Source organism: Plasmodium coatneyi, chromosome 12, assembly GCF_001680005.1.
Source record: "Plasmodium coatneyi strain Hackeri chromosome 12, complete sequence".
NCBI lineage: Eukaryota > Apicomplexa > Aconoidasida > Haemosporida > Plasmodiidae > Plasmodium > Plasmodium coatneyi.
Genome location: NC_033567.1, coordinates 1,144,791 through 1,394,452, shown reverse-complemented (window position 1 = coordinate 1,394,452; position 249,662 = coordinate 1,144,791). Strand labels below are relative to the sequence as shown.

General features: G+C 37.3%; 51 protein-coding genes and 3 non-coding genes across 54 annotated transcripts; 28 read left to right on the top strand and 26 right to left on the bottom strand.

The window, feature by feature from the left end:
* Window positions 1-784: 784 nt before the first annotated feature.
* On the top strand, window positions 785-16,914 carry PCOAH_00039780 (SICA antigen; the record flags this gene model as incomplete). The annotated part of the gene is made up of 18 exons (XM_020060766.1): window positions 785-832; window positions 976-1,711; window positions 1,939-2,036; window positions 2,193-2,777; window positions 2,925-3,572; window positions 3,935-4,510; window positions 4,724-5,687; window positions 5,809-6,275; window positions 6,720-6,732; window positions 6,955-7,144; window positions 9,286-9,335; window positions 10,411-10,448; window positions 11,204-11,975; window positions 12,312-13,076; window positions 13,402-13,502; window positions 13,648-14,241; window positions 14,379-15,611; window positions 16,441-16,914. The coding sequence occupies 18 exons, from the start codon at window positions 785-787 to the stop codon at window positions 16,912-16,914; spliced, it is 8,352 nt and encodes a 2,783-aa protein (XP_019917018.1).
* Window positions 16,915-18,070: 1,156 nt separating this feature from the next.
* On the bottom strand, window positions 18,071-20,974 carry PCOAH_00039770 (ATPase; the record flags this gene model as incomplete). The annotated part of the gene is made up of 1 exon (XM_020060765.1): window positions 18,071-20,974. One exon carries the CDS (start codon window positions 20,972-20,974, stop codon window positions 18,071-18,073), a length of 2,904 nt encoding a protein of 967 aa, XP_019916137.1.
* A 1,267-nt stretch (window positions 20,975-22,241) lies between these two features.
* On the bottom strand, window positions 22,242-24,542 carry PCOAH_00039760 (Uncharacterized protein; the record flags this gene model as incomplete). Its single annotated transcript, XM_020060764.1, has 3 exons — window positions 22,242-23,597; window positions 23,796-23,955; window positions 24,169-24,542. The coding sequence occupies 3 exons, from the start codon at window positions 24,540-24,542 to the stop codon at window positions 22,242-22,244; spliced, it is 1,890 nt and encodes a 629-aa protein (XP_019916429.1).
* A 2,655-nt stretch (window positions 24,543-27,197) lies between these two features.
* On the top strand, window positions 27,198-28,955 carry PCOAH_00039750 (Uncharacterized protein; the record flags this gene model as incomplete). Its single annotated transcript, XM_020060763.1, has 1 exon — window positions 27,198-28,955. The coding sequence occupies one exon, from the start codon at window positions 27,198-27,200 to the stop codon at window positions 28,953-28,955; it is 1,758 nt and encodes a 585-aa protein (XP_019916589.1).
* A 1,312-nt stretch (window positions 28,956-30,267) lies between these two features.
* Window positions 30,268-31,446, bottom strand: PCOAH_00039740 (Uncharacterized protein; the record flags this gene model as incomplete). Its single annotated transcript, XM_020060762.1, has 1 exon — window positions 30,268-31,446. One exon carries the CDS (start codon window positions 31,444-31,446, stop codon window positions 30,268-30,270), a length of 1,179 nt encoding a protein of 392 aa, XP_019916894.1.
* A 2,349-nt stretch (window positions 31,447-33,795) lies between these two features.
* On the top strand, window positions 33,796-34,836 carry PCOAH_00039730 (Uncharacterized protein; the record flags this gene model as incomplete). The annotated part of the gene is made up of 1 exon (XM_020060761.1): window positions 33,796-34,836. One exon carries the CDS (start codon window positions 33,796-33,798, stop codon window positions 34,834-34,836), a length of 1,041 nt encoding a protein of 346 aa, XP_019917055.1.
* Window positions 34,837-36,693: 1,857 nt separating this feature from the next.
* PCOAH_00039720 (Superoxide dismutase) lies at window positions 36,694-37,290 on the top strand (the record flags this gene model as incomplete). Its single annotated transcript, XM_020060760.1, has 1 exon — window positions 36,694-37,290. One exon carries the CDS (start codon window positions 36,694-36,696, stop codon window positions 37,288-37,290), a length of 597 nt encoding a protein of 198 aa, XP_019916305.1.
* Window positions 37,291-38,144: 854 nt separating this feature from the next.
* On the bottom strand, window positions 38,145-39,161 carry PCOAH_00039710 (Uncharacterized protein; the record flags this gene model as incomplete). Its single annotated transcript, XM_020060759.1, has 2 exons — window positions 38,145-39,062; window positions 39,114-39,161. The coding sequence occupies 2 exons, from the start codon at window positions 39,159-39,161 to the stop codon at window positions 38,145-38,147; spliced, it is 966 nt and encodes a 321-aa protein (XP_019916466.1).
* A 1,109-nt stretch (window positions 39,162-40,270) lies between these two features.
* On the top strand, window positions 40,271-43,171 carry PCOAH_00039700 (RAP protein; the record flags this gene model as incomplete). Its single annotated transcript, XM_020060758.1, has 1 exon — window positions 40,271-43,171. One exon carries the CDS (start codon window positions 40,271-40,273, stop codon window positions 43,169-43,171), a length of 2,901 nt encoding a protein of 966 aa, XP_019916764.1.
* Window positions 43,172-46,766: 3,595 nt separating this feature from the next.
* On the top strand, window positions 46,767-49,403 carry PCOAH_00039690 (Uncharacterized protein; the record flags this gene model as incomplete). Its single annotated transcript, XM_020060757.1, has 1 exon — window positions 46,767-49,403. One exon carries the CDS (start codon window positions 46,767-46,769, stop codon window positions 49,401-49,403), a length of 2,637 nt encoding a protein of 878 aa, XP_019916117.1.
* Window positions 49,404-52,022: 2,619 nt separating this feature from the next.
* On the top strand, window positions 52,023-54,764 carry PCOAH_00039680 (Uncharacterized protein; the record flags this gene model as incomplete). The annotated part of the gene is made up of 1 exon (XM_020060756.1): window positions 52,023-54,764. One exon carries the CDS (start codon window positions 52,023-52,025, stop codon window positions 54,762-54,764), a length of 2,742 nt encoding a protein of 913 aa, XP_019916674.1.
* A 1,199-nt stretch (window positions 54,765-55,963) lies between these two features.
* On the bottom strand, window positions 55,964-57,686 carry PCOAH_00039670 (Cation diffusion facilitator transporter domain-containing protein; the record flags this gene model as incomplete). Its single annotated transcript, XM_020060755.1, has 2 exons — window positions 55,964-56,635; window positions 56,739-57,686. The coding sequence occupies 2 exons, from the start codon at window positions 57,684-57,686 to the stop codon at window positions 55,964-55,966; spliced, it is 1,620 nt and encodes a 539-aa protein (XP_019916699.1).
* A 1,469-nt stretch (window positions 57,687-59,155) lies between these two features.
* Window positions 59,156-60,471, top strand: PCOAH_00039660 (Transporter; the record flags this gene model as incomplete). Its single annotated transcript, XM_020060754.1, has 2 exons — window positions 59,156-59,526; window positions 59,589-60,471. 2 exons carry the CDS (start codon window positions 59,156-59,158, stop codon window positions 60,469-60,471), a joined length of 1,254 nt encoding a protein of 417 aa, XP_019916407.1.
* A 570-nt stretch (window positions 60,472-61,041) lies between these two features.
* Window positions 61,042-61,401, bottom strand: PCOAH_00039650 (Uncharacterized protein; the record flags this gene model as incomplete). Its single annotated transcript, XM_020060753.1, has 1 exon — window positions 61,042-61,401. One exon carries the CDS (start codon window positions 61,399-61,401, stop codon window positions 61,042-61,044), a length of 360 nt encoding a protein of 119 aa, XP_019916233.1.
* A 1,248-nt stretch (window positions 61,402-62,649) lies between these two features.
* PCOAH_00039640 (GTP-binding protein TypA/BipA) lies at window positions 62,650-64,998 on the bottom strand (the record flags this gene model as incomplete). Its single annotated transcript, XM_020060752.1, has 1 exon — window positions 62,650-64,998. One exon carries the CDS (start codon window positions 64,996-64,998, stop codon window positions 62,650-62,652), a length of 2,349 nt encoding a protein of 782 aa, XP_019916987.1.
* Window positions 64,999-65,348: 350 nt separating this feature from the next.
* PCOAH_00039630 (Mitochondrial atp synthase f1) lies at window positions 65,349-66,379 on the top strand (the record flags this gene model as incomplete). The annotated part of the gene is made up of 3 exons (XM_020060751.1): window positions 65,349-65,767; window positions 66,006-66,100; window positions 66,327-66,379. The coding sequence occupies 3 exons, from the start codon at window positions 65,703-65,705 to the stop codon at window positions 66,377-66,379; spliced, it is 213 nt and encodes a 70-aa protein (XP_019916421.1).
* Window positions 66,380-67,082: 703 nt separating this feature from the next.
* On the top strand, window positions 67,083-68,340 carry PCOAH_00039620 (Uncharacterized protein; the record flags this gene model as incomplete). Its single annotated transcript, XM_020060750.1, has 3 exons — window positions 67,083-67,742; window positions 67,911-67,954; window positions 68,246-68,340. The coding sequence occupies 3 exons, from the start codon at window positions 67,106-67,108 to the stop codon at window positions 68,330-68,332; spliced, it is 768 nt and encodes a 255-aa protein (XP_019916522.1).
* Window positions 68,341-69,385: 1,045 nt separating this feature from the next.
* PCOAH_00039610 (Calcium/calmodulin-dependent protein kinase) lies at window positions 69,386-71,351 on the top strand (the record flags this gene model as incomplete). The annotated part of the gene is made up of 4 exons (XM_020060749.1): window positions 69,386-70,588; window positions 70,692-70,793; window positions 71,072-71,199; window positions 71,324-71,351. 4 exons carry the CDS (start codon window positions 69,386-69,388, stop codon window positions 71,349-71,351), a joined length of 1,461 nt encoding a protein of 486 aa, XP_019916355.1.
* A 1,260-nt stretch (window positions 71,352-72,611) lies between these two features.
* On the top strand, window positions 72,612-76,943 carry PCOAH_00039600 (Uncharacterized protein; the record flags this gene model as incomplete). The annotated part of the gene is made up of 1 exon (XM_020060748.1): window positions 72,612-76,943. One exon carries the CDS (start codon window positions 72,612-72,614, stop codon window positions 76,941-76,943), a length of 4,332 nt encoding a protein of 1,443 aa, XP_019916067.1.
* Window positions 76,944-77,575: 632 nt separating this feature from the next.
* On the top strand, window positions 77,576-78,094 carry PCOAH_00039590 (Uncharacterized protein; the record flags this gene model as incomplete). Its single annotated transcript, XM_020060747.1, has 2 exons — window positions 77,576-77,729; window positions 77,910-78,094. 2 exons carry the CDS (start codon window positions 77,576-77,578, stop codon window positions 78,092-78,094), a joined length of 339 nt encoding a protein of 112 aa, XP_019916910.1.
* Window positions 78,095-78,416: 322 nt separating this feature from the next.
* Window positions 78,417-79,361, bottom strand: PCOAH_00039580 (4-nitrophenylphosphatase; the record flags this gene model as incomplete). Its single annotated transcript, XM_020060746.1, has 1 exon — window positions 78,417-79,361. The coding sequence occupies one exon, from the start codon at window positions 79,359-79,361 to the stop codon at window positions 78,417-78,419; it is 945 nt and encodes a 314-aa protein (XP_019916570.1).
* A 1,385-nt stretch (window positions 79,362-80,746) lies between these two features.
* PCOAH_00039570 (Uncharacterized protein) lies at window positions 80,747-82,173 on the bottom strand (the record flags this gene model as incomplete). Its single annotated transcript, XM_020060745.1, has 2 exons — window positions 80,747-81,703; window positions 82,057-82,173. The coding sequence occupies 2 exons, from the start codon at window positions 82,171-82,173 to the stop codon at window positions 80,747-80,749; spliced, it is 1,074 nt and encodes a 357-aa protein (XP_019916694.1).
* A 1,381-nt stretch (window positions 82,174-83,554) lies between these two features.
* On the top strand, window positions 83,555-83,636 carry Ser_GCT (the record flags this gene model as incomplete). Its single annotated transcript has 1 exon — window positions 83,555-83,636. It is a non-coding gene; the product is annotated as a tRNA-Ser (tRNA).
* A 1,050-nt stretch (window positions 83,637-84,686) lies between these two features.
* On the bottom strand, window positions 84,687-84,766 carry Leu_AAG (the record flags this gene model as incomplete). The annotated part of the gene is made up of 1 exon: window positions 84,687-84,766. It is a non-coding gene; the product is annotated as a tRNA-Leu (tRNA).
* A 1,191-nt stretch (window positions 84,767-85,957) lies between these two features.
* Window positions 85,958-86,029, bottom strand: Asp_GTC (the record flags this gene model as incomplete). Its single annotated transcript has 1 exon — window positions 85,958-86,029. It is a non-coding gene; the product is annotated as a tRNA-Asp (tRNA).
* Window positions 86,030-87,067: 1,038 nt separating this feature from the next.
* Window positions 87,068-88,997, bottom strand: PCOAH_00039530 (Uncharacterized protein; the record flags this gene model as incomplete). Its single annotated transcript, XM_020060744.1, has 2 exons — window positions 87,068-87,085; window positions 87,366-88,997. 2 exons carry the CDS (start codon window positions 88,995-88,997, stop codon window positions 87,068-87,070), a joined length of 1,650 nt encoding a protein of 549 aa, XP_019916560.1.
* A 1,152-nt stretch (window positions 88,998-90,149) lies between these two features.
* PCOAH_00039520 (Transcription elongation factor S-II) lies at window positions 90,150-91,325 on the bottom strand (the record flags this gene model as incomplete). Its single annotated transcript, XM_020060743.1, has 1 exon — window positions 90,150-91,325. One exon carries the CDS (start codon window positions 91,323-91,325, stop codon window positions 90,150-90,152), a length of 1,176 nt encoding a protein of 391 aa, XP_019916865.1.
* A 1,957-nt stretch (window positions 91,326-93,282) lies between these two features.
* On the top strand, window positions 93,283-94,429 carry PCOAH_00039510 (Uncharacterized protein; the record flags this gene model as incomplete). Its single annotated transcript, XM_020060742.1, has 3 exons — window positions 93,283-93,389; window positions 93,642-94,188; window positions 94,349-94,429. The coding sequence occupies 3 exons, from the start codon at window positions 93,283-93,285 to the stop codon at window positions 94,427-94,429; spliced, it is 735 nt and encodes a 244-aa protein (XP_019916310.1).
* Window positions 94,430-95,265: 836 nt separating this feature from the next.
* Window positions 95,266-99,077, bottom strand: PCOAH_00039500 (Zinc finger protein; the record flags this gene model as incomplete). Its single annotated transcript, XM_020060741.1, has 5 exons — window positions 95,266-97,789; window positions 97,995-98,194; window positions 98,367-98,483; window positions 98,688-98,766; window positions 98,965-99,077. 5 exons carry the CDS (start codon window positions 99,075-99,077, stop codon window positions 95,266-95,268), a joined length of 3,033 nt encoding a protein of 1,010 aa, XP_019917030.1.
* Window positions 99,078-101,376: 2,299 nt separating this feature from the next.
* On the top strand, window positions 101,377-102,189 carry PCOAH_00039490 (Uncharacterized protein; the record flags this gene model as incomplete). The annotated part of the gene is made up of 1 exon (XM_020060740.1): window positions 101,377-102,189. The coding sequence occupies one exon, from the start codon at window positions 101,377-101,379 to the stop codon at window positions 102,187-102,189; it is 813 nt and encodes a 270-aa protein (XP_019916777.1).
* An 8,794-nt stretch (window positions 102,190-110,983) lies between these two features.
* Window positions 110,984-112,114, top strand: PCOAH_00039480 (KIR protein; the record flags this gene model as incomplete). The annotated part of the gene is made up of 2 exons (XM_020060739.1): window positions 110,984-111,509; window positions 111,918-112,114. The coding sequence occupies 2 exons, from the start codon at window positions 110,984-110,986 to the stop codon at window positions 112,112-112,114; spliced, it is 723 nt and encodes a 240-aa protein (XP_019916474.1).
* Window positions 112,115-118,943: 6,829 nt separating this feature from the next.
* On the top strand, window positions 118,944-119,998 carry PCOAH_00039470 (KIR protein; the record flags this gene model as incomplete). Its single annotated transcript, XM_020060738.1, has 2 exons — window positions 118,944-118,970; window positions 119,138-119,998. The coding sequence occupies 2 exons, from the start codon at window positions 118,944-118,946 to the stop codon at window positions 119,996-119,998; spliced, it is 888 nt and encodes a 295-aa protein (XP_019916689.1).
* Window positions 119,999-123,046: 3,048 nt separating this feature from the next.
* PCOAH_00039460 (Uncharacterized protein) lies at window positions 123,047-127,021 on the bottom strand (the record flags this gene model as incomplete). The annotated part of the gene is made up of 1 exon (XM_020060737.1): window positions 123,047-127,021. One exon carries the CDS (start codon window positions 127,019-127,021, stop codon window positions 123,047-123,049), a length of 3,975 nt encoding a protein of 1,324 aa, XP_019916394.1.
* Window positions 127,022-128,866: 1,845 nt separating this feature from the next.
* PCOAH_00039450 (Uncharacterized protein) lies at window positions 128,867-130,774 on the top strand (the record flags this gene model as incomplete). Its single annotated transcript, XM_020060736.1, has 1 exon — window positions 128,867-130,774. One exon carries the CDS (start codon window positions 128,867-128,869, stop codon window positions 130,772-130,774), a length of 1,908 nt encoding a protein of 635 aa, XP_019916107.1.
* A 2,750-nt stretch (window positions 130,775-133,524) lies between these two features.
* On the top strand, window positions 133,525-133,896 carry PCOAH_00039440 (Histone H2B; the record flags this gene model as incomplete). Its single annotated transcript, XM_020060735.1, has 1 exon — window positions 133,525-133,896. The coding sequence occupies one exon, from the start codon at window positions 133,525-133,527 to the stop codon at window positions 133,894-133,896; it is 372 nt and encodes a 123-aa protein (XP_019916858.1).
* A 6,266-nt stretch (window positions 133,897-140,162) lies between these two features.
* PCOAH_00039430 (Uncharacterized protein) lies at window positions 140,163-150,737 on the top strand (the record flags this gene model as incomplete). The annotated part of the gene is made up of 1 exon (XM_020060734.1): window positions 140,163-150,737. One exon carries the CDS (start codon window positions 140,163-140,165, stop codon window positions 150,735-150,737), a length of 10,575 nt encoding a protein of 3,524 aa, XP_019916555.1.
* Window positions 150,738-152,679: 1,942 nt separating this feature from the next.
* PCOAH_00039420 (Uncharacterized protein) lies at window positions 152,680-153,791 on the top strand (the record flags this gene model as incomplete). The annotated part of the gene is made up of 2 exons (XM_020060733.1): window positions 152,680-153,384; window positions 153,756-153,791. 2 exons carry the CDS (start codon window positions 152,680-152,682, stop codon window positions 153,789-153,791), a joined length of 741 nt encoding a protein of 246 aa, XP_019916270.1.
* Window positions 153,792-154,805: 1,014 nt separating this feature from the next.
* PCOAH_00039410 (Uncharacterized protein) lies at window positions 154,806-156,883 on the top strand (the record flags this gene model as incomplete). Its single annotated transcript, XM_020060732.1, has 9 exons — window positions 154,806-154,928; window positions 155,221-155,275; window positions 155,420-155,449; window positions 155,532-155,576; window positions 155,747-155,822; window positions 155,939-155,976; window positions 156,262-156,307; window positions 156,469-156,596; window positions 156,752-156,883. 9 exons carry the CDS (start codon window positions 154,849-154,851, stop codon window positions 156,881-156,883), a joined length of 630 nt encoding a protein of 209 aa, XP_019917026.1.
* A 661-nt stretch (window positions 156,884-157,544) lies between these two features.
* On the bottom strand, window positions 157,545-160,252 carry PCOAH_00039400 (Uncharacterized protein; the record flags this gene model as incomplete). The annotated part of the gene is made up of 2 exons (XM_020060731.1): window positions 157,545-158,230; window positions 158,371-160,252. The coding sequence occupies 2 exons, from the start codon at window positions 160,250-160,252 to the stop codon at window positions 157,545-157,547; spliced, it is 2,568 nt and encodes an 855-aa protein (XP_019916733.1).
* Window positions 160,253-160,878: 626 nt separating this feature from the next.
* On the bottom strand, window positions 160,879-163,833 carry PCOAH_00039390 (Uncharacterized protein; the record flags this gene model as incomplete). The annotated part of the gene is made up of 1 exon (XM_020060730.1): window positions 160,879-163,833. The coding sequence occupies one exon, from the start codon at window positions 163,831-163,833 to the stop codon at window positions 160,879-160,881; it is 2,955 nt and encodes a 984-aa protein (XP_019916989.1).
* Window positions 163,834-164,441: 608 nt separating this feature from the next.
* On the bottom strand, window positions 164,442-165,856 carry PCOAH_00039380 (Uncharacterized protein; the record flags this gene model as incomplete). The annotated part of the gene is made up of 2 exons (XM_020060729.1): window positions 164,442-165,412; window positions 165,724-165,856. The coding sequence occupies 2 exons, from the start codon at window positions 165,854-165,856 to the stop codon at window positions 164,442-164,444; spliced, it is 1,104 nt and encodes a 367-aa protein (XP_019916235.1).
* A 1,632-nt stretch (window positions 165,857-167,488) lies between these two features.
* PCOAH_00039370 (Phosphodiesterase) lies at window positions 167,489-171,187 on the bottom strand (the record flags this gene model as incomplete). The annotated part of the gene is made up of 9 exons (XM_020060728.1): window positions 167,489-168,316; window positions 168,574-168,789; window positions 168,949-169,209; window positions 169,360-169,497; window positions 169,671-169,872; window positions 170,011-170,115; window positions 170,305-170,486; window positions 170,630-170,778; window positions 170,929-171,187. The coding sequence occupies 9 exons, from the start codon at window positions 171,185-171,187 to the stop codon at window positions 167,489-167,491; spliced, it is 2,340 nt and encodes a 779-aa protein (XP_019916452.1).
* Window positions 171,188-173,561: 2,374 nt separating this feature from the next.
* On the top strand, window positions 173,562-178,600 carry PCOAH_00039360 (Phosphodiesterase; the record flags this gene model as incomplete). Its single annotated transcript, XM_020060727.1, has 9 exons — window positions 173,562-175,306; window positions 175,473-175,577; window positions 175,736-175,835; window positions 176,122-176,229; window positions 176,524-176,685; window positions 176,882-177,289; window positions 177,434-177,697; window positions 177,824-178,227; window positions 178,411-178,600. The coding sequence occupies 9 exons, from the start codon at window positions 173,562-173,564 to the stop codon at window positions 178,598-178,600; spliced, it is 3,486 nt and encodes a 1,161-aa protein (XP_019916514.1).
* Window positions 178,601-179,433: 833 nt separating this feature from the next.
* On the bottom strand, window positions 179,434-181,892 carry PCOAH_00039350 (Palmitoyltransferase; the record flags this gene model as incomplete). Its single annotated transcript, XM_020060726.1, has 11 exons — window positions 179,434-179,476; window positions 179,627-179,675; window positions 179,803-179,945; window positions 180,114-180,187; window positions 180,302-180,410; window positions 180,571-180,658; window positions 180,757-180,810; window positions 180,954-181,000; window positions 181,093-181,206; window positions 181,536-181,656; window positions 181,841-181,892. 11 exons carry the CDS (start codon window positions 181,890-181,892, stop codon window positions 179,434-179,436), a joined length of 894 nt encoding a protein of 297 aa, XP_019916069.1.
* A 1,004-nt stretch (window positions 181,893-182,896) lies between these two features.
* PCOAH_00039340 (Uncharacterized protein) lies at window positions 182,897-191,677 on the top strand (the record flags this gene model as incomplete). The annotated part of the gene is made up of 1 exon (XM_020060725.1): window positions 182,897-191,677. The coding sequence occupies one exon, from the start codon at window positions 182,897-182,899 to the stop codon at window positions 191,675-191,677; it is 8,781 nt and encodes a 2,926-aa protein (XP_019916357.1).
* Window positions 191,678-192,009: 332 nt separating this feature from the next.
* Window positions 192,010-193,277, bottom strand: PCOAH_00039330 (Uncharacterized protein; the record flags this gene model as incomplete). Its single annotated transcript, XM_020060724.1, has 3 exons — window positions 192,010-192,117; window positions 192,324-192,419; window positions 192,591-193,277. The coding sequence occupies 3 exons, from the start codon at window positions 192,612-192,614 to the stop codon at window positions 192,010-192,012; spliced, it is 228 nt and encodes a 75-aa protein (XP_019916847.1).
* Window positions 193,278-195,251: 1,974 nt separating this feature from the next.
* On the top strand, window positions 195,252-204,157 carry PCOAH_00039320 (Serine/threonine protein kinase; the record flags this gene model as incomplete). The annotated part of the gene is made up of 4 exons (XM_020060723.1): window positions 195,252-196,359; window positions 196,796-203,256; window positions 203,453-203,929; window positions 204,086-204,157. 4 exons carry the CDS (start codon window positions 195,252-195,254, stop codon window positions 204,155-204,157), a joined length of 8,118 nt encoding a protein of 2,705 aa, XP_019916093.1.
* Window positions 204,158-204,435: 278 nt separating this feature from the next.
* On the bottom strand, window positions 204,436-206,400 carry PCOAH_00039310 (Uncharacterized protein; the record flags this gene model as incomplete). Its single annotated transcript, XM_020060722.1, has 1 exon — window positions 204,436-206,400. The coding sequence occupies one exon, from the start codon at window positions 206,398-206,400 to the stop codon at window positions 204,436-204,438; it is 1,965 nt and encodes a 654-aa protein (XP_019916177.1).
* Window positions 206,401-207,772: 1,372 nt separating this feature from the next.
* PCOAH_00039300 (Cyclophilin) lies at window positions 207,773-209,183 on the top strand (the record flags this gene model as incomplete). Its single annotated transcript, XM_020060721.1, has 4 exons — window positions 207,773-208,235; window positions 208,403-208,549; window positions 208,670-208,731; window positions 208,954-209,183. The coding sequence occupies 4 exons, from the start codon at window positions 208,100-208,102 to the stop codon at window positions 208,990-208,992; spliced, it is 384 nt and encodes a 127-aa protein (XP_019916545.1).
* Window positions 209,184-209,679: 496 nt separating this feature from the next.
* On the bottom strand, window positions 209,680-211,349 carry PCOAH_00039290 (Dihydrolipoamide succinyltransferase; the record flags this gene model as incomplete). Its single annotated transcript, XM_020060720.1, has 3 exons — window positions 209,680-210,794; window positions 211,015-211,117; window positions 211,320-211,349. The coding sequence occupies 3 exons, from the start codon at window positions 211,347-211,349 to the stop codon at window positions 209,680-209,682; spliced, it is 1,248 nt and encodes a 415-aa protein (XP_019916312.1).
* A 1,492-nt stretch (window positions 211,350-212,841) lies between these two features.
* On the bottom strand, window positions 212,842-217,008 carry PCOAH_00039280 (Uncharacterized protein; the record flags this gene model as incomplete). The annotated part of the gene is made up of 1 exon (XM_020060719.1): window positions 212,842-217,008. The coding sequence occupies one exon, from the start codon at window positions 217,006-217,008 to the stop codon at window positions 212,842-212,844; it is 4,167 nt and encodes a 1,388-aa protein (XP_019916562.1).
* Window positions 217,009-218,363: 1,355 nt separating this feature from the next.
* PCOAH_00039270 (Small GTPase rab11) lies at window positions 218,364-220,381 on the bottom strand (the record flags this gene model as incomplete). The annotated part of the gene is made up of 6 exons (XM_020060718.1): window positions 218,364-218,417; window positions 218,569-218,651; window positions 218,918-219,342; window positions 219,618-219,666; window positions 219,856-219,938; window positions 220,107-220,381. The coding sequence occupies 5 exons, from the start codon at window positions 219,893-219,895 to the stop codon at window positions 218,364-218,366; spliced, it is 651 nt and encodes a 216-aa protein (XP_019916720.1).
* A 1,114-nt stretch (window positions 220,382-221,495) lies between these two features.
* Window positions 221,496-223,219, bottom strand: PCOAH_00039260 (Uncharacterized protein; the record flags this gene model as incomplete). The annotated part of the gene is made up of 6 exons (XM_020060717.1): window positions 221,496-221,582; window positions 221,779-221,841; window positions 221,959-222,014; window positions 222,169-222,438; window positions 222,719-222,833; window positions 223,184-223,219. The coding sequence occupies 6 exons, from the start codon at window positions 223,217-223,219 to the stop codon at window positions 221,496-221,498; spliced, it is 627 nt and encodes a 208-aa protein (XP_019916423.1).
* Window positions 223,220-224,337: 1,118 nt separating this feature from the next.
* PCOAH_00039250 (Uncharacterized protein) lies at window positions 224,338-225,288 on the top strand (the record flags this gene model as incomplete). The annotated part of the gene is made up of 1 exon (XM_020060716.1): window positions 224,338-225,288. The coding sequence occupies one exon, from the start codon at window positions 224,338-224,340 to the stop codon at window positions 225,286-225,288; it is 951 nt and encodes a 316-aa protein (XP_019916254.1).
* Window positions 225,289-249,662: the final 24,374 nt, after the last annotated feature.

The window sequence follows — 249,662 nt, the reverse complement described above, 5'->3', positions numbered from 1 at the left end:
GGAGGTGCGTGATTTCCCTTTCCCTCCTCCTTCTTCTTCCATCTTCTTCTTTTTAGAGGAAGAATGTAGTGTATGTAAGGAAAAGGGGAGAATAAGGAAGGTTGCATGCGCAGAATTTTTCTGTTTTCGGTTTTCCCTAAGGAAAGAAATGAAAAAACAAGAACAAAAAAAAGGAAGAAAGAATAAAAAAAGAACAAAAAACAAAAAAGGATAGGTGAATAATTCTTTCTTCCTATCCTTTTTAAAAGAAAGAGGAAAGAAAAAAAAAAAAAAAAAAAATTGGTGAGAAGAAGGAAGAAGAAGGTAGATTATTCTTTACTCTTTCCGTTTGTAAAAAATTGCAAAGGGAGATATATGAGTACGAAGGATAGGAAGGGATGGAAGGAAAGATTGTTTCTTTTTTTAGATTAATTCTTTTTTTCCGTTAAAGTGCAAATAAATTCCCGGGAAATTTAGGAAAACAGGGGAGGTATTGTTAAAAGGAAGGGTGGCAAGTATATTATGTACATAGTATACATATATGGATGAAAAAGGGTGGTTATAATGGGATTTCATTTTTTCCACTTTTTATTTTTGCAATTTCCTTAGACTTTTGAAGGAAGCAGAAATAAAAAGTAAGGAAAGTAAAGTATGAATATGTGATGGAAGGAAGTATAAAACAGTTATAAGAAATGTAGTATCTACGTTGCCATAATATGAGGAGTAAAAAATGGGAGCCTCCATATGAAGGATTTTCCATATATATAGACTAAATGTAAAAGAAAAATAGAAAATGGTGCCAGGGATGAAGAAGAAAGTAAGGTCTGCGGACCAAATAGTGAAGGAGTGGGGTGTAAGTATATCATGGGGTGTATGAATATAGAATAAACGGGAAAGTTTAATATATTAAATACTAAAATAGGAATAAAGGAAAAAAGCAAAAAGAGTAAAAAGAATAGACGGTAAATAAACATGTGAATAATTTATTTTTTACAGGTTGCGAAATTGGAAGAAGTGGTAGAGCTCTTTGATGTATACTCAAGCAGTATAAAGGAAAAAAGTTTAGAGGACCAATGGGAATCCTTGTATGAGGTATGCAAGAGTGAGAATATTGATGAAGAGTACGAATTTTATAAGGGATGTATGGATGAAAACTTCTGCAAAATTTTAGTGAGGAATTGGTTCTATGCATCACAGAATAATATAGATTGTAAAGGAAAATGTAGTAAGGGGGATCAATGGAAGGAAATGATGCCAGATGCAAAGTGCGCTATACTAAACGTATGGTTATATTACTATGAAACTATGATACGCCTGATGACATTTGAAAATTTTTATGTAAACAAGGCAATGGATAATTTGTGGGAAATAATGAAGGATGATGAGAAGTGTGCAAGGTGTGAATATAGAACTGCAAAGAGTGCACTAAGCGCAAGTAATATGGATGAGATAAGGACAGTACTAGAGGCATTAAAAGGAAAAGGAGTAAGTGAAAAAATGGAACAAATCCCAAGGAACAGTCGACATGGGGAGCAAGGGGGAGGATGCAATTTCACATATGAAGAGGGGAAAGCGAAAATAAAGGATCAGGAAGTGAAACTGGAAGAGAAGGATAAAAAAATTCTAGAGGACATAATACAAAAGAAGGATGTAATAACGAAAATGAAGGAAGAAATTGAAAAAGAAGAGAGGCAGAAAACAGCGGTACTTCCTGCACCACCATCTCCACCAGGTAAATCCTATAAAAAGATTACTCTTATAACCAAATAAAAATAGGGAACAACAACAACAACAAGGAAGGGTGGACACCACAAGGTGTGCAGGGTGTACCACCACCGGCCTAACAAGCACTTACCATAAGGGGGGGAGGGTGGATGGGTAACCATCCCATAATCCTTCTATCTTATGGCGGACACCCACATAATCCCTTCTCTTGTCCTTCATTCTTCTCCTTTATAGGTAGTACAAATGATAATGACCGTTGTAAACTATTTAATGAAGTGAAGAAGACGTGGTTCAACAAAAGACAGCGCTTTGAATCGAAGCCACAGGACGTCGTAAGGGAACAATATTATTCATTGTAGTTTGGAATAACACAATAAGTAGTATTCCTTATACATAGTGGAAGGGAAGGGGGGAGAAATTATCACAAATCCTTTATGTGTAGGAATTGTTTATATATATGTTCCTCCTTTTCCTTTTTGTATGGGTAGACTCAATTCTGGAAGGACGTCGACAGCCATGGGGAGGGACTTATGGAAAAAATATTTAAAAAGAACGATGAAGCTGACCAGTACTGTAATGATGATAACGGGAAGAGTGGTACACTGAATGAAAAGGAGAAGGCAGCATGTAAACTTGTTGCTGGGGGGTTACATCATCTATACAGTATTCAGCTGGAAAGAGGGCCAACTCAAAACGACCCTGAGGAGAACCAAAAATTTCAGCAAATGGTAGGGTGCATGATGATAAATTCTCTTATAAAGAAATTAGAGGAGGAAGAAAAATCTTCCTGTCCTGTGGATGAGGGCATAAAGCAGGCCTTCAGTAAAAATGATCAAATTAAAAATGAAGCATGCAAGAACAAAAGGTGTGATCTGTGCGAAAAGGAAAATTATACAAAATGCAAAATAGACAATCAGGATGTAAAGAACAAATTGGATGCGATCCTCCAACAGAATAATGACAAAATAACGAAAGCTCTAAGTACTATAAATACCTTATGCCATCGTGTACAATGTGTTATGACGAAGTGGTTTGCGAATAGAAAAGCAGAGAATGGCGCAACGAAGACAATGGTAATAGACAATATTACTCATTATAATGAGAGAACACTAAATGAATAGTATGACTTACATGAATAACTGGGGGAAACAATCATAAATTAGGTCTATGTGCATTAAGTGTACACATATGTTTTATCCTTCCTTTCTTTTTTTTGGTAGAATGACATGTGGAATGACGTAAAGCATCAACTGGAAATAATGTCCCCAAATGTGAGCACTAACGATACAGCTGCCGATAATTTATGCGGAAAGGATGAGTGGAAAGATGGCTTCGTAACTGAGAAGGATAGGGAGGCTTGTAGGTTCATTAACAGAAGTTTAAAGCATATTTACGGTATTACAATAGATCAGGGGGATTTAACTGATGGTAAGGTGAGTGAAAATCCGGAAGAGAAGCACAGAAAGGCCGCTGACAACAGGATGTTTAAACAAACTATGTTATGTGCAGCACTCAATGCCTACGCTGATATCCTTAAGGAAAATACAAAAGATAAATGCCCTTTGGACGAGGAAAAAATTAAAAAAATGTTTGATAAAGGCAATGCAAAGATAAGTGAATGGTGTGTGAATGCTAATGGTGAGAATAATAACTGTGTGACGTGTGAGAGGGTTGAAAATTTAATATGTGAAGTAGGCGACCAAGGCAATAGAACAAAAATGGAGGACAAATTGAAACCATTGCTCAAGGGCGACACAGAAATAACCAAAACACTAAATACTATAACTACTATAAGTAACTTCTGCACACGCATAGCGTGCGTAAGCAAGAAATGGGGTGTAAACAGGGATGGAATAACTCCAACCTGGGTAAGTGGAACACAATATATATATTGTCTTCATTAGAATAAGTGAACAATATTGTCCGTTACAATAAAGGATAGTGTTGTTCATTATAATTAAAAAAATACGGGAGGGAAGGAACACAATATATATTGTCCATTATAATAAAGGACACTTTTTTGAGTACTGTAGTTCTGTACAAAAACGGATACGGGGGAAGAAAATAGACGCACACACATAGGGTGGACATATAATAATTGTAGGGGGATGGACATAATTATAGGGTGGACATATAATAATTATAAGGGGGGTGGTGGACATATAATTACATAGCATACATTTGTTTCCTTCCCTTTTTCCTCCCTCCCTCCCTCACTTTTCTTGAACAGGAAAACATGCAGGGGGACATCAATGGTAGGGCCAAAGAAATGTTTGAACATATATCTAATAAAAACGCAGATATGGAAGCTCATTGCAGTGGACATTCAGAGACAACTAGTAGAATAGTCACTGACCCAGAGAGGAAAGCATGTCAATACATTACCTCGGGGTTGCAGTACATATATGAAATTGAAATAGATAAGGAAGATTTAAAAGGAAATGGTGTTGACAAAGAAAGAAAAGCCAAAGACAATAGGGATTTTAAGCAAACCATGGCATGTCTTCTCCTAAATGCCTATGCGGATAGGTTGGAACAGGTGGTTAAGTCTCCCTGTACGGTCAGTAAGAAAACAATAGAACAAGCATTTCAGAAAGGGAATGGGAAAATTAAGAATTGGTGTAAGGGTAAGGATGTTAATGGTCAGAATAATAATTGTGAAGTTTGTGATAGGGTTAAAGACCTTAAGAATTGTACAGTGGGCAATGAGAATGTGAAGGCCAAAGTGGATTCTATGCTCCAGGGCAATAAGGACATAGAGAAAACTCTAAGCACTATAAGTAACTTATGTGATCGTGCCCAATGTGTAATAACACAAAGGACCAGAGACAAAAGAAAAAAGGAAGGGCGCCAAAATATTTGGGAGGTTTGGAAAGGATTCATATTGGACATTAGTATCGAAAAGTATATAATTCATGTAGAAGGAATGTATACGTTCAGGGGAAGGTATGAGTAAGGGTTCTATGTATGAATTATGTTTATGCACATGTTTTCCCCCCTTCTTTCCTTACTTCTGTAGAAGGACAGTTGGGACGATATAAAGTCAAGGATCGACCCACTTACCGAGACCATGTCTAATGCGGACAACAGTGTTGACACTTTATGCCATGACGTTGAACAAGGAGCAAAGAAAGAAGCATGCCAGCAAATTGTTAGAGGATTGAAACATATATACGAAATTAAAGTGGAAGAGAAAGGTGAGGACGGTGTCAAGGAAAATAATAGATTATTTAAACAAACTATGGCCTGCCTGATATTGAATGAATATGGAAAACTTCTTATGGAAAAATCTTGTATAGACGAAAATACCATAAAGCAGGCATTCAATGCTGGGGAAAGTCTTCACACAACTGAATGCAAGAGTGGGAAGAATGAATGTGATCAATGTAATTGGGACAAATGTACAAATTTTAAAATTGGACGGAATGACATCGACAGGCAAAAAATAAAAAAGGAACTCGAGAAGGATGGCAATACACAGAATATTCTAAGTACTAACTGTACATCACCATCAAAACCAGCAGCAGTACGACCTCCTGCCGCCGCATCACCTCAACCACTACCAGCAGCACCACCAAGTACACCCCTCAGATCTGATCAGGACAGTACCCCTAAGCCAGGAAACAAAGCAGATTCGATTCAGGGAGACCCTGGTCAGAAACAAGAAGGTAAGATTACATCATCTTCTAGCAATACTCTCAGCAGAACGGAATGTGAGAGTGGGGAAGCAACTAGTATAGAGAAAGCTCTTGCATGTGCTGAAATGTCTGGTAGTGGAAACAATTTGGGTGATACTCATATTAACAGTAAGGATGACGAATTTGGTCGGGGCATTTGGTCTGTTACACAAAATGCTGCGACGACCACTGTTGTCCAATCTACTCCTACTGTTATTTCAGGTCCTGTAGGTGATACTTCACAGGGTACTACAGGTGGTCCTGGTACCAATGGTAAGGATGGTCAGGGAGTTCCCCAGGCTCCAGGTAAAAATCAATAAAAAGTACACCCTGAAAAGTGGGTGCACCAAGATGTACTCAGCACTGCATGTTACACCTCCCTTGATTGTACTAATACTAACCTTTCCCTTCCTTATTAACTTATTAGATGCAAAAGATAATGCAGGCGAAGTCCCTAAGAAAACCGTAACGGAGGACGACGATTCAAGTGGTAGTGGGGGCACAAAACAACCTCCTGCCATAGTTGATAGCCAAGATAGTAGTGTCAAGGATAATGTTCAGCATATGGGGAACGATTCTACAAAAAATGGACCTGCGGAAACTGTTACTGCATCAGCTGAAAACGACAATGGAGGTATAAAGGGTCCTAAGGTGGATGTATCAGTTCCGGACGTGGACATATCATCAACTCCCTTAGGAGGACAAAGTCCTCCTGCATCATCAAGAACAACACATTTAGGGTCAGGTGGTTCACGGGGCGGGAAGGCCGCAGACACCTCCCTTCCTGTTCCACTCCCAGTCATTAACCCCATAAACCCTTCTGATTTTACTTCATACCTTCCTTTGACTCCTGTCCTAATTGGTACCTCTGTCATAAGCTACCTCCTTTGGAAGGTAAAAAAGAAGAAAAGAAGGAAGAAAAGAAGAAGAAAGAAAAAAAAAAAAAAAAAAAGAGGAAGAAGAGAAAAAGGAAAAAAAAATGAAAAAAAAAAGAAAATTAAGGTAAAGGCATTTTAGGGATGTTTGTGTAGAATTTCGCTTTTTAGGGGTGTCTGTGTTGGATTTCGCAGGATTTAGGGTTTGTGTGTGTAGGATTTCGCAGGATTTAGGGTGCGTGTGTAGAATTTCGCTTTTTACGGGTGTCTGTCTTGGATTTCGCATTTTAGGGTTTGTGCGTGTTGGATTTCGCATTTTAGGGTGTTTGTATGGGATTTCGCATTTTAGGGATGTGTGTATAGGATTTCGGACTTAGCTTTAAAGTAGTATTTATTGTTCTTAAAAGCAACAGTCACATTTTGAAAAAACATTGTTTTTTTTTTTTTTACCTTCTGCTTTCAGTATTTTACCGTCGGTAAGCGAAGACGACGTCATAGAAGAGAGGAACACTTAACCTCTCCCCCCTTGGATGAAAAACTCCTTGCTCATGTGGACGACCAGGATGATGGTCCACATGAATATACCTTAGTAAAAAAACGCAAACAATCAAGATCTGCTTCAACAAGAACAGAAAGGGCAAAAAAACGGGTTCGTGGTCACCGTGTTGGTCATCGCACCATTATTGATATTCATTTAGAAGTCTTAGATGAATGTGAAAATGGGGACACCAAACTGGTCCAGGAGGACTTCCTTAAAATCATTGTGGAAGAATTTATGGAAAGTGAATTTATGAAGGAAGAAAAGGTTCTTAAGGAACAAGTTTCTATATTTGATGTTCCTGAGGAAGATTTTGTTCCTAAGGAAGAAGTTCCAAGTTCAGATTCCGGGTTTAAGGAGGAAGATTTTCTTTGCTAAGGAAGATGTTTCTATGGAACAGGTTCCAAGTTCAAGTTTCGGGTTTACGGAAGGAAGACTTTCTTTCTGAGGAAGATATTCTGATGGAACAGGTTCCAACGTTCAGATTCCGGGTTTAGGGAGGATGACTTTGTTTCTAAGGAAGATGTTCCTAAGGAACAGGTTCCTTAGGAAGAAACAATTTGTAGCCAAATTGTGGATGCTAATTCTTTGGCATATTGGTGGTGTGTTTTTGAGGAAAGTGAAAAGGAAGAAAATGTGTGTAATAAGGATTTGTATTTAGATCATTTATTACAAAACACACTTTGACATAACCGTTATAGGGCACATAAATAGTAATAGAATGTGATAATCAGATTTCACCTCCATACCGTAAGCAGCATAAACAATGTGTTGCAACACTTGTGTTACTTCCTATTTTTTCGTTCTTTTTTACAATGTTAATCATTTTGTAAATTTGTGTATGCTACTTCTTTTCTTTTTCCTTCCTTTTTAGTATTTACTAAAGAGTTCACATTAATGTGTAATCAAAATGAGAGAAAAAAAATTTCCATTTTATTGATTTCTTGGGAAATTTTTTTACTGAGGATCTAACATGTTCATTAAATATTTTTTTCTGTTATAGGTTTTTTACCTTCATAACTTTTCCGTTCCTTCTGTATGCATAAATACATTTCTGAAAATGTCAGCAATTTCCCTTTTTTTCGCGCCTTGTTTGGAGTATCCTACTATATGTTTTATTTAAATATACAAATGTAGGGGAAAAAAGAAAAAAAAGAAAATTTGTGGCATTTCCATATAAGCTTATTCCTTTGTGTTGTCATTAATCATCAAGTTCTGTTCAACTTGGCGAAGTATCCTTCGGGTGGCACAAAATGATCAGCATGAAAAAAGGGGTTAAAACTTTTCTTTTCATTTTTTACGTAAAGTAGGTAAAGCATATTAAATTTGTACGGGAAAAAAACAAAATGAGCAACGTCATGTGCTTAAAATGGTTGTAATTTACATGGCAAAAGGACACACAGCGCTGTGGGGAATGCACGCGAATGGCAGCGTCATACAAAGAGCACTTCATGATTAAGTTGTAAAACTTGGCAAATGTGTAAAAAAGTGAAAAATTAACGGTTACAGTTGTGCTGCGTGCGGACGCATAGAATGACCAGTGTGACGCAGCACCTTTTTATTGTACATTAAAAAAATAAATTACATCGAAGGAAAACAAACAAATTGCCCATTTGGTCGAAAGTTTCGGTGGAAAAAAAAGCAAAAAAAAAAAATGTTCGCTTTTTTTACATAATAGAATGGAGCAAAAATTATTGCATAACAGTTTATACGTACATGCTGTACACCCTTTTGCCATCCTTATTTAATATATTTTTATCGAGCTCATACATTTAGAGAGATTCAACCCTAGCGCATCTCGCATGTTCAGTGATACAAGGCGCAGGAATATATTACAAGAAGTTAAAGGGGGCATGGCATATATGCGTTATGTATATCTTTTTTATGCCACAATATTCCACGACAGTTTAAAAAAAAAAAAAAGACATATACAAATGCACATTTATAAGTTTCCATTTATCAGAGCCCATTTATAGACACATATATGAACATATCTACATGACACCTCGTGACGCATTTATTTCCTGCACAACGCGTCATTATAATCCACCAGAGAGAGAACGGCTTTCGATTAGCATGAGATGCAAGCACTAAATAGGGGTTAAAGAAATTTGTTTTTAATACACGCGTCCCCGTTCCTGCACCCACACACCACAACCATTTTAATGAAGAGCAAATTACAAAGTTTTAAGAGCAGTGAAAGAAGTGAGAGTATGCTGTATTTAGACGCCGAGGAATATTTTAAATTTCACTGGGCCATTTATTTAAATTTATTTAAGCACACATTCATACGCATCATACACATTTATCCATCTGCATTAAATCTACGCCCCCTTTTTTTATTATTTTTTTTTTATCAATATTTAAAACGACAAAAAAACTGCATTTTGCCATATACACGAAATTAATTCATTTATATTCGTTTATTTAAAAAAACGGACAGGTGTAATAGGTGGATGGGGAAAACTATTCTCTCCTTATCTTCCTTTAGTTTCTGCCATAATTGGAATCATAAAACCATGAACTACTTAACTCTGGAAAGTAAGGAAAGAAGAATCCCTCCTTCTCTTTCCTTACACCCTTCCTTTTTTTTAACTTTTTCCTTAACTAAGGAATTATTCATAAGAATTAATTTAAAAAAAAAATAATAATCGTCCCGCCTTCCTCCTATCCTTCCTACTCATATGCCGCCCTTTGCACCTTTTTAAAAAAAAAAAAAGGAGAACAAAGAATTATTCACCTCACCTCTTCTGTTTCTTTTTCTTAAGAGAAAACAATATCTCTCGTTCCTTCATACACTACACTCTTCTGAAGGAAGAGAGCAACCTTCCTTACCCTTTCGTTACATACATTTGCATTCCTTTAAAAAAGAAGGCGGAATCCTCCCTCTGTTCCCCTATGCACTGCATTTCCTACTGAAAAGAAAAAAAGGAGAAATCTTTCCTTTTATTCATTCCTTGCCATTCATCGAAAAAAGAGAAGAAGAAAGTACCTACCCTACCACACCATTCTACTCTCTTCTCTTTCCTTTTCTCCTTCTTTCTTGCCTTTTTTTTTTTTTTTCCTCCTTTTTCTTCCTTTCCTTCAATATATTTCCCCCTTCTTTTACTTCTTCCTTCTTTAAAAAAAAAAAAATTCTCTAAAAGTAAAAAAAAAAGTTTTAGGTAAAAAAAAGAAGGTTAAAGGGAGTAAAAAACAAAGGTTTAACGAAAAAAGAAAAAGGAAGTTTTAAGGTGAAAGAGAAGTAATGTTTAAGGAAGAAAAAAAAGGAAGTTAAAAAAGAAAAGGTATGACATGGGCATTTCCATTACTTTTTTTTAAAAAAAAGGAAGCAGAAAGGAAAAGAAAAAAGAAGAAAAAAGAAGAAAAAAGAAGAAAAAAGGTTAAGGAAAAAAAATGAGAAAAAGCTAGAATGGGTGAATAATTCCTCTTCTTGCATTTCTTTTTTAGAAGAAGAAATGCAATGTATAAGAAGAAGGAGAAGGGAAGGATTGCTTCTCCCTCTCTTTTTTTTAAAGAAATAAAAGGAAATTAAGAAAATAGGAAAAGGAAAATAAGATTAAGGGAAAAAAAAAGAAAAGAAGAAGTGGATAATTCCTCCCTCTTTTTGTAAAAGAAACAGAAAAAAAAAACGAAATTGGAGAGGAGAAGGAAGTAAGAAAGGCAGGTAATTCATCCCTTTCTTCTTCTCTTTTCTCTGTTCTTTCTTTTTCTTTTTTTCCGAAAGAAAGTGGTGTACAGGAAAAGGGGAGAATAAGGAAGGTTGCATGTGCAGAATTTTTCTGTTTTTGTTTTTCCTGAAAGAAAGAAATGAAAAAACAAGAACAAAAAAAAGTAAAAAGAAGAACAAAAAAAAAAAAAAAAAAAAGAGAAAAGGAGAATAGGGAATGGAATAAGAAGAAAAAGGGGTGTTTCAAAAAGAAGAAAAAGGTTTAAAGAGGAAAAAGAAAAATTTCAAAGAAAAAAGGCGGAAGAAAAACCAGGAGGAAAGGAACCATAAAAGGGGAAAAAGACGACGAAGTTGAATAAAGTACGATTATAGTGAGGAAATGTGAAGACAGAAGAATAAATTCGTACAAGGAAGTATTTCCATAGGGTTGTGGATATGGTGAATTATAATATTCAGCTACCAAAGAATATGTCTAAATGTAATAGGGGAAGTTGGAAAAATACTTAAGACATAAATTACTTTATTAATATGGAACCATGAAAGAAATTTGGGAAAAGTTAACACGGAGGTGGTTCGGAGAAATGAGGGAACATACTCCTCAGAGATTTGAAGTAATCAATTATAATTTATGGGGGGAAAATGAATCAACCTGAGTGTAAATATATAATAATAGAATATTATATTATAAAAAATAAAGATAAACATGTGTATATGTGCTTAAATTTTATATACACCGTAGAGCAGAATATGGAATGGCATGAAACAAATGTGGGACGAGCTTATAAATATATTGAGGACTACAGGGGCTGACGGAATGAAGGAGCTCTGTGATGATAAAGTCGGGAAAGGTGCCGGAGTTGAAATTCGTGGACCAGAGAAAGCATTATGTAAAGCCTTCTTCAAAATTTACTATTATATGAATGGAATGCCAATAAAGGGCATGAAACAGACGATAATTCAGGAAACCAATGAAGAGGGAATCTTCTTAAGATGTGTAGTTGGAATGACCACTCTGCACCAAATATTTGGAAAACACCATTGTTTCGACAAATACGTAGACTACGTATCTTATGCAATGTCAGGACTCAGGGGAATGAAGGATGTTCCTGATCATGCTGCACTGTGTGCTGGGATGAACTTTGATGGGATGAAAATAGGGACGAAATTTGTTGGGGCAACCCTTGCTAAGTGGAATGAAGGACAGTATAACCATGTCGCAGAAGTTGGAAACATAAAAATAGCCGATAAACCCAGCTGCAAGGATGCGAATAAGGGCCAAGGGGGCACCCCAGTGAATAGTATACAGGACAAGGATAAGGCACAATGGCTGCAGAAAGGAAATTTGGAGGAAATGAAAAATATAGTAGAGAAGAACCAGTATGTGGCTGAGGATAAAATGGGCGAAGTATTAAAAGAATTCGAGGAAAAAATAAAAGAAGTAAAAAGGAGGATATGGGAACAAAGCGGATGCCCCAAACTTAACGCTGACGGCTTCGAAGAAGACGAAGAAGGTAACACACAACTTTTATTTTTCCCATTTGTGTTCAATGTGTACAGTGAATGAATGTATGAAATAGTGTAATCTTTGTTTTTTATTTAATTAGAAAAAAAAAAAAAAGAAAAGAAAAAATAAAAAGAACAACAAAAAAAAATATGAATTAAAGAAGGAATTACCCCTAATAGATGATTACATACCTGAGTAGTCATTAGTGTCCATTCTATACATATATATAAGTATATATATAGTTATATATACATGTCTACATATATATATATATATAACACCACACACCCTATCATCATTCCGCCCCAACACACTTCACTACAAACATACTTCTTCTATACAGTGGACATAGGAGAATGGTTTACAGAATTCTTTAATCATATAGCAAGTGATAGTAATTATTATAATTATCATAATGTCGATGCAATTAAGGGTGTGTGTGATGGATTAGGGGGTGACGACGATAAGGAGATAAAGGAAGAGGACAGGAAGTTCTGCGAAACTCTAGTGAAAAACTTATGGATAGTATCTAAATGTAACAGTAATAGTTATGATGGTGAGAAATGTATAAAGCCGAAGAACAGTTGCTATTATGTTAAACCATGTGACCTATTGAAAATTTGGTTAATGTACGCACGGGGGGGCTGTGCATCGAAGGACGTCATAGAATTCGTGTTTACTGCATTTCATGAAATAGAAGAATTAATAAAGGGAGGGGAATTTTATGAAAGGTGTGACCTAAAGAAGTCTATAAGTTTGTACAGGGGGGAAACGGATATGTTGTATACAATTTCGAATTTAATGCATAATAGTCCCCTCTTAAGGAAACAGATGGAAGCCAGAACTACAGAATGGTGTAGAAAGATGAAGCGCCAAATAAATGTAGGACACTGGGAAGGCAAAACTACAAACACTGATCGTGGAAGGTCAAGTGTCGGGGGAGCGGGAGAGGATGAAGAAATGAGAGGAATACTTGGGAATATAGGGAAAAAATTAGAAATGAACCAAAAAATACAGGAAGAAGTGCAGAAAGCCATGGACGAAGTCATACAGAAGCACATACCACAAACAACATCGTCCATCCAACTAAAATCAGTCAGTCAACAAGGTAATGATATACCAAGGATCACACTCACCACGCTAATACCGCTTATACCTGTTCATTCTAATACCCTTAACCATTGTCCTTTCGTCCTTTTTTTTTGTTTTTTTCCTTCTTCCTTTTAGGGAAGAAAAACGAAGGAAGGAACAAAAAAAAAAAAAAAGAAAAAGACGAACGAAAAGAAAAAAAAGGACGAAAGGGGAAGGATGTACCCGCACCACCTACTACCACCATAAGGGGAGGTGGATGGGTAACCATCCCATAATTCTTCCACCCCATGGGGAACACTCATGTAACACCTTCCCACTCTGTGTTCCACTCCTCCTTACAGGTACTGGTGCCTGCACCCCTGAATTACAGAACCGCTTAGATAAAATGGGAAGGGAGTGGCATGAGATCAGGGGGTACAGGGACGGAACTACAAGAGTTTGGGTAAGGAGCATTCCTACCCACTATAATTAAGGGCAACACACTGTGGTAACATATAAATGTGTACATTTGTGGGAAGAATGAATAAATATTTTATGGAGGTATAGATTGTACATATATGTTTCCTTTTCTCTTTTTATTTGTGAAGGATAAATTCTGGGGAAAGGAAGACACGGAAAAAATATTGCAGGACCTCCTGGAGGCTATGACCAATGGAAGTAAACTTGATAATGATCCATGCAAAGACTTCAAAGAGGGAGATGATGCAACGGAGGGAACAAATAAGAAGGCCTGTCAATACATTGCTAAGGGGTTACAGCATATATACAATATTAAGCTAACTAAGTCAGCAACTCAGCAGAACCCTGTACAGAACCAAAGGTTTCAACAGACTATGTCCTGCATAATTTTAAATGAATTAATAAGGAAATTGAAAGAACATAAATCTTGCCCGATTAATGAAGGCATAAAGAAAGCCTTTGAGGTTGGATCAAAATTTCGCACTTCATGTAAGTTTGCAGATAATACGCAATGTGATGAATGTACGGAGAAAGACTATTCAGATTGTACAGTAGAACAGGACAATAAAAAGATAGGGGACCAATTGAAACCAATGCTGCAGGAGAAGGAGAACGAAATACAACAAACTCTGCGTGATATAAATAACTTATGTCAACGTGTCAAATGTGTAGCACAAAAATGGGTAACCAACAGAACGGAGAATGGACATGCACCCAACATAGTAAGGGACGATGATATCTATTGCAACAACGCATAATTCAAGACTACATGCGCCCCATATACACTATAAGAATAGTTGCGTGTAGTGTGTTCATTAGTGTTTAGCGCTCATGCTTACTCTTCCTTCTTTACTGGTAGAATGGCATTTGGGGAGATACGAAAACTGAATTAGGGAAACTATCTAAAAGTATGATTGGAACTAATGCAGTCACAGACAACTTCTGCGAAAACTCAAAGGGGAAGAAGGGTAAACTGAACGATAAAGAAAAAATGGCATGCAGGTTCATTACTAGGGGGTTACATCATACTTACAGTATTCCGGAAAATTTGGATGATGATAAAAAAGTTAAGGGTAGGGCTAAGGATAACCAATTATTTAAGAGAACAATGTCTTGTGTCTTATTAAATGCTTATGCAGATATGTTGCTCCAGGAGAAAGGAAAAGAATGTTCTATCGATGAGACTAAAATAGAAGAAATGTTTCAGGAAGGAAATAATCAAAAGGATACTTGGTGTGCGAATAAGGATGGTAGTTCTTGTGATGTGTGTGAAAGGGTTAAAGACTTAGGTTGTACATTAGGTGAAGCGAAAGTGAAGGAGAAAGTGAAGCCCATGCTCGACACGAATGAAGACATAAAGAAAACACTGGGGGACTTATGTCCCCCCAAATCCGTTGTTGCCAAACCGGTAGCATCGGGAGGGGAAAATGGCAAAGATCAACGAAAGAAAGCAGATATAGATCCTGGTCCAGCAAAGTCCGCACCATCAGCAACTACAGGTAGGAACGACAATTCAGCAGGAGATGATGATCTTCTACCAGGAAAACCACCGCAACCAGCAGTGCCACCAGGTAATCTAAATAATGCATCAACAGGTAAGAGTAACATTATTGATACTGGGTATAGTGTTATTGTTGATGGTGTTGAACTTTCTTTTGGTGATCCTTTAATAAGTTCTACTGGTAGTGGTTATGAGGACGACAGTACGTACGATAGTGGTACATGGTCTGTTACAGAAAATGCTGCAGAGACCACTGTTATCAAATCTACCCCTACTGTTATTTCAGGTCCCAGTACAAGTGAAACTGGTACTGCTAAAATGGAAAAGGCAGCTGCACCCGCTTCAGACGCGGCCCCCGCTTCTCCTGCACGGGGTCCAGGTGGTGGTAGTAGTGCTGGTGCCGGTGACAGTGGTCCCCCAGGGAGTCCAGGTGGTCCAGGTGCTGAACCTGGTGGTCAAGGTAGTGGTGGTGGAGGAAGTGGTGCTTCCTCTTCCAGTAGTAGTTCCTCATCAAGTGGTACACCAGGTTCTGATGGTAGTGTCTCTGGTGGTGAACCCGACGGCCAAGCTCCTCAGGCTCCTGTTTTACCGGTAACTCCACAGGGACTACCTCCTGGGCCATCACCGGAACTGTCACCTGCAGCAACAGGATCACCATTACCTGGGTCATCTAATTTGGGAAAAGGTTCAAGGAGTCCACGGTTAAAAGCAAATAATGCCACAAAAACTCCTTCTGCTGTCCCAGTTATTCAAGGGATGGTCAACCCTTTCCCTCCTTCCCTTACCCCATACCTTCCAACCATTCCTGTCTTCATTGGTATGTCTGCTATGACCTATCTCCTTTGGAAGGTAAGCAAAAAAAGTTTAAAGAAAAAAAAAGAAGGAAGTAAGAATAAAATTAATATAAAGAAATAGAGAAAAAAAGGAAAAAAAGAAAAGAAAAAAAAAAAAAAAAAAAAAAAAAAGAATGAAAAAAAAGAATGAAAAAAAAGAATGAAAAAAAAGAATGAAAAAAAAGAATGAAAAAAAAGAATGAAAAAAAAGAATGAAAAAAAAGAATGAAAAAAAAGAATGAAAAAAAAGAATGAAAAAAAAGAAGTAAAGAGTGAATAAATTAGCGGCGGGGTGTAGGATTTCGCATTTTAGGGGTGTATGTGTAGGATTTCGCATTTTGTGGGGTCTGTATGTACGATTTCTCATTTTAGGGTGTGTATGTGTAGGATTTCGTGTTTTAGGGTGTATGTGTAGGATTTCACATTTTAGGGAGGTGTATGTGTAGGATTTTGCATTTTAGGGGTTTGTGTTTGTAGGACGATTTCGCATTTTAAGGGGTCTGAAGTAGTAATTACTGTTGCGTGAATAACATTTCGCATCCCTTTTAAAAAAACATTTTCTCTTTTTTTTTTTTGTTTTTGTGTAGTATTTTGCCGTGCCCATTAGAAGAAGACGTTACAGAAGAGCTCACCATGTATCTGGTCCAACTTCACAAGAAAAACTCCTTGATCATGTGGACGACCAGGCAGATGATCCACAGGAATATACCTTAGTAAAGGAACGAAAACAACCAAGATCTATTCAAACGGGAAGAACGAAGAGGCAAAAAAAACAGGGCGTTGATAGCCGTGTGTGTCACCGCACCATTATTGATATTCATTTAGAAGTCTTAGACGAATGTCAAAATAGGGACCTGCATTCGACGAAGGATGACTTTTTTGAAATTTTGGTTCAAGAAATTATGGGAAGCAAATTTATGGAGGAAAAGTTTGTTTCTAAGGAAGAAGTTCCAAGTTCAGATTCCGGGTTTAGGGAGGAAGACTTTGTCCCTAAGGAACAGGTTCCCAGTTCAGATTCCGGGTTTAGGGTTGGTGTTCCTAAGGAACAGGTTCAAAGTTGAGTTTCCGGGTTTTAGGGAGGAAGACTTTGTTCCTACAGAAGATATTCCTAAGGAAGTTGTGCCGAGTTCAGATTTGGGGTTTAAGGTTGATGTTCCCAAGGAGCAGGTTCGAAGTTCAGATTTCAAGTTTAGGGAGGATGACTTCGTTCCAAAGGAAGATGTTCCTAAGGAAGAGGTTCCATGTTCTGATTCCGGGTTTAGGGTGTAAATTTTCTTTTTTTTTTTTTGTTCTGTATTAAATTGTTTACATGTTCATGTGTAATCAATATACGTTCAGAAGAAAAAAAAATTTTCCTCCTGCAGTTTATTTTGTTTTGTTTGGTGAAATTTTTTTTTATTGACGATTAAAAAAAAATGCTTATTCATATTGTTACAAAAATTTTGACTTCATAAATTTTTTTTGTTTTTTAAAATAAATACTTCTTCAAAAATGTCAGGACCTTTTTCCGCTTCCGCGTTGGGAGTATTCTTTCCTTATGTGCTTATTCAAACAAACACATGGAAGGAAAGAAAAAAAAGTAATGAAATATTAAGAAAGGGAATGAAAAAAAGAAGGAAGGTGTAAAGAAGGAAAGAAAAGGAACGAACGGAAGGAAGAAAAAAAATATCCGTCTATCACCTCTAAAATTAAAAAAAAAAAAAGAATGGGGCAAACGTACACACGCAAATAAAAAGGGAAGTACACAATAAAAAAAGGGGGGAATCAACGAAGGGGAAAGCACAACAACAATCCAAATAAGGGGCTTACTACCAAAATAAAAAGGAGGGCTTGGCTTACACTGCTTTTTTTTGCGCGCAGTGTTGTCCATTTATAGCGCCCAACAGTACATCACATGTATCACAATGTACGCTTCTCCTCCGCAAAAAAAAAAAGAGAGTGTTCTTACAAAAAAAAAAAAAAAAAAAAAAGAACAACTGTGTATCAATTACACAAATAATTTACCATATCACACATGTTTGTGTATACGAAAGAACGAAGTTATGAGGACAAAAACTGGCACATTTAAAAAGAAAAGAAAAAAAAAAAAAAAAAGCAAAATGGGGATGACAAATGTATACCTCTCGTTCGAAAAGCATTATTAATCCTTCCGATAATGCAAGAAAGAGCGAAGGACGGAAAACATTCCTTTCTCACTCTTCAGTAACATCCTGATCGTCACTTGAACTTCTTACTTATTTCTTTGTAATATTTCATCTGCTTACTGGTAACGCTGCGTGGGACCATCTTGATCGCCATCACAATATGCTTGTGGCTAATTGTAAGTATGTTTTTATTCCTTTGAATGAACTCATAAATTAAGTTATTTTTGTCCTTCTCACTTATGGCTTTGTTTTTTAAATTGTTAATTTTGTACGTGTGATTATTTTGCATGGAAAGGTTATCATCATCACGTGGGGAACACAAATGAGCATCCATGTAGATGTTCCCCTTTTGGGTGCATTCCCCCGCGTCGCTTTGATCAATAGTTGCCACGGCACACTGACTGGGCCCTTTTGTGCCTCCATCGAAGGGGCCTGCCGTACGATTGCTACTTCCAGCATCTGTAACAGTGTCCCCATTTTCCCGTTTAACAAAGGGGGGTTGTTCATTGGATGTATAATTGCAAGAAGCATCTGCTTCGCGGAAGTGCTGTGTTTCATCACCACGGCTAGACAAACCCGAGTTGCACAGATCAATTTTATCTCGACACTCCTGGAGAGCGATGAAAGCACTTTCTCTCAGAACTCCATACAAGTCAGCCCCACTATAACCCTTAGTCAAGCGAGAAATTTTGGCAAAATCTACATCCTCATGGAGGGGCATATTTTTGGATAGCTTTCTCAAAATATCAATTCGTCCTTGATATTTTGGTAAAGAAATGTAAATGAGTTGATCAAATCTCCCACTTCTTAGCAAAGCCTTGTCGATAATATCTGGTCTATTCGTCGTAGCAATGATGTAGACACTTTCCCTTTGGGAGAGGCCATCCATTTCGGTGAGCAGTTGGTTTACAATTCGATCCGATGCAGCTGCAGCTTTGTTGTTTGCCCTGTTAATGCAAATACTGTCAATTTCGTCGAAAAAGATGAGACAAGGCTTGTAAATAGATGCGTAAGAAAATATTTCTCTCACTTTTTTTTCACTTTCCCCTACATATTTATTCAAAATTTCGGGTCCTTTTATAGCTATAAAATTCGCCTTCATTTCATTACTTATTGCTTTTGCAAGCATCGTTTTTCCACATCCTGGTGGGCCATAGAGTAATATCCCCATGCTTTTATTTATCCCTAGATGTTTGTAAATATTTGCATATTTGACAGGTAGGATGAATTTCGTCTCTAACACTTTTTTGATCTTTTTTAAGGAACCAATATTGTCCAAGTTGATATTTGGCACTTCACATATATTCTCTGTAATCATTTTTTTTTTAATATTTCTTACACTTTGCTGGATAATCTCATCATTCACTTTTCGGCAGCTCATTTTTGGTCTTTTCACTTTGTACGTGCTGGCATCTCCGCTCCATTCCTTCCTCTTCAGGTTCGTTTCGTTCCTCTGCTTGGAGGTAAGTGTATGGGAGTAAAACGTTGTGGCGGTATCACTTTTCAAGTCACACTCTTGCTCTTCACCTCCGTTTGGGCTTACGTCCGTGTTGTTCGCCTCGCAAATGTTTTCTCCGTTCGGATGGGGAGCGTCATTCGGGGGTGAAGTTGTAACCTGGGTTGCCTCACCCCCCGGAGGTAGTACCTCCGATTTGGTCTCCTCAATGGAGTCCCTCTCAATCGATGGTACGTCCATTTCGCTCCTTATCCTGATCAAATTTCCCCCGTGCACTTGGTCATATATGCACAGATTCATTGACTCGTTTGCAATATCGTAGAGGTGGCCCCGATGAAAGCCATACGTTAAAGCTGCTGCATATTTTGCATCAAATGTGAGGGAAAACTCTTCCGCCATGAATTCGAGAATTTCCACTCTATCCTCATACGTAGGTATAGGTATGGATATAAATTTTTTAATTTTTGTGTATAGTACACTGTCATACGGTTTGCTCACACTTAGCAAAAGTACAATAACATTTGAGTTGTCAAAGAGGCTCAGCAGATATGTGAAAAGATACAGATCCGTTGAATCATCCTTCGACGAAAGGATAACATCTATATCGTCTATGCAGAGGATGGCGTCATTATACTCATTCTTTATTTGCTCAAAAATTAACTTTAACTTATTATTTTTACTATCATTAGAAATATATTTTACATATTCTGGCAGCTTCAAGTAAAAAAATGGACAGTCACATTCTCCCGCTATGGCGTACGATAATGTGGTTTTTCCTGACCCACTAATACCGCTAATATTAATAATTGTGCTGAAATTACCCTCCCTAAATTTATGGGGGTAAATTATACTGTAAAAAATGTCCTTTTTGATATTTTTTATTCCCTTATAGTTTGCTAAATTGGTATTATCCGCTTCGATGTTTTTTTTAACGTCCTTCAGGAGATTATGTGCTAGGTAACTCTGTTCCTTCACAGTGTCCTTTTGGGACTTTTCCTTCTCCTTTGGTGAGGTGAAATCTAAATTTTTTTTCTTTTTCACCTTTTCATTTGTCTTGCTCTCTCCCATTTTTAATGAGGCATTCTTGACTTTTTTACTTCCATCTTGGGACAGTTGTTCATCCCTTTTTTTTTTTTTTTTCCCCTTGTTGGGGATTGGCAGTTCGTCTGGCTCGCCGGGCTGCCACTTATCATCGTGATGACTGTTATGATTGTGATAGTCGTGATGACCGTGTTGCTCCCCCGCATCGCAACTTCCCTGGAACCCTTTCCCAGAAATACCTCCCCCCTTGGGAAAACCATCCCCTTCAAACGTTTTCTTCAGAACGTCGACAATGAGGGCGTTTAGTTTGTTCCTGGGGAGCCGTCTGTACTCCAAGAATTCTCTACGCAGGGCATTCTCTATCAGCGTGCAGTTGTTCACAACGTTTTTCAGGTTCGTTTGGTTATCTTCATTTTCGAGGATGAGCTTGTTGCCCGAGATTATTTTGTGTATTCTGTTCCGTATTGTTGTGGATAGCATTTTCGATGCGCGTCAATCAAATGGGGTGGTGACCAGGATGGGGAAATCCTGTCCGCATCAAATCGTTCAATCGAATGAACAAATTGGCCAGTCGGCTTGACCATTCCGGGAAACAGAAGAAGAAAAGGGGCCCCTCTTTCTTCAAAAGGATAAAATCGCAGTAGGAATCATCTCCTCTTTGCCTCTCTCAATGATAATTCTTAAAAAATTGTAGTTTATTTTATTTTATTTTATTTTTTTTTTTTAAACCGGTCCGCTATTTTGCTTCCTACATTGTTGCATTCAAACGGAAAATTTAAAAAAAAATTGTCAAAAAATGCAGTCGGAGCGTCAGCACCATGGGAGCCTTCAAAAGGTAAGAAAAAAAAAAAAAAAAAAAAAAATTACCTACAACTTTACGAATGGCAAACTTTAGAAAAAAAAAAATTGCAAACAGGCAGCAGTCACATATAATCAAGTTGCCAAGCGTGCTTATCACTTTTGTTGAACGAAGGTTGCTCCATAGCTGCGGCGCTTTACAGGAGGGGGGGAAAAAAAAACTGCGCTCGTGGCATGTAAGTTAAAGATTCCCTCGCATGCGTAATGAATGGACAGTTTTTCATTTTGCTAATTGGAAGCCGCGGAATAAAAAAAGGGGACATGTATGATGCTCCCTCTGCCAGTTTCCGTTGGTAGAACGAGAAAATTGCGTGCCGCTAAGTTGATGATAATTTATTGAAACGTTGTTTTGATGCCAAACGGGCAGAAGGCAAAACTGGACGCGGTGAAATAATGTGATTATACACCTACAGAGGACGCGCAGAAATGGCGAGATTTTTTCCTCATTGTAGGGCCCCCCGAAAGGCATATATCCACCCTCTCGTATCCCCTAAAACGATCAAAGCAAAGACAATTTTTTTTTTGTTTCCATTCGGAAAGTTACCAAGTGGGAAGCCCATGTGTGAAACTTCCTATAATGATACCGACCCAGCTGTACCCTCGTCGAGGGTAAATATATCCCCAACATGGGAAAATGTACATGCGTACGAACACGCCTGTGCGTTTAAAATCAAGCATATGGAAGCTCCTACTCGGGATAGAAACTTCCCATTTCATGGGGGCAAGGAAGTTATTAAAAGTGGAAACAAATGTGTGCTACTAAAACTGAGCGCATAAATGGACTTCACATAAGGGAAAAGTGCCGTGGAGGGGGTGGAATATAAATTGGACAGGACCACGCAAAATAGGGCAGGGTTTCTTCTATCACACCCTCCCTTTTGTTTAATATTCAAATGAGATTTTTAAAATTTTTCATGTTAAAAGGATCCGACATGGCTTGTACATTCTTCTCATACTTACGAAATTCGTCAAGCGATTTGCTCGCCTTGAAGGATATTTTCAAGTAGCGTTCCTTTTTATCATGATCTTGCTCGTTTAGGGATTTGTTGTTATATTCCTGTTCTATTTGAGTTAGGTAATCCTCATAGCTTAGGGTTACCGTCCTGTTTAGTAGCTCCTTAAGTATGAAAAATGAGATGTCCTTTATTATGAAATAATTAAAATGTGATTTTGCAACGGCTAGGGGGTAGATATAATGTTCCATGATGAATTCCTGTAGTTGATAGTCGTATCGGAGGGGAAGTTCTTCTGCCTTATTGGAATTCGCCTTCTTATTTGAATTTCCTCTATCCTGTTTGTTACTCGTATGTGATGCATTAGCATCACTGTAGGGGGGGAGAGTGTTTCCCTTTTTTGTGACTTCCTCGGTGGGTGCCTTCCCCCGTTGTGAGTCTTCACCCGAATTGTCACTAAAATTTTGGTCAAAAAAGGAAAGTGAGCTATTCGAATCTTGTGATGCACAAATGCTTTTGGTGCTGTCCACATAACTTGAATTATCTGCAGACAAATAATCATCACTTTGAAATTCCTTCGTGTTGTTTCCATTTTGGTAAACCTTCGTTTCGTACTCCTGTTCATTTGTGTAAGATGGTGGTTTATCTTTTACGGGTTTAAACTTGCTGTTCCTTCTGTCCATTTTCCTTCTTTGTAAAGCCATTTTTCTTTGGTTTTCCTTCACCTTTGACAGAAACATATTTATGTTTTTATTATCGCACTTGTTGTAGCAGAGGTTTTTATTCAACGTACCTTGTTCTTCTTCATTCGATTCAGATTTTCCGATAAATTTGTAGAACCCATTCGTGATGGCAGATGTAAAATCATTTAAATTCTGGACAATTGCTATTTTTGCATTTTGCATATTTTTATCCCACTCAAACCAGTATCTAGCTCCATTATTTCTCCAGTAATTTATCAAGACAGGTTCTGGGATGTTCTTTATTTTGGGATATATGAGGGGTTCTATCCTAAATGCAACGGGATCAAACCCATGGAAGAGGTTGTAAAATTTGATCCCCTCCATTAACCTTAACCCCTCGTTTATGTAATCTGGCTTGTACAATGATAGTAACGCACTTAGGGGGCTTCCCAGCATGAAGAAGTAGTCGATTTTACTCTTTAGGTGGTACTTCAAATCGCTGTCACTGATTCTTACTTTGACATTGTGCAAAATTTCGTACGCCATAGCGCTCCCGAGGGAGTAACCCAAGAGGCAGACCTTGGAATTTTTGAACCTTCCGCTAGGGTCCTGCGCAGGGTGGGTATATACACCAGTAATGTGGTATTGTCATCGCGTATGCAGGAAAGCACTGCTGCAGTATGTACTACCCTATTGTGTTATATAATGCAGTGGCATGGTGTGCGGGTTACTCTCGAGAGGAACCCCTCGTAGTGTAAAACCACACACAGTTCACACACGTTCGCACATTTCTCATTTTAAAATTACACTCTTTAAAGATTCTAGTGCCTTGTTTATATCATTGTACAGGTTTGACATTATGTAATCACCATATCTTGGGTGCAGGAAGCATATGATATCCCCTGCCGAGAGGTTTATGATCTTTCGGGTTTCCGCCATGGTGTTGATGTTTATCCGGTTGAAGACGCTGCGGGGTAGGGGAAGAGTGAGATATACAGCGAAGCGCAAAAAAAAGAATAAATAAATACAAAGCATAAGCGCATCTCTGACAATTCGAACAACTGCCCGATTTGCTTTTCACGTGAACAGGCAAAAATGGGACACGGATGCATAGACCTCAAGTAGACGAGCTAAAGATGCGACGGGGGGGCGCAGAAATGTCACCGCTATGAAGCATTACTGAATCTGTGCGTCTATTATATACTTCTTCCAATTGAATATGTGAAAATGGATATTAAAGGGATAATCAAAAAACCACATTTTTTTTACAATTTTGAAACTATTTTTGAGATCTTCACACTGATTTGTAATGATCTCTTCATTGGATCCTATTCCATGGATTATTAAAATGATGTAATCGACGTCATTAACTTTATCATCCAAGTATGGTTCTTCTTCGTAAAAGTTGATGTCTACGTCATTTTTACTTTTGGGGATTTTCTTCACAGTCACCTTTTTTTCACTTTTGGAGAAAAAAAAAAAATGGTTATTTTTCTTTTTCCTTAAATCGTCCTCATCATCCCCTTCCTCTGCTTTTAAAGTGGGAGCAGTCATTATAACGGGGTGGTACGTACGATTTTTTCTTTTTTTCTGATTTTGTCTTTTTAAATGCTACTTTGCTGTGTACAAATTTGTTCTTCACATTTGTTTTATTTGTTTCTTTTTTATTTTTTTTTGGGGGAGCAATAATTTACTGGTACGTCCAAATGTATCTTTCCCTATTTTTACACTCCCCTTTTTGTGTGCATGGGTAGGAGTATACACATTGCGTAGCAGAGGGGTTCACTCATTTGTACAATCACGATGCCGTTATGGCAACAGGGGGGAAGTAACTCATTAACCGGTTAAGTCATTCAAAGAAGGGGATGCGTTTATTCACGCAAATAAGGTTAACCATTCGTGAGCAGCTCTGCTCATATGCCTATGAATTATTGCAAACAAATTAAAATTTGCTTAGGAGCGTAAAACAGTTAAATGGAGGGAGCGATTAAAAAAATTGAGGACAATTTGATGCTACAATTTGGAGGTTACAATTCTGAAATTTTTTTGCTTCAAAAAAAGGGACACTCTACTTGAAGTGTTCACGTGGGTGTAACTATTTTGTTTGTTGAAGCAAATTTTTTTTTTTTTTTTTTTTTTTTTTTTTTTTTTTTTGCGTGAAAAGAACAAAATGGCTAGCAGTATTCGTTGAGGGAATTTCCCCCTCTTTTCCTTCTTTCAATTTTTTTCTTTCCATTTGAATTTTCCCAATGTGTTCATCATTTTTCACATATCTTTTTTCACGCATAAGTTTATAGAGAGTGTGTTTGTTGGTTTTTAAGAGGGCATAAAAAATGCGAAAAAAAAAAAAAAAACGCACGTCAAAAGGTGGATCCTTTGCGCAGTTACGCACAGTTCTGTTTTGGTTTAACTTTCACATGGCGTCTTTCCGGTTAATGCTAAATGGTTTGTCACCGTGTATCCCTTTTGTAAAACGAAGAATGTGTGGCTTCTTTTACGCATATTTCGTGGCCATCCTTTTAAGCGCCATTTTTCCATGAACAATTTGGGATGACAGGAAACATAAACCCTTTTTGCGGAGTGGTAAAAAGGGCAACAAGTGAATATTAGCCAAACCAGAACAGTAAATATTACAATTGTTGATGTTTCAGACAAGGGAAAATATTTCCTTTGTTTCTGATTTCTTGAAGATACTCGCGCATATTGGACCTTTGTACTTACACACACTTGGTCATAAAAAAACCAAAAAATTACCACTTCCTATTTTTGTGTACTGCCACAACTTTTCAACTGCGCACACACTCAAAAATGGCTTATTGAAGAAGTAAAAAAAATTGTGACCCTTCCGGAAAAAAAGAAGAAAAAAAGGGGAAGGAGAAGACTGCATAAAAGGAAGAACCTGTAAGAAAACGACGGAGGACAAAAATCCCGTCACACCCCCAGAACGAAGTACGAAGAAGAGCGCAGATGGGAAAAATGTTACCAAAAGGGGCAACACATTCCATGTGCTAGCGATTAAGGCGTTTTTTTTCCTATACACATGAGGAGAGAACAAACTACTTTTTTTCCTTTTTATTCTTTTGTCACATTTGGTTCCTTTCTTTTATTATTTTTTTACAATGTAGAACGACTGAGGTGCCAAAAAAATTACATTTTTTTTTTTTTTTTCTAGATGAATCTTTTTTTTGGTTTTTACGCAGGAGCAAAAAAAAAAAAAAAGAAGGAAAAAAAAATTGTTGTAAAGATATTTGCTCTGCTGTACAATAGAACAAGTCGAGATTCCTCATGCTATACATTTTTCAATTTGTGTTTGTACATCGCGCGAGTGAATAGCAATGTAGCCACAAAAAAATGATATTAAGGAATGACAGAATTGGCTTAAGCAGCACTCATTTCATGCGCATTTACAGTGATGAGAAAAAGTATATCAAGAAAGTGCCACTTTATACCATTTGGCGAAGGAAAAAAAAAAAAAGAACATAACACATAACAGAATATAGCAGTTTAGAAAAGGAAGGAATGGAATCGCACAGAGGGGGCAAACGCGCAAAACAGGTACAACAAAAAATATGTATAAACGCGTATAGAATATATGCGCGTATATATTCTATACGCGTTTATAATCTCTACTTGTGCACAAAGCTCACACGCCAGCCGCAATTTTCGTGTCGTGCATCAATTCTAACTAATAGTTGTAGCACTTGGGGTGCCTAATCTTTTATGAAGCAACTTTTGTGATTCATGTGAATCTGTTTCAGAACAATTCTCGACTGTTGCTATTACAATTGTCATTTTCATAAATGAGTAATTTTTTTTTTATTATTTTATTTATTTAATCATTTAATCATTTGATAATTTTACTTTTTTACTTCACAAAGCAACTCCGCGATGCTATTAAAAAATAAATTCTGCAAAATTACGATAACGCGGAAAGTAATTTTTAGCTGTTTTCTAAATTCCATGTGGATTGCACTCACAGGTACATATAATATGTACTAGTTAGTTGCTCTCGAACGTTGCTCTTATTCTTAGTGAGGGCATTTGCGTATGTACCTGCTGTGTATTAGCCACATGACTGTGTGTTGTGCACGTTCCTTGGCAATGCACGCACCTACATGCGTGGAAGGACCACCCTGAGTGTTTTGATGCCATCCATTTTGCTATCCCCCATTTTGCTACCCTCTCCATGTAAATCCCCCCGTGCCTTATATGGATATTAGCACTCTAAAAGAAAAGCGCATATGCATAGACGATTCGAGTAGAGCGCACAAAGAAAAGTATACAACTTTTTTTTTGCTAAACCCAGATGGTATTCTCGACTCGGTTGCTGGGCTAGAGAACTTGGCAATTTCCTTTGAAAACATTTCTTACAAAAACGCTAGATGCTATAAATGCCTATCGGTTTTTTCCTGTGAGAGTAGTGCTGTGTATAGAGCCTGCCCTAAGTGCCATGTGGTAAACGCTCTAGTGCCCCACGATAGCATAGGACGAAGAGTTATTATTCTCGTTTGCTACCAGTGCAACAGCAGGAACCTCACAAACATTGACTGTTCATACGTGCAATGCTTTTTGTGTAGCCGTGTGAACCTTTCGCAGTACAGTAGTGCACATTTTGCCTTAAGTCAAAGTGCCCATCCCAGCCCGCAACGGAATCAAAAAAAAAAACACCGTGGCCTCCTCGCGAATATGTTCAAATGCTTAAGATTAAAGAAAAATAGGAAAGACGCGAACCCCTCCTCGGGGAATAGCGCCAAGGAAAATTGCGAAGAAAGTCCCAATGGAGAGGAAGCACAGAGTGAAGTCGAAAATGGGATCATCCATAACAATGGCAGCTTTGAAGACGATAGGGAGAATGACAGAGAGGAAGATCCGAACGGAGAAAGAATGAAAAACAAACTGTTTAATGAAGATAAGACACACGGATACATACCGGATTCAAAATATTCAAATGAGGATTATCGAAAAAAATTCTCTAAACCAAATAACAATATGTATAATGCGAATATGAATTACATGCCCTACTCAAATGATAAGTTCCAAAACGATTACATGAGGAATTCTAACAACAACTATGGCCAAATGAACTACATGAACAAGGGGAACAACGACTATGGTAACTCCTATATGAGCGGTGGACACAATAACGGCAGGGTCGGTAACCCCATGGGTGGATATTCACGAGAGAACAACAACTTTTATAACGGGAATTATGTCAAGAACTACCAACCAAACTATTCCCACACGAACGCACAGGCAAATTATTGGAACAAAGACAACAAGGTATACGGAAGCAACAGCAATTATCATGATATGCAGAGACCGGAAAAGTATAACGACAAATTCGGAACTGTTGTCGAAAGTGGAAATGTGAAAAGAAAAACAATCATGTTTAATAACATGAATGATTCGAACGCCAAAAAAATGAATAAAACTATAGGCTACCTCGAAATGGATAAAAAAAGAGATAGCGATGTCAAGGCATGTATAGAATATTTTAACTCCTTACGTAAAAACAAAAATGATGATATTAAGAAGATCCTTGAAAATCAAAACTTTAAAGAATTAAATATTCCCAGAGAGCATCTCGAAAATAGAGATTTTTACAAATATGTAGAATACTACAAGAAACATAACTTGAAAGATTTAATAGACCAATTTAATGAATCCTCTTCGAATGATAGGAACAAAAGCAAAGATTCGGGTGGGAAGGGGAAGGATTCTTCTTCCTCCCTTTCGAATGTCTCAAATAAAGATAATGCTAAAGAGAGTGGTAGCAGTAAGGGGAATGAAAAATACACAAGTAGCAAAAGCGCAGATAATAAATCGAAAAAAAATAAACGCTCGGAAAATGACTCACGTAATGATCACTCTGATGGAGATGGAAGCGCATACCATAAGAAGAAAAAGACCAAGTGCAATGATAATATAAAGCCCACTTTTTACACCATAGACGATTTGTTCGACTAAGTCTGCGCTGCGTACACAGTACACAACAGGGTGGAGCGCTAAACGGTCAAGCAAAAATATACACCTCCCCCTGCAGTCGCGGCAGCTAAGAAGAACGAGACACATAACCCTTTCGTAGAATGATTCCCACGCTCATATCCTAATTTTCCACTGCAAAAAAAGTTCGGCAAAATTTAGAAGGGTAAAACGTCTAATTGCCTGCCAGCCCGTGCTGCGAAATAAAAGAATTGCACGGAGCACCCCAGTATTTGCATAAACATGTGCCACAAAATTGCGTAGATTTATTTGCAAAAAAAATAAAAATAATTATTTCCTATTTTTTGAGTTTTGTTTATAATTTACTTCCTGCACATTAGACACCTCGAAGGTTTATTCTGTTATATTTAATTTTTTTTCTTTTTTTACAGAATCTATTTGAATACTTAATTCCCATTCCCACGCGAATATGCGTACCTCTTCTTTTCACTTCCCCCTTACGTATTAATAAGGCCCATTTTCTCATAGTAGAATATTTCTCATTAGCTTCCGTCCGGGAGTGCCATTATACGCATATAATCACATTTTACCACATGCTTGGAAGGGGATTATAATGTTGTGCTTTTTTTTAAATTGCCTACAATACAAGGTTATGCTTCAAATATTTGTCCATTTAGTAAGGCACATATTCGCGTGTTAGCTAAGTAGGGATATACACACGCGCGCACGTTTTGTAAAAATTTTTAGTCACCTTTTTCGCCCCATGAATATGTATGCGAGTGCATTTTCCACTTTACAAATTTAAAATTTTTTTTTTTAAACTTTTAATTTTTTTGTAATGTCGTAAAAAAAAAAAAAAAAATAAAAAGAGCTGTAATTTTTTTTTCATTTTTCCTGAATGTGCTTTTCTAAAGCATGAGCAAACACAACCAGTTTGCACAACTTGCAGTCCGCGTCACATCACACAGATTATGCGTAGCCAGTTAAAATTTTTAAACAAAAATTCATTTCGAGATGGCCAAAGGGGGTGAATCCGGGTTTGACGAATAACACGATTAGTGGTTAAGTTCGGAATGAAAAATACGCCAAGGGGGAGGGGGACGAAAAAACGACAACAACGTGCGTGCAAAATTATGGGTATGCACATTCACGTACGTTGGGGGGACACCACAGGCCCACCGCCGGGAAAACGTAGAAAACGAGTAGGAAAGAAACGCAAAAAAAAAAAACAAAAAAAAAGACGCACGCTAGTATTTGAGCGGAAAACATGGGGCCAACCTTTTAAACGCCGCAAATTTTTTTAATTGGTACCACCCTTTTGAATGGGTAGAAAACGTTACTCCTCGGGGGGGTACGACAACGTGTTGAACACCTCGGTTAGCTTCAATCCCTGTGGGTGGCTGAGATACTCGCCAGTTTCCGCGTCGAAGACGGAAATGGTTTGGTTGCACAGCAGGTGGCCCATATTATCCGTTGGACAGTTGGAATCTAACAACAATTTAGAATTTGCCGATGCTTGGAAAACGAAAGAAGTCACTTCCTTGCTCTTATTTGTACACTTCAATTTGGCATAATTAATGGATCTTCCTTTCCCTACCTTGTTTAGTCTCGTATCAAAGGAAAATTCGTATTTTATTAATTGTCCATCGAAGAGCAGATAAATGTCAATGTCCGATTCGCTACTCTTAATTGCCGTTATGCTGTAGTCCTGTCCGTACTCTAATTTTCTTATACATTTTGGTCCATCAATTTTTACGTGTATATATATGTTTGGCGGAAGGGAAATAATCGCCACGGTGTCTATTTTTTTTCCAATTAGCTTTAATCCTGGAGATGGTAATTTAATCTCTATATCTTTTGGTATAATAATGTGTCCCCATTTAAATAGGTGGACAAAAAATCCCCATTCTGCTCCTTCGTGAGTGATGCTAGGAACCAGTTCACATTTTTTAAGTTCACTCAAGGCGAAACCGCCATATGCAATTGCCAAGTTTGTGTGCGGATTAACGCATAAAAAACCGTTATTAAAATCTACACACTTAACAGTTACATTGCTCTTTTCACTTATGCTTACAATTATTGCAGTTTCTGTGTTTATCCGTATTACGGTTATGTGTTCATTTAGCATACCCACAATAATTTTCCAATTTTTTAAGAATGTAGGGAATCTTTCTCTGTGGTTGTAATTTATTTTTTCTTGCAACCCTGGAAGGCTTATATGCACGTCCTTATCACCTTCAATAACTATGTTACAATCATCCTTTCCCCACGCTTTAGCATCATACTTTCCACACAAAACGGATTCAAATTCTTCTGGGATTTTTTCTAGTTGAGGCAGAAATTTAATTCTTCCGTCACTGAAGGCAGTAGGTCTGAGCGTTATCTCATCATGGTTCGTTAGTGAATACCATCCTTTTTCATCACAGTATTGAAATGCGTTCCAGATGACGGCATTCTCTGGGGCTTTTGCAGTTTCGGGCGGGGTTTTGAAGGTACATTCTACAACATTCGTCATGTTTGCGCGGTGAGAAAATGTCACACGAGTAATTTGTTAAAAATAGGGGGAGGGGGGCAATGCGTAGCACATATAGCCGAAATTGCACGTGAGGATATACAGAATGCTGCTAAAAAGGTGGATGAGCGAAATGGCGCAAAACAGCTGCTTATTTTGAGGGAAAGGAATTTTGTCCAATTGGGGATGACAACCGCATCGAACAGTGAGGAACAAGAGGGAAGAGCAAAAGAGAAAAAACAAACGTGTGCAGGGAATTAATATTTACACATTTACAACTTTAACGAAGCAACATAATTTTCTTAGGAGTGTTTTTTTTTTCCAGCCTCTAAATTTATTGACACAAATTAAAGTTTCACGAAACAAAAAATAATTATTTTAATAAAAATAGAGCATCTTATGGGAAAAAAAACAACAACAAAAAAAAGTTACAACGCATGCTTTTATAGCTGTCTTTTTTTTTTTTTTTGAGTGAAAATGCCAGTTTTGATTATCGAAAAGTTCGAAAGATCTTTTTTTCTTTTTCACCTGAACAGTGCAGGTAAAAAGGACAAGTAGCTGTTTTTATTTTTTTTTTTTCCTGACGTGTGTATATTTTTACACTCCTAGTTAATGCTTAAAAGTGGTACTCAATGGCTGTTTTTTTTTTTTTTTTTTTTTTTTTTTTTAAATGGCGAAAATTATTCCTATTACTTTTGGCTTTCTGCAGAAACGTTATTTTAAGACTTAATCAAAAGTGTGTACATGCTATAATCCTTTTCGCGATGGCTTAACACAAGCTCAAGGGAAGGAAAAAATCGTGTTTCACTCGTTTTACGGTTAATGCTACGAAACAGCACATTGTTTTTACTATTTTTACCAGTCTTTCCTGTTTTGCTTCTTTTCTTTTTTTTTTTTGTGTGTGCAGAAGTGGCACAATGTGCATGGGCTCATGTGTATACGCGCGCGAACATGCAGGTGACACAAGCGTGAGGTTCAAAACGCTCTGCCATGCATAAGTACGTTTTGTATGGACGTCTACACATTTCTACATACTTAAAGGCGTTTTATCCCCTTATGTTCGTTCCTTTTCTTTGTTACATCCTATGTTGTAAGACTTATTCTTGAAACAGAAGGAATCCCTTCTTGGACGACATCCTCATGTGATAAAACTTGTTTAAGTTGAACATATGAAATTTGCGCGAATAAAATAGTTGCAAAAAAGATGAAAGCGCCCATTCATCAAAAGGTATACATTTTTATCCTATTTCTTTAAATTTTATTTTAGGTCTACATGTACTTTTAAAATATGTACGCACCAAGCTGTTGACTTTTTTCCTTTTTGCAATTTTTATTTTCCCCATTTTACTGAAATGTTTTTTAATTTCCAATTCCTTGCGTTTATATAAACAATTTGAGAAAGATTTTATAACGTTTATTTATTTATCTATTTTTTTTTTTTTTATCATGCGAAGTATGTCATAGCAGAATTGCACACGTAAATTTATCATTCCTATTTCATGTTTAAAAAGACTGCATATGCACATTCAATTGAGCCTTTCTATGAAGGGCAATTTTTAACATTTCCTTGTGTAATCGTGCCACAATATGCCTTAATATGCAAAAGCGGATTTAACTCTTTCTGTGACAGAAATCACGGGAACAATACGTGCACCATTTTCTTCTTCCACGAATTCTGTAGTACTGTCTAGTATACTGCTGATATTTTGAGTTTGTCCTAAAACTTAACATGTGCCTTTCGTAGTTTTTTATTTTTTTTTTTTTTTAAACCCATTTCATCATTAAAAAGGTGTGTGATCTGCTATCTGCTGAACGGCGTGGTTAAGAAGAATTAACCAAATTTGTGAGGACCCATCGGCGGAGCTCGTCACTATGTCAAAGCAAAGGGGCGTTATTTTGCTTGTTCGCATTTGTAGACTGCTCCAAACAATGTTACATTAAAATAAGAAAATTTATACCTCCCAATTTAAGATCCGGTGTGTTAATCAATCCATAAGTTTTTCCTTTGGTCCATATTTTAATAATTGGATAAAGGGGACAAAATGATAAGGTCTATTGCACCATTATACAATTTAAGTAAGAATATGCATTTTCCCACCTTAGTTCTGTTCATTGTTTTGTTTTAAGAATTTTTTCTGCATTTTTAACGTCAAGTAAAGTTGTCATGCTTTTTATATGTAAGAAATTAGCATATACATTCGTCTTTACCTCAGGACAGGAAAATATATATATGTATTTTTTTTTTTCTTCCTTTTAGTGTCATAATTGATGCGTGTGTTTTTTACCCTATTGTTAATTTTTTAACAGATTTAAAATTAAATTTTTGAATTTTTTTTCCTTTTTTTTACAAAAATGAGCAAATCTGTCAGAAGGGGAGAAATATACTTTAGCGGCGTTTTTAAATATTATAAAAAGAAAAGCTCGCCAGTGCGTGACGATGCTGGTTATGAGGACTTTTCAATAGAGAGGGGATACTTGCGCCCAATAAGGGTGAAAAATACTACGCATAGAATAGGAAGGAAGCGGGAAAAGGTTAATCACGCGGAGGGGGACTTCGACTGGGAAGAGGATGTTGGCCCGGAGATAGACAAGATGGGCGAAGCGGGCGAAACTGAGGAAGAGCGAGAAGACGAACAGGAAGAACAGAGGGCGCACAAACCAGAACGAATGCAACAAAGAGACGAAAAATCGAGAGAGAAGCCTCGAGAACGATCAAAGGAGCAGAGTAGAGGCCCCCCCAAAATCACCGTTATAACAAGCGACGCAGTGGAGGCACCCGCGAGGATTTTCCCCGATGGAATATTAAAAAAACGGTACCTCCCAAAACCTAGAAATGTGTATAATTCCCATGTGGAAGGTGTAGGTCTGTATGTCACTCCCGAATTCAACAAGGCGGCTGCTTCACTAAATTACAAAACTGGTGGCAGTGGACGTGAGCATTCTAACACGTTGAATAAAAAAGGAAAAGGAAAAAAGCCAGCAAAATTGAAAAATTCTTCTCCAAAAAAGAAGTGCACTTTTAAAAAAAGTATTCTACTTAGGAAAAAAAAAACAATGTTAAATGGGGCTTATAACAATCCGATATATTTCGACATGTGCCACAGCTGCGATGCTGCACAACCACGCGGCAATCGGTCTTACATAAAAAAAAGTAAAAAGAAAATAAACGGAGAGAATTGTAAATACAAGTACGAGCTTCCCACTATCGCTTCCTTGGGAAAGGCCAAAAAATTAAATTATTTAAACTTTACAATTAACGAAGATGAAATGACCAAGCAGGAAAGGATGTTTCTCGATAATTTATCAAACGTGTGTTTTGGCGGTAACCCTCTGCACACCGCTGCCCAGCCACGCAAAAAGTTGAGGCGTAAAAAGGGAAAACCTTACCTATAAGGAATATTATCGTACCTGTGCGAAGCGGGATTAGCGCACCAAGGAACGTTTCAAGAAGTGCTTGTATGCATATCGTCTTATTTTTCGCGTTGTGCGATTCCATTTTGTTTTTTCTTTTCCCCACCTTTTTTTGTAACAATTTTGTTAAGACATCATATTTAAAAAGTTTGCTTCTTATGTTCATGCGGGGTGCCGGTTGGTAGAGGGGTGTGCACGGTGGCACGGGGGCATACCTTTTTCATGCAAACCGCCTGAACATTTAAGCTTCTCCACTTTTGTGCCTTTCCAGTTTGTATTCGACAAATGGATTGTCCACTTAAATGGTTTATGCATTCTTATGTGTTCCCGAATTTATGGGCGAAGGGGGAAGCCTTTTCCCCCCTCGTTGTGGTTGTTTACATACGCATAAATATATTTGCGCGGGCGTGAGGCACTTAATTTAAACGCACATTCGGTGTGTGTATTTGTATATATATATATATCTACCTATGTACAATTCGCGCAGAAACGGAACAGGCATGGAGTTTTTACATGTCAACTCGCTTTATGCTGCTTCGATTAGTGCTTTTTTTTGCTTCTTCCACAACGCAACATATATATGCATGTTCAACCTTCCGTTGTATGTACGATTTGTCAAAATGCGCCTTTTAACCCTGATGCACATTTTGCTTTTCAATTTTCCTTTCCATCATAAAAGGAACCATTGTAGAAACGTTTTTTAAAATGGCACCTTAAAGGTCAGCTTTTATTCAAATTTTATTCCACTAAAATAAAATAATTATTCAAGTGATCCACTTTTCATTTTGTGCACATGCAAAAGGGAATAAAGGAAAAAAAAAATAATGTGCACAGAAGTCTCCCTTTGGAGAATTTATTTTTATGAAATTCGAAAATAACGAGATTACGTAAGTCCTCAGTTCGGAAAGGAAACTTATGCCGCTCTCTATTTGTCCCATTTTGTGAAAAAAGAAAAAAAAATTCGTGTAACGCCCTACCTTATGTGGCCTTCCAACAGGGGGCACATCTCACCTATTGCATGCGCTTAGGAGAAACGCATACCGCGTACGCATGAACATTCGCGCAGCAGCAAGCCTACACATATAACCACAACATTATGCGCACTACTATCTGTTCACGTGTAAACTTCCACTTGGCGTCCCCCCCCACTTTTGTGTATATAAAACGCGAAAAGGCAAATTCTTCCATTAAAACCGATTTTTTTTTTTTTTTTTTCCGTTTGTGGATACATGTGACGCTTAAAAATTGGCACAATTTTTGCTGCATTTGAGCTGGCAAATGTTGAACCGAAAAATGAAGAAGAAATAAAAGTTTAGCAATTCGCCTCTTTTAATTTCACCCGTAGCGTTAACGTTAAATTGAAATGTCAAGCCATTTTTAATGCTCCTCATGAATTCATCTTTAACAAAATCTTTTAACTCTATCCATAAATGCATCTTTATGTTTAAAGGCAATTTTTTAACCGCAACTTTATTTTCAATTACAACTGCATCCGTAAGTTTAATTCTCCTCTTTTTCCCCAACGATTAAGCAAAAATTGCACATTTCTTTTGCCTTTAATATTTTCCCGAGCCCGCACATTCCTGTTTAACCGGTGAGTAGCCCCCGTGGCATTTTTCAGATAAAAGAAAGGCAGCTACGTCGAAAGGTGAGTCCCCGCCGCGCACACACAAGTATATACACAAGCGGATAAATACATACGTATATATGTACACATACGTGTGCGTACATGCATATGCTTACATTTTAGCATGACTTGAAAGAAATCTTTTTTGCCGCACTCTCGCAGCCGAACAAGTATTCCCCGTGAGTAGGGAGGACAAAGACATCCTAAGCAAAATGGCAATTATTCTACCCAAGTTAAAGTACGCTTTGAACGCCCTGTCGCCCCATATAAGTGAAGAGACGCTGAACTTCCATTACAATAAGCACCATGCGGGGTACGTGAACAAGTTGAATGGCCTAATTAAGGATACGCCTTTTGCAACGAAATCGTTGCTGGAAATTATGAAGGAATCTACGGGTGCAATTTTTAACAACGCAGCGCAGATATGGAACCACAGTTTTTACTGGGATTCCATGGGACCCAATTGTGGAGGCGAACCCCATGGAGAAATTAAGGAAAAAATTCAGGAAGATTTTGGATCCTTTAACAATTTCAAAAATGAATTTTCAAATGTATTATGTGGCCATTTTGGATCAGGATGGGGTTGGCTAGTTCTGAATAATAACAACAAGCTAGTCATTTTGCAGACACACGATGCTGGGAATCCTATAAAGGATAACACAGGCATTCCTATCCTGACGTGCGACATATGGGAACATGCCTACTATATTGATTATCGAAATGATAGAGCGTCTTATGTGAAGGCCTGGTGGAATTTGGTAAATTGGAATTTTGCCAACGAAAATTTGAAGAAGGCATTAAAGAAGTGATTTTTCGAGCGAAACAAAAAAAAAGAAATGAATGGAGAGAGACCACCTAATGTTTGTACATTAGTGGGTGTGTAGCACATGTGTGTGTGTCGGCACTTTTGTGTATATTGTTTTGGCTCTCCTTTTTCTTGTTTTTTTTTTTTTTTTTTTTTTTTTTTTTTTTTTTTTTTTTTTTTTTATCCAGCTTTTTTATATTTTTCCTTTTTTTTTTTTTTTTCGCTTGTAATATGTAGTGAAAAGTGTGTTCATAGCGAAAGAACTATTTTGTAACAAATTTTGAAGTCTTTTAAAAGGGTTATTAACAGTGTGTCCTCTTGATGGGGAGGTAACAAGGAAAAGGAAGTAGCACAAAATGGCGCAAATGACATGCACATGAAATGAAGAAAAACAAAATGTCCATTGTTAATCCGTTTTTGTACCTGTGAACATGTCAGAGCTATTCCTTCCTCTGCGCAGGATTTTGGAATAATTCTTCATTCGTTCACTGTACTCAAACGGGGATGAAGCTTGACGACATAACTTGGGCGTTTTTCTGAGTTTACAATTTTACGCACGTGTAAGGTGGTATGTGGAAAGGAGGCGAAAAAAAAAAGGCTTCCCCCCATTTTGTAGCGACATATACTTTTTCCTTCTTTAAAAACTGTGCCAACTATGGGGAGGCAAACAATGTCTACTGAGCAATTGTGTAACGATGACATGTGTACTTCCATAATGACAGAAAAAAAAAAAATAAATAAAATTTCCGCTTGATTGATGCACAAGCCCTTCCTGCTAATCTTCTCATGCTTTCCCCACGTGTGTGCATCGCATAGGAGTAGCTTTCCACCTTTGGGGCTAATTAACTCCGCCGTATTTTAAAACTCCACGGCGTGATGACCGGCGAGAGGACGAACTGAAGATTGTTTTTTTTTTTTCCTTTTTAAAGGGACATTCGATCTGTTAATCGTTTTTGTACAGTTTGCATTCCTTCTGAGCACCACATGGATGTTGTTATTTATTCCTTCAAAAATATCATGTGTTAAAAACATGGCAATATTTTTAACCACATTTATGTAGAAGGAATTTCCCTTCTCATCATTCTTCTTGGCGCATTTAACAGAGGTGATAAGGGTAACTTTATTAGTTTCCTTCTCCTTGAACAGTTTTATCTGGACAGTATAATCAGAATAATATTTGTGTAACGGTGTAAATGTAAGTGTGCAAAGAGAACCTTCTTCCCCCTCTTTCACAATTTCATACTTTAGTGGCAAATGTATCCAGTACTGTTTTTTTAATTTCCCCTGGAACAACAAAATGGGTCCTTCATGCTTCCCTATTCTGATGTAGTCAAAAAGATTTTCGGCATTTTCAAATTCTTTATATTTACCAAAGTTGTATGTACATTTTTTTTTCCACTTGTAGGGTAAGAAATTTAAAAAATTTACCAAATTGTTCACAAGATATATTTGTCCCATTTCTGAGTTGGCATATTCGTGGTGGAAATTCCTTTCGAAAATTTTGTCCTCTTTAAATATGCACTTTTTTATTTGATAATTTTTCTTAATCTTTTTAATTGCATTGTTTAAGTAGCTGTTGGAGGGGACGAACAGGGAGTAGTGTGGTTCGCTTTGCAATGTGACACCTGTCTGGTATACCCAATTGAGTGAATAAGCTGAAAGTGCTGATGTAGCCAATACTTTGGCAATTTTAGCCTTATTGTTTTGTGCGTATTTTGTTATCTTCTTCGAAATGTTGATTAATTTGCCCAAGTAGTCGTCATCCTCATTTGGCAGCTTTATGTGTAACTTTTTGGATCACCCTGCTTCCACACATAGGTTGGCAACGTAAAACAGCACCAGGATGGTGAGCAGGTACACCTTATTCAGAACCATTTTTGCAGTTCACACGGGGGTATACTTTTCACACATGCAAATATGGTGGATGTATGCTTTTTATTAGGTAAAACTAGTTAGGGGCCTATTTTTCCGTGCAACAATTTTTCTTTTTTTCCTTTCCCCCTTGGCGCAGTTCGTCCGTACTTTATGTAACTTTTAAGATGATCAAATGTGGGTGTGTTGTTAGGATGGTACAAACTTATGTGAAGGGACGGATATCAAGTAAAAAATAGGTTCCCTTAATAATTTTCTGTAGCCTCTTTGAGGACGCTATTTTTTTTTTTATTTCACTTCACTTTTGGAGGCCTTCACATTGATCATGCTATGTGCGGAATATCTCCACAACGGCATTTTTGTTCTCTTCTTTTGCTTGCTTCTTTTTTTTTAGCGGCGCCGACCGGGGTGAACCCACGAGCTGTGTTGTTACGTTGCTACGCTTCTGTGTTGTTTTTCAGGTTTAGCCGCTTAACCTGCCGTTTTGACTTGCCCACAATTGTGCGAAACGTCACCCACCCAGGAGGCACACCTAAGCGAGGTGCAGTATTCGCCACGCGGCCTTATGCTGCGTCTCCCTTTTTTTTGAAAACACTTCCTATGCTTGAACCTGCAGTTGCCGTGCACGAGAAGTAGGGTTAGTACAGATGCATGTAGCTGCTTATGTAGGAACTCATTTTGACACTTTCCCCAAAAGTGGTTCCAAAAAAAATATCCGCAGAACACCATGCGGAAGTTACAAAAGAAGGGGTAGAGGAACTTCATCACGTGTGCTTCATCTGAAGGGGTGCTAACATTTTACACCTCAGTCGGATCCCATTCGTGTAGGCATTCCAGCCTCTGAAAAGCTGGCACTTTTATTTTCTTTTATTTTCTCTTCTGTGTGAATAGTTAAGAGGAAGTAGAGAGGTGTATGTGTACCCATGTGAGTTGTGTCTGTCCTCGCAGCTCACCTTTCCCTTGTGCAAACGCAAACAGATGGGTTAAGGCCATTTGGCTATCGATTCGTGAGGGTGAAGAAGTTACAATTAAAAGGGGAGGCACTACCTCTCCTGTGTCATCTCGGGCATTGTACTTCCCCCCCAGGTTAACGACTTCACCATGCTGCCAAGATGAGCCTGCTTCGGAAAGGCGGATTAATTGCAAGCCATGCTAGGTACATAAGGAAGGGCAAATTTAAAGACCCGATAAGTTACAAACAGGTGGTGAGTGAAAAGAAGGAGGAACGGAAAAAAGAAGTGGACAACATCAGGGGGAACCAAATAAAGTTTTTAGAGCTTCTCCATTTCGATAATCTAAAAACGCCCCAACCGAAGAGATTGACGAAAAAAAAAGTACAAAATGGGGATTACGTAAGTGGGGGGAAGGGGGGCGGCGGGAAAGGCACCCCCACAAATGGTGGCACAAATATTAGCACAAGTGTGGGGCTCCATTCGAGGTACCATGTAGAATGGGGACAAAGCGAAAAAAAAAGTGACACACAATCGGGCACATACTGCCGTGATACTTTCACAAACAGGCTGAAAAAGAGGGCTCTCCTTAGACGAGTTATGGACAAAGAAGGCAAGCTGAAGGAAACCCAAACGGAGGACTCCTCTCAGGAAAGAAAGAAAATTCTCACCAACGGAAGTAAAACCGATTGTGGAGATAACCACCCTAGTGGTAGTCTAACGCAAGCACAGCTGCAAAGCAGCATTAGCAACCTTCTTGTGGATAAAAAAACGACGCTCAAGAGAAGAATTCACCTGATCAATTTTTCCGTCACAAACAGTTACGTAAGTAAGAAGTATCACATACAAGTGAAAAACGACCCCTGTGAGGATCGCTTTAGCATATCAGAACTAAAATCGATTGGTCTTTTTGATGAGCTGGAAATGAGCAACGGTGAGAGGAATGCGTCAGACATGGCCACCTCGAGTGCATCTTCCCCCCCGATCGGAGGTGACCAAGCAGAAGGAACGACCGACGCACATAATTCACAGATACCAAGTCAAAGCAAACAAAATAAGCAAAAAATTATGAGAAAGATTTATAAGGCATCCATAAACCACGTGCGGGATGAAAACCTGTGGAAGAAATACGTCCAAAATGTATTTATCATATCGGGGTACTTAGACGCAAGCGAAATAGTAATCCTCTTTTGGTGCTTTGGAAAAATCGGCTACAGAGATAATAGGCTAATAAATTTGCTATCCTCTATACTACTGAAGAAGATAAATGACCTGACCCCCTGCGCTTTAGCGTTATTACTAAACAGCTTTAAAAAATTAGAAGTAAAAAAATATGACACGATGGAATTATTTACCAATCAGTTTTGTCTGCATATCCAAAGGTGGACTTCCCAAGATATTGCGCTGGTTGCTAACTCTTTGGCTTTTTTTTACATTTATCATAAAGTCTTTTGGAAAAAATGTATTTTAAAATTGCAAAATGGGTATTACTTTTCAAACCCTTTACATTTATGCCTTATCATATCAGCATTGGCCAGGCTAGACATCAGAGAGGGTAACGTTTTATTATCCCTAAGTAAAGGGGCAAAGAAATATGCAAAACAATTCAGCCCAAATAATTTAGCTCTTGTTATTCATTCCTTTGCCAAGTTGAAATTCTCTCATCCGAAATTTTATAATTACTTGTATCAGTTTGTTCATACGTATTTGGATAGGCAGCTTTTCATGGGTGGGTCTGGCAGGAGTGGCCCCTTAAAAAATGGGTCCCAAGTGGGGAACAACGAGAGTGTGCGTGTTTGTGAAAAAAGGGAAAACATGTTACAGAGTGAGAAAAAGACTGCAAGTGAAAATTCACACGTAGAAGGAATAAACCATTTTGATGAATCCCAGGTTGAGGAGTACCCCCATGTGGAGGCTGCACCAAAATGTGACGCTGTGACTACTATGTGGAATTCCCAACACGGGGAGGATGTGCCCCTTGGTTCTCTTCCCCCAGGTAGGGGGCATGAAAAAGACGCTTATCACAACAGCAGCAGTAGTAGCTTCGGTGCAGACGACAGTTCGCCGGACACCCCACTTAGGCAGAACGAGAAGGCCCACTTCGACCTGCAGTCTCTCGTACTTTTACTCTTCTCGTGCACGTGTCTAATCACCTGTACGGAAAATATGATCCTGAAGCTGACCTACCTGATCCTACCTCTGAAGGATCACTTGGGCAGTCACAAAATGGAAAAGCTGAAATACGTAAGTGAGTATATACAATATACCTACCCAGAGACCTTTGCAAAATTCCCAAAAGAAATAAAAATGTTTTATAACTACATTGATACATATGAAATTAAGAAAAAAAAAAAAAAAGTGAAATATGGAGCCAGGTGGATTAATGAATTGTCCAAAATTTTAGCAAGAATAAATGTAAGTCATTTAAAAAACGTTTACATCAATCATATATGTGCAGATATAATGTTACCCGATTCGCAAGTTATCATTATGTGTTTAGGACCATATAGCTATTACGTAAATTCGTTGGTAACAACGTCTACTTCCGATTTGAAAAAATTCATTCTTGAGAAAAAAAAATATAAGGTCATCCCCCTGAGTTACCACGAATGGAATAAGCTGAACGACTACGAGGAAAAGATTCGCTTTCTCTATGCCTTCGGGAGAGGTGCGGCAAACTATTTGTTCGCGAGCGCGAAAAAGGAAGTGACAGAGGGAGAGAAATCGCAGTCAGACATACATGCGTCAGGGAATATTTTAGCATCCTCGGGGGGTGCAGAACAAGGAGGAAGCTGTGAAAGTGGCGATGAAAACGCAAGGGAGGTGGGAAACTGGGCCCTAGATCATGACCCCATGGATGCCCCAATTGATGATTCCAAGCAGCACAGCAAAAATGACCCGAGCGAGCCAAATGAGCAAAGTTACACTTCCGATGAGGAAGACGAAGTTATCGATTTCATAAAAAAGGGAATCAGCGTCGACGGTGGGAATGAAGAAGACCCAGACAGGGACCACATCGAAATAGAGGAGATAAAGAAATTCTTGGAGGTTGAAAAATTGTGAGGGGAGGGGCTCAAACTGCCTCATCTATATTACCCAGTGCACCTTTCCACATGTCCCACTGCATAACTACGTGGATATAGAAGTACCCTCTTGGGAGAGTCTTTGCTCATTTCGTAATAAATTACGCTGAGTGGTCTTTTCTTAAGACCCCCCTATTCGTTCCAGCGTATTCACACGTGCACGCACAGTAGAAATGTGTTAACATATGCGAACACCCCTTTGTAGGACATCCTTAACGATGAGGGCATTTTTATTTAAATAAATGGGGATGGAGAAAAAAGAAAAAAGGAAGGGGTATCAATAACTCCTTGACGTGGAATCCTCTACCATACTTCCATTCATAAAGCACATTTTGAGATCGAATTCGAGACTGACGTACTTTTCCATTCATACCAGTACATATCGTGTAGGGATGTCCAACACATGACAAATTCGACTGCTCAGAAGAACGTTTCAAAAAGGCATCCCGCCTATCTTATCTGATCATCCTCCGTAGCGCTTTCAGTTTTTCCTTTTTTTTTTTTTCTGTAAAAATGTGTCCAATTTTTAAGGACATATTAAATGTGTAAAATTAATTTGTGAAATGTGCTGACACAGTCACCAATCTGCAACGCGTTATTTTTACCTTTTTATTTAAAAAATTTTTTTTTTTTTTTTCGAAATTGTTTAAGCGTTACAGTTTGTCGCATCGCCGGTTAGGTAGACAAGCAAGGGGGGGGAAGAACAAAAATAAAACATATCAGAATGGAGGTTGTTATAATGAAAAAGGGGGCATGTCCTGCTTATCCTTTCAACAACACGAAGCATGTTACTTCTTTATTTAAAATTATTTATTCATTTTGGTTTATTATCTTAAATGCCGCAGCGATGTTGTACGAATGGCCTTTCTTTTTCTTTACACATGTGTCCACAGGAAAATACACACGATAATTAGAAATGTTGTTGTCATGATTTGCGCTTGCGTATCCAAATGGCGAAAAGGGAAAAAGAGCCACATGGAGATTATAAGCGCGCATAAGGCATGACAATCATTCCTGTGCTAATCTTTACCAGACTCACGCCGATTCTACACGTGTTGTATTTTTGCGTTTCATTTTACGAAGGTCGCATGGACGGCAAAAATAATTGTGCACATCCATCCGTGTTATACACATGCAGGAGCACCTACCATTATATGCATTCAATGTTCTGGCATAAAAATGTGTATCCCCTTGAAAGGGCTTAATTGCCTGTTAGATAATTTTAAGAAAAATTAACTCCAAACGGAATCATACAATTTCGCACATAAATATATGTTGCACATTGGGGGAAAAGTACCCCACTGGATAGAGAAGAGCATACAGCTGTTTGTGATTGTACTTTTTTTTTTTTTTCTCCCCCTTACGTGAAAACACCTTGGAAGGAGCAAAGGTATTCCAAAACGGGGTTCATATATATGCAGATAAATAAACTCACGAACAGGCATGACGCATGTAACGTGTTATTAACATACGCGGTATGCCTCACGTACACGTACAGTTTTTGGAAGCAGTTTGTCGCTGTGTACGGACATGGTCATAACACATCCCTTTTCATTGTTTATTGTTTCAACTTTTTTTTTTTTTTTCACTCTTTTTGCAAGGGCTTTTCTCACGATATTAATATTACTAAGATAAATTCATAAGAGGAGCATATGTATATTAAAGCTACATCCGCGCGTACATATGAACATGTAATATAATCAAAAAGTGGGTGCATACGCACGATGTGTTGGCTCATCCGAACCATTTCAAATAAAAAAATATAATATTTAAAGGAGAGATAAGCACGATGGAAGGAAAAAAACGATTCAGGAAAATACAAAAAAAAAAAAAAAAAAAAAAAATACCTAGTGCGAATGCTAAACGTTAAGGAATAAATTGGTATACACTGAATTATGCATAAATGCGCAATACGCACGAGAATATAATTATGCTGAGGTTATCATCGCCACCGTACGCATTACCGCGTACATGAGCGCACTTCTGTCGGTAAACGGCAAACAATATACTAACCTTTGGAAAGCATACTGGGCGCTACCCCCCTGGACCAAGCGTGCACAAGCACCTTGCGAATACGTACTTTTTCGTGCCCGCCGACATGGCGCACATACACCTTGCATCGCACATATAAAAAGTGAGGAAGCACAAATTTTGCAAAATTTAGCTGTGCGAAAATTCATATATGTATATATAATCCGCAAACTGGCACATGTATACATATATTATACATATATTATATGTACATAGTATGCGTATATATATGCGAATGCTCTGTACGTATACATGTTTAATCTTCCATGCCCATTTGCATATTTATACATATACAGAGTACTTCCTTTTTTTTTTTTTCTCACATCCATATGTAGCTTTAAAATTTCGCAGCAAGCGAAGATAAATAAAAAGTTCATGTACCATCGTTAACGTGGGTATTTTTTGTGCTCCATTTGTATATCGCCAGATTGTACTACGCATATATACTGCGCTCCTTTTGTACATGTCGGCTGCGGATGTGCTATACCCGTGTATGGATGTTCGCGTGGCTATGAGTACCCCCGAGTGAATTACCCCCCAGCGTTAATTACCTGTGTGCTTCGAGGCCATGTGCATGCCTATCCGTTTGTGCCGCCCGTATGTAAACCTCCTTCACCTTAAGTTAAACATGGGTTGCGCTAAAGTTAAGTGAAGCACGAAACAGAGAAAAAAAAAAAAAAAAAAAAAAAAAAAAAAAAGAAGAAATAGAGTGATAAAAGGGAAACAGAGGGAGAAAAATTACGAGAGAAAAAAAAACTTATAGAAAAGGGGAGAAGGAAAACCACCAGTGTAGTATTACTATGAACAGTAAGGATGCGAATGAAAAAGCGATTGATCAACGCTAGTAGAAAACAAAACAAAACAGCTAGCTTCAAATCAAGGATGAATGCGGGGGGTGACACCAGCGCAACATATATATACACGCATTAAGCCGTACATATATGTTTATCCGTGTTAACGCCTTTGTGTCGTTGTATGCCCAGTTAGAGCGAACCAGTAGGCACAGGCGTATGAGCATTGTCCCTATGTGTGCGTATACTTGGGCCTACAACACCGCAAGGGAATAGGCAGTGTTTACGTGCGGAGATCCCTTACACACGTGCAAGGAGCTTGTGCATGCACATTTGCAGGAGTCCTGCCCGTACACATCATTCGTGCATTCTTGCATTCGTGCATTCTTGCATTCGTGCATTCTTGCATTCGTGCATTCTTGCATTCGTGCATTCTTGCATTCGTGCATTCTTGCATTCGTGCATTCTTGCATTCGTGCATTCTTGCATTCGTGCATTCGTACATTCGTACATTTGTGCATTTATGTTGTACGCCCATTTCTTGCACATGCTATTCCGGATAAGCTAGCCAACCAGCCTTCTCATTATCAACAAATACGACAGTTTTTTTTTTCCAACCGATTGGTTGTAGTACCACCGTGTGAATGTTCATACATGAGGGTTTCTTTCATTTTTTCTTCATGCCACACTGGCCACGCATTTTCTTCTCTTACGTTGCATAACGCACGAATTCGATAGAAATCCTATGCCAAGATGGAGGCAAGTAACATCGCGCAAGTGCTGTATGCAACAGTAGACCCAAACATAAGCATCCGTTCAGAAGCAGAGTCCAAGTTAAAGCACGCAAAGGAAACAGACTTTGTGCAGTACATAAATCAGTTATCAAACGAATTCTGCAAAACGCAGAATGACCCCTATTTGAGGCAAATCGCAGGATTACTAATAAAAAATGCCTTTGCGGCGAAGGACAACTATGAAAATGAAGAAAAAGCAAGGACGTGGATTAATTTCCCAGAAGACATAAAAAATGAGTTAAAGAATTCCCTGCTGCATTTGTTAAGTCAGCAAGGGGAAAAGGTAGTCATCGGAACAGCGTGTCAAATAATATCTCTCATAGCGAAAATAGAATTGTCCCATAATAAATCGTCCGAATTGCTTCACAAACTAGTGAACAACATAATTGAAAAAAATGCATACACGAAAAAGTCTTCCACTGTATGTTTAGCATATTTAACAGAGGATATTGCTGATATATGCAATGAGAGCAAATCCAAGTATGTCTTTACACAACCCGACTTGGATTTAATCCTAACGGCTATTATAAATTCGCTATGTGAACCAGGGGAGGAGGAGTCCGTTCATTGTGCTAGTATGAAAGTGCTATACAACTTAATGTCATTTATTGACCAGAATTTTAAAACCCAAGTGGAAAGAGACATAATCATGAAAACAGTTATCGATGGGTGTAAGGATAGTGAGAGATCTACCGTACAGGTAGCAGCGTATGAATGTTTAATAAATATTGTGAGTTATTTCTACTCGTATTTAGATGCATATATGTATGCTATAGGGCCCCTCACATGGGCAGCAATCGAATCGGACAATGAAAGGATAGCTATAAGTGCGATCGAATTTTGGAACACCGTTTGCGAGGAGGAAACTTTCATAGATCAGTATGAATTACAGGAGGGAAAGAAAAATCATAATATAGTAAAACAGGCAATGGTGTTTCTTTTGCCGAAAATATTCAACGCTATGATAACTCAAGAGAGTGAAGATTTAGACATCGATGCCTGGACGTTATCCATGGCATCTGCAACATTCTTAGCCCTGAGTGCACAGTTATTGAAAAATGATATAGTAGAACCCGTCATTTCATTCGTGGAAGAGAATTTTACACATGAGGATTGGCGAAGGAGAGATGCTGCTGTGTTGGCATATGGATCCATTATGGAAGGTCCAGATACGGAGAAATTAAAACCGTTAGTAGAAGAATCGGTGGGGCAACTCTCCGAAGTTTTGAGAGATCCATCCGTTTCGGTGAGAGATACCGCCGCGTGGACCATAGGAAAGATAACCACCTACCATTCGGAAATCATCTACAACGTGTTAGGTAATTACAATGATAGTAATTCGCTATATGGTATATTATTAGAGAGGCTAAATGACTACCCTAGAGTAGCGGCAAACGTCTGCTGGGTTTTTAATCAGTTGGCTGCCAATAAGAGAAGCTCATACAACAAAATGACAAATAGCTGTACGACTGAGTTGGATGATTCATTCTGTGTGTTATGTAAGAAATTGATAGATGTCACTTCTAGGGAAGATTCAGATACAAGAAATTTGAGAGAAGCTGCTTTTAATGCACTCAATGTAGTTATAGATAACGTTTCAGATAATTGCCTTAAATATATGATAGAGTTGCTATCCCATATGATGTACCTCCTAACGAACACTTATTTGAACCCACTAACGGAGGAGGTGAAATCATTGCAGGGGTACTACTGCGGTACGATGCAGTTTATCATTAACAGATTGGGAAATCAGTGTAAACCTTTTCTGAAGCCAATTTATTTAAGCATATTTAGGCTATTCGAAATTAGGACGGATATTTGTGAAGATGCGTTACTTGCATGCAGTGCAATAATAAACGTAATGGGAGAAGACTTTAGGGAACACCTGAAAACTTTCCTTAATGTCATTTTTAAAGGGTTAAGAAATGTATCAGAGACATCCACGTGTAGAATATGCATAGAAATGATTTCCGATATTTGTATCCCCTGGACATTCGAATTTGAAAAAGAAATGGAATTAATTCTGGAGTGCCTATGGGATGCATTAAAAACTTTTGGAGTACATGACTCGATAAAGATTAGCATCCTAACTGTGTTAGGTGACATAGCTACAGCGTTAAATAGAAGCTTTTCCCGCTACTTAAATTTCTTTGCAAATATACTGGCAGAAACGTCCAAAATAACGATCGCCTCAGGGTCACCAGAAAGTGACGATTGGGTTAACTACGTATTCGAGCTTAGAGATGCCATCCTCCTAACATACAGTAATATTATTTACGCACTAATTGATGGAAATGAGATTGTCAAGCTGAAGGTTTACATAACAAACATTCTAGACCTAATTGAGCTAATCCTAATAAAAGAAATAAATCACTTCAATGCTCAGAATTTTCAAAACGCAGTTTCTCTTTTAGGAGATTTAGTACATGCTTATGGATATGAATTAATTGAAAATTCAAAACTAACCGATTTGATCATTTCAGTTTATGGGAAAATTGATATATTGTCCAGTCAGGGCGATGAGAAATGTGACTCCTGCGTTTCGAAAATTAAGTGGCTCAAGAGGATATGCAATGCCCGCTTGGGGCAGAAGTGAAACCACCTCCACGTTGCGCGTTACGCCTATGTAGAACCAGTGCACAAATATGAGTGTGTTCTTTGTGGGGACTAATCGGCTTTTCTCCTATGTGCGAGTAAATTCACGGCTTCTTCAGTCGGGGTGTTTCATGTGCATTTAGCAGGGGGGAGTATCCCTCACGTGCGATGCTGAGACGCCTTGCACCGTACGCACAAATCAGATGAAGAGAAATTTCAGTAAAAATTAATCGCCCCAGGTAGAAGACGATCACCTTTACCATTTATTATGTCACCCCAAGGAAGGATATATATGTGCGGGCTTGCCCCGCCGTATCTTGGAGTTTCCTTACCCCCTTATGTTTTCCAAGATTTATATGTTTTTTTATATTTGTTTTTTATATTCTTCTCGTTGTTTCTTTGCCTTCTGCGCTTCGCTGCCACTCCAACTCTCTTCAGAATTCCTGCTTCTGCATTACTGCTTCTATATTACCGTTTCTGCGTTACTGCTTCTCTACTACTGTCACTATCTGCCCCTAATTTGCTCTTCCCCCTAGCGCGTAACTGCACAACTGTTTAACAGCTTGTCTCTTTATCATACGACACCTTGTTCTGTGTGTGCGCGTGTTTTTTTTTCTTTTTCCACCCCCTTCTTGCTAGCATCTTTCACTCTCTGGGCTTCTCCCCTTCAGTCTGATAAATCCTCCTTGTATCATCATATATTTTCCCAATTTTTCTACTTCTTAATTATGCAACTTCTTAACCTCTTAACTTTGCTTTTTCTTGTTCCCCAATTTCTCTCACCATCATATCCTACCCTTGTCGCATTTAAACTGTCTCATCTTATTATATGGCCGCATCTCAGCCGTCTGAGCATGTGAATCTTTTCCAATGTTTTAACCTACTCATTATTCCAACTCCCCGAAACGACTTCACTCCGCTTCCTTTGCCCGTATCCCTTTTTTATGATTGTCTGGATTATTCCTAACAGCTTGTTTTTCCTTCTCCTCCTCCACCACTACAGCGTTGCTTGCTCTTCCCTTCCGTGATGAATTGCTCTCATTTATTCTTTGTGCTGCCTACCTTGTTATTTCTGCCCACACGCGCATTCTCTGTTTTGTACCAAATAAGCAGTACAACTGTTTATTCTGCTCCCACCAGTATAATTAATATCTTGCAATGTTTTGCCCTGCGTGCAAATTTTTGCCTCACCCTCATCTCCTGCATTGCTCCTCCTAATTCATTGCACCCTTTCTGTTCCCTCATACCTCTTTAAAGAGAACAAAAACCGACTACATCACCAGCACATGTTTGCGCTCACAGTGCATATGTGTTACTCCATTTTAACTTAATTAAACTATTTCTTTCGCTTTTTTCTCCCAATTAAAGAGTCTATAGTATATATATGTTCTTCTCTTGCTGAGCCATTTCGCACACAAGGGTGCTCAGAAGAATGTAGCTAGTTCTTTCCCGTTTTGCCATTGTAATTTTAATTTTAATTGTACTTGTTTTTTTTTTTTTTTTTTTTTTTTTTTCTTTGTCGCCTCATTGAGACGTTCCCTTTTTTTGTTCCACTCCTTTCCTTTTTTCAAGTGGTACCCGCAAGGGTAGCACACCCCACCCAATTGTAAGTAGTGTTTTAAAGTATAGTTCCCTTTTGGAAGGATGAGTTTTGCCGTTGTAGTAGTGACCCTTTGTCAGCACAACCGATCGGTCTATATCATGCTGTGCACTCCCCACGTGGTGCAAAAAGAATAGTAGCATCTCTATATTAGCATAAATGATCGACGTATAAGGAACGTAAAATAAATTTCACCGCTTTGTCTATTTCGGACGAGTTATGATATTCTTTGTTGCTTTTCCCAGGGATCTTTTTAATCCGTTCAGGTAAATTCACTCCCCATGGAGGGTTTCCTTTAATGTTCGATCAGTGTAGACCTATTTATTTCCCTCCACCGTCATGCCTTTTTGCTCATTTCTTATGATTATCCAAGTGGAACTTTCTCAAATTAAGGAATTAATTTTTTTTTCTTCTTTTTTGCACAGAAGTTATATTTTTATTTTCCCTACTCATCATTCTTGGGAAATGCATGTGTATACGGCTATTTGTATACCTGTATGCATGCACGTTCCTACGTGCAATTACGCGTGTAGCGGGCGACGCAATACAGTTACAAAAATGATTGTGCGTTTCCACATCGCTTTATCCATCTCTAATACGAGGAGCAAAGATTGTAACAACGCAGTGATGCCCCGAAACTCATTTGGGTAATTTTTTTTTTCATCTTAAAATAGCCATTGTGGAAAGTCAAGTCGTATTTTTTTAAAAATGGTACGTGTAGGTACGGCTTGGGTGCCACCTGTAGAGAGAGAGAATAAAGGCGGAGTAAAATTCTAGGCGCAGGGTGGGGGGGCAACGAAGTGGAAATCAATCGTGGGAATGCGTTCGGTAGAGGGGAAAGCAAACTGAGTGTGCCCGTTCAGTAGTGTATATCATGCTCCACCCCAAGGTACGGCCTTCACATAGGAGGTGATTAAAATAGATATAAAAATAGCTGGTCCTATGCGATGCGATCAACAGCGTTCCCAACGATCTGCCCGACGAGGTGCCCCGTGATGTGCCCCCCGGATGACGAACAACATGAAGGCCAGGAAAACGTTCGTGCTGGTCATCGGGGGGGGTCCCACGGGGATCACGACGGGGATGTACCTGCAGAAACACAGAATACCACACATACTAATTGAAAAAGATAAGCACATCGAGAAGGTACCCAAAGCACACTATTACAACAACCAAACGATGGAAGCATGGAGAGGCATCTTCCATTTAGATAAGTGTTTTCTAAACGAAACGGAAAACGTAAACTTATGGAAAACCTTTCAATATGGTTTAAGTTTGAAAAAGGACAAAACGGTGTGCAAGTATGATAACTTTAGGGACAAGTACATGTATAGGAATACGTACTATGAGGACATTAGCCCTTCCAAGGTTACCCACTTGTCTCAGTACAAACTGTTGGGCATCCTCTACAGCTACTATTTTAGCAAAATAAAATGTGACCCCCGGAAAAAGCGGGCATTTTTAAAAAACATAAGGCTAAAATTGTCCACCCATCGATTGTTGAGGTACATTTGTGGCAACAGTGGGTTGGGAGGATATGCAGACCATGCGTCATGCTTGGATAAAGCGATAGATAAAGGAGCAACTGAGGGAACGGAAAAAGACGCCACAGGAGAAGCACTTTATAAAAATTATTTCTCCTACGATCCATCCGAATTTTTGATAGGATACGAATTTATCAATTTCGGGAACATCCCAGAGGGGGTGAATTCTTCCCATGTCGGGGTGAACAACCACATGGAGAATAATTACCATGGAGTCGACTGGGGCAACCCACAGGGTGTTGTGACTCGGGTTAGAAATCTGCACAACAACGAAGAAGAAGTGATCCTAAGTAACTACGTTTTCGTGTGTGAGGGGGGAAAAAGTGGCATAAAAAAGGGGCTAAAAATAAATGATGAAAATAGGAAGGACTATATGAAGTTTATAAACATCCATTTTCAGTCTTTGCGTCTGAGCGATATAGTAAAGTGCAACCCATCCATGCTGTACTTTTTATTTAGCGAATACATAGGGGTGTTAGTTTCCCACAATTACAAACAGGGAGACTTCGTTCTACACATTCCGTACATAACGGAAAGGGAAGCAGAAATCTACAACAACAGAAGTAAGTGCCTAGAAATAATAAAGAAGCTAACCGGTTTCGAGCTACCCGATATGTGTATTCATAATGTGTATAAGTGGACCATGCATAGCTCTATCGCTTCCACATTTATCGACAAAAAAACCAAAAGGATTGTATTATTGGGGGATGCGGCTCATAAATTACCCCCATCGGGTGGGTTTGGCTTAAACTTAGGAATTGGCGATGTGATAAACATAGTGTGGAAAACTATCCGAATTTATAATTTAAAAAAAAAAAAATTTCTTAACAACATGGGGAAGGTGCCCGAGTTTAGTAGTGCGAACGAAGACGCTACGACCGAATCAGATGCGGAGTCTGCCCTATTGCACGGACGTAACAAATTAAGTCTCCTTTTTAACATGTTGAACAGATTAGAAAAAAGACAAATAGAGAATTACATCGAGTCGTATAATATTGAGAGAAAATTGGTGGCTAATTTCACCATACACCACGCTGTGAGAAATTACGAAAAAGGAAATAACGTACCAAGTTTGCTAGGATATAATCACAGCTCTTTTGTAAGATGTGTTAGCTCATGTAAGGTTAACCCAATTCAGAGGTCGCTCTTGTTTTATTATCTACTGGCAAATGCTAAAGGGCTGTTAAAATTTATTAACAACCTTCCTTACATTTTTGAATTCAATCGAGCACGAGCAGAATATTTTGTTCAAAATGAACGCATGAATATTCTCTCTTTGCTGTACCCCGGTGTGGACTTCGGTTATTCTTACGTAGATACTATGTGCGATGTTGGAGAGGTGGAAAAGGAACCCTTCTCCGATTTGTCCCCCCAGGAAGGGGTTAGCAGTGTCGTGGAAGAGGAGGCCGATCTGGGAGGTGTAACAAAAGGGGGAGACACACATGGTGCAGAAGGCAATCCCAGAGAACGTAGCGAACTTGACAAGCGTGAAGAGACTGGCCAACGGAACGATGAGCAGCCGCACCACAGTGGTATATGTGACGCCCCCCCAAAGTACAACATTTTCGAAAAGCAGAATGAAAAGGTACCCAAATTGAAAATATGCAAAAATATATACGACCACAGAATGAGCAACATCGTGGGGGCCAAAATACCCCATTTTAATTTGTACACATTTGACGCGAAATGTATTTACAAAATATCGACAGTGGATCTACCCATATTTAACAACCCGTCCTTATCCATCCTAATAATTCTATTTAATGATACAACTTTAAATAACATGGCCCACTTTTTGGACGCACAAAATATGCCAAGGGATAAATTCTCCTTCTGCTTATGGGACTCCAACGTTGTGGTAAGCAAAAATGCAGAGGACCAATCCGTTCGAATTTTAAAACAGAACGATACTACGATGGTAGATAAGGATGAATCCTATGATATGAGTGTACCTTTAAGTGACTATGTCTTCTTTCCAAAGTGTGATTATAATTTTGTGGGAAACGCCAGAAACGTGAAGCATATACACATGGATGTGAAGGAGTACAACGTGAGCTACGTTTTCACGGCGGACATAATACGGGACCTATTTTTTGATACCCTCATGTTAAAGTCGGATAATTCATTTGTAATTTTAAGACCCGACCGGCATATCATATCGGTTGGGGAAGGCAACTGGGCTGATCAGTTACGTGATGTGAACGAGGTGTACATTTGAGTTTACCAGGAGGGGAGTCCCCTTCGCGCATGTGAAGGGGAGCGAAGTGCGTCATGTGATCCTTGCGCTCTGCGTACTATTTTTTGTTTGCTCTCCGTTCATATACTTATCTGTCCCCACTTTGTTTAAAAAAAGGTGCAATTTATTTTACAATTTGTACATGGCATTTGTGCCCTTTTAAGAGGTACACGCAAAAGTTCGCTTTGCGGCCCCTGCGTTTACATGCACAACACACAACTTCGCATGCCTCGTTCTTTTGGTGCGATGAAAATTTCGTCACAGACGGCACTCGATATGAAAGGGGGATGGTGGATAATTCTCCCCAAACATGTACCTGGCGTTGCTGACCAGGATAACTTAGCTTCGCCTCGCGAAATGTACTAAATAGGAAAAATGCACACATTCATTTTTCCTAAAACAACGGCATTAAAAATGGCAACGTAGTGACGAAAATTTTGATTAACATGTTAAATTGAAATTAACTCAAGTTGAAACAGAGCAACATGGAAAAAAAAAAAAAAAATACAATGAAAAGGATTATCATAATGTGTTAAAAAATTAAGGGGGACAATTATGCATACATGTACATATACATATACATAGGGGCAGGGTTAATTTTTTAATATGCGTGAAGGGTCGGGCACAATAGTAGCAGTGTTTTTTTTTTTTTTCGTTGCTCTTATACGCATATAGACATATATACATATGTACATATGTACATATATACAAACTTGAATTTGTGCAAAAATGCGGCAAATAAAAAAAGTACAGAGCAGTCGTATTTTTGTTTTTATAAATTCATCAGTTGATTATGGACTGGGAAAAAAAATTAAAAAGAGTAACAGGAACAAGCGTACAAACGTACAAGCGTGCATCCGCACATTTCCACTTTGTCGTTTTTACGCACAACTGTGCCCCTTCTGGAGGCACACATAACAGTTAAAAAAAAAATTAAAGATCACTTTCAGAGAGGCAATGTTGAGATTTGCTTCGGTTAGACAGACGTAAAGGCATTCATGCGGTGTTCCCACGTGGTGTTTCCCACGCAGTGGCAATAATTAACGAACTAGCATTCGCGCAGCGGGAGATTTAACAAATACATTTTTAAATTACGGCTAGTGGGGAGAACCCTGTGTGAAAGGCTTAGACACATTTGCATATACACATAAGGCAAGGGTTATGTAGCTACGCAGGAGGAACTACTTGTTTGTTTCTGTTTTTAAATTTGAGCACTTAAGGTGGGCATAGGTTTCGCAGTTGGAAATGTTCGAGGGGTAATCGGTCTGAACAGTGGTATGCAGAATTTTATATTTATTCTGGCACAACAAAGTAGCGTTATTTAAAACAGTGTGTGAAAAATTTTTGTGTGCAACTATATGGCACGCGAGGGCTGGTTTTCCAATGGATAAGGACCAAACGTGTAAATCGTGAACGTCTATAACCCCGGGTATCTTCAGCAGGTCGTTTTTAATATCCATTAAGTTTATGCTCACGGGGGTTCCCTCCATCAGTACGTTTAGAATTTCTTTAATTACTGATATGGTTGTTGAAAAAACGATGAAACAAAAAATGATAGAACAGATGGGGTCGGTGATAGAGTACTTGGGGTTATACCAGATGATCAGTGAGGCTATCATGACTCCTATGTTTTGCAGTAAATCGCTGATGGCGTGCAGGTACGCCGTCTTCAGGCTTATGCTGCTTAGTTCATCGTGTGAGTGATGATGTGAATGGTCATGCGGGTGGTGGTGTGAATGGCCGTCCGAATGGTCATGTGAGTGGTCATGCGAATGGCTATCGTACGGATCGCACAAAACATTTTCTTCGCTTTCCCCATTGGACAGCATGTAGGAACTGTTCGAGGCAAGGTTCTTCTCCTTGTGAATGCCATTATGCGAATTTTTTTTTTTTTTTTTTTTTTTTACTCATATCATTTGTTCCATTGGTTTTATTGACGTATTCATTGATTCCTACTTTAAAATGACCATCGTCCTTCTGCACATCTTCATCATTTGCAAGGTGATTATCGTGGGGGAAATTATTCGCCGTAGGGTCGAGCAGTGCACGTTGTGTATGTTGTCCGTTTTGCGAATTCTTCTTCCCTGCAGTTGTTCCTTCACCACCACCAGTTCCTCCTGCAGCTCTTGAATCCCCTTGGTGAGGATTATCCATATTTATTTGGTTCACATTTTCATAATAATCAAAAGCGACATAGCTGCATGAACTGGTGTTAATTTTCCCGATGGAAATATTATTCTTGTTACATGCCGCAGCATGAGCAGCAGCATCCCCGTCATCTGCTATAACGATATCACTATTTATATTTTTGTATTTTCCATTTTTTACAGACTTACTAGTATCATTTTTCCATGTCTTTATTTGGTGAGTATGCCCATTCGTTTCATCACTATGACTGCATCTGCGTTGTCCAATAAATTCAAATCCATGTGAGTGCACCTTAAGTACGAAGGCAATGAATATATTTGCCAGCGTACTTACAAAAGCTGTAACAAACATGATATATCCATCCACTGTCTGAACTTCAAATAATCGAAACACAGCACTGTACAAAATGTACGCAGATAGGGCCCAAATAAAAAAAATGGAAAATAAGGCTCCTATTATTTCCGCCCGATGGTACCCAAAAGACATATCTACATTCCCCTCAAACGTCGAGACATATATGGAAAATAAATTTAAGGCAAAGGAGAGTAAATCGCAAAACAGGTGAGAGGCATCAGTCATTAAGGATAAGGAATTCGCCAAAATAGCTGCCACTATTTCTATTATCATAAAAATTATACATATTATACTTGCTATGATTAATTTCTTCGTGGCCTTCTTTTGAGAGCTATCATACAGGTGGGACACCCGGTCCATGAAGTTCATGTTTAGTCCATTTTCCAACAAAGAGCTATCCATCTTGGGGTTTTTTTCGTTTCGGGGGGGAGGTTATAAGGGGGAACTTTTCTTCAGGCTGCGGGGGGTAGAAAAATGAAGGGAACAATCAAGGGTAAAATATAGTGGGGAAATACAGCGCGAGTTCTTTCCAGGCTGTAGACCCCTCCTCTGTTAAACCCACTTAATCCAGTTACGCAGGCGAAGGGTAGCAGCTGGCACATGAAGGTACGTACAAAAAAAAACTGCGGGTGGGCATTCAATCGGAAAGTGGCGCTATACTTACATAGGTATATAAGTACACACGTTCCTATGTCACTACGTGCAACTGCTCACATGTACTAATGCTAACTTGCGTTGATGTGTCACACCTACCTTAGCCCTATGACACTGCGAATTACACATACGCACGCTCGTTGCAAAGATGCAAAAGGGAGGGTTTCCTCCAAATGTACTAAAAAATTATGCTTTCAAAAAATGTACTAGCGGGTATGAGCACTTGATTATTCCAAATGTTCGGGGGAATACCTTTACATGTTGTGTATAGGCAAAGCGTGAGGAGCGGAGAAAAAACGAAAGGAAGAACGTGAACGTGGTGGCCAAGGGCTAGCATGTTAGCGTGTTACCGTGTGTGCCAAATGTGGGTGACACGCCTAAGTGTACGAATAGCTACGCAAGGGGAAAAACCTGGTAATCCTATGCACATATACACATACGCACAAGCATTCGTACAAGTAATATGATTCCTTGTATGCGCAATGTTAAAAATAACCCAAGTATTTTCTCTTTTTTTTTTTTTTTTTTTTTTTCCTTTTGGGCCCTTTTTATTGAACACATAATATTCAAGTGGGTAGAGAATATGCCAAGGTGAACAGATGGCCCTACCATATTCATTTACCGATAAAGGTCAGTTAGGGACAATGCACCCCAAAAAAAAAAAAAAAAAATTATGAGATAAGGTCAAAAGTAGATAATAACTGTAAGCCCGTTTCACATGTAATGTGTTCATTTTATTTCTTTTCTCTTTTTTTTGTGAACACGTTTTACGCTGAAGAGTTTTGAAGGAAGCTTCCCCCGTTTACTTGCACACATGTATGGGTATACATGCGTGCGTACATACGTGCCTATTTCCTTGCATATGTATAAACATTTAAGCCTAGCGCATCAACCATTTTCTCCTTCACCCACTGACGAGCTACGCTGCGGATGGTTCCACGGCTAATCAAGTGTCGCCTGTGTAGACTCAAAATGAAAAGTGAGTAATTCCCCTCATGCCTGCTTGATACCAACAGAGGATGCGTTTCTTCTGCGCCCCATTTTCTGGGAAGAAATTAATCTTTTAAGTTTAAAAGAGGGGGCGACGTACAGTCCCGCAGGCGTAAAACCAAGTGGCGTATACATACGCGTAGGTGCACGCACACAGAGGATTTTCCGCCCAGTTGGGAAAGCTCACACGAAGTGTTTCCCCCCAATTATGCCAACCAGATTGAACAATGAAATACCTAAAAGTTGAAAATTTTTTTCCCAAGGCCAAGCAAGATGAGGGGGGGAAGAACGTGCTGCTGATAACCGTAAATTTGCTCCTGCTGTTTTCCATGTTCCTGTATGGCATAAACTACATACTGATGAAATATTTTATTATGATAAAGGGGTCCATATACGTGTTCATAATTCTGAGGACAGTGTTAACCATCCCATTGATGATTTATATGTACAAGTCGAAGGAGTCAGAACCGAACAAAAAAAAATTACTGCATGGTGTAAATGAGGAAGATGGTGTGAGTGAGCAGGATGACCAGATTGACTTGGAGTTGTCAAAAATTGCAGAAGAAAATGAAAAAAAAAAAAAAAAAAAATTCCAAAGGTGATAAAAATGACAAAAATGATGATACTAATAAAAAAAAAAAAAAAAAGCGACAAAAGCAGTAAGGATGGGAAAATAGACGATAACGAGGAAAACGCAGATGGAAAAAATAACGATACTGGTACTGACGAATGCAGCAGTAACAAGCAGGGAATATGTGTTAATATAAAAAATAAATTTTCAAATTATTTTAGTAGATTACTAAAAAATGATGAAAAGCTAATTCCAAAGGTAGCCTACATGCCCATACTTATCCTATCCGTTACGGGAGCTTTGAGACAGGTCATTGTGATAATCGCCTTACAGTATACCGACTCTCACAACGTGGCTATTATTCAACCGACAATACCCATTTTTACGGCCCTAATGTCTTATTATATGAAGATTGAAAAGATGAATTATATAACATGCTTTTCTATTTTTTTGTCTTTCTTTGGGTTGGCGATAACTGCGGAAGTGTGGAATATGGGTTCCTTCGATTTTGGCTTCCTCCTATTACTAACCGTGCCTGTGACAAAGGGGCTGCAAGTGATATATATAAATATTGCCACTAGATACGTAAGTAATGATATTATTCAATTTTCCCAAATGGCTGTTTTGTTCTTGATAACCCTTCCATTTGGAATTCTAGGAGAAATGTTCATTAATGAAAATTACAATGTGATTGGCGAGATATACAATGTGACGACTAATCAGTTTCTGTGCATTTTATATTCTACCCTTGGAATTATTTTTCTGTGTTGGAAAATTCAAATCATCGCTTTGAATTACCTCACCCCCGTAACCGTTTCGCTGTACCAATCCTTTCAGCCGTGTTTTACCTTCGTTCTAGCCAGGCTCTTTCTTAAGGAGACCATCAATTATAATAAGTACATTGGCACCATCTTTATTGTCTTGTCCCTGTTGCTTTATCAATACGGTTGTACCAAGCGCCCCAAGGTGTAGCGGGGGTGTGGAAACAAAGGCCCTTTTACCAATATTAACACGCATATACGCGTGAGCGGCGTGCGTGTAAGACTTCCTCACCTTGTACATTTATCTACCCGTGTACCTGTGCATGTTCCCCCCTTTTTATTGTTCTTATAAAGAAAATGCAAAGTGGCTAACTGCCATTTCTTTTCTTCTTTCATCGTACCAATTGTTTTCCAAATGTTTCATCGTACCCCTTTTTTCTTTTCTTTTCTGAATGATCCTTTTAAAGAGAATTTATTCCTTTTCAACCAAAATTGTTATTTTATATGTACCCCCCATTGTTAATGTTTAGCGGCATATTTTCCGGCGAGCAATTGAGCAGCCTCTCGTAAATCCAAAGCGGGTAACTGGTAATCGTTCGGGTTGGATCGTTCCTCAGGGTTAATCCTTTTCCCGCCACTGTGCCGACTTTACACACCACTCTGTGGACTTCGCTTTATGACGCGCTCCTTCTTGTGGTAAGTACTGGATGAGGCCCCCGCTCCTCTTACCGGTGGCGTGATTTATTGGTGAAGCCCATTTTTACTTTCCCCTTCGATAGAGCTACTTCTCCAAGTTCCACCTCCATCGTACGTGTTTTCTCATCTTATTAAATCTTGAGGGGGGTTGGCAGTGTAACTTTACTCTCCCCGCTAAGTTAATTTCGCTCATTAGCTTCTCTACCATCATGTTCATATCTTTGTAGCTTTTATTTTCAAACAAAGGGGAACATAAGATGCCGTAAAAGTGCATGTCGTGGACATGATGCCCCATGGTATAATCCTGCTTAATGTGAAAACATATTGGTTTCAATTTTTCGTATATCACTTTTTTAATACTGATTAAATTTGGACAATCTGGGGAGGCAAATTTGTGTGCGTAATTTTTCTGTACCAAGAGGAAGCTGCACTTCTTTGCAATCATGTTTGGTGGACCGACTTGTGAATGCTTGCCTACCTTGGTGTGCGCCGCGTAGACTGTGTCCCTTCGTGGGAACCAGGTTGCCAGGTAGGTAGCGAAGTAGGTGAATTAGTTTTTTTTTTCCTTCACGATGGGCACAAATGGTAAGCGGTTCCACCACCTTGCGTACGCAGATATCTACCTATGTGTGTGTGTTTATACATATACACATTTGCGTTAACCACGTCCCTCTTTCAGCTGTTCGTTGGATGTCCTGAAAATCATCTCTTTTTTTTTTTTTTTTTTTTTCGCATAAAAAGGTTTCCTCAAATGTACGGTTTTAATAGGTCGCCTGTTCGGCTAGCCGTTTTATCTATAACGTGAATGCAAAGGGGGGAAGCCGATGCGGGAGGGTTACCTTCGTTCGGCCGATTGCACGACCGCGTATTGCCCAGATGCTACTCGTTCTTAATTTGATGTTCCCCTTTTCCTCACCTCACGTCAGGCATTTTTACCAAGAACGGATAGAGATCATTCCACTTCTCACATTCCCTTAAATTGATAATTTCACGAAATGTTATTTTTGCAACTTTCACGTGTGTCGCGTTGTGTGCTTCATGTTTGCGCAACATTTGCACGTTTCCGACGCGGGGTGGAAAAAAAAAAAAAAAAAAAAATTACTCCATATGAGCGCCCCACTTTGCGGACAACACTAAGCAACATTTTTTCCCTTTTTATCTCCCCACATGCATGCAATATTGTAAGGCTGTAAATACCCGGAGTAGCTTTACCAAACGTCAAACGTGGTGAAGAAGAGGGTCAACTTAAAAGTGCTCAATGTTCACGCACAGACATTGGCACCCTACGTTTAGGCAACCCGCATGGTCATGCCTGTAGTAAATTTCGATTTAAAAATGTTATACCATCCACAAATGATCCATCACATTTGCGTGAAGTGAAACATATGTAACGCGTTAAAAAAAAGGCGGTGTGCAAAGTTCAAAAAAAAAAAAAAGTCCCACATGATGTACCATGTAATTATACAAAAAAAGGGAGACACACTTTGGAAAGCAAAACGGTTACATGACCAAATGACCATGTGTAGAACAAATTTTTGAAAAATAAAAGGTGGACACATAATTTTAATGCTTTCGAAGAGGGCATCTTCCAAAGGTGAAAATGCCAGAGGTATTATTGGTCTAATTATGGAGCCGTTTAAATTGATAGGAGGAAAGCTAATCCGCTCTACCTTTACTATTTGGTAGCCCCGAATTAACCACTTTTGGCCTTCCTGTTTGCTGTTTTTCTCTGTTCCGTGTTTAAGATTTTTTTCCGCATGACGATCCTCTTTGGAGTAACTTCTATTTCTTCATCGTCTTGAATAAACGAAAGGGCATACTCAATGGTGACATTTTTGTGATTTATCCGTATGGTTTCCTCATGGCCCTTATTCCTTAAGTGTTGTACGGGCTTAACTTTCACAGCATTCATTTCAATGTCATTGCTTAGGAAGTGCTCGCCGATGATCATGCCTTCATAAGTGGGGTAATTTTCACTAACAAATAAATTTCCCTTTAACTGAATGGGGTCTAACGAAAAGGCAGTGGTTGTTCCATTGGATGAGGATATGATAACCCCATTTCTGTCACTCCTGTAGGACGTTTGTTTTTTTTTATATTCTCTCAATTCGGAGTTAATTATGGATGTCCCTTTGCTGACATCACGAAGGTAAGATCTCATCCCAAAGAAATTCCTCGATGGGCAGATACACTTAATAAAGGTGTTGTCATTGTCGTCATTTATAATGTCTACAATTTCTGCCTTTCTTCCGTTTAACTTTTCAATGACACTGGAGCTAATTGTAGACGGTATGGTAATGTGAAATTCTTCAACTGGTTCTAGTAAATTTCCTTTTTCATCTTTTGTGTAAATCACATTTGGAGATGATATGGTCATTTCGTATCCTTCTCTCCTCAATTTTTCAATCAGAATGCCTAACTGTAATTCTCCCCTACCTTTCACCTCATAGCTATCTTTCTTTTCCGACTCGTTAATTTCGATGGCCACATTTATGGCTGCTTCTTTTTTAAGTCTGTTACCGATGGAGGACAGAGTTATATGTTTTCCGTCCTTTCCTGTTAAGGGACTTGTATTTTGTGAAATTTTTAAACAGAGAACAGGTGGATCAATTGGTCTCACCTTCAAACTTGATACGGATTCTTCGGAAGACAACGTATCGTTAACTGATGGGGTAACTCCCTTCGAAAAGGAAATATTTACAATATCTCCTGCGCTGGCAAAATTTGCATTTTCTATTTTTCGTCCTTTCATGTAAAAGATATTCTTAATTACACACGTTCCTTTAACTTTATTTTCCTCATTCTTTACAATTATTGTGTCTCCTTTTTTGACAACCCCTCCGTATATTTTTCCCGTCACGGTCACGCCTACCCCCTCTTGGTGATCTATAAGGCTGACTAGCATGCTGAACGGCTCGCTCGTTATTTTCGCTTCCACGTCTTTTTCATCCCGGGAGGATGGGTGGCGCTTGGAAGAATCATCGACGAGGCTGCTATCCTTCTTAGTATCATTTCCCACGGACCCCCCAAGCGAAGGTGTTATACCATCTGCATCATCCACTGTGGAACTCTTTTCGGACCCTATTTTTGGGTCAACATTTGGGGGGTCTCCACAACGGGAAGGCAACATCACGGGGGAGTCAAAATATTCTATAATTTTTTTAAATATTACTAACACATTATTATGTTCACACTTATTCTGCTTGGCGTCCTCGAAATTGTCGGTGCACCACCCATTCTTCGCAGAGGCATAGAGTATAGGATAATTCATCAACTCATCTGGGGCATTTAAATCAGCGAAAAGATCAAATATTTCATTTTCAATTTCTTCCTTACTTTTTATATTACTTGGTTTATCAAATTTATTCATAATAACAATAATTTTACACTTTGGATTTAGTAGCGATTTTTTTAGGACAAATTTGGTTTGGTTTTTTGGTCCTTCAACTACGTCAATAATTAAGCACACCCCATCAATGAGGTTTAGCACCCGTTCCACTTCTCCTCCAAAATCTGAATGCCCTGGCGTATCAACGATGTTAAAAAAATAATCATCATATTTTATTCTCGTAACTTTCGACATGATAGTAATGCCTCTTTCTTTTTCTAAATCATTATGATCCATTACTCTTTCATTTTTTGTTTCTTCTCCCCCCTGTTTTAGCAGCTTATCTACGAGGGTTGTCTTTCCATGGTCCACATGTGCAATGATTGCCACGTTTCTTATTTTCTGTGGGTTTATAATTTTAATTTTTTTATTCGTTGAAAAGAAAAGGGCATTGCCATTGCGGCTTAGTATTGAAGTGTGTCTCCTTTCGGGGTTACCTCTTTGGCGCAATTTGCTCTTTACCCTATATAGTGTACTATTATCGTAAAGTAACATTGTAGAGAAGTATTTCCCCATTTTACTTCCCCCAGGAAAACCGTCATACGGGGGGCTGTTCCTCTGCAGATTCGTTACCCCATTTGGGCTCCCCCTGATGCATTGCGTCACCACCCTATGAGCAGCACACCTGTTGTGGCTTCTTAGTAGGTTATTCATATTGTGGTTTCTCTTTTTAATTTCATCGCGAGGATCACTTCAGCTTACCACTGCGCTGGCTTCCCTGGCACATCCATCTGGGGGTAGTTGCTCCCCTCGGCAGAGCTAGCCTTTTTCTCTGACCTAACAATGACGGACTTCCCTTTTATGTAAGCAATTTTTATTGTGACCAAGCTGACCAATGTAACTGTGCTATTGTGCATACTAAATGGGAAGTAGCCGCGCTTGTGGGACAATCTACATGATGTAACGCTTCTAGGTGTAATTTCGAAGCATTACCGACTGCGTCAGCGAAAACGCTAGATTTTTTTTTTTTTTTTTTTTTTTTTAATGCGCATACGCTCTTTTTTAACCCGGAGAGGCTTCCCCGGATATCCGTGATCAATTTTTTTTTTAAGAGTAACATTTATACAATTTTTACATATTTAACGATGCAAATGTTCAGCTAGCATCGCACTTTTTCTCTAACACGCATGCTACAATTTATGCTTTGAATAACTTATCATGTTTCGCTTCATTCCGGTTAAGTAGATATACACCCTCTCGTTCACTTCACCTGGGGGGAACCCGTTGTACGTATAAAACAGCTGCCCAGCAAGGTCAACAAGCTTTAAAAATATTCCTACCTACGTGCATACGTGTGTACATAGAAAAACATAAAACTGCTGTCCCTGGTGGGTACCATACTATTATCCTATCCAGCGATGTGGAAAGCGGCTAACGTTTCTTACACAAGATACGCCTCTGAAATGGCGGACATTTTGAGGAAGTACGGGGAAGGAAAAAAGAAAAAATAAAATAAATAAACATACAGCCAAGGAAATATACCATCGCTTCATCCGCCAAATCGCTTGAGGCATTTCACTTTTCCTTTTACACGAGAGAAATGCCGAACATAATAAACATGTAGACCAGCCCCCTACGCACATACATCAACATGTGTAGACATATTTGTTAACAGATTGCCCATTTTCTTTTTGTTCCTTTCCCCCCCATCGTCCCCTTAGGTGTTTGAAAGACCCATATTCTGACATAGCCCTGGAAAGAAGTAGGATGCATCTGCGGGAGACAATATACAAGGACGGAAAACCAATCACTCAAGGTAAAACGGATTGGCACAAAATTGTGCCCATCAAAATGAGTGCATAAGAATCTGCTCATAAATTTAGTCAACCATTTGGGGGGAAATTCCATTGGCGCATTCCCCATTAGTAATGCGAATCCACTGTGGATGCACTAAAACTCCACTGTGTAGTTACGCCCATCTTGTATGTACATGCGGGTAGATACCCTTGCACACGAATTATGTCTTCCCTCCCTTTGAACAGAGCTACATGAGGAATTTCAGAAGGCCTTCAAAAGTTTGGGAGATAGTAAGTAATGAAAGGGGGATAAAATAGCAAAGCGGACCAAACAGTAGGACATCCTGGACAGGAAAGAGCATAAATGGGAGAACTCTCCAAAATTATTAACGTATTTTATACACAAAAAAAGTAATCTTTGTTATACTTAATTTGTATACATCGTTTTGAAATGACCTCTAAGACCTTTGCAATATTTGTATGTTGCATCATAAAGAAGAAAAAAAAAATTTACCAAAGTTGTGAAGGAAATATTTTTTTTTTACAAAAAGCTGGTTAAGATAATGACCAAGTTTGGTGAACAGCTGGAGAAAATCAAAATATTGTGGAACACCAACTCGTGCTTCTTCATAAGAACAATGCATTTCGTAATTGCAAAATTGTCCATATTTTTTTTGATTAATTTTTGCTAATTTATGTGGTGCGCACGGTGATGGTCCCACAAAAGGGAATAGTTTTTATTGTGCATGGAAATTTGCTTAGATACCTCCTTTTTTTTTTTTTTTTTTTCGTTGTATGTACACAACTTTTAAGGGGCGCTTAATGCGTGGTGAAAGGAAACGGCAAAATGGTTTAGTGGCAAATGGGCAAGTCGGGCAAAAGAAACCCAACTATGAATGCCACAAGCAGCTGCCACACTTTGACATCTAGCAAACGCCCCGTGGGAAAAATGTTTTAAAGAGTAATCCAGCAACTCAACTGTTCCCCCTTGTTGGACATTTTAAGAAAAACTGAAAGGTTACTCAATGTACCCCCACTGCGTAAGCACAAACACGTACCATTTGGGACACAAGCTAAAATATTCGCTGAACATGCCCCATTCGTGTGTCTTCCCAAAAATGTATAAAAGAACTTTCCTTGTGCTATGCTTCGCACTTTTGAACTTCCTCGGTGCGGAGAGTAAAAATGTCGTTTCTTCCTTTTTGTCCTACTTGAACTCAAAAATAAATTCGACAAGCGAAATATCGAAAGTGGTCCAAATGGGCGACACCATGGCGTGTCTAGTTAGTAAAGAGAATAATAACACGCGCAACGAATGTTCTTGTTCGTTTAAAAAGCTGAAAGAATTTGAAAAAAAATGTTCTTCCAATTTTAAAAAAAATCAAGAAGACGCTAAAAACTGTTCTGAAGAACCTTGTGAAATTTGTTGTAGTTTAATCAATTCAAACAGTGTAGCAAATTCCATCCTGGACTATGAATTTTTTTGCAAAAAAAAATGTGCACGATCGAGCATTGTTTCGAATTTGAATGAAGATGATTACAAAATAGTTTTTAAAAAGTTAATTGAATTTATTCGTATATTTTATCCGTCCAATGTGCTTAATTATTACCCCATTCGGAAAAGGGCCTCCGCGAATTACACGAATAAGTCACTGGACGCAAGTATAACACTGGAAAATAATTTTTTCAAATCGCCATCTTTTGCGAAACGGAAGTTTAGACACATGAAAAAATTGTCTGCGTTTGTTGCGCATTATGCGTTATGCTTTTTCAAGTTTTCGTTGCACATTTCCAATTTTTCTTTTTTTTTACCTTCCCGTTTCGTCGCAGAAAATCAAACGATAATGGACGACCTAAGTGAAGAGCCCCACGCGGTACGCACATAAATATGAGCATCCACATACATGTGCATGGATAGGCATACCAACAGAGCATGTTTTTTACAAAACAGATAAGCAAGCGCAAGTGGATATATTTCTACTTTCGCGCTGTTCTTACGTATAGCATTTTCAGTTTGAAAGACACCAATACAACTGCTTATACCATGCGCACATGAGCGGGGTAGAGTTACCTGATGGGGTTTCTCTTTTTAACCATTTTATAAGCTTATATAAGTATCAAAATATTTTTGGAACTTTTTTTTTTTTTTTTTTGGATCTCTTCAGATAAATCGCGGACATGTAGAAGATCCTACAACGTCGCTAAGAGAAGAAGAGTCGGAGGAGCTTTTTTCCCCTTATGATGAAAGCTAGTTTTTTTTTTTTTTTGTTGTTGTTTCCACCCTCCCGCTGGTAATTTTTCTTTCGCTTGTTTGTTACATTTGCCTTTTTCCCCTGACATTTACTTCAGCCCAAGTCCACTCATTTTGTCATTTGTTTGTTGTGTGTAACTTTTCCGGTTATGTTTTTTTTTTCCCTTTATTCCACATTTTCCACGTTGTGTTTATCCTCCAAATGGGATTTAAGGGAAAAAGCTTCCTGGTGAAAACGATTTAAAAGCCAAATTGTGGTGTATACCAAATACAGAATGTGCAAGTTTTGGCACTCGTTACCATTTGTGCACTTACCCCTTTTCTTCCTTACGGGTGCAATTTTGTAGAAATAAAACAAATAATTTGTAAGGGGTAACGGTCACGAATGGGAAAATAAAATTGGAGTTAAATGTTTCTTTTTAGCAAGTTCGTTGGCATGTTTGGGTTTTTTTTTTTTCATATATTTAATGTTAGATAATGTTTCCTCGTGATAACACATCGGCACGTTTGGTTACGCTTCTTTGCTTTTTTTTTTTTTTTTTTTTTCTTTCTTTCGTTTTGATGTGTATGCAGTAGTGCCCTATTTCATTTTGTGTAATGTATAATCAGGTAGCTTAAACTGGGGTACATAATAAGGCACATAAATAAGCTACTTTTTTTTGTTAACCCTTTGAGACAAAGTCACGGTGGAGCAGTCTTACCACAGCAATGGTTTAATGAGGTGCACAGAACACGTTTTCGCGACCGTAACATGTAAGTATATTTTGCTCGTTACTAAGATGGTCTCCGTTTATTGTATATGTTTTTTTCCCTACTACACATACACCAAGGTGAAACACCTGAGCACATTTTTATGATAAAAAAATTAGGTCCGTTTGTGCGTGAAAATTGATATTCACCGGGGCACAGCGTTCTGAGTTTATGCAATTTGGGGTAGATCTCCCTGCTTTGTTGTTAGTTTGATTGTCCCGTTTAGTTTGCTTAGTTTTCTTTCCTTGTGCAGTGCGGTTCCCCATTTTTGTGTATAACCATTCGTACACACTATTTGCAGAGCATGCCTTTGAAAAGAACGCCATTCTCATTCATTTCTGATTTAATTACGAACATAAAAAATGGAAATAACAACGGCGATGTGACGGCTGTAAATAGACAAAATTCGTACGAGCATATAAAAGAATTTAACATAAGCGAATTGGGGAACTTTAAAATAGTTAAGGTTTTACTGAGGGGACTTTCCAGCACCGTGTGTTTGTGTGAATGGATAATTGACTGCAGAAAGGCGCTCGTTTTGAAAAATTACGTTAAGTATATAAATAATGATATTCTAAGTTGGAACATAAAAATTGATGAATCAAATGAGACAGACACGGGAAATAGCAGCTTGGAAACGGAGGGAACGGTCAGCATTTGCCCGTGTTGCGAAAGGGAATTGAATCACCAGGCGTATATAGAAAAGGAAGAACAAAATGGGAAGGAACAGTTAAGGCAGTGCAAAAATCATGGTATAGACGATTGGGAAGAAGCGAACGAATGGGAGGGGGAATTTCCCCTCGAGTTTATCAGCCGACAAAGACAAAATGAAAACGCAGATGATCATACGAAGGGGGGAAAATGTAAGCAGAAGCACTACTGGAAGGATATTACAGATAAAACGAATGAAAATAAAACCCTGCATTTAGTATTAAAAGTAAAGCACAAAGAATTGTATTACAAACTGAGGGACATAGAAGAATTAAGAGAAGAAATAGAAATACACAAAAAATTGAAACATTGTAATATTTTACAAATGATATTAAGTGCAGAAGATGAAAACGACATTTGGGTGCTTTTAGAATATTCGTCCATTGGAGATTTATACTCCTATGTAGGTTTTAAAATCCTAGACGAAACGGAGGTGAAAATAATTGTCAGCCAAATTTTGTTTGCCCTTTATTATCTTCACATTAAGGGTATTATACATTGCGATATAAAGCCACAGAATTTGCTTCTCTTCCACTTGGAAGAGTCTTTCCTTTTCGAATCGGATGTCCTGTCCGACCTGGAATTGTCACCCAACATCAAGGGGAAAAAATTGAATATTAAAAAATTGTTCAGCTCGATTAATGAAAATATAGCCAAGCATCCAAATGACAACACGTTTAGGAGCATTGTGAAAATTGGCGACTTTGGCTTATCCGTTAGGTGTCCCTTTGATGAGTTCTACCCATATCGAGGGATTCGGGGAAGCTACGGGTTCATCGCCCCCGAGTTGTTCCAAGTTAGACCAACGGGGCACGCACTGAACTTTTAAATTTGTTTACAACGAATTTGCCCCCACAACAGCGGGTTACCTCCACACTGCGTCGCTTCCCCCCTTGCAGGAGTCCAACTTTAACAACAAAGTGGATATGTGGGCGCTGGGCATAATCATCTACATCCTTTTAGGAGGCTATAGGCCCTTTTACCCCTGTTCTAGGTTTGAGGTTGGGCGCAAAAAAAAAAAAAAAAGGAAATTACACAAGAGGGTTACCATTTTTTGCATAAAATGTTTTAATGCATGATTAGCTCCTCCTCAATGGGGGGTTGGAAAAGGGGAACTTTTAGGCAGTACTAAATCCTTCGCAACAGTTGCGGCTTGATGTCATTCGAGTAAAACTGCAGAACAAATCTGCGTAAAACTTGGATCATCTGTTCAACACATAGATTGTCGAGCTCAAGAAACCAACCTACCCACATGTGAACTCGTTTCCATTTTTTACAGGAAAAGGTAACGTTCCACGAACGATACTGGTTTAATATATCCTCGGAGGCAAAGAACTTTATTCAGTCCCTCCTGCAGATTAACCCGTCGAAACGGCTGAACGTGATTGAGGCGATCGACCACCCCTGGTAAAGAAGCGCATGTCACCTCATCCTGCGTGTGTATTCACGCAACAATATATGTAGAGGTGGGTAAATGGAGCTGCATGCGTATGTCTATGTGCACATCTCTATGCACCCCCATTTTCCGTAGGATAAACAGCTACTTTATCAGCACATGAAGACGAACTAGAAGGTGGCTCAATCAACCACAAGCCTTTTTGCCACACAAATCAGCATCACTTCTTTTACGTAAGGGACAAAAGCGAGAAGTAAAATTCGCTGTGTGTACAGAGCAAAAGGGAAATGTTGACGTAAGGACAGATGATTAAATGTACATGTAGATAATTCATGATTTAAAAATTTTTTTTTTTCCGCATTTTTTTCCAACTCGTCACTTTTTAAATGTAGCAATATAACATTTGTTTAATTTGCAAACATGTAATACATGTAGCATTAAGGGAAGCTATTCGCGATGAATGGTGGATGTCTTGCTCGAACGGGCTAAGCGAATTGTCGAATGGAGTCTCGATTGCGGTTGCTCCTCGAGATTGTTCTTTTGTGACCGTTGTGTTCACCTTTTTGTGCTTCTTTTTTTTTTTTTTTCTTCTCTGAACATTCTTAAAATGAGCAGGGGGAAAAGCACAACCTGAATGAGATGCGCATGTGAGTATGTAATTATGCATATGTACATCCCTGCTTTACGGCTTATATTAACACACGTGTAGCTGTTTACTTATTTTCCTGCATTGGTGCAAAAGGTATCACATTAAAATACATGTCCCATTGAGCGCCTCACATGCGGGGCAAGACATTTAACTGGAAAATCCCACGTGAAAAGGTTACGCACTTTTCTACATTCGAAATGGGGAAAAATTAAAAAGTTTTTTTTTTGTAGCAAAATTAGCGCCCCTGATAAGCGCAAAATGGTGGTTGTCCACGGAAAAAAAAATAACACCGGAAATCGCTCAAAATGGAAACACGCAAATGTGATGGAAATTTTGTAAATTATTCTCAACAGTTATGTCACGTATTTGTCATATTTGTGTTGTATTTTTTTCGTTGTAGCGTTTAATTCGAAATATTTTTTTTCTTTTCCACATTTTACGAATTGTTTGGAATAATAAGCTCCGTTATAGACGCGTGATTGTTCCCACCTACGTATGAAGGCATAACTTTTTAATACTGAATAATTTTTGTATTCAAAAATTTTATTTAAAATGTTTTGTTGTACCTCCAAAAAAGTGAGGTCTATATATTTTTCTCGGGGAATGCAGTTGTAAGAGTGGCAGCATACGCAGTGTGTTTTGCCACTAGTTAATTTTTTTGTCTTCGGCAATCTATCAACTGTTTTGTTTATCAGATAATCCGCTTCCCCATTTAGCAGCTTGTGACTTTGCTAGTCAGTCAGGTTGCTATTATCCACCCCTCTGTCATTACAAATGTCTCACAACAATACGACCGTGTTCTTATTCACGGTGCAAGGCATATTGGCGTCACTGACCTGTGGACTGTGCTGCATAATATACGCATACTGTTGCAACACTAAAAATGAACGAAATAGGAATAAAAGACCTATATCGAAGGTGAACGGAGACACCTACACTGAGAGCGCAACCACGGCCTTCAAAAAAAGTAAGGTCGAGAAAGAAGCGGCAAGTAAAAGTGTCCATGAAGGTGCGACAACATACTCAGAAAAAGACCTAGATGGGGCAAGCAATACAAAATCAGAGAGGAACCAGCCAAGACCTGCTAACGGCAGCGCAACGAGCCACACGGACAATTATTGCAAGCGAAACGGGAGTGCAAAATGTGATAGGGACGACACCATCCCACGGGAAAAGTTGATACAAGAGAATTATTGCAGCAGAACAGGCAGTAAGATGGAATCGGGTGTATCCAATCAGAAAAACGCTCAAATGGATAAAGGCAATGGTGAGGAAGGAAGATCAATTAGAAGCAACTGTGAAGGAATACCCCTAAACATGATAAATGTAAGCGAATACAAGGATCCCCCCTTGGTAGGTATAATTCCCAGGAATAATTCCTTACCGTACGATGGTCGTGTAACCGAAAAAAATGGAAAGTGTGAAAATTCCCATCATGCGGGCGCAGAAGCAAGTGACATGCACCCCAATTGGAGCAATGAACGTAAAGAGATGTTCAAGAATAACTCAGACAATACGATCAAAGTGATTGTGCCCTTAAATAGATGCCAGCTAAGAAGTGGTGGAGAAAAAAATGAGCGCCTTCCAATGTCCAACGAGAGTAGGAACGGCTTTAATTCGCACATATCGTCCAATTATGATGTAAGAGGGGATAACAACAGAATTGTGAAGACAATCGAACGCGGGGAAAAAAACCTACTCAGTAGGAACAACAATATGGGTATTACGGTCAACAGGGTTGAAGCGAAAAATATGGCCATCTGTGGCCTTACAAAGAAGGACGCCGTTCAGGTGGCCGCAGAAAGGGCAGACCATGAAACTTATAGGAGGACTGTTCTGGACAGACAAATGGTGTACTACCCTAACGATGAATTTTTCAGAGTCAAGTCGGAGACGTATATTCGGAGCAATCCGGGGCACGGTGGAGCCAGCACAAGTTCGCAGAAGAGCATGCATAGAAATTTCCCAGAGGAGTCTTCATCGAGCCGCAGGAACTGTCCCGAAGCACAGAACCATTTTACACACCGTAGAATGAACGGTTGTAAACCTTTTGAAGACAAAAAGAAATGCAGGCACCAAGAACATGTGCACAATTATATTCCCTCGAAATGTATGAACTGTCCCCATGAGGGAGGAAGCACGAATAGGGTATTTGTAAAATGTGAAAAAAATATACTGCACAGTTTGGATAGGAATATACCCAATAGCAGGGAACATCCAAGTGTAGAATGGAACAGCCACGTAGTCCCAATAATCAAGAAGGAACAAACACAGCCAGGTTCATCAGAATACAACACGTATAAGTACAACGATTTTCCCATGTATGATACGCTTTACAGGAAGAGGCAGCCATTATTACATGATGATATGTCGTTACACTTCAATCATGGGAAGGAAATTAGAAATATTTTTGAAAATGGGAGAGTAGAAGAAGCAGGTACTCTGTCATACGATAAGGACAAGGCGACTTGTGACATGCACACTGTTAGCAAGTATGATGGAGAGAGTATCGTTCGTATTCGCAATGTAGGCCATTACGATGAAGGGAAGAGGTTCCACCCCTGGGACCTCCATTTATCAAATCGTATGTCCACAAATTTGATAAATGGGGAGAGGACAAAAAGTGCAGCCTCATATGGATTAGCTTATAACGAAAGTGGTAATGTTAATAAATGTGAAGGTGAGGAGACTCCCTTCAAAGGAAGTTCCCCCCGTTTGGGCCGCTTCACAAGTGAGCAAGATTTTGCACCCAAAGGGGGAAGGACAGACCAGGAGGGAGAAACATCCCAGACGAATAGGAACAACCAAGGTGGTAACAATGGTATAAGTAATGACAACAACGGTGAAGAGGATCGCACAAGCGAAGGCAGGTATTACACCAGGGGGAAGAGCAAGAACAGCAGCACCAACAGAAGAAGCGTTCATGATGAAGTTGGCAGAAACGCCCATAGCATGATCGATGCAGTAGGAATGACCACCAAGGTACCCAGAAATAGTTGCACCCACACCAACAAAAGGCAAAGCGATCATAACAATTGCGCGCATTATTCCCCTTTAGATGAAGAAAAAATGGAAAATCGAAAAAAAGAAAGTTACTACCAATTCCCACGTGACTATCACATGGGCATCACAGAATGTCTACCATGTAATGGCGGAACACCTATGTGCAAAAATAGTAACTGCCCTTCTGTTGGAAATTGTGCAAAACAGAGAGATAGGAAAGAAAAGAATGTATACGTACCTAATTGCAATAGCAGGAGTTGGTACCCCCACTGCACAGAAAAAATTAGTGGCTACAATGAATCCTCTTTCCACTCAAATAATTTTGGGAGGAACACTAACCTGAGTGACATTAATGGCAGCTTTTCACAGCACATTTCGTACAATGCACGTCCATTCATTAGGACCAAACGGTTTGAACAGGAAAGAGGTGCGAAAATGGTAACCAAGAGTGAACTCAGCGATGGTATTTACCCATTAACAGATGACAACGCTGATTACGATGGGGTGGAGAGCAGTCGTAGAGGGGGCATTCTAAGTGGCAACGCAAGCAGCCTCCTCAACGGCAGCATAAACTTGGGCGAACGGTGCCCCAATGATGAACAAAAGAGACGCCCCACCAAAGGGGGAGAAACGATGATCCCTGTCCCAGTCAGCAACGATGAAGTAGCGAATGGCAGAAAACGCAGAAAGAGGGCTACCAAAAAAAGAGGAACCAACTCCAAAGAAGAAACGGATAACCAGTCTAACACACCACCATTGACAAAAATGAAGGAAGGGAAGTTAAGACAAACGGAACCAAGTGAGTACAGGAGCAGCCAAGAGATTAACCAAATAATACATGCCTATTTGCAAAACTCGAAGAAGGAATATAATTATAGCAGGTCAGATAAATCGGAGGGAGAAAATAATCACGTGGCGGATAAGTACGCCCAGGAGGGGATGCATTCGCATAAGGATGTGAGCCCAACCAGGAAGAGCAAAAAAAAGGATTCAAACGATAACACGCGTTATAACTCCTGTCGTAAAAACGTGGTTGGCAATAGAAAAGGAAGAAACCGGAGGGATAAAGATTTGGGCATCACCGAGGGGGAAATAACGAACAGCAATATGTCAGCTGCACCAGGGAACAAACGCAAAAAGAACGAACAGACCGACCAGGAGGAAAAGCTCACCGAGGAAGACACTTCTACACGTACAGGTCAAATTGAAAATAAAAACATACGCGTGAAACGAGAAAGAATTTACAGCAATGTGCTTATTAAGGAGGAAAAAGACCTCCGCAGTGGGAACCAAACGGTAAGGAGAAGCGCCAGAATGAAGAGCGAAAAATATAAAAAAAAAAAAAAAAACAATGACAGTGATATGCATGTAGAGACGGAAAATGAACAGGAAGAGCTGCAAAGTGAGAGTAGCAAAAAAAAGCAAAACATTGTAAACGCCGATAACAACAAACTGATGGAGAAAAAAAAAATGTCCAAAACGAAAACGATGGAAATGAAAATTTTCAGAGATAAAAACGCATTAAAAGAAAAAGAAAATTTAAAAAGGACAAATGAAAAATATCAAGAAATTGATGAGTACAGGTGTGCATCAGGATTAGTAAATTTCATAATTGAACATATTCAAAAAAAAAAAGACAAGGAAAATTTTGATGATTTATTAAAATATATTTTAAAATTAATAAATATATACAAAATTAAGACCATCGATTTTGTCGAAGCTTTTTTGCTACTCGAAACGATAAATGTTAACATAATCACGGAGTACCCAATTGAGGAGTGGATCCTGGTGACCTTTCATTTCCTTAAAGGAAATACAACAGAACAAAATTTTAACGTAATTATTAAATCGCTGAAGTTAAATAATCTAGTCATTGGCAATGTCACAGCTTCGTTTTATATGAACAAAAAGACGGTTAGAATGACGGAGAAAAATATGAACAGAATTCTTACCATTTTGTCAAACGTTGTTAGGAGAAGATCCTCCAGGATTAAAACGTTTAACCGACCGAAACAGGACAAGAAGGCCAAGGAGGACCAACAGAAGGATGAGCTTTTAGGCTCCTGCTGGCAGCCAGTTGAGGGCGCCGCCGAAGGGAAGTAAGACCAAAAAGTTAAACACACGCAAATGCAAGAAAATTTGCCCAAATTGATCAAGTATGACAATACAAAGGCCGGAAAATGTAAAAACGGAGATGCCATTCAAGCACTGTTAACACCGCAAATTGTTTGAAGCCCCCTCGCTTTGCATTTCCCATGACGCAGATAAAGTGCCCATAATACTTGTCTCCACTCGCAAAAAGTAATCACCGTAATATGTGCAAATTGCGGGAATTTCTTAAAGGGTGTAAAAATTTATTCGCAGCAGCTACGTAATAGTCGATGCACGTTTAAAATGTTTCCTTTGCCATTTTGTTCCCATTTTTGTGGCATACTTACATTGTACTATTTTATATCCTTTGAAAAAAAAAAAACTTGTCTAAAATGTTTTTTTTTTTCCTTTTTTTTTTTTTTTTTTTTTTGTTTGCATGTAATTATTTAACCCTGTCTACAAATTAAGCGCATTTTCTAGCAGCCATAAAAAAAAAAGGTGTCGAAATTTTTAATTCTTGGAAATTCGGTTAATCGAAAAGGTATAACTCCACTTTTTTTCTTTTTTTTTTTTCTAACCCTATTGCGATTTTGCAAATAAGAAAGGGGCATTCCTACCGACCAAAATTTCAAACGAGTGCAAAAATGAGTGCGCACGAAAAGGAATTTATCACCTACTTGGAGGAGCATGGCGTGATAGATCACATAAGCCGCGCCCTCCTGGAACTGTTCGAAGAGAAGGAAAAGCCAAAGGATGCGATAAAATTTATATCCGACCATTTGCAGGATGTAGACGCGGGTATGGTCATCCACCTGAATAGCTACGCAGCTGCCAACCTAGGCATGAACTCCTTAATTTTCCCCATTCATCTGAATGGGCACGATGAAGCGGCGGCAGCGGTGGAGATAACACCAATTGATTGATGCGTGCCGCTGATCTCGTATTGTAAACATTCCGCGTGAACCCCAATCTTTGCAGACGTGCCGCTGGAAGACCTGAAGAGGGAGAATTCATTCCTCCGACAGGAAAATCAAAGGCTAACAAAGAAGTTCGAAGAATTGAATGATACCCTAAATAAATTGCTTAGCAGTGGAGGGGGGGGTGCAACGTTCAAGGATTTGAATGGATGCTTGGAAGCGGGGGAAGAAGTGAGTGCAAAATAAACGGGAGAAAAATAAGGGGGGAAGAAAGGGAGAACCGCCACACCTGAAAAGTAATCACAATTTCGCATTGCTCTTCCTCTGTTAATGCAAGAAACGTGGGTGTACAAATATTCATGGGGAGTAACTCACCAGCAACACTGCGCGTGTGTGCGCCTATTTGTTAACCTAATCATCACTTAAGATTTGCCAAAAAGAAAATTGGGGGCAATTTTTGTATTGTAAACAAAAAGGGACCATCGAATGGCACAACAAATTATGTCGAGGGTGCACACATACTAAGCGGCACACGAATATTCCGCATGAGAATTGTTACGAAATATGCTTATAAAAAATCGGCAATCGATTTCATAAAAAAGTCCGGGCGAATATTTAAATGGTTATGATTCAGATAAATATTCGCATCGGTAACACCTGAGGAAACTAGAACTGACTTGACGTTGCAATTTTTGGCGAAGCTAATATCCGTGTCGAGTCTATCTCCTACCATGACAACTTTGGCAGGGTCCACATTTAAATCTTTAAGGACATTTTCTATCATGAATAAATTTGGCTTGCCAAGAACTGTTGGCTTTTTCAACGAAACAGCTTCCACGCTAGCAACGATAGAACCTGTCCCAGCCCATTTTTGTTTGCAAGTAAAATTGGCAGTTGCGTCTTTATTGGAAACAATAAATTCAGCGTCCAATTCATTTATGCAAAGATGTGCGTACTGGATTTTGTAATAATTTATGTTAAAGTCGATGGCTACTACTACAGCTCCAATATTTTTATCCACAGATATTTCTAGATCGTCTTTTATTTCTACTTTCTTTTCATTATCCTTGTAGCTACCCAACCATAGAAGATTACAACAATCGAGTTCCTCACAAATGCCTTTTTCTCCAATAACATAAATTTTTTTTTTCCCACTTTTGTATTCTTCTTTTTCCATAAAATATTTAGCAATTGCATAGGAAGTACAAATAATATTTTCTTTTTTAATAAGTCCGAAACCTAACTTGTGAAATTTTTCCAACAGTGTAACTCTCGATTTTGTAGAATTATTTGTTATAAAATAAATTTGCTTGTTTGCTTTTATTAATTTGTTTATAACTTCCACTGCTCCTTGTATAACTTCATTTCCTCTCCATAAAACTCCATCGCAATCGAAAAAGAAAACTTGGAAATTGTCTACAAAGTCTTTTGCCTCCACCGACTTTTCTATTTTCCATTCCTTCATGAAGCTTTCATATTCGCTCTGTCCTTTCTCCGGGCGTATCAGTGACATGTTTGGTTTTGCGCGGTGGTCACTTTATGTCTTCTGCTGGCGCGGTCGCCAAGAGCAATTTGTGTGCAGGTAAATTTTACCCCAAAGCAATTTACCCACGTGAATAGATACAGCAAAGGTGTATCTACACACAGGTACGAATACGCCCTTGTGGGGAGGCACAAAAATGTCCTAACTCAGGCAATTATTGTGTAGAGAATCTACTTCCCTACTACGCGCATGATCCACTTTTTCCAAATGAACGAATGTACATGTACCCACTTCAGATCATGCCAGTTTAAAACATTCACCATACATGCATTAGTTCATGCTGAAAAGGTAGAATCCTTTTCGCGCTACTGCAAAAAGGGTTGATAACAAATAACACCTGCGTGTATTCTACGCGCAGCAACTCCGCGTGAGGGCGAAACAATGACAAAAAAAAAATCGACTATACGAATAAGAGGGAAAAAAAAAAATAAATCCCAAATGGAATGAAGAAAGTCAAAATTGTAAAAAAGAAAAAATGATAGCGGTAAAATGAAAAAACAGAGGTTATATATTTTCCTGTGCTTCCTTTTTTATTCCAGAAACAATAGTTGGTATGTGTTTAATTATATTATACAGTATATATGGCGGGTGGGGGGCGACACGCAAAAAAAAAAAAAAAAAAGTTGAAGATTTCTAAAGGCTAATTCGTTTTACTCGCAAATATGTTGTTCTCTGAATCTGTCAAACCTAGGCAGACAAAGGAAGACTCTCTTTGTCATGCACAAATTAGAACCCCTTGATTTTTTGCAAAAATATATAATTATTACCATAAAAGTTATTTTTTAAAAAATATTCTTTATTAATTTCTATATTCCTGTTCTAAGTCCATGATAAAATAATAAAAATGCCATTTTGTATATGGATATATAAAAACAAATTACAGAAAAAATTGAAAAAAATATAGCGCAGAAAACTGTTTGTACAAAAAAAAAAAAGATCAATTTCTAGTCAGTACGTATTATTTAATTGAAGAATTTGTAAAATATATAATTCTCATGGTGAACCAATTATATATACACATACTGATTAGTACGTAAAGGGCATATATGAACAAAAAAGTAACTCTTCCTCTTTTGGTACATTTATAGTCCCGTAGAAAATAATTCCCATTTTACACACTCTTCCTATACTACCATCTGACTCATCCGACATTTTGGGGGTGAGCTTCCCCCTTCTCCTTTATTTCCAAACGGTGAAAAAAAGAAAGACTGCTTCCATGTTTTTTAATTCGTATATATACACATATAAATCACACTATCAGGTAGCATTTTCATTACACCTTTTGGAATCATACGTAACAGCAGAATAAATAACTTTGTTTGTTCCTTTAATTACTCGTTCTTTTGGAAGACTTTTTAAAAACAGCAGAGTCTTCTTCTTGTCTTTTTCTTTTCTATTGTTTTTATTTCTTCTTTTTGTTCATATTTTTTTTCCTCCTCTACTTTTTTAGTGGTTAGTCTTGGTGGAGCAGGGCTTAGATCTAGGCGTCCGTATTCTCTTTCGTAGTATGGTCTTTTTAGTGCTTCACTATTGTCAAAGTTATCTATAAATTTAACATTGTAAAAGTTGTTTGCCAACATTTCTCTATATTCATTATGTTTTTCCAGCAGTTCTTTTAGTGCTCTTTGATATGCCAAAAATGGATCCCAGTATCCTTTAGGGTATTCAGCAATAGCTGAAGGGTCTCCTTGCAGGGCGCGATCTCGTGTGTTAAATAAATTAACATTTTTTATTAAATCTTCATCTTCTCCTTCTGTTATTGTTGGTCTTTTTCTTTTGTATATATTTAGTCTTTGTTGTTCATAACGAGCAAGTAGTTCTGGTTGATCATATATATATGTAGGTCGTACAAGAATGGATGCAAGATCGTTAATTCTGAATTTTTTTTTTCTTAATAATTGTTTTGGAACTTTTCCTGAAGTCTTTCCAACATTTTTGGAAGCTTGTGCAACTGTTTTTTGCACTGAGGATGGAGAAGGAGCTTTCTGCACAACTTCTTCTTCTAGTGAGGATAGAGAAGGAGCTTTCTGTACAACTTGTTCTTTTGCTCCAACATCTCCTGAAGTTTCTTCATCTTCTTCTATAGCTCCTGCAACTTCCTCTACAACTTCATGAACAACTTCTTCTTCTATTGAAGATAGAGAAGGAGCTTTCTCTACAACTTCTTCTTCTGTTCCAACTTCTCCTGTAGTTTCTCCCTCTTCTTCTATAGCTTCCTCGTAAGCTTCTGCTAATAACCTCAAAGTTCTTGAATCCACGGCCTTTCCAAGGCCATTGTTCATCACATTGTACGAATTACCACCATATTGGCTCTAAAAAAAAAAAAGGAAGGAGGGGTGGGGTGGTGCTGCTGTAAAATGAATTTTGTTTATAAAATTTAGATAAAATGTTAAAAGCAGTTTTTCTATTTACATTAATGAAAAGACAGCGAAAATGTAGCGAAAAGGTGGTAGCAAAAGTATAATAGTGTAAAAAGAAAACAAAAAAAGAAAAAATGTATATTTCATATATAAAAAAAAAAAATAAAAGGAAAAACATTTTTAGACATAACAGAAAAAAAACTATTCCTGACAAATGTACACAGATGAATATATGTGCGTTCAGATGGGTCCCTTCTCTTTTGCTGGGTTACAGATAATATGCGTTCGTTCTTTTTTTTTCTTACAGTATTGGAGCAATTTACAATCCAAACTAGAAGCGTGTACACGGAAGCTTTGGTGCAAAAGCGAAAAACGGCGCCGCCCTTTTTCCCTTTCTTATTTTGCCTTTTTGTAACAGGCATTTTGTTGATATATATACTACAAGAAAAGAAGCCTATTAATATATTAGTTGAAAGAACGAATTATTTCTGGTATGTTTAATAAGAAATATACTCTAAGCATTGTTCAAAATTTATTAAACTATTTATTATATATTTCTATCTGAAAGTGTGAAAGTAACAAAAATCTAGAATTAAAAGTAAAGACAAAAAATATTATTCTTAAAAAAATGTAAAAAATATAAGGTTAAAAAATTATTATATATATTAAAAGTTTACAAACTATAAAATATAAGCTTTGTACAAAAGTTAATACAAAATTATGATTAAACCTAAATATTATAAAAATAGTGTAAAAAAGAAAAAAAAAAAAATTATAATTTATATTTTAAAAAATTTTTTTTTCAAAAAATTAAAGAGTTATGTATATATACTGAGTGGTAGGAAAAAAAAAAAGAAGAAGAAATAAGAATAAACGAATTTATAAATAACCGACTCTTAAAAAGCATAGAATCGATCTGTTGTAGCACCATTTTGATTAGAAACCAAGCAGATTTAATAAGGATGAAACGCTTGACAGGCAAGATTATTGCTCTTACATATTGCATAATGGAATCCGAATCGAATACCTTAATAGAAAAAAAAAAAAAAAAAACTGTAGGGGCGATATAATAATAAATAAGTGTACACGTATAACAGAAGGTTCGCGTTATGAATTTGGTGAATATACCTAATTGCGGCCCCCCTTTTTTTTTTTTTTTTTTTTTATAATTGTTACTACATGTACATATAATATTTTATTCATTATTGCTTTTCTTTCTAAATGAGTCCATTCTGAGGGGCTACATAGCACTATAAAAAAATATCATATTATTTGGTTTATGCGGTTATTAATTTAATAGCAAGTTGTTATTAAAACTTGTTCCTATATATAGCTCCTCTTTAAAAAATAAAGACGAATTAATTATATATTACTTGCTATTCTGAGAGGGCGTGTTATTATGCTAATAATCTACATATAGGGAAGCTTCAACTTGAGGAACCAATGTATTGTCATAAAAAGTTCACATGTTTATGCATTTTTTTCCTGCATTTTGGAAGGAAAAAATACAGACTACAGACGAACGAGTTAACCGGCATTTTTTTTTTATATTAAAATTTTATTTTTAATCGAACCGTAGCACTTTAAAGGATACCTTTTTAAGAATACGACTAAGCGTAATTTTTTTTCTGTTTATGAGAAGAATAGCATCTTTACAAAGGTGTCACTTAATTGTTACAAAATATGATAAGAATTTTAAAATAGGTCATATATGCAAAAGGGTTGCATATATGTAATTGCGCATCCATACATTTATATGAATGGTTTATTTGTATACTTTGTTTTACCAAAATTAACATACATGATAACGTGCCCGAGTGGTTAAGGGGTTGGACTGCTAATCCAATGGGTTCTGCCCGCGCAGGTTCGATTCCTGCCGTTGTCGAATTTTTTTCCTTTTAAAAAAAAGGTATTTTTTAATTAGCAATAATGGAATAATGAAATTTTTTTTTTTTTGATTCATAGGAAATGAACATTTTTTTTTAATTACAATTTGAGAGAAAGAACAAATAGGGAAGAAAAAAGTTTGCATTTTTCACTATGTGGCCTCGTAATTGTTGTGCTTGAATTTATAATACTGCTACGCTACATGTTTGACATACACAAAAATATGGGCCTTATATTATGCGGAACAATAAAAGTATGGCCATTAAAACCTAGTTAAAATTTAAGCGAATTTGATTACGTACCCCTCCTCTTGCTGAGCAGCAACTGTTCAGCCAAATGTAAAGGAAATATCCTCAGCGGGAAAAAATAATTTAAGGAAGTTGGAAACTATTTTTTATGGGTCCTCAATTGGTGTCACTTTTAAGAAAAACGCGGGTGAGAATAGTGGCGTTTTTCACAGCTTCCTCAACGTGTAGCGCATATATCATGTATGTAATAATATGTGCCTTGCAGAGAAATCCGTTTACCTCTGTTAGCATGCCCCACCTTAGTTTACCCTATCCAAACGGAGAGCAGACGGCGCGGGTTTACATACACCTATTCCTTTGTACGTACTACAGGTGTTTTTTACACGCAATGCATGAAGCACCCTCCCCCAGTAAATTGCCTCCATATAGGAACAGTGTAATCTGGGTATCCCCATGCCACCTTTAAGATTTTGCTGCCCTCTCTCAGGCACATTTCTTATAATTAGTATTCCTTTTCTTTATGCGTATCTCCGTGCCGTGCTATGCAAACACAGTCACGTCACAGTAAGCACAATAAAAATGGGAACGGAAAATTTGACAATTATTTATTTATTGAGGCAAGGAAACCATAATATTGCATTTTGTTCGCAATGAATTTCCACCATGGTTAAGAAAGAAAAAAAATGGGTGAGAAAGAGCACATGGTATACTTTTTCATACGGCATATATGTTTTTATATAAAAAACCGTATTTTTCTCACTTCCATATAATTTTCATATTGACGAATGGAAAAAGTTTTTTGACAGAAGTGGGGTTCGAACCCACGCCCTTTCGGACAACGGCCTTAACGTTGCGCCTTAGACCACTCGGCCATTCTGTCAATAATAAAATATGCGACAAAATTGGCTATACATACATTTAAAAAATAAAAAAAAAAAAAAAATTAAAAAATTTTATATTTATTTTTCCCAATCCTTTGAAAAGGCATTTTACATAATTATATTCTTAAGAAACACTGTTTTATTTAATTTTCATATTTTTACGGTATTCGCCACAATTTCGCATTTTTTTCCGCAGCAAACAGTTTTACACGTATAGCTAGGGGACGTGTAAAAGGAATAGGTACTTCAGGAGAGTTCATTTTATCACCACAAAGATTTCCATCACATCAGTTGAAAGGTGGCTAAAAATGTTAACGTAATTTTTTGGCTAATTTAAAAATGGTAGTCTTTCTGCAGACCATATGATGAATATTACCATATTTTTCTCCGCACAACGCAAGTTCCCCCAGATGTGCAAAGGTTTCTTTCTTTTCATGTCTTTCGAACTGCCACTGAAAATTGCGAACAGGAAAAATGTTAACACAACATATTATGTACATATAACGTGTAGTCCCTTTTTTTTAATATTCCATGAATTATGTCAGATTCAAAAGGGAAGATTTTACTGAAGCGTAAATCTTTCATATATGTCCATAACGGTAAAAATTTCGAATTGTTGAAACAATTCGGGGGTAAAAGAAAAAATTTCCTTTGGAAAAATTTCGAAAATGATTTTGTCGTATTTACGATTGGGGTGAAACAAATTATAGCAGTGTCCACGGGGTGTACAGTAAACAAAAAATTACAGTTGCATTTAGAAAGACTGCCTAATTAACGAGTGCGTTCCATTTTCCAACTATTAAAATGTTGCGTTGTACAAAATGGCTTAATAAAAAACATGAATGAACGAACGTTTGTATGATGATATGCGACTCAACGGCAGAGAAGCAGCTTAGTATTGGAACAGCCATCTCCCCCTATATTAATCCCTTTTGGTATATTAAGTACGTTATATATAAAATATTTTAAGAACTAAAATAAGAGAAACTTTCACAAAAACTGTAATTTCCGAATTAGCTATACTGCTAATTGATTAACTGAATAAGGTCGCCCATTGGGTTTTTACCTAATGTCAGTTTACGCTTAGTCAGAGTGAGACTGCTTAAGAAACAGTAAAAAAAATATAATAAAAAAAGGTTATAGAAAAAAAATGTAATTAAAAAAAAATACAAAAAAAATTTTTTACTAAACTCCGAGACCGGGAATTGAACCCGGGTCTTCCGCGTGACAGGCGGAAATACTGGCCACTATACTATCTCGGATTCAAAATTTAATGCTTCCTGAACATTCATAATCTTAATTGAGGGTTCCCTAAAAAGATAGTTGCTAGTTTACGATTCATTTAGAGATGTAAGCGCAACAAGAAAAAATGTTCTTCATATGCAAGCCCTCAGCGAAGGTGCCCTAGCAGCTCATGCTATGTTTAATCCCCTCAAAAAAAAAAAAAATTATTACTTCATATTTGTTGGCTAACTTTCTAACTCGTTTAAAGTTTACATATTTCAGGAAGAATTCACCTTTTTTTTATTCTACAACATTTTATTAATTTTTTTTGGTGATAAAAAAAAAAATTAAAGCGTTCTCTCCTCATTCATTTAGACCCTTTTCATTATAAACTAAGAACAATATGAAAGATTTTTCAAAACGCAAAAAGGCAACAAAGGGTTAAGCAAGGATCGCCACATTTGTACATAACCCGAGCAACCTCATGTAAAACTGAAAAATTATGTTCACTTATGTCAGTAGGATTAACCACTTGATGGTTATCTTCTATATGGCAAAAATGAGTTAAACGTTTTCTCCCAATTTTTCTATGACAAAGAAATGTATATCAATGGAATGCATTAGACCGCGAGGAATATATAATATAGGAAGGACGGGAAAGAGGAATTAAAATAAAATTGTTAAAATTTAATTGCAAATTTTTCGGTAAAAATTGTGGCACCCTTTTAGCAGCAACGTCTGCTCAAACGAATGTGCAGCTGTAATAAAGCCATCACGGGGGATATGTCAGTCGCACAAATGGTGAAGACATCCTAAAAAGGTTGTCTCATTTTCCTGTGTGCAATTCACAATTTGTACATTCCACGAAACGATATAAAGAAAAATGGCTCAAGGCGCATCTCAAATGTGGGTTTTACGGATTGAGGGGGTACGCAAAAAGCCTGCGTGAGTACAGTTGGTACAAATGTAGCTCATTAGTGGGGAAATTTTGCACAAAAAAAAAATTCAAAATGTGAAACACAAAAATGATAATTAATTATCAACAAATTTAAAAACAAAATTGCAACATGCACGACTTAACTGTTCTGAATTCGCTAAACAAAAAAAAAAAAAAAAAAAAAAAAAGCGTACACATGCGTGTGTACTATAGTGCGTGAAAAAATTGTCCGCTATAATTACAGACCATGTTTATTACACTGATGAAATAGCTTTATCAAATGTGCTGCCACGCGGGGGGCTCCTTCCTTTACCTCCGTTAAACACTTTCAGTTAACCTTGCATATGCAACATTTGCGTTACGCACATGCGATGATACGTCCTGTGCGAAGTGTAGCAAGCATACAGAAAGGGGGAAAGTCGAGTAACAGGCTAAACCCGATCTGCCGTTTTGTGAAACTTGTCATCCACGTGCTGTTTTGTACGCTTAATCAACTTCCTATAGTCGTCCTTTTTTACAAACCTGTTTATGGCCAAATCAGTTTCCCTATCAAAGGTTCTCCTTTGGTTAACTGAATTTTTCGAGTTCAACAGAAACTTTTGCTCTTGTTCATTCTTCCCCCATAAGTCAATTTTTTTATGTTTCTCTAAAAATTCTTTGTATTGTTCCTTTGAATTTGTAAAGCACCCTTCTTCATGTAGCTCTCTCAAACTTTTCATTGGTTTCTTAGTGTTTTGCACGACATGGGAGTAGTCCTCCTCTTGAAAATTCACGATAAAATTACCATCATAGTAATTGCTGTTATCAATATCGTAATCATCACGTGAACTGTTAACTCCCCCCGCTTGGTCATCATGTTCCTTCGGATCGTCCTTCAAGGAGCTAGCTTTCCGTTTGTTAATGTTGTGTCTCAGCTTGTTTATATCCAGTTTGGACAAAAAGTAATACATTAAGCTGTTAAAAATGTCAATTATATTTTCTTTAAAATTAGGAGGCTTCCTGTAGTATTCTCCCTCCTTTTCCAACTTCCATGCTCTAAATAAATGTCTTAATTTTTTTTTTAATTTTAAATCTTTCATACTTTCAAGTGAAATTTTTTTTTTCTTGTCTAACTTTTGATACAGTATTTTTAAATTGTTTAAAAAGTTGTAGTTCTGGAGAATGTTTATGGTCAACCTTATCATTTCCTTGCTGTCGTAAATGTGCGCGTCGTACTGTTCCTTTTTGTTTAAGGCACTTAAAGCATCTCCCCCTGGTGCCTTCGTCTCCTCTACCTGCTCCGCATTGAGCCCCTCTTTTTTTGACGATCCACTGCTCACACTTCTTACACTGCTTACACTACTTCCATCGGAGGGACTACTACTAGTGTAGCTTCCATCGGAGGACGTACCACTTGTGTCACTTTCCTCCTCTGACGTATTACTCTCGTCGCTTTGATCGGATGACGTGTCACCGTAGCTACTTCCCCGACTGCTGCGGCTTCTCCTCCTCAAGTGAGACTTCATTCCCCTTCTTTCGTCACGGCAAGACGAACGGGAAATGGATTTCCCCCGTTTGTTATTGCGAAGTTTGGTCTTTCCTCCCCTTGGGGAATTTCCCCGCTCGCATTCGTCACTGTTACTGTTACTGTCACTGTAATGCTTCTTCCTCCGCAAGGCGTCTTCATTTTTGCCATTTTTTAACTTATGCAGTTTTTCTTTGTCTTTCTTTCTTCTTTTGTTAGAATGTTCATCGTATGATGAGCTGCTGCTACGGGCTTCATATTTCATTTTTTTTCCTTTGGAGTTTTTCCCATTTTCGGAATTATTTTTTGCCTCTGATATTTCCATACGTTTATGTTTATGTTTATCACTATTCTGATTCTTAATATTTGGAGAACTGGAAGGGTCGCTTCCTCGGTTATATTTTCCTTCCTCGCCAGAGCTATTCTTGCGCGATTTATTTTTTAACCCTTTTTCTTTTTCGCGTTCTACTTTGTCATTTTTGTGGCCCTTTTTACTTCTTTCATTTTTGTATTTGCCATGATCATCACTGTCATTAACTGATGGGCTGAGCGAACTGCTGCTCATCTTTTTCCCCTGCTCAGGTGTATATTTTTGTCTCGCATAATTTTTATCCTGTTAAAATTCCTTTTGCCAAAGTTTACCATTGCCCCACGAATTACATATATCCAAATGTTGCATTGTGGTGGGTAAAAAAGGCATTATATTTCCTCCTTCAATTTATTTTTGTAAAATATAACGCAAGCAAAAAAAAAAAAAAAAAAAAAAAAAAAACGCCTGCGATGGCGTCATCTGTGCTATGCATTTATTCACTGTTGAGGATGAATATGCTTATTGCCACAAAAGGATTCGCATAGCATGCGCAAATGTTTTCATGCATATATGTAATTATGTTCATTGTGAGACCGCTTGTAACACGTTTTTGCTCTTAAGTAGGTTGAAAAAAAATAAGGTACGTTACGTTTTATCCAATTTTACAGGAAAAAAAAAAAAAGGTCTCTCCCAGCGTTGCTTGTACAAAATGAAAAAAAAGTACACACAGATACAGTACAGATGAATGAATGCGAAAGTTGCCAAAAAATGGGACGCAGGGAGAAAATCAAGAGGGAAAAAATGAGGTGCCTCCCGTTTATACATACATGAACAGGTGGGAGGATGAGTACGCACATGTGCTTATAAGCTGTGTTGTAAAATGGTGACAATTTAAAAAAAAGTAGCTGCGCATATGGGAACAAACAAAAGGGAAGCAATAATCGTGATGTTGTTGAAAAATTTACGCGCGAGAAGGGTCAGGAATGGGGGGGAGGTAACGTCAAGACATGCTTCCCTTGTAGGCATATGCGTGGAACGCACATAAGCTGGGATGCAAACATTGCCTCCTCGTTTACATACAAAGCACGCTGTTTCGCTCTTTTCTTCTAAACGAAGATGGGAAAAAATATAAAAAAAAAAAAATAGAAAAACAAGTAGAAGGAATGTGGTAAACAATGCACACAAACAATTTTGACACATACGAGGTAATATACCAAAAGGGTAGCATAAGCATGTGTAGCGCAGCGTGAAAAAAGGAGTACACTTGAGCGTATGCATATGTCATCACGACGGTGCACTTTTCAAAAGTTAGTTCGATTTAAACTGCCAAAATTGAAGAGAGGCCTGCTCGGGGGGAGTGCGTTACTGAGCATTCATATGCAAATGTGCACATGGACACGCTTTTTGTCAGAATTTCCAACGGTTGTTACATTTCAAGCACGTGACGAAGGTGGTCATGGGCTCGTCGCTGCTCCTAGTTTGCAGCTGGTGGTAGACAGTATCATAGCCCTTACATTTAAAACACTGAAATTCGCCCTTCCTGTTTTTTTTTAAAAGAATATTTTTAACATCCCAGTCGGACTGACAAGCCTGTAAACTTTCTTGCAGGCATTTGTTCCGTTCCTTTTTTTTCTCATCGCTAGCCATTTCTTGAGAATTCATGGTGGCTACACTTTTTGGAGAGATGTATTCTGCATAAATTTTTTCGTTAAAACTTGGGTTTTTTTTATCACATAAATTAAATTTTATTGATTTTAATTGCATATTATACTCTTTCTGTGATTGTTTTTTTTCGATAAAAAATTTGTGTAATTCATTTTCTATATTGTATATAATTTCGTTTAGTTTTTTTCTATCAATAAGGTAGAGCAAATTATCATCTGACCCGGTAATGAAAGCTTTAAATAAAAATTGCTTCGCTTTATCTCGAAGTACGTCATTGTGAAATTTTCCGTTATAATTCCACTCAGAGAGTGCCTTTAAATCTGTGTTAATGTGTTTAAGTTGGCTAAACTGGTAGCTATTTTTTATGCCTCCTTTTATTGGTATGTTATCACTATTGTGATTTTTGCTGTGGAGGGGGGGGTCATCCGTCTTATTATTCGGGTCACTCTCATTGGCATTTTTAACTTTCACCTTTTTTAATTCGTAATCCTCTGAACATGTGTGGTTGTCACTCGCTTCGACTAGATCAGATTTTCTTTTCTTCAGACTTTCTGCACTTTTACTACCGGATGAGGATTGTTTTTCCTTTATAGCAATATTTTTCCACTTATCGACAAGATCCTTTGCAACATTTTGTATTTCCTCGTTTTTTATTTTGGTAAATTTATTCACGGTTACTCCTATTTTGGTTTGCTTTAAAATGTCTTTATTTATTTCTACGTCTTTTAACAAATTTAGGTCTTCTATAATTTCTTTTACTGTGCTCTCATCGATTGTTTCTTTTTGCTCCTCTGCTTCTGCGTCTGCTTCTGTGTCTGCTTCCTCTTCCTCCTCGTTGGCACTTAAGAATTTGCTTTCCTTATCCTTTAACCTTTCTTGAATGGTGGTGATTTTTGTAATATTTTCCGTCGTAGTCATATTTTTTACGGGGGTGTTAAAAAAGATATCTTGGGGGTGGGGTGCGCGGGATTTGTCCTTTTTTTTATCTTCCCTTTAATTTCGTTATATTTGCAATTTTTTATGTTTCCTATATTTCTGCTTATTTCCCTTTTTTCTTTTTTACCATTATCTTCCACCTTCTGTGTGATGTGTCTTCGGAGATCTCCAGGGGGAGAGTCGAAAACACGTAGTACACGTGTTCATATGTAAGAATGCACCTCTCCTATTTAGGGATCCGCTCGGCAGGTGAGTATTTATAATATTTCGTCATGTATAGGTGAACAAATGGAGAAACTTCACGATAGTTTCTTCAAATTCGGGCTACGAGTTATGTATACGATAAGTATGCACGTTTCATCGATCTAACGGGAAATAATTTGTCCCCCCACCCTACTCCTTGACAATGGGCATAAACTTCCTGTGCTCTTTTTTTTTATTTTGTTCTTTTCTTTTGGTTTGCTTTCTTGGCTCCTCTGTGCACCTTTGCATAGTGTTGCCTACATGGGCACATAATCACAGGGCGCGTATGCATAGGCGTCCGCACGAGTAAACGCATAGGTATATCTTTTGTATGTATATATATTCATTCTGCGCTTGGTACGCAACAATTTGTGGTGTTTTCAAGGATATAATCTTACTGACGGCAATTTGCGCAATCGTTGGGTGGGAAATACGTTGCGAGAGGGCGAGAAAATAAATTTAAGAACAATCGTACGCATTATATAAGCGAAAATGTAAGCATAAAATGAACGCACGCGCGGGAATATGTATGTGCTACATGTGCTCTTGTGCTAATCTTCCCACTTTTTTATTTCACTTCATTTAGCCTAGCTTCCTTTGGCTTCACTTAATATCGCTTTAATTCACCCATTCTTCTTTCGCAAAATTTTAACCTTTGCTATGTGAAGCTTTATTTTCCCTTTTTGCTCTCTGTACAATTGTGGCAATTAAATGCGCGCGTAAGCAAAACGCACATTTGTGAATGCATCCCTGGAAGGCATTTTTTCCGCTTCCTGAAATAACTTCAACTTCCTATTTTACCCCGTGCTGCAGGAGTACAATCCAGCGCGGCTTATTCCAAAGGGAAAGGTCACAGCCTTTTTCCCGCACATGATACCATTTGTCTATATTAGCAGAAAAAAAAAAAAGGCTGAAAATAATATAAGGAAAAATAAAACACAAAGGCATTGTGAGGAATAAAATTACGGCGTTCAAATTAATATCACTAATAGGTCTCCAAAAAGGAGCAATAGCTTTTCATGTTGCTCTTTTTTTTTTTTTTCCTTCTCCGTGTCAACGTCATTTCGACAGGGATTTGCATTCTGGACAATTTTAATACAAAACTGTACGTTTTAGTGAAGGAGGGCAGCGCAAAAATAGCAATCATTCGGCATCATTTTCCTTTTCTAGGTCATTTTTAAAAAAAAAAGACCAAAATTTTTAGGCAAATTTCACTTAACAGTGTTATTTTTTAAAGCAATTCAGGAGAAATTTCTCCAGCGGATAAACCGTTAAGCATAAATTAAGCACTTCGAAAGTAAAAAAAAAAAAAAAAAAAAAAAAAAAAAAAAAAAAAGTATGGTCTGTTGAGTATTCCTACACCATCTTACACATTACGCATCAACTCGTACATTTAGAGCATTTTTCACGAGCATACATTTTTATATAGACAGACATAAATTCTCATCAGTTGTGCATTTACACAGGTGGGGGAAACATGCATCGCGAAAATTAGCTCACTTGATGAAAAAGGAAAAAAAAAAAAATTCCCCTGTTATTCCGCTGTTTGGTAAAACCCGAACAGTGACTACATAAGCGAGCGTGTATCCCCCCATTTACACGTAAAGACGCACCCTGCCGCTTCTGCATCGATAATTTTTTAACACAAAAATGCTTAACCCACGAGTATAAACACTGTTGTCTATTTTTACGCAAAATGGAATATGAGGGCGAAACGTTCCATTTGACGGAATACCAAATTAAGAAAACAGTAAAGGCGTTCAACTATTTGGATAAAAAAAAAAAAGGACTGCTCAGATTTCAGTATGGATGACGCTCTCGAACTAGGCATAACTAACGAGAAACGAATGTGACAGGCAAAATGTGGTTACAAATGTAGTTGCACATGTGAGGGTGTTGATGGTTTTCCTCATTATTTGAACGCACTATCTGTTAAGTGTTGTGTAGGCAATGATTATTCCTCACACGTAATGCGTAACGATGAATCTGTGAGGGATACTCACGTCACCCCTTCTGTGCCCCCACACCTGCATACACATTCACTCGATTTTGCAGTCTGTTAGGAAGCCTCCTGCGCTGCAGCGGATACAACGTGTCTCTAAAAGAAATTGATAAGATAAAAGACAAAATTATAGAAAACAAAATTACGGAAAAAAACGCACAAGTGAATGAAAAGAGGGAAATAGAAATTACTACAAACGAAAATGACGGCAATAATGATGCCAATAATGACACGTTGAATCGTAAGGAAGCTGAAAAAACTAACGACGACGATGATGACAATAATAATAATATATCAAAAATGCTAAGCGATTTAAAAAATTATGATAACTTCATCGAATTAGAAAAACAAAAAGAAGAAAAAAAAAAAAAAGAAGAAGAAAATAAAAACTTATTTAGTATAAAGGAGTTTTTTAGGATCATTCAATTGCCAAATATAACCAACGAAACGAAGCCATCAAATGTTTTAAACTCTTTTGAAATTTTCGATGAAAAGGGGAATGGAAGAATATCCATAAAGAAGCTGAGATTTATTCTTCAGTACTTAGGGGAACCCCTAGGCAATGCAGATTTTGACGAATTCTTTGACTGGATCAAGACGGTAAGTATTCCATCGGAACGATGAACTGCTGTGTGGAGAGGTGTCTCTTGCACCGGGTCATGTCAACAGGTTCATTCTATACGCTGTATGCGATATGACCATTTAACACGCTTTCCTTGAGGCAACTGTACATATAAATAATTTTCTGCCCGATCGACAGAAGGATAAAGTGTATAAGAAAGACTACATAATTTACGAGGAACTGCTCAACGAGATGGTAAATAAAGACACGAGCGTTTAGAAAAGTTCATGAAATGTCACAAGAGGGGATAGCGTGCGGGACGAATAGGCACAAGTTAATTCTTCCGATTGGAGTGGCTCCCTTTCCCATTTGCCGCCATCTTTGCGCTTTCATGAGGAAAAATAAAAATTACCCTTGATAGGCAAATTTAAGCGTTATCATGGCTGATAAGACGTTTTTTCCATTTAAATATATATTTTTCTCGCCGTCTTATTCCACTTTCCGATGTGTATTAAAAAATTTAATTTTTTTTTGATGCAACTTTTAAATAGCTAACTTTTTTATAATAAAAAAAAAAAAAGGAAATGATGATAATGTTATTATCGAGTTTAATACAGACACATTTGTGGAGATCCATGTAAAGTGGAGTAAATGTGCTCATATGTACGCACACACATTCGCATATGTATGTATAAAATTAAAAACAAATGGATCAGGAGATGAAATGAGGTGAAAAAAAAAGGCGGACTTTTATGAATGCCTCAAACAGAGCATTATTGGGTAGAAAAAAAAAGGACGGGAAAAAATACATACATAGATGGATGGATGGGTGAAGTTGAATATACAACTGCATGGTTACACTCTATTTGTTAGTAGAACAACAAAAAAAAAAAAATACAAATCTGTACACATACATATGTGCATATATATATATAATATGTGTACTATGCGTGCACACCCGTTTGACCATTTTGCATTTCTGCGAAACTGCCATGGCGCTGCTTGTCCACTTTGCAGCTCCCATTTTCCAAACTAATCCCAAGAAATCATGGCCACGGAGGGGAAAAAAAACAGCATAAATAACACATGGGCAAGCAATGCTTCCACACCAATCATCAGTCATTATCATTACTAGCCGGTATGTGTATACAATTAATTATTAGAGCAAAGGATGTAAAAAAATAAAAAAATTTGGACGCCTTGCTTTTCTTCTTATTATCTGATTGGTCTTTATCTTGTTTATGCTTGTGAATTAAATAATTCAATAATTTTAAATTGTCAAATTTATTGCTTTTTTTAATTTTCGTAAAGTAAAGATTAGCGTCCATGTATTCGCTCAACAGTTCACTATTTTGGTGCCAATCTTTAGACTCATCAATGCAATAATTTTTGTTGTTATAATACAAGTGGATGTTTTTATGTGGCCTGGATAGCAATTTTATTCTTTCCCTTCGCAGTATTCTCCTTTGCATTTTCTTGTACTTCCACTTGTACATTTTGGTGTACCTCATTTCGCATATCTTGCTGAAATTATCCAGCTCAGCGTTGTCTATTCCGGAGAGGTAATATGCGGGCAGCTCCAGGTCCAACTTCTTTTGTTTTTCTTCTGCGTATTTGGTGGAGGCGTCTCCGTGCATTTGGCGGTGTGTTTGGATGGACAAATCTGGAACCTCCTCCCTGCTGTTGCGTTTATGTTGGCCCACTTGGTCCAATTGATCAGTTGGTTCCTTTTCATGCGTTTCCTTATTTCCCAACATGGAAGGGCTTGCATCCCACTGTTTGGACCTCTCCCTCTTATCCTTGGGCTTATAATTATATATGCTGATAATGACATCCTTCTGCAGGGCCGTCATCTTCTTCTTCCTCTTTTTGAGTACAACCGTCTCGTTGGCAAGGCAGACATCGTGTGCGTTTTTGGCATGCCTCCCACCCCCATCGTCATCGCCATCGCCAACACCACCGCCACTGTCGCAATTGCATAATTCTTCCTGCGGATTGGCACTCTTTGCGATGCTGAACATTTTTATTTTGCCCCGATTCTTATGACCATTATTGTCGTGCTTGCGCTTTCTAGAAAATAACTTCCGCAAGTATTTTATCTTCTTTATCTTCCTTATCATTTTCATCTTGCTCATCCGTTTGGCGCTATTCATTTTTTGACCCGCAATTGTCTGCTGACAGTAGGTCGAAAAGTCTTTCTTATTTATGTTGGCATATCTGACTACGTAATAGGTTTCCATTTTGTTTTTAAACTTACGGATGAATGGAAATTTTCTCTTATGCCGAATTGGGTACTCTAATTTTTTTCTCACGTGCGTCAAGTTGCTGAAGCAGTTAATTTTTATTTCGTGGTTAATTCGTTTCCGTCTGATTTGTTTGGAATGGCCAAGTGGGGAAAGGGAATAACCATCGTGCGTATCCTTTTTGCGTAGGCCGTTTTTCCCTATACTGCTTCTACTCGGGTAGTCCTTACTCAAGCCGCTTCTGATTAGGCCACCCTTGCTTATACCTCCCCTATAGCATTCGCTGCCCCTCTTCCAATTCTTAATAACAATAATGTAGTTGTTATTATTGTTCATTCTCTTCCTGTTCAGGCGAATTATATCATCATCCTGGTATTCATACAGTTCGTCTGCATTCATTTCGTCTCCTACGTAGCTAGCCCTGCTCTCGTTACATATGTCACTGCACAGGTCGTTATTAGAGCTGCCTGTTGAAGACAAATCGTTCCTAATGAATACAGAACCCACAGTGTTATCCAAATTTATGATCTTTTTTTCTGTGTACTGACTGAGTTGTTCAAAATCGTTACTTAATTCTTCGGAGTAGCTATTCTTCTTTCTAACATTTGACAATTTTATTTTACTCATTCTTGTATTTTTATTCTTATCGTACTTCAAATGGATGGCATTTTTTTCAATTGCTTTGTAGGAAATGTTGCTCAATTTGGTAATATCATATTCTTCTAAACTTTTTTCTTTTTTTATCTTTTTCTTTACACTGTAAGTTTTGTTTCTACCTTTGCTACCGTGAATATTGATCGAATGGTAATCTCTTCCTTTTTTGGTCCAATTGAATTCTATAACTTTGGATTCAATGGAGTTTTTTTCTTTTTCTTCATTTTTGTTTTCACTAGTGAGTGAGTCATTATTATTTTGTTCTTCCTCTATGTTGATAGCTACATCGTTCAGTACGACTACGTTGTGGGAGCACTTTTCATCCACAATTTGTAATTGGGGGTTGACAAAATTGATGTAGGACGGCCTCGTTTTGGTGAAAAGTATCTCCTTTATATTGTTAAAGACGCCAATATTAAACGGATTATCGTTTTGGTAAAAGGTCTTTATTTGTTCATACGTTGTTTGGTTGGTTACAATTGTGTAGATGTGATAGCACAACAGTCCTATAACAAACCACAACGTTAGGATAGTGTATATGATCAGAATTATGCTATCTGTGGCCATACGCCATATGTGAATAAATATTTTCTCCGTGTTGTATCCCTGGTCTGATAGGCTGTTTATACATATGGTCAGTTTGTAAATACTCGCGCCCAGAGTTATGCATATCAGGATGTACAGGTTAAAAACGAAGTACACGAAGTATTTGTAGTTCCTCGTCCCGATGCAATTGCCCACCCTGCGGGGTAAACGGAAAGGGGGATTAATTAATTAATTAATTGATTCATTCATTCATTCATTGAGTAACGGTGCAGTTATCATCCGAACAGTGCGCAGACAAGTAAGTATGTACAAATGGCGAGTTAGACCTATAAACCACCACACATAAATATACATATATATATACGTGTGCACGTTATGAACAGTTGCTGCCCTTGCATTACCATGGACAGTGGTGATCGAATTTCTCCACGCAGTTGTCACAAATGGAACAGTGCACAGTCCTTATGCCTCTATATATGTTACATGTGTAGCAATACTTGAGCTTGTAAAAGTTTCCATTTATCAAAACTTCCTTCTGTCGTGGCGGTTGCGTTTCCCGGTACTGTTGGATTATCACATCGTAAATGTTTAGTACGGATTTCTACACAGGGAAAAGGGAGGAGGTTAATAGTAGATTTGTCGATGTGGCAACATGGATGCACTTTCTTCAAATAAACACGCAACGCATGCAATTGCAAAATCGGGAATTCCACATGGGAAGGCTTCAAGAAGCTTCGCACACGTGTGCGTGCTACCAACATGGTGATCATTACCTGTCTTGGTATTATACCAGGGTCCATAAAACTCGTTTTAAAGAAGGTATAAATGGTTAGTGTGAAAAAGAAGAGGTTCAAAAATGAGACGTAGTAAATATCTTTTTCAAAGAACCACTGCGAGGGGGGGAAAAACAAAAAAAGAGGGGGTAAACAATATGGGCACGTTATTCTATCATAAGAAGGACTCTTCGTACGAATAAAGGGCATAACAAACATTCGAATATTCAACACGCATCATCCTTCGACAATTGATTCGCACACATATGAGCATTCTATCCATCTCTCCATTTTGTGTCAAATTTGCATTTTTCTCATTACTGTTGAGGTAAAGGCGTGGAAAATGGCAACCGGGACTAATATCATAAGAAAGGAAGAGATAACCGTTAAAAAGGCAGGTCTGCGGGGGGGCGGGGGCGTAACGAAGCGGAAAAATGAGTATGTCCAATAGGTAGGTACATGTTTATACACATGAATACTTCAATATAACTATGCGGATTAATGCTATATTTTGCGTCTTTTTCTCCCCCCTTTTACGGGGAGAAAAATGCATTTGCTTAACACCCGCTGAAGTGTCTCTCCGCTGGTGGACACTTACCCAGATACGAAACCCCCCTTGCAGTGTATTTTATTCTCTCCATATATTTGTACATTATTTATTTTGTCAAAATTCGTTTTCTCCAAAGTTTTATTTCTTTTAAATATATTCATTTGTTCTATAATTATTTCATTTTTCTAAAAAAAGGCGTCCAATTTTTATGTAGAGGCGGGAATTATTTGAAGTACTGGCTCATTGGTGAACTGCCGGAAAGGGGAAGTCTTATGGTGGTCTAATGGCTCTTGACTTTTGAAAAAGGGATCTCCAATCGGCAGTAAATTATAATTTGGGATGCTTCAACAGAAAAAAATAAAAATAGTATTAAAAAATAAAATAGCATAAAAAAACAAAGAGGGAACCAGCGGAAAGGATTACAAAAATAAGGTAGAAGTGATACGAAATGCGGAACGCGCCGGGAGGCTAAAGGAAGAAAAAACAATATAACTGAAATGGTGGCTATGTAAAAAGGATAGCCTCAAAAAATAACAGCTCTGACGCGTGCGGAGTGAAGAGGATTGTACATAATTGTAACATTATAACAATTAAATGGAAAAGTAAAAATATGAAGGGTCATTTGCTCAATGAGGGGCTCTTTTCATGGGGGGGGTGGCCTCTGTTATAAAATTGCAATTTGCCCGTAACATGGCACCAAAAGGAGTTAGTGAAGGCAAAGCACTTTAGCCTTTTCACTTTTTTTTTTTTTTTTTTTTTTTTTTAAAACGTAAAAGTATAATGTCATATAGTCATATATTTTTATATGCACAATTTAACAATTTACAGTAGCGCAAAAGGCGAAAAATAATTTAGTAAAGTAAAAAATTGGCCATTGCTTGGGGATTTTTAATTTTTATAGATAACCATCACATTCTCACAATATGCGAATAGCCATATTATACTTTATTATGTAAGTACATAATTTGACTGTCCCATTTTTTTTTCCATTTTTATGATTCAATTTAGAGAAGCGCAAATAAATGTTTCCACAAAAAGTTTTCTCATTTTTGGCACATGTACACAAATAGGCCAACTTCAGGAGGAACACGTTAAAAACAAATTAGCAAGTTAATGCTTAAGTGGACCCGGAAGCTGCAGCTATTTGTAGCAATCTGTAGCAACTCAAAGGAATTCGGATTGGGGATAGCGGTATTGAAATGCTGCATATATATTTGTACGTAAACACACATGCCCATGGACATAAGTTTTTTACGTTTGCACGTACTTGCGTGAATGACCACCTCGCCGTGAGCCTACCCTTTAGCCCAGCAAAAATACATGCCCCTGGGAAGAGAAGTAAAAGACTGCGTGAATAAAGATTGCAGAGACTTACATTCTTCCCCCATGTACATGCGCAGAGGAAGCGGCGGAACATCCCCTTAGGGGAAAAGGTGGAAGTGCCTCTTTTCAATTTAAATGGTGCAGTGTGGGAAGGGCTAGAAGGGAAAAAAAAGAAAAAAAGGGTTAAGTTCTACCAGTTGGTTTAGGGTACCTCCGTCGTCCATTTGGACAGTGAGCATATGACGTGTTCACTTGTGTCTGTGTCTCTTTTAATCAAAATGTTGTTCACTCAGAAGCACGAAAAAAAAAAAAAAAAAAATGGCAACCATAAGGGAAACAAAAGGATTCCCTTATAGCTCCTCCCTACCACCATGTGCCAACTTGTTAAGCTGTTATGTTTGTTCATTTGACGATCTTTTGCTGTCATTTTTTTTTGGGGGGGTCCAAATTTTCTTTGACGAAAGAAGTCCCTTTGTCCAACTTGATCTCATCGTTTCTGCGCTTTGTGTGTAGGTAAAACTGATGATTTTTTTTTTTTTTTTCTAATCAACACTGGAAAGATGGCTCCTCTTTGTGAAATTTCCCGTTTAACAACATATCCCCTCATAGGGGAAAAGGTGGAAGTGCCTCTTTTCAATTTAAATCGTGCACTGTGGGGAAGGGGTAGCCAAAAAAAAAAAAAAAAAAAAGAAAAAAATAGATACATATATATATATATTGCAACATGTGAGGGACTCATTTGCACTTTTTTGAAGGCGAAAAACAGGACTGCATAAAAAGATCGTTTCCGAAAAGGGAGCATTCTTATTTTCGCGTTTTTCATGTTTCGCGGCCGTACATTTTTAATTTCCCGCTTTAGGGACAAATGAAAGGCGCCGTTGCAAAGAAAGGGTTGCCTCTTTTGTGGAATGCACCTTTTGGCTAGCAGCTCATCATTTTTAGCACCTGCGTCGTTATTTTGCAACATGCGATTTATGAGCGGCGTGCAATAGGTAGGAAAGCTGAAGGGGTATTTCTTTACCAAACGGGGAAACGGCAAAAAAGGAAACTATTCCGAGTCACCATTTGGAGTAATCACTCCGAGCTATCCTCCTCAGTGGCGCCGCCCCACCAGGGGCATGCATTTTACGCACACATATGGTCACTTCCCAAAAGGACAACAGAGACGACGCACTCCTGCAGAGCGAGGCGTTTTCCCTGGAGGAAATCTTCGAGAGCGATATAACGAACGAGGAAAACAAATCCATCATTGACTATTTGAGACAAGTGAAAAATGAGAGAAACAAACTTCCAAGTACAGTCAGCGTGAAGAGCATAAAAGGGGCAGAACAACAAAGTGGAAACAGTGAGGGGAAATCCAATTCAGTGCATCAAATATTTGTACTCCTAGACCAGTACAAGGAGACTAATTTGATGAAGCATGATTGTTCCACGTGGAAAGAGGACGTAGTACATTATGTAAAAAGTGTGAGGAAATATATGCACAGAAAATACAACAGGAAAATAATCGATGGGTTGAAGTACCATAGTGCTAAATGTGCTGTACTCTCAAAACTGAAAAAAAGAGAAAACTTAATTTCTGTTTTTTCTTCATCGCCGCTGTGTATTCATTTGTATATGTATGGCATTAACTACAAACAGGTGGTTCACTACCTCCATGTGATAGCTAGCCATTTGGTTGATCAGAAGGAGGGGCACTCGTGGATGCTGTACGTCTGGATTATTTATTTGCTCATTTTGCTGGACTCGCTGCAAGCCGTCGATTCGAACGTCTCCTCCGATTTGCAGGTGATCAAGCGAGCTTGCGCAGAAAGGGGGGAGGCCGTAGAGAAGCACAAGGCCTTGCACCCAAGCGACCTAACCTTCCTGACCCATTTTTATTGCAACTCACCAAATCCAATAAGCAGCACGCTTGCTCGTCCCACTGCCCCCAATCCATTTATTACATAATTTACTACCTAATCACGGAAATATTTAATCAGAAATGAGTCACCTGTGGGGTAACGGTACGGGAAGTGATTCGTGCCCCCATCCGGCGTTGTGTGTTAAGTTCCAAGTGACAGAAAATTATTCATGTGGAAGGTGTCTCTTAGGGTTTCAAAAAGAAAAAAAAAAAAAAAAAACGGCGGGGTGAAGGGCGTGGTACGGAAAACTCCAAAGCGGGAGAAAAACAGCGGAAGAAAAATGTGAAAATGGCGTAACCTGCCGCAGCAGAGGGTTAAATGTTCCCATGCAGAACTGTGTGGCACAGGGGACTCAAAGCAGACATTTCGCAAAGCGATTCCTTTTTCACCTTTTCAGTGTGTGGCTAATTCGGCACGCACAAGTGTGCGCATTGGTTTGTTTATCATTCTATGTGACTGTCGAGAATTACTCCTTTTTTTTTTTCTTTTTTTTTTCTTTTGTAACTTTTCGTTAGTGGGGATTACCAAAATGGCCTTCCAATATGAACAAACTTTTTCCTTTTAAAGGAAATAAATCATACTTAAGGCGTTGGAATAACGCGGGGGTTGTAAAATATGCATCTAAAATGAGAGCGGTGATTGGAAGTAAAACGATGAGAATATTTGAGTGGGGTCGTTTGCATAAAATAGCTGCTTAGCGCGTCATTTCCTCCCCCCATGGAGGGCATATAATTTGGGAAAAAATATATATTAAAAAAGAAAAAAAATATATTTTATTCTTGTCACCATCAACAACAAAATTGCATACGTATATATTTACATATTACGAAGTGGTATTTTTTGTGGCGTGCTTCTTTCATTTTTTTTCTCTTAAAAAGAACGTAATGCGAAGAGTAATACATTTTCACGTTTTTTCTTCCCCATTTTGGAGCAGCAGCGCGGAAGGGAAAAAGACCCCATCATATTCTACGCACCTCATTTTATTAATATATTTTATATCTGCGCGTTTTGTTTAAAGTTCATTTATTGTACAACAAAAGAGCGAACTCAAAATACGGAATAAAAAAAGGGGTATGAACACAAGAGTAGGTATCATATACTCTGCGCAGTGTTGTACGTATTCCTTTTGCCAAGCGGAGAAGAAGTAGCCCCTCCTTTTTTGACAACTCCTTTTGAAAATTTTTTTTTTTTTTTTTTGCAATTTTTTCTGTGTGACAAATTTATATTAGGGCAATTCTTTTCTCCTTTGGTTAATTTTTTCTGTGTGACAAATTTATATTAGGGCAATTCTTTTCTCCTTTGGTTAATTTTTTCTGTGTGACAAATTTATATTAGGGCATTCTTTCTTTTTTTGGACAACTTTTTTTGACAATTTTCTTTCTTCTTTTTTTTTTTGCAATTTTTTCTGTGTGATAAATTTAATATTAGGGCATTTTTTTCTTTGACAAATTTATATCAGGCGAATTTATTAGGACAATTTTATACCTAAATTATAATAAAATAAAGCGGAAGACGCAGCTTCCCTTTCATGTAAACATAGTTATTCCCGTTTCGCGTGTGAACTGCACATCTAAAAGATGTGTATAACATGAAGGAGGAGGGGAGCGAACCATTGCAGACCCCTTTCGCGAGAATCTTCGCGGAACCGTGCACAATTGGGGAGGAGCACCTTTTCTCAAATGGTCCAAAATTGGACCTTAAAAGGAAAAAGGAAAATTATAAAGATAAAAACCTATAGCAAAAAAATTCCATAAACATTTTAGATGTTCAATAAAAGAAATTCACCAAACAAATCAAAATAAAGTGAAAAAAATATTTTTACTTCCACTTATATGAGGTACACATGGACGTAAACAATTCCGCACAATACAAAGGAGAAATAATTAAAAAGGAAAAAACAGAAGATGTCACCTTGTTTTGGGATTGTATAAACTGTGGGCAATCACTTATACTTCTTCGGGAAGGATATTACATTACGATGTGTTACATTTCCATGTGTTCTACATATGTTGATAACTAATATTCCTTTCTTTGTTGTTTCTTTGCCTCTGTTGCTGTTCTTGTTGCCCCCCATTATTTCTTTTTACTCTGGAACGTGTAGTATACGGGACAGAACGTACTGTACTGGAATAAAACGTGGAACTTGTTTCCGATGAGCCGGTCGTGGATGTGTCCGCTGTTGAATAATCTATTTGAGAATCAAAGTGGTCACGCCCAATGGATCTTCCTTTCCTTGCGCTTCCTCTACTACTTCCTCCAAAATTGTTCTGTATCCACGAAGGTAAAAGATTATACTAATAAAGAAAAGGACAAAGGAAGGGGTGTTAGGGTGCAAGGAAGGACGATTGTTAGGTGTGGGATGGAAGATTGTTAGAAGTGTAAAGAAAGATGATTGCTGGGGGTGGTAGGTGGGTTGTTAGGGTGGAAGGTGGTAGGTGGGTTGTTAGGGTGGAAGGTGGTAGGTGGGTTGTTAGGGTGGAAGGTGGTAGGTGGGTTGTTAGGGTGGAAGGTGGTAGGTGGGTTGTTAGGGTGGAAGGTGGTAGGTGGGTTGTTAGGGTGGAAGGTGGTAGGTGGGTTGTTAGGGTGGAAGGTGGTAGGTGGGTTGTTAGGGTGGAAGGTGGTAGGTGGGTTGTTAGGGTGGAAGGTGGTAGGTGGGTTGTTAGGGTGGAAGGTGGTAGGTGGGTTGTTAGGGTGGAAGGTGGTAGGTGGGTTGTTAGGGTGGAAGGTGGTAGGTGGGTTGTTAGGGTGGAAGGTGGTAGGTGGGTTGTTAGGGTGGAAGGTGGTAGGTGGGTTGTTAGGGTGGAAGGTGGTAGGTGGGTTGTTAGGGTGGAAGGTGGTAGGTGGGTTGTTAGGGTGGAAGGTGGTAGGTGGGTTGTTAGGGTGGAAGGTGGTAGGTGGGTTGTTAGGGTGGAAGGTGGTAGGTGGGTTGTTAGGGTGGTGGAAGGGTGAAAGTAAGGTTGTGTTACGGGTTGGAAGGAGGAAGGAATAGAAATGTTTGCCACATACACAGTTCACTTCATTTTATATCCTATGTTTATAATGTAGTATGTGTGTACACACTATTTCTATATTCTACGCATTTATTTAATGGGTAACTGCAATATTTTACCTTATATAAAAAGAATATGGTTGTGGGTAAAGCGAGTGCGGACAATATAGAAGAAACAATGGTACCCGTTCCAGAGGAGGTCCCAGCATTGGAAATTGCATTCAGAGTTTCCGCAGCTCGTAGAAGTTTCTGCGCCTGCTCCGATGCACACTTCGAACGTGGGAGTTCCCCAAGATTGTGTGTTTTATACTCCGTGCTATGTTTTTCACAATATGGCCGATCCTCAGTAGCAGCATTCTTTGTGCAATGAGAATTCATAACCCCATATGCTACTACAGCATTCTGCAAGTGATTGACCAAATTTTCACTACAGTTGGATCCATTTTCTGCTAACTTTGTTCTTATCGTATGGTAGTCTCTATGGAAATCATATATTTTTTTCTCATAATTGAAATTTTCCTTCTTAATGCCACTGGGCGGAACATCACACTTACTTCCAACATCAGGTAAACTCTGCAATTGATCCCGAACAGCTTCCATAAAACTCCAAAATTTGTCATTATCGTTGAAAATATCATAGAACATATACCCTATATAATAATATAAAAAACCGCAGCGCTCCTCATTCGACAAAGTGTTCCCCATCCCTCCTCCTACTCCGTTCTTTGCGTAACACCAGACATTCTTAAGCCTAGGAGTATAATGCTGAGTACCAGGAGTTGCCTGCAGTAAGCTATCTATTTGTTCAGGTAAACTATCACTACTCTTACAAGGATCCTTGACTTCATTGAATTTATTATATGCTACTGTGGAAGGTAAGCTGGCTAGAACTGGATCCTACAAAAATGTAATCAGAAAAGAATATATGCTCTTATGTATTTTACACTTACCAATTTACTGCATGCCACGTTGTGACAAAAATAAAAATGTTATATATGTGCACACACATATTAGTTCTTTCCATGGAGAAACACAGCAGGAAAAAAAGCAACCTCCTCCCTATCTGTCAGATCCATTTTGGCATTATTAAGAACGAAATCATGTGCAGCATCTGTGCATGTTAATTTTGGTAGGTATCCATTACTGTCTTCATTGTACTTCTGTTCAAACTTTTCACAGTATTCATCAGTCCCGGTTTTACTTTCACATTCCTCATGCACTTTATTATAATTTTGAACTATCTTCTGTATATGCTCGGAACATCCTGTATCACATTTTGAATCATATTTATCCACTTGCTTCTTTATTTCCTGATAGTCCTGAATGTACTCATATGCCTGTTTCCTGCTCTTGAAGTTGCGCCAGTTAATACTCTTACATGCTACGGTACAATCCTGTGCAGTTATTAACCTCTGAAATGCGTCACAAAGAGCATTCATAATTTTATTAAATTTACTACCATCGGTGTCATCTTTCAGTTTAGATATTATGTAGTTCCCGATCCAATAGAACAGGAAGGAACAGCGCACATTATAGTGTGGTTCGCTATTTTTCATGTTAAACGCATAATCACAGACATCCCTAATTTTACTATGTTCATTTCCAATTTCTCCATAGTGCTCACCGAATGCTTCATCTATTTTGCCTGTATGTTCACTACTGCTACCTAACCGAGCACGCTGGAAAGCACCATACATTATTCTAGAGGGTAAATTCCCTAAATGGACATCCTATAAATATAGACGCGGGAATACATTTGCCCATATGCTCCTATTACATTATGTAGAGAACATTATACGCACATTCATAATATTCATTTTAATTGAAATATAACCCGAAGTATTCCCTTCCCGCCTGCCATTATTTATATATATTTCTGATATATGATGAATTTTATGTTAAAATTTACTCCTTATATACTTATACAGAATGTTCATGTTAATAAACTTTTCTGTGCGTACTCTCTTCAGGATTATTGTGTAAAAGTATATATCAAACACCTGCTCTACCAAATAATACACTCTGTTCAAAATTTCACAGGATATTACGCACAAGTATACATATATGTGTATCAAAATACTGTACATATAATTAAGGTAGGAATATAAACAGTTGGGCATCGCATCGTACAACTAAAGGAGGGAGCATTTAAAATTTTATATAAATTCTTTAGTAGTTACATTATTAGTTAGTACATGATTATTTGTAGTACTATATTATTATTTGTACCATTACACTATTATTTTCATTATACAATTCATATACTGCGCACACACATATATAGAGGAAGCAATTTACTTCCAACATATATATAACAACATGCTATTAATTTATGCTTTATTTTTACCTAGAAAGTATTAATAAGAAATCATTAATATGCATACTGCACAGTATATATACGCAAAATACCCTTCCTCCCCCTCTGGAATATCTTTACATTTACACATGCATAATAAACGGAGTGTATTTATAAAGTAGGAGCACACATAGTGCAGATACCCATGTGAACTGTACATGGGAGAAAATTTATGCATCATCTAGTATTACTTCATTCATAACACCCTCTCCCTCCATATGTATTATAACCCCATATTAACAATATTTCCCTTCTCTATTTTCTTTTTATTACTCCTTCCCCTTATTGATACTCCATAGAGGATTTACATATACGAAACATGTATTATTTTAGCTATGTATACCCTTCCTCCTAAACTGTATTATATTCTTATATGTTAATATAGGCCCGTTTCTCTTTTGTACTTCCCGTTCTATAGTATTAAAAAGTTCAAAAACTTAAACAACGATGATGGACTTTAAGGAATAAAAGGAAACATACGATTAGCAGGGACACTGTAGGATTAATTGTTACTCTACTGTTCCATTACTTGGAAGGTTCCAAAGCTTAAAAGGGTGTTTGGAGGAATATATTCAATATTTTTTATAGTTCAAATGCTTCAGTGTTTAGGGTCTTTAGGGTTCAGGTTTGGGGTTTAGGGTTGAGTGTTCAGGTTTTAAGGTAGAGTGTTCAGGTTTTAAGGTTGAGTGTTCAGGGTTTAGGGTTCAGGGTTCAGGGTTTAAGCTTCAGGGTTTAGGCTTCAGCGTTTAGGATTTAGGGCTTAGTGTTTAGGGTTCCGGATTTACGGTTTAGGGTTCAGGGTTTAGGGTTTAGGGTTCCGGATTTACGGTTTAGGGTTCCGGATTTACGGTTTAGGGTTCCGGATTTACGGTTTAGGGTTCCGGATTTACGGTTTAGGGTTCCGGCTTTAGTGTTCAGGTTTTAGCGTTCAGGGCTTATGGTTTATGTTTTAGGGTTTAGGATTTAGACTTTAGATTTTAAGGTTTAGGTTATAGTTTTTAAGTATTAGGGTTCATGGTTTAGGGTTTAGGGTTGAGGTTCAGGGTTTAGGGTTTAGTGTTAAGGGTTCAGGGTTTAGGGTTATGGGTTCAGGGTTTGGGTTTCAAGGATTAGGATTCAGGGTTCAGGTTTCAGGGTTCAGAGTTTAGGTATTAGTGTTGAACTATTAGGGTTCAATTTTTAGTTTTCACGTATTAGTGTTCAGGGTTCAAAATTTGGGGTTCAGGATTAAGGTTTCAGGGTTCAGGATTTAGGGTTCAGGGTTTACCTTTTATAGTTCGGGTTTAGCGTTTAGGCTTTAGGGTTGAGGTTTTAGGATTCTATGTTTAAGAGCTTCGGGCTTATCCTTCAGGATTCCGTGTTCAGTATTTATCGTTTCCTGTTTAAGCCTTAGGGTTAGGGATATAGGATTTAGGCTTCGGACTCAGAGCTTAGGGTTTAGGGTTCAGGGTCCAGGATTTAATGTTCATGTTTTTAGCTCGCACAAAAATTTTATCAGTAGCACACAATTATATAATAAACCCAACCAGAAAGCTAAACTCTAAACACAAACCCTAAACCCTGAACACTAATCCCTAAAACCCTAAATCCTGAACTCTTTATTCTGAACACTAAACCCTGAACACTAAATACTGAACACTGAATCCTAAGCCCTAAAGCCTGAACACTAAACCCTGAAACTAAGGGCCTAAAATCCTAAACCCTAGAAGCCTGAAACCTAAACCCTAAGAACCTGAACACTATACCCTAAATCCTGAACCCTAAACCATAAAATCTGAAACCTTAACTCTAAACCTAAACACTATACCCTGAACCCTAACACCTGAACTATAAACCCTAAACCCTGAACCCTAAACCCTAAATCCTAAACCATAAAACCTGAAAACTAAACTCTAAACCTAAACACTATACCCTAAACCCTTAACCCTGAACCCTAATTCTTGAACCCTGAACACTAATACCTGAACTCTAAGGCCTGAAATATTAAACCAAAACCATGAAACCTAAAGTCTAAAACTAAAATAAAAAGCCTAATCCATGTACCCTAAACCCTGAACCTTAAACCGTGAACCCTATACCCTGAAACACTAAGCCCTAAAACCCGAAATCTAAAGGCCTCAAGTGTGAGACCTAAACCCTAGACACTAAACCCTGAAACTTTGGAATACTGAATGAGGGATATAGCAGAATGATTATTAAGCGTATGGATCGTCTCTTTCACGCTTCAGGTCCCTTAATTCCTTTATATCACTTAAGCGCCCGGAAGCGTGTTCAACTGCTTGCGTCTATGGTAGAGGAAGAAGATGTTGAAAGATAGTATGCATTTGTTTGTAAGATGTATTATTTATTATAAAGTGTACAGCTGATGTAAGGGAGTGTACACGTCTTATATGTGAATATCTTTTAATCGTTTAATCGTGAAGGAAAAAATATAAGCAGAATACACGTGAACATATAAGGTACAGTTTAGGTTTTAGAGGTGAAGAGGGGAGGAAAGGATGGTATTATACACAGTGTGCTGACTGAAAATAAGATAAATATTGTATTCTGTACATGTATAAATTGTATGCACTACCTATATATATGTGTATGTATGTATAATAGCAGGAATTTTAAATATTCACGTTTGAATAATAATGGAATGCTCGTTAAGAATGAGGAATTAATTTTGTGCTCAGAAGGGATAGCATCTTCATGAATAAGCTTCTGGAGGTGGATGAATAATAGTATATAGTATTTCCAATGGTTATATACAAATTCGAAATAGTATAATGAGCACATAGGAAGAATGCACAAAAATTCAACTTCTTCGCTTTCTTCCATTATTTTAATACATTTGTTCCCAATTTCACCTAATCATATGTGTAATAATTGAGTCCATACGTATAATGTGTTATCGTTCGTAAATTTAAAGAAAGTTTATATAATGGGGAAGTGAGAATTTAATATGTAATTGATCATAAGCATCATATAATGGGAAATTTTTTTTTCATACATTTCTTATGTATGAATAAATAAAGAAGGCAAGGCAACAACTTTTCTAAAAATAAAGTTCCCATTTTATATACTAAGAATACACAATTAGAAGAAAATGTCAAACCCATCAGCACCATTCCCAACACAGGTCGGCTATACTTGCTTTCCTTCTTCTTATTCTAAATACATTTTCTTTGTGAGCACAATAAATACAACAACTTTTATACACACACTGAAGTAATAATAATATAAAAGGAATATACATGTGGAAAACACACATTTATTTGCACATTCTACCTCTCCGTTCAATTATACCTTCAGAGTCCAAAGTCAGTTCAATTACCCTCATGGGACGTATATTATAAGTTCTGGACCCGTGGAACATGTAACACATATGCGAACATACCGAAATACGGAGACGCATTGGCGAGTACGATAGCCAATGGACTAAAGAAACAAAGAATTACGAAGAGAGTCGTGGCCAATAGAATTGCGAGTGGGTGGTGCAATGCATATAAAATGGAGCGGGAGAAGGAAACATACGACAATTACCTCTGGGACTTTTTTTATTATTGGGTAGGTACCAGAATAAAGGAAGATTTAAAGGGGTACGATTTTACAACTACAATGAGGACAATTTGCGATAAGTTGCCCGAGAGCGAAGCAAAGAATATATGTACGAATAAATACCCAGAAATTAACAAAGACCTCTTTGAAAAAGCAAAAGTGCTATTCGACTTTTTCTATAATTACGGTACTGCTAAAATTAAATTACAGGAGAAAGGCCTATTTACGAATGAAAAATGCAACAGTTCCTTAAAAAAAGTTAAGGATGCATATCAAAATATAAGGGATATTTGTGATGGGGAGGGGGATTCTAAGAGTCAATATTGTGAGAAACTTATACAGGAGTATAAGGTAAAATTCCAGAATGGGGCACCATTAAAATTAACATGCCCCGGAGACCCCGCACAAGCAGACCAATCTGAAGATGATGGGTCTGGTAAGCAGAATAGAACAACCTTTAGTAAAATAACTGTAACAAGTAAAAGGGTGAAGTAGATAGGTATTTCCATGTGGGAGGGTAGACACTTCACAGAGGACAATCCCCCTGTTAGGGCAATCTTCCTTCTGCTGAAAAAATATTCCCTTGGGGGGGGAGGAAATAAAAACAAAGAAAAAAAAGAAGAAGGAAGGTTTAGGTAGTCAGGGTTTAGGGTTTAGGGTGTAAGGTATGTGGGTTGTTATGGATGTAAAGAAACAAGGTTTAGGGTGTCATGGTTCAAGGTTTAGGGTTTAGGGTTCAGGGTGTAAGATAGGTGGGTTTAAGGTTTAAAGAAGGAAGGTTTAAGGTGTATAGAAGGAAGGTTCCAGGAAGAAGGAAGAAAGAAAAAGGAAAAAAAAGAAAACATTACACTAGAATTGTCTGTCCTTATTTTTTCTCTGGATTCAGAACACACGGAGGCAGAGGAGGAAGATGAGGATGATGATTATAATGACAATGACGACGAAGACGATGTCGAAGAAGAAGCTGTTGCTGCTGATCCTGGTGCTGCTATTTTACCCGCTGTGTCTGGTGCATTGGCTACAATAGGACTACCAGCAGTTATTTTCTTTCTATATAAAGTGAGTATACAATTAAAATTATAATTGTAATTGAAATTATAAATAGAAATATATATATTAGTTATTTTATTTTTCTATATTCAAAAATGAATATTCAGAACGAACGTTTAAAATGAGCAGTAATGTGCATATATATTCTGCGCACATACGGGCTTATCTTTTATTTGCTCCCCTTGCTTAGTATACCAATTTATTTTCTGGAATACGTAACACTTTTGGAGGAAAAAGCAACAGAAAAAAAAGGTCCGTCCGACAGGAATTAAACGCATTCTCGGAGGACGATACTACAGATTACTTTACAATAGGTTCGTCATCAAATTTAACAGTTGGTGATTCAGCAGATGCTTCTACTTTATATAATGAACCATCGAACAGAAGGGGGACAAATAATAATAGAGGAAGTAGGAATAATATAGCCTATCACCGTATGTAATGTTACATGGAATATTGAATGAATAAATGTCTCCTTCCGTTAATTCTAAACAGTGTATGCAATGTCCTACGGAAGGGACATAAATAAGCGGAGAATTCATGTAATATAAAAGAAGGATGATATTTCTTCTTTTCCTTCTTATATTTTTTGTTTTTTTTTTTTTTTGTACTATATGGAACTGTTCATGTTTCTGTGGAATCAATATAAGTGAAAAAAAAATTTTTTTTTCCAATTTATTCTGACTTCTTGGTAAATTATTTTACTGAAGATCCAAAATATGTTAAATTTTTTTTTGTTATAGGTTTTCTTTACCTTCATAAATTTTTTTACCTTAATAATTTTCTCTTTCCTAAGGTCCAATTAATGCACATATTTGAGAAAAGGTGCTCCCCCAAGTTGTGCGCGAAGTTCCCGCGAAGGTGCGCAATAAAAAATAAGTGTGTTCTTACAAAAAAAAAAAAAAAGAGAGAGAGGAACTGTGTGTACAATTACACAAATTTTTTACCATGTCACACATGTGTATGTGTATAGGAAAAAGAATCAATATTTCAAGGACAAAAACTGGCACATTAAACAAAATAAAAGAAAAAAATTTAAATTGAATGGATTCACAATATGAAAAAAAAAAAAAAAAAAGGAAAAAAAAAGGAAAAAAAAAGGAAAAAAAAAGGAAAAAAAAAGGAAAAAAAAAGGAAAAAAAAAAGGAAAAAAAAAGGAAAAAAAAAGGAAAAAAAAAGGAAAAAAAAAGGAAAAAAAAAGGAAGAAATGGAAGGAAAGAAGTAAAGAAGTAAAGAAGGAATATGAAGGAAAGAAAGAAAGGAAGGAAAAAAGGGTGTATAAACACCACATTTGTGCACATGAAAGAATAATAATATTAAAAAAAAAAAAAAAAAAAAGGGGAGAGAGCGGTGGAGCAGGCACACTAAACATAAATAAGTAAAATGGTTTACATGTATTAGGAATGATTCATGTACGTATATATGTGAATTAGGAAATGGTTTATATGTATTAGGAATGGTTCCTATGTACGTATATATGTGAAGTAGGAAATGGTTCGTATGTATGTATGTATATATGTGTGTGAAGAGGACAGTGTTGCTCATTTATTGTAATATGTGTACAGTTTATCCGTACAATTTATGTGTGCAATGGCGACATTCGCCCTTTCCTTATATATGAAGGTGCTATATTCGTTGATAAGCTATATTTTTTGGTCGTCTATTACTATTATTTGTTATTCCTGCTGCTGCTCTTGCTGCTCTTCTTCTTCTGAGTGGTGGCTTAGCATTATATATAGTAGATCCATATGTTGAGTTGAATGTTCTGGAAGCTTCTGTGGAATATGTTGTCGACATATCTGTAGAAGAAGTTTCATCTTCTGTTCTTGTATATAATGTGTCGTCGTCGTTAAAGTGGTGACGTATCATTGTTGTTGCTGTTGCTGTTGTTGTTCTTTTCCTTCCTTTATTGTTACTTCCTCCAAATTTGTTACTGATGCAGGAAGGTAGGAGATTGTACTAATAGGGCAAAAGGAAGGGAAGATTGTTAGGGTAGAAATGGGTATTGGGAGTGGGGGGGAGCAAGGATAGAAATGTTTGCCACATACACAGTTCACTTCATTTTATATCCTATGTTTATAAATGTAATGTGTACACATTAGTTATATATTTTACGCACTTATTAAAGGTTTAGTAATAACAATTACCTTATATAAGAAGAATCCAACTGCTGGTAGTCCTAATACGGACAATGTGGAAGAAACAATGGTGCCCGTTCCGTATGAGGTTGCATCATTGGAAATTGCATTCAGAGTTCCCACTGCTCGTGCAAATTTCTCCGCCCGGTTCGTTTCACACTTTGAACTGGAGAGTTCCCTAAAATTGTGTTGTTTATACTCTTTGTTAAATTTATAGCAATATGCTTGGTTATTAGCAGTAATCTTCTTACAATGTGAATTTACAATGCTATATACTGATTGAGCCCCATCCACATAATCCACCAATTTATCACTACAGGTCGATTCGATATTTGTGCTTAACGCTGTTTTTATTTTACCATAGTCCTGGTGGAAATCAAATACCTTTCTCTCAGAATCGAAATCGGCCGCCTTAATGCGGCTAAGTTCAATGTCACACTTCCCTCCATCAAGACCAGGTAACTGCTTCAATTGCTGGTGAACAGTTTCCATGAAATTCCAAAATGAACTATCATCGTTGCTAAAGTAGTCAGAGAATAGGTATCCTATGTAATAATATAAAAAACCACAACGATCCACATCAGACAATTCGACATTCCCTTTGTTCTTTGCATAACACCATACATCCTTAAGACTAGAAATATAAGGGTGAGCACCACGATTTGTCTTCAGTAAGCTCTCTATTTCTGATGGTAAACTTCCATCAGCATTCTCACAGAAGCCCATACCAGTGTTCAGTTTATTGTATGCCTCTGTGGAAGGTAACTCCTTTAATATGGGGTCCTACAAAAATGTAATAATTAGTAAGATAGATCTACGTTTCTACACATTTCTACTGCGCGAAGGAAGAAATGTTATATGTGCACATTGATTCGTTCATTTTAAATAGAAAAAAATAACCGCAAGCATATGGTTCAAGTCCATTCTGCCAACACCGACATCGGACGCACCCTTAACCTCATTGCATGATAATTTTAATAGTTTCTGCTCATTGTCTTCCTTGTACTTCTGTTCAAAATTTTGACAGTAACCACCGAACGTGGTATTACCTTGGCACGTTGTATACACGCTCTTATAATTTGAAACTAATTCACTTATATATGCGGAACATGATTGATCACAACCTGCTGTATGATCATCGACCAGCTCCTTTATTTTGGCATGGTCATAGATGTATTCATATGCTTCTTTTCTTTGCTTAAAATTGTCCTTTATGATACCACCACAGGCAAATTTGCAGTCACTAACTTCAGTCAATTTATTCTGAAGTGCATCACAGAGAGCAGTCAAAATATTATTGAACGTACTACCATCGGTGTCACCTTTTATTTTACTTCCAATCCAAAAAAATAAAAAATTACAACGTTGTTCATACAGCGGTTCCTTCGTTTTTTCCATTTTGAATGCTTTACCGCAGGCATTTGAGATGTCTTCATAGTCCTCTATTTCTGCATAATATGTGTCCAGGGCATCTTCTATTTTAGTGACATCCGCATGGTTATCATCCATGTTGGCGGAATTGAACTTATCATATATTAACCCTGAGGGTAAATTAAACAGCATGGCTTTCTATAAATATGAATAAAAGGGGAAGAAATATATATTCTTGCTTATCCTTTATTTCTGTTACAGTATGGACAAATTGGTGTGCGATTATTATATATATATTTGCACTCATCAGAAGGAAAGAATAACCGTTAATGATCTTCCACCCATTGTTCAAGTATGTTTCTGTGAAGAATGAATTTGTTTTCAGGAGTTCTTCATATATATATATATTTATTCCGTATATATATGATGAATTTCTGTATAGCGATTTCGTCCGTTCGGAGTTGTTCTCATACATAAATATATGTATTTCTGCGTATATATATAACGAATTGGAGTGTTCAGAGGTTCCTATATGTGCAGAATACATATGTAAATTTTCCTCCTCCCTCTTTATGCTTGTGCTTATTTATTATATATATATATATTCGATGGTAACACCATTATTAGTAATATTATCTTATTATTTGTATACACGCACTTCTATAATTAAATGTGTACAAAGTCGTCCTTACTATACATAAAAGGGAATGCAATTCTCACCCTCTCAGAAGAGAACACTCACGGGGCACTCTTTTAATTTATACTTTGCAAGTTGTACCTATGGAACAGAAAGAAATTGTTAACACACATATGTAGTACATGTTCATATACACAAAAAACCCTTCTCCCCTCTGGGATATGTAAATTCATTAATGTTGACAGAAAAAGGTATCTTTATATTCAAAATACATACATAATACAAATATAATACAAGTATAGTACAAGTATAGAGAGAAAAAAAAACAAAAGAAGGGGAGTACATAACGCAAACACATATATGATCACTTTCAGCTCAAAAGAGCACCATTATATGTGTGCACATTCCTCATAGCAGTACATATGCTTATAGCAGCACATTCTTCCTGTAGTAGTAGTAGTTTGTTGGGAAGGGAAGCAGCCCCTAACCTTTCTACTTTTACATTCCCCTCCTTCCCATCCTCCTCCGTATGACCGGTTTGTTGTTATAATAACTATCACGCCTCTTCCCTTCTTTCGCTTATTATATAATTACACTTAAAGCAGCTTAAACAAAAAATATATATTATACTACCTGCAATACATCTTTGCTTTTTTTAATCCATGTGCACATTACAGAATTCATTTCACACCTTCCATCTAACTCCCCTCCTTCATAAGTACGATATAGATAGCTCATCTTTATACGGCATGTCATTGTACTCAGAATAAAGGGTTCAGGGTTTAGGGTTTTAGGGATTAGGATTCAGGGTTTAGAACTCAGGGTCTAGGGTTTAGGTTTCAGGGTTTAGGGTTTCGCTTTCAAGTTTCAGTACTTCCTTTTCTGGTTTCAGTATTTGGGGTTCAAGGTTTAGTATTCAGGGTTTAGTGTCTAGGGCTTCAGGGTTTAGGGTTCAGGGTTTAGGGTTTCAGGGCACAGGGTAGAGGGTTTAGGCTTCAGGGTTTTGGGGTTTAGGATTCAGGCATTAGGATTTATGTTTAATGTTTAGAGTTTAGGTTTAGGGTTCAAGTTTTCGGGTTCAGAGCTTAGGGTTTAGGCTTCACGGTTCAGGATTTAGTGTTCATGTTTTCAGCTTCCACAAAAATTCCTTCAGTAGCACACAATTACATAATAAATCCAACCTAAAAGATATACTATAAACTCAAACCTTAAACCCTGAACACGAATCCTCAAAAACCTTAAAACCTGAACCCTTTATTCTGAACACTAAACCCTGAACCCTAAATAGTGAACACTGAATCCTAAGCCCTCAGGCCTGAACACTAAACCCTGAACCCAAAAGACTAAAATCCTAAAACCTAAAACACTGAAACCTAAACCCTAAAAACCTGAACACTATAACCAAAATCCTGAACCCTAAACAATAAAATCTGAAACCTTAACTCTAAATTTAAACACTATACCCTGAACCCTAAACCCCAAACCCTAAACGCTAAAGCCTAAAGCCTAAACCCTAAACCCTAAACCCTGAACTGTGAAAAACCATAGAACTTGATGGAAGGAGAAAGGGGAAGGAGGAGTATATACTAATATGTAAAGGTGTAATATGAATTAAGAATAAAGTTAAGGGAATCCTAAAATATTACAATGTTCATTCCCATTCTGATTAAGTTCCTGAGAGTGTACTCATCACAAAAGAAACGAAGGAAGAAATAAGCACATTATGTTTTCTGAGTTATCATAAGCGGAAGGAGGTGTAATTTAAATTGTAATTATAGCAATGCACAGTTTTTTCTCTTGGAAGATAATGTAGTATAATTTCTTATCATATATTCTTCTTCTCCTTCTTTGCTTCATAAAGGTATTCTTTTTGGTGTATATATATAGATGTAGATGTGTGGTGAGGAGAAAAACATAGGGGCATTTGCTATATATAAATTGTGCACTTGTGAACAATGTTTGAGATTATTTTAGTAAGGACTTGTTGTGATATAACAATAAAACATGAATTAATAGTGCATGCTAAAATTTTATCTTAAAGGAAGGAATTACAGTCCTCTGAGCACAATTAGTTTGGGGAGGAGAGAGTGATAATATAAAACATAAAATAATGATGTACACACTTCAATAATGAAGAATTCATCCATGAACTTTTTACATAAACACTATACATAAAAGATAACATTAGTAAAAGAGGAACCAATGAAGGGGCAGAAAAGGGGCTACTTTTCCTTATTCAGGTCGTGTGGCTGCATATGAAACAATTATAGCATAACTTCACTACATATAAAAGTGTATATGAACAATAGCAGTAAAAATGACGACAAAACTATTAGGGGTATGTTCTCCTTATGTTAAAAATTGCATGCGTAAATATTATGCACGTAACACTTTGTGTATATGTGTAGTACAACCACACCAACGAAACCTACCTAAGCAGACCGAAATATATATATGGAATGTACATGAATAAATGCACATATATATACATTCATATATACATATGTATATATACATACACATTATATATATAAATATATAACTATATATGGACATATATATATATGTTAGGTATATATGAACATATGTGGGGAACAACATACATGCTAATATGAACTAAAAATATATATATATATATACAACAGAAGAATATACACAACGAGGTATATACACAAGAAAATATACGCACACGCATTCGGCAGTAGGAACAACAACAATGACGATGACGACAACACCATTAGGGGTATGTCCTCCTTATGTTAAAAATTGCATGTATAAATATTAATTCATATATTATTCATATAATACTATATATATATGATTCAGCAGACCGAAATATATATATATATGGAATGTACGTGAATAAATGCACACATGTATATATGTACATTCCGTTCATTAAATTTATAGGAGGCAAATTTGAAGGAATTACCTTCAAGTAAAAATTTTTACAGTAAATTCCAGGGAAATCTGAATCCTTGTAATGGTGAACCTTCGGTACAAGGAGTAAAGGATTATCTGGAGGAGAATATGCATCTCCACGCTTATGCAGATGATATTATAAGGGCCTGGTGTTATATAGCAGGAATGAACCAGGGCAATGCCTTTTATAAGGATCGTTGTAATTTCTTATATTATTGGATAGGAAGTAAAATACCTAAGGAGCAAGAAGGGGGTTCATCATTCTCCGACCTTATGAACGAACTTTACACTGCATTACGGGGACTGAAGGTTCAAAATGGATGTAACGTTAGGTCTACTGATGACATTAGCTGGGACCTCTTCATGAAGAGGAAGAGAGTACATGATTTTACCCATGATTACGACACTATACAAGAGCAGTTAGAAGGCCATGAGCACAATTGCGATGAGGCATATTACCAGAACCTGCAGGCTATTCTTACAGCTTATAATGCTATACATAAAGATTGTGAAAATAAGTCTAATGATGAGTACTGTGTGAAATTTACAAGTGAGTATGGAGAATACAGTAAACAAAGGGAACTGAAATTTGAGTCTAAGACGGAATGTTTACGAGACCCCCCACAGGGAATAAAAGGAAATAGTTGCCCCTTAGAACAAGGATCTGGGAATGGTACTCAAATATACAAGAACGTCCTATTGGAATTTACTGCCATATCCACAGCACATCAAGGATCTTACACTAGTACATCTATCATGGAAGACAATATCATTACTGCGGTATATTCAGCATTGGGACTAATGGGATTACCTACAATCACTTTCCTGTTATATAAAGTAAGTAATTAACATCACCAATTTGAATAGTACAAAAACAACATAACTAATGATAACTCATATATGTGTGCACAGATGCAATACACACAGACACACACCATCATTTTTATATGAAGCAATATATATGGAATACACTCCATGATGTGCTCATATAATACATACTCCTCCATTTCCTGCACTCCCCTGTTTATTTTTTTTTTTTCTTTCCTTTTTTCTTATTAGTATACCTCCTTATTTTCTAACATACGTAACTCCTTTGGAATGAACAATGGAGGCAGGAAGAAAAGGTTCGCCCAACCAGACCTTGGCACATTAACGGAGAATGATTCAAGAATAGGTCCCACAACAGACACTTTTACCGAATATTGCACAGAGAATTCAATAGGAGAAGACTCTACAATATATAATGTTGCATCCACAGGATGGAATAAAAATGGAGGAGTAAGAAGTGTGCAACCAAGAAGGAATATAGGTTACCATGGTATGTAATAATATATGTAACATCACATGCAACGCATCGCATGTAATACCTACAACGGGAAGGGGAAGGGGGAATGTTTCCTCCCCCGTAAAGTATAACTGACCATGTACTTTATACAATGTAAAAGGGCATAATGGCATTGTTTCTCCCATTCCTTCTTTTTTTCTTTTTTTTTCTTTTTCCTTCCCTCATTTCTCTCTTTTCATTATTTTCTATTTTTCGTTTTGTTAATTAAATTGTTTACATGTTCATGTGTAATTAATATGAGCCCAAGGAATTCTTTATTTTAATTTGACCTCCTGGTTAAATTTTTTGCTGAAGAATTAAAATGTTTATTCATTTTGTTATAAATTTTTATCTCTGTAATTTTTTTCATCTTAACATAATAATTCTCTTTTTTCCTTTTAAAGTCCAATTATGGACATTTGAAAAGTGCTCCAAGTTGCGACCTTGTGCGATGTCGCGGAGGTGCGCATCTCCTCCTCCGCAAAAAAAAAAAGAGAGAGAGGAACTGTGTGTACAATTACACAAATTTTTTACCATGTCACACATGTGTATATGAAAGAATCAATATTATAAGGACAAACTCACACAACAAAGAAAAGAAAAAAAAAAAAAGGCAGCTTCTCCTTATATACACAACCGTGTTCATATTGTTCCAAAGAGTTAATCCTTCGGATGACCAATAAACCCTTTATAATCTAAAATAAAATTTTAAGCACACATACGCGGTGGTAGAACATTAGGACCATTTTGTTGGCATTCTCCTAATTGGTGGATTAATAAGTTTTCTGTGTAATCCCCTGCCAATGTTGCTTTTCCTTCCGGCTGTACATAAAGCAATTGCATTGTTATTTACACAAATATGTGTGGTACCCTTTTCAAACATGTTCCAATTGGTGTTACCTCTAATATTGTTTGAATATCCCCTATTTGTTTGAAAAAAGAAAGAAAAAAAAAAAATACACAAATATGTACATGCATTACACCTTTCCAAGTCGGTAAAAAAAAAGGAAAAAGTAATAATGGTGTGTATATGAATGACGAATGGAATGGCGGGAGGACGTGAGGTTGCGTTACCCTTATGGTTAGTATACACCGATGAGCATTTACAATGTACAGGTTTATTGTAACGTGGACCTAGCGCGCTTCTTTCCATTTGCATATGAATGTTGAAAGAAATCCACCCACCCCTGAAGGGTCATTTCAATTGATGAAAAGAGAACAAGTGAGTCTGCATCTCACAAGAAAAAGGCCCCTTCTGAATGCACCATTAGCTGCCTTAAAAAAGGGAAATATATACCTATGTGGGAAGGGGGGGCATAGCAGAAAAAAAAAGAAAAAAGAAAATAATAAAATAAATAAATAAAATAATAAATAATTTCACAACATCTCCTACTCCCCCTTAAATTTTAAACTTCTTCACTTTTTACTGTTCCTTTTTTTGTTGTTGCGCTTTGGTGGTAGTTCCTCTTCCTCCAAAATTGCAAGCATACAGTATTCGAAGTTTCTTACCATACCTTTAACGGAGAGCTAAAAGGAGAGGGAAGTCTACGAACATTGCCTCGGATGGCGTTCCTACATATCACCGAACGTGTTGCGTAGCGCAGTGGTAGATTGCACGATAACCGTGAACAACGCCACTAAAAGAGCCGCTAACATCGCCGCTATCAGAGGCCATTGATGACCCATGCGAGGAAGCGTCAACCTTTGCTCGGGGAAGACAAAAGCGTTTCCCTAGTGTGGACGCAGAAGCTCTATTCCCGCATGTATGTAAGTACCTGCATATATATAGGTAGTTACCCTGCTTGTCTCTCTTGAGGGGAACAATTAAAGCGATTCAAAATTTTAAATGTGAATTTGGGTTTATTATTGTATCAAATAATAAAGCTCTTTTCTATTTTTCCATTTTCTGCCAAAGTTCGCGTGAGCTGTGAAAATAGTGAGCACAGCATATCGCTACATACGCATGCAATGGTAAGGAAATGTACACGTTACACTTGTATATGTACACACATGTGTTTACCACCCAACAGGTGCTCAAGCGGTTCGGGAATTGGAAAAAAAAAAAAAAAAAAAAAAAAGGAAAACACGGATATGCACTTACTATTAAAACACTTGACGGCCCATCATAAATACACGTAGAAGAGACCTACGCCCTATTACGCATAACGTGTATTCCGACGGAAGCGTAAAAGGGAACTTAAAAATAAATTTATAAGCTTTGACCAACGTACACACCGCATTAAAAAGGTGAATGAAACTGAACGGCTTTACAAAAAAGGAAGCGGCGTTGCATCAAAACGAAGGTGCAAAAAAAAAGGAAATTACAATGGTACAAAAAAAGTACACACACACTATATATGCATGTACCAATAACCAGTTTGAACGAATTTAATTTTGTATAACACTGAAAAAAGGAGGGGAGAAGTTGGAGACGAAGCCGGAGTAGTTGGTGCTGCTGGCGCAGAGCGCGCTGCGGAGGGAAAAGAACGATCCAGCTGCATAAACACAAAACTGCGATGGAAGGTCTTTTGGTAAATCTTTCAAAGTCCAAAATGGATGCAAGCCACGATGGACTAGGCAAAAAGGTCTTCTAAATTTTTTTTTGTTTTATTTTTCTGTTCCTTAAATGAGCTGTAGTGCACTTCGCTCTTCGTGGATAATTTGACTTGGCCATTCTGTGACAAATCAGTGGTGGAGTTCTTCGTCATATTTATTGCACTGCTATTTACTCGTTTTATGTTGACCGTTTTGCTGTAATGATTTGGAGGGCTTCTTTCAGCCGTTTCGCCAAAGTGGCCTTCCCCGTTGTAGCTGCTTATGCAGGCGGTCTTGCTGTTTTGATAACCCCAAGGGGGGTATTGATGGCTTGCCCCATTGGGCTCACTCAAATTGTAAAAAAAATCGTACTGGTTATTCACTTTGTCTGCACCATTCAATCCGTTGTTTCCATTACTAGCATCCACATCGTTATGGTAAAAATTGACGAAGTTTTCATTTTGGCTATTTTGATAATTCGCTGTTTGTTTTGCAAAAGCGTTATTATTATTTTCTATAAAAAGGAAGTTATCATTTCGATAGCCTTCCTCATTATTGTTCAAAATTTTTGTACTGTTATTTTGTTCACTATAGAATGGTTTTTCCTCATGTCTTTCTTCGCTTGGTGAGGGGAAACCCGTTTTGTCATTAGCAGCTGGGTTGTACGAATACACAGAGTAGTTAACTTCGTTGTCACCCTTGGCATTATAATTAGGTCCACTTTTCGTTTCGTTATTACTTTGATACATGTATAGATTATTTCCGTTTGATGCACTATATGTGTTACTAGTTTCCGCATTTTCATCATTTTGGTGATTAAAGGGGTTCATTTGAGCTCTGTTAGTGTTACCATCATGGAGGTTCATTTCAGGGTGGTTAAACTTTTCCTTACCGTCGAAATGGTTATCGTTACTGATATGCGGCGTGCTGAATTCGCCATAGTGATGGCTGCTACGATTTACTGGCAAAGCGTCAATCATCATTCCACTTGCATTGTCGTGGTGAAATTCTTCCTCCCCCTTATTCACGTTGCATGCATTTTTTGGAACCATTTGTCCGTTTCCATCTTCTGATCGATGCATAAACGGTTGGTCAGCGGGATAACCAATACTTGCAAAATTATGTAGATCACTCTGTATTTCAATCTGCTTGGCATCATTTACACCATTCGTTATGACGTCTATTTCTCCTTCCTCAATTTGCACATTATTCGGTAGGGTGTTATTTTCTTTCGTACCATTGGTACTATGGTAGAAGTTTTCCTCATTCAAGTTGCTTTTCACATTCTTTTCTTCATTTTCATTTTTGGACCACAATTCTGTGTCATCACCGAAATTGTCACTTAGGTTTTTCTTTTTCGTTTTTTTGCTGGAGAAAATATTTTTCCATTTGCTTTTTTTCTTTTCCTTTTCAGTGTCTACGCTATCTTTATTTTTGTCATCATGTAATTGTGTGGGTATAGCTTCGTTGTCCTTCCCTTTTGGGAAGTCCCCTTTGGGACTGTCATACGGGTTGCTATCGTTCGGGGTTAAGTTATGAGGGCTTCCCTCACTATCGAACATTTGCTCATTATTAAAACTCTGTTCTGCCATACCTTCTACAGTGTACCTGCTGTTGTAGACACCTTGGGGAGCTTGGATAAAGTGGCCATTTGCCTCCCCCCCCGCGTTATGATCCGTACTCACGTCGTAATGCACATCGGGATGCACGTCGATATTATTACCACCTTGCATGTCACCCTCCGAATGATGCATAATCATATTCACATTTTTACCTCCTAGGTCGATCAAAGGTTCTTCTCCACCCTCGGCTGTTTCTTCCAAAAAAGGATTAATCTCCATTGTCACATTGCCCATTACGTCAATCTTCCCATCGGGTGGGGAGCTCTCCACGTGGAAGTTACTCCTGTGGGAAGGGTATCCCTCTATGCTATTTGTCCCCTTCCGATTAGATGTGCCACTATCGCTAGGAACAGACATTGGACCGTCAATGTTATCCCCAATTTTGTCTCCCCTTTTGGGGGATTTTGTCGCCTTACCCCTGCTGGTGGTTACTTCTTCCTGCAGTTCGCCTTCTCCGCCACTTTGAAGTGCTCCACTTAATGATCTAGGACTGGCCTTTTCCTCCAACTCTAAATCGTCACTAAGGGAGGTGGCCTTCCCAAAAATGTCCAGTTCTCCTGGGAAGCTCTCTCCATCGTCGGTAAAATGAGTCTGTCCAATATTTGCATGCAAGTTATCGATCATATGGTCAATGTCGCTTATGTCTGTATTGATGTCGTTAAGGGCGCTGATTATGTTACTACTGTTGTTGTCGAATCCTTTCTCTTTTATTTTTCTATCGTTAATTTTCTTCTGGGTGATACTTTCTAACAAGCTTATGCATTCATTAATTTTGTCATTAAGGGAGAGAGAAGCAAAGTTATCCACCCCGATGTTCACCTTCTCACTAGCACTTCCATCTCCATGGTAATCCATTTGAATTGTATTTTCCCCCCCTTCGCTAGCTTCATTTATTAATTCCTTAAAGTGATCGAAAAGGCCATTTTTATACTTGTTAATTGTCTCCTTTATTTGTTCATCCAGTTTATGCTTAGTGTTGTTGAGGAGACTATCAAAGGAATTTTCTTCCACGAAATTTTGATTGTTCATCTTGTTATTCTCTACCGACTGTCTGAGCGTAAGCAGTTCGTCTTTGTATTTTTGCTCTAACTTGTTTGTGATTTCTTCTATAACTTCGTCTCTTATTTGCTCTCGTAATTTGCTAAGATAGTTATCATTTAACATGGCGGAATTTAAATTATTCCCACTAAAGTTGACGGTTGAATGGGAGCCTGCCACTTTGGTATCATCGGGGCTGTCTGGTATAGGACTCGTTAAGGTGCATTCAGTTTGCACTTGACAGTCTACTAATTTTTTTTTTTCAAATGGGGGAATCACAGGTGGATATACGCTGTTAATACTGGTCGTTTTGTTTAGCATTGCTCTTTCCCCCTGTTGCTGTCTCATCCTCTGTTCACTATTAACGTGGCCAATATTGCTGACGTTGCTGCTGTTCCAGCTGTCGTTACTTCGAGGCACCTCCTCCTGTATGGAGCCCCGGGGAAAGGATACGGTAGCACTTTTCGGATTTATCATATGATAATTGTCCTTTATATTCCTTATCTGTTTTTTCAGGATAACATTTTCGTTATTAAGTTGGGAATATTCATTTTTTAATTTCATAAATTTTAAATGTAGCATGTCCATTCTTTTTTGATAATTATCCATAGAATTGTTACTGGCACATTCTGTTTGCGACATATGTGCTCTTTCATCATTTCTTTTCGCTTGATCAATCAATTTTAATATTAATTTATTTTTTTTTTCATTTTCCTGTGCAGATAAGTATTGCTCCCTATTTTCCTGATTGACTAAATGTTTAAGTAAGTCTAGGGATTGCTCCACTATCTGCGAATTGCCCTGCGTTTTGAAACTATCATGAGACTCCAGGATAGACGTTTTGTTCAGTTTTTTCTTATTATTGGTGTAATACGAAATGTATGATAATCTGTCATCAAAATTTCTCGATATGTTGGATGTCCTATTCACTTTTGGAGCAAACAGATTTATGGATTGTGATCTGGGGGAATATATTCTGTGGGAAGACGTGTGGTTTCTTGTAGACCTCACTTCGTTTGTTACTTTATTCATGTACATGCTATACTGGGGGTCGTAAGCTTTGTTACTGTAGTGGATTTCTGACATTTTATCCGCGTCATAGTTGGAGTAGGGGAAGCCGTTGCTATCTTCAAGTGGAAAATTACCACTGCCGGGGTCAATTGGCATTTTTCCGTTATGACCTACATTGTGACTGCTGATATGGTGACTCCCCATGTGGTGGCTGCCACTGACATGGTTACCACTGACATCGTTCCCGCTGACATTGTTGCCGCTAACATTATTGTTGTTTGCTTTGTGGATGACTTCAGATTTCGTGCTCCTTATATTGGGTTTGCTTGAAAAGAAATTCATCTTTGAACTTCGTTTCTTTTAACTCGCTCGGAGGCATAAAAATGGGCGGGCGAGAGTACATACATATAAAAATATGTTACACGTATACGGTATGTATATGCGGGAAGAAAACTAAATTGGGGGTTAATTCGCATGCCAAAGAAAGCATTTTCCTTAGCTGCGCGGAACACAAATACATTTGCTCTGAATACGAAAAAAAGCGAAATCAAACAGCGCCTTCAAAATTGAAATATAATATGCCTATGTTACATAAGCGCATATGTATGTATATATATATGTAGTACAAATTTAAAGGAAAAAAATACTTTCGGAAATGCTTTCCTTTAGAAAAAAAAAAAAAAAAAAAAATACATGCGCAAAGAAAAAAAAAATGTTCATTCGCTAATATGTTTTGCTGAACATAAAACGCATTTACGCGCGTGTATAAAAATACGCATATTGGAGCATACAAAATATATACGCAAATGACAAACAAATCAGTTTTTTGCATTTTTTTAATACCTTTACAGAGGCGGAATTTTATTTCATTCCCGTCATCGTCCGAGATGGAGCGCGGGAAACCGGCACAATGGGAAAGGAAGCTAGCATGTATGCATACGTTAGCATATTTGTATTACGTGCATCCGTATATTCTCGTATGTAGGAAAAATCCCCCCTAGCGTTTTTGCAAACGGTTATGATATGCATATGGTACATATGTGTACAAAGCTCGATGTCGAGGGTGAGGCTTGAAAATTAAGAAAAGCCAAAAGAATGACCCCCTAAGACGTGTACACTGTTGTAAGTTAACACTTGCCATAAGCACACGGAAATGGTTAAATTAATGATCAGGGAACGCCCTTCTTTCCATCCTGGTGAAACCAATTCAGCGTGATAAAAAAATGAAAATGGTCATAGACATTTCCTTTTTTTTTTTTTTTAACAATTCGTAAGGGTAAGCGTTTACACACGGTTAAGGAATGGCAAAAAAGAAAAGAAAGCACCTTCCGTTTGAAGTTATAACATAATTTAGCTTTGCATCCTTCCCCAAACGAAATGATGTCAAGAGGGCGATTTATTTGTTGATGAAACGCGCTCATTATATGTTCACGTGGGGGAAAAGTCTTTAGCATATCACCATGTACAGCACGGTGATTTTTACACATTCCTCACTGTGACGCTTTTTTTTTATTCTTTCGAAATGGTTAAGAGGGAAAACGTTTCTGATCCGAACTTGAATGAAACGAATACGTGCATCAACGTGTGGCTAAAATTGTGAGCTTATCCCCTTATAAAAATCTATCGCCCAATCTTAATCTTGTCTGGCAATAAAACAAAAGGATGCATGATAGGCAGCTCTCTAATAGGTAAAAAAAAGAAAAAAAACTTCTTATTAAAAACCAGGTTTTCTCCTAGCCCCCCTACACGCTTCCTGTTTCTACCGCAGTTTAAAAAACTAAAATTGAATATACGTTCCTATGTGCAACGATAAAAAATGGATAATTTTTTTTTTCCCAGCGTCTTAAACGCTAAATTGATTGTCTACGCAATTTTTTTTTTTTTTTTTTTTTTTAATTTACGCAAGTATCATTGTTACCTTGCTCAACAATTTGAACTTAAAAATTGGACTAAAAAAGGCCGTTCACAGTTAACCCATTGTAAAGCTAACATTATATTTTAAGCAAAATAAAAGTAAAAATAAGGCTGCTCGTGGGGGGAAATCTACACAATAAATATAAATGTGTCCAAATTGCTCTACCCTCTTGAGTATTTTTGCCAAATTAGCAAAAAAAAAATATATATCCCCCCTTTGCTGCTGCGCTGGCCTAATTTTAAATCTCCTTGTAACAGCGTCGCCTCGGCAAAATGAGCAATTACATGAAACCAAGGGTGCGAAAAAAGTTCGGTGAAAATGACACAAATGACGAAAATGCTCTAATTGATGAGAATAGGAAAAATATTAGCCGTAGAAATAGGGAAGCTACAAACATCTATTATACAAACAAAAAGTTAAATGAAAAGTTAAAGGGGAAATCGAACGTAATTACGGACAGTGGGGGAAAGACGCAGCTCTCTAGTAAGGAGGGCACTACCATAAAGCATATAAGTGGTCATACTACTCAGAAGGAAGAACCCCAAAGGGCTGAAAATGAGAACGATGCCAACACAGGCACGATGAATGATTCCGCACAAGCGGACGGAGCAACAAACGAAAGTGATCAGATAGAACAAAAGAAAAAAGAAATTAAAGAATTGGCAAACCTCTGCCTTGAAAAGAACTTATCAGTGAACAGCGAAAATATACAAATTGTCAGAAAATTGAAAGAAAAAAGAATGCTAGAAGAACAAATCAGTAAAAATGAGAATATCAAAAATTTAGAAGAAAAGAGAAGAATCTTGGAAGAAATAGAATATCACGAATGGGCGGACAGGGAAAAAAGAATAAAAGAATTACAAGAAAAAAAAATGAAATTGTTAAAAAAAGTAATGGTACAAAGAGACACAGAGAAGGCAGATAAAATATTTTACGAGGTCGAAAAAATTGTTCAAAATAGAGATAAAAATAAGGATAAAATTATCGAAAATTTTGAAAAGGAAAAAGCAAGAGATATGAGAAACTTATTTGTAGAAAGAAAAAATAATCTCAAAACAATTTTTAATGAAAAAACAGACATAGTTGATCATATGAATGATCACACTTCAAATTATAACTTAGAACTGGAAAGAAATGGAACCATCCCAAAAAAAATAAACGAAAAGACGTCAAACAAAATTGACAACCTCCTCAATCTGAATGACCTGAACGACTTGAACATCGATTTGGATAAATTGTCCATATACACACAGGGGGAAAAGAAATACGACAAGTTCTCTAAATATGAAGAGAAAAAGAATAAGCAAATCATTGACACGTTCTACAGATATTTAAATAAGGAGGAAAGCAAATACACGTCAGACGAATACGTATTGGGAGAATCCGTCAAAACTCAAAAAAAAGCACAGTGCATGAAAATTAACTTCCCCTTGATTGAGGTCAAGTCTAGTGAACAGGACATTTTCGAAAAAAATATTTTGCAGTTACAAAATTTGCTCAGGGGAAAAGCCATAAAAATGTTAATGAATGATGGAAAAGAATCTTACAGCGATTTAATAGAAGAATTAAAAGCGTACGAAAAAATAGACCAAATTAGTGCAAAGGAAAAAGATCTATTTGAGAAGGAAACTTTTGAAGAAATAAAAGTTGATTCTTACTTAGAAAATGTGCAAGGCAAATACATATCCGAATTGTTGGATTCTTTATCTAACGAATTGGAGAAATATGAAGAAGAAAGGAAAATAGCGGTGCTCGTGAAATATGCAGAAAGGGAAAGAAGATTAAAGGAATGCAAAGAAAAGGGAAAAAGGCAAGCTGAGTTTTTATTGAGAGAAAAGGAAGATTATATATTCAATGAAATTATGGGACTAAATAACCAAACCGTTGATTCTTACTTGGAGGACATTCTAAGTAAAGCAATCAATGACGCATCGAAGGAAGAAGCTCTGATAAGGACCAAAAAAAAAGCTGAACAGCTCAACGAAATTTACAACTCTTTAGATAATAATAACGATGAAAATAACAAGCTCATAGTCAAAGATCTGGTTGGCAATTTTATCATCCCGTATGTAGATAAACAGAGGGGATTACAGTTTGACTTGCTAGAACAGAAGAAAAATAACTGCGTCTCGAATTTTGCAACACAGCACGTTTTTTCCAAAATTAGTGAAGCATTCTGATGGGGGGAATTCCCGAACATATACTACTACAACCTTACCATTTTTTTTAAGAACAATTGAGAGGGACAATTCAATTGTGCAGGCATTTTTAGCATGGCCTTAGACTTTGCTAAACCTTCCTCTTTTTCACCTTTAAAAATTAATTTTTTTTATCAACAAATGTAATGCTAAAATGCTTGTAGCACAAGTGCGTGTTTCACGTCATTGTTCTTTTTATAAAATGTACATTTGTCTAAAGAACGCGTAAGAATATTCCATGTGCTTTAAAATTCGAAAAATAAAGAAAACTTTTTTTTTTTTTTCCGCTCATTTGTTTGGCTGAAGAGGATCATTATGAAGTGCATGACTGCGGAGAGCTGAGTGCGCTTAAAGATACGTGCCTTAATAAATAAACCAAAAAAATGTGCCTCCCAAATTGGGAAACACTCGCTCAAAGCATAAATTAAACTGCGCTACAATGAGTTAAACTAAATTTGGCAAATTATGCGTGAGCATTTTTCCCTCTATCGTTAAATGCACTTGGCCGAATTGAAAAAAGGGACAAATTGATCTTACAACCCCATAATGAATGTTAAAGCTCGGTTGAGTAACCCCTTGGCACGAAAACGTTTTCGCTGCCCCTCACATGTGCGGAAACTTAATTACACACACATTTGGTTTACGAAGTTCTCGAGTAGCGCAGTTGAGCAGTGTGGGCAAATCGCTCCGTGAGTGTTCCCGGGCCTCACATGTGTGTAAAGTGCGTGCTCAAAAGGGTATGGACGTGCATAGACATGACCAAGCTCACGCGCTGTAATGTGACCCTGCATGTAATGATGCGAGAAGGAATGCAGAGCAAATGCACAACCTGGCCCCCAAATGGGGACATACAGTCTTTCCTACTTTTGCACAGCTTTAAGGAGACTCTAATTGTTCTATTAAATGGAGATTTACAAAAATTTTTTTTTTTTTATGTTTTCCATTCGTTAATCGCAACTCACGCATGTGTACAAGGCAGGTGTGCTCATTTGAAGACCTTAAATTATGACTTGCTCTGGAAATTGTCATTTTTTTTTTTCGTCCATGTGCACACATTTTATGCACAAAAAAAGGGAAATTTTTCGTGTTGCTTAATTTGTAAAAACGCAACACATGATACATATCAACATTTTTCATTTTTTTCCGACTTTCTCAATTTAATCGTTTAAACACGAATAGTAGAGAAAATTGCTAAAATTGCAAAAGGGAAAAGAGAACAAATGCGCAATTTGGTGAAAATAAAAAAACAGCAATACGTATAAATCGTATCAAAAAAATAAAAATAGTGCGCAATTATCTTGTTCACAGGGACAATTGGTGCAAAACGATTTAATCAAGGAAATACTTTTTCCTTCTGTTTTCTTTTTTTGTGATCAAATTGGGACAAAATGAACAAAATGACTCAGAGCATGTATACACAATAAGGTAAGTACCTCATGAGGTGATAGCGTAGTTCAGCACATTACCCTGTAATGTCGAAATGTAAAGGCATGGTTGCAAAATTGATCTGATCACATTTTTTCACTTGATCATTCCAAATTGCCAACGAGCAAGCAAAATGGTAAGTGAAATGGCAAAATAGTCTGCTTCTCGGACGAACCAAGTTTCCCCCGTGGGAGTTTCGCGGCAGCGTACCCGTTTGTGCAGCTCATATTGCATATATCACATAAGTCGTACTTTTTCGTGCGAACTTGAATGCGCACATATAATTGGGCCTGTACATCTTCACGTACACATTTCACAAGGGGTGAACAGAAAAACATGCATTTCGCATATAACTCCCGGGCAACGCATGTTTACGCGCAAGTGCCTGAGGTTAAGGGTTTCTCCGCACTTTTCAGTTTATGAAGACAGTGTGCGAATTTTACAAAAAATAAAATATAACCAGGCCAAGTGACAACCAAACGTGTATAAATAATTGAACGGTAAACACACCATGTACCCAATCCGGTTGTTGCGCAAATTTTCCTTTTAACTCCGCGCATAGCGCACATGTATAAGTATTAAATACGCACATATATTTGAATATATAAATAAATATATGTATATATATGCATTATATATTTATATATTTACGCTCATAATTATTGTATAAATAATTATACATGCGTCCTTGGAGTACGCCCCATTGTGCGTTCGGATATTTTCACTTATATATAATTATTTTTTCCTGTCACTATTTAGTATGAAATAAATCCTAATTTTTTAACATTTTTCTTTTTTCCATGAAAAAACATTTCTTGTTTCAGGAAAAATTGTGCTCTGTTCGGATATAAGTAAAACGTATATTTTTGCATAATTATACATTTATATATACGTTTACGTGTTCCCTTTTGCCAATTTTTTTTTTTTTTTTTTTTTTTTGCATTGTAAATAGTGTACTTTATTATTGTACGGGTACATATTGCATATGTAATGTAACACGCTTAATAAAAACCTTACGTATATTTTTATTTTACATTAAATATTTCGTTGGTACGAAATAAATAGTTATAAAGTAAAATTACTTTTTTTCCCATTTTCTTTTTCACGTTTAACCCATTTTTGTTAAAAAAAACAATCGCATTGTAATGTCAATTTTTATTCCCATTTTGAATAAATAGTTAAGAAAATTCAATTAAAGTAATATAGTAAAATTCTGCGGAAATAACAGGAAGTTTCCTTTTTTTTTTTTTTTATTAAATAAAGTTGGCTAAAAAAAGATTTCTTTTTTACGTACAAAATAATAAAAAATGTCAGGAAAAGGACCAGCGCAAAAATCCCAAGCTGCAAAGAAAACTGCAGGAAAAACTTTGGGACCAAGGCATAAGAGAAAAAGAAGAACAGAGTCATTTTCACTTTACATTTTTAAAGTTTTAAAACAAGTGCATCCAGAAACTGGTGTGACAAAAAAAAGCATGAATATTATGAATTCTTTCATTAATGATATTTTTGACAGATTGGTTACCGAAGCAACTAGACTAATTCGTTATAATAAAAAGAGAACCTTGTCATCACGTGAAATTCAAACAGCCGTTAGATTACTTTTACCTGGAGAATTGTCAAAACACGCCGTCTCTGAAGGAACCAAAGCCGTAACAAAGTACACCACCAGTGGTGCATAGATATAATGCAGTAATTGTTTCTCAAACATCATGGGGAATACAACCGTATATATATCCCCCACCCCTGGCTGCGTATTGTAGTTGCTGGTCCACATATATAGCTGCATAAGCACGCCTTTATAAAATACCCCCCGTATGAAAAGTTTTATGGCATTATAAAAAATGGATATTACCAACGGACACACTACTCTACTTTTACGCATTAACAAAAAAAAAAAGAAGAAAAAAAAAAAGTCTTCAAAAAATATGGCATATATATTTGACCATGCATTTTGCAATTTTAGCAACTTTTCAACAATTGTGGAACTAGTGAACCTGTTTTTTAAAACAAAACACGCCTTAACTATTTTGAATTTAACTGCATTTTTAACTCCTGATGCGCATGCATATGCATGTACGTATGTATATATATATGTGTGTATATATACATATGCGTACGTATGCATATATACACGTGTATATATGCATACGTGAGTGTATTTATATTTCAATACACGCAGCAATAGAGAACGAATGCATTCAAAATGTGTAAAAGAAAATTATTAATAAAACGAACGCGTGTGTATATGTCAATACATGCAATTTCTTAAAATTATTTCCATGCGTCTACTTTTTTTTTTTTTAATTATTCAATATTTATATGAAAGATAAATTTAAAAAAAACGCCTATAAACATTTAAAGATCATTGTTGAACCGTACATAGTTTTTTTTTTTCTTTTTTTTTTTAAAAAACACTAGCGAAAAAATTATTATGAAAGCGACTAAATGGAATAGAAAACTGTTAATTTAGTGATTCACTTGGAACGATCTCCAAGGAAAGGTTTACCTTTTGGCTTATGCTGTTGCTTGTTCAAACGACGTGCGAATAAGGTAGAACAAGTGTAGGCGTCGTGGTAGACGTTATTTCGTCAGAAGGGGGTTTCAGTATGCATTAAATATATATATATTTCTTTTGCTAAATTTTTAACGTAAAAAGGGTTTCCTTTTTCTTACTTTAAAATTATTTCTCAGTGAGGTAGGCAGAAGAGATAACCTCCTTTAACCTTCTTTATGGTGTGCTCACTTTTTACTGCTGAGGCTCCTTTTAAGGAACTCCTTACAGAACGTGTGCGGGCGCACACGGGTGTACGCTTGGCGGAGGGTGGAAATTAGGAAACAATAAGAAAACCGCGAAGGCTAAGAAAGCTAAGAGAGTTAAATCCGCCATTAGAGTTAGCTTCAGCTTTTGTACGACTCACAGCAGTTGGGGGGAAGAAACACAAACGCAAGGATTTTAACATTAAACAGCCATCTGCGTGGTAATTTATTCCTACTACAAAATGCTCGTATCCCCCACTTTTTGTAACACTTAGGAATAGCTGCTTGTGTTCGAGTAAATACATCCCAAGGTGGGACTTCTTACATGTTGGCATACCATATGCATATTGTTCTATTAGCCTTTCCGTATAGTGGCACGCGGATGATACGTACTTGTGGACCATTCTTAGGGGCTTCTTTTATTTGTCACAAAAGTGTGATAATTTTGAACTATTCCTTTAACCTTGGTAAGGAGGTTACAAAAATATAAATATCCATGTGTGTGTACGTATTTATGTATGCATTTGTGTACCTACAAACGCGTAAGCACTAGTCCCAAGGAAGTTGCCGATTCTGCTGCCACGTTAGAGGCGTAAGCTAGCGCGAAATCACCCACAGCAAAAGTAACAAATAAGTTGCGTAAACTACAAGATGAAGCACGTGTGCTTCTGTTTTAACATGTGAACGGGGAGGTAGTTCGAAAATGGCATATTGGTAGAAACACTGCCAACACATGCATAGACAAATGCGACAATAAGTAGAGGAGGTTAAGAAGAAAAAAAAATGGGGACAAGAAAACCTACCTTAATTCGTTATTGGTAAGTTCTTGTATGATATGTGCGCCGTTCGTCATGTAGTGAAAACGTTGCTTTTGTTACAGGGACAAATAGCTAGCTTTGAAGATAAAGGGCACACATAGCAGTTCATTTGGTAAATATGGGCACTTGCTCAAAATTAATATGTACGGAAAAGGATCGGGTGTGTGTATAAATGTAACACATGCTACAATGGTGTTGTTGACTTACGTTTATACCTATTGCCTTCCTATGACTGTTGAGTACCAAAGAATTTTTACCCCCCTTTAAGGAGGTGTAGAAACACATCGTTAGCGAATTTTTTCTCGCTATACATGTAAACCTCACCTGTGGCACAAAAACATTTATACATGGAACAATTGTCTCCAGAAAGGGACCGGCTACTTATTATGTACTTTGCTTTGGCTTATAACATATACCTCCCCCATCGTTGTAATTTTATGAATTCCCCTTTTCGATGCATTACGCTGCTTTTTTCTATGGGTCAAATGGGATGAACTGGGGAGGAAGGTTTACTAAGTTGGTGGCTTGTTTTGAAGCCTTGGATAGATAACCCTTTTTACTTAGTTTTACACTATTTTATTTGTACCGTTCGCCATTTAGAACTAAAACTAAGTTTATACTTAGGATAGTAGTTTTATATGTAAGATGAAGTGAGGTGTTGTCTTAACCATAGGAGGGACCCATATCAACGAGAGCTACATTTTCTACATCACATACCCTGATCAGGCAATGCACATTCATTCGCTGTCATCAGCACAGGTGTGCAAACGTGTTCACGTATGGACCTACTAATAAGCGTTACGTGCTGTGTGAATAATTGACCCTACTTGGCTACATTTTTTATATGCCCCTTTGTGACGCATAAGGAGGTCGGGAGAGCTTCACTTCGGTGACCCCCTCGCTTACCCAACCGAGGGTAGTTAACTATTTTCTCATTTTTCGAGATTTTTCACTCAAGCGGAATGTTAGGAATGCACTTAAATATATAGGGTGCTAGTGTGTGTAACTGTAACGGGAGAGATTCTCTTTTTATAATGTAAAATGTATAAAGCTTTAATTTGTAAATATTCACTTAGAAAATATATGCATAATACCTGGACTACTAATAAATAAATATTTACACAGTTTAGGCTTGCGCCACGTATGTATCTGCATTTTACACAACTTTCCCATTTAAGAAAAAACCTTTTTTGAAAATGTGAAAAAAAAAAAAAAAAAAGGTATATGTGTTGTAAATCATTTTCAAGGTAAACTCCCTTTGTAGTCGAGGTGTTCACTTAAATGTTTAGAAAACAGTTGAGCTATGTTTATATAATACGTTTGCGTGCTTAACCCATGTGTGCAAAAATATAACCCCTGCGAGTTTAGGAGCTAGGTGCAGGGTGCAGAAGTCATTTGGGGCCTTTACTTTAATGTGCATTTGAAGCACACCTAAAAATGTACATCTAAGCTGCTCAACTGGGACTATCACCCAATCCTCACCTTCGCATTACACATGTATATTTTGCTCCTACCTTTCTTTGCTACATACCCTTTTCTACATTTTTCAACAACTCAAAAAAAAGGGATACAAAGTAAGAAAAAAATAATAAAATAAAAAAAACAACGCCCCGTGATAGTAGCACAAAGAACTGCAAAAAATGTGCGTACACCGTGCTCATGTGTATTATGTTAATGCACAATTTATATATAAAACTATTTGCACACATGTATGACATACGAACCCACACCGTCATAATTCGAAATATATACATTACCTTTTTTCACATTAAACGACGTAAACTGGAAGAATTTATTATTTACTTGCAACACATATTTGTTAAAAATAAAAGTTTTTAACTATTTTTTAAAATGTGAACATTTCTTATGTGACCTTTTTGATAAGAATATTATTATGCCTTTCACCTTCCCGTTACCATATGAGTGTACGTGTATACATGTACACAAACATTCGCGTACCTTTTCGTTGTGTGGTACTTTTCTTGCATTTTTTTTTAAATTTGCCAACCCCCCAAATCATTAATCAGCTAAAGTGTTACACTGTGTCACTCTCATTTGTGAATTTTACACTTCAGGGACTCGTCATCATTTTCTTTTTACATTTCCCTGTGTATATGCCATTTGTGCAAAGATAGGTACATATGCGTACAAGTACGTGAGCATATTATATATTATGCACATAATTCGCTATGCACTGCGTGCGCCTATTTTTGAACGCAAAAAAAGCAGCGACATAAAAAAAAAAATCGGGTACACGTACTCCTTCGGGTGAAATTTTACAGGGTATGAATCCAAGAGGAAATATTTATAGCTACATAAATTGATGTTACAACGATAAGCAAATAAAAAAAAAAGAAAAAAAAAAAAATTGGCAAACATATTTTGCATTTTTATTTCACAAATTTTTATTTTTCCAATTGAAGCCATGTACATCTGCAGGTGTTGAGGAACCTTCAGCTTCATGTATCTAAACATTATGTTTCAACGTTATGCATAAGCCGTATGTTTCAACGTTATGCATAAGCCGTATGTTTCAACGTTATGCATAAGCCGTATGTTTCAACGTTATGCATAAGCCGTATGTTTCAACGTTATGCATAAGCCGTATGTTTCAACGTTATGCATAAGCCGTATGTTTCAACGTTATGCATAAGCCGTATGTTTCAACATTATGCATAAGCCGTATGTTTCAACGTTATGCATAAGCCGTATGTTTCAACGTTATGCATAAGCCGTATGTTTCAACGTTATGCATAAACCGTATGTTTCAACGTTATGCATAAGCCGTATGTTTCTTCAACTTTGTACATCAATTTTTATGTATGTTTTTAATTAATATAGCAATTTTTTTGAATTACGCCTTTGGCTATAATATGTGTACATATATACAATATGTAGGTATGTGAATATTGTGCGCATGGTATATCAGCGTATACCACACTATGTATGCGTACAACCCTCGCCTAAGTTTATTTTACCCTTGTATTATTTACATAGCATATATATACGTACGTGTACGTATACATTATATAGCCTTATAAAATTAGCTTCCTTTGTTAATTCGTAATTTAAGCTCCCTTTGAACCTTTATATGTGTTTTAAATATACATACGCAGCATTCGATTTAGATCGAAGAGAAAGCGTTAATTATTTGTGTTTTCATTTTCCTTGTTTTGTAAGTAATTTTTTATGCATACTTATATGCATCCTATATTCGTACAGGGCGCAAGCGTGCGGCGCGTGAACGTGTCAGCTTGCCCCCTGCGATGTTGCCTAAGGTAACCTTCACCTAATCCAATACCCACTGGATATGTTTGCCCTTCATCATCCCCCAATTTCGTGCGCATCTATATGCAAGCACAGGTGCTTTAAATAGATTCCCAATTTTGACATATGTATAGGTCTTTATCAGCTTCATCTATGCGTGCGTAAGAATGTACGTAAGAATGTATGTAATTATGTACATAATTATGTACGTAAGAACTTGCGTATGTTAGTATAAATTCGATAAATTCGAACTGTTTACGTACCGTCCATATGTATTCAAACATTTGAGCGAAAAAAAAAAAAAAAAAAAAACACCCATTTTGAAGTGTACATCTGCATGTACAATTCGCAGTGTAGTTGTGAACCGCACGTATGGACTGTACGCGTAAACCATTCGCCTGATCCATTTGCGGCGTTCCTTTCTCCATATGCACTCAAGTTTTTGTACGTATAATTTATGTACGTAAATTTTTGCCACCCAAACGAATAATTTGTAACCTTTTTAATATAATATTTTCCTGTACACCAAGTATTTTACCAGTTGGTGCCTCAAAATTTTTATGAACACCAGTCCGTATGTACATTGGACCGCTATTTGGCAACTTTTACATGCGCGGATAATTATCCAATGCTCCAAACCCAACACCTGTTTAGTATTCATTTTCTATGATGTAGCTACATTTGGCAAGTGTCATAGAAGAGTAGTACATGGCTGTAAATGCCTTTTTTGTTTTTAATTTATTTTATGCGTACTTACTCTATTTATATAAATATTAAAAAAAAAAAAAAAAAAAAAAAAGGAACATTGTTAATTAGTAACACGGCTAATCTGGAGTACTGCCACCAGCAGTACCACAAATCAACAAAAGAATAAAACAGGAAGACCGTTTGGTAAGGTAGAAAAAAGCAAAAAGGAAAAAAAGAACTACAAGTTAACTGAAGGAAAAGAAGGAAACGTAAACAGGAGACGTGCGGGGGGCATGTTAGTACCACATATTCTCACCATCCCGTAAGAATCCTCGTTTAGCCCACATCCAAGGCCGGAAGGTAGAATCTGGAAAAGTGGTACGAATCAAAGTAGAATCTAGAAAACAGGTAAAACTATGGACGTAGAGCAAAAACAACATGAGAATGCATATTGCGTATATAATGAAAACTTTGATGAAACAACAGTAAGCTCCAACAGCAGCAGTGGCAGTGCCACAGAGAGCCATACGGGCAGTAGCAGCGGAAGTAGCAACGGCAGTAGCAACAGAAGTAACAACAGAAGTAACAACGGAAGTAACAACAGCATTAGTGACAACAGTGACAACATCAGTGAAAGCAGTGAAAGCAGTAATGGCGATGCGGAGAGCAAAGACGATAATGGAGACAGGGAAGGTGAAGCAATAGAAAATTACATGATGTCATATGAGGAAAACGAAGACGCCCAAGGGAAATATACCAACCAAGAACTTTCAGAGAAAAACATCAGTGCTAGCACATCAAATTTGAATAACTCCTTCGACCCTATACAGTTCCAAAATGAGTACAACGGAAATGGAATGGTACCCATGAAGTGGGGTTATGAGAAGGGTGCAGAATTGCCACATGACATTTTATCCACCCCACCAGATGGAGCGCATAATAACATGCACCTGGAGGACTATAAGGAACTGAAAGGGAATGAAAATTTAACAAATTATAATATGCCCAGTGAAAGAGAGCAAGAACGGAAGTACCTCTACACCACTAATGAACCTGGGGAGTTATTAAACATGTATAATATTCAGGGTAAAGAAAATTTTAAGATGAACCAGGATGGTACGCAGCAAATGGCAAACATGTTCTCGTGTGAGGAGAATCGTAACACATATGCCTCGACGAACAGTGCGAATAGCAACGAGAGGAGCACTGTGGAGGGCAGCATGGCCACACAGCCGGTTGAAAATGTTCTAATTGGACGAACGGCCCAGAGTTGTGAACAAGGTGTGTATGAAATGAGCGCAGGAAGCAGTGGAAATAGGGGATGTAGTGAAAACAGCGGAAGTAATAGAAGTATGACAGAGGGGCAAAATGTAGAATATGCTACTAATGAGAATGTGCCCACCAGTTTAAGTAACATGCAGAACGAGGTAAATAAAGCAGACCCCGCAACGTATATGTATGACAGACCCTTTAACGAAGAGACATCGCCCAAAGTTGAAAATATGTGCTATTACAACATGAACGATGTAAGTGGAAATAAGCTGAATGATTACATTTCAAATATGCAGGTCATGAGGGACACCTTCACAAACAACCATTTAAGTAACATGGGTAGAAGTAGTTTTGATATGAGTACAGACGCTGGTCCGATGAGTTACGAGACCGTAACAGGGATGAGTGCGATGAGCTGCATGAGCGGCAGGAACAGCGTAGACAACATGGCCAGCCCGATCCGTATGAACGAATTTGACCATGTGAAGAATATGGGAGAATGTAGCGAAATACAGAAAATAATGGAAGGCAATATCGTTAAGGAGATAAATAACTTTACGGATAAGGGGAACTCGAACTACATAAATTTCATGAAAACAGGCGCAGAGGATAATAAGTTGAATAGTTTGAATAGTGTGGACATGGATTACTACCATAAGGGAGTTCTCTACGGTGCGGCTAGTGAAGAATCTATCCTTTTGAAAGGTCAGGCTGCAGGTACCAACCAGAATGTATTGTGCAATGCCAATGGGGTGAACATGGGCAATACGATGAACGAAACACATAGCGTGAATAGTACAAGCAACTTGAGCAATGTGAACGGGGTCGGTAGCATGTGCACGGTTAATGGGGGTAATGGCCTTAGCGGGATAAGCACCCTCAACACAGCGAACAGCCTAAGTACTATGAGCAGCATGAGCGCCTTAAGCAACATGAGTGCTCTGAGCAGTATGAGCGCGTTAAGCAGTATGAGTGCCCTTAGCAATATGAGCGGAATGAACAGTATAAACGCTTTCAGCGGTATAAACCGACAGAACGATACAATGCCGATAAGCAACATGAACAGTATAAATGAGGACGGCATGAACCTCCACACCAATCGGATAGAAAACAATGTGCAGAAAGAAGACCTATACCTGATGACGCAGGGCGAAGCATCCAAAAATACGACTGGCATAAATGAAGAAATAGAGAACGCACCAATTGTGTACAATGAAAATTTTACCCCTCAAGGAATGGCAGAGAAGAATTATCCCTACCAAGGACAAACCTTTCATGCGGCAGAATTGAGTAAACAGTATAGTCAGGTGGATAGCGGAAATGCCATGAACATTCAGGGCCAAGACAAAAATGAAAGTGCAGGCAACGGCTTCATTTATCCAGTGCATAACAAGGAAAGTATAAATAATTCCAACACAAATGTTTATTTAGACAACCGCTATAATGCACCCGTGGGTGGAAACAACTTAAATTATGTAGCAAATAAAAATATGGAAAATGGTCATTCCGCCAATAATCTCCTTTACCAAGCGTCCGATTATTATCATAAAAATTTTCCGCATAGTGAAGATCCGAAAAATGTAAGTGCCTACCGTTCCGCGGAAAATTTAAACATAAGTAATAGTGTAGGACAAACTGATAGGGGACCGAACTGTAACATGAACAACATCGAGCAAAACCTCGCTAGTAACGAGAAACGGAGTTATAAAAGGGGCCCAAGAAAACGCAACACCCCAGTGGAAAATAATGCGCAACTGGCCAGCAGCATACCCTGTGATAACAGCAATGCAGTAAATGGAGAAAACAACCTTGGCACAAAAAACGTTAATATTGACGGTGGGAACATCAAATTGGCACAAATGAACATAAGTGAAGAATTAAATAAATTTAATCTGAGCATGAATTCAAATTTTACCGACATAAAAGAAAAAGACGAATTGTACAAAACTGTTTTATTTTTTGACAAAAAAAATGAAAAAATGATTAAAGTGAAGGATCCTTTAAAGCGAAAAAGAAGACTTAAAAAAAATGCCAACGAGGAAAACGAGAATCCAGATCAATGCCAACATCAAGAGGGAAACACTGGCAAGTCATTAGTATCACACGAGCAGAATGAAAATTGGAAGCCAATTTCGATGAACAACGCAGAACCTGTAGGAACAAATAATTGCACGAACGGAGGCTCAGCGATGCAGGAACAGAGTATCCACAATCTTAGTCACAATAAAAGCATGAGCGGAATATTCACTAGCCAAAATAAGGAGGTAATTTATACCCCTGTTATGAGGGATGGCCAGGAGAATAGTAATTTCGTCATGGGGCATAGTGCCACCTATCGAGACGGTACCCGCGAAAATATTATGAACGGAAATGGAGTAGACTACCAAAGACATGGTGCTGGAAATTATAAAATTGTAAGATCCTTAAGTGGAGAAAATATAAGCAGTGAGGGGGTTATGTGTTTCCCGGCGGATGGCAATTCTACTGCGGAGTACACAGCGCAATGGCATGCTACCAAGGGGGCCTTCGATAGGAGTTACAAAAAATTGCGTATGAACGAGCACACACACGTGCCAAGTATTAACACCGGCTTTAACGGCGCAAGTAACAATAACGAGAGCAAACTTTTCCGGAGCCACAGCTTTAGTAGTTTTCCAAATCAGAACCCGGAGGGGGTAAAATGCATGATCAGCGGTGCATATAATAATAACTCCTACACAGATAACCCCATTTCGGGTAGCCCGTTTCAAGTGCAGTGCAACAAAATATACGACCAGCTGAACGAAGCGAATCGCGCTACATATAGTGACGCTGTGCAGATAGGCACAGGTGAATTCTTCGCAAAGCGGGATGATATATTTAAGAAGGGGGCGTTCTCCTGCGATCCGATGGGCACCATGAAGAACAACCACGGCAACGGTAACCTGAACGGCAGCGGCATCAACAATGTTGAACCGACAAGTTGCGTTATGAACAAGGGAAATGAAAACATTTCTGGCACGTATTATACATCCAACAATCACGGAATGGCAAACCAGTTTTCCTCCTATGGGAAGTTCCTAAAGGACGAATTAAGCGGAACGTTCGAAGGGAACATGAAGGTAAAGGTTGAGCAAAACCCCAACGGAATGAACAACGGCATAGTAAGCGATAATGGCGTCAACAACATTGGGGGGAGCGTTGGAAATGACCCCTCCAGTAGCAATATCATCTGCGGAATGGACGGCACAGGGGAAAAGAAGTACGTCAGGAGAAGGGGGAGATGCAAGAAGGATAAAGGGGAACAGGACGATAATACCATCCAGGATGGCGAAGCAGTTAGCGAAATCCCCAGAAAAAGAAGAACCTATAAACTTAAAAATAAAAACGGTACCTCCGGAAGAGGTGTGGAAAATGATGAAGCAGGTGACATGTACGTGGGCATGCCCGATGCTGAAAATATGCCACTAGAGAATGAACCCATACGGTTAAAGCGTGGCGGTAGAAAGAAGGGCAGCATCAAAAAGGGATTCATTTTAGTGAAGCAGGAGGGGAACAATGAATGCGTAGGCGAGAATAACTTCCACTCAAATGTGATCAGGATATGTAAAAATGAAATGCCCTACGGGATGGTAAATAATAGTATACCAAGTGAAGAGCCATTTGGTGTGGTAGATCATTCGATGGATGGTCTAACAGCGAATGGTGTGAATATTAAATTGGAAGGAACCCATGAAGATGCAGATTCAGCCTTTTGCTCAGCGGGGGTTATAAATGATGCCATTGCCGATGTAAACACAGAAGTGAATGTGGAAATAGATTTTAAGTCTAAGAGGAAGCCCAAAAGAAGTGTGAACTTATTTATAGCCCAGAAAAGTAAATCCGAAACAGCACTGGAAAGAAAAATAAAATCCAGAATTTGCTTAGAGGACTACTACAAAAAGAATAAAGAGATATACCACGGAATCGACCCCCTAATGTCCATCAATGTTGTGAATTTACCATCCATTGAAGATGAATCCTTTAGTGATAACTTAACAGTGCTTTTTAAGAAAAAGAAGAAAAATTTGATATGCTCCAACTGTCTGTATGCGTTTAAAATTCAGATAAGTGGAAGGAATGAGTTCGTGCAGGTTGCAGCGACGGGGGGGGAAGAAGCTGGCGGGGATGGTCCACAAATGGATGCACCAAATTGTGCGCAAAATGATCAGCAAGGTGGTCCACAAAGTGATGTAGAAAATGATCCACAGAGCGATGCAGAAAATGATCCACAAAGCGATGTAGAAAATGATCCACAAAGCGATGCAGAAAATGATCCACAGAGCGATGCAGAAAATGATCAACAAAGTGATACACAAAATGATCAACAAAATGACCCCCCAAATGATCCGCAAAGTGATGCAGAAAATGATACACAAAGCGATGCAGAAAATGATCCACAAAGCGATGCAGAAAATGATCCACAAAGCGATGTAGAAAATGATCCACAAAGCGATGCAGAAAATGATACACAAAGCGATGCACAAATTGATCTACAAAGTGACCCCCCAAATGACCCGCAAAGTGATACACAAAATGTTCCACAGAATGACCCGCAAAGTGATACACAAAATGAACTGAAGATTGAACCACAGTGGTCCACACAAAATGACTCCATCAACAATAACGAGAGCGACAAACGAAACGATGAGGAAAGTGCCAACACGGATATGATGGACCCTTGTAGTCAAGCAAACCAATCGAGCGAAGAGAACGGCGAAGCGGATGTAGAAAGCAGCGCATCTGAGGAGAACCAAATGAACCCACCGGAGAGTGATAACCCCGAAACGGATGAAACAGTGGAAGCAAAAAATACGATTCATGTGAAGGAAGAACTGGAAGAAAACTCCGAAATTATTGAAAAAATAAAAAGCGAAAAGTACCTCAAAATTAGTATGTACAAGGAGTTAGTGGAAAAAAACGCACTAGTGGAAAATTATTGTATGATCACCTTTTACTGTCTCTGTGGTTATTTTAAATGTATCAAAGAGGATAATGAGTGGAAGCAAATCACAAACTGTCATTTCGATGAAAAGGATAAAAGGAAACCGAAGGCGCCCAATGTATTCTGCACAAGGTGTAAAGAATTGCTAGTAACAAATAGATTTCTAGATAAGGATAAAACGAAAATTATTATGATATGCGAATGTGGAAGTAGAAACTATGACAGAACAGATTTGTTTTGGTCCAGAAGAGGAAATATTAAGCAGAGAAAAGCACCTCAAATATTATGTGATGAATGTAATTCGAAAATGTGGGTACACACATGGCTTGATGACATTGGGTCGAAAGTTAAATTGTTATGTAAATGTGGTTTTAAGAATTTTCTTAAAAAAAATAATAGTTGGGTTAGAAGTCCACGATGGAAAAAACCCGTGCCCTTAATTATTTGTAATTCGTGTCAGCAGAAAATGTACATGAGTCAGTGGCTAAACAATGATGGAACGAAGGTTAAGATGAAATGCGAATGTGGATGGAAGACGCTCATCAAAGAAGGAAACACATGGGTTAGAAGTGAATGGTCCAAAAAATTACTATGCCTCCGGTTGGTAAAAAATCCAGAACTTCTACAAAAGAAATATAACATACATCCTCATAAGAAAATTAAATCGGATGAAGAGGAATTATCCGATAGGAACAGCCAGAATGGGTTGTCCCCCATGAGGGATGGAATTTTCCCAACATTTTCCCCCAGAGAAATGACGATAAATCACCATGGTGCTATTACAAACGAAATGTATAATCCCAACAATTTGGGAAATCGCCAGGTTGGTGAAACTAATGGTGCACTGAACCAAATGAGGAGCTCCGATTCGTTCATGGTTTCCGAAGCGACAGAGGGTTTATTACTTGGAGATGATAATTACATAATAAAAAACGGCAACCGTCCTGTTGAGGACGGTCCGAATGATACGATGTTCGTTTGGGGCGTAGAAAATGGCACAACCAGGGGTCAGGTAATTCCCTACGAGGATGTCCTTCTGAGGAAGAAACGTGGTGCGTGCAGTCCAAGAGGCGGTCGCGGTAGGGGCAGTCGGGGTAGAGGTAGTAGAGGTGGCCGCAGCGTTGGTAGGGGAAACATCCTTAGCGGGAACCATGTCAATGGTAACCATGTTGGCGTACCCACGGATGGAGGTGATATGTGCTTACGCGGTAACGCAGTAAACAATATCAGAGGAAGGAGGAAGCCCCGTGGCCCCAGGTCCTACGTGAACGGTAGGAAGAGGGGGCAGAACGTCAGTTTCGCCGAAAATAGGGATTACCATATCGCTAGCACGGAAACGGCCGATGATGCGTCACACTCGTATAATAATGTCCTAAACCTAAATGGTTCAATGAATAAGGCGGTTGTGGGAGATTCTTATATTACAAACAATTACGGACAAGTGAAAAGAGAAGGAGATATGGACTTGAACAAAATGACCCCCTGTACTGATGGAGATGCCAAAAAAATGAATCCTAATAATGGCCAGAAGAAAAAACCAGGAAGACCGCCACTTAACAAACAGGATAAGAAGGTGAAAAAAACAACTGCGCGAGAAAAATTGAATAACACGGAAAATGCTTCCATGGCGAATACAATGACTGCCGTTACAGCAGGTGCTTCAGTTGCTACTACAACAGCAGCCATGACAACTGATGCGACGACCAGTACCACCGTGGCATGCACAAGGATGTATGGTGAAAGTTCCCCAGCTAGCCAAATACATCAAATTCACCAAACTAACGATGACATAATAATGGACAACATGATTAAAAAAAAAGGCAGCGTAATAATTGACAGTATAATTAAACACCCGGATAATAGCCTAAACGGTAACAGCGAAAAGTTACCAAACTGCAACACCATTAACAATCCCGCAGCAGTCGATATTTACGGTGAGAAGTATCCCAATGGGGAGGGAAAACCAACTAGCAATGGTGGCAAAATGTATTATGAGAATCCCTATTACTATGGTAACGGTTACTATGATAAGGGTTATTTCAATCAGCCCGTCGTATCGCAGTTTGGGGAAAATAACAACGGCAACAGGAGCAGTAGCAATGACAAAAGCGGCAGTAACGATCCTGTGAGTATTAATAACATGTACGGCGCGTGCCACCATCAGAACAAGGAATACCCCGTAAACTACAACATCAACGCCACTACAAATCCAATGACGAATAAAAAATTTGCGGACAATAAAGGCAGTGGAGATGCTTTACCCATGAATATAAATTTTGATAAGAAGAAATTAATAGTAGAAAATATGAAGAAGTTAAATGTTAATATTAGCGAAAATGATATGAATGCCCTTTTGGAAAATGTGGACGAAAATGTCCTAATGGACACCCTTTTGGGAAAATTTGTTGACAAGACTGTAATGGAAAATCGAAAAATGGATGAGAGTGATATGAACATGAATGAGAATTATGCTATCCCTTTGAGGGGAAACAGTGGGTTCACGAATAGCAGTTATAGTTCGAACGAATTTAACCAATCGGAGTTCAGCTCAAACGAAATTTACAGAGATAACAACATGTGCTCGTATGATAATTACGCGGGAAAGATGTTTGCAAATGGGGGGTACCAGAATGGTTTGTATCAGGGTGGCGTTAATCAGGGTGCCGTTCCCCAGAATGAAGTTCACCAAAATGGGCTACACCAAAGTGGGTCACCCCCGAGTGGGTTCTATCAGGGCATGATCCAGCACCCGTTTAGCAAAAACGCTTCTGCTGTAGGCGCACCGACAGAAAGTAACCCCATCAGTAAGGACAACATGAACTACGTTGTGATGGAAAACAAGGACGGCAAAAAGGAAATTGAGCGTAAAAATATAAACATGATAAATGTACAAAGTGGGGCTGATAACAATTTTAACGCACATATGACAGAGAGGAATGGCCACCATGTGGAAGACTCCATGAATAGAAAGGTACGGAGCCAAAGTATGACGAATAATATTATGGCTTTCAAAAATGTGAGCAGAAAAAATTCGATGAATAATGGCCCATGTGGAAATGATTACCTAAGTAGCAACTTTGCCTATTCGAATGAATTGATGGGGAAAAAGGATAAGTACAACATGGAGGTTAACCTGAATTTAGGGGAACATATAAACGTGAAGAATATCCCCACCGGTTGCGAATTGCGCAGTGGTGTCAGTAACAGCATGGGCGGTAACATCGCCAGGAACTTGGATCCCCCTGGGTTTGAAAACGGTATATATGATAATGACCCAAATGGTGGCAACATCGTTAATGGCAACAGCAGTGGTGAACACGTGAGCGGTGCAAAAAATGATGGACTGCTAAACATGTGCAATTTGAACGAAAACCTGCAATACTTTAGCAACGAATTTAAAGCGGCCCTTGCGCACGTCCTTTCGGATAAAGCATCAGACGCACAGAAGGAAAATTTCCAAAATTATCTAAAAAACTTAGCTAGCAATTTTTGCAATATGGCAAATAAAGAGGACCATCTGACAAGTGAAAAACAGCAAGGCTACAACAATAGTGCGCTCTCATGTGAAGACGAAAGCAGATATTTAAAAGATAACAAAATGGAAAACAACAATGCACTTAAGGATCTACTATTACCAATTCTTGCGAACGAGGAGGAAAATGCCACGCCTCTGAAGAACAACTTTTGCAGTGAATATAACCTATATGAAAATATGTTAAGCATGCCAAAAATGGATGAAAAGATGAAGAATGAAGAAATGACAGTTACGCCATCGTATAAGGCACAAATGAATGATATGAGTCAAGACAAAAATAATATGAGCGACATTCTTTGTGGGTATAATTTTAACTCAGATAGTGATGAAAAGGCATGTACACATGAGAGGAAGTATAAAATTAATGATTTTATAACCGTGTGCACAAATTGTAATGAATACCTTAATTCGAATATGGATTGCAAAATTGTATCGCCCAGTAGTTCGGATAGCAGCAGCAACAACAGCTCGGAACAGAAGCTGAATGCACACCATGAGGACTTTCTTCTACGTAACAGTGAATTAAAGAACTATGAAAATTTCTCCTCTGCTAAGGAAGACAGGAAGGATTACCACGGGGGAAGCCCAAACAGCGTCATGAGTAACGCGATGAACGGATCGATGAATGGATCGATGAATGGATCGATGAATGGATCGATGAATGGATCGATGAATGGATCGATGAATGGATCGATGAATGGATCGATGCACGGATCGATGAATGGATCGATGCACGGATCGATGAACGGCTCCATGAACAGCATTAGCAACAACAGTAACAACAGTAACAACAGCAGTAGCATGCCCATTATGGAGAACGTGGAGGACATGAACCACCTGTACAATCAGTACTGCGACTATTACGTAAACAATACCTCCATGGAGGATATGCAGATGAAAAATAATTACCTGAACAATCTCTTTTTTCAAGATCAGAATAACTACTCCCCTGCTAGCGATAACTGTACGAACAGCCAAACCCCGCCAATCAAGTCGGAAAATTTTTACTTCAGTGAAGATAACAACTACCTTAGCGACTCCACCACGTACATGCATGGGAACACTAACGCCAATAATGTAGTGCAATTTAAAGAAGGAACATATGTAGAGAATAATTTGAACAATAATAATAGCGATGCGAATTATCAGGAGGATGACTATGAGAATTATATCAATTCGGAGTGCAACAACAATTCCTGCTACAACATAATTCACACCTGATTTGGGTGGAGCTTGTGTGTGTCTCTCTTATTGTTTTGCCTGCGCACTGGGGATCAATTATTCACCTTGCTTGGAAGTACAATTTGCTTGATTGTACAGACACGTGGAAGACAAAAGGTGAGTTTTTTTTAATTTTTTTTTTTTTTTATTAAAAATTTGTTTGAAAAAAATTCCAAGAGACGTTCCAACGAAGGAGCAGTCGCTTGGCAATAATATGTTGTTTTTACTAGATCATACGTACACTTATTTGTATCAGTATTAAACCTATTAATCGTTTTAAATGTTTTAATCCTGTACGCAATACATGTCATTCTACATGTGTGCGTAATTCTAACATAATTCAAGCGATAAAAAAAAAAAAAAAAAAAAAAAAAAAAGTTGTTTTTATTTTTTAATAACCTTTTTTTGCCGCTTTAATGTTTTTACAATGTTTGTTTAAATCATAATAATGTTTTAATGTAATAACGTAACACTGCAATCACCTATTAATTTATGTAAGCATTTTTTTTTAACCTATTAATAATAACAACAGTAACTACAGCGTTATAAATAACAACGCCTTTTTTTTTTTTTTTTTTAATTTTGTATGTTTTTTTTACCAAAATTCATTCACGTATTGTTTTTCATTTTTTAAATCTTTAATTCAAATGTGTCTGTTTACTCATTTTTGTGCAAAAACAAACAGAAAAAACAAAAGTGCTTTTAACAGGATCAGTGCATCTTTAATTTTTTAAGCATTAAAAAAAAGTGTCACTCCTATGGCAGTTGCGCAGAAATGGTACGAAACTTCCAATCAAGACAGGTGTTCCTTTTTTCTTTTTGTTCACTGACGTTTTACAAGTTCGAAACTGCCCACGTATTTACCGCGTCCATGGGGTTGTAATCAGACAGGAAAGTTGAAACTGCGGCCAAGACGTGCTAACTACGGAGTAGCCTACAACAGAGGTGCCATCACTGCGTTTTATGGACGCGCTGTTAACAAGGGCGATCCGATAAATGGCTAAAATTGTTGCAAATGACGATGGTATATTCTTCCATGTCCGTTCAGTAAAGCACGTACACACGTGCATAGGTAGATATTTACATTTATACACACACACGTGAATGCTCCTCTTCGCTTCCAGTGAAGCGTCTGCCTCTGTGTGTATCGCTTTCATAGAAGGGGCGAGATACAACCTGTCTTAGCAGGGGAAATTCTTCCCGCAGTTATATACATTCGGTTTTAAAGAGTCACTTTTTCCTATGGTAACCACTGCATATGCCTTTTTTTTTATTCTTTAATCCATCATTTGAACCATCATTCTTCTAAACACTTTTATCTTATGAGATGTTTTTTTTTTTATTTTAAGTTCTTTGTGAAATAAATATTTGTAAAAACTATTTCACTAAAATATGCACAGTTAAATTTTACTTTCTTGCATCAAACTGTACTACAATGTGCTATCCTTTTTTTTTTCTTTTCGTAAAAATTTTTCCTTCATATGGACTTTGATTTGCTCTATTACACTTTCTAAAATTATTCAGTTAGAAAATTAAAATGAACATTACAAACGTGTGACGAAAAAAATGACGTAAGTATGCGAACTGAAAAAATGCTTTAAAAGGAAAAGCGAATAATCGAAGTGTAAACGGAGTGAAATTTAACGCAATGGGGGGAAAATGGAATGATATTTTATTTTCCTTTTTAAAATTTACAGAATAACACAAGATAATTTGCAAAGGGTAGTGTAAAAAAAAAATTGGCACTTAGCACTACCCAACCTGATGCAACTGGTACAATTTGTGCAAGTGTGTATTTGCTTACATGCGTGCAGATTTCTACACACATGTATATAGGTCAGTGTAAAAAAGGATATACATATGTACAGGTGTACGTGGGTATATATATCCCTACGCGGTTGCATGCACGTGTGTATACTGGTATCCCCACTCGACACGGCAAATGAGAAAAGACGATACGATGACTTCTATGGATGAGGGTAAAAGGACGGAGGGGCAGACAAAAGAGACTGCCGCAGAAGGATGCTCTGATAAGATTGGCGAGATCGAAAAGGAGGACGACGCCACCCAGGGGGGGACAACTAAAAAGGAAGCAACAAATGAACAAGAAAGCAATGAAATCAGTGACAAGTACATAAAGTATTTGGAGTGTATAAAAAATAACTGGTCATCTTCCCAAGCATCAAAATTATTAAACAAGAAATTAATTAAATATATATCTGAGCGATTTTTATATATGTCCAGTTCATTGAAGGTTAGGGTGTTGACGAGTTTTTTTTATCTGCCTGATAAATTAAGGGTAGAAAACGAGCGGTACCTGTTATTAATTACAGCAAATGGTGAAATCGATGGTAACGGTTGGGTCAAAAAATTTAGCAGAATCTTAAAGCCATTTATCAAAACAGGCATAATGGATATTAAAGATATAGATAGCCAAACCATGCACAGAATTTTAAATTATATTGACCAAGAAAATAATAGCAAGAAACGTAGGACGCGTTACATTCACAATAAGAAGGAACTCGAGCACATACACATGTGCGATCCTGTTAATGAGTTAAAAAATTTGGAAAACAAAAACATTATACATTTGGATGAGTACAAAATGTTTACGCCGGCAAAAAATTTTGACTGTCTTCTTTCATCGGTAATTATGAGAACGCCCCAGCGAGATGGGGCTTCGTTATGTTGTTCACATACGGGGGGGAGAGCATGTCTGCGCCTACTTCGAACGTTTGGCACCTTGCACGTGGTGCATGTTTCAGCATAGTTGCACAATAGTGTCTTACTTTTTCTCTCCAAAAGGGGTGGCTCTTTTGTTGAGAGCCCTACAGAATAACCTAGCGTGGTGATTTGCACGTGCGTATATCCATCCGTTTGTGTTCATGCTTGTTTGTTCGTATACCCGTTCGCCCCCCTTGCGTGCCCGTCAACGTGAGGTAGCTGAGTATGCGGTGGTACATTTTTCACAATTTTCATAATTTCCACATTTCACTTTCCCTTTTTTTCTACCTTCAGATCATTAAGCGTGGAATAAAGGAGTTCAAAAATTGAAAGAATAATGTGGCTGTCCCTTGGAAGTTATCCCCTTGTGCGTGTTTTTTTTCTTTCAGTTATAACATCGCCAAGGCAGATTAGCCATTTTTTAGTTACGTAAATATACACATTGTGGGTATACTTGCCTTACGACATAATTACGCCTCACAGTTGAAGTTTCCCCTTTTTCATTTTATATTGCGTAATTTTCCTAACCTGTTACATGAACCCTTTGGTGGCATCATTTTTAACCACACCACAATGGTTATGAATCGTATGACAATTTTTTCCCCTTCTTTTAAAAGTTACATTTTTTTCTTTTTTTGGTCATAAAAATATTCCTCTTAACATATTTCCTCGTTCCAGCAGAATGATGAAAAAAATAAAATTGCATTTTTTTTTTTAAACACTTTGATAAAATATACCATACAGCATTAAAAAAATATGTATTTTTTTTAAGTGTTTTTCCACATGGTGAGGCGATGTTAACATGTTTTAATTCTTGCTCCTCCCGCAATTTCGGAAGCTATAAAACAATTGCTCTGTTGGCATGTTAACCGCACACAAAGCGAATTGAAATGGGGAAAAAATAAACATACGGATTGGTACAGAACGTATACACGTATTTATCACATGAACATATGCGCGCTCATGTATATTACGCACGCATGGGTTTTATATATACTTCATACATTCACGTGAAAGCAAAAACCGATCGAGGAAAAGGCATAAGGGAAAAGGAAATTAAAAAAAACGCATAACATATAGCATAAAATCGTAGGGAAAAAAACTCCAAGTAGCTTATCGCTGTGAATACATATATACATATTTATACAAACGCATGTGCTTGGTTTTTGATCTTTGTTTTCTCGTAAAACGTATCCAATTTGCGCATTATGTTCGTACTGAATGATTCTTGGGAACGCTCATAAAAAAACCTCAGATAAACGTTTTTTTTTTTTTTTTTTTGGAGTTGTTCCCTTGGATACTCTTAAATTAAGTCCTCCTTTTGAATAAAAGCAACGACTTTTTCCATAAACGCTCGATAGGTTTATATATTTCAAATTCGTAAAAAATGCGTAGACTTTTTTTTGTTCTTTTATCCCTCTTGTGCTTCTTGCTACATTATGTCCAGTGTGATGTTATAATTGTGGAGTAAGCAAGCGTGACAGCGAAAAAGAGAAAAAAAAAGGCGAAAACAAATCGAAGCGAAAGCGCTTCTTACACCTTTGTAATGATGAGGGACATTTTGAATGCCCTTCATTAGTACACCAAAGGGGCGCCGTCGACGGGGGCACATTCATATGCACGTAGTTTGCTCATCCATTATTCACATAATTGGGCAAATAGGAGTGTTCCCTCACGCCGTACCAGCGTAAATACATATACGTAAGAACCAGCATAGCCATTTGTGTGTCTAATTGCTCTTACCCTACCCTCTTCACAGCTCTAATGAAGCTATCCAAGGCTTTGACAAGGAGACCGTTTTAAACCTGTCCGATGTAGGAAAAAACTATAATGAGCTATTACATTCACTCTTCCACATACCTACGTAATATATACGATATGGATAGTGGGTATAATATGTTCATTTACACACATTTCCGTCCTTCATGCTTTTCTTCCCTTCCTTTTCCCCATTTCAGAATGTTTTTAACATATTCCTAGACACAAAAGTAAGGAACAACCAAATGTGTCCCACACACAAAAAATATTTTTTTAGCAGTTAATCATCACATTTTTTTCCCACCTGTACAGACGAAGAACGTGGACATATTATCAACATATGCAAATATTTACAATGTAATAGGCTGAAATGTGTATTTTCTAACTTGCGCCTTTAGGCCCGTTTTTATGTATGAACGCATACATGTGCATATTCCTTTTTAACGCACGCGTCACCCTCTTGTGGTTTTACTTTCCTGGGTGCTGTTAGTTCATTTTATGATTTCCTTCTAACGCTCGTTTTACAGAAATCCAACGTTGTCATAAATGATAACTGCGCATACGTTAAGGACCTGATCAAGGGAAGGAATCTCAAATATTTAGGTACGCAGGGGAACACGCCAAAAGGGGTGCAAGACCGCACATTGCCATGATAAATTGCGCCACTATGACGATAATGAAGATAATTTAATTTTATTTTTTTTATTTATTTTCTGCAGACGAGGTGGAAACCGTGGAGTATACCAAATCGAAAGAAGTAAGCGACCACCGTGTGCGTCTGGTTTATTCCCCCATTGCTGTGCACAACGGTGTTGTGCTTGCAACGGCGTTTCTTTTAACGAAGAAATGATAACATATGAGGGGATATATTAAACGCGTCCACGTAAATTTATTACGTGTGTGAATTTTCCGGATCATGCAAAAGAAAAAAATGAGGATAAATTGAAACCTTTAAAGAGGGGACGCTTTTCAAGATGGAGGATTCCGGATAGTCCATTCATTTTTGCGTATGTAACCCCCCGTTTTTACTTCCCCCCTGTAGACGAATAATTTTTCCATATACGTGTACACAGTTAACGGACAACCAGGTAACAAATTTGAACAAGCAGCAATGCTTGCTACAGAAATGTGCGCCTCCTGGGAAGAAGCATACGTATATATTTATATATATATGTGTATAGTTATGGTTACCCATTTCAATGTGACGATAATTATTGTGCGCTGACCGATTCTCCCCTTTTCTGTACAGATATAATACCGCTCATTTACCAGAAGCACCCAAAATATATAAGCTACATTATAACCTGCCAGGAAACCGACATTTTTGACAACCCAGAAGATGCAAAGCAAAATAAAAATGTTTTCCATACGAGCCCGGTAAGTGTGAACCGAGAAAAATAGTGCCATCTGTATATACCCATATATATAAATATATAAGTGTACGCACTAGTGTCTGTTTGTGTAATGCCGCCTGTTGCCTGGCCCTGTCTCTCATTGGTCCTCTTCTTGCCCTCCCCCCCCTTTCTTTACAGAGCATCCTATCCCAATTGATAGTCATCTTCTTAATATTTTTTTTCCTCTACATCGGATTTTACGTTTTAATGAATATTAGCACTCCGAAAATATTCGAAGATAAACAGTTAATAATAAATAAGGAACACTGACATGTTAATTAAAGCAAAAAAGACGGAAAAAAAAAAAAATATAAATAAATAAATAAACGTAACAAACGAGGATCCTTTTTTTGTTTTCCTTTGTTGTTTGTATTTTGAATTAAAAGTTGTAAATATTCATTGCCTCATTTTATCACATTGTAAAAATGTTTTAATTTGTAATAAAAAGCAAAAAAGGAGGTGTCCCAACACGAACTCGGAACATTCATTTACGCACGTGTGCGTATCCCGATGTTCGCATTTTTTATTTTACTCATTTATTTTATTTTATTTTTTTTTTTTTTTTTTTTTTTTGTTTATAAACATGATCAAAAAAGTAAATTAAAAAAAAATTAGAAAAAAGTAATTTAGCAGCATAATTGGTGGATAATGTTGGGGAAATACAAGTGGGAGGGGAAAAAATTGGTACGGTGTTAGCAAATTCGAATGGTAAGTGGTGGTTTCTATTAGGATATAAAGAGGTAAACAAATAATATCGGCGTTTGCACACACATGGGTATGATAGGGGATGCTCCATTTAGCTGCTGTCCAAATTTGCCCATTCAAAAAATTGGACGTCTGCCTGTGCAAACGCAGCAGAATTTGCATGCTCATGAGTGAATGTATACGCATAAATGTATAGATATGTATATGCACATAGGTACATTCCAATTTAAAAGACGTTCACATGGTAGATGTTGTTATCGATGTACTTCTTCATCTTCTGCGACTCGACATGCTTCTGTATGGGCGTCTTCCACGTGTAGGGGGTGAAATCGGGGCGGACCTCCTCAGGTATTTTGGAAATGTTGGATCTGAAATTCTTTCTGCACACCATGGCTCTTTTTTTCTGTATCCTTTGAATTTTATATTTGTACTCTTTTAAAACGTTCTTGAACCAATAATCTGGCCAGTGGCTCGTACAATAATGCGGTGCAAAATGGCATACGTATTTTTTCCCCGTCATTTTGCATAGCGTTTTAATAGACACAATTTTGTTAAGGCATCTTTTCAGTGCTTTAATTCTACTCATCCATTTGTTACTGCCACTGAAGGAAATCTTTACATTGTCTAACCCAAGTATGTAGCCTAAGGGGAGGTACTTCCTGTTGATTTTCAATCCTCTGCCTAGTGGTCTGGGAATTATTTTAACATGGGAAGAATATTCTTGTCCACTGACTGGAAAATTTAAAACGCAGTTCTTATAATTGTAGTCTATAAAATCTAGGTTACTAATCGAATTTAGGAGGGCGCTGTTTCTCGCTTCCTTAATGTTTTTTCCGAAACCCACACCGTAGCCGTATACGCCCTTGCCGTTCCCTATCACGATGATGATTCTTATGTAATACACGCGTCCATCTGCGAGGGGTAAAAAATGGAGGAGGAAATATGTAACACCGTTTCGTTGATGATGACAACTTTTTTTCAACAAAATGAAAAAAAAAAAAGGACAAATGCGGTGCAATATAAATGCACATCTCACGCAAAAGTGTGCGAACCTTTTGTCATGCTCATCATTCGTTTAACTTCCAAAATGGAGGACCTCATTTCGTTCAGTTTAAGCATAGGGTCAATGGTTTCCTTTTCCCTTATATACTTATTCGTATTATGGTCGTAAATAGTGTTTGGAATTTGCTTATACTTGTAACTGTACGAATCAGTGCTTTCATCAAAAGAGTAGGTGATTAAGGATCTGTTCATATTGTACTTTTTTTCCTTTTCAAGAAACAGATCAATGTCCATGTCGTGATGAGCATCGCCACAGTCCTCTTTACTTAGAATCGTTACAGCAGACTCGTTTGAGAATATCATTTTTTTTAACTCATCATCTGGTATGTGTTTATTCTGCTGCAAAGTGTTTATCTTTTCCTCAATGGAAAATTTTGGTTTTTCATTAAAAAGATGAAAAGGAGAAAATTCTTCGTAAAAAAAAAAATCCGTAATGTTCCGACTTGCACATTTTAACATTAGGTACGAAACGTACTTGTCATTTTCTGTTATTTGCAGAAAATTGGTGTTGTTATTTCTGAGGAGATATTTTTCAAAATCTTTTACGTCCATTTTGAGCCAGTTATCCAGTCCGATTTTTTTTAAGTTTAAAAACATCATATTTAATTGTTCTTCCAAATTGGAGTCCACTTTTTTCTCCAGGAAAAATTCAACAATACTTTTAAAATAGTAAGTTAATCTTTCGGTGGAAAATTCTTCTTTAGGATCCTCCCCGCTGTTTTCCTTCATGGGTAAGTTATCATAAGCAAAATCGTTACCCAAATTGTAATATTTTTCTTTATATAGCATTTGATTGTTTCGTTTTTCATTTGCTAGGACTCGTTTTATGTGTTCTTTGATCCATTTTTGGACATACTCATTCTTCATACTGCGAAAGGCGGATGGCAATTTAGGTTTTATTTTCTCGTACACCTCGTCCATCCATCTATCTACATCAGTTTCTCTCTTCTCTAGGGAAAAGAACTCACATAAATAGTTCATAAATTTGTATAGTCTATCATTTTCGTCTTTTTTAGGTAGTTTCTTTTCTTCCATGAAGTCCCCAAATAAGTAAATTAAATCGTCACATATATGGTTCGTTAAACTTTCTATGGCTAGACAAAAGCTAGATGGGTTGAATATGGGGAGGTTCATTTTGGTAATACTCATAAAATTGCTATCATCCACATTGGCCTGACAGGCCGGTTCGCCATCCGGTGAGGTGTCTACCTGATTTTCAATGCATTGGGTGGAGGACAAATTTCTGCTCTCATTGTCCACCATTCTACCATCTATATAGTTGCTTCTCTTACTGGTTGCCGAACCTTCCACTTCATTTTCACCATCGTGTAGAATATTTTTTTGGGCAAACTGGTAAACGTCGTGATTAATTTTGCTATCTATGTTCATAAAAACATCCTCATCGAAAATATTGGCTTTGTCCGTTAACTTTAACAAATTATACATTCTTATCGCCTGCTTGTATTTGGATTCGCTCATTTCTGCCTTGCCCTGCTCTGGCGGGACGTGCACACCCACTTCACCCCCCCCGCTACTGCTATTCATGTTGGTGCTGTTCCTGCCATGTGTGATGCCTTTCCCCTTTTTCCTTTTCACTTCCTCTAAAATTGTCTCATCCAGCAGATACTCATCACCTTCGGCCTCATCATAAATCAGCTGTCTCAAATAGTCAATTTTCTTATTTTTTATGTTTTTACTAATCGTGCTAACGTTAATTTCATTGTTGTAAATGTTATCCAGGTATTTATCTCTCACCTTTTCGTTATATCTGTTTTTGAGCGATTTGTTCAAGTGGCTGTTATGAATATGCCGCTCGTTCAGTCGTAGAAACCTCTTGCAGCATTCTCCTTTCGCAAAAACGTTTTTCAGCATTTTAAGCGAGAGAACAGTTTTGTCATTTGCGTCATGCTTCCACAACTGAGGTTTCTTTTCTTTCCACGCCTGTACGTGAATCCATGTTTTTGCGGAAATTACAACAGGGGTGTAATAAAAAAATAATGGGGATACGAAATGGAGGGGAAAAATGTGTCCCTTATATAATCATCGGAGGATGCATACAGGAGGAAAAAAAATTGGAGAATATTTCCCTTTTTTACATATTTGTGTATATATTTGAATGTAGGAATATGACACAAAATATATGTAATATTACAAATGGGTGGAAAAATAATTCGCGTATGGCTCACACAAATAATTGATGAGAAGGGGGCGCGTGAAATAATGCAAACTGGCACAGGTATAAGATGTAAAAGGAAAAAAAAGATTATCTGAAGAGTACTTACAGATGTACATGCTGCATGGGGTCAAATGCTTACTTCCTATGACGCGGAAGAAGTTATTTCACCGTCGCACAGAAGCGAACAGTAAAATGTGCGCATAGAATAAGCGCGAAGTTATATAATGCTTTCATTGTTAATGTGATAATAGTCGGATTGTCCGTGGAGAGGGGTTGAATATCTTCCCCCCTCCGCTTAGGCACTATTGGACGGGAACCCAATTTAATCGTATATATCTTTCAAATAAAAAATAGGATTCTCCACCCTTTTCGCCTGTATGTACTGTTCCGATGTTGTGGAAACTCCTTCATCCTTTGGAATTTGAATGACCTTTTCTTTTCTAAAAAAAGAAACAGGTGTTTGCGTCTCAACCGTTTTTTTCGTATACAGTTTTTCATAGTCCAAAAAGATTTTCACTTGTAATAGCTTTTTGTTTCTTCTTGACTCTTCACTCTCCAGGGTGGACTCTCTTTCAATTTTGTGTTGCATGTCGAAAATGTTATCGTCGTAGATTTTCAGGGCGTTTTCATTATATCTGTTCAAGTCATCTAGGCAATTTTTTATTGTTCCTTCGAATGTGCTGCTGGAGAAGGTTTCCATCACGGCAGCTATTTTGCGGTAAATTTTTATATTACTCTGTAAAAGCTGCAGTATGGGGCTCTTTCTTAGGGTAGCAAAATTGGCACCGTTGTGAGAAGAGTGCGGATCGCAAATATTGTCACTGCCTGAGTTGTGCGCTATTGAAGCGTATCCGTCTCGTTGCGTTTTCCCCGGAGTGCCCCCCATTTCTGCGCCAGCTCTGAGCAGAAGACCATCCAGGCCATTGTTAACGCAATTTAAGAAAATGCCTTTCGAGGGTTCCAGGGAGTCTTCACCCAGTGTGTCTTCCTCATCTTTTTGCTCATTTATGCCTTCGCTCTCGCTTACGGGATGCCCCTCCGCAGATACTCGCGGAAATTCAGCAGACGAAACTTTGTCCCCTTGACCAGCCCGAAATAAATGGTCAAAAGTTTCCTCTTCCCTGCTCTGCACTAAATCTTTGATTATTTCCTCTTCGTCGTTCTTCTCGTGGAAGTAAAAAAAATCCAACTCGTAATCCTTCACATTTTTAAAGACGTCCAAAGGGGGGTTGTTTCCACTTCCCTTCTGTCTATTTTTTTCTTCGGTACAGAGTATATTTTCGATGCATCCATTTTTCTCAACCATTTTGGCGTAATGTATAAAATGCTTATTTGAATAATTGTATATGATGCACTTATCATTTTTTACATTCAAAATGGGGAAGTATTTGTAAAAATGTTTTAATAATAAATGGAACATGTGAACCGATTTGATGAGTTCATAATTCCTTTTTACGCAGCTTCTGTAGCATTTGCTCATTTGTATGAAGTTAAAATGTAGGGAATGCACAGGATTGGCAGTAGGGTTTGTGGGGTCCCCGCTGCTGGATAGACTGCCAAGCAAATCGTCTGTCCCGTCCTTGGTGTATTCACCCATGGTCCCGTTCTCATTATTATTGCCTTTTTTATTTATGTCATATATTTTAACAAATAAGGCAATCATTTTTTTAACATCATTTTGTATCCTCAGAATTTCTGATTTCATCCTTTTTCTGGTTTCCCTTATGTAGTGGTAGAATATGAAAAGGTAAACGTAACAGCTGAGGATGATTTCGTGGGTATGTTCTTCGCTGCAGTTAGGGGGGGTTGGTTTGTAGTGTTGTCTTCCACTCCAAGTTGATGTATCTTCCGTTTCCCTTTTGTAATTCAGTTCGTTTGGGGACTTTTCACCGATTGAGCTATTCACCCGTTCACAGTTTTGCTGTATATTTGGTGCAGCGCTTTCTGTGTCTACGTCTCTTTTCAACCCGTTTTGGTTGTTTTGCATGTTCTTTCTGAGCGAATTGGCTTGGTTATCCTCATTCGGTGAGTTTTTTTCACTGCTGCGGTTGCTTCCTTCCAATGTTGTGTCATTGGCGCATATGTTCGGCTGGACCCCCGTCAGGTATGTTCCCTCCTCCATTTGTTCTTCCCTTTCCAGTGGGAGTGACTCCTTTTCCCTCTTCATGCCCTCATTTAAGTATTTAAAATAGTTATAAAGCGTCAAAAGCGTGACGTTGTATATTAAGTTAACGTACTTGTATATGTTCACAAAGAACGTTATGTACACGTATCGAAACATTCGGATGTTTAGCGATTTTACGAACTTGGCGAAGCTATACATTTGTTCCTTTCCCATGTGGGGCACCATGTTGACATATATGTGTTGAAAATTTTGGGGGGTATTCAAAAATATAAAAAATTCTACATTTCTGTAGTTCTTTTTGATGTACCTGTGCATGTAGAGGTATATAAAAATACCCAAAGATAAATTGAGAAAGAATCGTAGGTAATTTTTTTTTTTCCTCTTATCATTTTCGCATATGAATTGTCTAATTTGCTTCCTGGTAACAATTTTGCGGAAAATTTTGGTAATACATATCATTCTGTTTTTCTTGTTATGGAAGCGGCTGTACACTTCGCACAGTTCGTATAGGAAGGACTTTCTAAATGGGCAATATTGAGTGTCCTCTGTGCCTCCTCTAGGGTTGGCTTCTGCATTGTTGGTGGTACTTCCCCCGTTTTCATCTTCACTAATGTCTTCCTTTTGCGACTTTCCTTTTTTGTTTTCCTTTCCACCCGGCTTGGAAATTCGCACACTTGAACTGTTCACCCGTTTGAAATTTTCTACAAAGTTGCGCAGAATTACACAATCAAAGGTAAAGTCGGCTGGCACGTCACTGTTGGTTTTCAAATTTCCCACCAGTTTGTTCCCCTCCTCAGGTTCCTCACTTGGGCAATGACCCTTTTGTAACCTGTCTTCATCATTTTGGGCCAAACCAGAGGAGCCACTTTTTACCTGGTGAACGCACTTAAAAAATAGGGTAGAATCGATAATGATACTGTTAACATATTTTAAAAGATAGTATTCTGTTATTTTATAAAAATTGTGAAATATGTCTGTAGAGTAGGAAAAATTATTCACATGTTTGTAGTGGCTGTTTAGTAGGACCTTTTCATGTCTCCTAATTTTTTTGTTAAATTGCTTTATGATGCTTGATTTTTCAGCATTTCGAATTGGACTCGTTTCAAAATTGTAAATTAGAAAGGCTGATTCGACGTCAGGTGGGGTGTCCATTTTTTTGTTATTCTCGTGTTATCGTCCTGATGAGGCGGAAACTGATTGGATAAACTTGTGTACACATATGTGTCTGCACTTGTTTCGCATGATAGTTCATCACTTATTGCGATGTACAATTGTGGTCATGTTTATTTCCTACCACGATGTTACTTTTTGCAAGTTGGACGGGTTACACATTTTTTCCGCCTCGCTGCTGCGATTGTGTGAAGAGGCATCTTCACCTTTTGCTAGACGGGCTATTTTGCCCATTCAAGTGAATATCTGCGCAGGTGCACAAATTCATTCGCGAAATACCGCATAGGGACATATATGGGTCAACTGGGATGAACCTCCTTAACGGAAGAAATCGAACGAACGCTCCTCCTTTACGATCATCGGGTGGTTTATAAATTCTCCCGCAGCAGTCGCGCATTAAGCTCTCTTATACATGAAGATTCATGCGCACGCGGTGGGTACTTTAAAAAAAAAAAAAAAAAAAAATCACTTTTGTCTCACTTGCATTTGTGCAAATTCTCCCCCCTTAAAGGTGCATCTTTATAGCGCCCCCATTCGGGGCGGAAACTGGCCCACATGTGACCTTCCAAAATTTTCAAAGAAGAAAAAATTCAAACCTTTATAAACAATTGGTTCCTTTTTATGTAAGTTAGGGAAATAAAAAAAAACCAGAGCATGATTTGAAAATTCACAAACTGGTCTTTAATAGAAAAAGGAAAAACAGAAAAGTAAAAAATGACGGAGGAAATGAAAATCACAAATAGGTAAATGATGGCCCAAATGTAGTTAAAAGATAATTTGGTAACGCCGTAGTAGCAGGGCTTATTTATTTCCAACACGTAGGTAATTTCTAAAATGGTATACAGGATTAGACAAAGGAAGATAAGGGCACACACAATTTGGTTCAAATTGTATAGCCCCTTATTATACAGGTCCACATTTTTATAAATGGTATAACTTAGTAGTAATATTTGATAAGCATAATTTAAGAAAAAAAAAAGCTTCTTCTTCCCTGTGCTAAATTCCATGTTCAATTTGAAATAATTTGAAATGTAAAAGGAGTCTGTATACTTACTCATAAAAACGTTAAAGTTGATAATAGCCCAGTATAGGCTTATGAAGGTATTTTCTGATAAAATATAATTTGCTAAATTGTCAATTTTGCATGTCCTGATTGCATATATATTAATTAAATTGTTCTGGAATAGTCTAATGCCATACAAAAAACTGAGGAAACATAAAAAATAGATCAGGTAGTAGCATAGGATCCACATGCTGTAATAACAAACTCTGGAGTTGCTAATACTGTATAGGTATCTTATTTTTATTTTGTTGTACTTTTTCTCCTTTTCACTTTCGTCACTACTTTCGTCCTTCTCATTGTTGCTAAACTCGTTCATGTCTACATTTATCAAATCATCATTTATGTCACTCGTTTCGCTCTTCTTGTTATTCAAATGGTTTATGTTTTCCTTGTAGTTCACATTTAGCAATAAAAGAAGGCTGTTCAAAATGGTTAGGACTCCCAGCAACTCCCATTTTACCTGCCCTGAGCCAGAGCAGCTCATATAAAATATTAGCCCTAAGGGGGAACGGAAAAAAAGAAGAAGGGTAAACGATGGGGATGAATCTGTATCCACAGGTGCGACGATTACATAGCGTTGTATCTTAGCGTCCTCCGCGCAAATAAAGGCACACTCAGAAATGAAAACCGCACAGTGGACCTCATCGGAACGCTATTTTTCTTAAACATAAAACTAGACATGCACTGAACATGGAGGCCCCCTTCGCAATGGCAGAATGTGGTGTACAAAACTAACACAGTAAAAATTAGGCCATTCATATGTACAGACACACGTGGCGGTATATAATACCCCACCATGCAGTACACACGACGACTCTTGCTCAGCCCATTTAACTTACAGTCATTCCTGTCAAAGGCGGTAAAAACGGTGTGAATACCGGTGAATATTACAAAAAAAAATACAGGCAAAATGGTAATCTTCAATTTATGCCTCTTAGCCATACGGGCGTTTTTATTTTCAAAAGGAAAGTGATAATATAGCTATCTGAAAGGCAAGCGACACGCGATGCGCTTGTGGGGAAATGAATCAGGCTTTACTTCATTGGCTGGCATACGTCATACATCATACGTCACACGTTACATGTCACATGTTATATATACATGCGTACAAATATATATACGCAAATCAGCGAACGTGAAAAAAAGGGAAACGTTGACAAAAGGTAAAATAAGATAAAATGAAGTACAACGAAATGAAGAACGCGCGGCGAAAAATAACAAGGAAAAATTCGAAATATTTTGTTTTACAGAAAAAAAAAAAATCACAAACGTGAGGATTATTACTGAGGGGCAAAATAAATCTGAATGCAATTTTTATTTCTCTGGCTCTTTTTTTTTTTTTTTTTTTTTTTCCTAATAGTGAAACAATGCAATTTTTTGAACAGAAATGATGACCTCAGGCAAAAATAGAAGCGATGGGAAGAGAAAATTTTTATGTGGTTGTTTGGCGGTTACATAAATGTTTGCAAAAATGTATACATCAATTTTGTACATCACCCCCATATAAATACACGCGTACGGATATACATGCTTTACGCGGGTGAGTGAATTTTTCTTGGTATCCCAGATGTATTCGTTCGTGCTGAAGGTTTTATTTGGCCCCTCCAGTTACAGTTTCCCCAAAGGACGGGTTAAACAATTTTAAACATGTAAATTAAGGTCACATTCTTCATATCATTTAAAATGGGATAAATCATCCCCGCAAAATTAAATATATTTTTTTTTTCTTTTCTTTTTGCGCTTCAAATGTAGTGCAAATTTGTACCATTATGAGGGTATCCCTAAGGAGGCACGTATGGATGGTATGTACATATGCACATGTACACGCGCTGCACAACTGGAAAATAGCGAATTTAGTTCTGCCCCCAATCCTGTAGCCAATTTTGTTCAACATGCGAACACAGTGGTTGCTGCATGTATGTTCTGAATTTGGTAGCAGTTCAGGGACACAACCATAGATTTTTAAGAACCCAGGGTTAGACAATGCTTGCCTCGTTTTCACCATTATAAAGGTGTTTCTTGCGTAAGGGGGAGGGATAAGCGTAACGGAAAAACGTTTTAAGCCATCTGGAAACATCCCCATACTGGAGCAAAAAAAATGCTTAAGAGGTAGTACAAATATATTTCTACCAATTTGCACACCGTGCCAATATATTCAAAAAACGAAATCAGTCAACTGCGAATAGAATAACCGCACCGCAGGTATCCATGTTTTACTTTTTGACAAATTAAAATTGATCAGGCGGGGGAGCATCTACTCGTGTGTTCCCTGCACATATGTGTGTGTGTGTATACATATGGACAGTCACACCTGGTTACATTTTACCAAAAAAGGAGCGGCCTTTTCCGTTTTGAAGGCCCACACGAAACAGAGAAGAAGCATCAAGATGGCTGATGGCTTCTATAAAATGAAAAAGAAACAACTGCAAATTAAAACATTATGAAAAGTGATACAAACAAAGGGTGTAATGTGTGCGCGAACACGGAGGTTAAAATTCCCCGCCCTATTGGCCACTTCTGCACACGTATGGAGGCAAAAAAAAAAAAAAAATAACGTGGCATGCAGGAACCGCTTCACGTACATTTTTGCAACTGGTAAATGTCCAAATTGGGATGATACAACTTTTTCCACGAATCTGGAATATTACTTATCAGTTCGTTTAAGTATTTTTTCCTTTTGGAAGGATTTTTTTCAATTTTTTTCCACTTGGAATAATTACGTTTAACCTTATCCATCATAAATTGTGTGATGGAAGTTCTATCCAAACTTTTCAAAGAAGTAATTAAAGGGAAAACTAATTCTTTTAAGAAAGTTCTCTGAATTTTTATAAAATTATCGTGCGAATTTCGATCAAAGAGAGGATTAATTTGATAGCCTTTTTGCAGCTGTTCATCTCCTTCGTAGTAGAATTCATTTACTAATCTTCTGACCCACAAATAATGTTCACTCCAGTCAACACAATTGTGAGACAAATCAGCAGCTTTTATAATCATCTTCAAACATAGGATAATATTTTTTTCTATATATGACCTAATTTTAATGGATTTTATGCGAAATTGAGCCAAGATTTTTATATGCTTGCTCATATCCGTTGCGAGAATTACTTGTATAATTTCTTGCCTCAAATTGAGCACAGTTTTGGCGCTTTCATTTTTGAAAATGTTATTTTGTTCCTTAAAAAGAATGTGAAATAAATAGGAGCAGTGGTAGTTCTCCAAAATGGACTTATCGTTATATATTACACTTAAAAAATTGCTCGAATTTTTGAGAAAGAGATTTGTTCTCCCAAAGTGGCCAATGTCGTGCCCTAAGGCGGCCAACAGAAAGGCAGCCATTTCGTTATCTCGAAGAATATTCGCTGTGTCTAGGTTGTTCACGAGCATATTGCAGTGTTCTGCTACCTGTGGTGGGGCGTAGAAGGAGGTGCATAATGGGAATAATGTGCGAAAGAAACGTTGGAAGGATAAAATTAGAAAACAGAGAGGGCAGGAGGGGAAGGATAGCACCCCATAATTTTCTGCTCCATAGACAGATAAGCATAGGCTGGTGAGCGTAGTGAGCATGTTCCCTCGTATAGAAGCCCATCCCGCTAAAGAAACGAAACAATGGCCATCACCCCATTGTGAAGGAACCCTCCTGAAAAAGGCTCCTATCATACCATGGCCGCATGAATACAGTTATGATAAGGAACGTTGTTATATCCTTCCTTCATCTCACAAAGCAGCGAACGTAGGGTTTCATTTGGCACGTTATGCTTATCGGTGTAGCATTTGGTCAATAAGTTCATTCCTAGTTGTGTAAATATGTTATCATTCGGTGTGTCCCTGTTTAAAAATTTGGTGTTGCATATTCTCGCGGTTACGTCTCCTGAGCGCTGGAAAGGGAGAAAACGGAAAAGTTTTTCACTCAACGAGTTATATTACGGGTGAATCTATTTAGGTGTGAGATGGTCACTGGAATGGATTGGAAGCAATCCTGGTAAGGCGTCCACTCATATTTGATTCGTTGCATGAGGACATACATGTGCACGTACCACGCTTATGTCAAAGTCGCCTTGGTCTGGTTTAATCTCTTCCTTTTTTGACGACTTTTTTGATAGCAAATCCGGCTCCTGTTCTTTCCCCATATCGGACATCGATTCTACCAACGATTCTGTTTCAGATTCTTCCGCACCTTCGTTAATCCCATCTTCCGTGTGCTGTTCGTTGTCCTGCTCCTTTGGTTCACCCCTACAACCAGATCGCTGCTTATTTTTTTTAATGTCCATCATGTAGCCATAGATGTGGTTGTAATTCTGGAAGAAGGTAAAAGGTGGGTCCGCGTGCCAAGCGGTCGCACCGGGTTAGCAGTGTACATAGATATGTGCATGCACATGAGCACCCTAAACGCTTATGTAACTATGCATGAGGGTGTACACACGTGAAGGTATGGCTCCCCCTCTAACCTTCTTGTTTATCGTCCTCAAATCTGGCGAAAATAAGTTGTCCTCCTTGAGAATATTTAAAATTTTTTTTAAGTTGTTCACGATGGCATAATCCTTTTCTTTCGAGGGTGCATTTGAATCGTAGTAATTTCCGATGGACTGAAAAGGAGGGAAAAAAAGTGGGACTCCTATGAAGGATTCCTTTTCTTCCCTATATCACATGATGGGAATGATTTTTCCATTCCTCCTTTTTATCTATTCATGTACACTTATTTGCATGTACACGTAACGAACAAAGCAGCAAAAACGTAATATTATGAGAGAGTGCTTACATCTTTGATTATGTCATAGATTTCCTCGATGTTGGTCACTGACGATCTATCTTTCTCCTCCCTCAAGTTTATCTTCAGTTTAATAATTTGCTTCGTCTGCTTGTTCGAATTATTAAATGCAAGTCTCCTTTGAATTTCAATGATGTATCGTATCACGAATATGAAAATGCTTCCTACCAGCGATGAGGCTATCATGAAAATGCTGCAGTGGAAAAAGGAAAGGGGATGGAATGGCCGTCATTCTTACTACTCCAGAATTTACAACAGCATCTGTCCGTACATGCATACATGTGCCCATTTACGAGACGGACTCATTTTTATGCCTGCACTGGTTCATTACTTATCTGTAAGGACATAATTCTTCATCGTTATGATGTAGTACACGGAATAAATTGCCACCTTCATCGTGAAGAACAGGACGTCGAAAACGCAGGAGTAGCAGATTCTGTTGTAAGTACGTGTGGGTAGGTATTATGTATGTTGGTATGTTTGTATTTATTATGTACTTACCTCCACTGGGGCATGTCCACCTGCGCTTGCGTGGAGCTTTTCATATAAATAGAAAATTTCTCCTTCCGTGTGAGGCACGTTCGTATGTAAAAGTGACTTTACTGGTCATTTCTTCCTTTATTACCTGCATGGTATTATCGTTATCAAATACAAGACTGGCAGATACGCGTAGAAGCACAGGACGATGTTGATCTTGTTGTGGGTATAGGTAGCGTACAGGAAGTTGTTCACATTTACAACTGTTGGTAAGTGGTCCTTGACGTCGTTGAATAGAATGAATAGCCACGAACACCACAGGATGAGTACCTGATAAAGGAAACAGGTGTACATATATGTGCGTCTTATAGTGATAAATGTGCGTCATTGTTAACAGTTGCCTGTTCCTCTCTTCCATTAGGCGGCCACTGTGTTAACATTATGCCGCCGCTTTGCCGCCTTTTCCTTCGTACAGAAATCGTGTAAGAAATAAAAAGCTTCGTCCTGATTGTTTTAAACCTCTCCACGTAGTGTGTCTGGTGCAGCATTAGGGACAGCACCACGTTGACTGTGGCGAAGATGTGTAAAAATGCGAAAGTCCATTTTAGGATAGAAAATAAATCTGCAAGGTGTAAGAAGGGAAAAAAAAAAAAAAATTATTATACAGATGATATGGCATAGACTAGGAAGAGGTACCCCTATGTGTGCCAAAGCAGCACCGATCCATTGGCTCTCTAAACGAGGTTTACTTAAATGGTCCAACTAAACGTACCATTAATCTTCCCAACGACTAAACAAATGGAGTACATAAGCAAGAGAGAGCTCAAATGCGAAATCAGAGAAACGAATTTCTTCTTTTGTATATTATCACATAGTTCTACAATATATGTCAACTCCTCCTCTTTATTCTTAAATTTAAGGGGCCAAAAATTAATGACCTTTTCTTTTTCACTACTGGGAAACGAAAAAAGAGAAAAGGTCTCTTTAATTGTTTCATTTTTTTTATACTTTTCTTTACTATCATCTATCATTTTGTTCTTTTTTGTTTCCTTCTTTTTTTAATATTATTGCATAAAAGGCAATTACACAACGAAAAAGTTAAAAGAGCAATTTAGGAAAATAAGCAAAATTTTAGACACCCCTAATGCTGGTAGGAAGAACCAAAATTGTGGCCAAACGTAAATGCAAAATTAACGTAAGTAACTGTTTAGTATGGGAAAAAAAATTATGCCCCCAAAGGCCCTTCAACCACATAATGGTAAAAAGACATAATGAGTGTAGTAGAGAAAAAAAAAAAGAATTTACAAAAGAAATAGGGAACAAAATGGCAAACAAATAAATGAGCACACTGCGCATGTGTGTATACACGATTGTTGTGTAGTTTTATTCTCATAAAAATGAAGGGAAAGCACAAGAAAGCGTTTTACTATTTTTCTTCACAATTGACATGCCTCAATGATATATTATATTGCCTTATTTTGCGCACAAGTAGGCATTCATTTTTACCATTGGCCCCCCAAAAAAACTCTCTTAAAATGTAAATAAAGTTATTTACATGTTGGTACAAATGCAGACAAAAGCGCGCGTAACTGCTACACTCGCTTTTTGCCATTCGCGCACGCGTGTGTGTTGTATATGGTTAAAGGGTGAGGAGCTGTATGACACAAAGTGACAAGACATATTTCTTATGGCGCGTCCTTAAAATATTTCACAACCGCAAAATTCGTCTATGCACGGGTAAGAAATTATATACATACATATTGTTCTTGCAACTGTCGCCTAGTAGATAAAACGTGCAACTGTTTAAGCTCATGTTTAGACCGTTGCAAAAGACCAACTGTGACGTCAACAATTCGACCAAAAAAAAAAAAAAAAAAAAAAAAAAAACACAAAAGTGACATTCCTTTCAATTTTGCAGAACGTATTTGCAACATTTTCGCGAAAAAGAAAGGATAACATTTGTCTCTTTAGAATTAAGGAATGATTATAATGACCTATGAGGGACGATCATTCATTTATGCGTAATTACGCGGAATTTTTTTTTTCCAACTTTTCCATTTTATACATTGCCAATGGCAAAATTTCCCATACGTTTGCTTATAAAGAACACAGTTCATGTGTTATACTTGGAAAGAAGAAGTTGTTCATTTTTTTACCCTTTGGTGCGACATTCCCTCTTAGGGCAAGATCATGCAGAATGGCATCACACAATGGGGACCACATTGGTCGTGTTGAACACACGCATTGATGGAGCGAAGGGAATGAACGAAGGAGGTGCCATTAACTTTTTACATATGTGTGAGCCTCCAAAGTGGAAAAAGCTAATTTCACCTTTAGTTCTGCTTATCACCAAAATGTGCCACGGAAAAAACAAAAAGGAAGAGGAATAAGAGTGACATACGAACATTTACATACATCTCGATAAGGGAAAAACATTGAAAAAAAAAGGTTACATTGCGTAACAGCCATATTTCACAAGAACTGAGTAGCATACACAGTGACGCAGAAGCACATTTGGAAAATTCGTTCTTCTTTTCATACCTTTAAAAATAAGTGTGCATACTTTTTCTTTCCTGAACGAAATGTACAACTTTGCATTAATTTGTCCATTCTAGGTGTTTCCATTTAATCTCAAAAGAGACAGAAGGTTCATGCCCTTTGTTTAAAGTACGGCGAAAAAAAAAAAAATAAAACCAAATATAATAAATAAGTACATGAATAAATGTGAAGCACAATTTCTTGGCAATGTTCAGAACAAATTTTTTCCCTCTTTTATGCACTCTAGCATGTACGTATTTTGCTAAAAAGAATTATTTCTCTTCTTGCACATCATGTTAAAATAAATTTGTTTATTTTCACATTTTTCAGCTTTAATTTAAATTTAATTGTTTTTTCTCTTTTAGTCTTGGCTTTAACAGGGCGTGTGTGTGCCTCTGGGCAATGAACGCTTTTGCGCAGTTACACATATCGTACATTTTACCCTTACTCGGAGATATGCGCCACCGGAAATAGTACCACCAGTAGTAGTACGACTAGTACGTGTATCTCCCTGCCCACGTGTGACAAATAAAGAAAGAAAAAAGAAGAAGGCACAAAAATGAAATTGTGAGAATTGCACAGGGGTAAAAATATTATTCAATGTTTCATTAACCCTCAGAGGTAGCACAATTTGCACCCAAAAGGAGTAGCCTTCCCGCTCTCATAGTAGCAACCCTATTGGCAAGCTTCGCTACGAAACTGTACAAAGCAATAACCTTCTGAAAGGAAAAAAACCCATGTTACGTGTGCAATACATCAGAAGGCACACGCGCACTTCCATCTATGCCTACACGTAATATGCGTGCATAGAATCGGAAACGAAGACTATGCTATGCGGGTATAGCCTAGAATAATGAAGTGACTGAAATGGAAAATCCAGACAAGTCTGAAGAAGAGGGTAAAAATATCACGCAGCGTGATAAATATAAGAGTGAGAAGGATAACACAGATACATTTACAAATGACATTTCCACGGATGGAAAGAAGAGTGACTCCCCCAACGTGAGTAAGAACAAAGTAATAATTAGTAAGAAGAGCTTTTTTACAAATGTGCTTACGTCTACGAGGGGTGGAAAGAACGAAGTGGACGCAGAACTTGTCGACAGAGTTAGGAAAAAAAAGAACGTATTGAAAGACATGGACACGAAGGACAACCTTTGTAAGGGCAAAATAAGGAAGAAAAACAGCAACGTGAAAAATGTGGACCACTTGCACAATTCGAACAATTTGGACTGGCCGGACACCCCTGATGACGTCGAGTTGAACGAATCTTCCATAAAGAAGGCCACGGATAGACATGGCAACAGCCTAAGCGAAGTGGATGTCATATCAGAAGCGAACAACTCGATAAATGCGTTCACGGACAACGATACAGAAAATAACAACCAAAATGACCTGATCAATGAAAATAGCTCAATCAATTGGTCCACCAGCAATTTAAACACAGATAGGAACTCGGACTTCTCAAATGTGGAAGTGAAGATCCTAAGTGGGAAAGAAGAAGATGACACGAAAATGGTAGAAGACAATTTTGGCAACAAGTCTTATAAAAAAAAAAAAAGTGGAACTAATGAATGTGGAAAATTATTGAGCAACATGCAGGACAAAAAATTGAAAGAAATAAATATAAGCGACAATATGGGGAAAGAGAAAAAGGGTAACTTCTTCTCCAACGCGGTGAGATCTGCAAGTCTACTAAAATGTGTTGTAGATGACAATTTAGCTAACGTAAAATTGGAAAAAAATCAAGACAATAAAACATTCATGATGTATGGAATTAAGAGAGAAAGTACCTATGACAACAGTGGGAAAAGGATTAGTATACTTAAGAACTATGCTAGTGTGAATGGAAACACGAATACGACTGCTCAGTCGAATGCTTTTTTCTACGCATCGAGTAAATCCTGTGGACATATTAAACTATCTAGTGGAAATATAAAAATGAAAAATGGCAAAAATAATTTAAGTGATAATAAAAATATGTGGAGCGCTTTTGAAAATTTCTTCTGTGAAATATGGAAAAGAAACATGACCATAAAAAAGGAGTTTTGCAATTCGAATAGTAAAAATGGATTGGGTCCTTTTAAAAGTAACTTCACCGATAATTACCTAAATCAGTCTAATGATAATGAGTTGATGACACAGATACCTTTAAAATTTAAAGACGAAACGATTGAAACATTATATGTGCTAAATTTAAATAACTGGATTTCTTCACGGATGATCATAATTGGAATGATCATGTTAATTTTGTGCTTTTTCATATGGCTCCTTTTTTCATGGTCCTTCAAATCAAGTGCTTGGGAAAAAGACAGTTATATTGTTATGCTATTTCATTTGCTGATGATTTTAAATACCATCATTTTGCTACTTTTTATAATTGTTGGCTTAACCGAATTGAGTAAATACGCAGAGGTCATATCTTACGTCCTTTTTGGCATTATGGTGGGAATGTGGGGTTTATGGAACATAGCAACCAGTCTAACTTTAAATGATAACATTACTTCGAAAGTGATACCATGCTTATCTTCTGCCGTTGAAACGATATATGCCTTGACCTACATTTATGGTCTCCTTCCGCTTGTCATTATGGATGTATTCTTCCCCTCCAGGTTTGCGCGAATTTGCCGCATGGTGTGTTTGTGTCTGCCCCAATGAAATGTTACATGTGTGCAGGGGAAAATCGACGCGATGAGCGATTAATACGTATTTGAATTGATAAGATATGCCATATTTTATTATATATATGTATATATTTTTTTTTTAATTTCCCCTCAGGACGAAATACAACTGGTTCATGCACCTGCTATTTATCGTTCTAAATTCCACTAGCATAATATTGGTTGGAGCGAGGAACCCTGAATTGGTGCCTTCCGTCTTTGTGTAATCCGAAAGAAGCGAAAAGATAATGTTGGCCATATTAGGCTACCATTTTGGAAGCAGAGACATGGCAAAATCAGTTCACTATTCACACGAAGATCATATTTTCCCTCCAACTAGTCAGCATTTTTCTCCTCCACCATTGTGTCCACTTCTTTTAGGGTCTTCCGCGTTATCGCGTATACGACACTGTGCTTGTTTCTGTATATAGGATGCTACACGTCGGAGCTGCAAATACGTTACGTGTTCTACAACTTATTGGTAAAATGAGGGGAGTGACATATTCTAGCTACGTAGAAACATAAAGCGGAAGTGCATTTTTATCACTTCCTAATTTGCTCAAAGAATGTGCAACAGTTTTGCTATGAATATATCGCGTCCATATATGTGTCACAATTTTTTCTCATTTGTTTGTTCCGTGTGGGGGGGAGAACCTTCCCCGCAGGATGTGTGTACCTGCATATTTTTGCGTCGATAGGTGAGTGTTTCTACCGCTCTATTTATTTCCTCCCGTTTTGCCCCCTTTTTGACGCTCCCAAATGTGCAGATAACCGGCTACAAACTGGACAAGGTAGAATCGGCCATGAACAAGAACAGCAAGAATAATAAAAAATTTTCAACCGCTATGGAGGATTTGGTTCTGATGATAAAGGAGGTAACACAGCACGTGTAACGCTTCACCGGAGCACACGCTTCACCAGATCACATGCTTCACTCTCCGATTATGCAAAAATAAGTGCTTTCAAATCGGTTTTCTTTCTTTCTGATTATTTTTGCGAGAGGGAGCGATTTTACCTAAAAGTGGCACATTGCTCGGTTGATTAGCTGTGCAAAGTTTCGCTGATGTGCCGCATATGTTGGTGCCTTCATCCGAGCAAGTTGTAAAGCAGAGGGGAAGGCAAAGTAATATTTCCTTTTTTATTTACACATTATTTTTTCCCCCTTTCAGTGCACGAAAGTTATCCTAGAGTTGGAGAATGAAACGGAAATAAATTTCAATGTGCATAGCAAGACCTCTTACTGCACAAATATCCTGGAGCAATGCTTGTCTACACTGACCAAAACGGATAACTTGTACAACGTGGATTACGACCTTTTCGATAAGCTCGAGGTAGATCTGCATGTATGTATAGGGGTCATGTTAATGTGGCTATATAAGCACATAATTGTACTACTGCTCTTTTGAGACATGGCATCGTGGAACTCCGTTCACGCTTTCAACATATGCTCCCCACGTCACTTGTTCGTTGGCGAATCTAGGTCTGTTCACTTATGTTCACGCTTGTCTATCCCGCCCCACCTTTCAGAACAAAAAGTTCATAGAGGCATACGTGAGCAAAAGCAAGAGCAATTTCCTCGGGGACCAGGATGAAGGGGCTGACTTCAAACTGAACAAGTCCTTTTCCACCAACGATTTCATATGCATCGATAAAGTAGATATAGACAAGAAGGAAATAAAAAAGTTTCTAAAAGAAATAGACATTCCTCGTGTCACCAATATGATTCAACTGATTGATAACAAATCGCTTTCCGAGTGGGACTTCAACTGTTTGAATTATTTTGAGAATTCCAAGTACCCCTTTTTCGACATCAATCTATCGTTGATGTTTACCATCGAGCATGACATTCCGATGAATTGCATCATAAACTTTTTGTCCTTCGTGGAAAAGCAGTACAACAACGTTCCTTACCACAACACCATTCACGCGACCATGGTGGGTATCAACAATCGTAAAATAATCAATGTGAAAAACTAAAAAGCGCTTTAAGTGTCTTTTACCCCCCTCACATAGTAACAGTGCCAGATTCCAATTTGCTAATTTTTTAATTTGTTTTATTTCCCCCGGGAAATTTCTCAGGTGACGCAGAAATTTTTCTGTTTAAGCAAAAAGTTGGGAATTTACGACCACATGGAGTACAAGATAAGGCTGGTGATGTTCATCTCCGGTATCTGCCATGACGTGGGTCATCCTGGCTACAACAATTTATTCTTCGTGAATAGTCTCCACCCGTTGAGCATTATTTATAATGACATTAGTGTGTTGGAAAATTACCACGCGTCTATAACGTTTAAGATTCTGCAGCTAAACCAGTGCAACCTTTTAAAATCCTTCTCGGAAAAGGTAAAGTCGAGGGGGAAAGCGGGCGGCTCGTTGGGCCTCCGAACAAGTGAACAGTTGAGATGAATGCACGAACGAACGGATGTACCTGCCAATGCGTGTGTATATTTTCCCTTTCACCCTCCTCAGGACTTTCGACTGATACGGTCCTACATCATCGAGCTCATTTTGAGCACCGACATGAAATATCACTTTGAACTAATTTCCAAATTTCGCATAAGACGAGAAAATGAGGATTTCGATTACGTAAAGAACAACGACGATTTGTTGGTGCTAATAAAAATGATTATAAAAAGCGCAGACATATCACATGGATCTGTCAAATGGAACGAACATTACAAGTGGTGCCAACGAGTGTTGTGTGAATTCTACTCCCAGGGTGATGAAGAATTAAAAAATAAAATGCCCCTATCCCCGTTATGTGACAGAACAAAGCACAATGAAGTTTGCCAATCTCAAATTACGTTTCTCAAGTTTGTCGTCATGCCTCTGTTCGAGGAACTCACCTACATAGATGACATCAAATTTGTGAAGTAATTATTATTGAGGGGGAGGGATCTATTTCTCAGGGGGGAGGAAGACTCCTCCGTCTTCACCGTTATGCGTGCTGATGCATATGCGTGCGTGTATGTCCATGTGTATGCACGTGTAAGCATCTGCATGCATGTGAATATGTAAATGTCACCCCTTGGACACGCCCGCTTCGCCCCTCTCAGGAATTTCTGCCTAAAGAGACTACACAGCAACTGTCTCATGTGGGAAAAACTTATGAAGGAAGAAAAAGCCATCAAGGTTTATGACCCAACGTCTGTGAAGAGGAACGAAAAAAACAAAAAAAAAATTGACAAAAGGAAGAAGAGTTACATCGATTTAACGTTATTTTTTATAAAAAATATTTCCGAATGATGTGAGAGGGATCACCCTTCAGAATTTAAGAAATGCTTCTTTCTAATTTTAGAGGAAAATATGCTTGCACCAAATTTTAGTAGCGCGGAAAAGTCCACCTCAGCATCATTTTTTGGCAACAATTTTCAGGACAAAATTATCCACTTGATGTATCTTATATTTTCCTTTACATTTCTAGTACTCATTTAAATCGCCTTTAATTATTAACCATGTTCTTTCTTTTTAATTGATCATGTAAGTCAGGAAAATTTTATTCTGCCCCTTTTTTACGCTCTTTTGTTTTGCCGTAGGACATCAGAGTGTAACCTTTGGATTTAACCCGTGCAGGTTTTTCTGAAACATATTTATGGAGCTTTCTTTTATTTTTCCCACCCTTTCTGGCTTTAATATTTCTTTAATATAATTTTTAGAAGGGCGCACATGACTCTACGCGCAGTGCACATGGCACTGTCTGTCATTTGTTGTTTTTCTTCTCACCACCTTTTTTGTCATCCTTATCGCCATAATTACATTGTTTTAGTTTTTAAAAAATTTTTATTTTAAAATTAACATTTATTCTTTAAATGTAACTCAAGTTTCGTTCAATTGCTTCAGCAAAATTGAACGTATTTATAAACTGTTGCGATTAAGGCAGTAAAAATACTCCATCCTTTTTTGCAACAACTCCCTTGTGTGCTTTTCATGCACGGAAGGTAAATAAACATGTAATTCAAAAGGCTACAAGGAATTAGCAGCGTAAACAGAAAAAACTAAAAAAAAATCATATAGGCGAACGAAAAAAAAAAAAAAAAAAAGGAAGAACAAAATTTTCGCCCCGCGAGACAGTTACACATTTACACCGCCGTTATTTTTACAGTTTCTGTCCATTCCACTTGCCTGAAAAGTTAAGATTAATGGAGGGAAGGGAACGCATGAAAAAATCAATAATTGTGAATTTTCATATGTTCTATTTTTTGTCGCAAATAAGAGAGGCCTCGACCGACTTGGTCAATTTTGTCAATTGGGCCAATTTGTAAACATGCTTACGTCTTGATAACAGGCGTGAGGAGAAACTTTTTCAAGTTTATGTATTTCCCTGGGTGGAAGAATTAAGCGCGAAATGATGTGTGTGCGTGTATGTGACGGTGGGGCGTTAAGGCCCACAGGCATATTTACACAAGCGCATAGGCCTGTGCATACACACACGTGCAGCCATCTCTTACCCTCATCGAAGGGGTTGTCATCCTCGTATAAACCCTGAATGTCCTCATACGTCGTTCTATTGGACAGTATCATCTTTAAATGGTAAAAAAATAAATTGATTAGCAGCAGGGAGGACGTGATGGTGTAAATAATATACAGCGCACTGCAGGAAAACGGGGCAAAAAAGGGAGGAAAAGGAGGGAAAAAATGTGTTGACTATGGAGGGGAAGGGGGGGGCTAAAACTTGAAGAATGGTTAATCAATCAATGGAGTTATTCCTCACTATAAGTTTTGTTGTTCGCTGGGTGCATTTTATTTTGCTCTAATTTACATGTGCGGATATTCAAAGGTTATGTAAAAAATAGACCCTAAGTTTATGTTATGGTATTCCTTCATGCAGAGGCTCTGCAAAAGAGGGGGAAATGACTAAATGAGCGTTGGAAGGGGTGACTAAATAGTTACTGCTCTACCGCAGGAAGGTCCCATGTGCACACACATCCGCACAAGCCTGTCCATTACAATAAAAATTCCAATAAAGGTAAAACATATTATTGTTGAAAGGATTGACAAATTCAAAATGAAGAAAATAAATCTTCTGTAGTTTCGCGCCCCAATACAGTTCCCCAACCTGAGGGGTGAATCGAAAAGGTGAAGAAAAAAGGAAAAAAATGAAGAGAAATGAATAATGGTGAGAAAAACGACGCGCTCATACACCATGGGAACTGCTAACAGCCACCAATGCAACACGTATGAACATTTGGGATTCCACTTTCGTCTTCCTTTATTACCATACGCAGTGGTGATCAAACTTGGTGACACAGTTATTGCACATGTAGCAGTGCTTGCTCCTTGGCTCTTTGAAATGGTTGCAGTACACTGCAGGGGGGGAAACGACGGGCAGACAAGAGAACAGACAAATGGACTAATAAATGGATAGACAATCGAATGAACGAATAAAAAGGGTGAAAACCTACCACACCAGAAGCTCTTTATAATAGTGCCATTTATCTTTACAGTTGTGAAAGCAGCTAAAGGGAAAGAGGGTAAAAAATGGAAGGCGAATGAGTTTATGCGTAGAGACGGGGAAAACAAACCATCTTTAGGGAAATCAACAAAACGGGGCACTGATGCATGAACAGAATTTTCGCTCAGCAAACTACACTCTGCGTACTTCTTCCCTTGGGTAAAGATAAATCTACATAACTCTTTTTTGGAATTCTACAAAAGGTGAGAGAAAAGCAAAAAAAATTTATGATATATTAATATTATGTAAAAATTTAACTTTCCAGTGGACTCGTTCTCCTTCTTACATTCCAGGGTCGCAGAATGCCGTCGTCGTTAGGAAAAATAAGACTAAAATGAAGAAGGCCGTTATTGAAAGTATCGCAAGGCTTAACAATAGGAAGGTCTCTACGTGGGAATAGCTGCAATTCGAGTGGAAAAAAATTACACATGAAAATAAATCTATGCGTTGCGGCACTGGTGTAAGTTGTTAAAAGGGTGACCAGGGAAGTAGCTGCAATTCATTTTCGCTTCTCCGCTTTATGGCTGTGTTTTTTCGTGTCCGAATACGTTGAAGTGTACTCATATATGCAGGAACACATAAGCACGCCTGCATCTACGTTTTGTTCTTCCCCCCCAAGATTGATTCTTATATTTCTTTTCGCACAGGTGTCTTCCCTAATAGAAGGTGAACGCGGGCCTCTCACTACCCCGTGCACATGTGCAGTAGAAATTGTAACGAAGCACTTACACAATTATGTAGATCGGGAAAACCGTAATGACTATGATCGTGTAGGTAAAAATGAGGTGAAGGATATTTGGCCCCGTTATGACATTTCCATCACAGAGAAAAATGTTGTTGCTTTCGTAAACTAGGGGGATGAAAAAGGGGAAAGAAGGGGGAAAAAATGTGCGAAAGTATGCATGCAAGTGTGTACTCACGTATACATCGTTTTTATGATAACATATGTATAGGATTCACGGATATATAAGCAGGAAATCTATTAGGCATGTATGTTTCCTTATTTTTTCTCCTTTTGTATAAATGTGCCGAACCCTTATATAACGGTAACAGGAAAGGAGCCCTGGCCCCTTTTGTTTGAAACATTTATGTCAAAATTGTTTTGAAAAAAGTATAAAAAAAGGGGGGGAGTCTTATTTCTGCAGAGTATATAATGTGAGTATTCCTCATCTAGGAAAAACCTCATCTAATTACGGATTCCTAAAGGGGGAGAAAAAAATGACGGAGAAATGGCGGAAAATATGGCAACAAAAAATAGGTTCCAAAAATTGGAGGCCATGTAGATTCCCCGAAGTGGCGTAAAATAGGTTCCGTCGCAGCACCTCCGTTGTTAAGCACAAACGCGATTCCACAGAACATGCATATATATGTACGCATGCAGCGGGGGTGCCCTCCAGGCAACGCAACGCTTACAACGCTTAAAAAAATGTAAGCACCGTTTATATGCGCATATAATGCACTCGCGAAGGCGATATAAATATTATACGTAAAATACATACATGCGGAACGGGCTCCCTCCAGTGGAAGGATTCACAAAAAATAAATAAAATGCTGATGCGCAGATGCGAACCGTTGTAAGTATATGCGCATAAACGTAAGGTATAAATAAATCTACATGTAAATGTGGATATACAAAATTGTGGAAATATGCATACATATATGTGACCCTTTTTACATGGTCGAATGGATGTAAAGCATCCTGTGAGCATTTCCATGCTAGCCGTTTAGCAGATTGCGGGAATGACAGCACCGCATAGGCTACATCGGCCAATTTCAATCAGCGGAAGGTTCACCTCAGGGGGTACCAATTCGTATGCAGATCGGGAAAGCGCTACGTATGCATAGCAGGTTTGCATAGCCGTGTATACTTACGTGGGGCGTACAGTTTCAGCATACATATGCGGGAATCTATCCCAGGATAATAGCATAAAAGGGAGAAAAAAGATAGCCAAGAAACTTGCGGCAGGGGTAGGCAAAAAAAAGAAAATGTTTCCCTTTTGGCCGTGGAGGAGGAGAATAGACTTAAGCTAAAAGGGGGAAGCTCCTGATATGCCAAGTAAACTAACGATTTTTTAGGATGCAAGAAAAAAATGACGGGCTTACAATTTTTCGGAAAAGTAAAAAAAACAGAAATACAGGAAATTGAGAAAAAACTTCTGCACATTCACAAGTGTGTTACTGCGAGCTTGACCAATTCAAACCTTTTAAATAAGGCAGAAATAATCTTGCATTGGAAAAAATGTCATATGTATGTAACAGATGTGAAAACGCATGTAACAGACTTTTTTGAGAATTACAAGAATTTTGAGATATGCAATGAAATCAATTTATCAATTGGTGAGTATTTTCTGTACCTCATTATATACTTGAAAAATGTGAAAATTAAAAAAAATCCCTTGAGAACTCTTAATTTGTATATTTTTCAGAACAATAAGTGGAAGGATAAATTAATTCACCATTTTTTAAAAAATCTCTTTTTAAAAAATGAGGATGATCAGCAGGATTGCACGAATTGCAAAACGTTGATAATCGAATATTTTATAAATAATTATGGCACATTTCGGGAGGAGCACATTGCCTTATTTTACACCAACATTTTGAGATACATTAACAACAAATTGAAAATAAATTTTTTAAAAAAGAACCAAAATTATTTAAACATTTTTGCCAATTTTCTAATCACTTATAATGGAAATGCAACACTCCAAATAAATAGTCACATGCTTAACGCCTTTTTACTTATTGCGAAGAATTTAAAAAAAATTCTGTTGCAGTTCCCTTTTGACAAAGACATATGCACACATGTGTGCTTGATTTACCAGCAGGTGAAAAATGTCATAGAAGCTTACCGAGCGAGCGTATGTCTTCTTTTGTCCGAGAAGGCACAGCTCTCCCCCATCTCAGAAGTTGGAATAGAATCCAGGCGGGTAGCTCAGTACGACGATCCCCCCAGCGATGTGGGAAGTGATGAAGAATTTGACGCACCTGAGGAGGAAAATGTGGGCACGCAGGTGGACACGGGAATGCACGGCGGCGTAAGCCACCCAAGTACTGTCCTCCTGAGCAAGTACATATGCTGCATAAAGAAGATACAACAGCTGCTGCAACAGTGTGACAACGTTATTAAGGAGAAGAAAAAAGAAAACCCCTTTTTACTATTGTGTAAATATAGAAGCATATTAATTATAAAGTATAAAAATGTAAAGCACCTCAATATTAGTGACAATTTGGAATATTTTATATTATTTTTTAAAATAAAAAATTTACTATGTGAGGGAAGCAAAAACCCGTTTTTTATCTTCCTGTGCATAGACAGCATAAGTTACTGGTTACAAAAAAATGAAAAATTGCAGTACATTTTTGAAGATACCAACAAGGGGGGAGACTTACCAAAAGGGGAAGAATCCGAAGTGTGTTTTTTTACCGATGGGTTACCCAATAATTGTGCCGATGAATGGGTAGGGCATAACGCAATGAAGAGAAATTGTCCTGAGGGAAATGTACCTTGTCCAAATTATGATTGCTCGAATGGACACATCACAAATTTGGATAGTACGCATTTGTTGCACTTATCTGATCAGAGTGAAGATAAAATTTACGAAGAAGGCTCCACCCCCGTTAGGCATGACCAAAGGGTTAATCCCAGCCCAAATGACGATCGTAGTGATTGTAAGGATGACCCTTCTTTGTGCGATGGCGAAGGAGGGGAAGTTCCTGGGGGTGCCAAAATGATAAGCGAAGAGAACGCTCCTGAAGGGGTACCAAACGCGCAGACGAACATTTCACCATCACAGATCGACGAACTGGTTAAAACGGATGGCTATGTCAAGATAAATTGTTTAAGAAACCACTTTGAACGTTTGTCCCAGAAAAATAGAGTCAATTTTATGTCCCATTTGTACAGCGCAATTATGAGAAGCTTACTAGTAATGCTAAAAATGTATTCATGGTATAACATAAAAATTATATGGAAAAGTTGCATTGGCATTTACGAATTTTTACTGAGCAGCAAGAAAAATACATTTATAAAAAAAGACGTATGTGATCATTTAAGGTATATAATTTTTAATCAGGAAAAGAAGAAGAAATATATGTGTTTATCATTGTTGTTAAAATATTTTAAAGAGTCCATGTGTGAAAAGAACGTGCTGGAATATCTTTTTTACTGTTTCTTTCAAAATGACGACTTTTTCATGTTCAGTCTGTACGAGCTGATAAAGCAATGTATTAAATACATATTTATGCACGCGAAGGATAAGAATTTGTTGTACTACATTTTTTTAAAGAATATTTTAATAACCGATAATTTTTGCATGAAGACTTTCTACATAAAAAAATTTATCGAGTTGTTTTACAAGCATGATAGTAATTATGTGTACTTTGTTCTGAATAAGGCGTATTCTGAGTTGGAAAAATATTTTGATATGTCCCTCGAGGAGCAAGAAGGAAGGTGCATCCAAGTAGACCGAACCAAACCTGGACAAAACAACGTAGACAGTTTTATTAACGTGAGCAGTGTAAACAGTGTGAAGAGTTCCAAGGAAATAACAAGCAGACGTTATTTTTTATTTTTAATGAAGCAACTCTTGGAGAGAAAAGACGCAGAAGAAATTGCGTACAATTGTGTTGTGGACCAAATGGAGGATAACATCTTCTTGAATTACAAAATTGTGAAAACTGGAGAGAACTCATTGGAAGGAAAATTTTTAACTTACAATTTTCACTCTTTAGAAAATATCGCCTTCATAGAGCTGTACACATTATGCACTTTGCGAAAATACGAATCCATCGAAGTGGTATATTACAGAGGTGACTACTTCTATCAGCTGAGGAAGAATGTTTTGCTAAATGTGAAAATTTTAAACAACTTTTTTTACTTCTCGAATGACGAATTTGTGCTGTCCATTTTGTCCTTCATTTGCGAGAACAAATATTTGAACCTCTGTGACTTGTACCTATTCCGCACCTTTTTAATCACCTCCATAACGAACATTTCGAGGACCAGTCGGGACGCCTACAGGAAGTACATTCTTCTTTTTTTTGAGAAGTTTTTTATATATTACCAGAGGATGATTGAGATGGACAAACGGAGAAGCTACAACATCAAGGGGGACATAAACGCTAGTGCTACCCATATGGATAAACACTCATTTGAAGTCCAAAAAGTTGTTTCCTTTCTGTATGGAAATGTGGACGTACTGAGAGAAGACCCGATTTGCGACTCACCAAAGAACGTTTACTCGACCTGCATATTTCATTCTGCTGACGAAAAACACTTAGATCACAGGAAGGGCATTTTCCTATACAATTACTACCTTATGAATATCCTTTTTGTTTTGTTCAAGAACACTAATAAAGACATGGGCATCGAGGCAACTGTGTACTGCTCGGACATACTAAACGCGGTAGTGGATTATTGCGCACATTTCGAAAATCTTAATTTTTTCTTTTTCCTATTCAATGCCAAAACGACTTGGAAGGAGTTTTACCTAATATCGAAGGAGATCTTTTTCAAAACTGTGAATATAATTTTGCTAAAAAGGGAAAGCTTTGCCTGCTTAAATAATGCATTCTTTCCATTGGTAAAATCGCACAGGCAGGTGGACCATTCGTTTTACGCCTTCTTACTAAGATTGTGCTTCATTTCGTTAAATCACCGTAGGGAGGTGAACAAGAGGGAAGACGGAATGTCCACCCACCTTCTCACTGGTACAAACAGTGATAACCATGATATATACGAACGGGTAAATAATTTGAGTCGGAGTTCGAATAGGGATGGTGCCCCCTTATGTGACTTTTTCAGTTGTCTCATTAAATACAGCGACATTGAACATATAAAGGAAGACAACAAATATTTAATAAATTACGTAAACTACCTATTCAGTGATTGGGGTGAGAAGAGTGTGGACCGTGAGAATCGTGAGGGCGGCGCCATGATAAACATCCCATTGTACATATTCGAAAGTTTTATTAACAAACTTAAAAAAGAAAATATCATTAAATTAACCAAACACGAGGACGTGGAAAATTGCGAAATGTATAAATTGGCCTTTTACATAAACGAGTTTATTTTGTACCTTAAGGACAACATGGATTTTAGCAAGGACATAGAAGGGGCAACGTTTAGGAAGCACTTCGCTGAAATTAGCTTGTGCAGTTCGAGCACATATTTGAATTTCGAGCAATATAAACAGTACCCTGTGCCCAGCGAAATAGTTCAATCGTCCGATGGGTGGCAGTTAATATTGTTAAAAGTCTACATGTGCAACGTGCTGCACTATTTTATCAGTTATTTGAACACCCTATTTTTGAATGAGTCGAAGAGTTTTTTTTTTGACTGCAGAGGACACCTAATTTTTGAAGACGAAACTGAGAAGGAAACAACGTCTATTATCATTTGGTTGTCTATCAAGTACATATGCATTTTGTTCACCTCCATCGTTGACTTTTCCTTCAAATTTAATATTACCACGTCTGAGGGGGGTAAACACCACGAATCCGCGTTAGCAAATTGTGACTCCAAAGGTGAAAGTACGAAGGATGCAAATTATGTCAGTGGAAAGAAAAACATTTCTTTGTGCTTTTTTCACAGTACAGAAATTCACCTTATCATTCAGAACCTTCTGTGTTTGTTGCTGCACTCCAAGCATATAGCATGCCAGCAGTATCTGTCGGATTGTCTCTTGGATGTCTGCAGAATTATAGTCCTGAGGAGTGGGGATAGTATGCAAACCATTCCGTTGTTCTACGTGTACATCATTTTGCTTATTTTTAAAAACGAAGGGGGAGAATCAAAATGTACGGGGGAAGATGGCAACCAAGTGGACAAATCTCCCGAGGGGCGCGCACATATCGCTGCGGAAGAACCCATCTCGAACGAAAACCCAGAGGACGCAGAACCCAATTTTGAGTTCCTAACGGGAATTATCAGCCGACTGAACAGAATGCTCACGACAAAGGAGGAAAACAATGTAGACGTAAGTGAAATTTTATCTGCACATTTTTTAAAAGGCAATATTACGCCCCCCAAGGGGGAGGCACATGAACATCCCACATTTCAGAACACCAACCAAAGGGAAAACAAAAGAGAAAGCGATGAACCCAAGTGTGCAACACCTTCCCATGTGAATAATAACTTCAAACTAAATGACAAATTGAACATGCTCATTTGGGATGACCAGCGAATTAACACAAATTTTCTGAGAAAGTCGAGCAACATGTGTCTAGCGCTAAGTTCATTGGCCAAGTCGTATAGAGCAAAAGAGCAGTACATCATATACAATTTTATCATAAAAATTATAATCAATTATTTGCTTAACGGAAATAATAAGTTTAAGAAGGTCATTTGCGTGAACATTATAAAACATATATATACCGTTATAGATAATAAAACGCTTTACGAATACATGAGCGATATTTACAAAATAGCTTTAATTTACTACAAGAGTAAATTTTTTTGTTTGAAAAGTGCAAGCACATCACTTTACAACATATTGACAAAGCGCCTGTTGGCCAAGCTGAATTACTCCTACCATGTGTCGTCCAACATGTATTATTTCTGTACGGGCAGCAAAAGAAGAATATTCAAAAACATCAATTTGACTTTTTTCGATTTATTAAATTCGATCAACTTGTTAAAGATATTTTTAAGTGTGTTTATAAAGAAGGGCAAATTTTTAAATGGAGAACATTGTAGCAAAAATGAAGGTAAACCCTTTTTTGACTATTCCAATTTTTATGCCCAGTTTATCCCAATTTTGATATTTCTGTCAAATGTTACAATTTTTAACAATGACGATTATTTCTTGCTAAGAAATGTGAAGGGGGATTTGCGGGCTGCACATAGCGCGCTCCAGTTTTCGTCACACAGTGCCTGCCCAACGGAGACAGGCGGGCAAACTGTAGAAGAAGGTTACAACCAGAGCGATATGCAAGAAGATGGGGAAAACGCAGAATGGGCAGAAGCTCCTACGGGTAATCAACCCTCCAACGATCCAGGTGGGGAGAATCAAACCCAAATAAGCAACAGGAACATATACTTCCTTTTTGTGAAACACCTGAAAAAGTTACTCACCCACGGCAACTACTTCGTCCAAGTGCTCATTTGCAGAATAATCGTCAATGTGTATATGCACATATACCTAAAGCTGAAGAAGAAAAATCTGATTTTTAACTTTTTAAACAAAATTGTAATAAACGCCATGGAAGGGCATAAGAATAATTGCTACCTTCTTCTCTTCATAGAATTTGTGAGGAGGAAGGAGTCCAAAACGTTAATGGAGGAAAATAAAAAAAAGTTCAGAAAAATATTCTTCCAATTTTTATTCCTATTTGTGAGAAGCGAAGAGTATGCAAAGGTTTTGCTAATTTTGCAAATATTAAACATCCTGTATGGTAGGATATCCATTTCGTTGGACCAAAATGTTGTGGCTTTCCTGTTTAGACGATTGACACTATATCAGGATGACATGTTCATATCCGTTTTGGTGAATGAACTGTTGATGAAGATAACAAAACGGGTTGAAAATCTTGTTGCCCTTCTGGACATATACGCATCGAGTAAGAACGAGAAGCACATAGAGTCGTTCCTCTACAACTGGTATCTGCACACAAAAAAGAGGCACAAGAAGGATTTTCAAATAAAGGAAAAGCAGCTCAGTGAATTGTCAAATTATAGTTCGTTTAAGTTCTTCTCTGAATGTGATAAAAAGGGGGTGAGTATTCCTCAGGGTGAGGAATGGTTAGATGGGACTAAACGAAATCTGTCTGGTGATTGTGAAGGAGAGGTCCATGGGCAGGACGCTAAAACGGACGAACCGGTGGATGAAAGGATGTACATTTATCTGTACCTTTTACTTTTCCAAATAATCCACACGTATAAGGACAACATAAAGATTAAGAAGTACTGCTTCAGTATCCTGTTGACAGTTGCAAAATTTATATCCCTTGAAAATTTGTTCCTGTTCGAGCGTATGCAGCAGTATTACGTGGAACACATTAAACAGAACTACCTGGACAAGTACATCATTTCGTATAGCTACCTTATATGCGTGAAATATTTTTCCACTGCCCAGAAAACAGAACATAGGAAGAGTCAGAAGGAGCGCTGCGAACCTGGCAACAAATTTATCGAAGCGATTTACGACTTTATCGACACAGAGAAGGAGAGCACTGCTTCATCTCTCAATTGTAACTGGAAGGAATCCCTTTTCAACTATGCATACTTTTACTTGCTCCTTTTTCTAAATTTGGTGTCTCGTCTGTGTAACAAAAATTCGGTGACGTATACGAAATATTTTGTGAAGGCCTTCATGAACTACGGAATTGTTGAATATAACTACGATCGTCTGGAGGAGGAAGCAAAAATGGAAAATTTCAACGCAGGTGGAGGTGACGATATTCGGAAAAATGTAACCGTTCCCAAGAGAGAGACGCATTCTTCACTTGACTACCCTACCGGAGATGATGCACCAAATTGGAGCAACAAAAATGGAGCGAAAAAAAATAACAAAAATGAAATGTTCGATGTGACACAATTTTTGATTAATAATTATCCCCCTGAGGGTACACCCCAAGTGAATACTCCAAATTATGCGCTGCCCAAGGAAGAGGGTAAAACCCTCGACGAACGCACAACCGCGTATATAAAATACAAAGAATGGTATAGGACCGACTTGAACCAGTGGATAATGCAAGTAGTGAAAAACAAAGTGAGGAACCAAAATATTACATTCGATGTTGTGTATGTCAAAAATTCACTAAAGCATCTGAGAGGGCATAACTTATTTACCGCCTTCTTTGTGGTACTTTACTCTTGCCTGATATTTATGTTAAATGATGAAAACGAACTGATAAGGTACAAGGCCAAAATTGCAGTGTTGCACATGATGAGGAAGAAGACGTTAAATGTGTACCAAACTATGAAAGACATAATCTGTGTTGAGTTCTTCATTTATTACCTTTCCAAGTGGCACCAACATGTGGCCCTACACATATTAACCTTTTGCATATCCCAAACAAAGAGCTGCATTACAGATAAATTTTATTACAACCCAGTTAAATTGTTCGATCAGGAAAAGTACAATTTGTATATTAACAATGTGTTACTGAACCATTTGTTTGTATTTTATTACCTATTTAATATCACTACGATTTACAAGGGAGGAAATCCGAGAGGGGGCATTACCGACTTTTACCACTTTGTCGACACGTTAGGTGGCCAAAAAAAGGACACCTTCGTGAGAAATGTAAACACTGAAAATGCAGCCCCCGTTCTTTCGAACGATGAAACCAATTCGGATGGATACGATTTGTACGAGCTGAAAAAGGATGCCGTGTGGGAGAAAGTACTGGAAAAATTGGTCCATAAGCGTACCGTTCGTACGGAGTGCCATACCTTGGGTGGTAAAGCAGAAAAACCCCTTAGAACCTCCTGCGTGGTGACATCCTACGTGACAAACTTTCTAATATTCCTACGAATGGGCTACATCGCAGATATTAAGAAGAGCCTAGACGATTATTCGCACCTCCTACAGTCCTACAAAAATGTGGACCTTTTTGATTCCAACTTTGTCATTTGCTGGAGCAACCTGTTTAATAAAATAATCATTCTTCTAATCAACATATTCATTTTTTTTCAAAAAAATATAGCCCTATATTGCAACAGTTATTTTTACGAAGAAATAAATATGATTAAGTCGAAGACGGTGTCAATTTATGGAACCTTCAAATTGGTAAGACATGAAATGAATCCCTTTTTACTGAAAACTATGGAGCTCCTGTTGTCCATCATGGGCACTGCCTTCTTAAAAAACAGCAACTTCTTTTCAGATATATACACGTTATTATACTCTTTGAAGGGTTCCGTTTAGTGCGCTGTGTGATGAGCTGAGCTGCAAGGCCGGTTAATCGCTTTAGCAGGATTTGTCACTTTGGCATTCTGCTTACTTTTCGGCCGATCCACTGCCATACTGTTTGATCCTGTCGTGACTTTTGCGACCAATTTTTTGTTCCATTTTTTTACTTTAAAATTTTTTTAAAAATATTAAACTTTTTTTATTTCATAATGGGTTTAATTATAAAATATAAGTTACGTAAAAAAATAAAATAAAATAAAGGAACAACGTAGGAATGGAATGTGGTGAATTGCTGGACGATCGAAATGTGCATTTGAAGGAAGTATAATCTGTGCCCATTACGAATTTTAAAATTTATCAGGAAAGCACTCCTTCACATCCTTATTGTGTTTATTCTGGGCATGTTCGGCTAGCTGTGCAATGCTCTGTGTCTGCATAAATACAGTATAACACACCTAGGGGGAAGGACAAGAATTTCATGAAAAGGCCACGTCATTTTTTGAGTATTAAATAGATTCACATAGGTACGTGGGTTTCTTCACTTAGCAAAATTGGAACTTTCGCCCCACGCGGGTACGAAATGAAGTTTTCGCTTAGGTAGACAACCCGCAATTACACATAGACAGGAAGCTACGGTGCGCACTTCGCTACGCCGACTTACTTTGCAAATCACGTTTAGAGCGTCTTTGTTCGCTTTGAGCTGAGACTTTCCCGCTTTCACTTCCACATTCTTCCTCTCCCTTGCTTGGTTCCTTTTCTGTTAATAAATTACGGGGTGCATGCGTGGGAAGGTATATACAGTTATGTATGCAAATAGGTAGATATGTTTATGCAAATATATATGCTTACACGCCCGCCGGTAGGTGCGAAATGGTGTGTACGCTGCGCAGTTTTTTTTTTCTTTTTATATGCTTTTTTCAAAACGTACACAAGCGTTGCTTCCTTTTCCCATTTTGCTACTCCTAGTAAGGTGTACTTGTTCCCTTTGGATTAAGAAAAAAAATAAAACATCAATTTCGCAGAATTAGCACACTCGCGAAGAAGGTGCACACAGGTGTATCTTTGTACGTTCATAAGTATGCCCTAGCGGATGCCTGTACTGATATGCATATGTACATGTCCATATCGTGGACTGTTTTTCTTATTTCATACTTAGCGTTGTGCACATAAAAAAATATCCTGGGGAATTTTTAATAAAGGTCAAACTTGTTTCAAAAAATGGACGTTTCCTTTTGCTTCATATTCTTAAACATATCAAATGAATTTTTAATGATTTAGTTGTACATATACACGTTCGACGTATTCATTGCATGTGCATGGTAATTGCGTTATACAAGTGGAGAACAGAACAGAAATAATAACATCACAAAAGGAAATAATGAGGAGAATGTTTCTTCTCGTTAAGGCGGCGGAAAAAAGATAAATGCATTTGAACGAATAATTTGTTGTACAGTATGCAGCAACTTAACTAATGATTAAATGGTGAAATCGAAGAAATGCTTCATATAATGGTTACATCAGCATGATAAAAAAAAAAAATGATTATGTACAAAATGAGTTAAGTACGCAAATCGACACAGAAGTAAGAGCAAATGTATGCACAATCGCAAGGAGGAAAAATGAAAATTTTAAATTGCGAATATCCGAAAAAAGAAAAAAGGAAAAAGTAAAAAAATATGAATAGAAACAAAATGCTGAACAGAAAAAAAAAACAGTTCGTAAAACGTTACATGCAACAATGCGCAAAGTTCCGAATCGTTAATTCTTTATCATTGCCAAATCGTAGGATATATTTTTCCGCATCTTTCGCACTCTCCTTTTTTTGCATTTCTTCGCCAATTTAATTTTTTCACATTTTCATGATTAAGTATTTTGTTAACAAATTTAAAGGGGTCGAAAATGGCTTTTACAAAGGCAGCAGAAAAGTAGCCCCACATGCACATACGTATGCGTATCATTTAACCTTGAAATCGCGCACCCGTGCAAGGAAAACATTACGTGCGATTTACGCATAGGGCAAAGCAACATCCCATTGACATTTTTGGAAGTGTAAAGAACGAGTCTAGAAAGGGAACAATATTGTAAAAGAATAAAAATAGGTCATGACGCACCTCCTGGGATGAATTTTATTTTTCCACTAAGCTTAAGGGGGTAGCCATTTTGAGACATCAACGGGACACACATGTAAAAAGTTGAAATGGTCATCTCCACCACGGTTTCGTACGCCCCCAAGCTTATTCATTCTTAATCAGTTGTGTTAACATTTTTTTTTTTCCCCTTCCTCATCCTGAAATTTTACAAGACATTATTTGCTAAATAGGGGAAAGTGTAAAAAAGGTGAAAGGTAAATTGGGGGCGTTGAGAATAAAGTATGCTGGTATGATCACCACTCTAATGTTTAGAAAACTTCAGAGCAACACCTTCAGTTAGTAAGTCCCTTTTTGGTGTAGAGCAATACGGATGAGCTAACTTTTTCTGCTTCTTACGTATCACGTACTATACATAATGTATGCGAAAAGTGGACAATTTTAGTGAGTAATTTTTCAACGACATTGTAGAATATAAAGGGGTAATAAATCGACATTACATTTTTCCTTATTAACCATGCATAGCGTAAGTCTTCTGTTCTCCTTCATGCGTCAAAGTGGGCATATAAATGAATGTAGAACACGCTCGCAAGCAAACAGGAACGTTCGAAAAGCGCTCCATCTTTTTCTGACATTTCATTATTTTTGCAAAATGTTGGATACACTATAGATGGATAATGTAGTCATTATCGTCCATGTGTTTTGGAACTCTGACGGTTGTATTCTTTTCTTTCCAATTTTGATTCTTTATAAAAAAATGACTTTTTCTGGCAACGCAACCCCTGTTAAAGGATGCAATTACGGCACTGTATGTATAGGAAGAAGTAAATAACAAATTGCGATATATTTTTTACTTCAAAATTGTAACATCTTGCTTTAATACGTATAAGCGAGAAAAGGATTAAAGAGAAAACAAAAATGTACCACTCGTTTGGAAAAAAAAAAAAAAAAAAAAAATACAATGGAATACCTCTCCTATAAAAGTATACAATTGGAGAGTGCAATTCTGTGCACGTAAAAATAAAAATAAAAAAAAATCATACAAATGTAGACCTCATTACGATATGTGTAAATATTTCCATCTACACGAATTAGCGACAGATACAGTCCTTTCTTTGAAAAAATGGAATATATTTTTTGTTCTTCCGTGCGCATCATTAAAACGTTGGTTGGGTAAATTATGCAGAATAAAAGAAAAAAAAATACAAACGTTGTAGTTAAAAGTAAAAGATTTATCAACGGGTAGTCATTTTTTTTGCTGCATCGTAATGGTATGCATACCACAGAAAGTACACTCTTTCTGCTTAGATTTATGCAAATGTGAAAATGTGCGGGAAATTGTCTATGTACACATGTAGACACACTTTTTAACAACATTAGTGTTTCCGCTGGCGCGCCCCCACGGTTAGCGCAATGAGGGTGACACATACTTAGAAGCGAAAAAAAAAAAAAATTTTACACTATTGTAGGAAGGCGTGGTTTAGTGCCAATTGCACTTACCCATGATGAAATTTACTTCTTTTATGAAGAAAATTTTTATCTTTAAAGTAATCATTTCTGTTTTGAATAAGTATGTAAAAAGGGAAGCCCGTGATTTTTCCTTTTTTATATATTCGTTAAAAATAAAAGGTTCTCAAAATGCAAATTTTAACAACGGCGATGAATACAGGGGAGACACGAATAGCGGTGGTGGGGGGAGAGAAAACGTGAATGGGTCTGTTACAAACGCTGAAGGGGATAATACGAGCAGCACTACCGCTACTACTGACGGTAGTGCTGCTGGAAGCGACATCTCTATCATCAGCAGTGCCAACAAAATAATGAACATAAGCCAGCTAAATGAAACCATCTCCAACTTTTTTTCAAACGCTCTGGCGGAAGCAATTAGAAACATACAGGATAAAGAAAAACACCAAGATGACCAGAAAAAGGAAGATGAAAAGGTGAAAAATAAAAGAATACCAATAGTACATACCTCCATCGATGATATTAAAAGATTTTCCCATGTGAAGGGAAAATTGAAATTGATCTACGTCAGATCGTTCTACGATAATGATGGTGATGATAATAAGAATCTGAAAGAGTTATATGAGGCAAAGTTCCAATTTTACAAAGACAAAGTAATTTATGTTACGACCTTTGCTTTGGTAAAAAATTCCCTAACGAACCATGTTAACCAAACAGAAAAATGGTTCAATGCTTCGATGAAGCTTCTACAAAAAAATTATTATAATATATCCGTAAGGTGTAGTCCCATAATGGAAACATCCTATGGAACCATTTCATTTAGCGCTGAGGAACTCAAGCGGTTTGAAGCATTAAGAAAGGCACTGAAAAAAAGGGTAAACATAACACATGATAATCTTTTTTACAACTTGGATACATTTCAGAGTGCCAAGAGGAAATACCTCCAGCAGATCAATTACAGTTCTGTGGATCCCAATTTTATGAGCAGTGTAGATGCAAAGGATGGCAATCCAAATGTTAAGGATGCTTCCATTCTAGAGGAGGATCTTCTGAACAGTTTAGGTCCTTTCGACAGAATGAAGTATGTATCCCACAGGAGAGTCAAAAATAGTCATAAGATACTGTGTAGCCTTGAGAAAGACTGTAAGTATAGCTTCTAAATGGGGCATATTTGAGATGCTTCGGAATGTTTCGCGTGGGGGATTATCCCTTAACGTAGATATAGTGCATCATCATTGCATGTGCGATCTTTGTTAAAGTATTTCTTCCCTTCTTTTGGGGAGAGTGTGCACTGCGATTTGGGTAAAGCGACCCAAAAGTCGCTCTAAAGTGCACTTAGGAGTTACTCCTTTTTGTGCAAAATTTGCATAAACTTAGGATTAACAAAAGGATGCAATAATGTGTGTCATGTGAGATATCCACCCGTTGAATGACTCCCCTCCGATAACCGTCTCTACTTTTCCCACGCGCGATGAGAACCGACCCCGAGTTCGCAGTTGTATGAGCATATACACCAGTGCATGCATCTGTAAGTCCACATTCAAGAAGACAAAATGTTCTTTTTCCCATCCCACTGCAGTTAAGAAGGTAGAAGACCGATTCATGGTGTACAATTTGATACGAGACAACATAATCGAATCGGAAGAAACCACCGACGTGATCATTTTTGAGACCAGTAACAACGGAATATTCACCTACGATGCTAAACATTCCAAAGAGATCACCCTTCTAAGTAAAAACTTTGAAATAGAAATTATGATGGATAGTAATGCATTCCTAAACGAACATGATAAATACTTCTACTTAAATAAGTATAACCCTGTACACTTGGAGCTCCAAAATAAGGGTATAATAAAATATGATTTTATTTACGCCTGGTTATCTAGCTACTTTATCGATAGTCATAAGTATAAATTCTTTTACCCCTCTTTTTATATGTCCAAACAGTACGACAATTTTGATAATGGGTTATATGGGGTCAATTTTTACACCCCTCAAAATTATAGTTTCTTCGAGAGGGTACAAAGTAGTTATGCACACTTGGATAGTGGGAAGGGGGAAACGGATAGTGATGTACCACACAAGAAGGTAAGCCAGGGTATCCCCACAAAGATCATTCGTAACGATAATAATTTCTCCTTTTTTGAGCTAAAGACAACTCTACATAATGAGAACGTTGGAAAGGGGAGTTCTGGAAATATTCCAGGATATAATAGCAACAACGGGATGGAAGGCGGAAGTAAAGAAGGCAATTTCGCCTACGGTGCTGACATGAATTCGAACCACATGGGAAGTAAAGGTCCTGAAAAAGAAGGGGGCAAGGAGAAAAATGCTCATGATCCTTCAAATGCACCTTTATACCCCCCTGGTAATAAACAAGGTGCTAACAATAGGGACTCTAACATGAATGCCCAGACAGACAAGAGAGGAAATGACGTGACACATAAAAATGGTAACGTAAAAGATGCGAAGGGAAAAAAAGGTGCTAAGAATGAGCCAAGCACAAGTGACACCGGTAGTTCCTATCTTGGCAGTGTCTTTGGATACGTGATGAAAATAAAAAATATCATTTACGGTGATGAGGAAGATGCGTCTACCAGCGATAGTTCTCATAAAACTTCTGATAAGCGCCAAAATTCGAAGGTGTCACAACAAAGTAAGAACACGAATAGGAATCCCATATTTTCCAGTTTCACACCGGATAACGAAATCGTGCCCTCGAAAAAACCATCCAAAGAGGACACTCAAAAAGTGAAGGCAACCAACATATCGGAGGAAAACGTCCCTCCAGTGGAAGACCAAGCAAAAAAAGAATCTCCCTCAATGGAGGAACCGAAGAAACACTCTAAAGAACCAACCACTGATCAGCCAATACAGCCCGTTCCAACCATGCAGCACGAAAATGATCAGCCGAAGCCCAAGGAATTGTCTGTGGAGGGGGTCTCCAATGTAGCAACAGATCAAGCAGCCATGTCGGGATATGCGTCCACACCAGAAGAGCATCCTCCTACAGCATATCCTTTCTTTCTAGTACAGGAGCCCATTCCTGCGCAAACAGCGGAGCCGGCCACCCAAAACACCTTTGACAGAAAATATGGCGAAGACATTGGGGAACAGTTGGAAAGAAAATCAAATGAATATTCCGACCAAAATCCGGAAGAATCAAATGAAAAAAAGTACGACAAAAATGGGGAGGACTATTTTGAAAAAAAAACGGAAGAGCATTTTGAAAACAAGGAAGAAGAATCCTTTGAAAAAAAAATGGAAACTCAAGTGGAGGAAGTGGTATCCCACAAAATTTATGAGGACCCCTCCGACAAAAAAACAGAAGATATGAGTAAACTATATGAAGAACACAAATACGATTCGTTAATCCCATTTTTGCATAAAATATTTCATGATAAGACACTCCTATCGGATAAGTTTCTCAACAGTGACAATTACGATAAAGACGATTCTGATAAATCTTCCGTGGAGCGAAGCTCAAGTGATGATTCTAATGAAGATTCTTCTAGTTTATACCATCGATTTTCCTCCTTACGGCAAAGCAGCAAAAGGTTCGCAGGCAATTACACCGACACTGATAACATACTTGTAGGAGAAAACGTCGATGAAAATTTAAAAGACAAAATTTATGAACAGCATGAAAATTTCCCAATATATGAAGAGATATTAAGAAGACACCCAAGTAGAATAATTGTGGGATTGCTCCAAGAGGGGGCACAAAATATGTTCATTCTGGACTGGCTATATGGAGATAACATTCTATGCGTACTTAGATCCAGATTATACAAAGAGTTATATTACAATATGGTACGAAAAAACTATTTCACAGTTTTGAATAAATTTAAATTTGGAAGAGATAAGGAATTGACCATTCTGTCTAGTGATCAAAATGGGGTAACCTTGAGTGCAGATTTTTATCCTCATTTTTCGGCCATAAAACTCTTTTTTAATGACAAAAATAGTGACAACTTTGAGAATGAACTTAAGTCGTATCTGTTGATTATTCACTATTTGCTAAATTCGGATAGTAGTCCTTGCAAGGATTACAAAAATGTTAAATATTTTTACACCAGAGATACGTTCAATGTGGCTCACTTAAACTTCCTCAGTGACAAACTACTTGCGCTACTCTCCGAGTGTGCCTTGGAAATTATGAATTGGGATATCCCCACAGGGATAATAAGAAAAAATGAAAACGAAATAAATAGGACAATTTTCAGTAGAGCCTTAAAAAATGTGAGCAGAAGTGTACACCACTATGCGTTCAAATATAGAATGATAAACGGAAAGGATGCAGTTAAATTTGCCATGAGTAATAATACAATGATGGAAGATGATTACAACGTTAAGTATGATTTTTTTCTTAACGTAACGTCTAGACTGTTCTATTTGCACGCTGTAGGTCTGGTCCATGGGAACATCAAGGCAGACAACTTCTTCATTCAGGAGAGCGAAGAGGATGATAAGCATGTAAAGGTCACTCTAAGTACATTTAACGACACTGTGGAGGAGGGCGGTTATGGAAATTTCAAAGGAAGTGCAATTTACGCAGCTCCAGAAAAATTAAAATCGTACTTCAATACAATCGCGTATAATTTAAAAAGTGATGCTTTTGCCATGGGATTGAGTTTAGCTACTATTTTTACCAAAAAAAATTTTGTCTTGCAAAAGGTGGAAAGGAAGTTAACCTATCCTACGGATAAATACATCCTCAGTCTCATTAAGAGGAACCCCATGGTGTTGCTATGGATCAAATCGGTTAATCCATTTTTACGGAAAAGACTAAGTATATTTAAATTTAGATCCTACTTGAAGGTTAGTGTGCAAGAACTAGAGAGAAGACTTTCCGAAAAAAGTGTCTACAAATGGTTTAACGACAAATTTAAATTTATTAATTACGAGGAGGAAGACAACTTGCATGCTCTTTTTACGAAAGCGGAAGGGAAAAATTTATCCGGATTGAGCAACAACTCGTCCAAAATGAAAACAGAAGAACAGCACAACGACTTGGACACCTGTTTTTTTCGTTATACTCATGCATCGAACACAGAAAAGGAAGGCGACACGCACTTTCTAAGGGACTCCTACTCCTTTGATATGTTCATGGGAGAATCTTCATCTAGTGACGAGAAGGAAGGTTTTTCATTTTATCAATTTCCCATAGTGATAAAGCGTAGAGGAGCATCTACACGGGCAAGAGAACATAACGATGATAAGAACGATGGTAGTAGCGATGGTAGCAGTGAGGGTAGCACTGATGGTAGCAGCGAGGGTACTAGTGATGGTAGCGGCAAGTTTACTAGCGGGGGTAAAACAGTCCAAAGGAGGAAATCCTACTTTTCAAGCATTTCCAAGCACGACTTTGGGGAAAGTTCCAGCGAAACAAATAGGAAGTTCTGGAAAGGGAAAAAAAGTGATAAGGAAAATATTTACAAAATACCATTCGGTAAATATTTCCAACACGAAGTGGATTACTCCTCCCTAGATGCGCACAATAGGAAGAATTATATTAACGCATGTTACCATTTTAAAAATGGACTTGTAGGGACTGCCATGAAGACGCTGTCTATCGAACGTGAGGCTTATAGGGCGGACCTATTTGACATGTACCTACTTAACAAGGAGAAGTTAACCTATTTGGAAGACAAAGACGATAATGTGAAAAATTTAATGTCCATTTTACAAGGTTTTTCCAGTCCAGATTGTAAAGTAATATTGAACGAGCGAATATATGACAAATGGTACAGCGTTAGAAAGATGGTTCTTCTAAAAGCTTTGCTCTTTTATGGCTACTTTAGCCTCCACGAGAGATTATCATACGAATTTAAACTATACGAATTGCAGAATTTCCCCCTCAAGGAGGATAATAGTGATACTTTCGAAACAGTTGTGAAGAGATGCATGGAGAGGGCACACTTTAATGAATTCAGTAACTTACTCTTGGCTCAGTACCTCTATGATAATTACCACGAGGGGAATCAATACACGAGCATATTCATAAATTTCTACGCCGTGAACAAAACTGTGTATAATATAGACACTAATGGGGTAACTAATCTGATGAGGAGGTACATAAAACAAAGCCTTAGCAAAATTGACTTCAAAACTGCCGACAATTTTTTACACTATATGAAGAGAAAAGAACTGCACAGGGATATAGACGTGATCGAATTGGCGCCAGTAAAAATGGACAAGTCAAATTATCTCGACCTGTATGAACACAATGTCCCTCTTATAAATTCATTCGTCATAAAAATAGACAAATTTGTAATCAAAGATATGAACATAAATTTGGCCGTTCTTCTAAATAACACCTTTTGGGGGATGAAAAATAAGTGTAAGTGCGTCAACTATACTCATCTGCATGTTAGAAGCAGAAGAAGCAACTTACCACAGGGAAATATAAGTGGAAAGCAAATGATAGATTTGCACAAACCCGTGGGTACTTTGCTGAGGGAAATTATTCCAAACAGTTTTGAGATGGAAAACAACCCAAATGATCTCCTCTCCTGGCGCAATTTCAAACCGAGCAATATCCACCTAGATGTTGTCCTTCGAAATAGTTTACACTTAATAGATAGAAGTACACTCATAGCTTGCTCGAAAAGGCTAAGTAAAGTGGCACCTATATATTCGCCAAACATTACAAGTTCGGACAAAAGCGAAATGATGAATATTAAAGTGGGACTGGGGTCATCAAAATATTTTTATTTATCCTTTAATATATCTTTGCTTAGATCAAAGGAAATAAGTTTGAAGGATCTAATTTATTTTATACACAAAAATTATAAGTCGCAACTTGACAAAAATGTCACGTACAGCAATGTAGGAGGAAAGAACAGACGGGGGATTTTCAACTGCCTTGCGGTGAGTGAACAGAACACCTTTTTTTACAATAACGTCACAGGGAATCTGATCAAAGAAACTTCCCTCAATAGAGTCATCTCCGCTTTGTACAATGTTGACCTGATGGAGCCCTCTTACATTATTAAGGCCGCCCTCAATTATTACAACAATAGGGGGAAAAATTCCGTCTTGTTGAGCCTGGTAACTCTTTGTAATTCCGTTCGTGAGAGAAGGAAGGGCACTAATGGGAGGAAGTCGGAATTCGTTTTGGAACCGTCGGCTGGAGTGTATTCGGATGGGGTGGAGCGAACCGGAAACGGAGAACAGGTAGAACTGGAACGGACAGACGCGGAACGAATAAATGGGGAACACCAACACGATGAAACCACAGTTCTTAAACAGACAACTGATGAGTCCACATATGTGGAACCCCAACACAGTGAACCTACAACTGGTGAACACGCACAAGAGGAAATTACAAATGTTGGCCCCCCGAATGATGAACACAGGCATGATGTCCCCCCAGTTGTGCTCTCCCCAAACGAGTCGTCCTTTCTGCAAAGGAAAAAAAATGTCATAAAGACAATCGATAAGGATGGTGCCTACCACTACGCAACCGTAGAGTGCCTGCATTTCTTACACAAAAAGGTCATCAATTTTTTCCATGACAGTAATGTGACAAATGCGTTCGATCAGATAGCCATTCCTTCGGAGTACAAATATATAAATAAAAGGAAGCAGTTAAAAAATGGCAATTTCCAGTATAGTACAAAAACGATAAATTTTAACATCATTTCCAATGTGATGAATTTGCAACGTTATGAAAAGGAATTGTACACCTTGGCCGATTTTATGAATTTAATTATACAATGGTTGGTGGAGCAAGGACCGTTCGATATTAAAAATAAATGCAACTTTTTATCTTGTAGTAACCACAGATCACAATTCGGGATGGTCTTAAGCATAACCACAGAAAAGGGAGTCAAACATGTTCTATACAAAAATGATGAAGGTCTCATGAAATTTCTCTTTTATGATATATTGAAAGATCACCAGTCAAGGCGTTACTCCCCCGAGCTTATAGCATCCGCAATTAAGTTATACAATTTGAAGGTGACCTTTTTTTTAAGGCATGAAATTGGCGGTATATTTCCAGACCTCCAAAGTTTGGTTAACCCTCTGGAAGAGGTACTTTTAAGATACATCTTCTATTTATGAATATGCTATCCTTCTCCTATGAATCCTTTGAGTGGACATTTTCTTCATTCCTTTTTGTTATGTGTGTTTTTTGGGATTATCCAATTTGGATATGTTAGAATGGGCACCCCCAGTGTGAGTATACATATTTATATTTATATATATGCCTGTCTATTCCCCCTTGCAGATGACCCCCCTTCCCCCATTCACCGACTGCCTAAAACAGTTAAAGGGGAAAAATGTGACCCTGTATGGGGACGAAGCAAACCAAGGAATGTACGTCTCCTTCATATTAGAATTTGTAAATAAAAACATTATGTACAGAATGTCGAAGAATACGTTTAACAAAATAATATACTACTTTAATGACCAGGAAGTGAGCAAGAATGAGCAGTCAAATTTACAAAAACATGTTTTGTCATCTATCCCCGAAATTGAGGACAAATTTCGGCATGTATTTTTAAGAGAGCTAAGTTACTATGTCAACATCCCCACTGAGTTAAAAAAAGGAAACAAATCATTTTCGGTTACCATGAATGCAAAGTTTTACGAAATATTACGTCAGAAATGTAACATGCCTGAACGAAACTGCTTCTACGATGTTGAGGAAGTTCTTAGCAACGTTAACGGAACGTTTACGGAACCCGTTTTTTTTGTTAAAAATGTAATCACAGGCTTTTTGGCAGAAAAATACAATGCGCAGATGATGGCGCATTTGTTCCCCAACGGACGCATGTGAAGGCGTCCCCATGCCACCTGTGTGAATACATATTTCTCACATTTTTCACTTTTCTTCCCCCCCTCTTTTTTTCCCCATTAGGTCATGAACTTTTTCCTGAGAAGAAAAATCCGTGCTGTTTTAAGCAGAATAAAGCACACCATAGTTAGTTAGGCATCATCAAAAATTATCGCATGGACGGTTACACCCGTTTGTACATTCAGGGGTGTTTCCCTTGGGCGTATATACCCATGTCGTCTAGGAGGGTCGTCCCCCCCTATATGCCCACTTTATGTGTAATTAACTTTCTACGTGCATGTATCGCATGTTGGAACTTTCTGTATTCATTTAACAGATTACCCCTTTGTTCTCATTATTCATACATCATTTCCTGCGTTCCAATTGCCGATTAACATAGGAACCTTCCCTTTTTTTATAATTGGCCCCCCTACTCAACATACTTGTATGAGAATTTTACTGTCAGGATAATTCTGAGTCACGTCCACTTCTGCATTTGAGGCCAGTACGAGCAAGTTGTAAAATATGATGGAGATGTTCTTGTCGGACATTTTTTTCACAGGAAATATGCGATCGAATTCTATAACATTGGAACACTTTGCACTTATTTTGTGCAAATAATTTTTCAGTTTAATTAATTCTTCGTTATATTTATATTCGGAAGAGGTGAAGGATCTCCTACTCACAAGTTTGCTGGATGGGACACTGAGGGAGTCTTTCAAAGTATCACTGAAGTTGTATACATCTTTGCAGTCTTTCTCACTTTTGTTTTTATGTTCTCCGTTTGGATGCGATTTTCTGTGTTCATAATTTTTCCGGGCGAAGCCACTCATCCTGTCAAAGTTGTCATCCATTTGGTCGAAGTTGTAATCCACTTGATCGTAGCTATTACCGAAGGAGCCATTGGAGTATCTTTTCCCGCCATGGTTTTGCTGAAACTCAGTTTTTAAAAAATATTCATCATTAAAGTTTGCCCGTAACTGCTCAAAGTTTAAGTGATTCTTGTGTTTATTTTTCCTTTCGTTTATGGAGGATACCGTCGATTTGGTCTGAAGTAACTTAAAGTTGTTTGGCTGCATGTTGATTTTTTCATTTTGTATCAGGTCATTACCGAATAAGTTGTAAACATCCTTCCTTGTGTCAAAGTTGATGAAATTTTTTGCTTGTTCATACGAATGGAAAGAGGAGGATATTGAATTCTCACTTGGACCATTTTTCACATCATTGTATAGAAGAAGAAAAACGTAACTCCCCCCTTTCAAATGGGTACTAAATTGATTATCTGATTTTTGCCTTTTGTTCATTTTGTTCATTTTGTTCTCTTCCCAGATGTTATCCCTCAGAATGGTGTCCTTATCGATTTGCGCAAAAATTCGTTTGTTCTTCCTTTCTTCCTCCTGGGGGTAGTTTCCCCTTCCTTTGTTATTGTCCTTACTAAGGTTGTTACCGCCCCCATGGTTGTTGATACTACCCAAATTATTGGATACCTTCCCATGCGGAATATTCCCACTAAATAGGAGGCTACTGTTCAGGACACTGAAGGAGAAGTTCTTTTTGTTCAGAGTTTTACTCATAACTAAACTATCATTGGAGTAGTTATTTCTTTCTGCACTTGTGTGCCTTTTAATGTCTAACACATTATATTTTAAGAACGCTGTGCCGTTTAAGTTACTTTGCATGTTTGCATCTCCACTACTTTCCTTTGTGTTAATATTTCGCACCCCATTGTTAATTGTGTACAAGTTATTAAATTTAGAGCAATCGAAGGAAGAGGTGTTAGTTAGCATATCATGATATATCACATTTTCATCATTTGGGATGTCTTCATTTTCAAAATGGTAGTCGTTCTCATACAGTTCGTTGCTTTCTTTCAGCATTAGATCATTTATGTCTGCTATGTTTCTGTTTTTGTTTAGGTAGTTGGCCCTTTTCCTTCGAAAAGTGCCGTCATCCTGGTCCCCCATGTAGTTGTTGCCATAAGTTGCTTCCCCATCCTGCAAAGATAGCACATTCTTCTTTGCCCTGTGCCTTCTGTTCGCCCTGGACCTTTTTAATATACCATTTTGGAGCCTACATTCATTCAGGCTACTGAATAAGCATTTCTTATACATGGCGTAGAAATCAGTTAGTAACACCTCCAGCTGCCTGTGCAGAAACATGGTTATCCCTTTAATTAATATTGCTGTTTGTTTAAAATTATAATTTCCATTTTTTATTAACAACAAATTTTCGCTTAGGTTTGTGTATCTCACTATTCTGTCACTTATGCAGTTTTTTTTAAGAATCACTTTGCCCCGATAGAAGTTGCTGCTGATGCCTATAAAGTAGATGCATCCCACTTTGGTGGACTTGTCGTATATCAGCAGGTTCTTCTCTCCGTTCGTGTTCGACGAATTCATTTTTTTTTTATTTTGGATGTGAAGTTTAGGGGAGAAGGAAACAGGCCACACGCAACAGCGGTGTCTTAATAAAGTCCTATAGGCGAAACCCTTTCCCGCAGGAGAAAACAAATTCTGGTGTGAAAACAAACGTGGGCGAATGGTAAAGCTTCAATGAGCCTATGACTGCAAAGGTGCTACAGTGCAAGCAGACACGATTATAAAATCTCAAAATGATCACCTCCGTATGGGGGGGCTCTACAATGGCTCAGTTCGTTATGAATGCACAGGTGGTGCTTTACACTAATGTGGACACTTCAACTTTTTACAAACGAATGGGGAAAGGAACGGACTGGGGAATAAGCCGAAGGCACAGGGTGCTTTGACCTAGTTGTAGCACACGTTTTCAAAGAACAAGTGCTCACCTATAGAGCGGTGAAACGGCGAAAAAGATTATGTCCACTGTGTGCGCTGATAACGCAGCGAACGTAACAAAAACAAAAATGCGACTAGCGCAAATTTACTGATATTCGAATTATGTCAGTTGCTTATTTTGCAATATCTGCTCGTTTTTCTTTTTAGAAAATGTGTTGGCCCTTTGCCTTTATATCCGTGTGTGCGTATGTGTAACTGTGTGCATTTTTATTTCTCAAATTTAGCGTGGGTCCCTATGGTGGATACATCACCGATTTAAATAAGGCTGAGACGCTATTTTGGTAATGCGAAGAAGAGGCACATAAAGAAGAATAAGCTATATTAACATACCGACAATGGTGAAGAACGGCTTCTACTTTTTCCCCGCCATGGTCATTAATTTAAAATATTGTCTACCAAAGATTTAATGTAATTACATACCAAGAATATTTTTTTCACATTTTGGTGTTGATTTTTTATAGACAATTTTTACACAGTTGTATTTTTTTTTTTTGCGCTGCTATAGTTTGTTCGTTGCAGTGACAAAATAAAGATATATTTTTTCTTCCCTTCTTATATGCAACATAAAAAAGAAAGTTGTGAAGAATGGTGTAGCCTTGATGATTTTTTTAACCATTTTGAAAAATTTTTAAATGTACAAAAGGGTCACATTTTTGCTGGAAGATTTGCCGATTAGCCAACTTTTAATTTAGTAGCCTCCAACTTGTTCGGAAGCATATTTACATATTTCCGTTGCGCAATATGTATATAAATGTGTACGAAGATTTCACGTAAAGGTTAATTTGTTCGCCTTTTAAAATTAACGATTTTTTTTTTTTCCCTTTTCTCCAACTGATGATTTCTAATAAGGCGGAAAGTTGCATATAAAAAGGAATTACTTTTGTGAATAAAACGGAACGGATAGGAATGAATTTGTGCCTACTAAAAAGTTAATTATTAGGTTTTTTTTCCTTTGTATAGTAAAAAAAAAAAGAGTATGCTCTTTCTCTTCCGCACGTGCAACAATTCCGTTTCTTCGAAGCAGTGTATAAATGCATTTTTTGAAATTTCCCTTTGAAAAGGGGGCCATAACGGTTCGCTTATTCTTAACCTCAGTTATAACATCTTTTTCCCACTTCATCATTTCCACTAAAGATGAATGGTTAATTTTTTTCCATCCCCAGCGCGTGCTTGCGAACAATTTGGCTAATGTTCTCACAATTGTTTGCTCTTTTCCAGGTCGAAAATGGCAACACGCTGCTCATTTTTTTCATTTAAAAAATTTTAAAAAATAAAAAAGGCAAACATGAGTGATGATAACGCAACTGAGGTGTTGTATGTAGGCGGAATTGATGAGACAATAGACGAAAAGAGTTTGTATGACATTTTTTCTTCCTTTGGTGATGTAAGAAATATCGAGGTGCCTATAAATTTCGTTACAAGTAAGCGAGCGAAAGTGAAAGGGGGAAACGTAGACATTTTATTCCTCCTAACCATTATGAATGTTTAATGTCCCAAATGTTCACCCCTTATCTTTCTTGGCATTTCCAAACGTGCGAAGAAAAAAGTAGCTCAACCGCTACCACCGTTTCGTTATTTTTCCCTTTAGAAAAAAATCGAGGATTCGCATTCGTGGAGTATGTGGAAAAGGATGATGCGAAGCATGCCCTATACAACATGAATAATTTCGAATTAAATGGAAAGAGAATTTATGTCAACTATTCCAGAAATAAGAAAATGGAACAGTATAAGCCGGGTACTTTTGCATCCTCCCGTGGTCTACACTGCTGCGGAGCACATATTAGTGTGTAATGCGAATGGCCATTTTTGCGTAATTCCCATTTTTTCCTTTTTTTTTTTTTTTTTTTTTTGGCAGTTTGGATAGACGATTTGTATAACCAGGAAAAGATGAAACAAATGGAGGAGGGAAATTCAAACGTAAGAATGTACATACACCGCTTTGTTTTGATTTTATTTCGCTTGTGAAATTTGGCATGTGGATATTTCTATGGCAGACTTGCCTAGTACCTTTCCTTCTTTTTTTTTTAACCATTTCATAATAATGTCCAGTTTTAATTTCATAGTGTTGTGTGTGCCCACGTACGTTCATATGATTCGCGCACACATAGCCCATGTTGTCTTATGCACATCCCCTTGCAGCAAGTGGAAAACGTAGAAAAGGACCCCCCAGATGAATAATATACAGTGCTTATGCTGGATGGCCTCTATGCATTATGATGCCTTATAATCTGTGGAACAAGATTTTTCTTTTTTTATAGTCATATTATTTTACGTCATTCATATTGTATGTTCCTTTTTAACATCGTGGTAAATTTGATGCCTCAGAGCGGGCACACAACATTGTCTGTTGCCTGAGGAAAATATTTCTGAAAAAAAATGTTAACTCAACAGAATAGGGCTTTATTAAAAAGTCCCCCTTTTAAATAAAACCTTTTGAGTAAATAATCCATTCGTTTTATTTAATTTTTTTTTAAAAACTATCATGCGCACATCCCCCGTGTGACCCCTTTTCAAGGTGAACTCGTCATTTGGCTGAAATATTTCCTGCTCGTAAATATAATTACACATATTACGTACGAATAGGCATGTTCAAAAATATGTCTCAAGGTACCAAATAACTTGGACAACAGAAATAAGGGTTGTAATTAAGTTAATAAAATTTCACTACATTATGATTATACTACATTTGCACAAAGTATGCTAACTTAAAAAAAAAAAAAAAAAAAAAAAAAAAATAGGGAGGTGTTGTGCGGAATACTACGTGCATTCAAAGGTACACACACGTGAAGCACTTTAACCCTACATATTGCATATTAGCATATACCCATATGACACACACAATGGGAACCCCGCTTTGCTGATCAATCAATCAATCAGCATAAGGTTGGGGTTTTCTATATAGTCCTTTATTGCGCTTAAAAATTGCACGGCATCTCTTCCATCCAGTAATCTGTGGTCATAAGTTAGGGCTAAATACATGATAGGCCTAATGACAATTTCATTGTTTACCACTACGGCTCTATCTTTTATTGTGTGCATACCCAGTATAGCTGACTGCGGCATGTTCACAATAGGTGTGCTTAACATGCTACCAAAAACGCCTCCATTCGAAATGGTAAAAGTACCACCCGTGAAATCGTCTAACGACAATTTGTTGTTTCTCGCTTTCGTAGCTAACTCGGATAGAGCTAGTTCAAGTTCTGATAATTTTTTATTTTGACAATCTCGAATAATTGGAACTGTTAATCCGTTAGGTGTGGCCACTGCTACGGATATGTCAATATAATTTCTGTACACAATTTCATCGTTATCGATGTATGCATTTACTTGTGGCATTTTTTTTAGAGCTAAGGTTGACGCATGCATGAAGAGGGACACGAAGCCTAATTTGCATCCATACTTCTTTTGAAAGATGTCTTTTAACTCACTGCGTAGGACTATCACTTTGCTCATATCGCACTCGTTAAATGTGGTTAGTAAGGCACACGTGTTTTGCGATTCTTTCAGCCTTTCGGCAATTCGTTTTCTTATTGGCAACATGCGCACTCTAGTTTCGGTTCTTTCACTGACGGATTCGTATAGCATTTTTCCGTTATTTTCTTCACTTATTCTTCTTTCGCTTTCTTTGTGCGCGCTATTATGGTCCTTTTCATCATTCTCTTCTTCGCTTCCATTTTCTTCACTCTCTTTCTCAGCTTTGCTTTGTGCTATTCCTTTCTTCCCTTCTGATATGTGAGCAGGTGCCTCCACTGAAGTGTCTATTTCGCATAGGGGCGCATCGACCATAACGATTTCTCCCGCTTCTGCAAATATGTTTGAAAGCTCCCCACTGAATTGGGAGTTTATGTCTACACTTACTTTGTCCGTGTCGATAATTGTTATCGTTTCATCCACCTTAACATAATCACCCACTTTTTTCTTCCATTCACTTATTGTACCCTCCGTAATGGAATCTCCAAGCCTGGGTACTTTTATCGTCTCTGCGTTAAAGGGGTGAGAACGCGCAATTAATTACATAAGCGAAGGTAGGAAAACACACTGCGGGGCTACAAATATATAGGCATGTGTGCGCATAAGGCAGGGTGCAACCAGGGAAAAAAGGAATCCCCTTTTTACTACGTTAGTGGCGTGAAATGCCGTTCGACATGTGTCTAAGAGAAAGATACAGTACTGTTATGTTCCGTGTAAATGTAGAATTACCTATGGAGAAGCATCTTTTAAATTTGGAATGGCATTTTACGGATTGCTTGCACTCCAGGTTGAGGATCCTACCAATCCCTTTTGCGTTATAAAACAGGGGTTTCTATTGGGAAAAGGGGAAGTACATGATGAGTCAGCAAAAGGGGGGCATTTTTCTACGTCATCCATAAGGCATAGCGTTCTGCTCTTGTTGAGGATTGCAAAAAGGGTTAAGGGACACGAGTTTACGCATATAACCATGTACGCGTTACATATGTATAGGCACATATCTTAAGGTAACCACATCAGTGAGCATGTAAAATTACATTCAATCGAAGCACAAGGTTCTGTGTCATCCTTTATGAGTTGATTTATGATCGTGTTTTTTTCCTCTTTAGCAAGAAAATTTCAAACCGAAATAGCAATTTCAGTTTTATAGTGAATGTTCAATCCAAACTGTTAACCATCTTCCTTCTCTGCATGTTCGCACGATGATTTATGTAAGCAGGGGGGGAACAGCAAATGCTTAAAGATAACTTTTATGAGTAAAGTTATTATTCTTTAATGCGTATTTCTTCCTACGCTGTACTTTATGAGGAAAAAAAAAAAAAAAAATGAACGAGGAATTTTTAACCACAAAAGTAAAATTAACCTATATACAATTATTTCCATACAAACTCATAAGCGCGAATACCGCACGTATGCACTGCATATTTTTTGAGTTTGGGAACGGAAAATATTGAACCGGCGAAACAAACATCATGCAGAAATTATCCCCTTGAATGAACTACACATTTGCGTAAAAAGCCTAAAGTGCTTTCCACATGGAGGACGAAAGTGAAAGTTATGGCGAACAAGTCAACTTACAAAAGTGGGCAAATAGCGGTTTGGGCTTCGTTCAAAATGTTTCAACTGTTACGTTACGAATGTTTAGAAATGCCTAGTAGAGTGGGCGTAAATTTATGCAACACCAAAAAAAAAAAAAAAGAAAAGATAGCATACATAAGGTAGCATAACACAGCGTAACAATTAAAGAGAGGCAAAACTAATGACCCTGAGGTCTTACACACATCTCAACGCGCGTATTCCCTACGTATGTTCACTCTCAACTGTGAAACAAAATGGAAACGAAAAAAAAAAAAAAAAGTAACGACCAATTATTTGCATATAGGAAAACAAGCTATGTGTTTCCCCCTAGTGTTTTTTCAACTCGTAAGGCAAACAAATTAAAGGAGTGAATGTTTAATAATTGTTTATCTAGGTACATACACATAAAAAAAAAAAATAAAATAAAGAAAAATGCAATAATGCAAACACGAAAAATAACAATGTGCACAGTTTTTATACACAATTGAGCCATTTCATCGTAAGTCTATGTGCTACATCCCATTTCCGTGATTTCCTTTTTTTTTGAGCATTGCCCAAATGAATACTTAAGTAATATTAGGGGTTACCGTTTTAAGGCTAAGCTAGTCATGTCCTTTATGTGCGTTCCTTCTTCCCTTTGAATAGTTCTGATGTTCCATTTTTATATGCGCACTGGGTACGACGCCACCCACCCCGTGTGTGCAATGGATGAGTGGGAAAATATTTTTTCCCCCTATGGTGATTACAAACATGTTTTAAGTATAACTCATTCCTAAAAAAGGTCAGTGAAGACGTAGCTACAATATCTTTAACAGAGGAATGAGGATGTAATCGCCTTTTTCCGCTTTAATTGATAATTCATCGATTTTGTCACAGAATATGCACATCAGCTGTTTATGTACTTACGCTGTGCGACTTTCCTCTATTTTGTTCATTTTTTCCTTACCCAGCTAGCCATTTGTCATTTTTTGACATTTTTTTTTATTTTTTAAAAAAATTCATGATCGAATTTCTTTTCCCAAGTAAGCTAGTTGCCTCGGGACAGGTATGCCCAAAAACGATGGTGGGAAAAGAAATGTCATCTTCTACTTCGTTAAAGCCAGGTATGAAGGAAGCCACTTTTAGTGTGACCAACCATTTGTTAAAATTCACTGCATTAGATAGAGTAACAGTTTTTATATCTTCCTGAGTGGTATCTAATTTACTTTTAATTTTAAAGGTGACGGTGAATTTGTTTTTATCATATAAAACTGTGCAGTTTTTTTTGTCCAGTATAATGTCCGGTTTTAATTTATATTTATCCTTATGTATAGCAATAATATTCTTTTTGCACAGCACAAAGGGTTTTCTTATTTTTTGGGTTTTTTTCTTATTTAATGTGTGAAAATTGTACTTTTCTAGTTGCTCTTTAATGCTCGAGAAATCGCGCGCCAACGAAATGGTTATATCGTATCGCTGTTCATATATGGTATCCCTTTGCATATATATTCGTATTTTCCTTAAGTTGGAAATTATCACCAATTCTATTTTTTCTTTGTCAAAGGAAAATAAGGGCTTGTCGATTTCGTTATTTGGATAAATGTATATAAAATTGTTATTTACTCGGACTAGACTTTTTATGTCCAAGTTGTCAAATAAATTGATGGAGAATATGTGTTTTTTCAAATTCATGTAAGAACTGCTGACACTTTCTCCTTTTAGAAAGCCACCGAAACATAGCGCGTTTTTCCACCTATGGAATTCTGTTTTATTTAAGCAGTCCAGAACAATTTTATCATTAGAATCTTTCGACGTTTCTTTTATGCTAATTTCTCCATTTTGTTCATTTGCTTGTACATCACAAGAATCGGATGTAAATTTGATTATGGGAACAGAATTCTCGTTTCCGTAATCTTTATAAATTGATAATACTCCCTTTTCGATGACAACTACTTGGTTGTTTTTAATAAATTTATCCGCTTTCTCCATTTTTTCCTTTCCCGGTTCAGCCTTTGCGTCTGACTCTGCATTAAATGATTTTTTTTCCTTTTCTTCGTTTTTTTCTTGTTTTTTCATTTTATCATATTCACTTTTCTGAATAACGTTAAAATTGTTGTTACCCAATTTGGATATAAAATGATCATACTTCTCCTTCTTGGGGTAGTGAAAAATGTAGGTCTCTTCATCTTTATTTTCTTCGTTCTTTATAAATGTTAATTCTTGCGCGTTATCATCTCTCAATATCTGCAATTTTTCTTTTTGGAATTTAAAAGCGTTTTCATCGTTGAAGCTCATTTGGTCCTTAAAAGGGTTGCCATCTTTGGATATGTAAAGTACATTTTCTTTTATACAGAACGTGTCTGCCATTTTTTCCGGCATGTTCGAATTTTCCAGGATGTCATCCTTTTTATCCCCCGCGTCTTTCTCCTCGTCTCGTTCTTTCTGTCTTTCCCACTCCTGTTCCCACTCTCGTTCCTTCGCTTTGTAGCTGTCTCTTCCGACTCCCTGATCCATTAAGCCCTTTGTCGGGATTCCCATTTTTGTGTTGCCTTCGTTTCCCCTTTTCGCGCTTATTTCTTTACTATGTGATTTTTCCACTGCTTTAAAGGTGTCTCTTCCTCCATCTTTGCCTCCATCCTTGTCCCTATCCGATGTTCCACCTTTGTTGGCCCCCCCTTCGCCCATTTTCTCCCTAGAATCATATTTCCCCTTTCCTGCGGTTAACCCTTCCGAGTCGTAAGAAGACACGTCAGCACTCTTTATATCTTCATCATCGTGTGCATCTTTGTTGACAGATTCGTAAAGCTGATTCGAATTTTTCCACCTCATTTGATTTAAAATGTCCTGCAGGATACCTATGCACCCTTTACTCTTTGGCAAAATAATATGCTGATCTTTAAACTCATTAAAATAGAGGGTGAACTTATTATTTTTATAATCCATGTGATAATGTTGGCAGTTAATAAAAGCCTCTTTATTGTTAAAATTTTTAAGCATTAGATGATTATTTTGGGGGCTTCTCTTCATTAGTACATTATTGCATAAGTAAGGTATGTTGTTCCCATTCCTGTCTATCCCATTGGGAGTAAATATATTTACAGTAATTTCTGGGTAGGACGAACTTAGTTTGTTGTAATATGAATACTTTTCCTGTGGATCACTTACACTTTTTGCTCTGTTCTCATAATAATTTTTGTTTAATTTTCCCACGTAATCTCTTTTCTTTTCTTCCTCCCCTTCAAATATGTCCATGTCATGTTGGATAATCCCTGCGTACTGCAAAGCGTAGTACATTCTCAGTGACTTATCGTCATCTTTTATTAAAAAATAATGCTTCTGTAGAATGTTGTCTAATGAGATATACTCCAACATATACACCTGCTTATTATGAAGCGCCTTCACATTTTTAACATTTTTATTTTTTAGAACGTACACTGGTTCTTCATCCCCTTTTTTGCTATATATAAATATTTCTTTATTTGTAATTCCTATGAATTTTTCTTTATAATTCTCATAATTTAACAGTGTCTTCTCATTTCCTTTGTAACTCACTTTGTTCTTTATATGGTTGATGCTGTCTCCATCTGTGTCACTTGCTGACTCGTCGCTGGTGCCTCTTTTCTGATGCCCCCGTTTGACAGAAGGGGGATGCGAATCACTCTGTGAATCGCTGCTCGTGTTATCGTCGCTTTTGCTATGGCTACTTTTACCATCACTGCTTGTGCTACTGCCGCTTTCAGCAACACCATCACTATCACTGTGTGTGTTTTCCTCACTGGTGGTTTCTTCACTTGTGTCCTGACTCGTGTCATCACTGATGGTGGTCGTCTTGTCCCCAAGGCCCTGCTGCACATCGCTGTCGTCGTCTTCGCTGGAGCTGTCTTCCGACGTGACTAATGTATGATTTGGACCAACTCCCCGCCTTTCCTTTTTTTTCTTGTCCTTTTTACTTTTCTTGATTGAAATAGGAGCGTGAAGAATCATATCATTTTTCTTCTTCTTCTTCGTCTTTTTTTTCTTTTGTTTATTCTTCCTTTTGTTAACCTTTTTTTTCTTCCTTAAGTTCGTTTTTTTTTCTAGTGGGTTATCAGAACTGACGTCCGATAAATTGCTGGAGTCTTCCACCGACTCGGTGGTTAAGCTGAATAAATTGTTCGCGGATTCATTATTAATGCACGACAATTTCGCTTCCTTGTTGCTTTCAAAAAAGTGCAAAACGTTCGCAGAAAAGAAAAAATCATTTTTATTATCGTCAGATTTCACATGCTGAATTTTGTTTAACGTTTCTAATATTTTGTTAAATAGATTTTTCTGTTCCTGTGACTGCATTAAATTTAATTTTAGCAAATTTTCATCATAGGTTATCCTCTGCTGCTGTTTCCTTTCAGGACTCATGTGCTTCAGTATGGTTACCTTATTCTCCATTTGTGTTGAAAGACCCGGGGGGGAATCTTGAATAGTCTTCACTTGCATATATTCATTTAGCGCCTTACAATTGTTACCTCTGACATAATCATTTTGTAAGGCTAATACGACCGGGGGGGTAAGAGCCTTTTCTTTGTTCATACAGCTAATTATTTTGTACAGCCTCTGAATTTCATTTTTCTGTTTTTCGTTTTGTTTTTTATACAAATGTAGTTCGGTCTCAATTTGTATTAAGCATCTCTTGGTGATGTGCAATTCTTCATTATTATTTTTATACAGATTTAAAAAATTTTCACTTTCTTTTTCATTATTTAAAAATTCATCTTCTTTTAGTTTTTCTTTCTTTCTATTCTTACACATATCACTTCTCATCATGTTAAGTGTATTTGTTAGGTTTTCTTTTTCCTGTAACAACAATTCGTATTCATATTTTCTTTTTTTCAAAAGGTTGTTTAATTCCTCCAGGAGGGTGTCTCTTTTGAGTAGTTGCTTTTCCAGTACGTTGATTTTTTGAAGAAATTCATTTTCTTTGCTTAGTTGCATGCTCAACATCATGTCATTTTCTCTTTTTCTGTTTAGTTCCAGTCTTAGGGTTTTATTTTCTTCGTCGTTTTTCAAGGCATTTTTTTGCAGCTCTTCGCTGTTGCTTCGCAGCTCGATGAGCTTCTTCTCCAATTCATTGATCTTGTCTCTCTGCCGGTCGATTATTACTTCTGCGTACTCAAGCACGTTCCTTTCCTCCATCGTGGCTGCTGATGATGGTGATGCTATTACTTTTTTTAAATGCCCGGAGGGCGTTCTTGCGCAATGGAAGGCAACTTCTTCTCATTTAATTCATCGGGCGGCTCGCTATCCCCGAAGGAAAGGTGCTAACCATGCATCGTTCTTGCTGGGTGTCCTTATAAATGTGTCTTTTTAAAAAAAGTAACTGCTCTGAAATAGGCCTTATATCGAGGGTTTAAAAAGAAGTAAATGGCTTCACTTTTATGCGATACACACGTCCCAGGGGAACTGGTGAAAACGTGCACACAGATGGGGAGACAAAGAAAAGACGTCTGACAATAGGCCGATAAGGACGCACTTGTTCTTTTACCAACACTTTACAAACGGTTAATAAAATTTACAAAAAAAAAAAAAAAAAATTACATTCGTAACATTAACAAAAATTAAAAATTTAGCCGGTACTAAACAAAATCGTATTTTAGCCTTTACAACTATTTAAAAAAAAGTTCATTGCAACAATTTTCGAAAAGTTTGTAAGAGGGAAAGAAAAAGGAAATAACTGGAAAATAAAAATGCGCGCAAAGATGAGCAGAATGAAGTGCACATATAAATACACAGACGTGTGTCATGAAAACGCATGTTTGCGAACTTGTGCAATTTCCCCTTGCTGGGAATACTTTTTTGTGTGTTCCTTCTTGCCAGGCATCGGGAAAATAAGGAAAATAAAAAATTACAATTACGAAAAAAAATACATACACGGTTATGTACGCATGCATACGTATACACACAAATACAGTGAAAACGAGAAAAAAAGAAGAAGCTCCCATTCAGTGTTTCATTTGCATAAAGTTTAGTTTACCCCCCATGTATCATCTGGACGGCATTTAAATAAACCAGCAATTCACAGTTGCATGAAGACAGGGCCATGCGACGGTTTAAGTATTCCCTTCGGAGATACGGGGACTCTGTCACCTTCTCCGAAAGTTATTATGTTGGAAGAAGGCGAATGGTATTCGAAAAAAAAAATGCAGAAAAAGGTATACACAAACTACGCATACATATGCGTATGCACATTAGTTTTTTTACACCAACACTATTTATTCACATTTTTTTAATTTTAGTTTTCCCTTCTATGAAATGTTGACAAAAGATGATGGAACAATTTAAAAAAAAAATATATTAAAACATTTAAATTAATAATATTGTGTTTAAATGGTGGCTAAAAATTATTACGTGAAAAATGCTTCATAATAAAAGAAAAAGCTTTATCACAATAACAAATGTAAAAAAAAAAAAATAATAAATACTGATTACAATGATTTTTGGGTGAATTTAAAAAAAAAAAAAAAAAAAAAAGGGGGGAATGCACACACGCTTCAACAACACTTGGATTTTTTCTTTGAATTATTCTCGTCATTATCGTCGTCCACCTGGAAGTTGTAAAAGAAAAAATGAAAAAATGAGAGAATGGAAACAAATGCATTTCAGACGTCTGCCATGTAGACGGCTCAAAAGTGACACCCAAATGTGTACAATCATATTCGTTCCTCTCGTCGTTTCTTTTATTTTTTCCTTTATAACATTTATTTTTTTCCCGCGAGGTTGGATGGACATGCTGTCTTCATTTTTTGTGCCTTGCTTTTTCTGCCGGACGTTGTAAATTTCTATAGGGTCAGAAATGGGGCAACACACACATGAATATAAGGGTCTGCATTTTAATTTAAGATGTCCTTAGGGGACCTACGACGCGACAATCGTTCCGTTACATATGACTCAATTTTCCCTACACACGCATACGTGTTGCCGGCGTGTGAGTATAAATATAAGCATATATCCATAGGTATGCTGCACCCCGTGGAGAGCCATTCTACGGTTTATGATCACATATATAGACGCGGCCACCCATGTGTGTGCTGGTGTACACACTTACCATTCAGTAACTGGTGAAATGCTAGTTCCACGTTGGTGGCTTCCAGAGCAGAGGTTTCTATGAACGCTAATTTTTCTTTCTTCGCAAACTGAGTTGCTTCATTATCGTTTATTACACGTAAATGTTTTAAGTCACTTTTGTTACCAACCAGTAGTATAACAATGTTAGAATCAGCATTATCTCTTAACTCCTTCAGCCATTTTTCAATATTTTCGAATGAGTTTTTTTTTGTTATATCGTACACAAGCAAGGCCCCAACTGCCCCTCGATAATACGCTGAGGTGATGGCCCTATATCTCTCCTGCCCGGCTGTATCCCATATCTGTGCTTTTATTATTTTATTATTTTTTAACTGAATACTTTTTGTCGCGAATTCTACACCTATGGTGCTTTTACTTTCTAGGTTAAATTCATCTCTCGTGAATCTGCAAGGAGGCACGGAAGGGGGGAAAAAAATGTGCAATCCGAGTCATTATTGAGACCAATTTTCGTGGAAGCGTTTCGTCCCAACAACGTTATGTGCACTTTACACAGTGGCTCTCTTTCCGCCGTGGTCAATATTGAAATTATCAAAAAGTTGTTCCTCGGAGGCATATGGACGTTTTTTAAAAACGCAGAGGTGTGTATTTGATCACACGAAAATGTTATGTATCCACCCGCGTGCATATCTCGTGTTACGCCTTTCTGTGCATATGCATACCTGGAGAGTAAGTTCGACTTCCCCACGCCGGAATCTCCTATCAGAACAACTACGTAAAAAGGAAAAAAAAAAAAAAAAAAAAAAAATGTCAAAATGTTGCTAACAATTGGGCATACTCAAAATGGGTGCTCTTCTCAAATGTCAGGGGGCAAGCAGCGGAATACATACGTAAACTTCTACACACACAAATGTGCACAGAGACAATGAGCACATATAGTTACATGTATATACGTTTTACTTTTAAACAGATAGTCGTAGTAATCTTCCTTCATTGACATTTTTACAAAACAGTTTCGTCTTAAATCGAATAGGCTTGAGTGTCTATACAAAAGTGCGGGATCACCTGTTGTATGTATTTGTGTGTTTATGACATGTGCGCATATATTTATCGCATGTCCATGTGTGTCACATTATTCTGGAAATTAAATCAAAAAAAGATAAAATAAATGAATCGTTCCCTCAGAGAAGGAGTCTTTTATTTATTCTTTTTTTTTGGTGGGTGGGTAGGCAGTACTTTGTTCTGTTTGCAGTGTTCTCTAATTTGTGATAGGAGGCGCTCTATGTTCAGTTAACAGTGTTGCTATTCATAATATAAGTTTATAAATTGTACAAAGTGTAAAACAACGAATTCGGCGTGTGTTATAAAATTGGTGATTTACAAATCAATTTGATGCATTTGTTTGTTTTCATATTTTTGACATGGTAAAGAAAGAAGAAAAAAATACATAGCTTTACTTTCTACGTTTTAATTGTGACTTTTCCTCTATTTATATGATTCCCCCTAGCGAACCACGTAAATAATGCAAATTTTCACATAAATGGGATATGCGTGATGAAGTGTTATGTAAAAACAGAGTTCACCGCGGCGTACAGATGGATCGACGGAAGGATGGATGTACACGCAATCGCATATGGAAGTTTACGTCACCGTATGTATATATGCGCGTTTAACCGAGTACATGCGTTGAAAACAATTTGTTCCAATTGTACAAGCGCCAAAGCACATATGTATATACGCACATAAATGCGCTTTAGATATATATGTATGGCGTATGTACATTTGAATGATTCAAAAGGTAATCTTCCCATGTCATTTTCATGCGTTCATTTGTGGCAAATGTACATATGTGCGGAAGTTCATGTGCCGTACCTTCATACATTATATGTATAAACGGCTGTATTGGTATGATAGATTTGTAGGAGTACGTTAAGTTTTTACGTAAGCGTATTTGCACTTGATTTACATGTATACATATTCAATTCAATTAACTTCCTTTTTAGGAAGCAACGTGATATTTGAAATGAAGAGCAGAGCTGCGAATATTTTTCTATTTTCACGGAGAAATAGAAATTAAAACTGAATGTTTTTTTTTTTTTTTTTTCAGAATTGTCACTTTTTTTAATTACCAAAACTGCACACAGTTTAAATTCAGCAGTTTTCACATTTTTACGAAGATAAAAAATGTACGAAAAAAAAATGATTACACAAAACATTTCAAATTGAGAAAATTTAAACAAAAAAATGCCATTTATGTGTAAGTGTACCAATCTGTTGAACGCATATACAGGGGTCCATTTATATATATGTGAACACGTGGGTACAAGATGTGTGTAAATACAAAGGGAAGGAATTTTTTCACAAGCACTTGTTTCATTTTTTCCAAATGAATTCAAAGGACACTTGCGAAAATTTTAAAAACAGAAAATTGACAAATAGGACGGAGGGTGACGGAAATGTAAATACATTCCTTGATGTTTTCTTTATCTATTTTTCCCCCATCGAAGGTGTGCGTCTACATATGTGTACAAATGTATACATGCGGAAGCACCTATGTGTATGCGCTTCCACACGTACGTCCATGCGGTACAGAGGAACGCTCACTTTTTCATAATTTCCTTCATCAATTTTTGCTGATCCCGAATTTTCTCTATGTTGTTTTCCATTTTTTCGTTCACATCCCCTAGCTGCAAATGTTAAAAAAAAAAAACATGTGTACGTTTCTTCACATGCAAGGGACTTAATTTACATGCATATTCTTTAGCAAAATTGAAAAGAAATAAATTTTATGGTATGACGAAATTCCCCTTTTGGCTTAAGTGGCCAAAAAAAAGAAAACACAAATACAGGGGTGCATCGACATGGAAAAGTATTTCTGCCTACCATCCTGTTCTGCTCGTTTATTGTGTTCCCCATGACCAAGGCCCTCGTGTGCAATTCGTCCAGCTAATTATAAAATTGTTGGGAAAAAAAAAAAAAAAAAAAGGGGGGGGGGAAATTAAAAAATGGAATAAGATAAGTAGAACATCACGCCTGTATGTTCAACGCGTGCACAGTTCATACCATGGAAGACAGGGTAGTCAAGTCGCTTTCGTATTTTTCGTCGAATGAGCCTTTCTCTTCAAAGAAAAAAAAAAAAAAAAAAAGAAACACCATGTTGCGTAGAGGTTCTCCCTTCAGGCATGAAAACATACACATAAAAAAATGCATTGAATGTGTGCAAAATTTGTGACAGGCCAAATATGCGAGCGGGTGGACTATTTTTATGTGTACTTTTGGGTGTCCCTTGTATATTCAGAGGGCTTCTACAAAACTTGTCGTCATTCTTTGCATATTTATCATTATAATTATGACTTATTTTTTTCTTCGTGCTATTATTTAGCTGATTATTTACGGTTTTATTTTCGCTATTGTTAAACGTTTCGAATCCTAGGAATGAGTTTATATTTTTCCACCAGTATTTTATTCCTTCCAAGTGGTACTGACTTTGATTCAGGTTTTCCTCAATATTTTCGGTCTCCTTATTGATATGTTTTATTTGTTCTGCAAAGGGGGGGGGATATATAAAAATGGGAGCATGCAAATAGGTAATTTTGAGAATTTGCTCTTTTCCGTTTGTACACAATGCGCATACGTAAGGTGCAGTTTTCTCATTTTCGTTTGCTTATTTGTTCGTGCGTTAACTATTTAATTATTTTGATTTTCCTTTTTTATCATATTTTTCATTTGTCCACAATATCTGCGTAATGACATGAACCCGATAGCTCATGTTGACACTACAACCCAGTTGACTACCGGGGGAAGGAGCTCGCCGCTCTTTTACCTGTCTGATGTTCTAACTCCTCTTCCGCTTTTTTCGAAATTTCGGTAACTTCATTTGCTGACCTCAATATTTCATTCAAGCTTTCTTCGCATTTTTTTTCAATCTCACTTATTTTCTGCAGAGCGTGTGTGGGGAGTGAACGGGCAGCAGTTAAGTTAGCATAGGTTCATATATACGGAAGCGCGAACACGTTAGTATAAGCACGCATTGGCAACCTCGCCTTGTGCAAAGCAGCTCATCGTGTCTTTCCTAAACGTATCGCTACGCCCTTTATATGGAAGCGAAACTAAATATCTTAAAATTAGTTCGCGCAGGTTACATAAACTTAAGAAAGGCGCTCTTATGCTTCTTAGCAAAGGAGTAAGCAAATGGCAATTGCAAATGCTCATTCAACACGCTCAATTATTCTTCTGTCCACATGGGCAGAACACATTCGCTTATGCTTTACGCTTTTTTAAAATTAACATTTCTTTGGGAGTAGGCAGATCTTTTTTGGCTCATTTTTTATGATTGTTAAAACTTGGGTTCCTTCATTTAGCTGCTGTTCACTGAGATTTGCTTCCGTGAAGGGGCCTTTAAAGTTTTGTACGAGGATGCTCAAGTGAAGTATGGGAAAGAAAAAAAAAATGGGTCACAAAAAAAAAAAAAAAAAAAAATGGAAAAAATGGGAAAGGCGGAACGAGTGCATCGGACGAAGGACATACAAAAATACCAAATGGTTCAAAAAAAATGGCTAACACAAAAAGAATGCGTTTTTATGAATGTAATCTCAACGGAATGCTTTCTTTTTTGCAAAAACGAACTCACGTAGAGCTAAAATGTTGCAACCCAACGGATTTTAAAGCTTACTCTGATTGGTATAGCTCGATTGAAAAGCAATATGTGAGTACGCGCATATGCATATGTTCACATTACGCATGTAACACCCTCGCGTGGGCAAGATTTCAAGCGTTTCATATACCCGTAAAAAAATTTATTTTGTGCAATTTTAAGGGAAAAAAAAAAAAAAAAAGAAATAGAAATGCCGTTTCGCTGTGGGCTTAAGGAACTATACATCTGTTCTTTCCCTCGCCAAAAAAAGGAAACGAATTTGCAATAGCACATGAAGGTGTTACATATATTTCCCTTTTTCGAGATAGTGACATGATTTACCGGAGTCCCCATTTTTCTACTTGCAATAATTTTTTAGCATATGTATTTTTTAAACTATTCGCTGGATCGCCGTTTGGAGGCGCACCACGAGCCCCCATAAATGTGTGCTACCAGTGACAGGACAGCAACAGTGACCTCCTTAACCGATGGTGGAATAAAGTCGCACGCAATTTGTTTAATTTCTCGGCCCTTTTGTAAATAACCCTATCCTGTTTAGACGTAGCACTGTCTGCAATCTGAGGAAGACTCGCAGTTCTAATAGGCACCTCGCACAGCAGCCAAATTGTGTAACAGCCGAGTTCCAAAAGATGCTCAAAGGGAAAGACCGAATAAAGTGCCTTTGTACATGCACTAATGTGTGTGCCCATATATGTAAGAACATTCACACATGTGCTCATTTGTACGGGAAGAAACTCGCACAGACATGCATGTAACCCAACGAGTAAGCATACACGCAGCGATAAAATATGAACAGAAGTAGCCATTACGTCAGAAGATCATATGCACTAAATTTTTTAAGGAAAAATATTTCACACACGAATAGGATTAATCATAGTTCTTTTAGCTACCATGGGAACGGCAAGGGAGAGCATATACTCCAAAAATGTTATGCCAAGTTTTTGGAGGAAAGAAAAAGGTTGCAAAATGTACTATGTAAAAGTGCGAACGTTTTCAACTTTCTGTTGTCCCCAAGGAGTAGGGGTTCTCCATTGAGGTGTTACTCTGAGAAGAAGAAAAGAGGTAACAATAAGTACAAAACGAGAAGAGGAAAAAAATATTTTTTCAATTTTGTAAAAATTAATAACCCCTTGAATTTTATAAAAAAAATCATATTATCCTTTTTACTTATTTTTGGAATAAATAATTATGTTATCGACATGACGCTGACGAGTGGATCTAGTATGTGTCCATTAATAAATAAAAACGGAGTCATCTTATTCTATGTGTGTGATGACACTGTAAGATTTATTCACCAAGCGCGCACCATATTTCTGTACAGCTGTATAAATCTACTGCTCCGTTGTTACGCTGTAATTGGGTCAAACTTTGAGCAAGCCTATATGATCATTTTAAATAATAAAATTTTCAGCGTGGTAGAAAAGTTAAAAAGAAAAGTGGCAGAAAATAAACATGTTTACAGAAGAGGCGATGTCATATTATTAACTTCTCCTGTGAATGAAAAAAAAAGAGTGTGTAAAAGGATTATTGCCATAGGGAATGATAAATTATTCGTTGATAATATAAACGCCTTTGTCCACGTTCCTAAGGATAACGTATGGATAGAGGGGGACAACAAAATGGATTCCTTTGATAGTCGAAATTACGGATTTGTTCATATGGATTTAATAATTGGCAGAGTCGTTTTCTTGCTCGATCCGTTTATCGACTTTCGTTTTATTAGTAACAAAACGAGTTGATAAGGAGGACACCTTGTAGTGTTGGTTGTTCATGTACCAGGTAGAAACAGAGCAAAGCCGAATTTGCTCTTTGCTAGGCAAAGGGAAACTAACCCCCTTTGGAGGGAACCTTGCAGGAATGATTAATTTTTATTTGGAGAGGTTTATCCCAATTGGGAGTGGCACGTATTAAGGGGGTGTTGTATTGGAGGAGGACCCAAGGAGGAGCCAAAAAAAGCCCTCCCCCCTGTACAATTGAGCAGCACTTTGAAGGAACGAAATTTGAAGAACAACGTGCCGATGGGTGTTGTCCAAGGTGGTGAGAGCCTTGAGCCGCTTTAAAGAGGGAACTATTTTTTTGTTGCAACGCTATTGTGTTGAAACAGGTGGGCGCCTTTTTTTTTTGTGTAAATTTATCAACGTGCAGAGGTGGGCACCTTTTTAACTTTTTTATTATTTTATTTTTTTAATTTTCACCCCCATTTTTGTAAACACAAAATTCAACCCATTCGTCTTATACGTAAAACGAAATAAAAATAAGATGCAGCCGTTTTGACAGTAGTGGAGCTGGACCCAATGGACACATAACAACGTAGACGCGGTAGCACCCTGCGTTGTATGCGCATCCAAAACGTGGAGTAGTGCCTACACGCGGACGTATGGAAGTGGATAAATGTATGGAAAAGTATTTTTTCTTGTCTGCAAAAAATTTCTCAGTGTCAATTTTTTTTTCTTCTTTGCGTAAAAGTCCGTTCGTGCGGGCTGCTGTTCGGTTTAATTTGCATTCTTCCTCCTTGCGCGCCTAATAAATTATAGGAGCACATGTGCTCCGTTCAAATGAACGGCCCCTCCCTTTTAGACTGTCAAAGTGATTACTAAATGGAGAAAAATAAAAAAGGGGAAGGAAAGGGGGATCTCTTCCCCTTCCCCCCCTCGCTCTTCAATAGAAGGGGGAGAAGGAATATTTATACAGGTTTATATTGTGTTTGTGGTCACTCCTTCCTTTTCTTATACTCCTTTTTTTTAAATATATGTGTTCTCCCTCCCACACCTACATAATAGGGATGTTCCCCATACATATAGGAGTGTAAAGCGTACAGTTTCCCCAGAATTATTCTTACATATTACACATGTATGAGTATGTAGCCCGTACATTATGAATAAAGTTTACACCATCCTTGTATAGTACCACACGTAACTTTCCTTTCCCTACCCTTTTCGTTCCCCGCTTATATAAAATAATAAAGGTTAGCAGAATTTAAAATACATCATAGGGAAGGGGGCATAGGTAACGTTTTGTGTGTACTGCCTCTCCCCCACCCCCCCTTAAACGTTCCCCCTTCTTTTTAGAAATGATGCAACTTATGGGTCTAACACATATGTTTGTGTGTGTGTGTACACATAGATTTAAGAATCGTTCTCCCCATGTGTAATCATACAATTGCATTAAGAATTAGTAGGAATAGAAAGGGAAATGTTCCCTTCTCCCCTTTCTTTCTTTTAGAATGATGCAACTTCGTTCTACCATATTCATATGTCCTTATTGAAGTGTACTAGATAAAAGTTCCTACTATTCAGTACTGCTCCTTTTAAGGTATTTAGAGTGGGAAGGGGAACTTATTCTATGGTCCCATGTTTTCGACATGTACGAACTTTTTGTGTGCGCACAATTCATTTGGAACAACTTTTTCCTAACATATGACTACTAACTAATTTCTTCGCAAAAAAAAAATATTTGAACCACTTATGAGTGGAAGTGTCACCCCCTCTGCGAGGATCAGTATAATCATTATAAGTGAAGGTTGGGGTTACTTAAAGTGTGCATACAACATATATGTAAAAGGAAGAAATGGTCTAAGGAAGGGAAGGAAAGAAGGAATAAGGAAGAAAGAAAGGGAAGAAGGAATAAGAAGGAATAAGAAGGAAAGAAGGAAAGAGGAAGGAATGAAAATATGGGGGAGGATACTACCATGTATGACGTAAGTAATATTATACATGTCACTGTAGAAAAGGTCTCTTATGTTCCCTTCCCTTCTTTCCTTCTTATTCCTTCTTTTTCCTTCTTTCCTTTCTTTCTTTCCTTTTTTCCCCTTCGTTTCCCACCTTCTGTGTATACATTCAATAAATTAATGTACTTTACATATATGAATACATAATACACATATGTGTAGCACTGATAGGATCAAAATTGTAAAGGGAAGGACGAGTAAAAAGTGCTCAGTATATGTGGAATTGGATGTATATATGCCTACATAGGAAAAAAAAATTTTAAAGGGAGAAATAATTCTGCGGGAAGTGTGGAATATTCTTATATAGTCCGAATATTATAGTGGTTTAAAATTTTCACTTTAGGAAGGGGTAAGAAATTTATATTTAAAGGGAAAGAAGGAAAAAATAAAAATAGTAAGGAAGTAGTGTGCAAAAAAATAAATGTACTCATGCACAATACAATAGTGCGGTGAATGATGACCAGCATATAGGAGGAATTTACATTTCTTTTTCTTCCTTTCCTTCCCCTTTCACTTTATTCTTCGAGCACATTTGTTCCCACTTCAGCTTTAATTATATGTACATATCATGAATTTAATACATATATGTATACAATGCGCTATTGTCACCCGGGAGTAGAGCATTATGTATTATTAAGAAAGGGGAAAAACTAGTATTCATTCATAACCATGGAGCAAATAAAATTCTCACAATTATATATTCCACACGAATAAATAGAAATGAATTACCAAAATAAGTTCATTGTATACGGAAAAATAATACACACATAGGAACAATGGCGTGCACAACACAGGTTAATTCTTACATGAAGTGCACACTTAAATAGTGCACGGACAATACCTTATATACGATATAGTGAATTCTGGAGTAAGGAGTATATATATACTTTCAACATTAAATTCGTAGGATCCAAATTTGGAGAATTTGCCTTCAAGGCAAATTTATAAGCACTTCTGCCAAGCCGCGAGTTCTTGTGAACTTCATGAATCCTATGAACAAATGAAGAGTGAGTTGGAGAGCACATTAGTGGATCATCCAAATTTGAAGAATGATATTGATAAGATTAGAAGTGCTCTTTGTTTTGTGTCCCAGATGACTGAGGAGAAAACATTAACCTATAATGGACGCTGTAATTTCCTATATTACTGGATAGGGGATGTACTATTCAGGAATAAGGAGAATAGTGCAAGGTTCTTAAAAGTTATGAATAAGGTTAACGAGAAGTTGACGGAGTTTGCACGTCACCATGGATGCGATATTATAGACACAAATGCTGAAGAAACTCTTTTCAAACATAGAAAAGTACTATTCGATTATTTCCAAGACTATGGTGTAATATTGAATCTTTTACCGCATGACGCAGCTCTCTGTACTCAGGAATATAAACAATACCTGGAAAAAGCTGAATCAGCCTATGGGGAAGTTAATGGTGAGTGTGGGGGAAATAGCGATACGTACTGTGGTGAAGTGGAAAGAAAGGATAGGGAATACGGTTTTAAAGAATTGCTGAAGCAGAAGTGTGCATTTGTACCTGAAAGAGAACGATTAGTATTCCTTGACGTCCAAGTAACGGATGTAAAGAGACACACGGCAGATACGGAAGCTCAGGATCTGCAGACACAGACGGAAGAACTAGGGGAGGAAGCAGTAGAGCGCGCCCCAAATCTGCAATCTTCTACAGATGGATCTCCTTCTGGAGGTGTGCCCACTATTGTGGCCTCTATACTCGGCGTATTGGGAATACCGGCTATAGCATTTTATTTATATAAAGTAATAATTACAATTATAATGGAAGTATAGATAATGTTCTTTACTTATATTAAATTTTTTCCCTGAAAATAAATACTACCATCAACTATGTTAAATATAATATATACTGTTGTTTCCCATTCCTTCCCTTCCCTCTTCTTTCATTTTCAGTACACTTCCTTACCATCTTTGTTACGTACACAATTTGGAAATGTTGCAGGAAGAAATAGAGGAAAAGAAGGATTCATTCGGAGAGACTATAATGAATTGGGGGACGGCACCTCCACCGAATATTATACAGAGAGCTCAACTCTGGAATCGAAGTCCTATTTAACAGATTATTCTGTTCCATATACTTCAACATCATCTACCAACAGAATAGCAAATAATAGACAGCAGTCGCGAAATATAAGGTACCATCACATATAATAGTGCTCCTACTCAAGAACTGCTATAACCCACAATTCTAACTGTATGATCACAACAGGCATAAGAAATGTGCGCAGGGGAAGGATTGAATTTTTGTCCATTTGCACGCACTGTTGCATGAATGGCCATGGGAGTTATGGAATTTGGGGACGTGAATTTTACACATATGCATGGAAAATATGGAAGGACTGGACATATAGCAAAAATGTAATTAGATGAAATATATATTTAGGGAATATATAAGTGCAAGGAATTTATGGAAAAAAAAAAAAAAGGGGGGAAGGAATGTGACAAACTTCTAGAGTAATTGGCAAAGGAAGGAAAAGGAGGCATAATACATGTACGATAGTACGATATATATACACATTCTAAAAATTCCCTTCCATTAGTGTTGGAATTTTATCATTCTAATATAGTTTCTAATATAGTAAATATAGAACTAGAATGGGATGGAAGAATGTAAATATTTCTGATGTATAAATATTACAATAATTGTTCATGCAATATAATTGTTGTAGTATAATTACCCTATTTATTTATATAATATGGCGGCACGCAGAGAAGAATGTTCTACCTTATAATGAGGGTTATAGGGAATTCATATTATGGAATGTCATTTCCCCTCCTCCCCTCCTTTTATTTATATATACATGTTTAGTAAACATTCCAAAATTATCTTACATATAAAAAATTATGGACTCCACACTATATATGTGCATATTTTATGTTCTCCATCTAAACATAAATTAATAATGATAGAAAGGCATCCTCATCATTCATCATCATCTTACCATGATCACCATTATCATTATTATTATATTTTTGGAGGCATAAGAATAGTACACTGGAAAACAAGTGTTATATATATATGTTATATATATATAAAGTGTAATAGAAGCCATTAGGAATTCCTTAATAATCCCCCCTTTTAAAAATAATAATAACAATAGAACATAAAATGAATAGAATACATACTAAAAATTTCCGGTTCCCTAAGAGAATTGCGCTTCCTTCTATGTAGACGTCATAATAAAGGAGGAGGGAGCGTAGGTATATAAATAATATTATAATATTGTAAATAATCACGTACCATGCAATAATGTAGTGCATAAATAAGGAATGTGAGAATATTTTATTTCTTCTGTACTTTGTATTTTTCTATTCGAATAAGTTTGTTTTTTTTATTTTATATTTCACATTTAATTATATACATATAATAATTTTGATATAAATGTTTGTGTATAATGTGTTATCATTACGTTAGAAGATGATCAATGTGTGTATCATTATTGATAAAGGAAGGAAAGTAAAAAATTTAGGTGCTCCTAAATAATGAAGGAAGCAAAATTTCGTACATGCACCATTTACACACATTCTACATGTATATGTATATGTGTATATAGTAGTAAGCACATAAGCACATTTTATATAACATATATATAAAATTCACATTCCACACATATATACAAAAAAGCAATATATCCACACATATACGAACCATGACTACCACCTAAACCATGGCACCAGGACACAATGGACTGCAGGTGGGTTCCTTTTCCTGTTCCCAAAGGGGGGATCTTATATATATATATATATTACTTATATACATTTTTATGTATGATATAATAAATTCATGAATTATGAATACATAGGAACATACATCAATGTTAATTACACTTATAGGATCCACTTTTGAAGAGTTTACCTTCAAATAGTACGTATGATAGCTTCAATGGTAGTACACCTTACTGTGGTACAAATTCCGCGGCCGACCAAATAAAGAGTTCTTGGGAAGGTAATTTAAAAGAGAAATCTGATGCTGAGAAATATGTAAGTAGAATTCCAGAAGCTTGGTGTTACGCATACGGGATGAAGGATTCCGGAGGATACAAGAATGAGCACTGTATTTTCTTCTATTATTGGTTAGGAGATCTATTATTCAACAGTTTGACAGATGAAATTTTATTTTCGGGTGCTATAACTGCAATTTACAATAGTTTAAAGGGAATTTCCCCAGGAAAAGAGTGTGAAATTTTGGAAGCCAATATGAGCAAAGCAGATTTCAATGAACTGAAAAAATTGTATGAGTACTCCCAAAACTGTGAAACAATACGGATCATGTTAGAACTTTCTAAGGAATATTACTGTCCGCTCTATGCCACCTACGTAGACGGAGCTGTTCAAGCGTATAGAAAGGCAACTGAAGATTGTACACCGGGTTCTGGAAGTAATCCAGCCTATTGTGACAAATTCAAAGATATGTTCAACGATGATAAAAATAATCCCCAGAAGTTAAAACTAAAATGTGAATCAATACGAACGCTGGAACCTACAGACTCAACCTCCCCCACCACCATAACAACTGCTTCCCCTACCACGGGAGCCGCCGCTATTTCTTCCATACTAGGAATAGTCGGTCTACCAGCGGCTGCTTTCCTCTTATATAAAGTAAATACAACTGCAATTACCACTATATATATATATATACTACTATATATACATATATAAACATGTATATGTAGAACACATATATAATACAAATATCCACACCCCTCCTTATCGCAGTATAATTTCCTACCATCTTGGTTTGGTAACCAACTTAGGAACAAATTAAGAGGCAACAGCAGGGGAAAGGGAAGATCTACCACCCGACAACAACAATTCGACACACTCGTGGAAGACGACAATTCAACAACATCATATACAACGGATAATTCTACAATAGATTCTTTAGGTGATTCGACAGATACTTCTACCATATATAATGGTAGGCAATCTAGTCAGAATGGTAGGAATGGCAAACAGCGACAACAACATCAGGGGCAAAGAAACAGTGAAGGGAGGAATTTACGTTATCACGCCACATAATATTCCTTCGTGCACAGCAAGAAGAAAAAATAGAAAACTATTATTATTACTCACATTAGACGTAGCATGTAAAACATCGAATATGGTGTAACATTGGAATGTAGCACACATCACATTGATTGGAATTTAGAACACTGGAATGAATGCAATGTAATGTATTGCACAATTGATGTAAAGGGAGGCTAAGCGCACACACAGTGTATATACACAGCTACTACAACTGCTGCTCTATATACACACTACACAATGTACACCCTATTATTACTTTTTTTTTAAAATATATAGAGCATATATATACCTATAAATTCCTCTATATAGGCATAATAATATTATAAGCAAATTTATAGTTAAACGAGCATAGTAGGCGAAAAATATATTATGAAAAAAAAAGGGGAAAAATATATGTGATAAAAATGTTGTTATGGGAAGAAGGATTTGTTATTTCATATTGAGGAACATGAATGGAAGTTGCAAGAAATGAATAGTACAACCAGAACCTTTATTTAAATTTAAAATAAAAAAGGGAAAAATTTTTAAAAAAGGGAATAAATAAAAAATAATAAAAATAAAAAAAATAAAATAGAGAATAAGAACAAAAATTAAGGTAAACATTAAAATATTTGTATGAAATGTAATCTATACACTGGAAAGGGAAAGGGAAGGAGGAAATAAGTGGGTTCAGGCGGTGGTAATATGTATGCCTTCTACATGATAAAATTTTATTTATAGTGTACTTAACGAAAAAGAAGGAGAGTGGATATGGAAAAAAAAAAATAATAATGAAAAAAATAACGTAACATTAGTATATATATAATGTGATCCGTGTTGTAAAAAGGTAAAGGGGGAGCGAATGAAAATAACTCAGATAAAGCTGTGCAGGTTGCATACGTATGAATTGTAGTGTACCTCTCGGAATAAAAAAAAGAGGAGAAAAAAAAAATGCCCACATTGTCACTAAATATTCATAAGTGGAAGAAAGGTTCAATATAAAGTATTATTTATAAAGTGCTGCATATAAATTTTTCCCTTCTGCACATAATTCAGTGCAATACCATGAGTTATATACTGTTCACTTATTTTATAGATACACGTTTTCTGTTAAATATTAATAAGAGGGCACGCATACAGGAGGAGGGAAGAATGTGTTCTGTGCACATTTATGATTAGTACAATAGGTATATGAACAAGTTCTAACAATTTTACTTTAAAGCATTAATAAAACATAAAATATAGGTAGTATATACACATGTATGGGAATTTCTTCCTTTTTTTCCTGAAAAGGAAAAGGGCCCAGAGGGAAAAATTATATATTTATTATTATTATATAGATATATAAAAATAACACCCACCCACCACACACATACACATAAAATAACACCACCACATAGATAAAATAACACCCACCACATAAAATAACGCAGTTAAGTAACCCACATATAGATAAAATAACACCCACATAAATAAATTTATTATATATACATAAAGAAGAATGTACATATAAAAGAAGATGGGAAGAAAATGGCAAAACCACCACAGGCCGCTTCACTTCCTTTACCCTCAGAGGTAATATACAATGGGTACGAAAGGGATAGAAATTGTTCGGGACAGTATGAAAACATGCCATACTGTAAAGGGGACCTAATAGAAAAAGTAGAAAGAGCACTGAAGACAAGGAAGATATTTGATCAGGAATTGGCCAAGAAAATTGTGAGAAATTATTATAACGCATGTACAGTGAGAAGCGAACTATCATATTATAAACCTTTTTATTTTTTATTCTTCTGGTTATGTACTAAAATAAATGAAAAATTGCCTGCAGATCAAATTTTTACGCATGCGATGAGAGACATTTACGATGCACTAAAGAAATTTTCATGGAAGACAGGTCAGTACCAAAGGAAATGTACAAATATATATCCTGAAATATTGAAAAATCTCTTCGAAGCGTTTAAAAATTTTTTCGATTACGAATATAACATTAAAGCTCTGCAGAAGGACACAGCGAATTGTAATGATTATTCTTCTGTCAGAAAGTATGAAACACAGCTGAAGAGGGGTGCGCAGGAAGGATATACATTGTCATGTAGTGCCTGTGGGACTGGTCCAAATGACTATTGTAGAGAATTTAAAAATACATACATGGGAGGAAGGCGTAGTTGTACGTATCAGCAACTACCAAAATTAGAATGTACTACAGCCACTGAGGAAGACGAAGAACTTGCATCATGTACACAGGACGAAGAAAATTCCTGTCCATCCAAATCAGCCAAAGCACCAAAAAAAGGAGCAACACTAACGGTAAAACACCAACCACCACCTACATTCATAATGTGTATATATACGTACATATATACGTATATATATATGTTATATATATATGTATGTATATATATATATACATAACTCCCACCCCTTCCACTTACATACACTTGCAGAAGCAAAATTTAGAAGTGCTAACCTCAAGAGTAAAGTATTATGATAATTTTAAGAGTGGTGGCAATTATTGCTATTATTGTCCTTTCCCCAGAAAAGAAATAAGGGAAGCAATAAAAGAATATTTTACGCACGACAAATATGCAACTGTAATTGCAAATGCATTATGTTATGTTTCTACAAAGGAAAAAGAAGAAAGAGAGACGGAAGAATTGTTAGAAGTGGAAGAAACGCAAAAAGAGAAGCACGAAATGGACGAACCAGACAATGGTAAACGTTGTCAATTTTTCAATTATTGGTTAGGCTACTTATTACATAAAAAATTAAAACAACCTCCTGCTACAACTGATTTTTCGACTGTAATAAGGGTGATTAACAACCTCCTTAAGGGCATTAAGGAGGAGCATAAATGTCCCCTCCCAGACCCTACCCTCAACAAAGACGTCCTTAGCGAAGACGACTTCACCACTTTTAACAATAGAAGAATAGTATTTGAATATTCTGTCGACCGTGGTAGGATAGAACAGGATTTAGGCCTCTCTGGTTCCGACTCTCCTTCTCCTAAACCTACTACACCTTCTTGCAGTAAAAAATATAAAGCTCACTTAGATGCCATTACTTCAGCATATACTGCCCTAACTGGTAATTGCACAGACAAGGTGGGGGATGGCTTTTGTGGTGATTTTAATAAAACATATAAAACACTTTTCGAAGGGGAAAAACTAGAAAAATTAACATGCCAAGTAGAGGAAGGGGCAGAGGAGGAGGAAGGAGGGGGTCCTCCTCCCCTCCTTCCTCCTTCTTCCTCCCTTTCCAAAGTTGCTCAACTGCCTGAGGACGACGACGCAGCTGGAAGTTGCACTGAACAGTTAAGTGAAACGTTAGACACTTTTTCTGGACAAAGGGAAGAAAGTGGACCAGGAGCTGCAGCTCCCATGATTGTTTCTTCCATATTTGGAGTAGCAGCACTACCAACACTTACCTACCTTCTTTACAAAGTAAGTATAATTAACTTAATTATAATACAGCTATATATAAATGCATATATGTAGGTATATGTATGTATATATATTCATATATATATATATCTACATATATATATATATACATATGTGTGTACATATATATACATATGTTGCATATGTGCATACTACCCCCCCTCCCCCTTTTTTTTTCTGTTTTTCCTTCCCTTTTCTTTCAGTACGGTCTCTTACCCTCTGGCATACAAAACTTCTTTGGTGGAAGCAGCATTAACAGTAAAAGCAATAGAAAGAGAACAACAATTGAAAGTGACTATGACAACACATCAACAGAATTTTCATCAGAATTAAATTCCACAACAATTGGTTCGTCATCGAACTTAACAGAAGATTCTACTACAGTATATTCTTATGCTGCACCATACAGTGCTACACAGTCTAACAGAGGAAGGGGAACGAATAGAAGTAGTGCACGGCAAGGGACCAATATACGTTATCAACATATGTAGAACACACACATTTTGAAATGTAACACTGATTTAATGTGATGTTCCACTCCCACGGAAGGAACAATAAATAACACCGTGAACACAGTTTATATATACAGTGTAAGGAAAGATGCAAAATGACCTTCCTTTCCTTCCTTCTTTCTTTTCTTCTTGTTTAATTTTTCGTTTTTCTCTTTTATATCTATTTTTGTGTAATTGCTTTTTTGCCCTTCCTTCTATATTCTTTAAAATAAGAAAGAAGGAAAAACAAAATTATTAAAATAAAAAAAGATAAAAAGGTCCCCCCCCAAAAAAAAAAAAAAAAAAAGGGAGCAAAAAAGTTTCTACCATGTTCTCTTCATATTTCCTAAAAAAAGAAGAAGAAACTAACAACATTCCTTCCTAACAACGTTCAAAAAATCCGACTCATTTTTTTTTCTAGCTGTTTCTATTCACCCATTTATCTGAACACTTCTAAAGAACAAAAATGTTAAGCACAAACATTCATAATTGCAATATGCTCAAAATATGTGAGCATAATTTGCTACTCCTCCTTCCATTGCACACCGTTAGAAGAAGAAGGGGGGAGGGAGTGGGGGGGGCGACAATATATAATGAGAAAGAAATAAATGCTCACATTAATTTTTTTTTTTTGAAGAAATACTAACGAACTTCCTTTTTTGAAACAGCATACATAATTATATGTGCAATTAAAAAAAATGAACTACTCTTTTTTCTTTTTTTTTTTTCGACCATTATTTTAAATTATGATTATTTCTTTTCTATATGTATATAATTTTGTACGTTGTAATGTTATATTCCTTTTCATTTTAAAAAATATATATACACACACAAAAGGAAGAATAACTAATGAAATGCGCCCAAACGACTTAAATTAAACTTTTCACATTATAAAAAAAAAAGAGGCAGTAAATCAGCCGTGCACAGAATACTATTGAATTTAACACATTCTCTATGTTCAACACAAAGAAAAATGTATAATAATAATAATAATCATCATCATCATAACCAATCCATACAACCTATTTAATGTAAATTAGAAAAGAAAAATTTTTTCATTTTAAAAACCTTTTTTTATATTAAAAAAGAAAAGGAAAAAAAAAACAAACAAAGAAGAGGACCAAAATGATGGCACCTTTAACCTATGCAAAACGTTCAATACTCCTCATCTTCGTACTCCTATTCTTCTGGGCGCAATATCAGCGTCATGTAAGATAAGAACTACTACATTCTTAAAATTTGTGACACACACACACATACATACATTTTTATTATGATTATGAATGAACATTGTATTCATTTTTGCTGAGTGAAGGAAAGAGTGTGAGTGGAAAGAAGGTTGTTAAGGGTGAAAGGAAAAAGGGGGAAGGGGGGTGGAAGGGAAGAAAACATCCTTCCCTTCCTCCTTCCGTCCAACCCTTCCTTTCTTTTTTAATGGTAATACTTTTATATGTGTTATGTAAATTATGAATGTGCACCCTTTTTTTTTTTTTTAGGTCATGGTACACGCAACCCCATGGGGTAGCATGTCAAAAAGTAGTAGTACAACAACCAGCCCATCTGGCCCATATGATTCGTCAGATGAGAGCACTACAGGATCGGTGACGAGCGAATCTAGTGTAGGAACACGACTACGGAGTAAATTTTATAATGGAAGTAATGAAGACAACCCCATTAAGAGCACTATGCTAAATGAACCACATAAAAGAACAACTTCAAATTTTGATTCAAAGTTCGATTCAAGAGTAGATTTAACACATTTACCATATGAAGGAAAGAATTCATCCTGTGGAAGAAGGAACCAAAATAATAAGAACACTTTTGGAGACAAATGTCGAAGGTTGTATAAAAAATGTAAATATGGAAAATTTAAGCATAGAACCTTACTACTGCTGATATTGGTCATCCTACTCTTCTGTATGTACATTCTGCATTTTGCAAACTCCAATGTAGGAACTCTTAAAGTTTTCTATGGAGCAGCAAGAGAACTAACGTGGGCAGACTCAGTTGTTACAATCATGACACTCCTTGCAATAGGTGCTTTACTTGGATTCTACTACTGTAGAGCTCGAAAAAAATACATCCAACGTTCCAAATATAAAAAATACAAATTATAAGTTGTAAATCCAACTTATAAATTGTATTGTTATGCAAGGATTGTTGTAGTAGTTGTTTGTTGTTGTTGTTGTTGTTGTTGTTGTTGTTATACAAGTTGTAAATACAGCAATGTTTTTCATGTTTTTTTTGTTTTTTCCTTCTTTAAAAAAAAAAAAAAAAACTTGTTTTAAATAATATATGTTATTTAAAATGAAGAAGAATAAAGTGGAGATTGCACACACATTTGTGTGTGTTCTACAAACAATATGCTACAATGTGTGTGTTGTTACATACAACATCACATGCGACCATAACTAATATTATTTCGTCTCTGCTGCGGTCTGCTATTGTTTGTTCTTTCCTTCCTGGTAGATGTTGCAACAGTGTATGGAGCAGAATATACTGTAGAACTATCTGTGAAATTTGATTCTGAACCTGCTGCTGTTGTAATTTTTGTTGAACTGTGTGATGAGTCGTTCAATTCGTGGTTGATTGATCTTTTTTTTCTTGTGTTCCGTCTACTTCTACTTTTATTGTTCTTTGCAAAGTAGTTACCGACCCAGGAGGGTAGAAGATTGTACTAACAATAAAGGAAAGGAGTGGAGGGAGAAAGAGGAATTAAATAAGGGAAGAGTACAAATATGTACATATATATATACATATACTTTTCCCCCCTTTTTTATATTTACTGCACATATATAAAAGAAGTAAATATGAATAAAATGTTATTATGCATATATTCGTCATATATATATACCTTATATAGAACTAAAGCAATTACTTGTTACCCTAGTAATACTGCTGCAGAAGATGGAATAACTGTGGAAAGGAGGGGTGAGCACTGTTGGTTTCGATTGTGGAGTCAACTCATGTTGCTCCATTCTTTGTTGTAGGTATTACCGTACATTTCAATTTTTCCACTTCATTTAATTTCCATTCTTCGAATTTTTCCCCAAATTCGTTGCAAAATGTATCGGTTTTCCCAGTATGTTGTGCATTCATGGTCGTGTAAGCATCAGTAATTTTCTCTAAGTACTTATGGTACTTCTCAGTGCAGTTGCGGGTGGAAGAACCACCACCACGATTCTTTATTTGTTCATGTATAGTGTCTTTATCCTTGAGGTATTCAAATAACAATTTTCTCTGTGTGAAAAATTTACTGTGCTTTTTATTATTGCATGAAAATGTGCAACCATGATCACTTGTACTACTTTCTACTGCTGTTTTAACTTTTCCCATAGCTTTATTGAATGATGTTCTATCACCCTTAAATGCCTTAAATAACATATTTCCGACCCAAAAATAGAAAAAATTGCAATACTCATTATTTTGGGGCGGAGGAGGGGGGTTTTTCCCCCCCTTCATTTTATATACATAACACAATGCTCCAACAATTTTTTTGGCATGATTTTTAATATTAGGTTCCCCATCCTCTTCTAATTTATACTTTATTTGAGTGTGCCACCCCGTGCCGGTCTCACAGTTGGACATGCCTCCATTGAACTTTTTGTAGAAGTCTCTATATGAAGGTAATGATTCTTTTAATTTGTTCACCTATAAGTTCAAATAGCAAAATATGTACACATATATTCTTATGTATACATCACCTAAGTTTATTGCGCAATATGCAGCTGCGCATAAAAAGGGGGAGGATGCTCTACATATATGCACATCATAATATGAATAATTATGCACATAGTATGTGCATAACTCTCACATAATATTAACAACATTATATTGTGAAGTCATTTTTTTTTTCAAGCAAGTAGGTGAACGAAGTGGATGGAAGTAAGGTTGTTAGGTGGGTGGTAGGTGCAAGGAAGGTTGCTAGGTGTGTTGTTAGGTGGGTTGTTAGGGGTTTTTGGTGGAAGGAAGGCCTGTTAGGGGTGGTTGGTGGAAGGAAGGTTGTGTTAGGGGTGGACGGAATGTTGTTAGGGTGGAGGTGAGGTTGCTTATTTTTTTTTTTAAAGAAGGAAAAATTAAAAAGAAAAGTAAAAGAAAAAAAAATTAAGGAATGAATGAAAAGAAAAAAAAAAAGAGAACGTATGCAAAGAAAAAAAAAAGAGAACGTATGCAAAGAAGAAGGAAAAAAGAATGTATACAAAGAAGGAAAGAAGGAAGGAGGAAGGAGGAAGGAAAGAAGGAAAGGAAGTGGTCTAAGGAATAACAAGGAATATGAAGGAAAGAAAGAAAAGAAAGGAATAATAAGGAATATGAAGGAAAGGAGGAAAAGAAAGGAATAAGAAAGAATAAGTAGGAAAGAAAGAAGGAAAAGGAAAGGAAGAAGAGAAAAGGAAGGATGAAAAAAGCAAGGAAGGAAAAAGAAAAGGGAAGGAAGAAAAAAAAAAAAAAAGAAGTATGCTTAGGGGGAAGTGTGCAGGAGTGTGCACCTATGGGAGAAAGAGTATGAAGATATAAGGGAAGGTATAAAGAAAAGAAAAGAAAGGGAAGAAAGGAAAGAATAAATAAAAAAGGAATAGGAAGAAAAAAAAGGGAAGGTTTAAGGAAGAAGGAAAAAGAAGAAAAGGTGTAATGAAAAGGAGAGAAGGAAGGAAGAAGGCGGGAGGAAGTGTATGAAGTGAAGGGAAAGGTGTGGAAGGAATGAGATTGAAGGAAAAGGAATGAAAGAAATGATAGTGTGTGAGGGGTTAAGTGTGGTGTAATTGTGGTAGGTGATTGTGGGGGGTTGGTGTGAGGGGGATTGAGGTTCAGGGTGTGAGAGTAGGTTCAGGTTTTAGGTTCAACAATGTGGCCTGCTACTTAGTTGTTTAGGGGGGTACACAAAATTATACTGTATTAAGAGAAAAAAGAATAAAGAAAAAAAAAAAAATAAATAAGTAAAGTGTGAGTATTTTCTTCTTTTTCTTTTTTTTCAAAAGGGAATACAGGAATTCAGAATCCTAATGGGAGAGAATGAAATAGAAAGAAAAAAATTACACAGGAAGAAATTTAAAAAACAAAAATAACAAAGTAAAAGACCCAATCTACAACCCCCCGAACCCAATTCCCAATCAACAAGTAAGACTAATTATAAGGTTTATTGTAAGGGTGATTATAAGGTTGATACTGAATGTTTGAATGAAAAAGGAACAAGAAAATTACCAACGTATTCTTTCATCATGATGATCATTATTTCGGAGCACATGAATTGCATATCTTTTACTTCCCTTCCTGCAGGCACACCACCTCTGAAATCGACGAGAAAATGGTCAACAAAAAGGATGATAATGTGGACGAGAATGTCGAAAAATTTTTTCAAACCCGATGGGTAAGCACAGTTCTTCCTTTTTATCTCTTTTATTTTAAGGAGTATTTAATAATAATGTATGCATTCCACTCCAGGTAGAAAGTAGTAGTTGGTGGATTGTTAGGTGGGTGGTAGGTGAGAGGACGGTTGTTAGGGTGGTGGTTCGTGGAAGGAAGGTTGTTAGTTGTGGTAGGTGGAAGGGAAGGTTGTGTTAGGGGTGGTCAGTGTAAAACATTAATATATATAAAAAGGAATATATATACTTGTCCTCCTTTTTCATTCGTATTTTCAGGGTATAGGTAAGAACCAAGTGTATGGTCTATTTGAAGCATTCAACAAGGAACTACATGAAGACGATGAGAATTATGTTTTCACAGCCGTTTGCGACGAAGTTGTAGAAGGTCACGGCGTCAGGGAACGTGATCTTCACAATTGTTTTTGTAAAATTCTTATAAGGAATTTAGGTAAAGTAAGAAATAACGACAGCACGTATAAATTGAATGGGATAGACGTAAATTTGCGCAACATTAAGCCGTATGCACCATGTGATTTATTAAACTTGTGGTTATACTTATATGTATTTAAATCTGGCATAAATAAGGAGAATATTAATTATGTATTTACAGCAATAAGTAATTTAGACGGGGTATTTAAACCATGGGAATCTGAGGAGTGTATATATGAAAATACATTCACAGTGGATGGAACGGATGGAGGTACTAATATTTTCCGGGATATTTGTAGATGGTTTAGGGATCGAGGCATTATAAACAAAATGGGGGAAATAAATGAGGGGAGTGCATGTAATGAAAAAAGTAGGAAGGATGACGAGGATAGAGAAGTTCCAAAGAAGGAAATGGAAGAAATAACTCCCGTAGTGCATCTTAAAGCTGATAAATTTTTCAATAAAATGGAGGAGTTGCGTACCACATTTGAACAAATTGACAAGGAAACCGAATCCAAACCACCCCAACCTCCTCCACCACCCGCCGAACAGCCACCAGAACCTGACACAGCACCAACACTATCACAACCAGTAGCAGCACCACAAAAACTACATGCAGACTCTCCCAAGGATGGAGGAATTCTTGCCACCCTAATATCTGCTCTGTCTGTTCCTGAGACAGCCATTCCTGCTGTAGCAGGAGCAATAGCATTACCAGCATTTTTGTTCGCTTCCTTCCTTTACAAGGTAAGAACGACTACAATGTTACCACCTACCACCCTACCACCATCCTAACAACCCACCTACCACACTACCACCATCCTAACAACCCACCTACCACCATACCACCTAACAACCCACCTACCACCATACCACCTAACAACCCACCTACCACCATACCACCTAACAACCCACCTACCACCATACCACCTAACAACCCACCTACCACCATACCACCTAACAACCCACCTACCACCATACCACCTAACAACCCACCTACCACCATACCACCTAACAACCCACCTACCACCATACCACCTAACAACCCACCTACCACCATACCACCATACCACCTAACAACCCACCTACTACCATACCACCTAACAACCCACCCACCACCTAACAACCCACCTACCACCCTACCACACTAACACCATAACACCTCCTTTTCATTTTTTTTTTTTTTTGTATAAATCACACTTCTCCTTTCAGAAACATAAGCGCTCTGGGAACAACAGAAAAAAAAGATCTCTTAGGAGAGAATCTTATGAGTTCGATGATGACGACGACGACTCTTCTACAGAAACATATTCTAGAACCAACCTAACAGAAACTACAACAGAATATTCCATCCCATATACATCAGCATCCTCAAGATCATCATATAGATGAAAGAACATCTAGGTGATAAACATCTACATAAACATCTTCATTCAGATGAATCAACAATAATACAGGTATATAAGCATTTTTTTTCATATGTTCATACGCACACATACTAAAATAAAATGAGCTTATACTAAAAATAGAATAATACACACTAAAATAAAACAAAATCTGCTTACACTAAAAATAGAATAATACACCAAAATAAAATGCGTTCCTACACACAAAATAGAATAATACAGTAAAATAAAATAATAATGCCCCTTCCCCATACACATCTAAAAAAGAAGAAATTCCACCTCTTCCTTACACCCACCTAACGCCGCTACAAACCTAAGTAGAATTACTAACCCCCCACACCCTGAAAAAAATTCCACCCCTTCCCCCACCCCTTATAACCCTCTTTCACACCTAAGAACAAAATCCATCTCCTTTACACCCCCTTCCACACAACCAACACCTGAAAAAAATTCCACTCATTCCACCTGCTTCTTACACCCCCCTTACACACACCTACACCAGAAAACGAAGAAATTCCACTCTCCCTAACATGCTCATATGCAAAAAATCTAACTTTCTAATTTTAAATACTTTTTACTCAACATTATAACTACATTAAAGAAGTAGAAATTTGGAGCGCAAACAAAATTTTACTCTTCAAAATATACGTAATTCGAACTTATTATATCGCTAAAGGAAGCGCGACATACAGTTGAAAGGGGTGTATATTAATTCTTTTCTTTTCATCAGGAATATGAAAACCAAAATTTTATCTAATTCTTGAAAACAACATAATATGTACTTTTAAAATGTACTTTTTTTAAAATAATGATTATTTTTTCTACATATGTATAATTATTTTTGTACGTTGTAATAAAATTATTTCTTTATTTAAAAATATATATATGTAACACACACAAATAACAAATAATAAGTTATATGCACAAACGACTTAATTAAACATTTCACATTAAAGAAAAAAAAAGGAAAAAGAAGAATCGTACAACCTATTAATATAAATTAGAAAAAGGAAATTTTTCATTTTAAACACTTTTTTTTAACATTAAAAAACAAAAAACAAAAAAAAGAAGCAAAATAAAAATGGCACCATTCCCTGCGAAAGTCCTAATTTTTAGTTTGATACTCTACCTCTGGCAATATCCACGTCATGTAAGATAATAGGAGCTCCTGCAGCTGCAGCAACTGTTACACACCTATATAAAATAAAAAAAAAATATATATATATATTTGTGACATACACACATTTGACACACAAACAGATACATACATTTATTATTATGATTATGAATGAACATTTTTTCATTCCATTTTTGCGCTAAAAATATAAAGAGAGAAAAGAAAAAATTTTTTTTTTTGTTTCTTTCTGCTGAGTGAGGAGGGGCTTAGAAGGAAGGAGGGGGGGGGAAGGGAACTTCCCCTTCCCCCCGCCCTCCTTCTTTCATTTTTTAATGGTAATACTTATACACTCTATGATTTATGAACACACATTCCTTATCTCTTCCTCTTTTTTTTTTTTTAGGTCATGGTGCACGCAACCCCATCATGGGGAAAGACCACGTCAGGATGTAACGCATCCACATGGAGCGCAAAATGGGGAAATACCACACCATCATCATGGAGTAAAGGGCGACGAAGTGGTTGTTTACGTGATTTATATGATTTGCCCGATCCAAGCACCATAACCACGGTTGCAGGATCATCATCATTATCTACAAGTGGAAGTAGGATAAAAACAAAACAGCACAAACAAAATAAATACCCCTCTGTGAAGGAAAGTAAATACCCCTTTGGTGGTAATAGTACAAATTCCTGCCCCAAGAACAACACAAATAAACGAACACCACCAAAATATAAGGACCCATTCTGTGGCCACCGATACAAAAAATCCAATTCTAAAGAATCCCTTCTTAAAGAATATACACCACCTAACAACCTTCCTCCCACCCCAAACGACCCACCCAAAGATTCACTCCCTGAAGAATCACCACCTAACAAACTTCCTTCCAACACTCCTAACACCCTTCCCAAAGATTCGTCATCCGAAGGTGAATTGAATAATTCACCACCCAAAGATTCACCACCTAACAACCTTCCTTCCACCACCCCTAACAACCCACCTGAAGATTCACTTCCTGAAGAATCACCTCCTGAAGGCGAATTAACACAATCACCACCTGAAGAATCACTACCAGAAGATTCACCTCCTGAAAGAGAATTAACACAATCACCACCTGAAGAACCACAACCCAAGGTGGAATTAAAAAAATCAAAGCATGAAGAAATGAATGAAGCACAATGTAGTAGGAAAAAAAGTTGGCGTGATAGATTTATATGTAGATTATTTCGTGGTGATATTAGAAAACATGAATGGATACCGTTCCTACTAGTTGCGCTTTTCCTCTTTATGTGGTTTCAGAGTACTGCAAGCGGGCTCCTTGGTGGTGTGATCTCGACGGACACCAGAGCTAAGTTTGAACCTATCGCCATGGCTGCCTCCGCAATTTATATAATCATTGGCCTGGTAATCCTCTTTCTACTGTTGAAATTTTTGTTTTCGAAGGGAGGAAAAAATTTGTCCAAAAAAATACTAAAATGCAAACCATCTGAAGATCAGGTTGTTTCGCATGAAGGAGAAACGGAAGGGACTGAGAAGTTAGGGGGAGTCGAAGGTGTTAGGGGTGGAAGCAGGAAGTTAGGACGAGGTGGGTTTAGAGGGAAGTTGTTAGGGGTGATGGGAGGAAGAAACGTAAAGGCCCTTCTATATATTAGTGTGTGTGTAGCACCATTGTTGATCCTATTCTATTCTATGCTATATTATGCCTCTATGGGATGATGTTGAGTATAGTAACTTTGTGCAGTTAGTTCGTAAATTAAAAAATTAAGATTAGAATATTCCGTATGTGATGTATGTGATGTGTGTGTATGTGGCAGTGTATGTGTAGTTCCGCCTGTTTATATTAATATATATTTTTATTTTGAAGTTATACTTTTAAATGATAGTACTATTTATTTTTTCTTCTTTCCTTAATGTATACAGCTTGCATAATTGCTCCATTGTCCGTTGTTCTTATATAATTAATAAACATTCCATTGTCTCATTGATATATAATAATTAATGAACTTTTCTCATTAATATATATAATTAACATTTTCTTCATTGATATTATTATGAAAAAAAGGAAGGAAGGGGGCGGAAGGGGAGGGGAAGGGAAGGTTAAAAGTACTTACGCAACATTATAAACTACACACATATACTTTTTTCTACATTTATGGGACTGTTGAATACATGTTATAGTAAGTGAATATAGGAAAGATAATAATGATTATATATATATATGTATGTATGTATAACCATTAATATATACGCTAATATGGTACCCACAAGGGGAAAAAAAAAAGAAAGGAATGGTAAAAGTAGTTCTCACTCGGACCTACTTTAACGCTGAAAGAGGGGGAAAAAATAAAATTTTAAAAAAAGAAGAAAAAAAGGGAATTGTTCTTACTAAGTGACCATAAATAAAAAGAAAGAGAAAAGGATGTATAATGCATATAATATTATTCTTATAGAAATATGTGTGTGAACATTTTTTCCTCTTCCTCCTTATCTACATAATTCGTGCAACTTCCTTTGTATTGTTACCCTTCCTTCACTCATTTTATAAATATGCACGTTTTCTCCCTCACTAAATACAGATAAATGTACACAAACGTCCGAAAAGGGTAAGTGTGATCTGTGTATATATGAACTATATATATTAACATTTTCTAATAACCCCCTCCTCTTTAAATAACACACAACAATAAAACACAACACTAATAAAATATAGAATAAGTAACGTACATGTATATCAAAATTTTCTATTCAAAAAAAGGAAGGAAAGTGGGAATGTCACATTATTATTATATATATATGTGCAAGCAACGAGAAAGCGCATGTATAAATAATAGTACAGCATTCTGAAGAAGCACTTACAACTGAATAATATAAGAAATATATAAGAAATTAGAATTTTATTTTACACCTCCTCCCCCTCCTCCTTAGACCCTTCTTTACATTTAATTGTTCTTATATATATATTTGTTCCTATATCTATATTTAATATATACATATCATAATTTTGATACATACATGTGTATGTATATATATATAATAAGGTATCCCTGCTGCTGTTCGAGGAATTATATGAAATATATGTGTGTATTACTAAAGAAACAAGAATTACGTAGCTATTCGCTCATGTTTATTTTGTTTTTTTGTACTGTACAAATTTTTTTTTCACTTTTCTTCAACATATATAAACACCTTTTAGAACAATTTTATGACATATATGAAAATATATACATCTGCACATATATACACCATGTCAGAAACCGCACCAGTAGCACCAAGGGTAAGGAAAAAATATTAAGGAATATTATTAAGGAAGCAAAGTTGTTAGCGTAGTGATAGGTGGAAGGAAGGTTGTATTAGTTGGTTGGTAGGTGGAAGGAAGGTTGTTGTTGGTGGTAGATGGGTTGTTAGGTGGTCGGTGGAAGTATGTTTGTTAGGTGGTTGTTGATGGAAGGAAGAATGTTTGGGGTGGTTCGTGGAAGGACAGTTGTTAGGGTGGTAGGATGAATGTTGCTAAGGGTGTTAGAAGGAAGGTTCTTAGGGTGGTAGGTGGGTTGTCAGGTTGGTGGAAGGAAGGTTCCTAGGGTGGTGGTAGGTGGTTTGTTAGGTGGTGGGTTTTCAGGTGCTTGTTGTTAGGTGGATTGTTAGGTGGTTGGGATGGAGCATAGGTTTTTTAGGGGTGTTAGGTGGTAGGGTGGTACAGATAATATCATAGGGAAGTTACCTTTGTTAAGGCACATTCCATATACATACATATATCTACATATATATATGTGTGCTATATAGAACACCTTACGACTTTTGCCAACTTAGAAAAAGGGAAGTTACCTTTGTTAAGGGCATATTTTTTTTTGTAATGGGGAGGGGAATGTGTGTGTATTCGCGCACACATAGGAGAAAGAAGGAGAAAAAGTAAGAAGAAATTTGCTATTCGCACATATGTCCAGGTAACCAGTAATCATCGTAGTAGAGAGAAAGCAGGCTACAAAAAATTTTTCCTCTAAGGTCAAACTGCATCAATTTGTATAAATAAGGAAGAAATAATAACTGCGAAAAGGGAAAAGAGTTCCCATAACGGAACGATCATGTAAATAAAAAAAGGAGTGTATTGTAGGAAATACTCCTGTAGGAATGCATGAATTCTTTCCCTGTGTACAGTGAGTGTAAATTTTTCACATTATATTCCTTCTATATCTCCTCTTTAAAATCATTCCCTTCTCCCTTATTAAATATTAGTGATTATATATAGTGAAAAATGGGGGGGGGCAAGAGAAGTGAGGGAAAGAAAGAAGGAAGAAGTTATTAAAGATGGAATAATCATGGAAGAAATAAGAATGCAGTGTAGATTATTATTATGGGAAGGTGCCTCATACATTCTCTTTTATATAATTTCCGTAATTCTTTGTACTATATTCCTTTTCCATGTAATTCATAAATTTATATTCAATCAGCGCACATTGATGAATTCTCACATTCATAAAGGAAAGAAGGGAGGAAATAAATACATTGTGCATATGTGAACTGTGCACTGAACAATATATTTGTTAATAGAGTTTAATGAAATCACCTTTTAAATAGCAACAAAGCATAAATGAATAAGTACATACTGAAATTTTATCTTAAAGGAAAATTGAGCTCCCTTCTATGCACATCATAATAACAGTAGTGTGTATATATAAATAATAATAATGTAATGCAATGTTCTTCCCATATATGTTCTTCGGAATAACTATGAACAATCACGTGCACAGAATGCAAAGTACAATGTAGTGCAATGAGTTAACAATTACATAAAGGAAGGAAAGGAAAGGCAAGGAAAGAATAAATAAGAAGAAATTCCTGAATTTTTTTCCTCTTCTTCACTTGAGTATTCCAATACATTTGTTATTCCTACATATTTCTTCCCTTTAATTGTATATGTGTGCATACGGTAATTCGGCACATACATATGTATGTGCTACGGTAGATTTAAGCAATTGAATAATGTATACTGTTGGGAAAATAAGCATGTGATATATATTTCTACATAATGATAATGGGGAAGGAGTAAAATTCTTTCTGTGCACGCACATACTTATTTTGAATATATAAAATAACACACAGCACCTCC